This window comes from Sphaeramia orbicularis, chromosome 9, assembly GCF_902148855.1.
Source record: "Sphaeramia orbicularis chromosome 9, fSphaOr1.1, whole genome shotgun sequence".
Taxonomy (NCBI): Eukaryota; Metazoa; Chordata; class Actinopteri; order Kurtiformes; family Apogonidae; genus Sphaeramia; species Sphaeramia orbicularis.
This window is the reverse complement of record NC_043965.1, coordinates 16,738,048-16,940,494: the sequence shown is the minus strand read 5'-3', so window position 1 is coordinate 16,940,494 and position 202,447 is coordinate 16,738,048. Positions and strand designations below refer to the sequence as shown.

The 202,447-nt window shown below is 36.5% G+C and overlaps 3 protein-coding genes and 1 long non-coding RNA gene across 4 annotated transcripts; all 4 read left to right on the top strand.

Moving 5' to 3' along the window:
• The first annotated feature begins 40,363 nt into the window (after nucleotides 1-40,363).
• On the top strand, nucleotides 40,364-135,178 carry nos1 (nitric oxide synthase 1 (neuronal)). Its single transcript, XM_030143960.1, has 29 exons — nucleotides 40,364-40,512; nucleotides 43,641-44,423; nucleotides 51,973-52,072; nucleotides 63,818-63,955; nucleotides 79,006-79,151; nucleotides 80,909-81,071; nucleotides 82,861-82,952; nucleotides 86,273-86,414; nucleotides 86,528-86,667; nucleotides 92,460-92,634; nucleotides 94,275-94,376; nucleotides 95,695-95,889; nucleotides 96,292-96,377; nucleotides 99,937-100,081; nucleotides 100,938-101,042; nucleotides 101,128-101,186; nucleotides 103,117-103,233; nucleotides 107,650-107,824; nucleotides 110,282-110,420; nucleotides 112,614-112,692; nucleotides 112,902-113,095; nucleotides 116,506-116,675; nucleotides 120,462-120,672; nucleotides 121,597-121,684; nucleotides 123,774-123,895; nucleotides 124,199-124,347; nucleotides 124,795-124,989; nucleotides 127,002-127,120; nucleotides 134,079-135,178. Exons 2-29 carry the CDS (start codon nucleotides 43,687-43,689, stop codon nucleotides 134,092-134,094), a joined length of 4,299 nt encoding a protein of 1,432 aa, XP_029999820.1. The 5' UTR covers nucleotides 40,364-40,512; nucleotides 43,641-43,686; the 3' UTR covers nucleotides 134,095-135,178.
• A 1,293-nt stretch (nucleotides 135,179-136,471) lies between these two features.
• On the top strand, nucleotides 136,472-140,689 carry LOC115426038 (uncharacterized). The gene is made up of 2 exons (XR_003936301.1): nucleotides 136,472-136,984; nucleotides 138,346-140,689. It is a non-coding gene; the product is annotated as an uncharacterized LOC115426038 (long non-coding RNA).
• An 18,073-nt stretch (nucleotides 140,690-158,762) lies between these two features.
• lrrc74b (leucine rich repeat containing 74B) lies at nucleotides 158,763-186,222 on the top strand. Its single transcript, XM_030143826.1, has 9 exons — nucleotides 158,763-159,056; nucleotides 162,004-162,146; nucleotides 170,170-170,302; nucleotides 173,440-173,646; nucleotides 180,601-180,710; nucleotides 181,343-181,458; nucleotides 182,506-182,584; nucleotides 185,215-185,310; nucleotides 185,407-186,222. Exons 1-9 carry the CDS (start codon nucleotides 158,897-158,899, stop codon nucleotides 185,521-185,523), a joined length of 1,161 nt encoding a protein of 386 aa, XP_029999686.1. The 5' UTR covers nucleotides 158,763-158,896; the 3' UTR covers nucleotides 185,524-186,222.
• Nucleotides 186,223-188,347: 2,125 nt separating this feature from the next.
• On the top strand, nucleotides 188,348-201,086 carry nipsnap1 (nipsnap homolog 1 (C. elegans)). Its single transcript, XM_030143714.1, has 10 exons — nucleotides 188,348-188,457; nucleotides 192,228-192,355; nucleotides 193,011-193,056; nucleotides 193,414-193,508; nucleotides 193,876-193,946; nucleotides 194,530-194,670; nucleotides 195,866-195,897; nucleotides 196,033-196,127; nucleotides 196,866-196,949; nucleotides 200,110-201,086. Exons 1-10 carry the CDS (start codon nucleotides 188,381-188,383, stop codon nucleotides 200,172-200,174), a joined length of 834 nt encoding a protein of 277 aa, XP_029999574.1. The 5' UTR covers nucleotides 188,348-188,380; the 3' UTR covers nucleotides 200,175-201,086.
• The last annotated feature ends 1,361 nt before the right edge of the window (nucleotides 201,087-202,447 follow it).

The window sequence follows — 202,447 nt, the reverse complement described above, 5'->3', positions numbered from 1 at the left end:
AAAGAATACAAGTTAGAACAAAGGGATAATAGTCATAGTAGTGGTAGTGATATATAAGTAATTTAAGTATGTAAGTAATAATAATAATAATAATAATAATAATAATAAGCAACACGAAAAATAAATTGACGACTACAAACAAACAGGATACAATAAACCACATTGTATAACTTAAACCCCACAGTCCCACTGGTGGAGCAGTGGACATTTGCTCAGCCTCACCTCGTCCTCCTGATCTTCTTTCCTCCTGCTAAAGTGTGAATGTAATACACTCAGTGAGATATTTTTTCTACTGCTCACATTCTGTTCAACTTCACCTTGTGTCAAACTCAGTCTTTTTTTAATACTCAGATTAAGAATGTGAATGGTGAAGTGCCTCTTTGAAGGGCTGTTACGACTCATAGGTGGGTCTGTAGTGTCATTCCGTAGGTGTGTCCACTTTTTTCTTGCTTGAGTGGATTATTATGTTGCAGGTGCTGAGCCACATTCTCCCCCATGATTGGAGCAGAGGCTGGAGGCGGACCTTTAAAGACCACGGAGCTGGGCCGGACAGTCGTCGCACTTCTTCTACTCCCAACCCCGCCTTCATTCCGCCAGCGTTCCTGTTCAGAAGTAGGGGTGGGCGGCCCTGTTTGTTTTATCTCGTTTTCTCCTGTTTTTGGTAAGGAAGGTTAGACCTTGTATTTTGGTTTCTTTATTTTGCAGGTCAGCTTAATTTCTCATTATTGCAGTTTTGTTTGTTGTTTTGGCCAGAGCCCACCCCGAAGTTTCAGTTGCCTTTATGTCTAGTTTTCAATGTCTTTATGTTGCACCTTGTAAATAAATCACTTTTTTATTAAACTTGCAAACCCGTGTCCAGGGTTTCTCTCCGTGGCTTGGGAGTGAGGAAAGGTGACCACACTATTCATGTTGCACCCTAGGGTCCCCTAGCCGGGGCGTAACAGGGCTTTAGGATCAAATGAATAGTAACATATTTTCCCATAAAGGTCACATGGTCCTATTCTGACCAGAAGAACCTGACACCATAAATGTCTAATCAAGGTGCAAATATTTGCTGTGTCAACAAACAAAGAGAACAAAACGTAAAGAACAAGATCAATTCAGTCAACAGATTAAAATGTTGACACTGGTATGTTGTTGTAAAACAGTATGTACACTTTCATTGTTTCCAAAACTGTGTTCTGTATAAACATTCCTACATATGTTTCACACAATGCTCCTTGAAAACTTTACTTACAATGAAACCTGATCTTAAACAGGATACAAGTGTGTATGTAAACACACCTACTGTCACTCATTTTCAGGTGTAGGAAATTCTACATGAGGTGGTAAGAGGTCTTCACATGGTGGCAATGAATTATATGTGCATGTGTGATTATATGTGCATGTGTGATTATATGTGCATTAAATGCTTATGGATCCGATCAAGCGGTGTTCAACAGTCTCTGTCATGTAAGCAGAGTAACTTATATGCATGTGTTATACATATTTGAGTAGGTATTTATAAGCACTTTAACATTATGCAAAACAAAATGTGGGGAGATAAAATTTTTGGCTGAAAAATGTCAAATATCTGCTCGGTAACATGTGGACTTGAAATGGACATAATTTTTTTTTTTAAGCTTTAGCAAACATTCAAAACATGCAGTTCTCGACAGAAACTGATATCAAGTAGGACAACACCTAAAACATCAAAACCCATGAATATACAAGAGAACAGCTGGAGAAGAACTGTCCACTGGAGTGACCTATGCATGAAAGGGTTAATTTATGCTAACAGAAAACTATTGTTGTGTAAGAGTGACATTTAAGTAAAACCTTGTCTAATTTTCTATTTGTATTTAGTTTTCACGGTGTACCATCGCATTATCTACTGTGAAGAATAAACTTGGACATATTCAGTAACCAGCAGTTATAGGATGGATATTCAAAAAATGCATATACTCACTGCATCAGTTAAAGGGTTAAGGACTGTCTTGCAAATGAAACACATTAATCACTCCATTTATTATCCAATTGTAGGATCGGAACTATTTGCTGAGTTAAATTTGTAAATGGACGCTAGACAGAATTTTCACATTTCCATCATTTCCACTTTTTATGCAGAAACTGATAATGAAAAAAGAAGTTAAAATGAATGAAGGGATGAATAATATTAACTCAATGCATGCACAGGCATTTTAAAACAGATCTGCTCATAGAAACGTCTCATGTGTGATTTGTGTTTTGACACTGTACATCTTATGAGCTTTAGGTGAAGTCCTATAGCAATTATTTTCAAGAGGGCTTCTCATTTATGTGAGACAGCGGTGAAGAGTCTCAGCTAATGACAGGTTTGACCTTTCACTGCACGGAAATGAAGGAAATGAGAAGATTTTTTTTTCTTTTTTTTTTTTTTTTCTGGCAACATTTTTATGCAAGGCAGGAACAGATGGTAAAACACTAAAGTACACATTCACACAAAAAGACAGTCTTTAACCCATAAAGACCCACTGCTCCTTTTGTGGCAGTTACCTAATGGATTTGTTTCTCTATTTAATCTTTCTTAAGTGATTTAATTATAATACTATCCTCTTTATTTGCATTTTTTCAATGAAAATCAGGTGTTTTCCCATATTTAATTTACTGATCTTGTAGATGTTCACAGAAGCTCAGATTACAGTCGATTATCATAATATCAGAAACAGAGAACAATGAAGAAAACGTGACTTTTTCTACAAAATCTGTCATTAACTGAACATAAACCAAGTGTCTCCATCCACTGTTACTGATCCAGCTCCATGGATTTTACTGGTGAATCAATGCTGTAGAAGATGACGGTGTTTCCATGTTCACTACAGAGCCTCTGAACGTCTAAATGGGTCGTATCTGATGACCATGAAAAGATGACAAACTACATTTTACACCAGTTTTTATTGGATTTTATTGGATCAGTGGGTATTAAACATTATAGATCAGATCACCTTTCTGATGTGATATATCATCATTTATTATGATATTATCGTCTTTTTTTTTTTTTTTTTTTTTGTACTTTTTTTTTTCAGTGGAAATTATGTATTTTCCTATATTTTATTTAATTCACTGATCATACAGATGTTCCTAAATGCTCAGAATAAATTCAGATGTTATTGAATCAGAAACAGAGAAAACAGAAGAAAAAGTGCCTTTTTCCAGTAAAATGTATCTTTTTTTAATAGATTTTTTAATTTTATTTTGCCATTTTCAGTTATGTAAAACACAAAAACACAGACTCAGATATGTGTAACAACTAAAGAATGAATTAATTAACCAGTCCTTATTCAAAGAAAGAAAGAGGGGCAGAGGCAAAGGTTTTACTGGTGAATAAGTGTTGTAGAAGATGACGCTCTTTATTTAACTGTTTTTAAGTGGTTTATCACCATTTATTATTACATTATCCTCTATATTTTTTGCGTTTTTCAGTCAAAATCTGGCATTTTCTTATATTTATTTCATTGATCAAGTAGATGTTCATAAAAGCTCAGATTAAAGTTGATGGTTATTATATCAGAAACAGAGAAAACTGAAGAAAAAATGATGTTTTCAGTGAAATATATCAATAACTAAACATAAACCAAGTGTCTCCATCCACTGTCATTGATCCAGCTCCATGGGTTTTACTGGTGAATCAATGTTGTAGAAGATGACGGTGTTTCCACGTTCACTACGGAGCCTCTGAACATCCAAATGGGTCATATCTGATGACCATGAAAAGGAGACAAACTGCATTTTATACCAATTATTTACATGTATTGATCGGATTAGTGGATCAGCAGGTATTAAACAGTTTAGATCAGCAGATGTTTTGGTCGCCAGTGAATGTTTGGGTCTTTATGGGTTAAATGTAATCATCTACATAAGAATAAAACCAATATCGCTGCTGAGATGAGCTTTATTTTTGGACTGTCTGGAGCTGGGACATCATTAGTGGGGTGAAAATGGGCATAGCGCTGCGGAAGCCATCAATGTGTCTTCAAAAATATGGTGATAATGTGAAGCACTCGCACGATAATGTCTAAATAATTTGCCTTGTTGTTGTTTTCCCACAGAGATTCCAACATATTCATAGATGTTTGCTGGAGCCATTACTGTTTGCTACAACCATATGAATTGTTTAAGACCACTGCAACACACACAAAAAAGAATTCATGCCCCCCTGCTCATTTGGAGAAAGTTTTTGTGGAACTAATTTAAAGTTCCTGAGATCAATAGCACCAGTGGGCTCATCCTCTGATATATGGATTATTAATCTGAAATTGTTCGTCACTCCCATGGAAACCATTATTGTGCTTCATTGGAATTTGGGAAAGTAATTTCAACCTCTAATATGGTGAAGTTTTGAAGCTCTAACAGGTCAAAGCAGTCTCACTGGGACTGTAATATGTCTGGTCATATAGTGTAGAGTGGTGTCAGGGGGATATTTTTGAAGACAGACCTGTGAGCTCCTCAGCCATCATCAGGGACCGCAGTTGAAAAACAGTTTAAGCTAACATTTTCCAGTGTTAGCTCAGTGTATTGACAGTTTGAAGGGATTCAGAATCATGTGAGATGTACAAAGATCCATGTTTTAATACATGTCTCTGAAAAGTAAATAATGTTAGATTCTTTGGTAAAAATTAGAAATGAAAGTCAATATACATTCTTCTCCACAACGTGTCACTACAAGAACAAAAAGTTGCCAACCTTATCTTTTTTCATTTATTTATTTATTTATTATTATTTTTTTATTTATTTAATTTATTTATTTAGCCAATCTTATCTTTCTGCAAACCATAGATACATGCATCTCACTGGAGAGTTTTGACTGATAATTATGGTGTTTGGAGAGAATAAACTGAGGACACAATGAGATTGCTACACGATTGGGTTCAGGAGTTGGTCGTCTCCAAGTTCAGATAGAATGACAGAGCTTGGCGGAACACAAGTTTACTCATATGATAAAACTGCAAATGAAAAGCATTTGTGTATTAACATCATTAACATTAACATGTGTCCTGTTGTTTTATGCATATTTATGGTACTTGACTAACCTGTTTCTATCTTCTAATTTAATCATGCTTTTAGATGTAAAGCACTTTGGTCTTCTTCATGTTGTTGTAGAGTGCTATATAAATAAACTTTGAATGATTAACAAGAAATAATTGAATGATTAACAAGAAAAAAATAAAGAAGAAAAAAAAATAAAGCTGCTTTATTAAACGTATAATTATTGCAGTGGAGCTGATTTGAAGCCACTAGTTTGTGATTTGGTCGCTCCCATGTTGACAGCACAGAGCCCTTCACTCACTGTAACATCTACTGAGGAGGAGGACTAACCCCCGAAAAGCAGCTGGCCCTGACAACATCCCTCTGAGGGTCTGCTCTTCAGAGCCGGCTGAAGTTCTCACAGATGTTTTCATCCTGTCCCTCTCCCAGTCATCTGTGCCTTCATGCTTCAAGTCCACCACCGTTGTGCCCCTCCCCAGGAAAAACAAAACAAGTGGTGCCAGGCACAAAAAACCCCACCCCTTGCACGTATTGTAGCTTATTTAAGCATGGATCCAGCTGATGTCATCATGTCTACGCATGTTCTGATGTCAGGATATCAATTGCCTCTATATGTACCAAGTTTGAAGTAAATTGAAACAAAATTAATGTTGTTATAGACATTAGGCAAAGCAAGGCAAGGCAAGGCAGCTTTATTTCTATAGCACATTTCATGTACAAGACAATTCAAAGCGCTTTACATAAAACATTAAAAGCATTACAGAAGATTAGAAATTTTGCCCATTATAAGTAAATGGGAGGAAAAAAAAGATTTTTAAAAATGCGTAAAAAATTTTAACTTTGCCATACTTTTCCCAAAATGTAATCAGTTCTATTCTAGGTCACTGGAAATCTATAAAGTGATCGGGGGGGGGACGATACACTGATCTGCCTTGGTGAAGGTCTGCGCTCTTCGAGTGCTTTTCTAGTTTATTTATGTGAATGCACCTTGATACACTTACTCTTTGCACAGAGTACTTGCTTCGTTTTGTTTTACCAATTTATTTTTCCTTGCTTAGTGTGCGGTTTATTTCCTTCATTGTGTTTTAGTTTAGTTAAAATAGTTTTAACTGTACAGTTGTACTTCCTTTATTTCATTTTAGCTTAGTTTAACTGTTAACATTAGTCGTGTGAAGGGGACTCGCAAAGTAAGAATTTCATTGCTCAGTACTTCTGTGTATATGACAATAAACTTCTTGAATCTTGAATGTTGGTGTTTTGGAGCTGTATGTCCATGTCCATATTTGGAGAAAAGAGGCGGAGCTACTGGTTCATGCTTTCATGCTGTAAAGTGCATTGAGTGTTGTGTGGCAAAGTTAACAAGAGCTGTGTGTCTGGAAAAAGTGCATTTTTGTGACGCATGGCCCTCAGCGGTGCTAGTATTTATGTTAGTAGTTTTCGTTGATTTCCTGTTTTATTTTGGTGAGGGTCTTTGCTCGTCTGTGTGCACTATGTCTGTCTGGTCTGCATCCTCCCTGATTCCCTGATGGTCTGCACCTGGGGCTCATTACCTCTCCACCCTTTACATACCCTCCTCTCCTTGTGTCTGTTGCCAGTGCGTCTTTCGTGCTTGTCAAGAACTGAACTCCCTCCACCTTCTTCTGTGCTGCTTGAAATATTTTGTAAGTGTTTGATTCCACAAGTTGTGAAGAATTTTTGTTGTACTTTGATTCCTCGAATGAGAAGATTTTTGTGTCATATATTTGATACCATGTTTGTGAAGACTTTTTTGTTAATATTTTTTAATATGTCATTTGAGAAGATCTTTTTGATTCCACACTTGTGAAGAACCTTTTGTTAGTTTTTTGATTCCTCAACCGAAGAGACTTTTGTGTTAACTGTTTTTGTGAAGATTCTGTCTTTCATTTGAGTAATAAATACTCAAACTAAGTGCTCTGTGTTAGTCTCGTGCATTTCGGTCTGTGCCTTGTGGTTTCGTAATACATTTTATTATAACTTCTAATAAAAAGAAACTCTGAAAGTCCAACTGTGGAGGTGAACAAACTGTCACACAGACCTGTCAATCAAACCCTGACATGATAGTCTTCAAAGCCTCTACTCCACTGAAAATCTGATTAATGTAGAAATCATTTGAAGCTGGGCGGTATGGTGTCACCTAATGGCGAGAAGATCCTGAGTTTGATCCTCTGGCTGGGGTGGGCCTTTCTGGGTGCCTTTCCACTGTCTGTGTGGGTTCTCTCCAGGTACTCTGGCTTCCTACCACCATCCAAAGACATGCACCATCATAGGTTAACTGGTCAATCTAAAGCACCTGTAGGTGTCCTAATGTGAGAGTGAATGGTTGTTCATCTGTATGTCAGCCCTGTGATGAAATGGCCCCACCTTCACTCGTTGGTACCAGGGATCGGCTTCAGCACCCCCATGACCCTCTCAAGGATTAAGTGGTTCAGAAAATGAATGTATTTATAGTTGCTCAATAAGCACTGTGTAAATGTCCCTGAGTACAACTGCTAAATTCACTTCTGTAATTGTGTCTTGGCATATTATTTGGACTATGTAAAGGGTCACTTCTGGTTTAGACATGGTGGACTTTTATTTTGAAGAGTAACTTCCTATTGTGACATCAAAAAAGGAAAAAATGGTTAAAGGCAAAGAAAGTTTGACACAGTCAATTCATTATTTTGTATTAGCTGACCCTCTAAAGAGGCACAAGGTACGTTTGTTAAATTTAGAAATGTAACTGAATATTTTGTGTCTCACTGGTTTATTAATTTGTCATTTAAGCTAGCGATCTAAGATAACATTTATTGTTTGGTTTCATTAGCTTGAGGACAAGTCAAGCTAATCCTCATAGTTATTTTGCTAATGTGAAATGTAAGTAATTACGTGTTTTTCGTGTGTCCTTTAGCTCTTACGGTTGATTTGAGGATTTAATGCCATTAAATCTGAAAATCACCAGTGAAGTGTCATCCTTCATTCGGGGTATGCTACACACTGTACTGTTACAGTATTTTTTTGCCACAGCCAATCATGGATACTGTTACATGAAGTCATTAGCCTCTTGTTGCCACAGTACTGTGGTGATATATGGCGTATATGCCCCATACACACAACAACAAAATTATGTTAATCCACAAAAGTTTAATATTGTTTTGGCCTTTGGTCCACATGGCGCTGTCGGTGCCCTGAAATGATATTTTTGGAGAATAGCGCAAGCTCAGTAGTCATACATCAGCAGCATCAAAGAAATCCAAGAATGGTTGCCATGTTTGACAAAATGCTTCCAATATCCCCCTCAATAAAAATCTTTTTTCCAGCTGTAAATGTTTCTTTATGTCTGTAATAAAGTTGAATAAGCTTGGGGGGGGGGGGTTCTATTTTAGCAGAATTAGTCTACGTGCTAGTAACGTCACGAAGCATATTATATTAAAATGTGTGTCTGAAAGTTCAGCAGTTGAATATCCCAATGATTGGATCTGGTTTAAACCTTTTTTTTTTTTTTTATCATTTTGGACACTTTGAAATTGAGTATTCTAATAAGTTTTTATCCCAGGACAATTCCAAACCATGTGGGTGTACTGGGTATAATAACTGATTTAAAAACATACAGAATGATACAGGATTATGTGATTTGGTTTGGGTAAAAGACTTCCCACATTGCCAGCTCTATTCATCACACCCACAAGCATTTTGGGGCTGACACTTTGCAGGCCAGCGTTATTATCTTTAACAGTCTGCTGTGAAGCTGAGAAACTGGAAACAAAGTGGAGCTCATCTCTGTCGATAATAATTTTGCCCGATGACCTTAACAAAGTGCAAACAGCACATCTCCATGAGTGGTGTTGCCCATGGCTCTTTTCAGCCCTCTGTCTCTGTCTCTGCAGCGTTGACCCTTTTAGCTGTGCTCAATTTGTTGGTTACAAGACAATCTCAATGCCAAAAAAGAGTGGGTGTTTTCTTTTCAACTGAGAGATTTTGCATGAAAAGCCCGGTGGTGTTTGTGCCTCGCGCTGGCCCATTGGTCTGTACAGATTTGTTCAGTTTTACCGATGAGTTATAGCAAATCAACACTGACGTTATGTTTGGGATCACATCAAAAGCAGCGTGCTCTCCACATCAGCTGAGGGGAAATCTGCACATTTTTATCACTGTTTTGCCTGCACTGCCTACTTTGCTCTCAGTTCACCAGGGATTCCACACAAGCAGAACTTCCTCACCTTCTTAATTATTAGATTTAACCCGTAAAGACCCAAACACCCACCACCAACCAAAACAATCTACTGATGTAAATTGTTTAATACCTGTTAGTCCACTAATCCTATCAATACATGTAAATACTTGGTGTAAAATACAGTTTGTCATCTATTCACAATCATCAGATATGACATTTGGATGTTCAGAGGCTCCGTAGTGAATGTGGAAACACCGTCATCTTATGCAACATTGATTACCGTTGTTTCACTGCTGTATGTACTGTTGTGTGTGTTATACTTTTGAGTAGTGGGGTTGACCACTGAAAGGAGTGCATTTATTACTTTGAAAACTTAAATTTCTGAGGGAAAAGTTCGTGTTAGCTTGGGTCGGCTACTTATGTGAGTGGTGCTAACTTTACAAGTTAATTCATTCTGCAATTGTACTGTACTTGTAAGGAGATAGACAATTTACCATTTTCAGTTTTACTCTTATAGGACTGTGGTCCAAGCAGAAAACAGTGTTTAGCTGTGAACACTGTGTGTCTGCCAAGCTCTGCTCTCCTGATAACACACACAACTAGAAGCACTCGGAGAGCGCAGACCTCCGCCAAGGCTGATCAGTGCCCCCCCCCCGTGGGGCCCCCCCACCCCCGATCACCACCAAAATTTAATCATTTCTTCCTTATCCCATTTCCAACAAACCCTGAAAATTTCATCCAAATCTGCCCATAACTTTTTTAGTTATGTTGCACACTAACGGACAGACAAACAAACAAACAGACAAACAAACAAACAAACAAACCCTGGCAAAAACATAACCTCCTTGGCGGAGGTAATAAGCCATTGACCAGCAGAGCGGTTAACTTAGCATGTTAGAATTAGCACGGATGCTAAAGTCATTAAAAAGTCAACATTAGCAAGCGCAGAACTCAACAGAATTCTTATAGGATGAGTCGGATATTACAAATGCCAAGGTACAGAAGTTTCTCCTTCTTTAACTCTTGAATAATAACTTTATTCATTCATTCATTATCTGAACCCACTTTATCCTCACTAGGGTCACACTTGAAGCCTATCCCAGCCACTTATGGGCAAAGGTGGGGTACACCCTGGACATTTCACCAGTTCATCAGAGGGCTTAAATATAGAAATAAACAATCACTGTCACACCTATGGGCAATTTAGATTAACCAATTAACCTATCAGTGCATGTCTTTGGATGGTGGAAGGAAGCCGGAGTACCCAGAGAACCCACGCAGACACGGGGAGAACATGCAAACTCCACACAGAAGGGTCCCACCCCCCGTCGACTGGTGTTGGAATTGAACCCAGGACCTTCTTGCTGTGAGGCACAAGTGCTATCCACTGCACCACCATGTTGCCCCATAATATCTTTAATGAACTTTTATTGGCAGAGCTCAGCTCTACGCCCACTCTCCTCCTAATTGGAACGCTCTACCAAGTGCTACAAGAACAGAGTCATCCCTGCCTATCTTCAAGAAGCTCCTGAAGACCCAGCTCTTCCGAGAGCACCTCCTGTCCTAGCACTTTCAAACATTCCATTTTAAATATTCTAATAAGGTTTTTCCCAGGATAACCACAGATTCTTCCAGGATTATCTCTGGACCTGCTGCGGTGGTCCGGCCTCTTCCCTGCCCTCATCATCACCACTCACTCATCCTCAACCGCCTCCATGTGTCTCCCCCTACTCCCCCCTTCTCCCCCTCTCCCCCAGTCTCTATCTCTATCGCTCTCCCTTTTTCCCCTTCTCTACCCTCTCTCTTTAACCCCAACTGGTCAAGGCAGACGGCCATCCTCCAGGAGTCTGGGTCTGCTCCAGGTTTCTGCTGTTAAAGGGAAGTTTTTCCTCGCCACTGTCACCAGTCACAAGTGTTTGCTCCTGGAGGATTCTGTTGGGTTTCTGTAAATTGACTTAGAGTCTGGTTTTGACCAACTCTATATATAAAATGTCAAGAGATAACTTTTTTTGTGATCTGGCGCTATATAAATAAAATTTGATTGATTGAGTGATTTAATTGGTTTTCCCCTGTAAGTTGCTTTGGAAAAAAGCGTCTGCCAAATGCGTAAACATAAACCTAAACATAATTAGCACATTACCTCAGCTGACAAACTGAACCAAACACCACCAGGTTCAGCAAAACAACTAAAATAAAACCCACTGATAACAACATTTGTACTAATGTAACACAGTTTATGTATATAGTCTAGGATTCCACTTGCTGTAGCACACTGTTTTGTTGTGTTAATTACAATTTTATTTTAGGGACATTGAACACCACACCCCTGCAAACTAGGGTCGTACACCCCAGGGAGATAGATTTATTTATTTATTTTTTTATACTTTATTTACAAAATACCGTATACACATAGACCAGAACATGGCATGGAGAAAAAAAAACAAAAAACACATAATGCTCGAGGTGAGGCAGGAAGAAATTAAATACAACTAGAAGCACTCGGAGAGTGCAGACCTCCGCCAAGGCTGATCAGTGCCCCCCCCGTGGGCCCCCCCACCCCCGATCACCACCAAAATTTAATCATTTCTTCCTTATCCCATTTCCAACAAACCCTGAAAATTTCATCCAAATCTGTCCATAACTTTTTGAGTTATGTTGCACACTAACGGACAGACAAACAAACAAACAAACAAACTAGAAGCACTCGGAGAGCGCAGACCTCCGCCAAGGCTGATCAGTGGCCCCCCCGTGGGCCCCCCCATGCCAAGGAGGTTATGTTTTTGCCAGGGTTTGTTTGTTTGTTTGTTTGTTTGTCTGTCTGTCTGTTTGTCTGTCCGTTAGTGTGCAACATAACTCAAAAAGTTATGGACAGATTTTGATGAAATTTTCAGGGTTTGTTGGAAATGGGCTTCCCCGTGGGCCCCCCCGCCCCTGATCACCACCAAAATTTAATCATTTCTTCCTTATCCCATTTCCAAAAAACCCTGAAAATTTAATCAAAATCTGTCCATAACTTTTTGAGTTATGTTGCACACTAACGGACAGACAAACAGACAGACAAACAAACAAACAAACAAACAAACCCTGGCAAAAACATAACCTCCTTGGCGGAGGTAATAACATAAATAGGTAAGTAAATTAAATAAATTAAAAGTAAAGGAATAAACAAGAAGAGAAAAAAACAACAAACAAGCAAAAAAATAAAAATAAAATAAAAAAATAAAATACAAATAAAAATAAATAAATTACAACTTAAATTCGTCACATAAGGCTTTAGTCTTTTATCTTGATAGTGTGAGATGGATATTGTGTTTTCTGCCAGGTGTGTATTTTATTTACTTTGTATTTGCTTTGTTGCCTGAGAAAAAGGGCAGTTTTGCTATGCTTTCTTCCTGCATGAGACAGATATTGTGTTTTCTGCCAGAATAAACAGCAAGGAAAGAGAGGATCATGTTTTGGCAAGTTATTCACAACGCACACGTACAGTCGCTACACTAACGTTACCTTATGTTAAAAACTCCATAATTTGTGGTTATAGTGGTTAAATCTCAACAGCTGGACAAGTCAAGATAGCAAACTATAGGGCTACAGCGGAAAATACACCATAACAGTTGTTTAAGATCTAAATTCATACACACATACCAAAGGAAACAGAATTTACAACATAAATGTCCACTAATACAGGAAATACACTTGATAATTTGAAACATGGCGATATCTTATTAGCTTAGCGCTGGAGTTGCTAGATCAGCTGCAATAGAAATGAATGCATTCTGATGCAGCTACACTCAATGTTTGGAACTATCGGCCCTTCCGTAACCTGGAAGTAGGTCCATATTTCGTCTCCCATTTTTTACAGTGGGAGTCTATGGAAGTGACTCTGTTATAACGCAGGCTCTGACCTGGTCCAGTTGAGTTCAAGCCTTATAAGGAAATCAAAAAAACACTAAACACTACACTTCCAGTGAACTAAAGCCCATTATAAGCTGACTGAAACATGAATTAGAAGTGATAAACATCTGTTGCTCCTAATCATTTCCACATATGAATGTAAACTATTTGCAACATCTACAATTAACACATTGTCTGTATTTGTGACCGTCTCGTCAAGTAATTGCCACACTGCGTAAGTAAAGCTTTTATTGTACTTTTCAAGCTGAGCTCTTTTGTTTGTTGTTCATGAACAGGGTTAGTTAATAACAAGGCAGGGCAATCCTGAGAAGAATAAGGTTGTGTTTTAGATAGTTTGTTTTTTAGTTCTTTTATCAGTTAAAGGCAAATAGATCTGTTTTACAGCAGGCATTTTGACTGTAAAGGCAGAAAACACACTGGTGTAATTGGTATCATTAAATTAATGGGATGCCTGTGTCCTATTTAGGTGCAGTTTCAGACCTTGGTTCGCATAAACCACCTCCTGGGGCATCTAAATGGAACAGAGCCATTGTTAAAGTTATCAGTAACTCCTGTGCTTTGCCTCCTTTTAAACGTGTCTGTGATAGAGGTCTGTTAGTCTCCTTTGAAGTATGAACACATAAAATTTGGAGTAGACTATGGCCACAAATCTGACACTTCATATTAAGGTTCTTGTAATAAGTGTTAGTCAATTCAATAATAAGTGTGAGTTGTTAAAGTGGATAATGTGTTAACCCTTTAACCTCTGAGGCATTATTCCAGGTAAACGTGCTGTTGTGAATTTGCCTCTGTAGAAGTGTCATAAAAGCTGCTGTGAGTATGTACTTGTGTTGGTTTTTTTTCAGTGGTTTTGCTTTTTTTTGTGTGTGTTTTAGAGTCAAAACAGGTGGAATTCTTATAAACTGTGAATGGAATATTTGAGATGGAGATTCTGACCCATAAATTGAGGACTCAAGAAGAACAGTGTCATGATAAATGGAAGAAATGGACAATTTTCATTTCAGCGTCACATTACTAAAAACAATTGTTAGTCACAAAGGTTTATTACGGTCAATGTAACCCAAATGTCCCTTATGTTTGTTTTGTTTTGTAATGTTCAGAAATCAAGCAATAAAAAAAAAAAAAAAACCAAAAAAAAAAAAACACGTGGAATACCAGGAACAGACAAAGAGAGGAATTGAAGTGTTTGACAGGTTTTTACTAAATAAGGCACTACAACACGGAACAACAAGAAGTATTTGAATTTTAGCCCAGTAGTTTTTGTTTTGGGGCTCTTTTTTTCTAGATCAGTCCAGCTGCTGTTTAACACCTGGTTGAACTCCAAAAAGCAGTTACGAGTCAAAACTAGGTAAAAACACCTACTATAAATGATTGACATAGTATATATATGTATATGCTATGGAGAGAATCACATTTAAACTGAGATGTAAAATTTATATTTTTACAGAAAATTGGTCAAAATGGCTCACTTATGTTTAAACTGTAAGGCCGGATTTTGTATCATTTCAATGGGCTCTCAAACTTAACCGCAAAGGAAAAAATGAATATGAGTGTATGAACATATTGATGCATGTGTGGACAAGGTGCTGCTCGAATGTTTGGACTCTCCCCCTGCTGTCTGTTTTTTCTGTAATTGTATGTATTTGTGTTATGTTTTTCTCAAAAATAAAAAGTAAATTAAAAAAAAAAAAAAAAAACTTGGTAAAAACACAGTAAAAAAAAAAAAAAAAGAAAGAAAGAAAAACAGAAAAGAAAAAGGAAAATCGCCACAACAATGGAATCAACAGCAGAAACAAAAACCAACAAGAAAAACAGTGTAAAAAAAAAAAAAAAAAAAGCCCAAACCATCTATTTTTATAGTGAGTTAGTGTCACTCACTGCTCTGTGTTTTACCCCCATTACACAGGTGGCAGGCGGTGTACTGAGCATGCTCAGATGTCTATGGAAAGCACAAGGCCTATTCTATCTGCATGTTTGGAAATATTTCCTATTGAGCAAATGGTTGAATTTTCGTGAATATTTAAAATAAGTCATACATTCAGAATGCTCACCAGAGACACGTCAGGAGTTAAAGGGTTAAAACAGTGTTTTTCAACCTTGGGGTCGGGACCCCACGTGGGGTCGCCTGGAATTCAAATGGTGTCGCCTGAAATTTCTAGTAACTGATAAAAATAAAAAACCTACAACAACAACAACAAAAAAAAAAAACATATTGAGTTGAGAGAGACAATCACAATACATAAATTGTGATAATAAAATAATCGTTGTCATCAGTTTAAGATGCAGCTCTTTCATAATTCATAGTTGGAGTTCTTGTTTGTTCAGTATTAATTGTCAATCTTGTAAATCCAAGCTGGACTGACTGTACATATCCTGACCAAAGAAAATAAAATTTTCACTTTGTGCAGTAATCTACACCTGGCTTTTCTGCCTCCGTCCATAATAATATACATTATATAGACTAAATGTCGTCTAAAATTATCATTTATTTGCAACATAGTATAGCAAACTATTACACGATCAAAAACAAATTAATTTTCGCAAAAAAAATGTCTCCGTTTTGAATGTCTGGGGTCGCCAGAAATTTGTGATGTTAAAATGGGGTCACGAGCCAAAAAAGGTTGGGAACCACTGGGTTAAAAGGTGTGAGTGGCTGTGAGGGGAGAGGCGGTAAAGCGGGGAGTCCACACACTGCTGGGTTGGTGGTGTGATCTGTTGGTTTTCATGTCACTACATGTCTGGTCTCAGGTTTCTCTTCCTTTCCTCTCCCAGCCCCTCTTTGCTCTGTGTCTCTGCTCACTGTCTCACCTGTTTCCCATCATCACTGACCACAGATATAAACCCCAGTGTTCCCTGTCACCCTTGCTAGAAACTCATCTAATCTCCCATGGAAAAGTGCTCCTGGTTTGGCTCCCTCGTCCTCCTGTGTGAAACTGATGTTTTTTAATGTACCTTGGGAACCTCCAACCTTTCTTATCTGCTCTTCAGTCGAGGATCCTCCTGTGCCGCTGCTGTTTCCTCTGGATTCCTCTTCCTCGCCATGTAACATGTAAAAATTAGATGTTTTAACCTCAACATGTCATTTTTCAGTAAGAAAAAAAACTGTATTGTACCAGTAAAAAAAAAAACTGTATTATTCTGGCAGCAGGGGTGCCGAAAAAATATTGTAAAATAACAGAAAATAACCATCTCATAAAAATACGGTAATTTTCCACAATTAAAATATAGTTTTTTGCCCTAACTTTACATGAGATTTTGCTTTTTTTTTGTGTGACTTTTTAATGTTTAATAAAGAATGTTTTCATGTATTAAAACAATCAAATTACCTATAAATAAACATACAAATAATTTTCAATGAGACTAAGTTATACAATCCACTGATAAAAACTGTATTTGGACAGTTTATCAGTGCTTATACATGATATACATTCACAAAAATACATTTATTCAACATTTTTGTGGTGAAACCTCCCGTAATTACACAAGATATTTGTCAATTAACAAACAAGTCTTGTTAAACTTACAGAACAAATGCTTCTTTCACAGTTAATTGTCAGTAATTTTATCTCGTTTTATCATTTTTATTACAGTATTAAACTTTAAATTAACAGTTTAATCTCATGAATAGAAAAGAAATATTTGTGAAATTATGATACATTTGCAAATGTATTTTAACGGCCTTTTTCTGTGAAAAAAGAAAAAATTTCTTTAAAAAATTTTGAATTTTATGATTATTCACAGTTTGAGTTTTTTTTTGTGTTATTTCACATTTGATATGTAAAATCACAGTCTATTTTTGTCATTTCATTGATATTTTCCTGTATCTTAAAAATACAGGAAAAATCTATAAAATAAACAATGAATATTCTGTTAAATTACAGATTTTTTTTTCTATCTATCTATCTATCTATCTATCTATCTATCTATCTATCTATCTATCTATCTGTCTATCTGTCTATCTATCTATCTATCTATCTATCTATCTATCTATCTATCTATCTATCTATCTATCTATCTATCTATCTATCTATCTATCTGCCTCCACCATCTCCAACTAAACAATAAAAACTATTTCAGCTGCTCTTATTGCAGCTGCCTTCATTTCTGAATATGCATTATGGTCCACATTTCCTCAACCATGACTCTACAAGTGTTTTTTTTTTCCTTATAAAATAGAAACCAAGGAACAACAACATATGGCTGTAAGTGACGCCAACCACTTTGAGTCTAATACCACCGATGGTCGACTGGTTCTAGATACCCCAAACCCTTGTCCTTATGTCCTCTTGACTCAAACTTGATCTTAACAAACATCTTGTTTTTCTTATATTGCTTCCTTTTTGTTATGAATTAATTTAGTGATGACAAGCAGCATGTTCTAAGATGTCTAACCTGCAGACCCTTTCATGGTGACAGCTGGTATGAACAATTTTGTTGTCACACTTCTTAGTCTCTAATTTCCTTAATAATCTGCAAATGTTGTTTTTAATTTCATTGCACCAAATTCTTTACAAAAACTGCAAAAATATTTACAAAAAAAAATTATCCTAAGCAAAAGACAGTATTTACAAGAAATCACTATCAACAAGCATTGAAAAAGTTTCAGAACAACTTACAACAGTCTCTGGCAGTTACCTTCAGTATGAATCAACAAATCACTTCCCTTATCTGAGTAGAAAGTCCACTGTAGAAAAAATATATTCACTATACATATTAGGTTTATGTCTCAAAAGGCCCTTTTCCACCAAAAGCCCAGGAACTTTATTACCGGGAATTTATTTACCAGGAACTTTTTGGGGTTAAAAAGTTCTTGGTAACTGCACTTCCACCGCACCCGAAAGTTCAGGGTAATTTATTCAAATCAGGTTGATGATGTATGAGGGAGCAGTAACAGAAACTGTCGTCCTGTTCATGTCCATTCACAAACTAACCTCTAGTTCAATAAAATGACGCACTACTTTAAGGGGACGGGTTGGGTTTAACATTTTACTGGTTGTTGAATCACTTAATCCATCTGGAATACATTTTAAATGAAGTTAACCATCATTACATGTCCTTAATTTGTATTTAAAAATGGTAGAACATCTATTTTCAGCTTCTCATTCCTTAAACTAAATCACATCTAACTTTAAGTGTGATGGATGGTTCTGTTTCATTTCTGTTGTTTTACAGATATAGTCCAGGTTCAACCCTAAAGTCAGACAGATTTACTCAAATACCTGCATTTAATTTAACTGCATATTATTGATAAAAGTACTTATACTCATATTTTTGATGCCTTGTAAATGAGCAGACAGTATTAGGTTAGATTTTTTTTAATTAAAAATTGAAACAAAACAAAGGTGCCTTGAGATTAAAAGGGAAATAAACACGTGTGAAAGGTAATCAGTAGTTTTGGATATGAATCACTGGGGAACTGGGAGTGGGCGGAGCTTCTGTGCGCACATAGCTCGAAGCCCCTCCCCTGGGCGGAGCACACTCAATAAATTATCACTTGTGTTTTTAGAATACAACCTTTCAGAATGTCGCTTTCTTTACATTGATAATCCACAAAATACTTCTGTGTGGGACGTGCTGCCCCAGTCACCACAGAACCCCTTAACCATAGGGCTAATAATTAAACAGAAAAACTGGATAATTTGTCAAAAAAAAACAAAACAAACAAACAAACAAACAAACAAAAAAACAGGATAAATTGTCACTACCGGTCACATGATGATGAAAAAGCGACTGTGATTTAGTCTGGCCTGTCAGTCCGCCGCAGCAGTTGGCAACGAACTGAGGTAAGTGTTTTATGTCTGTGTGATTTGAGTGCAGCACGCCATGCACGCAACCGTGCGCGTGCTGTGGACACAGTGTGGAATGTGTTGCACGTGTGCATGTGGACCCGCTGGTCAGGTGAACAGAGAGAGAGAGAGAGAGAGACAAGAGAGTGTATGATGAGTGTCAGATCCACGAGGAGTGGAAAAGGTTAAAGTCAGTATTTAGTGTGACCCCTGTCCCCATGAGAAGAGACATTTAGAAACATCTGACATGTGTTTAAAAGTACCTGGTGTAAAACAGTAGAAAAGTAACACAATAAATGTCATTGTTTGAACAAAAGGGTTACAGCAGTAGTTCCCAACCTTTTTTGGCTCATGACCCCATTTTAACAAAACAAATTTCTGGCACCTCAGACACACAAAATGGAGATTTTTTTTTTTTTTTTTAACTTATATTTTATTGTTACATTTTAGAAATTTTACAACACAAACATTTAGAAACATCTGACATGTGTTTAAAAGTACCTGGTGTAAAACAGTAGAAAAGTGACCCAATAAATGTCATTGTTTGAACAAAAGGGTTACAGCAGTAGTTCCCAACCTTTTTTGGCTCATGACCCCATTTTAACATCACAAATTTCTGGCACCTCAGATACACAAAATGGAGATTGTTTTTTTGTTTTTTTTTACTTATATTTTATTGTTACATTTTAGAAATTTTACAACACAAACATTTAGAACATAGTGTCAGTTGTCGTCCTGTATATTGTCCATTTTTGCCATTGATCTTTCCCATTTATCTCTAATATACAGAGTTGAAGTTTTCCTGTTCGACACCAATCCCTGATACAGTTTGGATATCACTTTTCCTCCTTCGTTCTTATACGCTTTACCTCCAATTTCAGTGATCTGGTTTATTTCACCTGGGAGGTCTGGTTTTATCTCTTTATGATAATGGTCTCTGATCTGAAGGTACATAAAGAAGTCACAATGTTCTAAGTCAAAGTCCTGTTGTAAATTTTAAAGGTTAATAATTTCCCCTTTTTTGATAAAAGCATTAAATATATTTAGACTCTTATTTGCCCACTCTTAAGTATTCATAGTCCCTTGTTTGAAATTTGTATCATAAGCCGGCCAGCTAAATATTCTTATGTCCTTCTCCATTTTACATTTTTTAACTACTTTAAACCAGACCTCCAAGGTAAATTTAGTGATGGAGTCCAGTTTGTTTTCATTTTCTAGAAACATCTTCTTATTGGCAATCATAGCTTGTACATGGCATTCATTATTATTCAACTCTATAAATTAATTTGTTGTTGATCATGTAATAGTTTGCTATACTACATTGCAAATAAACGTTAATTTTAGATGACATTTAGGCAATATAATGTGTATTATTATGGACGGAGGCAGAAAAGCCAGGTGTAGATTACTCCACAAAGTTAGAATTTTATTTTCCTTGGTCAGGATCAGCTTGGATTTACAAGGCTGACAATTAACACTGAACAAACAATAACTCAAACTATGAATTATGAAAGAGCTGCAGCATCTGAAACTGACCACAATGAACATTTGACAGATAAACAGAACCACAGTGCTTCAGCTTCAGCTTGTCATGTCTTTGATGGATTGGGATTGTCTCTCTCAACTCACCATATATTTTTTATTAGTAAGTTTTTTTTGTTTGTTTTTTTTTTTTAATCAATTAGTAGAAATTCCAGGTAACCCCATTTGAATTCCAGGTGACCCCTCGTGGGGTCCTGACCCTGAGCTTGAAAAGCACTGGGTTAAAGACATGTTAAGTGCAAAGAGAGGTCACATTAAATACTATCACTTTGGTTTATAGAAATGGTTTTTTCCCTGAAATATTTGTTTTTACTGCTGTACATACTAATCCAGATTGTATCTTAATACAGAGATTGACAAATGCATGTGTGTGGCTATTAGAGCTTTAATAAACCAACAAACATAATGTTAGCCGAAGACGTTTGCAAAGTACTGTATCTTCTATTCTATTCTATTTACATGATTTTATATATGGTATCTAAGTAAATTCCAATTAGTGAAATACATGTGGGTGCAGGTGATCTAAATACTGAGAGGGACTTCATGGATGTAACTGAGGCAGCGTGCTTAAATCAGATTTTGTGGTTTTGATAGAAAACATTTAGAGGGTAAGTCACAGGATCACTTTAAAAACAGATCAACATTAAAGAGGCCATCTGTCCTCTCAGTCTTTCCAGTTATAATGCAGTTTAACATTGATAAGCCTACAGAACTAATGCACAGAGGGAGTAAGGTACATCTGCCTCAGGCAATAAACCTGGCAAATTTGGAAATAATTTAATAAAATCAATTACTCATGCATTTGAAAGCTGAAGGATAGTCATAAATCTTAAAATGACAGTAACACAAGTACATCAGTTTCCAGCGGTTGTCAGTTTCTGTTTAAATCTCCTGCTTCATGGCAAAACAGGAATGTTGACGTGTGTCGTCTGTGTAACATGGAACAGATACCGAGTTTGTGACTGAAGTCTCGCATAATAAAGTTAACTCAACTGAAGGAGGGAACACTAGAGGTTGTCTGATATGGGTTTTTCTAAGGCTGAAGCCAGTATTTTAAAATTTGGTCAGCCTGTGGTTGATATCTACAGCCGATTTTTGAGACTGATATTTAAGGCCGATTTATTTATTTATTTATTTATTTATTAATAAACCACATTGATCATAAAATACAATCGAAACAGTCAGATAATTAAGATTTTTATGCCGCAATCTAAATTAAATTATTAATATACATACACGGGACTCTTTTAAGATTTATTGAACTTCAAGTGCTGCCCACACATGTGCCTGATCAAATATCTAATAACATTTTTACTACTGATCCAATTTTTTTTTTTTTTTTTTTTTAATTAAAGCTGATGGCCGATATTGAAGAAGAAAAAAATATATCTGCCCGATGTCTTGGCCAGCTGATATATCCATCTACCTCTAGTAAACACCAGACCTAGACCCATGTAACAGTTATGTACATAACAAAATAACACAGAAAACAACTTAACTTTTTTCACCAAGTGTAAATTATAATATTGTCAGCTTTAAAATGAATTGCAAAAAATACAGAAAATAGCACAACATTTTTCATAACTGAATTATATGGAATACTTTATTACTTCATTATCAAATGTTGGAAATTATTTCGTAGAAACCCTGCAAATATTGACAGTGAAGTTATTATTAATCTGTTTAAAGATAATTTGAAGCCACAAAGAAGCAACATTTATATAAAACCATAGAATATTTGATGGGAATTATTTAACCCTCAGACCTTAACAGCTTCTGAGAACAAAAAGCATCAACTGATCTAAAATGAACTACTGATCAATACAAGTATGGACAGTAGTGTAAATGACCAGTATATGACAATAGTGCAGAAGTTTGTAATGATGTGCAAAGGATAACAAAACTGGAAATGTACAATGATCTGTAGGAACTAGTCAGGTCTGGATCAAACAGTTCAACAGAGTTGCATGTATAAATAAATAAATGTATAAGAATAAAATGCCACATCACTGCTGAATTAATTTACAACACTAAAAGCACCACATATAATAGTAAAACAGTTTGTCTTACTGCAAAATAACAGTGACTTTTCATACATTAAACCCTCAACTAGGGCTGCACAATACTGGAAAAAACTGACATTGCAATTAAAAAAAAAAAATTGATATATATTGCAATTAGCGATGTAACGATTACGGTATAACGATAAACCGCGGTAAAATTGCAGACGCTTGGTATTGCCATTTAAATTCGAATTATCATGATAACCGTGTTTGATTACCGCACTTTTAGGGGATAAAAACGCCTATGTAAAGATCTGCTTTTATGTCAAATATTTGAGTTTAGTTTTAATTTATTACAATTTTAATTTTCTATACCTAATATTTGGAACCAATATTCACTTTTAAAGTCTTTGAAAAGGTTCGTTAAGCATCTGTGTGTTATTTATGCAATAAATTATATACATTTTTCAAATCGGATTTTATATATTTTTTGTGGTTTTTGTCCTTTTGTGTTTTTATAGTAGGTTAAAGTGAAAAAAATTATAGGCAGATGATATAAATGAAGTTGTGCTGAAAAAAAAAAAAAGATCCCAAACATGGGTATAGTAAACATTTTTTTATGTAGTGTGTGTATATAAAGGCAAAATCAAAAGTACTGAAAAACGGACAAAATAGGCTCAGACCACTAAGGGTTAATACTTAAATGTTTCTGCCACAGAAAGTACATTGTACCAATTATTATTTTTTTTGTTTTGTTTTTTTTAAATACAACTTGGTTAAATTATTTCAGTCTGTGTATTAGTACTTTTTGAACGTTTTGAGCACAATTTCAACAATACCGTGATAATAATGATAACCGTGATGATTTTGGTCACAATAACCGTGATATGAAATTTTCATATGGTTACATCCCTAATTGCAATATGAAATAGCTGTATGGTGCTGACATAAATGGTCAAACAAATTAGTTGTTACCTCTCATTGTGGCAACAATTGTGAGGCACTGCAGACACAGAACACATGTTTCAGTTTCATCCTTCTTGTAGCTGAAATAATTCCAGATAACTGATGTTACTTTTCTTTTTGGCACTGAGTCTCCATTTTCAGTGATTTTCTCTTGTTCGTTGCTCATTTTTCAATGTTGTTACCAGGGGCTCACTCCATGTGCAGGGGTGTGGTCTGCTTCGGCAAACTGATGAGGAACGATTGTGATTGGTGGATCACTGTGTGCGGTGTGGGTCAGGTACCCAGGTTGAAATTAGATGAGAACATGTTGAGTTCATTTGCCTCCTACATTGCAGGACCTGTGATGTGACTATTGTGCACACGTACATCGTGATGATGAGGCTCAAACAATATATTGTGCAGCTCTACCCTCAACCACCTAAAACAGCAGTCAGTGACTATCTACTGATCTACAATTTTTTAATAAGTTTTCAACCATTAATCCTATCAATACATGTAAATAATTCAGGTAAAATTCATTTTTTCATCTTTTCATTGTCATCAGATATGATTTTTTTGGACATTCAGAGGCTCCATAGTGAACATGGAAACAGTGTCATCTTGTATACATCAAGGTTATAATAGTTTTGGATTTTTAATTATAGTTTAGTTTTAATTAGTTTTGACTTTTTTTTTTCTCTTATTCAGTTAGTTTTAATTAGTTTTTAGAGCAGGTTTGTTAGTTTTTATTAGTTATCGTTTTTTTCTGAATGCTTAGTTTTAGTTTAGTTTAGTTTAGTTTTAGTATTAGTTTTAGTTATTTCATATATTTTATCTTCCTCATCATCCTATTCAAAGAAGTTAGTGAGGCGCGGATATGGGTTACCCTGGACACTGTATTTGGGGGTCGGGTTAGGGCGGCTCATGGACTGAGCAGAGACACAATGTACCGTACAATGTATAAATTCCCTATAGCAGGTTGAGGTGGGGTGCAATCCATACACAACGTCACTTACGTGAAACAATGCGAAGATGTGCAAAGCATGAGAGGAGATGCACAAAGCAGCCAGCAGTTAAACCAGATAGAAACATATATAAATCAGCTAACCAGCAGTTAAACCAGATAGAAACATATATAAACCAGCAAACCAGCAGTTAAAGCAGATAGAAACATATATAACCAGCTAACCAGCAGTTAAAGCAGATAGAAACATATATAACCAGCTAACCAGCAGTTAAAGCAGATAGAAACATATATAAACCAGTTAACCAGCAGTTAAAGCAGATAGAAACATATATTAACCAGCTAACCAGCAGTTAAAGCAGATAGAAACATATATAACCAGCTAACCAGCAGTTAAAGCAGATAGAAACATATATAAACCAGTTAACCAGCAGTTAAAGCAGATAGAAACATATATTAACCAGTTAACCAGCAGTTAAAGCAGATAGAAACATATATTAACCAGCTAACCAGCAGTTAAAGCAGATAGAAACATATATAACCAGCTAACCAGCAGTTAAAGCAGATAGAAACATATATAAACCAGCTAACCAGCAGTTAAAGCAGATAGAAACATATATTAACCAGCTAACCAGCAGTTAAAGCAGATAGAAACATATATTAACCAGCTAACCAGCAGTTAAAGCAGATAGAAACATATATTAACCAGCTAACCAGCAGTTAAAGCAGATAGAAACATATATAAACCAGTTAACCAGCAGTTAAAGCAGATAGAAACATATATTAACCAGCTAACCAGCAGTTAAAGCAGATAGAAACATATATAACCAGCTAACCAGCAGTTAAAGCAGATAGAAACATATATAAACCAGCTAACCAGCAGTTAAAGCAGATAGAAACATATATTAACCAGCTAACCAGCAGTTAAAGCAGATAGAAACATATATTAACCAGCTAACCAGCAGTTAAAGCAGATAGAAACATATATAAACCAGCTAACCAGCAGTTAAAGCAGATAGAAACATATATAAACCAGCTAACCAGCAGTTAAAGCAGATAGAAACATATATTAACCAGCTAACCAGCAGTTAAAGCAGATAGAAACATATATAACCAGCTAACCAGCAGTTAAAGCAGATAGAAACATATATAAACCAGTTAACCAGCAGTTAAAGCAGATAGAAACATATATTAACCAGTTAACCAGCAGTTAAAGCAGATAGAAACATATATTAACCAGCTAACCAGCAGTTAAAGCAGATAGAAACATATATAACCAGCTAACCAGCAGTTAAAGCAGATAGAAACATATATAAACCAGCTAACCAGCAGTTAAAGCAGATAGAAACATATATTAACCAGCTAACCAGCAGTTAAAGCAGATAGAAACATATATTAACCAGCTAACCAGCAGTTAAAGCAGATAGAAACATATATTAACCAGCTAACCAGCAGTTAAAGCAGATAGAAACATATATAAACCAGTTAACCAGCAGTTAAAGCAGATAGAAACATATATTAACCAGCTAACCAGCAGTTAAAGCAGATAGAAACATATATTAACCAGCTAACCAGCAGTTAAAGCAGATAGAAACATATATTAACCAGCTAACCAGCAGTTAAAGCAGATAGAAACATATATTAACCAGCTAACCAGCAGTTAAAGCAGATAGAAACATATATTAACCAGCTAACCAGCAGTTAAAGCAGATAGAAACATATATTAACCAGCTAACCAGCAGTTAAAGCAGATAGAAACATATATTAACCAGCTAACCAGCAGTTAAAGCAGATAGAAACATATATTAACCAGCTAACCAGCAGTTAAAGCAGATAGAAACATATATTAACCAGCTAACCAGCAGTTAAAGCAGATAGAAACATATATTAACCAGCTAACCAGCAGTTAAAGCAGATAGAAACATATATAAACCAGTTAACCAGCAGTTAAAGCAGATAGAAACATATATTAACCAGCTAACCAGCAGTTAAAGCAGATAGAAACATATATAACCAGCTAACCAGCAGTTAAAGCAGATAGAAACATATATAAACCAGCTAACCAGCAGTTAAAGCAGATAGAAACATATATAAACCAGCTAACATCTTTAGTGAGTTTTTTCCCACAAAGATCCCTCTTATGTATGCAGAAAAATACATATTAAAAATGTATACATGCGCAGAGGGAAAGAGAAAAGGAAAATAAAAGAACAAAAAAAAAGCTGTTTCCCAACAACTGGCATCAGGGACATCTGTACCGTAACAGATTTGTGCTTTATAATAATATATCTGACCTGTTGAAAAGGATTTTACATCCATGGTGTGAGTTAAATACTGATTTAGATGATCTTGAATCAGACACTTATTTTCAGTTCTAAACAATGGGCTTAAACTGATCACAACAATAACAGAAGGGTTCAAACCAAAGATACAGACAGTGATGGTGATGAAAGCTTGTGTATTAGTTCCAGGATGTTGTTGCCATTTTTATTTTCTGTATATTGTATATTTTCATGTCTTAGACCAGGGGCGTCAAACTGGTTTTGGTTTGGGAGCCATACACAGAACTATGTGATCTCAACTGAGCCAGACCAGTAAAATAAAAACACAATAACCTATAAATAAGAATCCAAAAAATTTATCTTGTTTTAGTGTGGAAAAAAGTAAAATATTCATTAAAATTTCAATGATAATATGTCTTGGCTTATTATAGTTCACAGTGGATCTGCAAATGCAAAAAATAGTTAATAATAGGTATGTATATTGTCAAAACTTCATTTATTTTACTTAAGACATTTCAGGTTAATCATATTGGCTCAAGTTATTCATATTTTATTGTGAAATATAAATGTTTTCATAATGTAATTTTATTTTTTCACATAACACATGGAAGAATATTTGGAGTTTTCATTATTTGTAGGTTATTTTACTTGAGATCACATTGGCCTGTATGTGGCTCCTGAACTTAAACAAGTTTAACCCATAAAGACCCAAACAGTGACCAAAACCATCAACTGATGTAAACTGTTTAATACCTGTTGAGCCAGTTATTCAATCAATACATGAAGTAACTGGTGTAAAATGCAGTTTTTCATCTCTTCATGGTCATCAGATATGACTCAATTTGGATGTTCAGAGGCTCTATAGTTACCATGGAAACAGTGTCATCTTCTACAACATTGATTCACCAGTCAAACTCATGGAATGTGATCAATGACAGTGAACAGAGACACTTGGTTTATGTTAAATTAATGATATATTTTGCTCATAGTCACTTTTTTTTCAATTTTTGACATTAAAACCCTCATCTTTATTCTGAGCTTGTATGAGCATGCTCATGATCAGTCAATTAAATATAGGAAAGTACCTGATTTTCTCATAAAAATGGAAAAGGCAGAGGACAATATTATAATAATGATGATAAAACACTTAAGGTTAAATTAAAGTGAAAAAAACAAAACATTTTTTTCTAATTGCTAATTGTTAGATCTAATTGATTTGACAGCATCATGTTACATTTTCCCTGCCCTCTTTACTCCGATTCACTCAATTTATTTTAAATGTCATGTTTTCGCATTTGCTGTACATATCTCTTTTATTGTGTTGTTTCTGTTTTAGTGTCTTTGCTTGCATCTTGTATCCTGCTGTTGTGCCCTTCTGCTTTGTCTGTCAAAGCACTTTGTAAACTTCATTTTTAAAGGTGCTACATAAACAATTTATTATTATTATTATTATTATTATTATTATTATTATTATTATTATTATTATTATTATAATTTGCCGCCAAAGTAGCACTGGGTCTTTATGGGTTAACATCTTTGGTGGGCCACTTTTGGCCTGCGGGCCATAGGTTTGACACCCCTGTCTTAAACTAAATCAGGCATGGTGTTGTGTGACAATAGATGATTTCTTGTTCTGAGGGGGTTCTTCATGCTATGAAGGTGTGAAAAATGAACAGTATATAAGGGTTAATTAAAAGTGGCTGCGGAAACCAGACCATGTCCTTGTAATGAACCTAAGCATGAATAATTACACTCTTTTAAATAGCAACACGACAAAAAAGTACACATATACAGTATTAAAAGAAATGTTCCCGTACCCACATTAAGAAGTAACGCTCATGCATCTGCACAGCGGCGACATCATACTGTGCATTCAGTGTATCTTGGGACATATGCCTGCTGTCTTGCTGTGATAATGTACCAAATGTATGATAAATGCAGTCAAATCCAACGCTGGAGATGAATGTGCTTCTGTATAATTTCTCGATCAGGCTGTTGGTTGGTTGATGTGGATGATGAAGAGTTATGGCGTTGAAACGACTTTGAACGATGGCCGCTGTGGATTAAAGTGACGTGTGATGAACAAAACGCTCGCACATGTATTCATGCGGGCATAAAAAATATAGTCATGCAAACAAAAACGCCTCCTATAGCTACATGTTGTATATCCTGCGCATGCACACAGAGGCGTAATAATTCACCGCTTTCATGTGAAAAATAAAGGCTGAGCGTCTAAGGGCATACGGGAAAGATGCAAAGAAGAAGGAACTGATGTAATTTTAACCAGGGAGTCTTAACTCTGGGCGATGTGCTGTGTAACGGGGCTAAGCAGGGGCTTTGCACAGTGATCCACATGGTGTGTGGCTTTATGAGAGGGCAGATGGTACCACTCAAGCAGGAAGTGATTGACATAATGACATGGCCGGCCGAGGAATGTTGGTGCATGTGCGTGGTGGCTGAGTGCATGTGAGCATGTGTGTGTGTCTAAAGATACATCCTTACTGTCAAATAAATCTTCTAATAAAACCCCTTGTATTCTCGTGCATATGCGTGTGCACCTATGAGTAAGACTTCCTCTATGTACGTACAAATAGGCCAACAAGTCCTGTTGCATTTATGTACAAAGAGCACGTATAGATTCAGTTTTAATATACAAACATCTGCATCTACTTCTGTCTATACTCAAATGTATGTGCGTCATCTGAAAGATAACGCAGAGAGTGAAAAAGCACAAGGAGGAGGGCATTGTTGCTGTCGCTTTCAACCTGTTATGACAAATACAGGCAATTATTTTCTGCTATTCTTAGGAGAACCTTAAGAACCTCTTTGCAGGAAAAAGTCTTCATATGCAGAGACACAGATTTCTAATGTCTGGAGGGAGTGACATCATTTCAGAGTTAACACTAGTTGCTTTTCCATCCATCCATCCATTATCTGCTGTGTATGTGGGGCTGGGTTGTGGGGGCAACAGTCTAAGCAGGGATGCCCAGACTTCCCTCTCCCCAGACACTTCCTCCAGCTCTTCCGGGGGGACCCCGAGGCGTTCCCAGAACAGCCGAGAGACATAGTCTCTCCAATGTGTCCTAGGTCTTCCCTGAGGCCTCCTCCCAGAGGGAGGCAGGCACTTTTCCATTGACCCTCAAATTGCGCAAATATAACTTGCTAATAAAAATTTATTTTTAAAATTTTAAAGTTTTTGCGCTGGCAAGAGGTGGTTTTTTGGGTGTAGCACAAATGGTATATCACGCAAAACTGCAATGGAAAGACCTTTTTTTGCAACTAGAGTCAGGTGAATTTAAAAAACAGATGTTGACAGACATTACAACAAGCGAAGAAAAAGAAGAAACATGTCGTGGTATGTGTGGACGCACCAGGAAACCCAATAATTTTTTTTTTTTATTTAGTATGAAATAGAGGGGTAATAATAATAATAATAATAATAATAATAATAATAATAATAATAATAATAATAATAATATCTGTAAATCAACACCATATTTACCTTTGTCGCCATGTTTATGGAATGACTTCTTGTGTCATCTCGCGATAAACAAATCATCACATTTGTGATTTAATGGAAAAAACGACTTTACACACTTCTGTTTTTTTGAGATTTAGTAAATATCGGTCAAGTTTTGTGCAGATGTCCAATGGGAAAGCGACTACTGAGAAAATACGACACTGCAAATCAAACTTGTGTGTCTGCAGCTTCAGTTGCAACAGGTCGACCTTTGGGTTTGACCTGTTGGGCTCAGGCAGACGCTGCAGGTCCCTCAGAACAAGGACAAACGCATTCAAAGACAGTTTCTTCCCACAAGCTGTCACCACATTTAACTCCAGTAACTCTGTAGTAAGGTTGAAGGTGACTTTATTGATACCTGTAGGTAGATTTTGTTCTGCAGTCTGGAGAGGGCATCTCAAATGTTTTACACAAAAAACATTAAAACCACAGGACACATACAGTGGACGGAAAAAACAGCACAGACAAAAGACATGGACAGGTACTACCAGCAGCTCAATGATCATAGTTATAATAGATAAAAAATTAATTGATTAAAAACGGACTAAAATAAATAAGTCATCATATTAAAAAAAAAAAAAAATCCTAATAACTCTTGGGTAAAGTTATAACTGTGGTTTTCTTCCTGTTTTAGGAGATTATTGCACGATTAGACTTATTGCACATAATTCACATTTGAAGGATTATTGCACATTATGAGAGGTGATTCTGTCCTGCAATGTCAATGCAATATTTATTCAACATTTATTTTAAAAAATGCACTATTTTGATATAGACAGGGATCATAGGTATAAATACTGTTATACATAGATATACCTACTGCGTTTATTGGAAATACATACCGTTAATACTGTTTCATAGATATTCATATGAAATAATATTGTTCATAGATACACATACTGTTAATACTGTAAATTGTGCCTATTCATATGTTGTCCAGTTTTATTTTTTATTCTACTACGCTCTATTCTTATGTTACTTTGTTTAAACTGTAAATTCTTCATTATATTTCTTTATCATATTTTTTTAGCTTTTGTAATTTTATATTTGCTCTATTCTTATTTCTGTAGCACTGGTGTTTTTATTATTAATATCACTGCACTGACTGAAGTAGCACTCCTAATTTCATTGTACACACAATGACATTCTATTCTGTTCTATTCTACTCTACTATGACAACTCATGTAGTGTTTTTAGAGTCATGTCACTTAAATTGTGCATATTTAAGATGTTTTTAAAAAAAAAAAAAAAACAAAAAAACTTTTCATGAGATCAGACCAGCCTGTTTCCAACATTGTGTCGACGCATTTTCCAATAAATACAACAGAGTTTAACACTTAAAGATCTAGAAGTATTTTTGTGGTAGTTTTTTCACATTTAACCTTTCTTTAAAGGGGTCATGTTTATCTAAACCCACTTTTATTCGTCTTTGGTTCATTTATTTGTGTATTCGGACCCTAATAGTTCAAAAAGTTTGAATTTGAACCCTCCAGGTGCTGCAAAGCTATCTTTATATTCATTTTTGGCAAAAATCGAGTAGATTTCTACAACCTGTTTCAGTTCCTTCTTAATTTGTTACGTTTTGTAACTAGTTTTGTCATGCCTTTTGCACATATAAGGTCAAGACTTCAGACAAATATTTCTCAGAGTACGACATAATTGTTTGTCAGCAGCAGCGGTTGTAGTAAAAACTGAAAATATGTCCAAACTTCGAGCTGATTACCTAAAATGATCAGTTGTTGGTTGAACGGGACAGAGCAGCACAGCCAACAACCTGGAGGGGGCGGGGCATGAAGTGGCTTATTTGCATTTAAAGGGCCAGCACTCAAAATGACCTTTCTGGTGTCATTACTCAGAAATAGGGTTGAAGATGGACCTGTGGAGTTGAATTAGTGAAGAATTCAGACCCAAGCATAGCATTTACAGTTTATGTAGACCACAGGGAAATGTTTTAAAATGCATAATTCCATTTTAAAAACCAAAATATCATATCCTTTAAGACATTTATCAACATTTACTATAATATTACCCTCTGCATTTTTCAGTAAAAATCAAGTGTTTTCTTATATTTAACTTACTGATCATGTATCTGTTCATAAAAGCTCAGAGTAAATTCAAAGCTTATTATATCAAAACAGAGGAAACTGTAGAAAATGTGGCTTTTGCAGCAACATATCTCATTAACTGTACTTAGAAATGAGCATCTCCAGTCACACTCATTCATCAAACTCCACGGGTTTGATTGGTGAATCCCTGTTGCAGAGGATGCCGGTGTTTCAATGTTCACTATGGGGAAATGGGTCATATCTGATGATGATGATGATGATGATGAGAAGCTGAGAAAATGCATTTTACCTGAATTATTTACATGTACTGATAAGATTAATGGTTGAAAACATATGAAACATTTTAGATCAGCATATGCATATGGTGGCCGACTGCTGTTTAATGATGGTTTAATGTACGAAAAATCATTATTGTGCGGTAAACAGACTGTGCTTTTTACTATTATATGTAGTGCTTTTAGTGTCAGCAATGAATTCAGCAGTGATGTTGCATTTTATTTTTTTAATCATGTTTAGCTCATTTGAACTGCTTGATATAGAACCGACGAGTCCCTACCTCATTTTCACTCAGATCATTGTATGTTATCAGTTCTCCTTTTTTTTTTTTTGCACTTTTTCTTACAAACATCTGCACTATTGTTATATCATTTGGGTCATTTACACAACTGTCCATACGCCACATAAACCGGTCTATTATGCACCTCCTCACCTTCCGTTTATATGAATGGAACTACAGTCCAATCAAACTACTTACAATAGTGGCAGGAGTGTAGTTCCATTCATAGGTGCATAATAGACCGGTTTATATGGCGTATGGACAGTTGTGTAAATGACCCAAATGATGTAACAATAGTGCAGATGTTTGTAAGAAAGTGCAAAAAACAGTATAGTAAAGGATAACAAAGCTACTAACATACAATGATTTGACTGAATATGAGGTAGGAAGTAGTCAGTTCTACATCTTATTACAGTGTCTATTCTTATTTAATTCATATTCTATTTTCATCTGTCTTTTTTTTTTTTTTCTTGTGTGACATTTATTACCAAGGTGAGGGAGGAAAAAGCATTTCAATTATCTGTGTGTCGTGCGCATTTAGCGAATTGACAATAAAAAATCCTTTAATCCTTTGAATCCTGTGACAATTAGGTACCGCTCAAAAAAAACTTTTCATGACATAGCCTAGGTTATTGAATAATGAGGAGAGTCAGACAAATACAGGAACAAGTAATCCTTCAAAGTATGTGGTTTTCATAGGACAGAAAGAGGATGGAGTTAAATTAACCTATAAAGACCAAAACCATCTACTGATCTAAGTTGTTTAATACCTGTTGATCCATTAATCCTATCAGTACATGCAAATAGTTGGTGTAAAATGTAGTGGGACAATATCAAATGGACGAGACTATTTCCTGGTGTTGCATATTACAACAAGAAACAGTCAAATTTAGAGAAAATGTGAGAAAATATCAGCTTTGTTGGTGACATTGAAAACTGATTTTCTACATTTGAGTCAAGTTAATGTTCATTATGTTCAGTTTGTTGAGTTTGAAGTTGGAAAGGTTTAATAGTCCCCATATTAAATTAACTTATAAAGACCCAAATACAAACCAGTGACCAAAAACGTCTACTGATCTAAAATGTTTAAAAACTGTAAAACCACTCATCCGATCAATACATGTAAATAATTCAGGTAAAATACAGTTTGTCATTTTTTCATGGTCATCAGATATGACCCATTTGGACGTTCAGAGGCTCCATAGTTACCATGGAAACACAGTCATCTTCTACAACATTGATTCACCAGTAAAACCCATGGAGTTGGATCAATGACAGTGGATGAAGACACTTGGTTTATGTTCAATTAATGATAGATTTTGCACTTTTTCTTCAGTTTTCTCTAATTTTGATATAATAATCCTTTACTCTGAGCTTTTATGAACATCTAGTAAATTAACCCATAAAGACCCAGTGCTACTTTTGCCGCAATTCCCAATTTTTTTTTTTCTCACTATTAATCTATCACCATTTATTATAATATGATCCTCTGTATTTTGCATTTCTTCATTAAAAATCAGGTATTTTCCCATATTTAATTTACTGATCATGTAGATCACAGGTGTCAAACATGCAGCCCGGGGGCCAAATCCCACCCCCCAAAGGTTCCAGTCTGGCCCCTGGGATGAATTTGTGAAATGCAAAAATTACACTGAAGATATTAATCATTTTAGTTCAGGTTCCACATACAGACCAATTTAATCTCAAGTGAGTCAGATCAGTCAAATACTATCATGATAACATATAAATACTCACAACTCCAAATTTTTGTCTTTGTAAATGTAAAAATTTTCATGTCATTTTACTGTATTTGCACTAAAACAAACGAACATTTCACAAAAACACGAATAACCTCAAAAAATACGAACATTTTGAAATGTCTGAAATGTAATTGTACCAGTATTCTGCCTGTTATTAAATGTTTTGTGCATTTGTCGATCCACTGTGATTTGTAAGTTGTAATGTACATGTGATAAACTGAGATATAATATTGTTAAAATTGCACTTAGTTTTCTTAAGAAATTTCAGTTTGTTCATGTTATTTACATTGTTTTAAAGGATAGTTGGTAGATGTAAACATTTTCATCACATAATTTTACTGTTTTTGCTCTAAAACATAGAAGAAAGTTTGGAGTTGACATTTTTTATATACTGTATTATGTTATTATTTCACTGGTCCGGCCCACTTCAGATCAAAACCAGCTTAATGTGGCCCCTGAATGAAAATAAGTTTGACACCCCTGATGTAGATGTTCAAAAAAGCTCAGATTAAAGTTCAGTCATAATATCAGAAACAGAAAAATGGAGAAAAAGTGACTTTTTCAGCAAATATACCATTAAATGAACATAAACCAAGTGTATCCATCCACTGTCATTGATCCGACTCCATGGGTTTTACTGGTGAATCAATGTTGTAGAAGATGACTGTTTCCGCGGTACCTACGGAGCCTCTGAACGTCCAAATGGGTCATAACTGATGACCATGAAAAGATGAAAAACTGAATTTTACACTAGTTATTTACATGGATTGATATGATTAATGGATCAGAAGTTATTAAACATTGTCTATTTGTAGATGATTTGGGTCTTTATGGGTTAAATGTAGGAAAATACCTGATTTCACTGGGAAAAAAAACACAATACAGAAGATAATATTACAATAAATGATGATAAATCACTTCAGGAAGGTCAAATATAGAGAAAAATTCATTTGGTAAATGCCACAAATGTCACACTGGGTCCATATGGGTTAAAGAGTAAAATTTAACTAGAGTAAAATGTATGAACTTTAGTATAGTTGTAAATTTGTAAAGTAAGTTGCATTCAACCACTCTGTCATTTATTATCACTCAGGGGAAAAAGGTGGTTTGATACAGTCATGTTACGCCCACCCACTGTGTCCACCCACTTTGGCGTTGAGACAGTTTTTGTACTTGTTATTTACGTCAACAGGCACAGGTTACATGAGTCACAGGTGTTTATCAACCGTAAAGACATAAGTCTTTCCGTCAGCATTAGTGTGCCACCTCTTGACTGAATGTTTATTCCTTAAAATGTGTAGGTTCCCACGGTCAGTGTGTGAACGTTACCTGCAGGAAAAAAAGTCATACAAGTTTATATATCGGGCAAATGTTTTGCAGGCCTGTAACGGTACACAAAATTTTTGGTTCTGTACGTTTTCAGTTTTCAAAGCCACGGTTTGTTTTTTTTCGGTTCGGTACGGGAAGAAAGAAAACCCCTCAAAATGTCTATTAATGCATTTATGAATTTTTTCACATTTTCCCCCCAATTTTTGGAGACAATAGAATATAGAAAAACAGGAGTAATATAATTCTGCTGCTACAAATCAAATAGGAAATCAAATAAATTATTAATATTACTAAATGTATTTTAAACATTAGTATTGCACTTTTCTCTGAAAGGTAGTTTTGAACAAACAACAAAAATCTAATCACAGTTCTGTCAGTTCACATTCTGCATAAAAATAACAAAAAAATTCCACATGAAGTGCAACATTAAGAAGAGGGTAAACTGGTATTCTGCTTAAACAAACTGAAGAGAAACTTTGACAACACAATGAACCAAATTATTTATTTTAGGACAGAGAACAAACTGTTTAGGACACTGTGTGTATTTGTGTGTGCCTGTGTGCACGGGGGATTTTTTTTTTTTTTTTTTTTTTTTTTTTTTAGTGTCGGAGCCGGGGGTAGGGGGGGCGTACAGTTATATACCTGGGGGTGCGGTCCAGAACTAACATAACGGACGCTGTCGTGAAACGAAAGTGAAACTTTACGTAGTTTCAACGTTCTATTTATTCATCTATTATACACCGTGCGAGACAGACAGACAGACAGACAGACAGACAGACAGACAGACCTAGTGTAAGTGTTTTAGAACTGCCGTAGTTCCTAGGGGCCAAACAACGTCCGTCTTATTAACGTCTCTTTCCTTGTTGTTGTCTTTCACCTGAACCTGAGCTGATCCAAACTGGACTGTAATGATGGTGGAGGGTCTTCAGTCTCTTCCTTCCAGGTTCACATCATATTTTTTTTTTTTTTTTTAAACCTTATATCAGCTGCTATTTCATATTTTGGGTCAATGTGTGCGCCCTTCCATATGTCCGTGTAAAACTTGCGCAGATTTAAAGTTCCGGATCAAACAACGTCTTTCGTTTCTTTTTCTCATCATACTGTGCCGTTTCGGTACAGCTGTGTGCTGAACTGAACAGGTGTGTACCGAAGCGGTTCAGTACATGTACTGTTACAGGCTTAATGTTTTGTGTATGATTTTTTTTTTTTTTTTTTTTTTTTTTTTTGTATTTATGTATTTATTTCGAACATGCAAAGAAACAAAATAAAACAAAAAGAAGCAAATTAAGACAAAAACAAAATAACATTTAAATGAACAGAATCTATCTTCAGGTATGTGCAAGTCTGAATTTTGCGTGGTCGAAAAGGAGTAGGAAGAAGTATAAACTTTTTTTGTCGTGTAAAATTTACGACCACAAGTGGGAGACATCTCTGGTCTCTTTGACAGTCTTCCCCAGTTGTATTTGTCTCTACACTCCCATCTATGTAGTGGAGCTTCGTCGAGTAACAGTCACGCAGAGCCAAAGACAAACTCAGAAATCGAGCAGAATTCGAGTCGCATAAAGTGTTTATTCATACACAAAATAAACGAGTTGACATCTGCAGAAACAACTGACTTTTCGCTCTGGGAGACCACTTTTATATCGTCAAAAGTAGGTTGGGTTTAGCTACAAACCATACCCATTTTTTATCATATATTGAACATTAATCTAGTCACGTCGGAAAACCCCCTTTTTAGCTTGTCTCCGATAGGGTAAGGTCTTTTTGGTGTCTGTCAGGATTGGTCCCAGTATTTGATTACCATATATACATATGTAACTTTTTCCTGGAAAATGTATGGTACTTCCCAGAATGTTCAAAAATTTCCACTCACGTCTACTTCTTTTGTACACCACGTTTTCCGAAACTTTCCATGAGCTCACATGTTCTTTCTGCCCGCCCCATTTTGTAACTTTGCAATAAATTCACGTGTTCTTTCGATGGCTACACGCATTTGTTCTTTTGTGGGTCTCCCAGGAAAAAAAGTCAACTACTCTGTTACAACTGTCACATTATACTGAAATTTAACTTTTGGCATGCAAAGGAATACTTTTGATTATAAAATGAATACTTTTGATTATAAAATGAATACTTTTGAATATAAAATGAATACTTTGATTATAATACTGTTTTTTTTGACACCACAGTTTAATCCTACCCCTCAAGTGCTTTTACACCTTTATCACTAACTTAATACAACAATCAAACAATAAATTTTTCCTAATTTTTGCATTCAACCACAACAAATACATAATGCAGTAATGGAATTATAGACAACAATATGATCATGGGAATTCAGTCATACATAGACTCAACAATTCAACAATTTTCTTCAATAATTACAACATATTTATCAAAACATTATCCATATTATTATATTACATATTGATGAGTAAAAAGAGAAAAAATTATGAGTGATATGTATTATTAGATGGAACAATTTATAACAAACACTCAAAAGAATAGTTACGTCCATTACAGTTGCCATTATGTATAATTTGCAGGCAGTATATTGGCTGTAAATGAGCAACAACAAAAACAAAACTTGTATTTTTCAACTTTTCCTGTCATGGGGATGGGGGAAAAACAACGGCAGCTCAGTAATAATGAAGACTTTTCCAAAGGCTGCATACCTGCACATACCATTTAATCTAATAGTCGACCCTTTGCACCTCCTCCAACAAGCAACAACTGACAAGAAAAAGGCAGGAAATTTGCAGAATAGCTGAAGCAGAACAAAACTCTGCTGCTTTCATTTGTAAATCTATTGCATTTTTTTTTCCTCCAACCTGCTGTTTGTTTTCCTCAAAAGCAACAACAAAAATGTAATATCGGTGATATTTCTGGATGGATGAAGGCTAAATATAAAAAGAGGGTCTGTGTGCTGCAGGGTACTTCATTTGTTAGGATGTAAAAAGAGCATCGGTGTTGATTTAAAGCAGGGGTGTCAAACTTATTTTAGTTCAAGAGCCACATTCAGCACAATTTGATCTCAAGTGGGCCGGACTAGTAAAATAATATAAATAATAGGATAAAAACTGATAAATAATGTCATCTCCAGAGTTTTTTGTTATATTTTTGAGTGAAAAAAGTCAAATTCCGTAATGAAAATGTTTAAATCTACGAACTGTACTCGAACATAACGCGAAAAAATATGAACAACCTGAAAATTCTTAAGAAAAATAAGTGCAATTTTAAGAATACTACGCGGTAGTTTATCATTTACACATGTACATCAGAGCTTACAGATCACAGTGGATCTACAAATACACAACATTTAGTAAAAGGCAGAATGTTGGTAAAATTTCACATACTTCTCTTAAGGCATTTCAGGTTGTTCACATTTTTTTTTTTTTTGTAAAAGGCTAGTCTGTAAATGTAAACATTTGTGTAATTTTACCATTTTTACACTAAAACTAAGAGAAATTTGTGGTTTTCATAATTTATAGGTTATTATGATAGTACTTTACTGGTCTGACCCACTTTAGATTGAACTGACCTAAAATGATTTTAACATCATTGATCGTTAATAACTTCAGTGTGATTTTTGCATTTCACAAATTCATCCCACAGGCCACATTGGACCCTTCGGCGGGCCAGTTTTGGCCCCCAGGCCGGATGTTTGACACCTGTGATTTAAAGCATCATTCTATCACAACATCAGAGGGATGCTCAAAGGAATGAAGGTTTATTTCTAATGAGAACTTTGGATTTTTAGATTTTTTTTTTCATTGCAGGTTAATGCCCACAGGTTAATGGCACAGTGATCTGCCTTGGTGGAGGTCTGCACTCTCTGAGTGCTTTTCTTGTTTTAATTCTTTTTATCAACTACTAGAAATTTCAGGCGACCCCATGTGAATTCCAGACGACCCTACATGGGGTCCTGACCCGAAGGTTGAAAAACACTGTTAGTGTTTTCAGTGCCATTTTTTGCACACATTCATCCCACAGGGCCAGATTGGAACCTTTTTGGGGCCAGTTTTGGCCCACAGACCATATATTTGACACCCATGATTTTGAGCATCCCTCTGATGTTGTGATGGATTGATGCTTTAAGAAATGAAGTTTTATTTCTAATGAGAACTTTGGATTTTTAGATTTTTTTTTTCCATTGCAGATTAATGCCCCAGTCATCAGACACCCCCATGGGAATTAACACAAAAAAAAAATCAGCAAATTCAGGAAGATTCCAATCTGATGGTCTAAAGGGCCTACGTGGCAAATGTGTCCAATGTTTTCATCCTGTTTCGTTTTCCCTCCCTCTGAAGGCCTACAGTTGGCTTATGTGGGAAAACAGGGATGTGAGGAGAGTCGGCTGTTGCATGCTGAGTGATGACGATAGCCGACAGAACTAAAACCCACCTCCAGTTGATTTCAATGCACGCGCACGGCCGTCTCCCAGCTCGTCACAGTGTCTCCCGTTGCTCTGTATTTATAAGGCGCCCCGGTGCGCGGAAAGGCACAAGCATGCCTCGTCTCTAGAGAGGCAGAGCGCGTCGCTGCGACTCGGAGACGCGTTTGGATGAAAGATCCGAGCAGTCGTTGCTGAGGACACGGACGCAGAGGAACGCAGGAGTTTTAGCACAAGTTCCCTCCGCAGCAGGTTGTTGCGACTGCGACTTGGTTCTCAGGGGTGAGTTGTTGCGCGTTTTATCCTATTTTAACGCACCTTTTTTTTTTTTTTTTGTCTTTTATTTATCTTCGTGGAAAATTAGGCTGCACAGTCTGCTGGTATGTGAGGATGTAGAGCAGCTATTAATAATGCCAGTGCGTGGACTCATATGCAAACCTCGTCAGGATATAAAACAAACAAAAAAAAAACAGTCTTTTGGCGCAAAACATATGGAAGTTTGCAGTCTTATTTGTGTTGCTTTCTTGAGTTTTTTTTTTTTTTTTTTCGCAAAGAAAACTTGTTGCGTAAGGAAATGCACATTAAATTTAGACTTGGTGGGAACATTTTGTGCGTGTTTACCGACTGCACAGAACAAAACGACACATTCCAATGACTTGACCCATGCTCATATTATTTGTCATGAAGCTTCATTTGGTTTTCTTTGCGCTTTTTTTTTTATATAAATACATTTTAACAGAACATCTGACGTGATTTTTAACATGCTTCTATTCTGTAGGTTTGCCATGTGTTGACTTTTCTTGCCACTGATATTACAGATTATGGAAATTATTTTCAGAGGCAGGGAGTTGTTGCAGAAATGTGCCACCATCTGCTTGATTTATCTTTTTTTTTTTTTTTTGATACCATAGTGATGGGGGAGACTTGAAACAATCTTCCAAATGTGATTACATGTCGAGTGATGAAAATAACCACCTGTTTGTGTGATGTTTGTTGTGTAGCTGGATTCATCTCCCCAGGGGCCATTTAGCCTTCTAAATGTTTATATTATAAACTGATTTTAATGCAACTTGAGGATGGAATATGCAATAGACTAAATATGTCAAATTCATTCTGGAAGCACTTGAACTAAATCCTGGATACAGGGCACTGTCTGCAAACATGACGACAACTGGACTCTGATACTTGGTGCATGTCAATCTGAAGTCTAATGACTAGTAGATGCATGTGAATCTGCGCACTCTAGCTTTTTTTTTTTTTTTTTTTTTTCCATGAACGTCAACACTCTTTAAAAAAATATTCACATCCAGAGCAAATTTGCATCAATATTAAAATCAGTTATTGGAAATTTCCCTACCTTAGTGGGGTGCATCTACAAAGACTGAGATTAAAGGGCTGCGTATTTAATATATTCTCGTGCCCCAGGTCACTGTGGTCAATATGTATGAAGGCGCGCACCTCCTTCTTTAATGCAAAAACTGCGGAACAAAGTCATGCAAAAACGCGTTTGGCACCGGATGTGTAGTTGAATGGGTTGGGGAAGTTCTGTATAGTTCCCAATGAAGTTATGGAGAGACGTTTATTATCCTGGTGACATCATATATTTAAGGGCATTCCCGTGTTGTGGAGTGTTTTCAGAGTTTACAGATGCGCCGTGTGTGTGTGTGTGTGTGTGTGTGTGTGTGTGTGCGCGCGTGCGCGTGCGCGTGTCACGGTCCTCGCCACACGCGCGGAGCTGACCTCGGTGCTGAATTCTTCCAGCTGTTCGACGCGTGCCTGGCCCCGTATACTTAACTGCGTAACACGAGAGCTTCAGATATGTGTGTGTGTTTTTCTTTTTTTTTCTTTCTTTCTTTTTTTTTTTTTTTTGTGGACACTTGCATTACGCGCAAGGCGACGCCACCCACGCGTCCAGATGCAACCATTTCAAAGATCACAGTGTGCGCTGGTTGTGTCAACGCACCAACGAAAGTACAAAAAACATTACGCAATGACTGTATATTTGTGAGTCAAAGTGTGCTTTTTTTCTTTTTTTAAAATTAAGAACATGCGTTTAAAGTGCAGAGATGTATGTCGTGCAGTCTTGTTGTTCCATGCGTTATTTCACTCTCCGCTCAAGTCAACGCTGCGCTTCTTGTTTCAGCTCTTAGGTTGAGTTGTGATTATGCAAAGACACGTGTAAACATATTATGTGTGTGGGGCTGCATTGATTAAAGCAGACACTTGAAGATGTTGGTTTTTCTCTATATCAAGACTATCTGAAACGGACAAAACAAACTCCCTTTACAGTGGCTGCGCTTTTAAACCCTTTCATGCATAGTGGTCACTCCAGTGGACAGCTATTGTCCAGCTGTTCTCTTATATATTCATGGGTTTTGTTGTTTTAGTTCCATATCAGCCAACACAGTAGACACTTATGCATCATCCCAAACACTGCAATTCATACCATTACTGTAACTTTGCTGTTTTTTGATAAACCAGTGCAAATCAATTGCTAATTATTAGACTGTAATTTACAGTTTTCTTTAACAAAAGTTTTTTTTTTGTTTGTTTTTGCATATTATCTCTATGAAGTGAGTAATAACTAGTATTAGAGTATATTAAAATGTGAGAAAACATCAGATTAGCAGCATTAAAAATGTTTTTATGTCATAGTTTTCTCACAGTATATCGCTTTCTGATGATGGGTTTTAACTACATGTTTCTTTGTGTCAAAAATTAAACGCATGGTGTCCAGCTAAGTGGACATTTTTGTAACTTCATGAAAAATAGGTTCATAAAAAAAAAAAAAAAAAGTTCAATTGCTTTGTTTTTTCATGCCTAAAGAGGAATAAAATCACTAAAGAAAAAAATATTGACTAAGGTTCTCATAATTCATGCATCAAAGGGTTAAACCCCCATTCAGATTTAAGATTATGAGCAACAGACTCTTTATAAGGATGGATAAAGTAAGTGTGGTAACTTAATTAGAAGAAAATGGTGAAAAGAAAACCGAAAACAGCAGAATCCCAGTGAAAAGGACTCCACCTGGCTGGCTTCATGCTACCTGTTATTACTAGTTTCATGTTGTGGAGCCAATATTTGCCTTTGCAAATGTTGCAGTTTGAGTGTGTGTTTAGCCACTGAAATCCAAATATTGAGGATCACAGAGCAGCTATGAGGAGGTCTAATCATTTGGATAATAGATTTTTCCCGTCCATTACAGTATTTTGCATCAGTAGCTCAACAGGACTTAATGATCTGTGTAGCTAATAAAATTACTTTGAGAGAACCCTCTGCTTTAATAACTTCGACTCCCCCCTTTGACTGATGTCAAATGAACACACTGTAAACACATCGTGAATTCAAGGTAATTTCCAAAGTTAATAGTGCTTCTTTTCCCCTCTCCTCCTTATCCTTTTGCTTTTTAGAAACATCCCTGGGGACACAAACGCTCTCACGCACGCATACGCACACATGCACGAAGGCATCATGCAGGAATCTGAGCCTACAGTGTGCCAGCTGCAGCCCAACATCATCTCGGTGCGTCTTTTCAAGAGGAAGGTCGGCGGTCTGGGCTTTCTGGTGAAGCAGAGGGTGTCCAAGCCTCCCGTCATCGTGTCCGACCTGATTCGCGGCGGAGCGGCTGAGGAGTGCGGCCTGGTGCAGGTGGGCGACATCGTCCTTGCGGTCAACAACAAGCCTCTGGTGGACCTGTCCTACGAGCGCGCCCTGGAGACGCTCAAGAATGTGTCACCGGAGAGCCACGCTGTCCTGATCCTACGTGGGCCCGAGGGCTTCACCACCCACCTGGAGACCACCCTGTCCGGAGACGGTCGCCAACGCACGGTACGAGTCACACGCCCTGCCTTCCCACCTTCAAAGTCCTATGAGCACTGCTCGCCGCTCAGCCCCTTCAGCCCAGGACAGCAGCAGCAGGTCAACAAGGAGCCCCAGCTTAGGGCCATCGAAAACCTGTCCTCTCCATCCATCACCCACTCCCTCCTGCAGAGGGGAGGAGTGCAAGGCCAGGACCCCCTGCTGATGAGAGATGGCGGCCGTGGAAGCCTCTTGTGCAACGGGCTGGAGGAGAACAATGAGCTGCTGAAGGAGATCGAACCAGTGCTGCGTCTCATCAAAAACAGCAAAAGGGAGATCAATGGGGAAGGCCAGAGGAATGCAGGAAGAAAGGACGTGGAGATTCAAGTAGCCTGGTAATTTATAATTTATCGATCCTGTAGTTCAAGTGTCTTTTTTTGCTTGTTTGCCTCCGCAGGACGAGATGCAGGTAGAGCACAGGTAGAATAAGAACGAGGATTTAGGTCAAGGGCTCCTGAACAGGGTAGTTATCAGCTGTCAGAAGAGCCTGCACCTGGTCCTCAGACTGGAAAACTGTCTCCATACTTTGCCACCTCGCTGTCCCTAAACTACCTGACCCAGCTGTGTTGCATGACAGGTTCTCATTTACCTATTATGACTCAGTGTATCGTGCCAAGTAATTACTGCTTGTAAGCGTGTCTCAACCAAATCCAAGTTCTAATGACACGGCTCAAAACTTTCAACACGACTTTAGCAAGATGAGCGTATTATTATACCTGTCTCATTTTGTGTTGTTAGACAGTTTTTTTTTTTTTCTTTTTTTTTTGAGTCTTCACCATCCATCCAATTGATCTGGGACAAATTGTACATATTAGATGTTGGCTCAGATCCTTCTATTATCTATGAAAACACAACTGGTTTTAAGATGGCATTGTATAGAATAGACCCTATTCGTTTTTATGATGTAGCTTTTTTTTTTATTAGTGATACAGTTAACAAGACAGTGGACAGAAAAACAGCAAACTAAAGAAAAATCAAGCAAATAAACAAACCAACAACAACAACAACAAAATGACAAACAACAATGACAACATCATATTACAATGAAAAAGATAATAAACATAAAGAGCAACTAAACAATAAGATTAAGGGTGAAAAGGGGAAGGGGGGAGAGTTAATGAAAGGGAGAAAGGGAGGGGGAGTGAGAGGGAAAATAATAATTATAGTAATGATAACAACACAACAGTATATAGTAATAATACCAAAAGTCTAATTTACTTGTAATATTGTGGAGGCGGAGGTCGCCACAATGCAAAAATGGGTTAAATAATAAAATATTTATAATAATTTCTATCAGTTACTATCGGTTTGAGTTTATATTCATGAATTTACATTAATATGGCTCTGGGGAAGTGTCTTTTTGAAGCTCGTGTCTTTATTTGATGTAATGAGTGGAGAATGACAGGAAACATGGGATACAATAAACTGTCCAGGTAACTACAACTTGAGCCAGAAACTGACTGTTTAAGTGCATTTAGATTAAAATCTCCACCTATGAACATGATACTGACATCATTCTGGGTTATTTTTCCATTGTTTTTGAAAAGATGATTTGTTTGTTGAATTTGACATTAAAAAAATACATTTAGATTTTGGTTATAGGTGTAAAGATTTGGGTAAAAACCACAATCTTTCATATTTTCATGTCCCTACTACACCAGTTTTAACCACAAACTGCAGTCCACCTGTGTCCCTCTAGTGGCTGTAAGGTGAGTAGACCCCATTGATTTGAAGTTAAAGGCCTGAAAATACCAAACATTTAAAATATACAAATATATGAGGCTTTATTTTGGTGCTTTTCTTGAAGATTTGTTTTTATGAGTGTAGAATTATTCAGAACTGGTGCTAGCTAAACTTGTGCTGAGGTGAATTTCTGAAAATTTTGCAAGCCCATTCCAACAAACATTGGGACATGGTGTAAAATATTAATAAAAATGAAACGATTTGGAGATCCATGATTTAATGTTTTATTCATACAAGAACATAGAAAGCAAAAAATGTTCAAAACTGAGAAAATATATCATTTTCAGAAAAAATTAAAACTGTATCACCTCTTCTATTAATAACAGTCCATAAATCTGTTGGATCTGAAGAGACCAGTTGATGGAGTCTTGATAGAAGAATGTTCTTGTCTGATAGAGGGTTTTAGCTGATTAACAGTCCACAGTATTCTTTACTACACTTTTTTTGATTCATGATGCAGCTAATTTTTTCAGTCAGTGAAAGGTCTGGACTGCAGACAGGCCAGTTCAGCACCTGGACTTTAAAGTTATACTGTTATAGTAGATGAAGACTGTTGCATTCTGTTTTTATTTTACACAACATCACAACTTTTTCCCAACTTGGACTGTAAAAAAACAAAACAAAACAAATGCTTATCATGAAGCTGTAAGAGAGGGCTGCATGGTTCAGTACTAACATGAGATGCTAAATGATGTCTTTGGGTTTCCATTGATAACAGAAGGATCTTTATAATATATAATATTTTTTGCAGCTTATCTGCTTTGTCTTTTGGTTTTGGACATCAGTTTGCACCTGTGTGGCAGAATGGTGCATATCTGAAAGTAAATGCATTCTGCCTTATTTAACATTTTTCTGCAGCTCATGTATTAATACAGGGTTATTCAACAGGTGGCCTGCGGGTCAGAACTGGCCCATCAATCAAATTGGACCGGTCCCCAGCCCCTCAACCCACAAATAGTAAATAAATAGTTTAACCCTTTAAACCCTAAGCCTAAAATGGACTTTTAAACATTTTTTTTCTTATTTTGACTATGAAAAGGTTAGAATTTTTTTAAATTAATTAATTTATTTTTAATTTATTTATTTGACAGGGACAATATACATTAATCAACATTACTGTAAATGTACCAGAGTTGGCCTAATGGCTATTTTTCATCTGTTGTCCCTGGACAGATGTTAGAAAGTCACCCTAAAAACAGGATACATCAGCATTAATACAATATAGATCACATTCATCAAACTGTATAAATCATGTTGATAAAACTGTGTAAATCACATACATATGCTGTGACTCCTTTTGCCAATTTTTCCGGAGCACTTAGAAATGTCAAAATTAATTAGTCATTTACTATTCACTGCATGTTACAATACTGCTAAAACTTCTTCTCCAGCTTCTAGTACAGGTGTGAGTGAAATTACCATGAGCCAATAAAGCACAACGTCTCAGATTACAGAAGCCGTTGGACTTTTTCCAGTTGCACAAACAGTGAAAGAGTTATAGCCATCCAAACTGCATATGAGCAGGGTGTGTCAGTGATGACACGTCAGATTTTAAAGAGTTAACAGCTGCATACATACGCCTCTTTGCAACACTTTACGCAATTTTGTGAGATTTTGCATCATTTTGCAGCCCTGCCACTATTTACTGAAGGCCAGAGAGACTGGCTTCAAAATGAAAGCTAGGGCTGTGTATTGGCAAGAACCTGGCAATATGATACAAATCCCAATACTAGGACCATGATACAATATATCACGATACTATTAAAAAGGCAATTTTTTTATTGGTTTTGTTTGTTTTTTAAAGATTATTTCCTGGAAGAATGGAATTACACCGGAAATATGCACAAATACTAAACAAATTTTTATTTGATCAGAACAGGATCTAATGTTATATCACAAAATGTTCCTGTGTTAAAACTTAAATTATGTTTTACAGACATTACAGTTTAAGATCCTGCTCAAATGTTCATATTCTATTAGTTCACAACTAACGTCATAACATTATTTTTGTTCAATCCCAACTAAGGAACTACCATTATTTAATAAAAGTGTTAAATAATAAAAAATACAATATAAACACAAAAAGAAAAACAAAAATGAACCTCCACAATATCTGCATTTGAATAAATACCTAAAAAAAAATATTGACAGTACTTTTTAATATTGTTACAGTATTGTGAAGTGAAATGAAATATCGCGATATATTGCTTAACAGATATTTTCTTACACCCCTAATGAAAACGTAGTGCCTTTAACAAAGAAGCTGGTGTTCCTTAATCCCTTCAGCATGGTCACACTTTTAGTCAACTTTTAGTTTTTCAGCTTGAATATAAAATTGGCCATTGTTTGTTTTTGACTTGTTGTGGTCAGAGAACAAAGCAATATTGGTCGTTATAAATGTTTGGATTACATTTTACATTACTTGCACTAAAAGCCAGCTGATACTGTGACGGTACGTGTTATGTAGAAATTTAACACAACAGGTTAACAGATAAATAAAAATGTTGAATATGTGATAGTACATTCAATATTAGAGAAATACTACACATGTCACAGTCCATAGCATTCTGACAATTTGACCCATTGGAAAATATAGTTGAATAGCCCTTTACGGCCATTAATTGCCTCTTAGATCATTCACTACAGTGTTGCTTCGTCGAATAAAGTTTGTACATTATAACTCAAAATAAACCCAAATTTGTCCTCGGAGCCAGTTTTATTGATGAAAGTCAAGTACCGCTATGTTTTTACACAAGCAAAGTAGTGATCCTGGAAGCACTTATTTATTTTTTTAACATTTAATGAGGATGAGTTACAGGATGTTGGGCTTGGATTGCCTGTAGTTTGTTTTAAGTGTTTGCTCTGCTCTAACTCTCCCTAAGGTTACACAACACAGTCTGAACCAATATTCCACGTCCTGCTTTGGCTAAATGGCCTGCACAGTGTACTGTTGATATTGGCGTCGCAGTTATCTTCCGTTGTGCTCCTCCATGACCGATTGAAATCAGACTGAGCCCACAGTCTCGTTGAATCAATATCTCATTCTTGACCTATCCATGCATGACCTCTTCCCTTTCAGAAATACCCTTTTACATGATGCACCGCTTTTCAAGGCTAAGGAAGGAACGCATCCGAGTAGTAAAAAATAAAATAAAATCCCGTTTAGATGGTTTTAATCAGACCGCCTATATGTCAGGGACTTTGGATACGTTCAGTCTACAGGCTATTTGACATTTGATCAACAAAGGAAACTTAATTTATTCTTATTTTCACTTTAGAAAGGGCCTTTGGGAAGAGTTCTAAGGAGATGCTAATGAGAGAGATTATTGTAAAGAGAATGGCCAATAATAAAGAAACATTTGTGCAGCAGCATCCCTCAAATTACGTTTTGATGACTGGAACAGAATGGTGCATTAGAAGTGATTGTTTTCCGAGCAGAAGCAGTTCCACTTTTACATTCAGCACGAGGCTAATGCCGCACATCAGCGTAAGAACATGATGACAAATAACACATGCAACTTCCTGTCATTGTTTCTGCATGTCTGAACTCCAAATCTGAATTGTGGCGATGAAATATGCTCGTGCAAATCCACACAATAAAGAGATGCAGTGTGATGTGCATGGGGGGGGGGGGGGGGGGGGGGGTTTACAATTAGCATGGACACGTTTGCATGATAAAGATTGGTGGAGGAGAGCGTGGAAGGCGATGTGTGGGTGTTTTTCGATTGTGGGAAAGCAAATTTGAGATCACATGACACGGAGTTTGCTGTATTTATTCATATGTTATGTGGTTTTTCGACAGCGGCAGCCCAGGGATCCCCCCCCCCCCCTCCCCTTTCTCATTAAGTCTCTGGAGCACATAGTGACAGCTCAGACTGAGATCTATCACAAATCAGATCCTGTTCTTCTAATCTTTGGGGGATGCGTGGCAAGTGACTGTAAACTGAAGTGTTAATTATGTCATCATCATAGATTAATCTGATGATTCTTTTGCAGATTAAACCTGATTAAACAGTCTTGGACGTAGAAAAGTGAGGAAAAAAAATCATCCGAGGTGTTATTATGAGTTTGGAAAAGCTCTACCTGTTTAATTCTGGTTCATTTTACAAGAGGGTATAGGTGATAATATAAGTGTATGTTCTTGAGGTTTATTTTTAGTCTCAGTTTAAGTATAATAATCTTAGTTTAGAGTTATTATATTCAGGGAGTCTTGTTTAAGGTGCATTTTTATTTTATTTATTGTTTTTTTGTGCCTTTATAAATTTCACTTGGTGCTTTGTTTAAACAGTGTCCCATAAAAAGAGATAATTATTTGATTTTTCAGTCTATTTTTTCAGTTCAGTCTTAGTTTTATGTGCGTTTCTTTTGAGGAATTGGAGTTTTTCTTTACTTGTCATTTAGTTTTTTAATATATTATGAGGAACATTTTGATTTATGGAGACAGTAGGACAAGAATATGTGTGACATCAAATGACAAATCACTAATTCTTGTCTTTTTGTCTCATACTTCATGAGCCATTAATACTGGGGTAAAATGAAAAAGCTAATTTTACCTTCAGTTTTATTTATGTGTTGCTTTGTTGATTGTAATCTTGATCGTGTCTCATAAAACTGTCATATCTGTTTTTATTTCAGTCGACACAATTTTCTTTCTTTCATTAATTTTTTTTTTAAAATTACATTTTAATTGTTTTCTTCTCAGTAATCAAAGAAACCAACAAACAAGAGCCAAAATTTAACAGCGCAGACTAAAGCTAGAAAAGATTATCTTCACAGCTGTTCTATGGTGGACAGAAAACAAGAAAAAAAATCCTTATAGTTCAGTCGAAGGCAGGTAGTTAATAATTTGTGTATGAAGACACTTTTATTCATGCAAAGTGTGTTTATATATTAACCCTTTCATGCATGAATTATGAGAACCTTAATCAAGATTTTTTTTCCTGAGTGTTTTTATTCCTCTTTGGGCATTTTTTATGAAGCTGTTTTCCATAGAGTTGCAAAAACGTCCACTAAACTGGCCACCAAAGAAGCAAAGAAACAAGTATTTACTGATATACTGTGTGAAAATGATGAAATAAAAATATTTTATTGCTGTTAATCTGATGTTTTCTCACGTTTTAACAAACTCTTAATACGAGTCTATACTCACTTCATGGAGATTTTTGTTAATTACAGTCTAATAACGGTGACAAGCAATTGATTTACACTCAAACATGTTAGGTCAGGTTTATCAAGAACAGCAAAGTTACAGTAATGTTATCAATTGCAGGGTATGAGATGGTGCGTAAGCATCCAATGTGTTTGCAGATATGAAACTAAAACAAAATCCATGTATATACAAGAGAACAGCTGGAGAATAACTGTCCACTGTAGTGACCACTATGCATGAAAGGGTTAAATTGTAAAGTCATTATGAAAACGGACGGGTGTAAAATAGTCTTATAACGTGTAAATTTTGAATCATGTAAAATATCCCTTGAAAACCATCCTACACTGGATATCCCAGTAATCCAAACCTTCCCTTTCAACGTTAAAGTCTTCATCTTTTTGCCAGATAAATCATCCTAGTGACTGTAAATTGCATTAGCAGTATTCTGATAGAAGATAGAAGCTGATTCTTTGTTTTTAGGTAATTTAAAATAAAGCTGTACCAAATCATCCTCCCAACAAACTAATTTTCTGCCCTGCTAGTTTGAGACTTGGTGCTTGTTTTTGTCAGAATAACCTGTAGCGGACCTAATATGAGCACAGAGTGGGGTTTTTTTCCTACATGGAGTATGCAGTCGGGGAGCTTTGGTGAGAATTTGCTGAGGCTGACCACATGCTGGGAAAGTTGGCGCTCTGTAAGACAACAACAACACAGGAGAAACTAAAAGATTTCAATCAACCTTTGTTTTTGCATACCCATGTCTGTACTGAACACAGAACTCATGTACTGTGGGTAGGTGTGCAATCTGTTCAGAAATTGTCCAAGCAATCCCCAAACCCGGTTTGATTTATTTCCAGAAAAGGAAGAAAGTAAGTTTATTGACTATGTTTTAATGTGTGTGCATGTTTTTGTGCAACTGAGAATTAAAAGACTTGTTTTTAACTAATTGAAAGCTCCCACACTTAAAGCAAATACCTGTTTGTGACTTTCAGGGACCATGGAACCGTGGGAAATGGTACGTCTCCTCAGCTGGCAGATAATGACAGAGCGCTGGAGAACATGCCGCTGGTGCTCAAGGCTGAAACTGACAAGGTAAAAGAAAACAAATGTTCCATCCTTAAATAATTTAGAGTTAGAGAAATCATGAGCGTGCATTCATTTGTGCAGGTGTTTTGGTGAAATCCGATTTTTTTTTTTTTTTTTAGTCTGTGTGTTCGTTCATATCACACATTTAATGCGACTTTTATCAGTTTTGTGTATGAACTTAATGCGACCCTGAAGTGACCCGCATGCTCAAGAGGTCCTGACGTAATACGTGACCACGCAGACACGCACTGTGTCTACGGAAGTAACGAAAGAGGAATCTCGTCTCAGTGAAGAATTGTGACGTTTGTCGCATTTCAATGATGTCAAGGTCAGATAAATGCGACCTAGCCATTCAGACTGAAGTCGCATTGCAAACTAGAAAAGCACTCAGAGCACAGACCTCCACCAAGGCAGATCAGTCCACCCCCCGATCACCACCAAAATTTTATCATTTGTTCCTTGTGCCAGTATCAACATTTCCTGAGAATTTCCTCAAAATCCATCCATAACTTCTTGAGTTATCTTGCTAACAAACAAACAACACCCCCCCCCCCCCCCCCATCACCACCAAAATTTAATCATTTGTTCCTTATGCCAGTATCAACATTTCCTGAAAATTTCATCAAAATCCAACCATAACTTTTTGAGTTATCTTGCTAACAGACAGACAGACAAACCCTGATGAAAACATAACCTCCGCCGTTACACTTGGTGGTGGTAAAAATATCAGACGCGTATCAGATTTAGGACCACAAATGAAAGTGGCCTGGGTTGGATTTGAAAAAATCCAATTTGTGCTGTTCAAACTGTCTTTAACAGATAGGATACAGGTCACATATGGGCCAAAAAAAATCGGATATGGGCCACGTTTGCCTGCAGTCTGAACGTAGCCTTAGCCTTTGTTTGTGCGTGTCTTTGGAAGTGGTCAGAAGCCGAGGTGCTCAATGAATCTCTGTCGCTGTGTAATGCATGTGTGTTGATGGTTTCCTCTTTCCGAGTCTCTTGCACCATAATCCACACTATTGGCCCATTCCCTGCTCTCAGAAACTGAGCACGCACATCCGTGTTGCTTCTTTACGCATAGTAATAAAGCTCAAGATCCCATCACCTAGGCATTAGAGCCTTCCGGCAGAGAGCTGGTGCAGCATTAAATCCAGCTTAAACCTTCCACACTGAACAGGGTCTGGTCCCAGGTCTGAGTGTCTGTGATAAACAAGCACAAGTGTAATCTGCACATGGTCCGTGTTATCCACTCGCTCACGACGTCACTCGAGCCCCCATCAATGGGACCGGATGAAGCAAAATTGTTCCAGGAGGCCTAATGAATGCGTGCAGCTGTTGATTCGTCTCTTCATCAAATGTGGCCCTTCTTGAGATGATCCAGCCCCTCAGACCTCTGGGGAGCAGAGTGTTAATATGCACACCGCTGAGAATAAGTGTGTCGATAAGAGAAAAGAAGTAGGACGACGCATGCATGATGTAGGATAAGACGCCATATGTCCTTTCTGGTCGTCTGCTCCTGGTAGAGATGGAGATCAATGCAAATGCAGTATCTGCAAAAGCTCACATAGTGGGTTTTCCAAATGTAGACTAAGATATTTAAATACCAGAAAAGCACAGACCTCAGTCAAGGCAGATCAGTCGTGTGTGTCCCCCCCGATCACCACCAAAATTTAACCATTTGTTCCTTGTGCCAGTATCAACATTTCCTGAAAATTTAATCAAAATCCTTCCTTAACTTTCTGAGTTATCTTGCTAATAGACAAACAAACAGATAAAACAAACCCCAATGAAAATATAACCTCTGCCGTTCCTTGGTGGTGGTAATAAATAGTGTAGTTGTGTAGTATGGAACAGAAAAAAAAACATCACATGGTTGTTTGCTAATAGAACAGAAAGCTAATGGGAGTTCTGAATGAGCAGTTTCATATCTCAAGTGGTTTTCTGGATCCCAAGTCACTACACAGTGCCAGTTGGTTTGGAGACCTTGGAGTCCACATCCCTCTGGTGTTAATTCTCAAAACACATAACCCAATAGAAGTAAGTCTTGGTCCTTACCCAGATAGCAAATATTTTGGCAGTATTAAGGCATACATTTGGCATTTTCGGCTTTCTTTTGGCTTTATGAAAACCTTTAGGCTTAACTATGGTATGATTAAGGTTATCCATAATAGATATAGAGGCACCACCAATATATGGCTGAGTTCTGGCATATGTCTGGTTAACCAAAAGACTGGGCAAAGAGCAGGATCAAGTATAGGGATGGTATGGCATGTTTATGGTAAGCCAGAAGATTGACTTAAGAGTGGCAATATCTTATTCCATATATGGATGTGTTTTGGTTGCGTTTTGGCATATTTCTGTAAAGCCAAAACACTGCGCAAAGAGTGGGAATTTCTACATAGAAGAAACCCCACTTCATTTTAAAAGCATGACCAACACAAATTTTGGGTGAATTTTGGCCTCCTTTTGGCCTCTCTTTGGGTCAGTTTTTGCTACTTTTTGGTTGGATTTTAGGGATTTGGGGCTTTTCTTGGACAATTATGGCTATATTTTGGAAGTCCGTAATTAGTTTGGGGGGAATTTTGGCTTCCTTCTGGTTTGATTTTGGCTTGTCTATTTTGGGCCATTTAGGGCCCATACATCTGCCCAGAACTTTGCCGAAATGGCATGCCAGTTTTGGGCCAGATTTAAGACATAATGATTTTGCTATCTGGGTAGATGTTAGAAATTGCCAACATCAGCCAAATTAAATAGTTAAGTAGCTAAAACCTCAGTATGAAGTGGTGGAGGAGGAACACGTAGGCTTGTTGACTTACAGACAGGAGACCAGGGTTTGTGTTCTGTTTCTTGCTGTTTATTTTTTGCCCTAACCCCTACGCTTTACCCCTTACCAAGTTTTATTTTTTATTTTGTTGTCTAAACTTAACAAACCTGCAATCACTGCAATGTATTCATGACTACTACTACAGAAAAATGACGCTCTAGGGGTTGTCGAAATGTGAGAGGGTGTTGTCGTTGAGGTTTCATATGACATCGTGTGCCTTTTGTTTACCTGTTGGACCTGCTGCATGTGAAGTAAAATACCCATGGATTAGCCAACATTAACTGTCAGTGGACTAGATAGTTTCAGATAGAATGACATGCTGCTGGAGGTACCTGTAGGTCTAGACCATCCGGTGTCATTTTAGAAGCTCTGATTGTCTGCCATGTCAGGGTTTGACTGACAGGTCTGTATGACAGCTCTCTTGCTTCCCAAGCTGGAGTTTTTTATTTAATATTTAAAAAAAAACCACATTTTACTGCTTCACTGTAGTTGTGGATAGGAGCTTCCACTAACAAGACTGTAAAATGACTCTTACACAGTGCATGAGAAAGTTTACTCTTTTATTGAATCAATATAAGCTAGTGCACCTCTGACCTCTTAGGGTCTTGCAGCTCTGCCCCTTTTGTCCAAATATGGTCATTTGTGGCTCCAAAAAGCTAAAACAAGCTACTGGTTTCAAAGCAAACAGTAGTGGGTGATGTGACGGTTCCTCTGTCCATTAATTATATACAGTTTAAGGTATGAACCAATGTAACTGTTTAAAGAAGAACACCTTTATTAACTCTTTAATATCCTAAAATGAAAAGCGTAGTAACACCAATAACACCCAGGCCTATTTCTCTATATTATATGGATGCTTCTGTAAAACTAGGTTTATTTTGGTACCTGGCACTTTGTCAACTGTTTTAGACCCACTAATAAAGGAGAAATTTAGACATATTTCCCCCCAGGATGTACCTAATGATGACCTCAGATAAATGCAAAAAATATACTCTTGCTCTGAGCCTTCCCAAAATTAATGAATTTTTAATCAAATATTGGGGCCAAAAATAGGACCCAAATTTAGGACATGAAAAGCTACATAGGTGTCAGTGTATTTGATCTGGAAAACATGGCTGTAAATGGTCTTATATGCTGCTATAAATAAAGACACTGTTAAATTTGAGGATCCTAGTGTTTTTTCTAATCTAGACATGTTTGTTTTTTTTTTTATGAATCTCAGTCTCATTCCAGGTTTCGTGTGTAACCCATTGTGTCCACTGGTGTTACATGGGAACCGTACCTACTTAAACACAAATAAATTGCAAGTGATTTTGCAACAGCAGTCATTTTTGTGGAACACTCTGCCTTGTATAATTAGATTCCAAAAATGTACCTGTGAGAGTAAAGATAGTTGAAAAAATAGCACGTCATTTTTACATCCCTTTTACTGTGTTGCATGCTGATTTTTATATAAAAGTAATATAAAAATGTGTTTTATCTGAAAAATAGTTCTTTTATCTCAGTAAATATTTATTTTTAAAATAGACCCAAAGTGCTTCCAAACTTGTTTCATAACATTAGTCTACATCTGGTTTGAATTTTTAGCCCCTCTGTCCTGTTTTTAGGGACCAGTTTCATAGAAGCACCCATATTCAAATGAATCTGGTTGACTGTGCTGTCTCATCTAATAGAGATAAAACTACTAATACTGGGTTCTCTGTATTCAGAATGAAAGCTGAATATACATGTGACAGGATTTGTTTTAAAGTGTGTGCGTGTCCGTCCATCCGTCGGTCCAGTGCTGGTGCATGACTCATGTAGCAGGAAATTTCCTTGCTAGACACAAGGGTTAACACTTAGATGGCTCATCACCAAGTGATTAGTTCAGTTAGCTGAAGTCACACATTAAGTTCTTTTAAATAAAAGTGTGAGTGAAATAGTTTCAGAAAATAGAGTCAAATTTTAGCCTTATTAAATTGCCAGGATTTCAAGTGACACGTCGATGGCCTGCAAATTAGTTTTCTCACTTTTGCTGAAGGACTGTCCATGTGCCTCCAGCTTGAGCTCCTGCTCCTGCATAATTTAATGTTTAATAAGCCTGTTGCAAATGAAAGGTGGCAGAATGTTCTGTCAGATTCCTCCAGTGAGGGGAGACCCAGACTCCACCTTTGATGATCCATTGAAAGCTGGGAATGTGGCTCTGCACCAGTGACATTTTTGATCCTTTATCCACGCTGTAGCTTATTCAGCAACGAATGAGAAGCCAGTAGTTGATCTATAAATGTACTCATCATAAAAAAAAAAAAAAAAAAAGTCTAAATAATCTAAATGTTTCATGAATCACATCTCTCATGCAGTCAGTCTCAGTTTGGTCTGTTCAGATTTTCCCATTTACCCCCTGTCCTGCAGTCATCATCTACATTTCCCATCTTAAGTTTTAATTGATAGATGAATGAGGAACTTTTAACACATAACTGCATTTACCAGAAAGACTTCGGTGATTACGCCCCATTATGAAATTATCTTCATCAGATTAGCTTCAATTATCTTCATTTAGAGCTCCATGTGGACTCCCTTCTGTGACATCCACACCTTATTTTTGACATCAGGCCCGGATGCCTGATGTGTGACAATGAATTATACAAGATGTAATTATATATGCGGTCCAGCGGCTTCAGACATTCCCTGTCAAACAGACCAGACTCAAATAGGGGATCAAAAAACACAGTAACAAGACCTTTTAGACACGAAGGTTCAGAATATTTAAGTATTTAAAGGTTCAATGAGCACATAAGGCCTTTGGTTGAGTGCCTATGTGAGGTCTGGTTGTTCTGTTATAACCCATAAAGACTCAGTGCTACTTTTGTGGCAGTTCCCAAATTAATTTTTCTCTCTTTATACTTAAAGTTACAGGTGTCAAAAATGCCGCCCGGGGGCCAAATCCAGCCCACCAAAGAGTCCAGTCCAGCCCTTGGGATGAATTTGTGAAATGCAAAAATTACACTAAGATATTAACAATCCTTTTAGTTCAGGTTCCACATTCCAATTCAGACCAATTCAATCTCAAGTGGGCAGGACCAGTCAAATGCTATCATAATAACATATAAATAATGACAACTCCAAATTTTTCTCTTTGTGAATGTAAATATTTTCATATATTTACACTAAAACAAAGTATAATTTCGCAAAAAATGTGAATAACCTGAACAAATATGAACAAAACCTGAAATGTTTTAAGAGAAGTACAATTTTAACAAGATTCTGCCTGTTATTAAATGTTTTGTGTATTTGTAGATCCACTGTGATCTGTAAGTTATAATGTACATGTGTAAATGATGAACTGAGGCATAATATTGTTATAATTACTTATTTTTTTTCAGTTTGTTTATATTATTCACATCTTTTGAAAAGATAGTTTGCAGATGTTAACCTTTTCATAATGTTAATTTACTTTTTTCGCTCTAAAACATAGAGAAAACTTTGGAGTTGACCTTACTTATATATTATTATGTTATTATTTTACTGGTTCGGCCCACTTCAGATCAAATTTAGCTGAATGTGGCCCCTGAACTAAAATGAGTTTGACACCCCTGCTTTAAGTGATTTGCCATAATATTACATTTTGTATTTTTTCAGTGAAATCAGTTATTTTCCTATATTTATTTTACTGATCATGTACTTAAATCATCATGCTGAGATTACATTTGAGGGTTATTGTATCAAAAACAGAGAAAACTTGAGAAAAAGTCACTTTTCCAGTAAAATATGTCATTAACTGAACATAAACCTAGTGTCTCCATCCACTGTCATTAATCAAACTCCATAGGTTTTACTGGTGAATCAATGTTGTGGAAGAATGATGGCGTTTCCACGTCCAAATGGGTCATATCTGATGACCATGAAAAGATGACAAACTGCATATTGCCTTAATTATTTACATGTATTGATAGGATTAGTGGTTTTACAGTTATTAAACATTTTAGATTAGTAGATTCTTTTGGTCACTAGTGTGTATCTGGGTCTTTATGGGTTAAGTTAAGTCCAGGTTGAAGCTAGTTATTCATCAGCTAATAAAAATTAAAAAATAAAATAACATATAATACAGCTCTAGTGTGTATGTAACATCCAGTTTTGTAAAGTAAAGGTGCAAAAATACGTTAGAGCAGAGGTTTGTCTTTTAGCTAATGACTGTTTCAGTATTACAGCTTGTACATTTATTTCCATCCACTTATAAAGCCATGACATAATTTCCCGTTTCCAGATCCAATTGTGTTCATTACTGTGCTTTCAATATCCTGCTGCACCATAAGTCCATAAAACACATCCAGTTGTTGATGTAAAACATGTAAAATGTGATAATAAAGATCAGATTAAAGTTGCAATTTTTGGATTCAAAGGAGTTTTATTTGTCATTCCATCACAAAGAAGAGAACAAAACTGGTTTCTGAGGACCCGTATTTGCCATATGAATAAAATAAATAACTAATAAATAAATGAATACATTAAAAACGACTAAAACTAAGGCTAATTTAAAATCAGTAAAATATACGTCTAAAATTAAACTTTAAAATACCTACATAAAATAATAGCACATATTTACAACCTAACCTAGCCTATACACAGTAGACGCTGAAGTACAGTGCAAACAGCAGAGTGAAGTGCAAAGAGACAGTGCAATAAAGTGCAGTTAGGTATTTGCTAAATAACAGTTGCTACTACATCTGCAAAACTGGATCTTCATGGATTCCACTCATCTAGACTAAGACTTTTATGAGTAAAACCTTTTCCTGTTTCATTTGTCAGTCCTTTATATAAGCTGTCCAGTACAGGGAATATAAAAAAAGTGATTATTTACACAACTGAGTATTAAGTGAAGGGATGCACTGGTGTAAACAGACAGAGAAGAAAGAGACACTTAAAATCTACAGGGTGGGGAAGCAAAATTTACAATGAACATTTAGTTGTTTTTTCTCAGCAGGCACTACGTCAATTGTTTTGAAACCAAACATATATTGATGTCATAATCATACCTAACACTATTATCCATACCTTTTCAGAAACTTTTGCCCATATGAATAATCAGGAAAGCAAACGTCAAAGAGTGTGTGATTTGCTGAATGCACTTGTCACACAAAAGGAGATTTAAAAAATAGTTGGAGTGTCCATAAAGACTGTTTATAATGGAAAGAAGAGAATGACTATGAGCAAAACTATTACGAGAAAGTCTGGAAGATACTATTAAAGAAGAATGGGAGAAGTTGTCACCTGAATATTTGAGGAACACTTGCACAAGTTTGAGGAAGCGTGTGAAGGCAGTTATTGAGGAAGGAAGAGGACACATAGAATAAAAACATTTTCTATTATGTCAATTTTCTTGTGGCAAATAAATGCTCTTGACTTTCAATAAACTAATTGGTCATACACTGTCTTTCAATCCCTGCCTCAAAATATTGTAAATTTTGCTTCCCCACCCTGTACTGTGGGTAAAAGTAACAGTAAACAAGCATACAGGTCTGCCAGTGTGGACTTAAGACATTAGACTTAACCCTTTAACCCCTGACGTGTCTGCGGCGAACGTTCTGAATGTATGATTTATTTTAAATAGACCTAAAAATGTAAGTTAGCTCAATAAGATACATCTCAAAACGTGCTGATAGACTAGACTAGGGGTAGGCAGACTGGATCTGGGGCCACATATGGCTCATGGGCCCTTTTCCAGTGGCTTAATTTAGTTTTAGTCCAATTAGGTTCATACTGTCTGTTAGAACTTATACAAATTTCTTTTTCTTATTTGTCAGACAGATGGAAAAACGGTGAATTCACTTCTTTTTTCATCTGTCTGACAAATAAGAAAAGGAAATTTGTTAATGTAGGTTTGCCAAAAACCAAATGGAAATGAATAACTTTTTTTTTTATATACACATTTTGCCATAGCAATAAAGTGATGCTGATGTTATGCAGTTGTAAAAATGTAGACTCTACTCCAAATGAATAAAAAATAAAATAATAGTAGTAGCAAAAGTTGACTACTTTTTAATTTTATAACACTTAATTTCAGGTAGTCATCTGTATTCTCCATAGCAAAGAAAGTCTTCACTTACCAGTTGATTTTTGCATCAAACAAAAAATAATGACAAATATCACTGTTTTCTATAGTTTCTAGTCATTTCTTTGTAGTTCTGTAAATGCACTGAAACTTTGATTTATTCTCCACATATTCTGTACAAACTAATCCTAAAGAGCTTCTCAAACAGTCACCAGTTTAAGGAAAGGTATAAGGGTATATTTTGGCTCCAGACAGTTTTGTTTTTCTTTTTCTGTCTTAAAATGGCTCTTTAGATTGCAAAGGTTGCTTTCCCATGGAACAGACCTGGTTCTTTCCATAGACATCTGAGCATGCTCAGTGCACCGCCTGCCACCTGTGGAATGGGGGGGGGTAAAACACAGAGCAGTGAATGAGACCGACTCACTATAAAAATAGTCTGTTTGGGCTTAGTTTAACAGTGTTTTCCTTGTTTTTTTTTTTTTGTTTTTTTTTTTAATTGTTTCCAGTGTTGTGGTGATTTTTCTATTTTTCTACTTTTTTTTTTTTTTTTTTTACTGTGTTTTTACCGAGTTTTGACCATGTAACTGCTTTTTGGAGTTCAGCCAGGTGCCAAAAAGCAGCTGAACTGATTTAGGAAAAAACAAAAACTATTGGGCCAAAATTCAAATACTTGTTGTTTACAGTTCATGTTCAACATCCTAAATATCTTACTGATGTACACTGAGTGCCTTATTTAGTAAAAACCTGTCAAATTTCAATTTCTCTCTTTGTCTTTTTCTGTTATTCCACCTGTTTTGACCCTAAAACACACAGTAAAGCAAAACCACTGAAGAAAAGGAACACAAGCACATACTCACAGCAGCTTTTATGACAGTTTTAGTTGGTTCTGGAATAAATTAACCCTTTCATGCATCGTGGTCACTCCAGTGGACAGCTATGCAAAGCTGTTCTCTTGTATATTCATGGATTTTGTTGTTTTAGTTCCATATCAGCTCATGTAGTGGACAGTTATGCATCATCCCATACACTGACATTTATACCATTACTGTAACTGGGCTGTTCTTGATAAACCTGATCTGCAGTGACACGTTTGAGTGTAAATCAATTGCTGATTGTCATTAGACTGTAATTAACAGTTTTGTTTTGTTTTTTTTACAAAATGTTTTTTTTTTTGCATGTTATCTCCATGAAGTGAATAATAATAATAATAATAATGATGATAATAATAATAATAATAATAATAATAATAATAATAATAATAATTATCTATCTATCTATCTATCTATCTATCTGTCAAATTTCAGTTCCTGTCTTTGTCTTTTTCTGTTATTCCACCTGTTTTGACCCTAAAACACAGAGTAAAGCAAAACCACTGAAGAAAAGGAACACAAAAGCACATACTCACAGCAGCTTTTATGACACTGAAACAGATGCAAATTCACAGCAGCATGTTTACCTGGAATAATCTCTGTGGTTAAAGGGTTAATAAGTGGATTTCGGACAGTTTTGTGCCAAAGTCCTTGCACTGACTCGTACTGTTTGCTTAGAAATTGCGTTAACTAACACCTTCAAGTGAATTATAGCACAAATCGACTTCAGCTCTTAACTTTGCATCAACATATGAAAATGTTGCTTTTTAAGGCCTAGTCACATGACTGTTTCCTTGTATTTTTGCTCAGTTTAGTGGTCATTCAGTAGTTCATCCTCCTACAGTTACTCCAGCTTTTAAACTCAGTGCACATGAATAAATAAAATAAACAAAGCAACATGTGCAGACGATTTGAATTTTTTATTTATGTTTTTTTCCTGAAATGTGCATGTCACATTTATAAAGCTTTTTAAAGTGTAAATGCCAAAGATTTTTCTTCTGGTCAGTGAACGAGACTTATTGAAATCCTGCACTGGTTTGCTTTTGATGTCTTCAAGCCTTAATTTTCCACATCTGATTTTCAAAGCTTGTTGGACTGAGAGTGTCTTTACGGTACAATGATCTTTCTTGCTGTCCACAATCAAAGTCGTAACAATGTGTCAAATCTGAGCGGCACAGTGGGGGCTACTGCTGTTGGAGCATGAACACACACTACGACTAAGCTCCTGTCTCATCTTTGCAAAATCAAAATCACTTCAAACATCCTCGTTTTCTTTTTCTGCTGTTTGAGAGGACATCAAATGACAAACGGTCTCAAACAGCATGACACCGTTGGTATTCATCTCTCTAGCACGCGCTGGTGATTGTAACACTGTTTCTCTGAAGCTGCTCCACTGTATGATTAACAATGCCAAGGGAGATGAAGAAAGAGCTTCCAAGGTGTGGGATTGATTACTCTGATCTTTGGCAATCGCTCTGCACTTTTCTTTGTGAAGGCTTACATTTGGATGTGGGGTTAAATTGCAGGCATTCATCAGTCAATAGGTACAGTGGTGGAAAACCCAGTGAGCCAAGAGTTAGCTTGCCTTCAGCCTGCTGTTAAATGCTGATTGCCTTCATCCTGGAGGGGGAAATAAAACAGCAATGGAGGAAGGATAGAATGGAAGTGGTGTTTGCACCGAAGTCTGAGGAGAATTATACACAATGACAAACTGATTTTCCTTGAGAAGAAAGAGCCGCGAGTCTACAGAGAGCACCCTTCTTACAAATGCTTACATATTACATCTAATATACTCCCATCTTAAGCTTGTCAATATCCAGTCATAGCACTAAAATCCATTGCTCCTCAGCGGGAGCGTCGTGTCTGTTATCGAGCTAACCTCAGTGTGACTCCCAGTCATCAACAACTACATGGAGAACTGGCACCAAAGGTGGCTCAGAGGTCACAAATCATTAGCCGTATAATGTTCAAAGGCATGAAGTAATGAATCATGTGTAAATGTGTGTGTCTGTGTGTGTTCTTCACAGCCTCCGGCCCAGGGCAGGACCTCACCCACCAAGTCACTGCAGAATGGCAGTCCCTCCAAATGCCCCCGCTTCATTAAGATCAAAAACTGGGAGACTGGCACCATCTACAGCGACACGCTCCACCACAGCTCCAGCAAGGTAAGAAATATGGAGATTCATTAATGGTAGAGCATGTGGCAGTATTTGCTTTTTTCACTTGCGTATATCAGGTAACTATCATGGCATCTAATGAGAAAGAATGTGGTGTCAAAAATGTATAAATGACTGCACAGCTAAATAAAAAATAAATTAAATAAATCCGTCAAGTTATATCATTTTTATGACTTGTAACATTTAAATAAATTGAAACGCATTAAAACAAGTGACAGCAAGTGACCTGAAAAACAAAAACACCTGTTATGATGCAACTTTAATGCAATCCAGGAAATTACGATAGATAGATAGATAGATAGATAGATAGATAGATAGATAGATAGATAGATAGATAGATAGATAGATAGATAGATAGATAGATAGATAGATAGATAGATAGATAGATAGATAGATAGATAGATAGATAGATAGATAGATAGATAGATAGATAGATAGATAGATTGATTGATTTTACTTATCCCAAACTGGGAAATTTCAGTGTAGCAGCAGCATGGTACACATTCAGTAACAATAATATCACAGCAAACATGAGTAAATAGAAATATAACAAAACAACAAATTCTGTACACTATTTACATTTTTCTTTTATTTCGAACATTTACAGAATACATGCAAATTCAAAATTCCAAAGGAAAAAAAATCATTCATCTATACTCAAAAAGGAGTGGGAAGAAGAAAAATGTATTTAATCCCATTCCCATTCTCATCATCAAATAACTTAACATAATAACATTTTAAATACTCACTCCTTTCCTTTGACTTCAAGCCAGAACAATGAACAAAATAGGCCTAAACCAAATTAGACTGAACTCATTTGACATTGTATAACCAAAATGTGTGTAAAAAATAGAACCAAAGTACATGCCTGGTGGTGTTACCACAGCTAACAGTTACATGGTAATAATTACATACCAACAATGGTAAAAAAAAACAAAAAAAAAAAACAACTAGAAGAATCTGGATAATAACTGTAATGTTCTGAAAAATAACTGTAATGTGCTGAAATAGAACAGTTGAAATCTTTCAACTGGGAATGTGCAAAAAACATTTAAGTGCAAATGGATTTATGAGTTTATTGTACAGTGTTATGGAATGTTGCAAGAAAGATATATACAACTTTACTTACTCATTTGAAACTTTAATTCTGGGTTTGTTGGTTTAGCCCATATTGTTTTGGACGGTATCCCTAAAACGCAGACACTGAGTGATAAAATGCAAATAAGTACAATAGCATAACTGGGGTGTAACTGAATACATGTGCTAGTGTTGTATATTCAGACTGTAGTGATTGAATTCATTCACAGTTACAGTTTACATAGATGGTAATCACAATGCAGTGACATTCTAAAACTGTTAGATCACTTAAATGGATTACACACATGACATATGGGATTGAGTTGACAACGGGCAATCGTTCCTATTTCATGCAGAGGGAAACAAACAAGGTTGAATTTGTCATTTCTGCTGCCATTTGTATTTTAAGAGGATTAGCTACAAGGCAACAAATGTACTGCACAAACCAAGTGAGGACAATTTTTTTTTTTTTTTTTTATGGTTTTCACTCTAACTTGATATTGCAGAAAATAAAATGTCAACCTGCTTTTGTGTTTCCATACTTATAACATGGAAACATATGATAGCGCTCATATACAATGAAAGCAACACCTGGGTTCAGACTAATGTCAGTATTGTGTGAAAGTCATGTTCAGTCACACTGAGCCTGTTTATATGACCATAAATATCTGATGACTGGGAATAATCGAGATAATTGTAATAATCAGATCTGATGTGTTTACATGCAATTTAGAACTACGATAATCGAAAAACCCTGGTTTACTTTTAAATTCAGTCCATTATTGGATTTTTTTCAAAGTACTAATGTAGTAGTGATGGTAGATTCACAATGCGTCTTGCACTCACATTATGACTACATTACTTCTGTTTTCTATTATTTATTTTTCCTTTTTTTAGACAGATGTAAACAAAACAAAAAAAATTTAATCAGATAAACAGACATACATGCATGACTACGTGAGAGTATAGAGGAGAAATCTAGGTGTTAATCCCATTTCTCATAATCATAAAACTGCCATTATCTGATAAAGTGCATCATATTACACTGTTTACACAATCACTTGAATAATCTGATAACCTGGAGTTTTTGTGTGCATGTAAACATATTCACTGTTACAAAATAAGAATCCAGAGTCTCACTTTGAGTAATCTGAAACAAAGCGTAACAAATTACATTTATAGACATGTAAACCTCCCAGTGCTGATGAAACTATATCACCCAAAATGAGCAGGTTGTCGGGTCTGATCAAGCAAAATTGAACATCAACATGAAAAAGTAAATTTGGACACATCATTTAACAAGTGGGCTCATTTTTTTTAGCTAAAGATCTGTATTTTATGTAACTATTATCCTTTTTAAAATACCACTTATACAGAACAGGAGAAGTTCCGAATCTTCTGCTCGGCTACATTAAATTATTATTATTTTTTTAATCTTTTTTTTGAGCAGTGGAATTACAGTGCATACATTATACATGGCCTTTTATATCATCATATCAGCAGGAAAAAGAACATAACAAAGTCTCTGTGCAGTAGAAAGTCAATTAAGTACAAGCGGTAACAAATCTGTGATATACAAAAATAACTGAGCCAACAGAAAATAGAAAAGAGAGAATGAAATAAATAAATAACAAAAACCAAAAAAAAGTAGACATAGCTTGTGGATACATGTACTTAGTTTAAAATATTATGCATTACATAGATGTATCAAACGTGAAAATAATTGGTAGACAATGAATTAAGACAAAAAAACACCGAAACTAACACAAAATAGAGAATAGGGTGGAGGTGTGAGAGATCAATCACAAGGCAGTGTTCGTAAAGATTGAAAGTAATCCAAAAAAGATTGCCATTTATGAAGAAATTTAGCTGAGGAACCTTGGAGTGACAGTCAAATCTTTTGTAATTTAAGAAATAACATAACATCCCTAAGTCACAGTGAAATAGATGGAGGTTTAGGAGATTTCCATGAAAATAAGATATGACGTCTTGCAAGGAGAGATGTAAAAGCTATTATATCAGACTCTATTTGGTTTAAACAGGAGTCTAGGCTGCATTAAATGAACAAAAAGACATGAAAAGACTGTCTATTAGTTTGAGAAATTAAAATTCTGAATGATGAAGTTTGTGATTTCATACACTGGTTACATTTAAAAAGACTATCTGTGAACTGTTACAGAGAAATTACTCTTTATTTGTCATTTACCTATATCAGTATGGACCACCACAAGTTGTAAATAACACTGTTAGTGTTAAATACATTAAATATAGCATTGTGATTATATCTGGCTTTTGACATTTTGGGTGACGCATACAATAGTAAAGAGTCATCCACATGTTACTATGGCAACCTGTCCATGTGTTACCACATTCTCATGTCAATAAAACAGAGACTTTTCAATATTTTCCTCCAAAATTTTTTTTCAGCATATTTGAACATAATATCTTAAAGGTTTTGTCCAACTTGATATCAATTTCGGTCGAGAACTGTATGTTTTGAATGTTTGGGTAAAGCTTTAAAAACACTGGTCTACAAGGAAAATGCTTCCAGAATAAAAGTAATGAAATTTTACCACATGAGACTCACTGATAAAGAAAAATCAAGTCAAAAATGCTGGTTGGCTGAACTTTCCAAGATACAGCCTTGGGTCAAAATGTGAAATTTAAGAATTAACGAGAGAATGGGTTTGACTCAAAAGGAATATTTGTCTCGGAGCTACAAGATCTACTTCAAAACACTGTCTGCACATTAGAATACATTCACTTTACAGGTTCTATTTAGTGGAAGATTTATAAAACTATTATATAAATGTACATAAACCAATATATATGAGTAATAACACTTAATCATATACCTTGAAAACATCAGCAAACCGGCACTTTTGTCATTTATTTTCCAATTAATCTTATTAAAATACGTAACATTTAGCACATTTAATGTCTGAAGCAAATCATTTCTAAAAAATTATAGACCAGTGAAATTTGTCAGTCCATGCAGTAATTTGACATTTTTCACCTAAAAATTTTATGCATAATGTTAAAGTGCTTATAAATACCTACTCAAATATGTATAATACATGCATATACAGTTGCGGAAAAAATAATTAAACCACCCTTGTTTTCAGTTTCTTGTTGTTTTAATGCCTGGTACAACTAAAGGTATGTTTGTTTGGACAAATATAATGATAACAACAAAAATAGCTCATAAGAGTTTAATTTCAGAGCTGATATCTAGACCTTTTCCATGGTTTTCTTGATAATAACCAAAATCACTTCAGTTCTTACATCAATAGTTGTGGCATTGTACTGACAAAAACAGTGCTTTTAGGCATTCCATGTTTTCTTTTCTGTTTGTTTTGTCACGCGATACAAACAGGAGTTAGTACTTGATTGCATAACCATTGTGTTTGATGACTTTTGCTGGTCTAATAATTTTTTCTGCGACTCTAAGTTATTCTGCTTACATGACAGAGATGTGTTACTGTTTGATTGGACCCAGCATGTATTCTGAGATGGTCTAACTCAGTGTTTTTCAACCTTGGGGTCGGGACCCTACGTGGGGTTGCCTGGAATTCAAATGGGGTCGACTGAAATTTCTAGTAATTGATAAAAAATCAAACAAAACAAAAAACTTACTAATAAATAAATATATGGTGAGTTGAGAGAGACAATCATAATACATAAAAGACATAACAAACTCTGAAGCTGAAACTGAAGCACTGTGGTACTGTTTATCTGTCAAATGTTCATTGTGGTCAGTTTCAGATGCTGCAGCTCTTTCATAATTCATAGTTTGAGTTCTTGTTTGTTCAGTATTAATTGTCAGCCTTGTAAATCCAAGCTGGACTGACTGTACATATCCTGACCAAGGAAAATCAAATTCTCACTTTGTGCAGTAATCTACACCTGGCTTTTCTGCCTCTGTCCATAATAATATACATTACACTGGTCAACAACAAATTTATTGTTTAAGTTTTTTGAGCTGATTTAGGATAATTCTGGTGTGCTGAATCCAAAAATCACATTAATTTCGCTCAATCAGGTCAACTTTCTGAACTATGCTACATATTGGCTTTTTAACATTTTTGCTTATATTTATGGGCATTTTCACATCATATGATACAAAATTCTTTCATATTTCTTGCAATAAACGAGTTCTGAAGATTTTACTTTTGCCAATTTATGATTAATGGGTTTTTTTAATATTACAGGTGAATGAAATGGCTTTGACTAAAAGATCTTGCAAAAAGGAGCCTGACGTATTCTGCTTCATCTGCAGTGAATACACCATTGTACCTAACAGGAATCAAGTCACAAGTTTCATAAAGTGTGCTTACCACTCTTATTTATGTATTAAACTTGGTGACCAAGATAAAGTTTACAAAAATGTAATCAATTTTGTGAGAAGATCAAATTTTTCAAAAATCAAATTAGCAAAAAAACCTGACCTGACTGAGAAAAACAGATGTCATTTTTGGATTTAGCGGTGCAAAATGGTCCTAATTCAGTTGAAGAAACCTAGACAACTTGCAAAAAATATTTTTTTTTGTAACCCAGTGTTATATAATAATAATAATAATAATAATAATAATAATAATAATAATAATAATAATAATAATATAATAATCTTTATTTATATAGCACTTTTCATACATTAAAAACTGTAGCACAAAGTGCTTTACATATCAGTTTAAAAATCAGTACCGCCCCCCACCCACACCGACCCACTCACCCGCACACACACACACACACACACACACACACACACACACACATATATATATGCAAACCCACAAGCTCACACATGCTTAAGAAGACTGGCTGAGCACGGGTAGACCAGAACAAAAATGTAAAAGTAAAAGAGGAGGCGCTGTCTCAGGGAGCCATCCGCACCAGGAGGCAGCCGCCGACCCCGGCAAGCAGGCACCAGCAACACAGCCCCGCATCCCAACCAGTGGGAGAGGGCCAACTGGGACCCCCACCCACCAGAAAGGAGCGGACCCCAGTGGGAGAAAGCGCCACAGCCCCCGGAGTCCACAGCCGCCCCCCGGCATGGAGGGCTCCCTCTGATGAAACACCAGAGAATAAGAAACATTAAAAAGATATAAAAGAACTGATTAAAAGAAGCTAAATTTAAGACATATGAAAATAATAAAAATATTGAACATTAAAATGATAAAGCAGAAGCACTGGTTAAAAGAATCTTAAGATATATATATTAAATATAACTATAAAACCTTTGAGTAGATAAAACAGAAGCATCAGTTAAAAGCCAAATTAAAAAGGTGGGTCTTGAGCCTGGTTTTAAAAATTTCTACATTCTCTGCGGCCCTGAGGTTCCCTTCAGGCTGTTCCAGAGGCGAGGAGCATAATGCTGAAAAGCTGCCTCGCCATGGGTTTTTGTGTTGGCTTTTGGAACTGTTAAAAGGCCAGTGCCAGAGGACCTCAGGGTCCGCGAGGGTTCATAGGGTAAAAGCAAGTTTAAAAGATAAGAAGGCGCAAGACCATTAAGACATTTCAAGACTATTAAAAGGACCTTAAAATCAATCCTGAAACACACGGGGAGCCAATGCAGTGATTTTAAAACCGGTGTAATGTGAGCCCGCCTTCTGGTCTTCGTCAGCACTCGAGCAGCTGAATTTTGAAGAAGTTGCAGTTGTGAGATTCTATCTTTGGGAAGATATAGAAGAAGGAAGATATAGACTAAATGTTGTCTAAAATTAACATTTATTTGCAACATAGTATAGCAATCTATTACATGATCAAAAACAATGTCATTGTAGCAAAAAAATCTCTGGGGTTGCATGAAATTTGTGATGTTAAAATGGGGTCACGTGCCAAAAAAGGTTAGGAACCACTGGACTAATTGCACACATTAGCAAAAAAGATGCATAAATAGAAACCCTGTGTGTTGGTGTATCACTTAGAAATTAGTATGCATTGGTATATAATCACATAAATGCATAAAAAGCTCATACAAAGGTGCACACTGTACCTGACATATACAGTATGTGTGAAATTCTAGTATCTTCAAACCACTGATCAACACCATATGCAGTATATTGGTTGAGTGAACAAACATTTCGCCTGCAGACTTACCAACACATAATTTGCAAGTCAAGTAGATTGAAGAATAATAGCACAGTGTGGTGAACCTTTTCTCTGCTTCTCACTAACTGTTCACACATAAGGGCTCTTGGGCGCTTGCTTGAACTGTTGGTGATTTAACACATTACTACTTTGCCAGTGAAAGTGAGGGGGTTGGGAGGCGATGTGGGTTAAGCTTATGAAACAATGAAACACACGCAACTCGAAAACCCCATTAGCGTCGAGCCACATCAGGCTAGCTCACATGGACGTCCAATGAATCACTATGACTCAGCACTTTCAGAAAACATTATCAGACGTGTGATATTTAGTGGATATTTTTATCCCGAATGTCTGATAATCATCCTTACAGCTACATTAACCCATAAATACCCAGCGATACTTGGGTGGCAGCTCTCACATGAATTGATTTGTTTATTTTGGATATAACATTAAAACCAAACTGCAAAATGATTATTATTACTTTTTTTTTTTTTTCATTCTTTGTTTATTTGGAAATGCAAATTATACAAAACTTCCCTTACGGGTATAATTCAATATCCACACGTACTATGGAAAGAAGATGCTAATCCAAGATTTTTAGTCAAATATAGAACAAATAAAATAAATAAAGAAAAGTGGGCTAGGGGAGAGGGCTTACTCCACTACTTCATCTACAAAAAAAAACACATTAAGGTGTGTGTGTTTACAATAACCTAAACACAAATGTATATCATATAAATCTTTTCACATCACTGATATAATCAATTCACATCCATTACAAATTTAACATAGTTGTTCCATTTTGACCAAATAGTGAAAAAAGATTCCTTTTGACCCTTAAAACAAAATATCAACTTCTCCAGAATGTAAATATCCTGTACGATGTCGATCAGTTCTTCAGTTCTGGGTGCTTCAGGCTTTAACCATTTTCTAGTGATAGTGTTTTTACTTGTTGCCAAAAGCATTAACAACATTTTTTTTTTTTTAATCTTTTAACCACAAAAAGATTTATTTAAAAAGAAAAGAAAAGTTTAACTTATAATCTCCCTCCCCCTTATCCCATCCTTTTACCTACCCTAAATTCCTTTATCAGATCCCATAACCAACTCATAAATCCTACACATATCGGACTAAATTCTGCCTACGCACAATACACAAAAATGCGATACATATCAAGGATAGACTCTGTCCATTTTGTAACAGCGTTTCACGTCAAAATAAACTGTCCCTTTCATAGCAGTAATAATACCCTTATCAATTTGTGATATTATCTGCACTTTTTTGCATTTTTTCAGTTAAAATCAGGTGTTTTCCTATTAGAACTGCACAACGTATCGTTTGATCAATGTACATGTGCGCAATAGTCACATCGCAGATTTGCAAATGAACTCGACGTGTTCTCATCTAATTTCAACCTGGCTACCTGACACACACTGCGCACAGAGATCCACCAATCATAATTGTTCTCAATCATTTTGCCGAAGCAGACCACGCCCCTGCACATGGAGTGAATCATTGGTAACAAGATTGAAAAATGAGCAACAAACAAGAGAAAATCACCGAAAACAGAGACTTGGTGCCAAAAAGAAAAGCAGCGTTTGTTATCTGGAATTATTTCAGCTACGAGAAGGATGACATTGAAACACGTGTTCTGAAGGAGAGGAAACACAACTAATTTGTTTGACCCTTTACGTCGGCACCACACAGCTGTTATATCCTCCTGAGTAGTTTTTCATATTGCAATATCAGTTTTTTCCAATATCATGCAGCCCTATTTCCTATATTTAATTCACAGATCATGTTGATCACATGTGCCAAACATGCGGCCCGTGGGCAAAAACTGGCCTTCCAAAGGTTTCAATCTGGCCTGTTGGCTGAAAGGGCAAAAAAATTACACTGAAGATGTCAACAGTCAAGTGTGTTGACCTAATTTTAGTTCAGGTTCCACATACAGACACACTGTGATCTGAGGTAAAATAATTGCATAATAGCCTATAATTAATGACAACTCCAAATTTTCTTCTTGGTTTAATGTGGAAAAAATGTTACATTATGAAAATATTTACATTTACCAACTATCCTTGTGAATAACCTGAACAAATATGAACCTAAAATGTCTAAATAAAATTAAGTGCAATTTTAACAATATTCTGCCTTTTACCAAATGTTTTGTGCCTTTGTAGATTCGATCCGTAATGTACATGTATAAAAAGTTGAGACATAATGTTAAAATTGCATTTATTTTTCCTTAAGAAATTTCAGGTTTTTCAGGTTATTTAACTCATAAAGACCAAGTGTGACTTTAGTGAAAGTTCCCAAATGACTTTTTGTCCATATTTAACATTTCTTAAGTGATTTATCACCATATATCATAATATTATCCTCTTTATTTTGCACTTTTTCAGTGAAAATCTGGTGTTTTCCTATATTTAATTTTCTGATCATGTACTTTAACCATCATGATCAAAAAAATGAGATTACATTTGAGGGTTATCAAAAATGGAGAAAACCTAAGAAAAAAATACTTTTTCAGCAAATCTATCATTAATTGAACATAAAACAAGTGTGTGCATCCACTGTTATTGATCCAACTCCATAGGTTTTACTGGTGAATCAATGTTGTAGAAGATGACGGTGTTTCCACAGTAACAATAGAGCCTCTAAATGTCCAATTGGGTCATATCTGATGACCATGAAAAGATGACAAATTGCATTTTACACTAATTATTTACATGCATTGATAGAATTAGTGGATCAACAGGTATTAAACAGTTTAGATCAGTAGATGATTTTGGTCACCGGTGGCTGTTTGGGTCTTTATGGGTTAATTACATCTTTTTGTTTTGACAGTTTGGAAATCCAGATATTTTCATGATTTAATGTTATTTTTCTGCACTAAAAACAAAGAGAAAAATTTATAGTCATCATTATTTATTGAAAATTAAGTGTAATTTTAGCAGTATTCTACCTGGTACTAAATGTTTTGTGCCTTTGTAGATCCAATCTGGAATACACATGTATAAATAATTTGAGGCATAATACTTTTTAAAACTGCACTTATTTTTCTGTAGAAATTAAATTTTTTTCAAGTTATTTACATAGTTTGTAAATGTAAATAGTTTAATAATTTAATGTTCTAAATTTGCCCTAAAACAAAGAGAGAAATTAGGAGTTGTCATTATTTATAGGGTTTTATACTATTATTTCACTCGTCTGGCCCACTTGAGATCAAATTGGGCTGAATGTGGCTCCTGAAAGAAAAGGAGTTTGACGCCCCTGATGTAGATGTTCATAATAACTTAAAAGTTATTATATTAGAACAGAAAAAAACTGAAGAAAATGTGACCTTTTTCAGCAAAGATATCACTAGCTGAAACGATCACTTACGCCTATCGTCACTGATCAAACTCCATGGGTTTTACTTGTGATTCAATGACAGTGTTTCCACATTGACTTCGGAGCCTCTGAATGTCACTTGGGTGATATCTGATGATAATTAAAAGCTGAGAAACTGCATTTTACACCAATTATTTACATAAATTGATAGGATTAGAGGTTCTGAACTATTAAACATTTTAGATCAGTGGATGCTTTTGGTTACCAGCAGCTTTTTCAGTCTTTAAGTGTTAACTTTTATACGTGTGAAAAACGATTCAGACTTTGTTTTAAGTTGAGACACAACAACTACGTGCACCGCAATAAGAAAAGCTCCGTTCAGTGTGGTTTAAGTTATCATCCCTGTTCATCTAACATCTGGTCTAACCATCCATTTTGTTCCATTTTAACATGCAGACACAGTCTCTAGCTCTAGTTAGTAAGTCAGTCTACCAAGGTGAGCCCTACTATTTAAGCATTCACCCCTGAAAATACTGCAGCCATTTGCAAACAACAAACAGCAAACAGCAGTCTAATTATTTAGGTGACTTATCGGACAAGCTGTTGTACGCATCCCAATGAATCGCTCGTAATAGCATCTTCAGATTTATTATATATCACAGACGCTGCTGTATTCATGGATGATCCGTCTTTTTCGAAAAGGACAGCTGGCTGGCATGAATGCCCAGAGCGGTATGAGGAGCGGACGTGCTGGAGCACAAGTGATTCCTTTGTTTTATTTTTAACACTCCATGCTTTACTCATCCATTTCCCCCCTTTTACTCTGCCACCTCTTACTCTCCTTGTTTTTCAGTGTCCTCTTTGTTGTTCCTGTCTTGTCTTATTTTACTTCCTTTTTTAACCCATAAAGACCCAGTGCTAATTTTGTGGCAGTTCCCAAATGATTTCTTTTCACTATTTTTAATTTTTCTTAAACAATTTATCGTGATTTATTCTAATATTATGCTCAGCATTTTTGCATTCTTATGTAAGAATCAGGTATTTTACTATTTTTAATTCACTGATCATATAGATGTGCATAAAAGCTCAAATTTAAGATGAGGGTTTTTATTTCAAAAACGGAGAAAACTGAAGAAAAAGTGACTTTTTCAGCAAAGATATCAATAGCTGAATGTAAAAATAAGTGTGTCCATCCACTGTTGTTGATCTAACTCCATGGGTGTTACTGGTGAATCAGTAGTCGCTTTTCCATTGACCCTCAAATTGCGCGAATATAACTTGTGCATAAAAATTTACCTAATGGAAAATTTTTGCCAAAACTCTTGTTTTTCGATGAAAAGATTTTGCGCTGGCAAGAGGTGGTTTATCGGGCGTAGCGTAATTACTATATCATGCAAAATTGCAATGGAAAGACCTTTTTCTGCAACTAGAGTCACATGAATTAAACTAGAAGCACTCGGAGAGCGCAGACCTCCGCCAAGGCTGATCAGTGGCCCCCCCCGTGGGCCCCCCCATGCCAAGGAGGTTATGTTTTTGCCAGGGTTTGTTTGTTTGTCTGTCTGTCTGTTTGTCTGTCCGTTAGTGTGCAACATAACTCAAAAAGTTATGGACAGATTTTGATGAAATTTTCTGGTCTGCGCCCCCCCTGTGGGCCCCCCCACCCCCGATCACCACCAAAATTTAATCATTTCTTCCTTATCCCATTTCCAACAAACCCTGAAAATTTCATCCAAATCTGTCCATAACTTTTTGAGTTATGTTGCACACTAACGGACAGACAGACAGAGACAGACAGACAGAGACAGACAGACAGACAGACCCACCCTGGCAAAAACATAACCTCCTTGGCGGAGGTAAAAAGAATGTTGACGTACGTTACAACAAGCGAAGAAGAAAAGTTTTAAAAGAAACATGGTGCGGTATGTGTGGACACACCAGAAAACTAATCATTTTTTAATTTAGTACGAGATAGAGGGGTAATATATAATAATAATAATGAATATATCTGTAAATCAACATGATATTTACGTTCTTCACCATGTTTATGGCATGACTTCTTGTGCCATCTCGCGATAAATAAACAAATCATCGCATTTGTGATTTAATGGAAAAATCGACATTACGCATTTCTGTTTTTTCGACATTTAGTAAATATTAGTAAAGTTTTGCGCATGTGTCCAATGGAAAGGCGACTGCTGTTGCAGAAGATGACAGTTTTTCCACAGTAACTACTGAGCCTCTGAACGTCCAAATGAGTCATATCTGATGACCATGAAAAGACGACAAACTGTATTTTACACCATTTTTTACATGGATTCGTAGGATTAATGGATCAACTGTTATTTATCTTTTCATACCAGTAAATGATTTTGTTTGGGAATTATGGGTTAAAATTTGTAACTCTTTAGCCATTTTGACTCAATTTCCTCTATCGGTTTTCCTTTGTTTTGACTGCCTCTGATGGTGTGTTTGCCTGCACTTTTCTTTTTTTATCGTCAAAGCGAGGGTTGAATGGTTGGGTGGCCATGGAGGAAAAGTTTATTTTGGACCCACTGCCAGTGTTTGGACAGTGCAAGTGGGTGGTTTAGTCAGTGTAACAAGCCAATTTTAGCAACGCCGGGGTCATTGTCAAATTTCCGCTTTGACTGCATGGCTGCGCTACACTTTCTGTCGTCTGCTCTTGCTCACTCTTTCAATCCCTCTGAGTTGGTGAAGGCATTTATGGCAAGCCAAAGTGACAGCTGACTTCAGCTCTAATCATCTTAATCTGACCACACACGGTTGCTTTCAGCTATGAACTCTTTGCATCTATCTATCTGTTTTTCCATCTTTTCTTCTCGCTCTTTCCTTCTTCCTGTCTGCACTTAATGGAACGATACCAATACATGACTCACTGACTTACTCATTCATTAACATGCACGCCAGCCATGTGTGAGTGATATAATGAAAGAAATTGTAAAACAGTTATGATTCCTTGTAGCCTATATACTCGGGGTCTGAAGCTTCTGATGCAAGTGATCCTTTATTTCTCATGGAAATGGCATGTTAGCCTTTCTGAATCCATTATATTTAAGGCTCTTTGTAAGAAGGAATACATAATAAGAAGGGAGGGGGTAGCCAGTTTTGGCAAAGAGAAAAAAATGGACAAAAAAGGGTAGAAGCATTTTCTTTCCTATGAAAAAAAATCATTTGCATTAAAGGAGTGATATTTTGCTGTTTTTAAATGGAATTATGCATTTTCAAACATTTCCCGGTGGTCTACATAAACTGTAAATGCTATGCTTTGGTCTGAATTCTTCATTAATTCAACTCCACAGGTCCATCTTCAACCCTATTTCTGAGTAATGACACCAGAAAGGTCGTTTTGAGTGCTGGCTCTTTAAATGCAAATGAGCCACTTCATGCCCCACCTCCTCCAGGTTTTTGTTCATGCTGCTCTGTCCCGTTCAGCCACTTGTGTTCGTTAATACAACCAACAATTGAACATTTTAGGTAATCTGCTCAAAGTTTGGACATATTTTCAGTATGGACTACAACCGCTGCTGATGACAATTATTATTATTAAGTACTCGAAGAAATGTTCGTCTGAGGTCTGCAAATGTCGTGACATAACTAGATATAGATGTAACAAATTAAGCAGGAATTAAAACAGGTGGTAGAAATCCACTTGATTTTTGCCAAAATGAATATAAAGATAGCTTTGCAGCACCTGGAGAGTTCAAATTCAAACTTTTTGAACTATTAAGGTCCCCTAATACACAAATAAATGTACCAAAAACTAATAAAAGTGGGTTTAGTAAAATATGACCCCGCTAAGTGCCATTTAAGCATTTCCTATTAATTCCATTTAGAAGAACATGCTGTGTTTCCCACATTTTGCAACTTAACTGAAAATTTAATAAAGCCACTGTGGCTTTATCAGGTAAAATTTCTGTTGTGTGCACCATTACAGAGGTTGGACAAAATAATGGAAACACCTTCACCTCAAGATGAAAATGCCCCAATCCATACAGCTAGAATTGTTAAAGAATGGCATGAGGAACATTCTAATGAAGTTGAGCATCTCGTATGGCCGGCACAGTCCCCAGACCTCAACATTATTGAGCATTTATGGTCAGTTTTAGAGATTCAAGTAAGATGTCGATTTCCACCGCCATCATCTCTAAAAGAGTTGGAGGGTATTCTAACTGAAGAATGGCTTAAAATTCCTTTGGAAATAATTCACAAGTTGTATGAATCAATACCTCGGAGAATTGAGGCTGTAATTGCCGCAAAAGGCGGACCTACACCATATTAAATTATATTTTGTTGATTTTTTAAGGTGTTTCCATTATTTTGTCCAACCCCTGTACGTCTTATGTTAGTGTTACTTACTGCTGGAAAGTGGGCTTAGTGCATATTTGCAGAGATCTTTCCCACAGTAATGCACCTTATGTATGATCATCTGGTGTTTCAATTGCATTTTGGCTGAGAGGGAAAACCAAGACGCAGAATTCACTCCTCCTTTCATCTGTCACATTGTTTTGTGTTTTCAGATGCCAATCTGTACTGAAAATGTGTGCATCGGCTCTGTGATGATACCGAACCAGCACGTCCGCAAACCAGATGAAGTCAGATCCAAAGAGGAGCTTCTTCCACTGGCCACTGACTTCATAGACCAGTACTACACCTCCATCAGAAGGCAAGCAAGTCCTCCTTCTGCAGAGTAAACACAAAGGAGCAAAGCAAAGAAGCACAGATTGAAAGGAAATTGACAAAGTGCAAGTCTTGGTGCGTTTTTGTAATGAGTAAAAACCAGACAAGGTCAGAACCAAACAGTGTCCACCGACTTTATAGACCAGCCTTACACCTCTATCAAAAGGCAATCACCCTGAGACTGCAGAGTAAACACAGAGGAGCAAAGCAAAGAAACAACATATTTGACAGTGAAATTGCAAGGAAATTGAACAAATATATTTCTGGTGTATTATTATGAGCCAATGTGACTTTATTGAGTTGTATTTATATGGCTGTAGGTCTTAATAGCCTACTTTATAGTTGTTAGCTAGTCTGAAAGGCCTGGAAACTAAAGGACAAAACATTTATTGAACTCAGGCAACAGTTTCATCCTTTACTGTTCAGAAAAAAAACAGGTTGCTGATTTTGTATAGAGAAAATGTCTTGTATTAACCTTCAAAGTGCTTTAGTTAGGCATTTAACAGCTATTTTAATAAATAGCTAGCTTATTTAGCTAAGAGTACAGCTACATTAGCTTTAGGAGTTTATCTATTTTCCCTCCATTTTTATTTGTTGTTTTTTTATATTACTAATTTAATAGGAATTCATTATCGGAACATGACATGTTCTCACAAATATATATGCATTTTGACAAAAAAAAAAAAAAAAAAATAGTGTAAGCTATTTACGTAGCCTACTGTGCATTAACCCTTTCATGCATGGTGGTCACTACAGTGGAAAGCTTTTCTCCAGCTGTTCTCTTATATATTCATGTATTTTGTTGTTTTACTTCCATATCAGCCAAAACAGTGGACACTTACGCATCATCCTAAACACTGAAATTCATACCATTACTGTAAATTGGCTGTTCTAGATAAACTTGATCTGCGGTAACATGTTTGAGTGTAAATTAATAGCTTGTTATTGTTATTAAACTGCAATTAAAGGCTTTTTTTTAATATTGTTTTGCATAATATCTCCATGAAGTGAGTAATGACTAGTATTAGAGTATGTTAAAATGTGAGAAAACAACAGATTAGCAGCATTAAAAATGTTTTTATTTCATAGTTTTCACACAATATATCAGTAAATACATGTTTCTTTGCTTCCAAAATTAAACGTATGGTGTCCAGCTGAGTGGACATTTTTGGAACTGCATGAAAAATAGGTTCATAAAAAAAAAAAAAAAATTCAATTGCATTCTTTTTTTCATGTCTACAGAAGAATAAAAACACTCAGGAAAAAAAAATCTTGATTAAGGTTCTCATAATTCATGCATCAAAGGGTTAAAGGGGACCTGAAAGTGAATTCTCATTGTAGTTTATTTTATTTATACCTTTGCAGGTAGGATATAGGACTAGAGTATAGTATGTTATTCACTTAGATGTAGCGTAAATGTGATTGTATGTCATTACATCACATTATCAGAGGCTTTAGCCATCTTGAAAACAAACTAGGTAACGATATTAGTTGGTTCGTCTGTGCTGTTAGCTTGTTTAGCAGGAGGAGTTACTGAAGTAAATACAGGATTATTGACATAGATGTAGATCACAATTTACAGAATATATTTTTTTCTTACATGCTCATAATGTTATCATAGCTATTACATTATGTATGATCCCAGTTAATATGACAGGTCAAGGCAGACTGAGACGATAAGGGACCGGATAGTGTTTGATCATATCCTAATCTCCTGCTTGTGCATACATGTTGTGTTTCCAGGTTTGGCTCTAAGGCTCATGTGGACAGACTGGAGGAAGTGACCAAGGAAATTGAAGCTTCAGGAACTTACCAGCTGAAGGACACGGAACTGATTTATGGAGCCAAACATGCCTGGAGAAACGCTGCCCGATGTGTAGGAAGGATCCAGTGGTCTAAACTGCAGGTAAACATCACCAAAAAATCACCTTAACCTGTATATTTGCAGAATATTTTAATTATTTACTGAGTGGCAGCGTGGAATTGATGATCAAGGTATCGGTATATTTAATGTAGAGCTGCAGCTATCGATTATTTTCCTCAATTTGGATTTAATTATTATTTGAATAGGTGAAAACAAAATAAATAAATAAATATGTGAGACATGTCTAAAAATGACGGCTTGTTCTTTATTCTAGAACCAGTTGAAACAACAACCATGAAAAGTCTAAAAGTAAAAAGATTTACAAAAAAAATTCTATATATAAATAACGACAAAGAAGTCAAATGACATCTACAAATAATGTGTATCCAACTTATTAACAACTTAAGGTGGAACTAACATACAACTTTAAAAAAAAAAAGACAAATATTGTTAATGTTAATGTGAAAGCTTAAAAGTTAAGAGTAAGTGATGGTTCCAATGAAGAAAAGTGAGCATATACACTGCAAAAATCTGACTTTGATAAACTGACTTGAATTTGGAATATTTTTCTTGAAAGATTAATTTTTTTTAGATTTATTTACTTATTGAAACTTAATGTTGCTAAGATTATTTGACTTCTTCCAAAAATTTTCATCTTGAGCTCCCCCACTTAGATATTACAGCTAATTTTAAACAATATTTAGAACAAAAACAAGCTACATTGTTGGGGGATGAGTATGAAGGACACAGTAACTGTTTGACCACAAGAAATTTGTACTTGTTTTATGCAGTTTTGTCTATAAATGCATATAGTGTATATTAAATATTACATCTTCGTAAGACCATACAGGGCGGGGAAGCAAGATTTACAATATTTTGAGGCAGGGATTGAAAGACAGTGTATGACCAATTAGTTTATTGAAAGTCATGAGAATTTATTTGCCACAAGAAAATTTACATAATAGAAAATGTTTTTATTCTGTGTCCTCCTTCTTTCTCAATAACTGCCTTCACACGCTTCCTGAAACTTGCGCAAGTGTTCCTCAAATATTTGGGTGACAACTTCTCCCATTCTTCTTTAATAGTATCTTCTAGACTTTCTCGTAATAGTTTTGCTCATAGTCATTCTCTTCTTTCCATTATAAACAGTCTTTATGGACACTCCAACTATTTTTTAAATCTCCTTTGGTGTGACGAGTGCATTCAGCAAATCACACACTCTTTGACGTTGGCTTTCCTGATTACTCATATGGGCAAAAGTTTCTGAAAAGGTATGGATAATAGTGTTAGGTATGATTATGACATCAATATATGTTTGGTTTCAAAACAATTGATGTAGTGCCTGCTGAGAAAAAACAACTAAATGTTCATTGTAAATTTTGCTTCCCCACCCTGTATATATAAAAAAAAAAAAAATCTTACCAGGAAGACCAGAAACAATTATATTCTGCTTTGAATAAGAATTTTAGCATTCTATAATCCTGAGATAATATTTTATTTTATTAAGCAAACTTCATGCGTGCAATTTTCTGACTGCACTGATATTTTAACCCAATAATGAGTTTAATTTTCTTATTTTTGTGCAGGCCTTTTTTGCAGTGTAATCATTTTCTGCCTGTTCGTTCCATGTTGTTTGTGTTGATCTTGGCATCATGTGCTTCATAATATGTGTCCGTGTGGGGAAAAAAAACAAAACCAGCAGAACCAATGTTTAGTGGCGGTGAAATTAAGGAAACAGAGTTTCAATTCAGGAAAATTATAATCAAATATTTTTTAAAATTGATATATCATTTCAGTTCTCTTTTTAATGCATTTCACTGACTTTTTTCAGGTTTTTGATGCAAGAGACTGCACAACAGCTCATGGAATGTACAACTACATCTGCAACCACATCAAGTACGCCACCAACAAAGGCAACCTGAGGTAAAATTCACACACACGTTGCTCTGCTCTTTACCCATATCTCGGTGCCTTTGGTGGCCTGACGTTTCCTTTTGCTCAGCCTCTACTACACTCGTCTCCACCTCCATCTGTCACTTCATGTATCTCATCACCCCTTTCCATCTCCCCGTACCCTGACTTGACCCGCTGTCCCATCTGTCAGCGTGTGTGTGTGTGTGTGTGCTCTGCCTCTTAACACACTTTCTGACACTATCTGCTGCCTGTCTATCTGTCACTGTCTCGGCACCAATCCCTGCCCTGGTGGCGAGGCGACAGACCTCGCTAACAAGCAGTCATTTGTCAGACCTGCACAGCGCTCGCTCGCTTTCTGCCAAGTCATAATCACATGTGACACCTTCTATTTACTTCTTGGATGATGGATAGCTCCTAACTCATTACTGCATTTAGCCCGGCTTTCGGAAGGGACAGTTCAGATACACATGTTGATAAGAGACAGTGCAACATCCTGGCTGCAGCTCTCCTCGTCTGGCTTGCTTTGCTATAAACACATAATGCAATTAAAACATGTTCAATACCTATTTTGGAAGGATTTTTCCTGAAGATCACTTACTTATATTACAAAACAAAGACGATTCAGATTTCTCCCAAGCCATAAACTATCTTAAATGAATGATCTGACGTTGATACACTTACAAAATTACAGTTAAAACACAATGTAATGGGTGGCTTCCTGTAAATATTTGTAGAAGCTGTGAAATTAATGAAAAAAAAAGCTTGTAAATAAATGCCACACTGCTAAAACTGGCATTTTATGAGGCAAACTTTGTTTGATGGAATATTAATTCACTTTTTCATCTTTACTTTTCATGACATCATCATAAACATGATACAGATACATGAACATATATACACTAATAGGGGTGTAAGAAAGTATTGGTTCTGCAATATATCATGATATTTCATTTCACAATACTGTATCGATATTAAAAAGTACTGTATAAATATTTTTAGGTATTTATTGAAATGCAGATATTGTGGAGGTAATTTTTTTTTTCTTTTTTGTTTTTCTTTTATTATTATTTAACATTCTTTTATTAAATAATGTTAGTTCCTTTGTTGGGATTGCACAAAAATAATATGATGTTTGAACATTTGAACAGGATCTTAAACTGTAATGTCTGTAAAACATAACTTAAGTTTTAACACAGGAAAATTTTGTGATATAGCATTAAATCCTGTTGTGATCAAATAAAAATGTGTTTAGTATTTGTGCATATTTCTTGTGTAATTCCATTCTTCAAGGAAATAATCATTTAAAAAATAGAAACAGTATCACAGTATTTTTAACAGTATCATAATATATCGTGATATATCGTATCATGATCTTAGTATTGTGATTTGTATTGCATCACCAGATTCTTGCCAATATACACCCCAATACACTATATGTAACAGATTTATGAATGAACTTACAGCAGTAACTGTAACTGTAATCAGTTATTGGGGAAAAAATATGTAAGTAAATTACAGTTCTCAGTCATAATGTCGGTGATTACAAAAGGCTTTTTTCCAAATATGTTATTTCTTGGTAAAAAAAAAATTGTATATGTGAAATCTGTCGGGTTATAATGTAAACAGACTAATGCCTTTATTGGTTGAAATTTGGCAGTATTTTTCGGAAAAAGCCACATTACTGCACCAGTGTGGTTTAAATGGATGTTTCAAGACTTTTCAGTTTTATTGCACAGTTTAAAGCATTTGATTTGGTCATGATATAAACTGCATGACATTAATATGATGAAGAAATTTAAATAATTAAATAACATTATGTGCCCCACAAGCACGATTTAAATTCAGCCTTTTTCCAGTTAAATCAGTGTTTTACAGGCTAATGTGTGATGTGTAATATCTGGTCTCTACACTTACATCATCATAAACTTTACATCAACTAAAGCTCTCTGAAAGCTGATATTTTTGTGTTTCCTGCAGATGTAGACTGTTAGCACCATTGGCCCGGATTTACACCAGCTGCTCTCTCACTTTCCACAGCGATTTACAACCAGCTTAGCAGTATTAACACTTTACCCGATCGTGGCATTAAAACACCACTGGCATGTAAAGCAGGCCAAAGGTAGCTGCATGAGCCTGACCCTGCTGGGAGTTGTTGGACACAACTTAATTGAATATGCCCTTTTGTAAATGACATCCAATATCTAGCATCTGTAAACGTCGTTGTTCATCCCTGAATGACTGTGAATGAATGAATTCATGCAGTATCTTTAGCCTTATAGTAAAACATGTTACTATGAATACTGTGTGTGCAGTTTGGGATTCTATTATATGAATAGATGTCTTTGTGCATTACACAACATGCCAAGTTATTGTTCGGTGTTTACCCCGCCCCCCAAAGGGGAGGCGAGGGGTATTGTTTTTGGTTCGGTTTGTTTGTTTGTTAACACGCTAGCAGCAAAACTTTTGATTGAATTCATACCAAATTGGGTTTATAGATTGCCAGTGTCCCAGAATAGATGTCATTACATTTTGGGAACAGTGGGTCAAAGTTCAAATTTTTTTTTCTTAATTTAACTTTTTTTTTCCCATTTACTTATAATGGATGAACTTTCAGATGTCTATAACGGCAAAACTATTGGTTGAATTCATACCAAATTTGGTTTATAGATTTCCAGTGACCCAGAATAGATCAAATTACATTTTGGGAACAGTAGGTCAAAGTTAAAAATTTTTATAAATTTTTAAAATCTTTTTTTTTTTCCCCATTTACTTATAATGGGCAAAAATTCAAATGTCTGTAACAACAAAACTGTTGGTTGAATTCATACCAAATAGGGTTTATAGATTGCCAGTGACCCAGAATAGATGTCATTACATTTTGGAAAATGTATATCAAAGTTTAAATTTTTTATTAATTTTTAAAATCTTTTTTTCCCCATTTACTTATAATGGCCGAAATTTCACATGTCTATTGCAGCAAAACTTGAATTCATGCCAAATTTGGTTTTATAGATTGCCAGTGATGCAGAATAGATGTGGTTACACTTTAGGAAAGGTAGTTCAAAGGTCAAATTTTTTATGAATTTTTAAAATCTTTTCTTCTCCCATTTACTTATAATGGGCGAAATTTCAAATGTCTGTAAAAACCTCAATTTTGTTTCAGTTTACTTCAGACCTTGCACATGTATAGAGGCAATTGTATATGCTAGCATCACCGCACGCATTGACATGATGACATCAGCTGGATCGGTGCCAAAATAAGCTACAAGATGTGTAAGAGGCAGAGTTTGTTGTACCTGGCACCACTTGTATTTGTTTTCTTTTTGCAGGTCGGCCATTACCATTTTTCCTCCAAGAACAGACGGCAAACACGACTTTCGGGTGTGGAACAGTCAGTTGATTCGCTATGCAGGTTATAAACAGCCTGACGGACATATCCTTGGAGATCCTGCTAATGTTGAGTTCACCGAGGTACACATTAGGAGATGCATTTTTAAGTCATTGTACTGTGTTGCAAATATTCATGCTGGGGGAAAAAAAAAAAAAACCTTCATTTTGCACTGAGCTCATTTGGTGGGTTCCAGATCTGCATGCAGCTTGGATGGAAAGCTCCGAAGGGGCGTTTTGATGTCCTGCCCCTGCTGCTGCAAGCCAACGGAAATGATCCTGAACTGTTTGAGATCCCCGAAGACCTCATCCTGGAGGTGCCCATCACACATCCAAAGTGAGTTTCGCCTTCCCTCTAAAGCTTGAATAAAATATACAGAATCTAGCACAAACAAGAACACGGGGGCCGCGCACAAAAGACATCCGCCTACTCGCACATACTTTAACAACACTTCTGAAACAATGGGGTACTTTTAAGCCAAGAAGTCTGATAGGTTAGCATTGCAATCCAACTGTGCTGATTATTCCCAGAAAACAGAGCCTTCTATTCTATATCTGTTGCGATGCCAGCATTTGTTGTAACCATGGGGCTTGTTAGTGAGGTTTGAAGTTTTGTGCTGTTTTTTTTTTTTATTTATTGCATTCACTTTACTTTTTAAGAAAACACCTCAGACAATTATTATGTGACATACAAAAAGCACGATGCCCTTAACCCATAAAAACCCAAATATCTACTGATATAAATATTTAATAACTTCTGATCCATTAATCCTATCAATATATGTAAAAAATTGGTGTAAAATGCAGATTTTCATGGTTTTCAGATATGACCCTTTTGGACATTCATTAGGAGTGTTAGAAAATATCGGTTCTGCAATATATCGCAATATTTAATTTCACAATACTGTATTGGTATTGAAAATTATTGTATCAATATTTTTAGGTATTTATTCAAATGCAGATATGGCAGAGGTTCATTTTTGTTTTTCTTTATTGTTTATATCTTATTTAACACTGTTTCATTAAATAATGGTTATTTGAAGCCCTTTTTACTGAGAGGCAGATGTTAGTTCCTTTGTTGGGATTGCACAAAAATAATCTTATGATGTTTGAACATTTGAACAGGATCTTAAACTGTAATGTCTGTAAAACATAATTTAAGTTTTAACACAGGACAATTTTGTGATATAGCATTAGATCCTGTTGTGATCAAATAAAAATGTGTTTAGTATTTGTGCATATTTATGATGTAATTCAATTCTTCCAGGAAATAATCATTTAAAAAACAAAATGCTTTTTTAACAATATCGTGATATATCGTATCGTGATCCTAGTTTTGTGATTTATATCGTATCACCAGATTTTTGCCAATACACACCCCTAACATTCATAGGCTCCAGTAGTGAACGTGGAAACACCGTCATCTTCTACAACATTGGTTCACCAGTAAAACCCATGGAGCTGGATCAATGACAGTGGATGCACACTTGTTTTTTTTGTTTTTTTTTTCACTTAAGTTTTTTTTTTTTTTTTATAAACATAGTCACCAAAAACAACAAAAACCAACAAACCTTGCTTGGGTTGTAACACTACATTCACATTATTTAGTCCTTCCACCATTCTGAGGTCTGTAATCAGTCCATTTATTCCATTTTTTTGTCCATTTGTGGTTCTTTAAGTCGCAGTTTGTGAGTTATTTTTTCCATTGCATATATTCCTTCAATAATTGTGATCCATTGGGCCTTTGTTGGTGGTTCTGTCTTTCCCCAGTTCCTTGTAATAGCTTTTTTGCAAGCCACTAAAAGCATCTTAACCAAGTATATGTCATTTCCCGCTACATTTCCATCAGAGAAGTTACACAAATACATTACAACACAGCACATTGGAATCTCATACCCCATTATTTGTTGTAACACTCCACACACCATCTCCCAAAACAGTTATTTTATCATATTTCCAAAAGACATGTGTGATCTACATCAAATTCTCCATATTCCCTCCAACATTTCTGTCTAACTGCTTACTTTTCTTCTTAGGGACTTGTTTTTTCATTCAGTTTTTGATCTATTTGCTGTAAAACTCACTTTTTCTTCTTTAGAATAATAACTTTAATCTGTGTTGGTTTTTTTTATAAAAAATCTACATGATCAGTAGATTCAATATGGGAAAATACATGATATTCACTGAAAAAATGCAAAATACAGAGGATATTAAATGATGATAAATCACATAAGGTTCAATATAGAGAAAAAAAATATTTTGGAAGCGCCACAAAAGTAGCACAGGGTCTTTATGGGTTAAGATCTGCTGCATCGCAATAATACCTGTAATCATTATAAAGAATCCGGAACACTGGATTTCACTCATACAGCCAGACGATGATGCACAGGGAGACATCACTCCATCTCGACACGCTGCACAGAGCGTTTCAGTCCCTTGGCACACTGATCTCCCCGCCAGACTCCATGAATATTGGCATCTCTTGCTCCACACCCTGCATCTACTGGCCTTCAGCTCCAGCAGCAGCTTGGCACCAACAGCGCCTCATCATTACATGAGATTAGGGCGAGCTCTGCACTGAAAGCAATGTTATCAATCCCCCTAGAGGGTGCACAGAGTGAGTAATAGAAGGTAGATTGAGGTCCTGCCTGCTTTGTCCAGCACAGAAAAAGGTGTCACAAGTGGTTTCTCTGTGTTAATGTTTGTTTTGGCTACACTCACAGTTTCTATCACAGAGGGACATTGTGTGTCTTTTTCTAAATATGGTGCAAATAATGAGTAGTTATGTGAAATTTATATTTCTAACAACTTTTGGCTTTTACTCCCTGCATTAACCCTTAGGAGTCTGAGAGTATTTTGGCTGTTTTTGAATACTTTTGATTAGCTTTTTTTTTTTTTTTTTTTTTTTTTTTTAATATCTTTTTATTTCACAAAAGAAAATCATCCAGACAAAAAACAAACATAATGATACTGGGTCTTACATTTTGCAATTCTCCTTTGTGCACTCTTCCCACCCACTACCCCTAATGGAATAAACCAACTAAACGCATACAAAAGTAACAGGCCAAAAACATAAAAGTCTAAATATAATAATAATAATAAGGGTAGCAGCATAAGCATAGTGATGCATGCTGTAGCATAAATAGCAATAGTAGGGCAGTATTCATGGCGTACAAACTCAAACTTTCTCTATACCGGACAGTAAAGGTAACCAAAATTCATTAAAGAGATGACCATGATTATATTTATCCAAAATCAGTTTTTCTAAAGGTAAAAAAGAAGACAACCGATCATGGAAAATCTTAAAAGATGGAGGGGAATCATTCTTCCAAACTAAAAGTATGCATTTCTTTGTAGTATCCTGCATTTTTTATGATGTAACTGTAAATTATATGTGTCATTTAGTAAATATGAACTGCTACTTAAATCAAATTGTAAGTCCAAGACTGATTGAGTGAGAGAATGATAACTAATTAATTAATTAACTAGTCAGTCCTTATTCAATGAAAGAAAGAGGGGCAGAGGACAGTCACTGGTGTACAGATATAATTCTTAGTCCAATTTAACTTCCTCAAAGTATGCAAGAAATGGAGTCCATGCACTTGAAAATGTGTTCACAGAACAGGTCCTCAAAGACCTGAGCTTTTCCATCTGTATTAATGACAACATATGATTGACCCACACTTGAAAAGGAGGAGGATTTGGGGACTTCTATTCTTTTAATATCAGCCTCTTAGCGATTATCATTTCAAGTTCCAATGAACACTGTAGTTTGATTTTGCTTTTACATTTCACATCCAAAAAAAATTTACCTTGCCTTGTTTGGCGTAAGTTTTTTTTGTTTTGTTTTTTTTTGTTTCAGGACAATACCACCTGTATGAAAAAAAAAATCACACAAAAAATATGAAATCCAAGTAGAAAAAAGTTAGATTCTACAGTTTTTCACCAAAAACATGTTGAATGAGCCATTTTTATAACTTGGAATGAAAATATAAATTGAAAACTTAAAAAAAAATACAAATTGAGCAAATAACAAAGTTATATACAATTATGTACATGAAAATGCAGGCAATGCCTCAGCTATTTTTTAGGAAAACTATATACAGCTGTTTACAAAACAGTTGTCACAAGATGCCACACATCTGATTGGTTGATGTAGTTCACTTTTCCATCAAATGTGGTGACATGTTTTTTTGTTTTTCATGCAGGTACTTCCCTCAGAGACCTGATTTTACTTTCTCTTCCTGCACTGAACACTCACCAAATATGACAATATTGGAAAAGAAATTTGTTTTTCTGTGTATCATAAGTCTGGTTTTACCTGGCCTTTCAACACAGTTTACTTCACTGCATTACTTTGACACTTTCACATAATTTGAAAGGAAGACTCACTGAGGCTCCATCTCGCTGCTAGATCTTCAATGCGTTATGTGATTTGGATACGAGGAAGTGTCCAGAGACTCCGAAGGGTTAAGACAAATAAGAGAACTTAATGCACATTTTCAAAGCAGGCCTTTTCTTTAGTTGAAATGTATTGGAGTGGGAATATAGATCATTTCTATTGTACATCATTATGGATGTGGTGAATTAGGTCATGGAGGTAATTTGTGTGTATGTGAGGAAGATACAGGAGACGGGGTTAGGCGGAAGCAGATGATTTGCTGTGGCAACCCCTAAAGGGAGCAGATGAAATTAGTAGTAGACTGTAAAAACATCAAACTAGTACAACAGGACAATATCAAATGGACAAGACTATTTCCTGGTGTCGCATATCCCAACAAGAAACAGTCAAAGTTGGAGAAAATGTGTGAAAATATCAACTGTTGGTGACATTGAAAACTGATTTTTTTCTACATTTGAGTCAAGTTAATGTTCATTGTGTTCAATTTGTTGAGTTTGAAGTTGGAAAGGATCAATAGTCCTCACATTAAATTAACCCATAAAGACCTAAATACACACCAGTGACTAAAAGCATCCACTGATCTAAAATGTTTAATAACTATAAAACCACTCATCTGGTCAATCTGTGTAAATAATTCAGGTAAAATCCAGTTTGTCATCTTTTCATGATCGTCAGATTTGACCCATTTGGACGTTCAGAGGCTCGGTAGTGAATGTGGAAACACAATCATCATCTATAACATTGATTCACCAGTAAAAGCCATGGAGTTTGATGAATGACAGTAGATGAAGACACTTGGTTTATGTTCAGTTAATGATAGATTTTACTGAAAGTCACTTTTTCTCAAGTTTTCTCTGTTTTTGATGTAATAACCTTCAAATGTAATATCAGCACAATGATTAACCCTTTTAATGCATGAATTATGAGAACCTTAATCAAGATTTTTTTCCCTGAGGGTTTTTATTCCTCTTTAAGCATGAAAAAAAATCAATGTGATTGAATTTTTTTTTAAATCAACCTGTTTTTCATGGATTAGTTACAAAAATGTCCACTCAGCTACACCATGAATTGTATTCTTGAAGCAAAGAAACATGTACTTAAAACCCAATATCATAAAGTGATATGAAAACAGTTAAATGAAACCATGTTTAATGCAGCTAATCTGATGTTCTGTCACATTTTAACATTTTCTAATACTAGTTATTACTCACTTCATGGAGATAATATGCAAAAAATAAATATTAACAATAGATTTCCACTCAAGAACCAATCAAGAACAGCAAAGTTACAATAATGGTATGAATTGCAGTTTATGAGATGATGCATAAGTGTCCACTGTGTTGGTTGATATGGAACTAAAACAACAAAACCCATGAATATACAAGAGTAAACCTGTAGAGTAACTGTCCACTGGAGTGACCACTGTGCATGAAAGGGTTAAGGTACATGATTAGTAAATAAATATAGGAAAATACATGATTTTCACTGAAACAAATGCAAAATGGAAAGAATAGTATTATGATAAATGCTGATAAATCACTTAAGAAAGGTTAAATAGAGAAAACAATTAATTTAAGAACTGCTCACGTCGCTTTACACAGAAACAGAGACTTTTATCAGTATCAGTCCTTTTTCGGAGCCTTTTTTATACAAGTATCTTACTGAAGTAAAGCTGATGCATTTACATGACCACATTAGGACTCACATCCGTCCTGTGTTTTACCCAGGTACGAGTGGTTCCAGGATCTGGACCTGAAGTGGTACGGCCTGCCGGCGGTCTCCAACATGCTGCTGGAGATCGGCGGGCTGGAGTTCACCGGCTGCCCCTTCAGCGGCTGGTACATGGGCACAGAGATTGGTGTGAGGGACTTCTGCGACAGCTCACGCTACAACATTCTGGAGGTAGTTTATTTTGCCAAAATACAGAGTAATGCTCCATTGAGAAGGAAAGTGGAGATCAGAGGCACAGATTGGCTGAAGCCTTGTGGAGCATGTGTTGTGTCGTCAAAGTTCCCAATCAAAATGCTATTCTTCTGATTGTGCACGCTGAGGAGAGAAGAGCGCAACAGCAATAGGCAAAATTAAGGCTCCTTTGTGCCTTTTCAGAGCGCTCTATATAAATTAAAAAGAGCCAGTAATTAATGCAGTAAGTATGTACATAAATATAATGGGCAGAATGTTATTTGGTAGCAATTTATAATTCTACATTTCCTCTTTACCCTTTTATAGCATATAAAATCCTTCTCGATATGGTGTGTAATTATGCCAGTCATAAAGTCTGTCTGTGATCTTGCATCATGTTTATTGGAGAGAGGGTTTCCCGTCCCAAAATCTCAGTGAAGAGCAGAGCGGTCCAAATATGAAGAGCACTCCAGGGCACACGGGTGCCAACTTGGGTGGATTTGACTTACAACTGAAGTACGGAAATGGTGCTTCCAGTTTGTGATGAAGAGGGCGATTTGCTTGTTCAGTGCTGTTTGAACTTTAGTGTGTGAATGTGATCTGGCTGATTTTTCTCAGAATAAAAAGAACTGAGGTGTTGCATTTACCTTTAAGAACAGTTTGGGTTGCACTGTGACTGATGAATTCCCCCTACTACTGTACATTTTCAGGGTGGGGAAGCAAAATTTACAATGAACATTTAGTTGTTTTTTCTCAGCAGGCACTACGTCAATTGTTTTGAAACCAAACATATATTGATGTCATAATCATACCTAACACTATTATCCATACCTTTTCAGAAACTTTTGCCCATATGAGTAATCAGGAAAACAAACGTCAGAGTGTGTGATTTGCTGAATGCACTCGTCACACCAAAGGAAATTTCAAAAATAGTTGGAGTGTCCGTAAAGACTGTTTATAATGGAAAGAAGAGAATGACTATGAGCAAAACTATTACGAGAAAGTCTGGAAGATACTATTAAAGAAGAATGGGAGAAGTTGTCACCCGAATATTTGAGGAACACTTGTGCAAGTTTCAGGAAGCGTGTGAAGGCAGTTATTGAGAAAGAAGGAGGACACATAGAATAAAAACATTTTCAATTATGTAAATTTTCTTGTGGCAAATAAATTCTCATGACTTTCAATAAACTAATTGGTCATACACTGTTTTTCAATCCCTGCCTCAAAATATTGTAAATTTTGCTTCCCCACCCTGTATTTATAAGTTCCTTTCCTGCTTAGTCATAAAGACATTTTAACTGTGTATTTGAGGATTAAAAGTTCATCAAAGTACCGTACTTTTTGGACTATTTGCCACACCTGACTATAAGCCACACCCACCCCGTCTCCAGCGTCTCACCATCGACTCATTGATGCCAAGCTTGCGTACAGCAGCTCTATTTCCCCTTTCGTTAGCCTGGAAAAGATAAATTAGCTGCATCATTTTTGAGTCGCGGATTCACAGCGCGTGGGAAAAAAAGTAGTGGCTTATAGACCAGAAATTACTGTACTGAAGTTATTAACCAGCATTAACGTTTATAATATCGATGTTAGCAGTGTCATGTTAAAATGTTGTTGTTTTTTGGGGGTTTTTTGTGCAGGAGGTCGCTACCAAGATGGCCTTAGACACCAGAAAGACCTCTTCCCTATGGAAAGATCAGGCACTGGTGGAGATTAACATCGCAGTTCTCTACAGTTTCCAGGTAGCTATATCTTATTGAGCGTTCATTTAAATCAGGGGTGTCAAACTCATTTTAGTTCAGGGGTCACATTCAGCCTAATGTGAAATAAAGTGGGCCGGACCAGTAAAGTAATGTAAACAATCGGATAAGACCTTAGAAATAATATCAACTCCAAAATTTTCTCTGTTTTTGAGTGAAAAAAGTAAAATTCCGTAATTAAAATGTTTACATCTACAAATTGTACTTGAACGTAACATGAACAAATATGAACAACGTGAAAATTCTTAAGAAAAATAAGTGTAATTTTAACAGTATTACACCTCAGTTTATCATTTATACATGTGCATCACAACTTACAGATCACAGTGGATCTACAAATACACAAAACATTTAATAATAGGCAGAATATTGTTAAAATACTACATCTCTTAAGACATTTCAGGTTGTTCATATTTTGTGAAAAGCCAGTCTGTAAATGTAAACATTTTTGTGTAATTTTACTTTTCTGACACTAAAACAAAAACAAAAAAATAGCCTTTTTTCATTATTTATAGGTTATTATGATAGTATTTTACTGGTCTGACCCACTTTAGATTGAACATCCTTGACTGATTTTATCTTCAGTGTAATTTTTACATTTCACAAATTCATCCCAGGGGCCGGATTGGACCCTTTGGTAGGCTGGTTTTGGCCCCCGGGCCGCATGTTTCACACCTGTGATTTAAATGGTAAAAAAATGGACTGTACTTGTATAGCGCATTTTATTTACCATTTACAAGGCCTCACATGCACACACTCATACACCAGTAGGTGGCTGCTGCCATGCGAGGTGCTGCCAGGCCCTACTGGGAGCAGTTTAGGGTTCAGTGTCTTGCCTAAGGACACTTTGACATGTGGACAGTTGGAGCCAGGATTCGAACCGTTGACCTTTTGGTCATTGGACGATTTAAGGACTTAAAACAGAATATTTGCACACACTCATGTGTTTAGTTACAGGATGTTTATGTTGACGTTATTTTAGCTGACTGCATTTCTCACACTACTGTAGCCATGAAAAAGTAGAAGAGAAACACTAATCATGGAAAATCTGACCTCAGACATAGACAGGAAAAAGAATACTGCACCAAAATACATGTTTTTAATATCAATAAAAACATTCAAAATCTCCAACATGCTTTTAAAACGTCCATTTTTATGCTCATGTCAGTCCTAATAGTAGCCAAACCTTCTCTAAAAACCTGATTAATACCACATTAGGGCTCCTTTTACTGTAGCATTAACAGAAATACATAAATATTCAGTTTATAGTCATTGTGTTGTGTTTTTTTTTTTTGTGCAGTCATGTAAAGTGACCATTGTAGACCATCACTCAGCCACAGAGTCCTTCATGAAACACATGGAGAATGAATACCGTGTGCGAGGAGGTTGTCCCGGCGACTGGGTGTGGATCGTGCCTCCCATGTCAGGAAGTATCACGCCAGTTTTTCACCAAGAAATGCTCAACTACCGCCTCACCCCTTCATTTGAGTACCAGGTAAGATCAGAGTGTGTTGTGTTTGAGATAATGCACGTTTCATCTGGTATACTTTAAACTTTTTATCCGGTAATATCTGCAATGACTTCAAACTGAAATGGACCTAATTGGATGCTGATGTTTTTAACAGAGGACCTCATAACAATTATAGAGATACCCTCATGTTTACTAGCTACTAGGATCTGGAGCTATATTAGGAAACTCATTAAGGGAAATTAAAGTGAAAATCATTATCTGAAGTTTAAGTAGATGCCGCACCTTAAGGGGATTTGCATCCATCAGTAAGTTTCAGTTCCTCTGTACTAACAGGGTCCTGGAATAAACTGCAAATCACAGATAATATCTCAGAACAAGTGTATCTAAGTACCTCCAAATCGTGCTTTCTTTGTTTTTGTGCCAAAGCCTGATCCGTGGAATACCCATGTGTGGAAAGGTGTCAATGGAACACCCACAAAGAAGCGAGCTATTGGATTCAAGAAGCTTGCCAAGTGAGTGTGCACTTCATACAAAAGGTTAAACTATGGACTCAAATGTCAAAGATAATATAGGGTGTGTGTATCGAAAAATCTCTACCCAAACAAGTACTTTCCTAACAAAATACACATGGAAAGGAAGCTGGTGTACTCAGGGATGAAATTTATCCAATCAACCCCTCAGGGAGTAATCAGAGCTTTGTCAGTGTTTTGCCTGTGTATCCATGCACTCATGTGCGTATGCTCTGCTATTAATGTAATTGCCTCGAGGATATGACAAGCTGGGTAATCACAATTGTCATCCATCCGCTACTTTGACATAATTTTGGCTGCCTGCTGAAGTGAAGCGCACTACGCTCTGTCACTACTTTCAGCTGCCCATTAATAAATGCTGTTATGAAAAGTGTAGATATGAGGAATCTTATGGTCGCACTGCACGTTGTAGCATCAAATCACTGGTTTTTGCTTAATCCACCACAGTCACAAGAAATAAAGGTTGCCATTCTTAATTTCTGTACATAAAAGGTGAGTGTAATCTCTACATTTCTGAGCCAAGATGACATATTATGTCAAGTTTTCTTAGAGCGTGGTTTAAATATATGTTGCGGTGTCAGCAAAGCTGTTTTGTATTTCCTGAACAGGCAGGAATGATGCCTAGATGGAAATGTAAACACCAGAGACAATCTCCATATATAAGGGAGCTTTGACTACAGTTAGGAAAAGATAATTGTTTGGTTTAACCCATAAAAACCCAAACAGGTACTACATGGTGACCAAAACCATCTACTAATGGAAACTGTTTAATACCTGTTGATCCACTAATCCTATTAATACATGTAAATAATTGGTGGAAAATGCAGTTTATCATTTTTTCATGGTCATTAGATATGACCCATTTGGACGTTCAGAGGCTCCGTAGTGAACGTAGAAACACCATCATCTTCTACAACATTGATTCACCAATAAAACCCATGGAGTTGGATCAGTGACAGTGGATGGACACACTTGGTTTATGATCAATCAATCAATCAATCAATCAATTTATTACAAACAGTTAAAGTCGACAATTCATTTGCAAGATACATTTTGTAACAGGACACACCAGAAGCAGTCCTCAGCTTATAAATAGAGGCCCTTAAACATGTGATAAGAGACACAATTCTAATCTTTAATAAACTAAAATGTTCTAAATAACTACAAACATATTTTAAAATATTTGCCTATCTATCTAACGATGATTCATTTCATGTTCAGCTAATGATATAATTTGCTAAGAAAGTCACTTTTTCTTCAGTTTTCTCCATTTTGATATAATAACCTTTGAATTTTTTCTGAGCTTCTATTAACATCTACATGACCGGTGCATTAAATATAGGAAAATACATTATTTACACTGAAAAAACTCAAACTCAAGAGGATAATATTACAATAAATGGAGATAAATCACTTCAGAAAGAGAAAAAAAAGAGAGAAAAATTATTTTGGGAACTGACACAAAAGTCGCACTGGGTCTGTATGGGTTAAATACTACCTTTATTTTCAACCAAGCTGTGTTGTCTTTTCCTAACCCTAACCAAATGCTGTTAATGTGCAAATAAATAAATAGTTTAAGATAAACACTGCATGCAACCACCATAAATACATAAACATGCGGTATGTAAATTCTGCTCCCACTGGGACTCAATCAAACAGACAACAACAGATGTAGTAGCTGATGTTGTGTAGTGGGACATCATGGGAGTTGTTTTTATAACTAGTGCTAGGAGGTTATATATAAGGCAGTGGTCTCAAACTCATTTTAGTTCAGGGGCCACAAACAGCCCAATATGATCACAAGTGAGCTGGATCAGTAAAATAATAACATAATAACCTATTAATACTGACAACTTAAAACTTTTCTCTGTGTTTTAGTGTGAAAAAAGTAAAATTACATCTGGAAATGTTTACATTTACACACTGTCCTTTAAAAAAAACGTGAATACATTTTTTTTTCTTCCCACTCCTTTTCGAGCAATACATACTGAATTTATTTTATTACAAGTGTACATGGCAATTGCTATATTGTTTTGATCACCTCAATTTATGTATTTGCTCTGCTATTAGTTTCTTGTACACACGAAAGTTTTGTTTTTTCTTCTGCTCGAAAACAAACAAATAAATGAAATGAAATCACATGAACTACCTGAAAATTTTTAAAGAAAAATAAGTGTGATTTTAATGTTATGCCTCCGCTGCATTACAGATTGCAGAGGATCTACAAAGGCACAGAATATTTAGAAACAAAGATGATATTAAAATTCCAGTTATTTTTCTTTCTGGCTGATCATATTTGTTCAGGTTCTTCACACTGTTGTAACATATTATTATTATTATTATTATTATATATATTATATATTATTATATAACATATTATTATTATTATTAGATGGAATTGGGCTGCATGTGGCCCCTGAACTAAAATGATTGATAATATCTTTGACGTAATTTTTGCATTTCACAAATTCAATCCAGGGGCCAGATTGGAGCCTTTGGCAGGCCAGTTGTGGCCCAGGGGCTGTATATTTGACACCCATGTATTAAGGTTTTCTGGACGTTACATTTGGTGATGTATATTCAGCTTATGGAATAGATACTTGTTGGAAACATTTGATAGAATCATGAAACACGGGACATGATGTTAAACTGTCCATTGTGCCAATACATGGTATGCACTTGAGGTTTGCCTTGATGTTGAGAGGGGGTTGGGAGCTGTGTCTCAGACATGGGATGGATGTAAATTTCAGGACACATCATCAGTAGTGTTGGCAATATACAGGGTGTCCCATAAGTCTCCATACATAGGAAAAATAAACGTTTCTTGACATAAACCATTTTTATTTATATAATATGCTCTATATGACTGCCATTTTGCCGGGAACACATTTCAATGCATGTTCTCCACTGCTGAAGAACTATAAAGAAGAAATGTAAAGAAATACATGTTAGAACCATATGTATTATATCTCCTATGTATGGAGACTTATGGGACACCCTGTAGATGTTGGAATCGGCAGTCTACAATACTTAGACTAATTTGCTGGACCTCAGGTTTGTTCTAGTTAGCCCACCCTGAGGTCCAGTCTTACACTTGACTACAGCTGTGGATGAAAATTCCAGGGAGATGTTGAGAGCTGGATGGGAGCTGTGTCTTAGACATGTGAAGGATGTACACTACAAACAAAAAGTTAAGGGTATTTCTCTTTTTTTTGGTCTTTTTTTTTGGTCATTTTTGCCATTTGTAAATAAAACTATGTCTGGTCATTAAAAAAAAAGTTTCAATTCACACATAAAAAAATAAAAAGTACTGTGCAAGAATCCCAACTGAAAAAAAAATAGCCCAAAAATTAAAAATATCCTTAACTTTTTGTTTGTAGTTTAAATTTCAGGACAAATCATCAATAGTGTACCTTTGAGTATATTATAAGTCCAGAAGTCAACCCAACACACAACATAGACCTAGTTGTTTTTAGACATGCATGTATGTTCTATTTTACTTAAAGTTTCACACCTTCTCACGATCTCTTTCTCTCTACAGGGCTGTGAAGTTTTCAGCCAAACTCATGGGCCAGGCCATGGCCAAGAGAGTCAAAGCAACAATACTGTTCGCCACAGAAACAGGCAAATCTCAAGATTACGCCAAAACCCTCTGTGAAATCTTCAAGCATGCTTTTGATGCAAAGGTAAAGCTTGCTCCTGTGTTGCATCATCTTTTCCAAAAGTTGAATGCACGCGTACGTATGCGCCATCTAATGAAAAAGTATTAATTCAAAGCCGTCGTAGCTGCTCCTTTTCTCTCACTCTGTGGCTGTTGAAGCTGAGCAGATGTCAGCCGAGTAAAGGCAGCGGGACAGAAGGAGAGGAAAGTGTGTCTTTTGTCACATTTATCTCGCCTCTCATGCAGTAAAGGGCTGCAGGTTAGAGGGAAGATTTAACCAATGAAGCAGTAGTTTAAAACAAGATCTTAAAAACACCCCGGGAAAAAAACGCAACAAAAAAAAAAATGCCTCTCTTGCTTCTCTCAGTCATGTACTATGTGCTTTTCCTTCAGGTCATATCTTATTTTCCCCTCCTGTTTTCCCAGTATGACCAATCCTACAAGAGGAGATTCATGCATGCGAATGTGCAGATGTGTGTCACTGCGAGTGGGTGTGTAGATGGATCACAGGGCAGATGCGAGCGCCCGGGGCAAATCTGTGTTGTCGTGGGGCTAAAGCCTGTTTTCTCTTCACGCCTTCAGTTGCGTGTCTCTGTGTGTATATGTGGAATGCAACCGCGACCCGTGGCAGACAAACACTATCATGTTAGTGGTATGCATCATGGAGAGTCGTCGTGTGGCAACAGCATATTATCATCTTGTTAGAGGCGAGGACAGAGTGGTCATTACAAGTTCCTTCTCTGCCAACGGCTGCGTGTTCGGCCTTAATTTACATGCTTGAGTTATCTGTCGTTTGGAGCGTGTGTCTAAAACAACAGTGCAAGATAAAGATTACCATGTAAGTGGAGGCTACCAACGCCCCTCCCCTCTGACGTCAACAGGTCATGTCCATGGACGAGTATGATGTGGTGGACCTGGAGCACGAGACGCTGGTGTTAGTGGTGACCAGCACATTTGGGAATGGAGATCCTCCTGAAAACGGAGAGGTAAATGTCATCCATACCAATGAGTCCAGTTGATTGAGCACCGGCAGATGTCTTAATACGAACAGCCTTTCTTTGTTTACTACAGAAATTTGGAGCTGCCTTAATGGAAATGCGCCATCCCACATCAAACACAGAAGACAGAAAGTGAGTTTATTCCCCCAACAGACTATTTGTTTTAATTATTGAATATTAGTTTCCATGTTATTCTTCCTCAGCTCATTTGTTGTGCAAGTGACTTCCAAACTAGCACATTACAGATTACTTGTTACTGTTATTAAAAGTAATTCCTTAGCTTACAATAGTACCGTCTCAAAATTGTAATGGGTTACATGACTCCTATATTACTTTTAAGTTACGTACAGATTCTTGTCATAAATAGCGCATGGGCAGTAGAACCCCATCCAAAGTCAAATGATAACCCACCCCCTCCCAATACAAGAGATAGTAGAGCCTTGGGACGCATAAACTTGTGTCCCGAAGCACATGTGGACGGATAGCTCAGTAAGTAACGCTACAGTCTACAATGTTTGAATCAAGGTTATTATCGTTAACGAAAACTAACAAAATGACAAAACACTAGAATTGAAAAACTTTTTTGTTAACTGAAATAAATAAAAACTATAATTAAAAGAAAAAAACGATGACTAACTGAAAGTGATTTGTGTGCTTACAAAACTAAAACGTATAAAAATTATGGATAAAATTTCCTTCGTTTTCGTCTTTGTCAATGTCAGATTGATACGAAAGCGAAAGCAATTTTAGCTAGTGGTGCCATACGGTACTTCACGGTCTGTCACTGATCGTCACTTGTGGTTTAGAGTCGTCTTCTCATCCACACTCTACCTGGAAACATAGAGACTAAAGTTGGGAGAAAGTAGCAGAGTCCTGTCTGGGATTTATTTGAATACGACGGAGAAGAAGAGAAAAGGTACAACAAAACTAAAATTAATACTAAAACTAAACTAAAACTAAGCATTTAGAAAAAAATGAAAACTAATAAAAACTAGCAAACCTGCTCTAAAAACAAATTAAAACTAACTGAATTAGAGCAAAAAAAGTCAAAACTAAATAAAACTAAACTATAATGGAAAATTCAAAACTATTATAACCTTGGTTTGAATCCCAGCAGGAATGCATTTCTTTCAACATTTTCCATATTCAAACAGGGGGCGCGTTATCAAGGACGCTGGTAGATAAATCCGCAATCGATAAAGAATTCTAACTAATCATAGAAACGTTAGCTTTCCTTGTCATTGCCGATCACAAGGATCATGTTAACTAACTTCTATAAAGCAGGGTTAAGGTTAGTAATGAGCATACGTCCATTTGACCAATGTACCGTCTTCTGCCATGCTCACCCATTGGCTGAATACCAACAGGAAGTAGAACTTTATAGATGCATTTCGTCGGCTTCCTAATAAAACTTGCAAAGTGATGTTTTTGGTTGGGAATAAAAACCTGCTATCTCCCCTATTATAGCTTCAAATTTCAGTCTCCTGTGAAAGTTGTTTACATTCCATCATAAGTACCAACATTAAAGGAACAGATATTTTTTTTGTCATATTTCACAGTTTCCTGTTATATAAACAGTTTCTTGTTTCTCCTGTAAAATTTGCCAAAAGTCACATAGCAGGTTTCATCAGGAAGCCGACGATTTTTAATTCCATGAGGTCTCGCAGTCTTGCTGTTCCTACCCTGCCCCCCAAACAGGAGGCAAGGGATAATGTTTTTGATTCGATTTGTTTGTTTCTTTAACTGTCTCGCAGCAAAACTATTGGTTGAATTCATACCAAATTTGGTTTATAGATTGCCTGTGACCCAGAATGGATCTCATTACATTCTGGGAACAGTAGGTCAAAGTTTAAATTTTTTTATGAATTTTTACAATATTCCCATTTACTTGCAATGGGTGAAATATGTGCAAGGGGCAGGGTTTGTTGTGCTTTAAGTAATGCCTTACACTTTTGCGTTACAGCAAAAAGTAATCTGTTACTGTAATGCATTACTTTTGTAACACATTACTCCCAGCACTGCATGTCAGTGCGTCTTCCTCAAGTATATATATTTTTTCCAGGAGCTACAAGGTCCGTTTCAACAGTGTGTCGTCCTACTCTGACACCCGCAAGTCCTCCAGCGACGACCCAGAAGCCAGGATCAACTTTGAGAGCACTGGACCACTTGCTAATGTCAGGTAATATTACTTCATCATGTTTCCATTTATTTTAACAACACTTAAAAGTGAGATCATAGAAGTCAACAACACTTCTGGACACTGTTAATTTAATACTTCCTTTTGGCACAGTGAAGTTTGAAAAGGCGTTTGTGGCTGTAAGTCTGTACTTTAGTGTAATCCTGACCCTTGTGGTTCTGTCAGATATAGATGTTTGACGCCTCCTGAGGGATCAGAGATGGTGGTTGGCTTAGTCCTGAACCACAACTACAGGGTGGGGAAGCAAAATTTACAATGAACATTTAGTTGTTTTTTCTCAGCAGGCACTACGTCAATTGTTTTGAAACCAAACATATATTGATGTCATAATCATACCTAACACTATTATCCATACCTTTTCAGAAACTTTTGCCCATATGAGTAATCAGGAAAGCAAACGTCAAAGAGTGTGTGATTTGCTGAATGCACTCATCACACCAAAGGAGATTTCAAAAATAGTTGGAGTGTCCATAAAGACTGTTTATAATGTAAAGAAGAGAATGACTATGAGCAAAACTATTACGAGAAAGTCTGGAAGATACTATTAAAGAAGAATGGGAGAAGTTGTCACCCCAATATTTGAGGAACACTTGCGCAAGTTTCAGGAAGCGTGTGAAGGCAGTTATTGAGAAAGAAGGAGGACACATAGAATAAAAACACTTTCTATTATGTAAATTTTCTTGTGGCAAATAAATTCTCATGACTTTCAATAAACTAATTGGTCATACACTGTCTTTCAATCCCTGCCTCAAAATATTGTAAATTTTGCTTCCCCACCCTGTATACACTGAAATACATCCAGATATTTTACCTCTATTTAACCCTGAAGTCCCACTGAAATTAGAAATGTCTTTTGCAAGGGAGACCTGGCCAAGGTAGCATCCATACAAAGTCCAAACTATACAAAACACATACATGATATACAATAAATGATAAAACACAATAACCAACGTTAGGGTTAGTGGTTAGCGATTAGCGGCTAGCGCATTGACACACCATCAAACGGCGTTAAATAACATGTGAAAGGATGAAAATGTGTATGTATAGCAGGCCAAATGCAATAAACTGGTGTCACATACAACGTGATTTCATGAGATCAGTCTGCAATAACTGTTATTCAACCATAATGGCATCAAGAAAAATGGTGACATTCCTCCTTCGCTGCATTCTCCATGATACTTCTAAAATCATTAACAGAAATGAATGTATGTAGTTTTATAGTTTTCTGAAGATTATTCCACGACCACAGTGCGTGGTAGGAAAATGCTGTTTTTCCAAAGTCTGTCTTGAATCTTTTAATTCTGTTCTGCAACATAGAGGATGAACCATCTAAACCCCTTCCTATGTTTCTTTGAGGAATATCGTTTTTAAACATTTCATTAATTTTCTTAAACATTTGCCAACAAACTGGCGATCCTCAACCTATCTTGGCTCATACAGGATTAGACTTTCCCCAGATGTTGCTCACCTGTTTGTCACACATCTCAAATCACATTATTAGTTCTGTATTTTAACTCATTAGTCCCAAATCTCTTCTGTTCTGATCTTTTTCTTGAATGAGTTGTATCTTGAATGTTGAGGATGTATATTTACAAATGACAGTTGTGTTCATGCTGTTTACAAGTTAAATTTATCACTGCATTTTCTATATAACTACAGTTTTGTTTTGTTTTTTCCCTGTGAGACCGGACTTCGGCCCTGGACCCTTACCTGAGCTCTTCTGAAAAAAAAGAAGTAATAAATAGATAGTTTCACATTATGTTTACACACATAACATTCAAGGCCCTGGAAACTTGGACCAGACAGAATAATAATAATAATGAATAATAATATAACTTCTCATTTTAAAGCATAAATATGTACTGGTTGAAGAATATTAACATAAAGATTCAACATAAAGACCAGGAGTAATGAAGCCGACATGGGACTAGAAACCTGAGTGTTTGGATGCACAATCAAAATCCAACTCACTGATATAAACTATGTAGGAAAACATACAAATAAACATCTGGACAACTTGATAAATAATTAGGTAATAATCATTTGAAAACTTCGGTTAAATATGTACTTTCTGCAAAATATTATGCAGATTTAGGGACCGCATATGAAAACTTTCAGAAATTTCAGATTAGATAGAATTTTATTCATCTTTTGGGCAGATCCCTCAGGAAATTGAGGTTCCAATAGCAGTGCAACACTCAATATACACACAAGAAATACTACAAGAAAACTGCAAAACAATAACTATGAAAAACAGTAGTGAAACATTGCAATTGCACATTGGAAAGCACTAGTAGAAACAAGTGGCAAAGCGGTAAATAATAGTACTACTATTACTACTACTTTGGGGCACCAATAGGCGGGGGTGAACATAAGAAATTAATGGGGCCCAGTGTTTGTGGGGGGCCCATAGAGCAGTGGAGGGGGCCCAGTGGATATAGAAGTTGTGAGAATTTCGTGTAAGATCCGCAGCAGAAGAGAGGTGTAGAAGTCGATTTTGTTTTCACAGTATCATAACTGACAGTGTTTATGGAGCGCACCCCCACATACATTTAACCCCCCCCACCACCACCTCATCTGACAGATTGAGAAGATAGTCCATTTCTGGAGGGTTCACAGCGATTACACTGGGTTACAAAAAAATGTTTTTTGCAAGTTGTCTAGGTTTTTTCAACTGAATTAGGACCATTTTGCACCGCTAAATCCAAAAATGACATCTGTTTTTCTCAATCAGGTCAGGTTTTTTTTTGCTGATTTGATTTTGAAAAATTTGATCTTCTCACAAAATTGATGACATTTTTGTGACTTTATCAGTTGATTTTTTTATATAGTTCTCGCCCAAAATAGGTTTTAAGAGGAAAAAAATCATTTTCTAACAGGATTCCTGTTAGGTACAATGGTGTATTCACCGCAGATGTAGCAGAATACGTCAGGCTTATTTTTGCAAGATCTTCTAGTCGAAGCCATTTCATTCACCTGTAATATTAAAAAAAAACATTAATTATAAATTGGCAAAAGTAAAATCTTCAGAACTCATTTATTGCAAGAAATATGAAAGAATTTTGTATCATATGATGTGAAAATGCCCATAAATGTAAGCAAAAATGTTAAAAAGCCAATATGTAGCATAGTTCAGAAAGTTGACCTGATTGAGCAAAATGAATGTGATTTTTTTTTTTTTTGATTCAGCACACCAAAATGATCCTAAATCAGCTCAAAAAACTTAAACAATAAATTTGTTGTTGACCAGTGTTATGCTTTCATGGGGCCCATAATTGGTAGCGCACCCATGCTACTACTACTACAAACACTACTACTAATAATAATAATAATAAAAATAATAAGCTTATCATGTTATAGTGTTAAATACATGCACACATTGCTATAATGTTTTAAGAAGGAGTCAACTGAAAAAATCCAAACCTGGGCCCTTTGTATTCCCAGAGAAGGTGACTTGTTGGATGCACCACAGGAAAGACACAAACCTTCTATGAACTTGAGGTAAAGATGTCACATGTTGCAGACTGGGGTATTTTTTGGCGGTTTTAACTGACTAACACTTACCTATTCTCTCTGCTTGTCTATTTATGTTTATCAGTCCTTTCACTGTTCTTGCAAATTGCTGGATTTGTGTCATAAACAGAAAAAACCTGTCAGTGATAGAGTTCACCTCATATAAAAGACATTGTTTAGAAACTGTTATTGACAACACTGGGCTGGGAAAATAACCGAAACATAAACAGACAAGTAAATAGGTTTTGAAAAAAGATGTATTTATGGAGTGAAGTAATAACAATATAATGAAGGATCAATGACTGCATGCATGATTACTTGATTGATTACTTGTTTGATTCTGTTTTCTTTACTTCTCTTGAACTGGTTGACATTGAATTTCCTCTTTCTGATTAATAAAGTTATTCTCCATCTGTGTCATTATTCCTGAACTGTGATCGCTCTCCAAAAATATATTTGATTAACACTTCACTCAGTAGATACATGGTTACATAAGAGGATACCTCTGCCTGTAAAGCCTGTTAGGGATTTCAGATTTTACTATTTAGGACAGTTTGCTGAGCTGTTAAAGAAGATGGAACCTTCAGAACTGTGGCCAAACTTCAACCTGATGTGGGCTGACGGTTTCACATCGACGCAATGGAAGCACAACTTGCCTGAACTGATAAAAGTGATCTATTTTGTGCTTACATCATTCTAAAACCAGACAGGCTAAGTATTTGTAAATATGTCAGCTGTTTTGAACTTTTTGTCAGAGCTTTTGGAGAAGGGAAAAATGCCAAGTTTTGCAAGGATGTACAGTATGTTTGTGTTTCTCTTTTCCAAGTCTAACTGCGTTTCTGTCTCCTTTCGTCTTCTTCGCTGTGTGCGTTTGTGTGTGTTTAGGTTTTCGGTGTTTGGCCTTGGCTCCAGGGCCTACCCACACTTCTGCGCCTTTGCCCACGCTGTGGACACGCTGTTTGAAGAGCTGGGGGGAGAGCGCATCCTACGCATGGGAGAAGGAGATGAGCTGTGTGGCCAGGAGGAGTCGTTCAGAACCTGGGCCAAGAAAGTTTTTAAGGTTGGTTTCACGGGCTAAGACCCCTTTAGGCTTTGTTCATGTTGTCAATCAGAACTGGGACGCTGTATGAGCCAGGATCGGACTTTACGTCACCACAACAGACAAATATAGCAGACTATTTCTACCTGCATTATGAAGATTAGATTCACATGACCTTGAGCTGGTCCAAACAGGCCTAGTTAACCCTTTAAAGGAGTGATATTTAGCTTTTTTAAATAGAATTATGCATTTTAAAACATTTCCCTGTGGTCTATATAAACTGTAAATGCTTTGCTTGGGTCTGAATTCTTCATTAATTCAACTCCACAGGTCCATCTTCAGCCCTATTTCTGAGTAATGACATGAGAAAGGTCGTTTTGAGTGCTGGTCCTAGGGTGTATTTACACCTACCACGTTGGTCCATTTAAAACGGACCAGAGTTCGTTTCCCCAGAAAGTCCGGACTTTTTTTAGGTGTGAATACAAACATGTGAACTCTGATTCGAACCAAACAAGCGGACCGAGACCACCTAGAAGAGGTGGTCTCAGTCTGCTTCCAAACGGACTCTGGGCCGGTTCACTTCTGGTGTGACTATAACCGACCTCAAACTGAACCAAACCAAGGAATCTTGCACCTTTTTGTGCTTGATGAGCCACCGTAGCCGCTGGAAGTAGCCGAGGTTTACGGGTGGTCAGAGCTAATAGTAGCAGCTATGAGCTGTGGACAGACGTGGAGCAATGAGGAGATTGAATGTGCCATTGACATTTGGTCAGATGCCTGTATTATGAAACTGGCTTCGACTGAGCTTTTCTTGAGTGTTAACATTATTTTTGTAAATTTGTGTCTGTAAAAATACAATTTATGTTCCGAAAATGATAACTGTATGTAGGAGTACCATGTCTATTTTCATCAACACCGGCCGTCTCTGATTCACCCCGCCCCTGACTTTTCTGTCCAATGCTAACGCAGTTCGTCACACGTGTGCTTCTGTTCACGCATTTTGGTCCACTAGCAAAAAGTGCAATGTGAATGCGATCCGACCCAAATGAAAAAAAATAAAGTCCGCATTTGATCTGACTCAAATAAGCGAACCGAAGGACTTTTCAGCTGTGAATACACTCTTAAATGCAACTGAGCCACTTCAAGCCCCACCCCCTCCAGGTTGTTGACCGTGCTTTCTGTCCCGTTCAGCCAGTTATGTTCGTTAATACAACGAACAACTGAACATTTTAGGTAATCAGCTCAAAGTTTGGACATATTTTCAGTATGGACTATAGCTGCTGCTGGTGATAAACAATTATGGCATACTCTGAGAAATGTTTGCTGGAAGTTTTGACCTTTATATGTGCAAATGTCATGACGTAACTAATTATAATACATAACAAAGTAAGCAGGAATTGAAAAGAGTTGTGGAAATCCACTCGATTTTTGCCAGAATAAATAGAAAGATAGCTTTACAGCACCTGGAGGGTTCAAATTCAAACTTTTTGAAATATCACGTTCCCCAAATACAGAAATAATTGTTCCTTTTCTTCAGTGGCTTTGTTTTACTGTATGTTTTAGGGTCAAAACAGGTGGAATAACAGAAAAAGACAAAGAGAGGAATTGAAGTTTGACAGGTTTTTACTAAATAAGGCACTCAGAATGTACATCAGTAAGAGATTTAGGATGTTGAAGATGAACTATGAACTGGAACACACAGAACAACAACTACATGAGTTTTGGCGCAGTAGTTTTTGTTTTGGGGCTCTTTTTTTTCCTAAAATAGTCAAGCTCCTTTTTGGCATGTGGTTAAACTCCAAAAAGCAGTTACATGGACAAAAAATCTGTAAAAATGCAGTTAGAAAAAATAAAGGAAAATCACAACAACATTGCAAACAGTAAAAACAAAAACAAACAAATAAAAAAAGGCCAAACTGTCTTTTTATAGTGAGTCGGTCTCACTCACTGCTCTGTGTTTTACTTCTGATTCCACATGCGGCGGGGGCTACGCTGAGCATTCTCAGATGTCTATAAAAAGAACAAGGTCTATTCTATCAGCATGTTTTGAAATTCTTCCTATTGAGCAAACGGTTGAATTTTAATGAATATTTAAGATTAAGAAGCTTTATTGTCATCATATTAGCACAAGGCATCACCTGATGAAATTCAAGGTGCTCTTCAGGTCAGTGCAAATCAAGTTTAACTTAAAAGAAAACATGCTATATCCAAAATAAGGGTAGCTAAAACAGTTAAAAGCAGCTAAGACAAAATGAAAGTGGCTAGACAATAAAAACACACACTTATCAACACTGAGGCAGACTTGTAAACCCAGCATAAATAAGAGCTTGTTGTCGGTATGTAGTGAGTACATTCAGAATGCTCACCACAGACACGTCAGGGGTTAAAGGGTTAAAATGCAAGAAATCATTTGGAAATCTTTTGTTATTCTGGTGCATTTCCCAACTGCTCTTTACCTCCCGCTGGTTTTGTGTCAAGGCTGCCTGTGACGTGTTCTGTGTCGGTGATGATGTGAACATCGAGAAGGCCAATGACTCGCTGATCAGCAACGACCGGAGCTGGAAGAAGAGCAAATTCCGCCTGACATACACCGCTGAGGCTCCGGCGCTCACAGAAGGTAAAGTCATCCTGTGAGAAATGAGTCATGACCTGTTGATGCTCTCTTGATATTAAGGGGTAGTAGGTGCTAACAAGAACTCGTAGCATGAAATGACTGTAATATATCTGCAGAGGGATGGTGGGGTAATTGATCAAAAGCAGTGACTCAGCCATTACTTCACCAGGTGCTGAGATGTGTGGCTGTGTTGTACAATGACAAACTCTCTGCCAGTAGGAATTCAAGACTTTAGCGCATTATATTTAATGTATGACATATAACATATCTTTTATATCTATCGAGCCTTTAAATATTGGATCAATCTTAATTATTAATCAACTGTTAATATAGTAATTCATGTAAGATGCGTTGATGTATACTATATGTCTAGCCTGTGGTATTTAACGTTTTTTTTATTGTAACCCTTTAGGCACCTTTTTTTCCAAAAAGTATTCAGTTTTAATTTCAAGATTTCAAAGAGCTGTCTGTTTCATTCAGTTATGTTTAGTGATGTCCCGATCTGGACTTTTTTGCTTCCGTTTTGCTGATACCGATCCAATACTGACGCGATATTGACTTTTTACAGTGAAATTTTGATTTTAAATTTGGAGTCATTATTTATAAGTTGTTATGCTACAATTTTACTTGAGATCACAACTGGGCTGAATATGGAACCGGAACTAAAACAAGTATGACACCTTTGACTCTTAAGTTTAATATAATTTTTGCACTTCGCAAGGTTTTGGCCCATGTATGTTTGCCACTGCTGTAGCGTGTCTATGAACAGGTCCGTCCAGGTATTATATGGGGGTGCTATGTTAGTGATGCGCACATCAGCAGGTTACTCACGGGTTGGGTTGGGTCAGGTCAAATAATTCCACAAAAGCCCCGTGGATTGAAAAAAACTTGACTTGTGCATCACTACCGAATCTGAAAGTGAAATTTATAGACTCTTTACCAATTCCTCTAAGCCTCCCACTGTTGTGCTGCTAATTTTACTTTTCCCTTCCTTTGGAAACTTCAATTTGAGGGGGCAGGAAGTTTGTCCCCTCCCCCAGAACCGGGCCCATTTCAGCCCCAATCTTGTGACTAAATCCAGTCTGATCTTCTAAAAAATGCCAGATTGGCAGCTGATACAGATCTGTAAATCAGATCGGGACATCCCTAGTTATGTTGCTTAAAGGGTTAATATATATATATATATACATATACATATATATGTACATATATGCAAAATTTTACTTTTTTTTTTTAATGTGTATGTTCATGTATAATAAGGATAATACACCAACTCAGTAACATACATTGTGGCATAGACTTTATATAAAGATTGACTCCATAAGAGCAATTTGAAGACAAAATACTTGAATCTCATGCAGCATAGGTCATAAATCCTTCTCCTTTTTGTAATTTTGTGGGTATTTTGGGTAGCTTTCATGAGACTGATTGTTATTCAAACTGTCAATTTTCAGATCGGTTTATTTTTAGTAAGTAATTTCATGGGTGATTGACAGCTGTAATTGACCAATCATAGTTCATAATCTATCACATGTATGACTGGGAACCAATTAGATATGCCGACGGCTGCACATGCAGACTTGGGTTCCAAATAGTCACACAGGCAAAATGCAGCATGTGTGCCCACTTGATATTTGCATGATTTTTACACAGTGGGAGGAAACGGTACATTTTTCTATACAGTTTATGTGCGGCACGGCAGGATCACTCTTGGGCATATATATCATTTCTCACATGTTTGGACTGGTTGAATCCATTTCGGTCTAAAATATAAACATGAAAATGTGTGGTATGTGGTAAAGGAATGTAATCCTATTAGCATTCAGCAAGTACATCAGTCTTATCAACAAAGGCTTTAGATGCGGTTATTTGTTTAATACTGAGATGATGGTGGATTCAAAAGGCTGCACATCAGCTTCAGCCATCTTGGTTATTTACAGAAGTGCCTTGAAAGGTGCTCCACTGTCCGTTTTCCAATATCAGAAGACTAGTTGTGATTGGCCTCAAATCAGTCCTCATCAGGTAGAAATCTGTTTGAAATGGAGAACGTCCAGACACAATTTGCCAGGAGAAATGGAACATTAGCTCTCAGATTTGCCCAGTTCTCAGGCCAATGTTTGAGTGTTATAAAGCAGAAATATAGGAAAAGAAAATATCCTGCAAGTGATGTAACATAGTGTTTGTGTTTATAAACAGCATTGTACAGTATCCACAAGAAGAGGGTTTATGGAGCAAAGATGCTGGAATCTCAAAACTTACAAAGCTCCAAATCCAAGTAGGTATACTCACGCATGAAACACTGTCACGGCAACAAAAAAAGAATCACACATTTGTCTATTTTGGTTTATTTGTGAAATAATGTGACACTGATCTAATGCACTCTTATCATGTCCAAATCTGTCTTTTCATTTTCCGTCTTGTATGAACTGGAACAGGCTAAAAGCGGTGCAGCCTAGATCCCTAAATCTCTGATCTCTTTTACAGTCGTTCCACCATATTTGTGCGACTCCACACAAACAACCACGACAGCCTGAGCTACCAGCCCGGCGACCATCTGGGCATCTTCCCTGGCAACCACGAGGACCTCGTGACAGCTCTCATAGATAAACTGGAGGACGCTCCGCCTGTCAATCAAATAGTCAAAGTGGAGTTCCTGGAGGAGAGGAACACTGCCCTGGGTGGGTGATTCTTTCAGCAACGTCATGTTACTTTACGGATCCAGTAGGTGTTCATTAGGAGGTTGGCTGTTTTCAAGTCTGGGCAAGTTGTCAAAATGAAAACATGAATAAGAAACACTCTCGTCTCAACAGGCACCATGGAGTCACGCTTTTGCAAGGCATGTATGCCCAGAAATTGCTCAGTGAAGCTGCTTATTGGCAAACAGTTGGGGTAACACTGAGGGACTTAAGTGTGATTTTCACTGGGACTGTGAGGGAAGGTGTTTCTAAACACTGTAGGTATGCTCAGTCAAAATTTACCTTCACAAAAGACAGCATTTTATTAACAGTTTATTCGACTACAGTTTAATGTCCTTTAGTCTAGAGGCTTTTCAAGTCGAGAGACATATTCCGTATTTGATAAAAAGCTGCAAAAAGAATGTAACTGTTATTAACCCATAAAGACCCAAACTGTTTAATACCTGTTGATCCACTAATCCTATCAATACATGTCAATAATTGGTGTCAAATGCAGTTATTCAGCTTTTCATGGTCATCAGATATGACCCATTTGGATGTTCAGAGGCTCTGTAGTTACCATGGAAACACTGTCATCTTCTACAACATTGATTCACCAGTAAAACATATGGAGTTAGATCAGTGACAGTAGAAGGAGACACTTGTTTTATGTTCAGTTGATGATAGATTTTGCCAAAAAAAGTCACTTTCTTTAGTTTTCTCTGTTTGTAATATAATAACCCTCAACTTTAATCTGAGCTTTAATGAACATCTACATGATCACAAAATTAAAAAATATAGGAAAATACATGATTATCACTGAAAAAATGCAAAAACAAAAAAAAAAAACACAGGATAATATTGTAATAAATGGTGATAAATCACTTCAGAAAGGTTAAATACAGAGAAAAAAATCATTTGGGAACTGCCGCAAAAGTAATAGTGGGTTTTTATGGGTTAAATATACATGACGACTTGGCTTTATCTGATCTGACACTCACTGAGGTAAGCTTTACAGTGATAATACACAGCAATACACAACCCAAACAGAGAGTCCCCTCCTGGATTTAACCAAGCATATAGGTAATATCCTTCCATTGGATATTTACTGCACTGATTAACATATATATTTCAGCTACAACAAGTTCTTTAACTCTTTCGGTGCCAGACAGTTAAGGGGCTAATAAGCCTTAAAAGTGCCACAGAATTTGGCCGTTTTTCAGTGTTCCGCGTCGTTTTTATAATATTTGAAGAATCCTGCAGGAAACCGCTCGGTAACATCCGACTGATTGCTGATTAGATTCAAAATGCACCGGACGCAGCCGATTCATTATTGATCGTAATTTGCATAATTTATAATAATAATAATAATAATAATAATAATAATAATAATGATAATAATAATAATGATAATAATGATAATAATAATAATAATAATCTTTATTTATATAGCACTTTTCATACATTAAAAACTGTAGCACAAAGTGCTTTACATATCAGTTTAAAAATCAGTACCGCCCCCCACCCACACCCACCCACTCACCTGCACACACACACACACACACACACACACACACACACATATACATGCAAACCCACAAGCTCACACATACTTAAGAAGACTGACTGAGCACGGGTAGACCAGAACAAAAATGTACAAGTAAAAGTAAAACACCAATTTAGGAGGCGCTGTCTCAGGGAGCCATCCGCACCAGGAGGCAGCCGCCGACCCCGGCGACCAGGCACCAGCAACACAGCCCCGCATCCCAACCAGTGGGAGAGGGCCAACTGGGACCCCCACCCACCAGAAAGGAGCAGACCCCAGTGAGAGAAGGCGCCACAGCCCCCGGAGTCCACAGCCGCCCCTCGGCATGGAGGGCTCCCTCTGATGAAACACCGGGGAATAAGAAACATTAAAAAGATATAAAAATATTATTCGTTCGCATGACCTCAAATTCCCGTCTGATTGGTCTCAAAAGGGGGACACAGAAAGAACGTCATCGAAATGTGAGAAAGAAATGGGGGTGGATGGTTTGTTTGTACACAAATGTGGCGTGTTCTCCAAAGCCGATCTGATCGGCCCGTGGCACTTTAAAGGTTGTATTCGTAAAGCCGATTTAATCGGCCCATGGCACTGAAAGTGTTAACCCTTTAAATGATGTAGTGAGGAGCTTCTCATTTCTTAAACAACCATCCATTTGATAGAGAGCATAAAGTCTGGACTGTTTTAATGGAAAAAGGTCATGTGATCTGATGAGTCTTGCTTAAGAGTGAGAAGAGAGATGGATGATGTGATTACCCATCATGCCTAATTCCAACAGTACAAGCTTGTGGGGGCAGGGTAATGATCTGGAGTTGTTTCAGTTGGTCAGGTCTAGGTTCAGCAACGTTAGGTGTCCAAAAAAATAATGGAGATAAATGTTGTGCAATTTGCGCAAGTTTATCAAAATGATGAGTGAAAGGATGCCATCAGGATAAATAAGGCTAAGATTAAACATAAGCATAGTGAACTTTTTTACAGTCAGGTTGTGCATCTAAAAATGACATGGTCTATTGTGGTTCAGATTATAATTTAATTCAACATAACATAACTATAATTTAATTTGGTTGCCTGTAAATGGTGTCATACCTTCTTTATATTTATGCAAGGAATTGATGAGGCGGGCACAAGAATAGCATAAAGCATTAAATCAGTTTTCAAACTAAAACACCACATATTCTTATTGTAGAAAACCACTTCATCAGTGTCAGTAATTAGCAGAATGCCTAAATACATATCATTAGCCTCATAGCATAATTGCCTAAGTTGTATTTTTAGCCAAATTGTGATATCTGCATAAAATGAAGCAGCAGTGTTAGGAGAGTAAAGTTACATAGATATCACACTTTGGCCAAAAATATGACTCGGGCAATTATCCTATGAGGCTAATGATATGTGAAATAATAATGAGGATTAATGTATTTTTAACAACTAAAACAACAATATTTAATCCATTTCGTGTCTAACTGCGCTTAACTGTATTAATTTTGTCTATAGGCTACACCATGATAATACATGTCCTTAATACATCCAAAAAAAGCCTGCTTATCCACAGCAGAAACACAAAAATCATGAAAAATGACCAAGCAGGGAAGTTACCAAGATGTTTCTGAAACTCTCCATGAAGTGAAGGACAGAACAAAACCAGATTAGGGCCATAATGCTATGCAGATATGTTGTCACTAAACTTAATATGGGTAAATTGTATGCCATCGCCTTGAATGTAAGTATGATTTCTGCTTGAGGAATATCAGGTAGATTAGTATAACAACACCTCCCATGTGCTACAACATATTTTATTATCCTTTTGATTGAGAAACCCATAGTGGCATCCATTACACAATGTGTGTTTTACCTTTTTTCTAAACTGCAGGTGTCATCAGTAACTGGACAGATGAGACTCGAATCCCCCCCTGCACCATCTACCAGGCCTTCCAGTACTTCCTGGACATCACCACACCACCGAGCCCCGTGCTGCTGCAGCAGTTTGCAGCTCTAGCAACCAGTGACAAACAAAAAAAGAAACTGGAGGTCCTCAGTAAGGTACATTCAGCAGCCACTGCAGTAGATGTTTGAGTAGAGATAGATTAGAATAGAACAGATCTTTATTGTCACTAGTCGCTTTTCCATTGATCCTCAAATTGTGCAAATATAACTTGCGCGTAAAAATTTGCCTAATTGAAAAATGACAGTTTCGCCAAAACTCTGGTTATAATAATAATAATCCTACTATATAATGCACATTCTGTGTCCGTCCGATCGATGTTGCAGCACAGGAGGGCGTTTGTACGGATTTTCCTCAGCCTTCACAGGCCTGATCGCCGCCAAACTCGCAAAATGAATAGAAACATTACCTGACTATCTACTAGGCACAATTTTATGTCCATATTCAAATGTTGTGAGGTATGCTGGGGGATTTTAGCCTCTCATACTATCATACAATGGCACCACGGGTACAATGCCGCTAGTAGTAGTAGTAATAATAATAATAATAATAATAATAATAATAATAATGGATTTGATTTCTGTAGTACTTTTCAAGACACCCAAAGTACTTTCCATTATTGATCCATTATTCATTCATTCTCGCATTCTCACTCTGGTGGTGGTAAACTACGTTTGTAACCACAGCTACCCTGAGGCAGACTGACGGAAGCGCGGCTGCTAATTCACGCCAAACTGCCCCTTTGACCGTCAAACATTCATCCACATTCACACACCAGTGTAAGTGACGCTGTAGGCAAGGTGGGTGAAGTGGCTTGCCCAAGGACATAATGGCACTAGAGTTGGATTCAAACCGCCAACCCTTCAGTTATTGGACTCTACCTCCTGAGCCATGGCCACCGAAGTCTGGCATCCCACACACTTTTTTGATTAAAGGTTTATGCGCTGGCAAGAGGTGATGTTTTTGGGCGTAGCAAAATTGGTATATCATTCAACACTGCAATGGAAAGATCTTTTTCCACAACTAGAGTCATGTGAATTAAAAAAAAATGGATGTTGACAGATGTTACAACAAGCAAAAAAGAATGGTTTGAAATGAAACATGGTGCAGTATGTGTGGACACACCAGGAAACCGAATCATGTTTCATTTTAGTGCAGGATAGAGGGGTAATATATAATGTAATCAGGGTGCGATTTATCAAAGAACATAGAGAGGGGGATCCATCCATCCATCCATTATCTTCCGCTTCTTCCGGGGCCGGGTCGTGAGGGTAATAGTCTAAGCAGGGATGCCCAGACTTCCCTCTCCCCAGACACCTCTTCCAGCTCTTCCGGGGGGACCCCAAGGTGTTCCCAGGCCAGCCGAGAGACATAGTCTCTCTAACGTGTCCTGGGTCTTCCCCGAGGTCTCCTCCCGGTGGGACATGCCCGGAACACCTCCCCAGGGAGGCGTCCAGGACGCATCCGAAACAGGTGCCCGAGCCACCTCAGCTGGCTCCTCTCGACACGGAGGAGCAGCGGCTCTACTCCGAGCTCCTCCCTGGGGACTGAGCTCATCACCCTATCCCTAAGGGTGCGCCCAGCCAAACTGCAGAGGAAACTCATTTCGACCGCTTGTATCCGGGATCTTGTCCCCCTAGAGGGGGGGGGGGGTGTTTTTTGTTTTTTTTTTGCCTGACTGGGGGGGGGGCAGTGATATACATAGGGGTGTGGTCCATAACTAATGTAACTAACGCTGGCATGAAACAAAAGTGAAGCTTTACATACCATAATTTCAACATCCAACTCCCAGGTTCTATTCCTCTATTATACATTGGATTGTACACAAAATTTTCACAACTTCTAACCTGTATCCGCTGAACACACAAATGCTGGGCCCCATGAATTTGTCACGTTTACCCCCCCCTTTACGGCGCCCCAGTGCATGGGGACGTTCGCGAATTCTGAGACTGCCGACAGTTCGGTTCAGGTGAACGTTAGTGCCAGTAATGTAGGGACATAGATGTAAGAAAACTGTCACAACCTGCCTGTTATTTACATTGGTCATTGCCATCTCATTATAATAAATAAACAAATTATCGCATTTGTGATTTAATGGAAGAACCAACGTTACGCACTTATGTTTTTCTGCCATTTTGTAAATATCGGTAAAGTTTTGCGCAGATGTCCAATGGAAAAGCCACTACTGTCACAGGAACAGTGAAAATCAGTTTAGCAGCTCTGTTCCATTTAGCTGCAAAAAGACTGTATAAAACATCACACAAAATACTGAAAATGTAGGCATGTGCAAAAAGCTACAGGATAAAATATTAAAAATACATATGATACTAAGTTCTACAAAAACTACTGAAATTACAAAAGCTAACTACTGCAGATGACAAATATGTACAACAAATAAGGATGCAGGTGAGACTAGGAAACAAGGTGCATGTGTTCCATACACATACATACATGACATAGAAATGACGTTATCATGTATAGTAAATGCATAGACTAAAACCAAAAATGGGCTCTTTTTCCTATTGTGAACTAAATATATACAGACATTTTTCTCAGTTTTTATGCTACACAAGTCATTGTATATTTCTATAAAAAGTCAGTGTTAATCTAAAGCATTAACAAAGAAATTAATCGTGTTTGCAATCAAAGAATGAGATTTTCATCTGTTTCTAAAAGGAACAGCAAGAGCCGATTTGATGCACTTTGCACCAATAGAAGTACGCACAGTACGAAGGAGCTGGAGCCAAATTAAAGCCGTTGATCACTCTAACCCAGAGCTATTCCCCCTTGCAGAGCCTCCCACAATTCACTCTCCATTTTTGTCAATGTGTGGAAGAGGCTGACTGAGGCAAAGCAGTGACTCATATGTTCATACATCGAAATATTGTCACCAAAGCAAGAGGCAAAGAAGGAAGGCTTGTGAAAAGAATCAGTGGAGTAGAATCAAAACGGCAGCGCTGGAGCATTTTTAGATTTGTACAAAATAGAAAAGTTTCGGGGCTAAAGCTCAGACTTCGTTAGCCTCAAAGATCCTTCTGACAAGCATTAGAAAAAAGATGTTATGTTGTTTTCTCTTATTGCTTTGTTTTCTAAAACCACAAAATGAGAAAGTAATTATGCTTTAGAAATATGGTAATGCAAAAAAAACAAACAGAAAAAGTCCTGTTCCTTTTTACTCTCAGAACAAAAATAATTATAATAGTCGTCAAGCATGTTTTTTTTTTTTTTTTTTTAACAAAATATATCTTCTAATTTTAAACTAAAAGCAGCTAATAGCATGTAAATGTGATACCATTTTGCATTTATGTTCATTTCTTGGAGTTACATTTTTCATCTTCTATAATTATAATCTACTTTTAAGAAATCCAGTCAAGGAAAAGGTACTTTCTCCACTGATAATGTGGTTGAATGGAAGTTAAATCTGGCTTCTTTGCAGTAGAGCTGTGTTTCCAAAATACAGACCCAAGTTGTTTTGCAGTTAAGCTATTCAGAATTGCACATAAGGTACTTCAAACAGTGCTTCAGGCTCCGAATGAAGACAGCGGGAGGTTTATTAAGAGACACTTTGTCACTCATTAGCAGCTTGAGAACAAAGCAGAGTTGGTAACAGACCAAACTTTTTGATTTTTTTTTTTTGTTTTTTGTTTTTTTTTTTTTTTAACCCTGGTGGCAGTGCTCTAAATTCATCACATCCAAATGTCACTGATGACACAGAAAAACAGTTGGCCACTGAATGGTAAACGGCTCTGCTAGTGGCTGCCTCCTGCTCTCGAGTCAAATGCGACTGCGGAGCTAAAAGCGGAAGCTGAATTCTCTGTTCTTTTTTTTTTTTTCCTTCTCTTAATTTGTCATATTTTTAGCCGTCTTTTCCTCTGTCCTTCCAGGGCTTGCAGGAGTACGAGGAATGGAAGTGGTACAATAACCCCACGCTGGTTGAGGTGCTGGAAGAGTTTCCTTCCATTCAGATGCCCTCCACCCTGCTGCTCACCCAGCTGCCTTTGCTGCAGCCTCGCTATTACTCCATCAGCTCGTCCCCAGACCTTCACCCGGGGGAGATCCATCTCACTGTGGCTGTGGTCTCCTACCGTGCCAAAGGTAAAAGCTCGCTCCTTTTTGCGGCTCAGAACTGCTCAGACTAAGCCGAGTATGAGCTCAGTTCTCTGCAGTGAATTAAAAGCTGCGTAGGTGTAGCTGTAGCTGCTGTGATCTTTCCTGCTGCATGAACCGAAGGGTGAACTTTAGTGGTCCCATCAGGCTGTTGAGTGCCTGGATATTGTTTTTCTTCTAGCATTTATGCATCTCAACATGTGAATAACTGAGCTCAATGGCACTCTATAAAAATGTAGTCTAGTACGATGTATGTGGGCTATAACAACTGTAGTTTTATACTTTTTTTTATGGTTTAGTGGAACACTGTTTTGTTGTGCTGTGGCCTCTTCAAGGTTGCTGCAAAAAGTCAAAAAAGTCAAATGATTCAGCCTCTCTGAAAAGCCTCCATTGGCTCACAGGACATTGATTGGAAGTTATCTTGGAAAGCCAGCGAGCTTCATAGGGCAGACGGACCACGACTGTAATTATAAGAAACGTAGGTCGAGAAACACCTCTGCGAGCCTCTGTATCTCAAAACAGATTCTATTTAGAGATACGGACACAAGCACAAACAAAAGAAAAACAGTGCAGGTATTAACACTGCAGGCTGTATCTCTCACTGTTACTCACTCGCTTTACGTATATGGTTAATCCGCACTTGAAACCTGTCAAGTAGACAGAAATCACCACTATTTTCTCTCTTGTGTATAATATGTACTTATGCAAACATGTTACTATGATTGTATAAGCAACGTTCGAATTATAGTCATTTCACCACTAGAGAGAGAAGGGTAGAGAGTGAGAGAAAGAGATGGCCTTAGCCTTGGTAAACCTGTTAGGGCCACTCTTCTCCACTTAAGTTGTGCACTTTAAGAGAGTGGGAGGAAAGGAGAAAAGCTAAAGTGTTTGCTTGGTAATCATTCCTTTCAGATGGAACGGGACCTCTCCACCACGGAGTGTGTTCTTCGTGGCTCAACAGGATAGAGAAGGGGGAGATGGTGCCGTGTTTTGTCCGAGGGTAATTTTAACTTCATTTCTATCCAAGACATTTTGTGGAATGACAGATTAATTTGTGTTACAATTATAGTTGTATAGGGCTGGGTGATATAGTTAAAAGATGTTAACATATTTAGATAGATAAATACTTTATTAATCCTGAGGGAAATTCAAGTATTCAGCAGCTTTACATACAGCACAAGAAGACAAAAACAGACAGACCAAAACACAACACAGCAGTGGGTTAGTAGCCAGATTGACATTAAGGTTAGTATATATACTCTAAAAGACACTTGCTAAAGAACTAAAGAACTACCTCTAAAAGAGCTTTCTGTACAATACTCTAAATAAAGACTTCTGGTTGTATTTACACATTTCAGGGCAGTGATATAAAGTTTGTATTTATTTACATTTTTTTAACCTTTATTTAAGTAGGAAAAAGCTCATTGAAATTAAAAATCTCTTTTTCAAGATTGTCCTGGCCAAGACAGCAGCAGCAGAAGTTACACAAAATAAAAATCACAGCCATTACATTAAGAACTAGAAAAGCACTCTGAGAGCGCAGACCTCCGCCAAGGCAGATCAGTCCCCCCCACACCCCCACCCTCCATCACCACCAACATTTTATCATTTGTTCCTTGTGTCAGTATCAACATTTCCTGAAAATTTCATGAAAATCCATCCCTAACTTTTTGAGCTATCTTACAAACAGACAGACAAACCCCGATGAAAGTATAACCTCCACTGTTCCACTTGGCAGAGGTAGTAAATGAATTTATTTTTTGGTTTGTACATCAATCATTGCACTTAATGCAATAATTAAATAAACATAAAAACCAAAAAAGGAATAGGCTACAAGCAAAACTTATTTTTTTGCCTATCCTTTTCACCCAATACACTGCTTACATTAAATTAAATGTGTACAGCATCGAGCATTCACACCATAAACAAAAAAAAATCAACAATAAAAACATATCTACCATAATTAATTCTTAATTCCTAAAATTGTTTAGGAAATCTTAAAAGAAATCACATTAAAATAGTTTGTCCCTCTATACATCATATATCCACACTGAAAATATACATAAAACACAATAAAGTCAGTTCTAAAACCATATATAAATCCCTAAAATAAGAACATGCATATAAAACACCACCACCAAGTCATTCCAACAGATGTTGAACAGACCTAAAATACATTTATAGATAAAAGAATGCCAGCGTTTTAGTCTGCCTGTTAAAAGATCTGTCCCTCCAAGTCAAGTGTATAAAGTGCACATATTACGGTTTGACACTCAAAATGACAAAACAAAAAAAATCACATTAAAAGGGTTTGTCCCTCCAACTGATCCATTCTAATTTATATATTGGTGTGTGTTTATCAGGTTTGTTTTATTTATGTCATAAGTGGAAGCACTTCAGCCAAAACTATGGGGTTTATTTGCACTTTAAGTACAAAAAGTATTGAAATATGTTGTTTTCATAACATAAGTAAAACCCAGTTACTTTCCTATAATTATAGCCCACCAGGAGAAATCAAAAGTAGTTACCCCTTGGCATGGCAAACAGAGTCTTTTAAATATTTAGGTATCAACCTACCAAAAGATCTTACAAAATTATCACAACACAACTATCTACCCATAAATTAAAAAAAAAAAAAAGGATGACATAGCAAGATGGAACTTAATTCCTTTCTTCAGCCTTAGTACAAGAATTGAACTATGGCTAAAATGAGTAATTGAATTAATTAATTTATTTATTTATTATTATTATTATTTTTTTTTTTCTCTTTTTTTTTTTTTTTTTTCTTTGGTTATTTGACAAAACAAAAATATTATTCTGGCATTTAGAGCAGACAACAAATGTAAGCTATATGTACATGTGATGTACTGAATGTGAATGTCTGATACTGAATGTCAATAAAAAATTAACTAAAATATAAACAAAAGTGGGAAAAAATGTCATGTGACATGTGTCTTGATATAAAACTATATTGCATCTTCTTCGTTTTTGAATCATTATATCACCCAGGCCTATTAGGGTTTGTTAATCTTAAATGTATCATGATTTCACTGAATTCTATTTACTCATTGCATCATTGCATTGTTTAGAGCACCATCATTCCAACTTCCCAAAGACCACCAAGCACCTTGTATCCTGGTGGGTCCAGGAACTGGCATCGCCCCATTCAGAAGCTTTTGGCAGCAGAGATTATTTGACCGTGAACACAAAGGTTAGTTTGAGTTTCTCACTTTTTACCCAGTACTGCCGTCTTTCTCATGGATTTTTCCTGCAGCACATCAACCTGCAGAAGAAGCTTCAATTTGCTGGCAGATTAAAGGAATATAGAGGACAAGCTGACGCATTTATTCCTTCATTTGAAAGTGCTGTCATATGCACCTCCTGAGTAATAATGGATTTGTACCAAATCCCTATCACAGATCTCAGATCTCTACATTTATTGCATGACGGCAGCTTATCATTTTCACATCCCCCCCATTTACACCAATAAAGTAATGCTGCCTGTCATCTGTAGGGATTGAATCCTGCCCCATGATCCTGGTGTTTGGTTGTCGGCAGTCAGAAATGGACCACATCTACAAAGAGGAGACCATCCAGGCCAAGAACAAAGAAGTCTTCAAGGAACTCTACACTGCTTATTCTCGAGAACCCGGCAAACCAAAGGTACAAAAAACTGCCCATAACTACAGATGACTCAGCTTGTGACAACTCTCTTCGGACTGCTGTGTGGGTTTAAAGTACAATTGCAGAGAAGAGAAAGTGCTGCTGTCTCCTATCTCCTACATAGTACATTGCATGAAGTGGTGTTTAATGTCTATAAGGGTAATTTAGGCCTTTTTTTTATTTTTACGTGGCTATGTTTGCTTCTCTGAATTATTCACATTAATTTTTTCTTTTTACATGTAATAATATTCAATAACAGCACAGAATATACTGCTAAATCCTTCTCTAAAGGCTTTTTATATGATAACAAGTGCTGGCTGTTACTTATGTTTACTGTGTTTACAAACTCTCCCTGGTCTCCAGACTCTCACATCGTTTCCCACTTTTTTTTTTCCAACACTGAAGTTCTTCATGCACATTCATCATTTCCCTCGTCCTCTCTGTCAGAAATATGTACAGAATGTACTGCGTGAGCAGCTGTCAGAGACGGTGTACCAGTGCCTGAAGGAGGAAGGAGGACACATCTACGTGTGCGGGGATGTAACCATGGCCGGAGATGTTCTCAAAACCGTCCAGCAAATCATCAAGCAGCAGGGCAACATGAGCCTGGAGGACGCCGGGTTCTTCATCAGCAAGCTTCGGGTGAGATGACAGAGCAAGCGGAGGAGTTCAGCAACCTCACCTTAATGTTTACTCATAATCAGTGTTGTGCAAGTTACTTCCAAACTGTAATACATTACAGATTACTTGTTACTGTTATTTAAAGGTGCAGGAGACTTTCATGATGAATTTTTCATCAGATCTGTCAAATCTCAGTCATATCCTCAGTATCATGAATCTGTAAGTCTTCCTGTGATTACTCACCTGAATCTCTTGCATTACGGTGAACAATTTCTTAGTGCCATCCACCATAAACAAACCATGTGTTTACGTTCAGAGCCGGGAGGTAACTCGGGCATCTTCGGAATTTTGTCGCGACATGCATTGTGGGAAACGGAGGCTCGTGCAGCCACCTGACAGCAGCAGCTGCTAAAGACACGAGGCGGAAACGCTGCCGCTGCAGGCGGCTACGCAAGCCTCCCTTTCCCACAATGCACGTTGCGACAAAATTCGAAAGATGCCTGAGTTTTCTACTGTCTCTGTTTGTAAACACACATTTTGTTTATGGTGGATGGCACTTCGATGGATGGCAATTTGCATACATGTGGACAGATAGCTCAGTAAGTAACACTACGGTCCACAATGTTCGAATCCCAGCAGGAACGCTTGCATTTTTTCCAACATTTAACATATTCAAACAGGGGGGTGGTGCTGAGGACGCTGGTAGATAAACCCGCAATCAATAAAGAATTCTAACTAGTCATAGAGATGTTAGCTTACTTTGTCATTGCTGATCACAGGGATCATGCTAATGCTAACTAGCTTCTGTAAAGCAGGGTTAGGGTTAGTAATGAGCATACGTCCATGTGGACAATGGACTGTCTTCTGCTGTCTTTACCCATTGGTTGAACACAAACAGGAAATAAAACTTTACTGACGGGTTTTTGATTCCTTGAGGTCTCGTGGTCTTGCAGTTACTACCCTGCCCCCTGAAGGGGAGGCAAGGGATAATGTTTTTGATTCGATTTGTTTCCTTAAGCCTTAAGGAGTAGCAAGACCATGAGACCTTGAGGCTTAAGGTCTCATGGTCTTGCTGTTGTTGTTTTTTTTTTTCATTTGAGCAATTAAATTGTGGGCGAAAAGTGTGTTGTAACGCAAGTGCCATTGAACATGTACTGAGTAAAATATTACTGAAAATTGATTAGTAATGCCTCACACTACTGTGTTACAGCCAAAAGTAATGTCACTGTAATGCATTACTTTGGTAACGCGTTACTGCCAACACTGCTCATAAACATCCTCAACAGCTTGGAGGGGCTTAAATCTGTGTTCAGGAAGAACAAGGTCAAAAGTTTGAGCTGGAAAAAAGCAGAGATGCCCTTGAGCGTCGTCAACCCTCAGCTGAAGTTGTTCAGGAGACAGCAACACAAAACTCTGTTTCCACTTGGCATTTCCTCCACATCTGTGTAATGTACTGTGTGCAACTCTGTGTAAAACATGAAGCTCAGACCACGGCATGTTGAGTCAGTATTTCATGTAAAGTGAAATGGTCCTTAAAACTACCCACTGCCTTATGCCCTGGTGTGAAGTCAAGGGTAAAAAGGTCTCATAAGGAATGATTCACATCATCATGGCCACTTTCAGTGTTTTTGAACTTCACTTCCATCTACTTAGAAATGTTTATATGGAGCTACAGTTCAGTGTGACCCACATTTGAATGTTTTTAGTGAAAACACGCAATAAATATATTTTAAAATGAAAGACTAGGCCCATGTTATATATTTTGATGTCATGTGTGCTTATGTTATCAAATGTCTCCAATGGCGTTCTAATTCAGCGACGTGTGGATATATTCAAAGGCCCATTTCATTTGGTTATGTGACATATTCCATTTCCTGTCTTTATTAATGTTAACATCACTTCTGGCTGTTTCCAGAATGAAACAAGACAAACGTGAAAATATGTCAATAAAATGAATACATTGTAATGTACCGCCACATCTGTAACTATTATGTCTCCATTTACTCTAGTTGTTTCTACTCTAACTTATCCAGGATGAAAACCGCTATCATGAGGACATCTTTGGCGTGACCCTGCGTACCTATGAGGTTACCAACCGGCTTCGCTCAGAGTCCATCGCCTACATTGAGGAGAGCAAAAAGGACTCAGATGAGTGAGTGCTCTGTATCTCTAATCCTGGCAGAAGAAAAACTCACTAGTTGATTTTAAATCCTGTGGGTAGAACTAAACAACAGCAGTTCTTGTAAAAGTTTATTTGACAAAAGACTTTAGAGCAACAGAAGAATTCTGCCCATTATAAATGATATTCACGAAGTGTTCAGTCATTTTAAGAGCAATGTTTATATTAGATTATTTGATGGGCTCTGTGGAAGTTTTTCAATAGATCTTGGACATTTAAATTCACAGTTTGGTCTAAAAATAAATGTTTTCATTGGACCACTTTTAGTATTGATTTTTGTCTACACAATGCATATGTGATGTCACAATAAATGTTACTACATTTATTTGTGTCCATAGTAATTTTTAATGTTTCACCAAGATCTTGTATTGATGACAGGAGACTCATAAAGTCTGGGTAAAGTCTTCTCCGTCACATCCCAAAGATTCTCAGTGTGGTTCAGGTCTGGACTCAGTGGTTGACAAAATGACATCTTGTGTTCCAGATCCAGTCTTTCATAATTTGATCCTGATTTTATCGTCTTGGAATATCTGTGTCATCTGGGAAGAAAAAAATCCACTGACGTTCAGACCTGGTTGTTCAGTGTGTTCAGGTTCAGCTCATCTCATTGTATGGACACATAATGTTGCTGAACTAGATCTGACCAACTGAATGAACCCCAGATCATAACACTGCCCCCACCGGCTTACACTGTAGGCATAAGGCATGATGGGTACTCTTCATCTGCCTCCCTTCTCATCCTGTTGCAACCATCACTCTGGAACAGGGTCAGTCTGGACTCATCAGACCACATGAGCTTTTTTCATTGAAACACAGTCCAGTCTTTATGGTCTGGATCAAACTGAAGGTAATGACCTCAGATTTTAGAAAATGTAATTTCTTGTTATTTGACTAAAATGCAACCTGAAGTACACTAGTACTATCCAGATGAGGATAGGACTCAGGAATACTGTCAAATAAATTTAGCAACTCAATTATAGAAAATCTTGGCATGCTAAACCTTAGAAAGCTTATATTGTAGAAACTTTAATGTATTTAATACAAAATGACAACAATCCAGTGGGAATGGTGAGCTTAAGACACATTTACTATCTGATGTTTCTTGTTTAATTTAAAGCAGTGTATGACTTTGATCACACATTTTTTTGTCAAATTTGTAAAACCCGACTGATAGCCAAATTATCACTAATCCATTAGTCTTTCTGTGCTTACACACCTGAATCACTTCCCTCACGGTGGCCAACTTCGAATATTACTCCATCATAACCACAGTCTGCTTATTTACATAACAAACCAAAACGCTGCTTGGGCCTTTTCAGAAATTTTGTCGCAAACTGCATAAAAGGAATGGGAATTCCACGCAGCAGCAACTGATGTCTAAGTGTTGTTTTTCACGATCACACACCCCGTATTATAAGATGATTGACTTACAGTGATTCCTTCCAGTTCTTCTGACCTGTTAGCGGACATGGTTCCATTGCTTGTTGTTGACATGTTTGTTTTGGTCTTCCCCAAAATCTCGCCGTCATTTTCAAAAATGATGCCACATTTCTATTTTTTATGTTCAGACCCCACACATGAAGATAAAAAATCAGGCACTGAAAAGTTTTGATCGTACTGTGTGTGGTGTGCTCCGATAATCTCAACACAGCACACCACACATAACGATTCTGTCCCACCACCGATCTAGAATCTAATCGTCCAAGCCGGAAATCTCGCATGATCTAACAAACATGGCAACAACCGGAAACACAACATGCAACATGGAAGAGAACATACGAAAAGAGAGAATGATTGTGTTCTTGGGGCTATTTTTGATGGAAAAATCCCGAATTTCTGCGGTCCACTAAACTTTGTTTCAGGTCGGCCATGTTTGTTTTTATTTACGCCTGCTTCCTTCTTCCTCAGTCAGCTCGCTTCTTGATCAGCTACATTCCGTTCCACGTCACAATTCACCGAATCATGACTCAGGAGTAATCAGCTTTCCTCACACACATGAACATTTTGGGTCGTAAATATTGAACAACTTTAATATTTACGATTGTCAGCCCCGACCTGTTTCGGAGCCGATTATTGGGACAAATTCACTCTGAACACACCTCGGACCACAGGATAATCTTATAGGATAATCTTTTAAGACTAGTGTTTGTCGTCCTTGGTCGGGAAAGGGGAAAATCGGGACAAAAACAGCCTGATTGTCTTTGTGTGTACCCCACTTTACGGCATTTCTCAGATAAATAAGTACTTGTACTGAGGTGTTATGTGAGTTTTTACATAATTTTTTTTGACCAGATATGTGATTAAAAGTCATACGCTGCTTTAAGAAATGACAATCTACCGCATCAGTCAGAGTTAAAGCACTTGTTGCAGCTTAAACAGATGAATCACTGCAGTAAATATCCAGTGGAAGGATCTGAACTATTTGCTGGTGGTGACTTTCTTTTTTGACCAGGCAGTGTATGTTACAGTACATTTATTTCACTGTAATATATTCTACAAGATAAAGTAAGAAAATAACCATACTGCACTTTATGTAGAAGCTTTGAGTTCCTGTATGAGAAAAACAACACTGTAAAAATAACTAAATTATGTCAAATCATGTCACATTGTAAGGAGCGGTAGACTGGAGGTAGTTTAATTTTTGAGAATCATCACAAAAATCCACAAATATATCGCTCAGGGGCTAGTTTCACGTGAACACCCTATTAACTGTTATGTATTTTCATGCTGTCTGTGTTGAATATTTTGGCCTCAAGTGTTTGTTAGAGTCTCTAGAAACAGTGAGAGTAAACTTCCTTTTAGTGCTATTAATAATCTCAAATACCACATTAACCTGATTAACCTCATATGTAGTCCAGTGGTTAAATCGGGGTGGATCCACTGACTGCCTGACTCATCAGCTGACTAGACTCCTCCAAATAGCCATAATAGCCTTGTGCTACTTTGGTAAGGCAGCTGGGCATCTTGTTGACACAAACATGAATCATCTTTGTTTTTTTTTGATCCAGAAAATAATTCAGTCATTGGTTTCTTTCTTCATTCATGTGCATGTTTTTCTTCCTTTTATTGGTCCATTCATTCACTGGGTCCGTTTGTCCTTTCTTGGCATTTAGGAGGCTCAAGTGTCTAATGTGAGCACACAATGCACAAAACCATGATTCATTTGTCTTGTCTGCAACATCGCTGAACTGTGTGGGTGCATAACGGCTAGGATGTATTTTCTTATTTATTCACCCTTTTTTTTTTTTTTTTTTAACTAAAAAAAAAGGTTGAATCACCGTTAAAAAATTCAGCTTGTTTAGCACATATTCTGTTAACCCTTTATAGGGCGCTCATTGAAATACTCTGAAATTCAAAATTTCAACCTTAGTGTGTTATTGGACATCATCATCAACCTCCCCATTGGTCTTGCCATAAAACATCTAAACAGCACTTACCTAAAAGTAAACACATGCAATCAGACAACTCTTATAAGGTCATAAACTATTTACAGCTTGAAAATGTCTCTAAAATCTCTCTGAATCACTGTATAGTAGAGATGCACCGATACCATTTTTTTCCAGACAGAGTACAAGTACTTACATTTGAGTACTTGCCAATACCGAGTACCGATATGAGTACTTAATAATACCATTACAGGTCTTAGTTACTTTTGAAAATATGCTTTATTGTCATTGTCATTAGTCTGACTGGAACACAGTGCTGCTACTGACATTTAATGTGTTGGAATGAGCGTTTCTCATTCAATCCACCAGGGGGCGGTGCTCTGAATTAACCATACTGGACAAATACCACAAAGAAAAGTAGAGTTTTTGAGAAGAAGAAAGTCAGTAATAATAAACATGGAGACAACAGAGGGGATACTAATGTTGATGTTGATATTGATGAGGGTAGTTGGCACAAATCTGTCAGTAGTTTTTCTCTAACTCACACAGTCGCTCTTTGAACAGATCCTCTACCTCTACGGTTCCTGGTGGTATTCTCCATCTGGGTACGCATCCGCAAACACCTGGAAAACAGATGGAATGTACACAGAGGACGGATAGAACGCTCCGTCCGTATCCGCCTGTGTCTTTAACGTTACTTTTGTCACCGTCATTTATTTTGAAAAACCTCCACATTGCTGACATTACTCTTCTGCTGCGTACCTGCTGCATTTAACTGCGAATGTCACGCTGCCATAACTGGTATCGGTACGGTTGTATCAGAGTACTTTTATGAATATGAGTACAAGTACATACACTGAGTATCAGACCCGATACCAGATACTGGTATCGGTGCATCCCTACTGTATAGTTTTGTAAAAACCAACATGCTCCTTGACCTCACTGAGTCACATGATTAGCCCCATATTTAATGTTTGCGGAAATGACCAAAAATAGTCACTTGCCTGTTAAAGGGCTAAAAAAAAACTACTCGTCTTAGAGCCCGCTGAGAATTATCTCAGTCAGTGAGAGTCAAGTACACACGCTGAGTATCGGACCAATACCTGATACTGCTGGTGTTGGTGCATCCTTACTGTATAGTGTTATAAAACCAACATGCTCCTTGACCTCACTGAGACATGGGATTAGCCCCATATTTAATGTTTGCAGAAATTACCAAAAATAGTCACTTGCCCGTTAAACGGTTACAAAAACAACTTGGCCTCAGGCCCACTGGGAATCTTCTCAGTCAGCGAGAGTCCAAGTACACATGCTGAGTATTGGACCAACACCTGATACTGCTGGTATTGGTATCGGTATCAGTGCATCCCTACTGTATCGTGTTATAAAAACCAACATGCTTCTTGACCTCACTGAGACACAGGATTAGCCCCATATTTAATGTTTGCGGAAATTACCAAAAATAGTCACTTGCCCATTAAAAGGTTAAAAAAAACACTACTCCGCTTCAAACCTGCTGAGAATCATCTCAGTTAGCGAGAGTCCAAGTACATACGCTGAGTATCGGACCAATACCTGATACTAGTATTGGTATCTGTATCGGTGCATCCCTACTGTATAGTGCAGTGTTTTTCAACCTTGGGGTCATGACCCCACGTGGGGTTGCCTGGAATTCAAATGGGGTCACTTGAAATTTCTAGTAATTGATAAAAATAAAAATAAAAACTTACTAATAAAAAATATATGGTGAGTTGACAGAGACAGTCCCAATCAATAAAAGACACGACAAACTGTGAAGCTGAAACTGAAGCACTGTGGTTCTGTTTATCTGTCAAATGTTCATTGTGGTCGGTTTCAGATGCTGCAGCTCTTTCATAATTCATAGTTTGAGTTATTGTTTTTTTCTGCCTCTGTCCATAATAATATACATTATATAGCCTAAATGTCATCTAAAATTAACATTTATTTGCAACATAGTATAGCAAACTATTACATGATCAAAAACAAATTAATTTTAGCAACAAAAAAAAAGTCTCCATTTTGAATGTCTGGGGTCGCCAAAAATTTGTGATGTTAAAATGGGGTCACGAGCCAAAAAAGGTTGAGAACAACTGGTATAGTGTTATTAAAACTATCCTGTTTCATGACCTCACTGAGTCACGGGATTAGCCCCATTTTTAATATTTGCAGAAATTACCAAAAATAGTCACTTGCCCGTTAAAGGGTTAAACAAAATGACTCTCCTTCAAGCCCGCTGAGAATCATCTCAGTCAGCGAGAGTCCAAGTGCACACGCCGAGTGTCGGACCAATACCTGATACTGGTATTGGTTTCAGTATCGGTGCATCCCTACTGTATAGTGCAGTGTTTTTCAACCCTGGGGTCACGACCCCACGTGGGGTCGCCTGGAATTCAAATGGGGTCGCTTGAAATTTCTTGTAATTGATGATAAAAATAAAAAGTTACTAATAAAAAAATATATGGTGAGTTGACAGAGACAATCCCAATCCATAAAAGACACGACAAACTGTGAAGCTGAAACTGAAGCACTGTGGTTCTGTTTATCTGTCAAACGTTCATTGTGGTCGGTTTCAGATGCTGCAGCTCTTTCATAATTCATACTTTGAGTTATTGTTTGTTCAGTATTAATTGTCAGCCTTGTAAATACAAGCTGATCCTGACCAAAGAAAATAAAATTCTAACTTTGTGCAGTAATCTACATCTGGCTTTTCTGCCTCCATCCATAATAATACACATTATATTGCCTAAATGTCGTCTAAAATTAACATTTATTTGCAACGTAGTATAGCAAACTATTACATGTTCAAAAACAAATTAATTTTAGCAGAAAAAAAAGTCTCCATTTTGAATGTCTGGGGTCGCCAAAAATTTGTGATGTTAAAATGGGGTCACAAGCCAAAAAAACACTTGTATAGTGTTATAAAAACCATCCTGCTTCATGACCTCACTGAGTCACGTGATTAGCCCCATTTTTAATATTTGCAGAAATTACCAAAAATAGTCACTTGCCCGTTAAAGGGTTAAAGAAAACGACTCGGCTTCAAGCCCGCTGAGAATCATCTCAGTTAGGGAGAGTCATCTTCTGTGCAAGTCCAACACCAATCTGCAACCTGTAGTTGTTGGCGACGACGATGTGTTATCACCCTTCGTTTCCAGTGAAAACAGAGTGGGTAACCATGGAAACCCAGGGAGAAGGGCATTTAAACTAACAGGATTAGAGTGAAGGCGAGTGGCTCTGTTCCATTTGTGTTATTGTTTTTGTCGTTATTTGTGTACGTTCAAGATTAGACAGTACATATACCCTCGCTCCGAGAACAAAACAAGGACCCTACATGGCCACTATGGCTCATTAAGCACCGACATAATGCATCACAGACCATAGTTCCCGTGTGGATTGTCACTTGAATTTCACATTTGGCCGTCAAAGCCCCTGCTCACTGAATGACTAATGACTGTAACATCTCTATCTCTTTGTCTCTGTTGCTCTGTCTGTCCTTCTGTCTGTCCTTCTGTCTCCTCTCACAGGGTTTTCTGCTCGTAGGTCTGCGGTTTCCATTTCAACAACCGGTCCGGACGGAAACATCACCACTGGTTAAAGAATACTGTGCCAATTTTTGTACTGTAAAAAAAAAAAAAAAAAGGGTTTCCTTCTCTCTCTCTTTTTTTTTTTTATACCACTTAAATGTTTCTGTTGGGCTCTGCGATTTGTCTGTAGCAAGTTGGAAATGTTCTGTTCTCTGAGAATCTGTTCTGCTTGTTGATGATACTTCCAAAAATTATAATTGATCATTTTGATTCAAAACGTGTGCACCTAGTGTAATGACCTGCCTCATTGTGAATGCATGACCAAGACAAGAATATACTCAAGAATATATTATACTCTGTGTTATTGTTAACAGTTAAAAGGCTTTTATTGAAGTTTTATATTTGCAAGAAATATGTGGCATTGATAACTAATTCCTTTATGAACTCTGAGATGAGGTGACTGTTTCAGGAGAGAATCAAGGCTGGTCGGATATATTTGGGCTGTGTTTTTTTTTTGTTTGTTTGTTTGTTTTTTGTTTGTTTTTTTTAAGCAGGCTGTAGTTTCAGAAAAAAAAAAAGAAAAAAGAAGTTGGAACTGGATAGATAAATGAAAAATGTACAGGCAAGCAGACAGAAAGACCGAAACACAGATTTGTTGACGTCAGCTCTGAATTCTGTTACAGCCTCAACAAACATCTTATTTAGCTGTTCAGTGGCAATCCATCCAAACACATCGGCCTCTGTGCCAGCTCTTTTTTTTTTTTTTTTTTTTAAGTGGCCTGTCCGTTCTCTCATAACATCGTAACAGTATGTGTCCCGGCTGGTGCTCGCCTGACCCACAGCAGCTGCATAGGAATGTGGTGGACAGAAGTGTGAAACTATGCCACCACATACTGACACATAGAAACGACTATCAAATACAAATGATCTTCAGAGCTCTATTACGTGTATCTCAGATTTAATTATTAAGGTGTTGATGTGTGTACTATGATCAAACTGATTTGTGTGCGATATGGAATTCATAATCTTGGTGGAGGGATATTGTTGATTTTTTTTTTTTTTTTTAAATTATATATTAAGATTAAAGCTCCAGTAGGCAGAAAATAAAATGTAACAGATCTTAAAAATATGCAGCTCTCTCCTCTCTGTCCTTGATGGACTATATATAAAGGTTCAATGTGCATATTAATAATATACAGTCATGAAAACAATTATTAGACCACCCTTGTTTTCTACAATTTCTTGTTCATTTTAATGCCCAGTACAACTAAAGCTACATTTGTTTGGACAAATATATTGATAACAACAAAAATAGCTCATAAGAGTTTAAATTCAGAGCTGATATCTAGTCATTTTCCATGTTTTCTTGATAATAACCAAAATTACTTCAGTTTTTACACTGAACAAAAATATAAACGCACCACTTTTGTTTTTGCTCCCATTTTTCATGAGCTGAACTCAAAGATCTAAAACTTTTTCTGTGTACACACAAGGTTTATTTCTCTCAAATATTGTTCACAAATCTGTCTAAATTTGTGTTAGTGAACACTTCTTCTTTGCTGAGATAATCCATCCACCTCACAGGTGTGGCTTTATCAAGATGCTGATTAGACAGCATGATTTTTGCAAAGGTGTGCCTTAGGCTGGCCACAATAAAAGGCCACTCCAAAATGTGCAGTTTTATCACACAGCACAATACCACAGATGTCACAAGTTTTGAGGGAATATGCAATTGGCATGCTGACTTCAGGAATCTCCACCAGAGCTTTTGCCTGTGAATTGAATGTTCATTTCTCTACCATAAGCCATCTCCAAAGCTGTTTCAGAGAATTCATGAAGACGACTGTGTGAGGAAAATGGTGGTCACACCAAATACTGACTGGTTTTCTGACCCCCCTGGACCACCCAATACAGTAAAAGTGCACATTTTAGAGTGGCCTTTTATTGTGGCCAGCCTAAGTCACACCTGTGCAATAATCCTGCTGTCTAATCAGCATCTTGATCTACCACACCTGTGAGGTGGATGGATTATCTCAGCAAAGGACAAAGGAGAAGTGCTCACTAACACAGATTTAGACAAATTTATGAACAATATTTGAGAGAAATAGGCCTTTTGTGTACATAGAAAAAGTAGCTCATGAAAAATGGGAGCAAAAACAAAAAGGGCGCGTTTATATTTTTGTTCAGTGTACATCAATAGCTATGGCATTGTACTGACAAAACCAGTGCTTTTAGGAATTCCATGTTTTCTTTTCTGTTTTAGTCACATGATACACACAGGAGTTAGTACTGGATTGCATAACCATTGTTTTAGATGGTCTAATAGATATAGATGGATTCATCCTAGAGGGAAATTTACAATAATATAATAATTAATAATAGTAATCATTCTTTCCGCGACTGTATGTACTGAGATCTATGCATCAAACACACTAATGCGGATATTTTTCTCTACTCTTGGGCTGCTTGTTCAGATGGAAACAGTGTTTTAGGTCACAAAAACAGATTTTCCCAAAAGTGCACAGCTTTAAAACTCCAGTTTGTGTGCAAGGTGGAAAACAACGGCGTCACACCCCATTTTGCTCATGTGTGTTATTGCTTTGTGTAATGAAGCTGCACATAAACATCAAATCCAGGCGAATAAATTAGTGTATGACCCATGGAGGTAGGATACCACTGGGAGACAGACCTGGACCAGTATTATAGACGAATCCATACAATATAAAGAATACACTCTTACAACACTTAAGGTGACAGAAGTTTTTTTCTACTGGTTTGTAGTTATATTTGCAGAGGGTGGACGGAGACATGTTGTAAACTGAAAGTTGTGTCGCTTTTTTGCTTTGTTTTTTTTTTTGTCTTTGTTTTTTGGCAGTCATCTTCTGATCCACAGTCCCATCCAGTAGGTGCTGGGGCGCCGCTAGCAACTGTGGGTCTCCATGAAATCTAAACGTTGTGGGCCCTTTATAAAGTTCAGTATCTTGTGGATTTGTCAGAGTCGGGGTGGGGGGTATGTACGTTGAGTAGGGGTAGCAGTTGCATATCGATGGCCAAAAAACAAAACCTATCTGCAAATTTTTAGATTTTGAGTTTTCACATTAACCCTTTCATGCATGAATTAAGAGAATCTTAGCCTAGTTCTTTTTTTTTTCCTGAGTGTTTTTATTCCTCTTTAGGCATAAAAAAAACAATGCGATTGAATTTGTTTATTGAACCTATTTTTTATGAAGGTTGATTTGTTTCTTTATTGCTAAAAAAAAAAAAAATGCAAAAAAATATTTACGATCCCAAAAATTTAATTTGAACACTTTTTTTTTTCTTTGATTGAAAAGTTTTTTTTTTTTTTTTTATTGAAGTCTTTTTTTTTTTTTTTTTTGATTGAAATTTTCTTTTTTTTTATTGAAAAAATATATATATTTTTTGTCAAAGCAATAAAGAAACAAATCTACCTTCATAATTTTTCGTGACGTTCCAAAAATGTCTATTCCACTGGACACCATGTGTTTAATTTTTGAAGCAAAGAATGCAATATCAGAAAGTGATCTACTGTGTGAAAACTATAAAATCAAAACATTTTTAATGGAGCTAATCTGATGTTTTCTCACGTTTTATCATATTCCCAATTTTTAATAGCAATTGATTTACACTCAGTCATGTTAGTGCAGATCAGGTTTATTAAGAACAGCAAAGTTACAGTGATGGTGTAAATGTCAGTGTATGGGATGATGTATAAGTGTCCACTGTGTTGGCTGATATGGAACTAAAACAACAAAACCCATGAATATACAAGAGAACAGACATAGAATAACTGTCCACTGGAGTGACCACTGTGCATGAAAGGGTTAAATGGTGAGAACAAGGATGACTCCACATTTTCAGTCTATCTGCAAGATAATCCCACCCTTTCTTATGACATGAAGGTCACACAACAAAAACCTCCTAGACCATATTATAATAAAACTAAACATTTTTTTGTTTCCTGAAAAAAGTGATTTTTTTCAGATAGGAGGTTTTGTATTCTGGCCATCAATATGTGGGGATGCAGTCCGTAACTAACATAACTAACGCTGAAAGTGAAACTAAACATACTTTTAACGTCCAACTCCTGGCTTCTATGTCTCTATTATACTGCAGACCTTGCACAAAATTTTCATAACTTCTAACCTGTATCCACTACACCCCCTCTGCTGCTCTATGGGCCCCCCCAGAAATGCTGGGCCCCATGAATTTGCCATGTTTACCCCCGCTTTATGGCACCCCAGAGTAGGTGATAGTAATGCACCGTAAAGCTGGTTACCAACTGCCAACAAAAACCAAAGAAAAGAAGAGGTTATGTGGACAGAATATTTTTTAAAATAGAGGAAGAAAATACTTTGAAAAATATCTGTGTTATGTTAGTAAGGGCAAAATAACTCTAGTCTACACCTAGCAAATGATGGTGATGGTGATGCACCCTAAAAACTTGACGCCACCTGCGATAAAATCTACAAAAGATAAGGATGTCCATTTGGAGTTACTGTGCACATACAACTAACAACCTATAAATCACTTATTTTAAACTACCAAAACATTTATTTTCATGACTATACACTAATAAAAACATTCCATTTTTAGCATTTAGATCGTCCTAAATCCCCCTAAAATCATACATGCTTCCCCTTTAGGATGGCTGATGTGACACTGTTTATAAAGTGGAGATGTGAACCCAAAATGTCACAGAGAGTGAGGAGTAAGATGGAGTCCTGACAGTTATTGGTCCTTACACAACCTGTTTTTATGTCCTCGCTGAACAGGCTTGTCATTGGTGGAAAGCTTCCGACAGAGGATGCATTTCCTGACACCTGAAAACTGTCCAGGAGGAGGTGCAGAACTCTTAATATCCTTTCAGACCGCTCGAATCCCAACCGACTGAAAGGTTATTGGGGGTTATTATAAACAGAAGAATATTGCCTACTGTAGCTTTAACTGAAACTAGTGGTTTAACTTATTGTACTGCTGTAACTATACATGAAAAACACACAGATCTGATGGCTGTCGACCAAAATTCTCCCGATCGTCTCTGACTGAGCTTTTAGAATCTGACTCAATTAGCATCATAACACCTCTGCCTCTTGCCTTACATTAACTTTCTGCCTCTGCCTACGCACGTTCATCCTCTCTTTTGTCTCTCTGCATGATTTTGCGCGACCTCGTGGCTCACACACACACACACACACTAATCTTTCACTGTGACCTGTTCTGTAGCATCAGCGTGCATAAGTGTGCGCACGTGTGCCATAAAACCATCCAGTGTGCGTGTCCCTACGGTATATACGAGTGGGTGTTAACATGCATGTGCTCAGGTGTGCCCTGCAACAAAGGCTAAATATTGGTTTTTACTGTACGTGGTTATTCTGCCTGTCGTCTGTTATCAGTTCAAATTGGTCATATTGATGAAAATAGGCATGCATTTGTTGCGCTGTGAGTCACACGAGCCTGCAAATTTAATATTACAGGTGGTGTTTTGGTAACAGGGATCTGCCCACATGGCTTTAACTTTCAGGCTTTTTTTTTCTTTTTTCTCATTTAGTTTGTGTTGGGTTCCATTGTTAAGTTCCAGTGAAGTTTTGTCATTCAGAGACAACAGGAAACCCGGCTGCCGCTGTGGTCATTTGCTGCTTTCCAATGAGTCAGGGTTGTAATTTGAATATTCATGCAGGGGCCACATTGTTTATTGACCACCCACTCTGCAGTAACCTGTGGCTTTTCTTGTTTGTTAGTTCCCTTTTCTTTGTTTTTGGACTCAAATTAAAAATAGCTGTCGGCATGATTAAAAGACTTCAATGTGATTTTCAAGCATCCTGAACAGCTGCTGAGAATATATTTGTATTTGTTTAATTTTTCCTGTCTGATTCAAGTATTTTACTGCTGGGAGAAAAATGGGTAATTCCCATAGTCTCTGCTGTTGTTCATTCTGGATGAATGTCTCCTCTGTATAATTTGTTTGAACACATTTTTTTGTTTAATTGTAACAAGAGCCGTCAAGAAAATGTCTGTGATGTAAAATGTGCAAAAGGAAAACAATTGATACGAGATATAGCTTCTATATATAGCTTCTATACATATATATATAATATATATATTCAAAGACAAAGTATAAAATATAAAGACTACCATTTCGATCTTTTCTAAGAATGTATTTTGATTATGTAAATGAACACTATGATTCTGCTTGATTTAAAAAAGAAAATAACTAAAAAAAAAGGCCTATTCTATGGCGTCTCTCATATCGTTTAGGTATGGGGTTAAAACAGCAGCATTAAATAAAATGCATGGTGATCTTCTGTCTCCTGTTCATGGTTAAAAAGCTGTTTATTTACCAGCACTGTGTCAGTCAGTGAGACTGTATCGTGAGGCTGTCTAGCCTTTTCCACAGGGCTATGGACGTTCTTGAGGGTTTCTTTTTCGGTGTTTTGCATATCTGCTGCTGCTATGAACAACTCTGATCCAGTCAGCCTCTGCTATAATGACCTTTGTTGTGTGATCGATTGAGAATATTCCACTTTAATGCATCAACTGCAAGGACTTTGCATTTACTTACAAATAAAGAGAAACATTTACAGAATATGTCACCCAAGTATTTTTGCCTGTTTTTCTTGCTTATATAAGAAAGATGTATATCTGGGAGAGGTTTATTCCTACAGTAGGACTTGTTTAAGGTTAAAGTTTTCGAGCTGAAGGACAGTTTAGGATGTTGATTTAAAAGACAAAAAAGTCTTCCCTTGAAAAACAGGGTTACAGCAAACAAGCCATTAGTTTCCCCTCTTCATGTTGCCTCTGTAAGTACTGGTTGTCATGGCTCATAGAGTGGGCACTCACAGCGCTCAGATATCTCTCAGTGTCATGGCAACATGTCAACAAAACAAGCCATTCAAACTTTACAAGAAAAAAAAAACAACAGAAGTGATTGGTGACTGGCTGTAAGGTAGTGGAGCCATGGCCTTGTGTCACACTGTACAGGTTTGACCCTCCTGTTTGTTGAGCGAGATAGGTTGAATGTGTATGCGCACGTTTCACATCCAGCGCAGTGATTTCACTCACAGCTCAAACAACAAAAAGCTGAACTAAGTTTTTGCATGAAGGAGTGGGATGGTTTTAGTGTGTAAATCAGTGTTAGTCGGTTCAGTGTGTTGAAGTCATGTTGGCCAAGGAGACGCTTCTACCGTCTGTGCAGGAAGACGATGACGCAGAAGCAGAGAGAGAGAAAGAAGAAATGGTCAACCGCCATCAGCAGGTACTGTTTATTGAATATAAGATTAAATACGACACAGGGAGGAGAGGTTTTAGTGCAGTGTTTTTCAACCTTGGGGTCGGGAGCCCATGTGGGGAATTCAAATGGGGTCGCCTGAAGTTTCTAGTAACTGATAAAAAAACAAAACAAAAAAACTAATAAAAAAAAATTAATGGTGAGTTGAGAGAGACGATTACAATCCATAAAAGACATGACAAACTGTGAAGCTGAAACTGAAGCACTGTGGAACTGTTTATCTGTCAAATGTTCATTGTGGTCGGTTTCAGATGCTGCAGCTCTTTCATAATTTCATAGTTTTGAGTGTGAGTCCACTGTCACCATTACTGCATTGCATTATGGGATATTTATGCTGACGGAGTGTCCTGAGCTTGCACGCTGTACTATTTACCTGGAAATAGAATGCAGTTCACATACAACTGGGTTCATGCTATGGTTTGGACATCTTACATCAGTGGTGTTCAACCTTGGGGTCGGGACTCCATGTGGGGTCACCTGAAATTTCTAGTAATTAAGAATAAAAAAAAACTTACCAATAAAAAATATATGGTGAGTTGAGAGAGACAATTACAGTCCATAAAAGACATGACAAACTGTGAAGCTGAAACTGAAGCACTGTGGTTCTGTTTATCTTTCAAATGTTTATTGTGGTCGGTTTCAGATGCTGCAGCTCTTCCATAATTCATAGTTCAAGGTGTTGTTTGTTCAGTATTAATTGTCAGCCTTGTAAATCACAACTGGACTGACTGTACATATCCTGACCAAGGAAAATAAAATTCTCACTTTGTGCAGTAATCTACACCTGGCTTTTCTGCCTCCGTCCATAATAATATACATTATATAGACTAAATATCGTCTAAAATTAAGGTTTATTTGCAACATAGTATAGCAAACTATTACATGATCAAAAACAAATTAACTTTAATAATAAAAAAAAAAGTCTCTGTTTTGAATGTGTGGGGTCGCCAGAAATTTGTGATGTTAAAATGGGGTCACGAGCCAAAAAAGGTTGGGAACCACTGTCTTAGTAAGAATATGGAGCAGGTGAAGAGATTTTGTTGCCAGTCCAGACTTTATTTGACTCACACTGCAGGTAAAAGTGGCTTAAATCTGGCTTTTTTTCTCCCATATGTCAAATACCCATTTTCCCATATCAGATTTTTTTTATATACTCTGAGCAGCACAAATAGGATTGATGCCACTTTCATATGTGGTTCTAAATCAGATGTGTATCTAATGTTCTGCAATGAGACTTCAGTCTGCAGAGTCGTATCGCATTTCATCTGATTTTCAATTCCGTACTTTATTTTCATTGTATAAAAAACAAGATTAAAGTTCAAGCATTTGATTTGATTGTTTATTTCAAGCATTCATGGAATACATGCAAATTCGAAATAAAAAAAAAAGAAAAAGAAAAACATTCATTTATACTCGAAAAGGAGTGGGAAGAAGAAAAACTTATTTAATCCCACCCCCATTCTCAAGTAACTTAACATAATAACTTATAAATACTCACTCCTGTCCTTTAACTTCGAGTCAGAATAATGAACAAAATAGAGCAAAACAGGCCTATACTAAGTTAAAATAAACTCATTTGACAGTATTTACGTTGGAAAACCAAAATGTGTGTGGAAAATAGAACCAAAGTATATTTCTGGTGGTGTTACCACAGCTGACAGTTAACTTACATTATAATAATTACATACCAACAATGGTAAAAGCAAAAAACTACAATACCACAAGTGGTAAAGAACAGCAATAATTACATACCAACAATGGTAAGAAAAAAAACCCAAAAAACTACAGTACCACTAATGGTAAAGGGCAATACGTACCTTCAATGGTAAGAACAATACCAGATGGTAATGGACAACACAGACCAACTAGATGAGGAACAACAAGCACACATTAACATTTAAGACAAAACTGATGTTCCATACATACTCTAAGACCCTCCATCTTCATACTGGGACCAGACCATATTTTTGTATAGCAGTTTAAATCGGTAGATATTTTGGCATTGCTTGTGTTGGATGTCCAGACTGTTCCAAAGTTTCACTCCACATACAGACACACAAAAGCGTTTCCGAGTGGTTCAAAATTTGAGTAATGCAAAATCTCCAAAACCTCTCAAATTATGAGTACTCTCCCGAATTGTGAAGTTTTTTTGTATATTACTTGGTAGTAATTTAGTAGTAGTAATTTTGAGACAGATGTAGCAATACAGTACAAAAGCTAAATTAAAGTACAACTCCATAGTGCAACAAACACTAGCGTCAAACATAGGACAATGAATGGAATAGTCCAAAAGTTTAGATGAAAGTTGAACCCATAAAGACCCAAACAGCCACTGGGAAACAAAGCATCTACTGATCTAATATGTTTAATATCTGCTGATCCATTAATCCTATCCATCCATGTAAATAATTGGTGTAAAATACAGTTCTTCATCTTTTCACGGTCATCAGATATGAACCATTTGGACATGGTGAACGTGGAAACACCGTCATCTTCTACAGCATTGATTCACCAGTAAAACCCAAGGAGCTGGATCAATGACAGTGGATGGAGACACTTGGTTTTATGTTCAGTTAATGGCATCTTTGCTGAAAAAAATCAAATTTTCTTCAGTTTTTGCTGTTTTTGATATAATAACTTATGAATTTACTTTAGCTTTAATGAACATCTACATGAATTAATATATACAGGGGTTGGACAAAATAATGGAAACACCTTCACCTCGAGATGATAATGCCCCAATCCATACAGCTAGAATTGTTAAAGAATGGCATGAGGAACATTCTAATGAAGTTGAGCATCTCGTATGGCCGGCACAGTCCTCAGACCTCAACATTATTGAGCATTTATGGTCAGTTTTAGAGATTCAAGTAAGACGTCGATTTCCACCGCCATCGTCTCTAAAAGAGTTGGAGGGTATTCTAACTGAAGAATGGCTTAAAATTCCTTTGGAAACAATTCACAAGTTGTATGAATCAATACCTCGGAGAATTGAGGCTGTAATTGCCGCAAAAGGCAACCTACACCATATTAAATTATATTTTGTTGATTTTTTTTTTAAGGTGTTTCCATTATTTTGTCCAACCCCTGTAGGAACATACATGATTTATGCTGAAAAAAATGCTGACGATAATATCGCAACAAATGCTGATAATTCACTTAAGAAATGTTAAATATAGAGAAAATGGAATGAGGCCAGCATTGATTTAAGAATGTGTAGCCCATTTTTGATATTTAAAAAAATGGTACGTAAGGCAATTTTTGAAGGATACAATTGTTAAGCTCTAATAAGTAATAAGTGAATAATTTATTTTTGATTCTACATTAAGTTACCATTAATTTGGTGGTTAAGTTTTCTATTTTTCTGGTTTATTTTCACCTTTTATGTTTCGCTTGTTTGTTTGCTTGGATACATTGTTTTTTGTTTTGTTTTTGTTTTTTTTCTTTTTCCTCTATTGGATGCTAGGTAGCTGAATTTGTTATGTGGGACAGGCATTAATATAAACATTTTGCTTCTGCCTGTGCCTTTTCAGTCATTAACCTATTGGTAATGTTTGTAATGTTTGAAGTGTTGTTGTTGTTGTTGACACTGGTTGTATTATTACAGTATGTGATGACTGAATAAAGAATTTCATCATAATCATTTCATCATCAAAAATTCATTTGGGAACTGACACAAAAGTAGCACCGGGTCTTTATGGGTTAAATTAAAGTCCAGGTGGGGGGGTTAAGGGTGATTTATGTCATTAAAATGCAATGGATGTCACAGTTGCACTCTGGGGGAGGAGATCCATAAGTACTTCTATAAACACAGTGTGCTCCATGTGACACCAGGTCTTTTTCTGCACATGTGGATCTCTACAGGGCTTTAGACTGTTCACACATTAGTCTGATGGCAGGAGCATTTATTTGTTATTATAGTGCGGGCAACCATGCAAAAAAAAAAAAAAAAAAAAATTTCAGCAAAAAATCAGAATTGAAGATTAAGACCTACATCTCTTACATCTATGGCCACAAGGAGTGATATGACCTGAAGTGTGAACATGATAAAAATCTTAATATCAGTCAATGTGGATAATTATGACAATGTCAGCTGATTATTTCTTTCTTTATGCTATCTGTTAGTCTTTATTTATTTATTTATTTTTTTGACTGTGGTGCTGAGCAGTTTTGTTTTGTTTCATTCTGTCGTGAAAAATGAAAATGTCATAAATATATCATATAAAATAATATATAAATATTTATAAATATATTTAAAAAAAACTGGCAGGAGTGACACTGCTTAAAATAAGAGAATGAAACGTTAAGGTGTTTTAACTGACAGTGTCAACAAAATAAACCATAAATCATATTGATCATGATATAAAATTATTAGTGATTCAGTGTCCAGCCCTAGTTTTACATTATTGCATATAACACAAAAAATAAATGATAGGATCTATAATGCATAATTCATTCTATTCAATCATTCTATATTCTCACTAATGATGATGATAAATACCAAAATAATTCATCACCTAATGGTTAATAAATGTATTATATTAAAAAGCTGTAATAAAGAAATAGTTATAACTAGTAATAATAAATAAATAAATAAATAGTAGTTATAATATTTGGGGGGTTGGGGGCGCAAAATGTATGATTCGACCATATTTTATTGGCATTGAATGACAAGTGCAGGGGATGTATAGCAAAACAACATGACAAAGACTTACTCTGCTCCGTTCGGTAAGGTTGATTTTTATAACACCAAACATAACACCTGAGTATTTCAAGGTACTTGGTGAATGCTATGCAAGGTCAAAAAAACAATTTTCACATAAGAAACCTTAACAAAACCTCTAAGTGCAAGCTCAAGGTGACAACGGGGAGGAAAAATATCCCTTATGGACGAAGAAAACCTTCAACAGAGCAGGAATCTTATTACATCCAGTCCAGTCCACATTTATTTATAAAGCTCATTTAAAAATGACAGAGTTGACCAAACTGTCTGTGTGATAAGTAGTAAAATACATAAAAATGATGAAATGCAATAATGCATAAAACAATAAAATATCTGAAAAGAATTAAATGTGTAAAATACAGAGCATGACCACAACTATGTTCATCACAGCTTCCAAATTATTATTTTTTCCTTTTTTTTTTTTTTTTTTTTGCCTTCCCAAGTGATTTATCACCATTCATTATAATATCATACTCTTCATTTTGCATTTTTCAGTGCAAATCATGTATTTTCCTATATTTAATTCACTGATTATGGAGATGTTCATAAAAGTTCAGACTAAATTCAAATTGATATTAGATCAAATCAGAAAATAGTGGAAAAAGACCTAAAATATTATTAACAACATAAAACAGTGTCTCCATCCACTGTCATTTGTCAAACTCCATGGATTTTACTGGTGAATCAGTGTTGTGAAGGATGACGGTGTTTCCATGTTCACTACGGAGCCTCTGAACGTCCAAATGGGTCATATCTGATGACCATGAAAAGATGACAAACTGTATTTGACACCAATTATTTACATGTATTGATAGGATTAGTGGATCAACAGATATTAAACATTTTACATAAGATAAGATAAGTTAAGATATGCCTTTATCAAGGCTATTATTATTAACGAAAACTAACGAAATAATGAAAACTAGAATTGAAAACTGAAATAGATAAAAACTATAATTAAAAGAAAAAAATGATAACTAACTGAAACTGTATTGTGTGTTTACAAAACTAACTAAAATGGATAAAAATTATAGATAAAATTCCCTTCGTTTTTGTCTTTGTCAATGTCAGAATGATATGAAAGCGATTTATTTCGCTTGAGCAATTTTAGCCAGCGGCACCATATGACACTTCACGGTCCGTCACTTATGGTTTAGAGTTGTCTTCTGGTCCCCACTCTACCTGGAAACATGGAGACTAAAGTTGGGAGAAAGCAGCAGAGTCCTGTCTGGGATTTATTTGAATATGAAGAAGAGAAAAGATATGAAAAAAAAAAACAACTAAGCATTTAGAAAATAACGAAAACTAAAAAAAACTATCAAACCTGCCCTAAAAACTAATTAAAACTAACTGAATTAGAGAAAAAAAAAAGTCAAAACTAAATAAAACGAAACTATAATGAAAAATCCAAAACTATTAGAACCTTGGCCTTTATTCCCACAAGGTGAAATTCCAGGTTTACAGCAGGAAAGTACAAAAGCACAAAAGAGCGAAAGAAATGCAAAATCAAGACTAGAAGCACTCGGAGAGCGCAGACCTCCGCCAAGGCTGATCAGTGGCCCCCCCCGTGGGCCCCCCCACCCCCGATCACCACCAAAATTTAATCATTTCTTCCTTATCCCATTTCCAACAAACCCTGAAAATTTCATCAAAATCTGTCCATAACTTTTTGAGTTATGTTGCACACTAACGGACAGACAAACAAACAGACAGACAGACAAACAAACCCTGGCAAAAACATAACCTCCTTGGCGGAGGTAATAAACACAAATCACTAAAGCTATATACACTATTTACAGCTGTGCACATGCTGATCATGTCACAGGTCTGTTGCCGGGTTTACTCTACTGTTTATTGCACGGTTATTGCACAGAATTTTTGGAGCAGTTTTTGTTGTGGAGCCTGACAGCTGCAGGAAGGAAAGACCTGCAATACCACTCCATCACACACTGTGGGTGTATCATTCTGTCACTGATGGAGCTCCTTAGTGCAGTGAGTGTGTGTTGGAGGGGGTGGGTGTCTTTGTCCATCATGGAGGACAGCTTGGCTGTCAACCTCCTCTTCCCCACCTCCTCCACCTGTTCCAGAGGACATCCCAGGACAGAGTTGGCCTTCTTTATCAGTTTGTCCAGCCTCTTCCTGTCAGCTGCTGTGATGCAAGGTTATTATCATTAACGAAAACTAAAGAAATGATGAAAACTAAAATTGAAAAAACATTTTCATCAACTGAAATAAATAAAAACTATAATTAAAAGAAAAAACGATAACTAACTGAAACTGTATTGTGTGCTTACAAAGCTAACTAAAATGTATAAAAAATTATGGATCAAAGTCCTTTCGTTTTTGTCTTTGTCAGATTGATATGAAATTGATTCATTTCACTAAAGTAATTTTAGGTGGCGGCACCATACGACACTACACGGTCTGTCATTGCTGTGATGCTGCTCTCCCAGCAGACCACACCATAGACGATGATGGAGGCCATAACAGAGTCGTAGAAGGTCTTCAGGATTCAGCAGTGCCCCCCCGCACCCCAAAGGACCTCAGCCTCCTGAGCAGATAGAGCACAGGTGTCAAACATGCGGCCTGGGGGCAAAATCCGGCCCACCAAAGGGTCCGGTCTGGCCCTTGGGATGAATTTGTGAAATGCAAAAATTACACCAAGATATGAACAATCCTTTTAGTTCAGGTTCCACATTCAGACTAATTTAATCTCAGGTGGGTCAAAATAACCTGCAAATACTCACAACTCCACATTTTTCTCTGTGTAAATATAAATGTTTTCATGTATTTAGACTAAAACAAAGTATAATATTGCAAAAATATCTGAATAACCTGAACAAATATGAACAACCTGAAATGTCTTAAGAGAAGTACATGCAATTTTAATAATATTACACCTCTTACGAAATATTTTCTGTATTTGTAGATCCACTGTGATCTGTAAGTTATAATGTACATGTGGAAACGATAAACTAAAGTAAAATATTGTTAAAATTACTTTTTTTTTTTCAGTTTGTTCATGTTATTTACATTGTTTGAAAGGATAGTTTGTAAATGTAAACATTGTCATAATGTAATTTTACTTTTTTTGCTCTAAAACATAGAAAAAAGTTTACAGTTGACATTATTTGTATGTGTTATTATTTTACTGGTTCAGCCCACTGCAGATGTAATTTAGCTGGATGTGGACCTTGAACTAAAATGAGTTTGACACCCCTGAGACAGAGTCTGCTCTGACCTTTTCTGTAAATAATAATAATAATAGATTGGATTTTATATAGCGCTTTTCTAGACACCCAAAGCGCTTTACATTATTGATCCATTATTCATTCGTTCTCACATTCTCCCTCTGGTGGTGGTAAACTACATTTGTAACCACAGCTGCCCTGGGGCAGACTGACAGAAGCGTGGCTGCCAATTCGCGCTTACGGCCCCTCTGACCACTACCAAACATTCATATGCATTCATACACCAGTGTGAGTGTCACTGGAGGCAAGGAGGGTGAAGTGTCTTGCCCAAGGACACAACGGACTGACTAGGATAGAGTGGGATTCGAACCACCAACCCTTCGGTTATTGGACGACCCGCTCTACCACCAGTGGTGTTGTCAGTCCAGTCCAGTTTATGGTTCAGATGAACACCCAGGTACTTAAAAGATGTCACCATCTCAATGTCCCTTCCTTAGATGTTCACTGGTGATGTGGGGGTGTGGGGGCGCCTACAAAAGTCCATAACCAGTTCCTTTGGTCTTGCTGGCGTTAGGGATGTAACGATGTGAAAATTTCATATCACGGTTATCATTATTATCATGGTATTGTTGACATGTGCTCGAAATGTTCAAAAAGTTCTTGTCTTATACACAACCTGAAATAATTTAACAAAGTTGTATTTTGGAAAAAAAAAACAAAAAACAACAACAACAAAAAATCCCGAATAAAATAATAGGCACAATGTCCTTTCTGTTGGCAGAAACATTCAAATTTTAACATGTAAACATCAAACATACAAATGTGCATTAAAGATGGCACATTGAGTTTGTGTTGAAAGTGCGGTAATCAAACACGGTTATCATGATAATTAGAATTTAAACAGTAATACTAACTGTCAGGAATTTTACCACGGTTTATCATTATACCAGTAATCGCTACATCCCTAGCTGGTGTTAATTAGATCAGTGGATACTTTTGGTTGGTGATGTTTGGGTTTTTATGGGTTAAAGTCAGTTATGTATTGCACCAGTAGCCAGTGAAGAGAAGCTGAAACAGGAGAAATACGCTCTCACTGGTGTGTGTTGATAAACTAGCAGCAGAATTGTGGACAAACTGAAGACGATGAAGCCTGACCAGCCCCAACAGAAAGAGCGTCACAATTCAAGATGCAACATTCATGAATGTTTGTTATTATGTGCACAGAATGAAATTTTTCTTAAAGGTAGTTCTGGGCTAGATTAACCCTTTCATGCATGAATTATGAGAACCTTAATCAAGATTTTTTTTTTTTTTCCAGAGTGTTTTTATTCCTCTTTAGGCATGAAAAAAACAATGCAATTGAATTTTTTTTAATGAATCTATTTTTCTCAGTTACAAAAATGTCCACTCAGCTGGACACCATGCGTTAAATTTTTGAAACAAAGACACATATTTTTAAAACCCATTATCATAAAGTGATATACTGTGTGAAAACTATGAAATAAAAACATTTTTAATGCAGCTAATCTGATGTTTTCTCACATTTTATCATACTCTAATACTAGTTTTTACTCATTTCATGGAGATAATACATTAAAAAAAAAAAAAAAAACTTTTTTGTTTGAGAAAATTAGCAGTTGATTTAAACTCAAAAATGTTAATGCAGATCAGGTTTATCAAGAACAGCAAAGTTACAGTAATGGTCTGAATGTCAGTGTTGATGATGCATGAGTGTCCACTGTGTTGGTTGATATCCTCCTGAGACCCAGGAAAGTGAACATTTTTTGCTTTTTTTTTCATTAAACAGTCATCTTGATTGGAAACTGCATCATGCAACAGTTTTTTAAGATACATTTTTAAAATTATTTTCATTTATTTATTTTTTAATGGAATGTCCTTCGCAATGAACAGCATTTTTTTTTAGTGAAACTGTCAAACTTTAGTCCCTTACACAGGACAAAAATGCATTGCTGGATCGCAGGAGGACATGGAATTAAAACCACTAAACCCATGAACATACAAGAGAACAGCTGGAAAATAGGTGTCCACTGTAGTGACCACTATGCATGAAAGGGTTAAAAATAAATAAATAAATACATGCATACATGCATAGATTCTTTATATGTATATAAAGAATTAATTTCATGTATTTATTTATTCACATATCTATGAAAAGAACCAAGTATAAAAATGTTCCATTTTGCATTTACATTATGTGAACTGGGACACCCTGGGAAGCTGAAGGGCTTTTTGAGAGGGGCCCAGACACAAAGAATAAATAACACATGTAACAATAATGCAATACATTTTACAGTGAGACAAACCCAAAAATACCCCCCCTTTTCAAGTACCCACACTCTCACACGGTGCAGGTTTACATGATAAGCACATTGTACACTATGTACACTATATACAGAAAAGAAATGTAAGACACAGTATACAGTTAGAATTCAAATATGTGCGATATTGTATGCAAAAGTATCTAGATAACAAATGAATCACAGTCCCAGAGAAGTTGGAAATGACAAACCGGGAACCCTAAGCCGCTGCATGCCTGTGCGCCGCTGTCTTGGAAAGCAATAGCCCAATTGTCCTGTCTTGACAAAATGGACTTTATCAGGATGGACATCTGCCTCGACTGGTTGGTCTGAACGTAAAGAAAAGCAGTCAGATTATATCTCAGCAGAAACAGCAACAAACCCCACAGACACCGGATAAGACTGGACGGGACTGGATGACAGTCAAACACAGGGCAGGATGGAATCCAGAGCTAGACATCACAAACTTACAGCTCTATAGTGATCCCTCTAGTGGGGCACATACCCACCAGGACCCTTGGACTACATAAAACTAAAGGATTAGGGTCATCTGAATCAGTCGCACACCGTTCGTCAAAAGTGGAAGTTTTTAATTTTAACTTAAAGGTTGAGAGGATGTCTCCCTCAGGGACCCACTGGAAGTTCATTCCATGGAAAAGGAGCTTGATAACTGAGGGATCTGCCACCTGGGTTAGTTTTAGAAATGTTTAGAATGCAGGTAAACCTGTACTCTGAGAGAAAGGGAAGTGTTCTGTTTATGGTCATACGATACAGTTAGGTCTTTTGGGCATGTGCAGTGGGTACGAAGGGTCACAACAAAGACTGCCTCTGCTAAAAACTGACAATATGTTGGTCCAGGAACAACGGGCAAACTGGGTGTAAACACAGATTTAATCAGCCCAGGACTTGCAGTGCTTTGAGGTGGGATCAACAGTGTTGTGCAAGTTACTTCCAAACTGTAATTCATTACAGATTACTTGTTACTGTTATTTAAAAGTAATTCCTTACCTTACAATATTACTGTCTCAGAATTGTAATGCGTTATATGACTCCTGCATAACTTTTGAGTTACATAAAAACTCTCCTCATAAATACTGTGTGTGCAGTAGAACCCAACAACCCCAAAAGTCAAATAATAACACCCACAATACAAGACACAGGAGAGTCTTAGGATGCATACATTTGTGCCTCGAAGTACATGTGGAAGGATAGCTCAGTAAGTAATGCTACAGTGTACGACACAGGTGTCAAACATGTGGTCCGGGGACCAAATCCGGCATCCACCAAAGGGTTCAATCCAGCCCCTGGAATGAATTTGTGAAATGTAAAAATTACACTGAGGATATTAACAATCAACAATGTTAAAATCATTTTAGGTTATTTCAGTCTAAAGTGGATCAGACTAGTCAAATACTATCATAATAACCTATAAATAATGAGAACTGTAAATTTGTCTCTTTGTTTTAGTGTAAAAAAAGTTAAATTACACAAAAATGTTTACATTTACAGACTAGCCTTTTACAAAAAAACGTGAATATCTGAAAAGTCTCAAGAGAAGTATGTGGAATTTTAATAATATTCTCCCTTTTATTTAGTGTTTTGTGTATTTGTAGATCCACTGTGATCTCTAAGTTGTGATTCACATGTATAAATGATAAACTAAGGCGTAATATTGTTAACATTGCACTTATTTTACTAAAAAATTTTCAGGTTGTCTATATTTGTTCATGTTATGTTCAAGTACAATTCTTAGATGTAAACATTTTCATTACAGAATTTACTTTTTTCACTCAAAAGTTCTTATCCTATTATTTATATTATTTTACTGGTCCAGCCCACTTTGGATCATATCAGGCTGTATGTGGCCCCTGAACTAAAATGAGTTTGACACTGCTGGTCTACGATGTTCGAATCCCAGCAGGAACACTTGCATTTTTTTTTCACCATTTTACATGTTCAAACAGGGGTAGATAAATCTGCAATCGATAAAGAATCCTAACTAGTCATAGAAACGTTAGCTTACCTTATCATTGCTGATCACAGGGATCATGCTAATGCTAACTAGCGTCTGTAAAGCAGGGTTAGGGATGGTAATGAGCATAACTCCATGTGGACAATGGACTGTCTTCTGCAATCTTCACCCATTGGCTGAACACCAACAGGAAATAGAACTTTCATTTTTGATTCCTTAAGGTCTCATGGTCTTGTTTTTTTTGTTGTTGTTGTTGTTGTTCATTTGAGCAATTAAATTGTGGGCAAAAAGTGTGTTGTAACACAAGCGCTATTAAACATGTGCCGAGTAAAATATTACTGAAACTTGATCAGTAATGCCTTACACTTCTGCGTTACAGCAAAAAGTAATCTATTACTGTAATGCAGGGGTCAGCAGCCCTGGTCCTCAAGAGCCACTATCCTGTATGTTTTAGATGTTTCCCTCTTCAACACACCTGACGGTCATTATCAGGCTTCTGCACAGCTTGATGATAGGCTTATCATTTAAATCAGGTGTGTTGGAAGAGGGACACATCTAAAACATGCAGGATAGTGGCTCTCGACAACCAGGGTTACTGACCTCTGCTGTAATGGATTACTTTTGTAACGCATGGGTATCCTGGATGCAACAAAAGACATGTAGTCTGGCCAACACTGGTAATACCCTGGCCTAGCAATAACAGCAAAACAAACATTTACTCCCCTTTTGATTGACAGTATGTTGGCAACTGGTGCCATGAGTGCAAACAAAGGTTTACTCTGCCCATGACATACAATACTTTGGGAGGGACCACGAGGTAAAGATTCTGAATGGTCGGGTAGGGATGGGAATCAAGAACCGGTTCTTTTTGAGAACCGGATCCCAGTAGCTCGATTCCTTGGAATCGTTTGCCTGCCTGCTTAACGATTCTGCTTATCAATTCCAGCTTCATTGTGCATGTGCGATGATGTCACACATACGCTGCATTGTTTTGGTCAGAACGTAGCCAGCATGGCGTTGAGGCAGAAACGGTCCAAACAGACGACACCAGGTCCACTGGAACACTGTCAAAGCTTCCATTTCATCAAAAGGGTGGAATCCCTTCAATCTGCTCAAACATTTGTCCACAGCATATGATTCATTTGATTCATTACTTAGCGGCACTTGTGAATCTAGTGGCAGGCCGTCATCTGGGCCCAGTTCCGGTTCTGGTGCGGGAAACAAACGTTGCACCCCCTCAAATACAAGTTTCCAAAGGTAGGGGAGAGGAAATGAGGTGCACAACAACGGGAGACGGGCAGAGTCGAACCGGTTCCACGTAGTAGAAATGCGGCGATACTGGAATTAGTAAAGCGTATTTAGTTTCACTTTCACTGTAGGCCCCTCCCACCCCCCAACTGGGCCCAGCATCATCTGGTATTATTATTTGTGCATACTGTATATGTTATATTTTCTGTGCAGATGGAAATATAAAAGACCATTAACGCAGACACACCTGTTTGTACTCTTTTATTCCCTCACCCAGTGAGAATCGATAAGAGAATCGGATCGATAAGCAAAATCGATAATGGAATCATTCATTCATTCATTCATTTTCTGAACCTGCTTTATCCTCACTAGGGTCACAGGGGTCGCTTGGAGCCTATCCCAGCTACATAGGGGCGAAGGCGGGGTACACCCTGGACAAGTCGCCAGTTCATCGCAGATAATGGAATCAGAATTGTTAAATTCTTAGTAATTTCCATCCCTATGGTCGGGGCAGACAGTGCTTTGGTCCAGAACACTGTGCATTCTTCGGACAAAAAAAGACTTGCACTGCTTTCACTTACACTGCTTGGGACTTAGACTGCTTTGGGCTGGGAACGATGGGCATCCTGGGAGCAACCAAAGACATACTCTGCTCAAGACTGGGAGTACTTAGAGCCAAAACACCGGCCGTTTTGTGGGCAAGCAAAGACTTGCACTGTTCATGACTAACAGTGCGCCAGGAACGAGTGCCCTGGAGTGCAAAACAAAGATTTACTCCAGAATAAGAGTGCATTTGCCTGGGAATAAACAGGCCCTGTGGACCATGGAGCAATGACTTACTCTGTTCTAAAGAGACGGTGCTCTGGGCCAGGAACATGCAAGGCCCAACCAAGACAAAGGTTAAACATGAATCAGGGGATGTCGCAATGGCAGATCATTTTTGCTTATGGCATACTCACAGAAGATGCCGGATCTGCAGCTGAGCTAAACCTCGACTTAATGAACAGTCACAAGTAGTGCAATAGTCTCAACACATGCACCTTGTTTTTCTTACTCTTACCTATATGTATCCTATATTGGCTGTATACATGTCTCATCATAGAGTTAGCTTTTGTATATTACAGTAGTTCTAGCAGTACGTAAGTAGCATGTGTGTACTTACTATTTTATTCCAGAGCTTTTTGCACACGCCTGCATTTGTCTTTGGTATTTCGTGTGATATTTTTATACAGTCCCTTTTGCACTACGTGTTTTTGCTGCTAAATAGAAAAGAGCTGCTAAACTGATTTTCACTGTTCCTGTGACAGTGACAATAAAGATCTATTCTATTCTATTCTATTCTATTCTATTCTATTCTATTCTATTCTATTCTATTCTATTCTTCTGGAATAGAATAGAATAGAATAGAATAGAATAGAATAGAATAGAATAGAATAGAATAGAATAGAATAGAATAATGGGGTTGGTTGTTGTTGTTGTTTGCATAGCACCACTTGTTACCTTTTGTTTCTGTGTCTGATGTTTATAAATTCACTTTTTTATTCACTGGTGAAAGACACTGGTTAATAACAAAGTCTAGAGCAGGTGTCTCAAACATGCAGCCCAGGGGCCAAATGCAGCCCACCAAAGGTTTCAATCCGGCCTTTGGGATGAATTTGCGAGGAGCAAAAATTCCACAGTCAAGGCTGTGGAACTCATTTTAGTTCAGGTTCAATGTGATCTCAAGTAAAATAATAATAACCTGCAAGAAATAATGACTCCATATTTTCTTCTCGGTTTGACGTGGGGAAAAAAAAAAAAAAATTGCATATTGCCTATAAATAATGACAACTTCAGATTTTTTGTCTTTGTTTTAGTGCAAAAAAATAACATTAAATTATGAAAATATTTACATTAACAAACTATCCTGTAACAGTAAAATGTGAATAACCTGAACAAATATGAACAACCTGAAATGTCTAAAGAAAATTAAGCACAATTTTAACTATTTTCTGCCTGTTCCTCAGTGTTTAGTGTCTTTGTAGATCTCGTCCATAATACACATGTTTAAATGATAAGTTGAGGCATAATATTGTTAAAATTGCACTTATTTTTCTTAAGAAATTTCAGTTTTTTCAGGTTATTCACATCTTTTTTGTTTGGATAGTTTATGAGTATTTTCATAATTTAATGTTTTTTTTGTTGTTGTTGTTTTTGCACTAAAACACAGATTAAATCGGGACTTGTCATTATTTATAGGTTATTTTGCTATTATTTTACTGGTCCGGCCCACTGGAGATCAAATTGGACTGGATGTGGCCCCTGAAAAAAAATGAGTTTGAGACTCCTGGTCTAGAGCAAGATTTTTGCACATGTTAGGAATATTAAATCTGACTGAACACTAATAATTGATCAAGACCTTGTTAAAACCTGCAAGAATATGGTCTGATATCACTCCAGGTTTTCAGCATAGCGAATAATATGTGTTTATTGGACGGAACATAATGATATAATAAGGAAAATTACAACATCATTTGGCTCATGTGGTCATTTTCCAACATGTGAGGATTTACATCGACTTCTCCATTGGTGTTGATGTCAAGCGGTCACGACCAAGCTGCAGTATGTGACGACTTGGATGTGAGAACGAGCTTTCTAAATACATGTAATCTGTTAATCTCCCCGACTCCGCCACGGGCAAAGAAATACAGGCTCCGAAATCTAAGCTAAAGACCTGCTGTGTTCTTTTTATAGATCCCTCTTCTGACCGGTGCACACAGATGAATTCATTTAGCAGAGGTGACTCCTCAGGCAGCCTCTTTAGTTCCACATTTATGCAGTCTAATCACAAGGCGGGCACACTACGACGAGATAAAGAAAAACAGCTTTAAATTCAGCACTTTGTCAAACACTCAGACCTGCTTTATGGCTCATTTTTAAAAAGTTTGAGTATATAATGTAGAACACTTAATATTATGGCATTTTCAGTACACTGTAAAAAAACAAAAAAAAACAAAACAAAACAGTAATATTCCGGCAGCAGGGGTGCTAAAAAAATACTGTAAAATAACGGAAAATAACTATCTCATACAAATACGGTAATTTTCCATAATTAAGATATAGTTTTTTGCCCTAACTTTACATGAGATTTTGCATATTTTTGATCACTTTTTAATGTTTAATAAAGAATATTTTCATGTATTAAAACAATCAAATTACCTATAAATAAATATATAAATAATTTTTAGTGAGACTAAGTTGTACAATCCACTGATAAAACTGTATTTGGACAGTTTATCAGTGCTTATGGATGTTATACATTCACAAAAATACATTTATTCAACATTTTTGTTGTGAAACCTCCCGTAATTACACAAGATATTTGTCAAATAACAAAAAAGTCTTGTTAAACTTACAGAACAAACACTTCTGTCACGGTTAATTGTCAGTAAATTTATCTCGTTTTGTTTATTTATTTATTTATTTTACAGTATTAAACTTTAAATTAACAGTTTAATCTCATAAATAGAAAACAAATATTTGTGAACTTATGACACATTTACAAATGTATTTTAACTGTATTTTTCTGTGAAAAACGAAAAATTTCTTTTAAAAAATGTAAATTTTATGGTTATTTACAGTTACAGTTTTTTCGTGTTATTTTCCATTTGACGTGTAAAATCACAGTCTGTTTTTGTCATTTCATTGATATTTTCCTGTATCTTAAAAATACAGGAAAAATCTGTAAAACAAACAGTGAAAATTCTGTTAAATTACAGATTATTTTTTACAGTGTAGGATAACCACTCGTCAAAGTAACAGTATGACATGCCTGTGACACTGGGTGACTGTATTGCATAAGCTTGGAAATAGAAGGGTTAAAGGAAAGAAGCTTAAGGAGACAAATGACACTGGTTTATTCATAGTGATAGACTCAGTTGGTATCAGTTTTATTCCCCCTGGAACTAAATCCATCAAATGTCCTCACTCTGGGCTGCCAACAAGAGCCAGGTTTGAGTAGTCACGATGCCTTATTTTCTCATTTTCCATCCAGCAAAGTGAGAGTCGGACAGAGGTTGACATGCGTGGGCCAAAAGAACAGCGACGCTCGAGCCCTGACGGGGACACGCTAGATGGTGGTGGAAGAGAAAGTGAGAGGAAAGAGGAGGAGGAGGAGGCGCCAGGAGGGGAGCAGTGTGTGATCCCTGATGAGGATTTTGATACAGATCTGGAGCTTGAAGGTATTTTGGCATTAAAAAAACAAGATAAATTGAGTCATTTTGTAGAATAAAGGTGGAGATCTTCCCATTTAAAACCAGAGGAAATGTGATTATGAAATTAACCCGTAACGACCCAAACACTATCTACTGATTTAAACTGTTTAATACCTGTTGATCCATTAATCCTATCAATACTTGTAAATAATTGAGGTAAAAGCGTTTTTTTTTTTCATCAGTTCAGTTCAGATCTGCTCTGTTTCTTTTAAGCTTAAAGTTTTTATCTGTTTATCTGTTTTATCAATTTATCTGTTTTTGTTTGTTTTTTCTCATGCCTATACTTTTCATTTCTTCCCTGCTGTAATGCTTTTAACCCTTTCATGCATTAATTATGAGGACCTTAATCAAGATATTTTTCCTGAGTGATTTTATTCCTCTTTAGGCATGAACAAAAAAAGGAACATTTTTATGAGCCTATTTTTCATGGAGTTGCAAAAATGTCCACTCAGCTGAAGAAGCAAAGAAACATGTATTTACTGATATACTGCATGAAATCTATGAAATAAAAAACATTTTTAATGCTGCTAATCTGATGTTTTTTTCACATTTTAACATACCTGCATGGAGATAATTTGCAAAAAAAATCAAAAAACAAAACCCTTTTTGTTTAAAAAACAAAATAGTTAATCACAGTCTAATAACAATTAGCTTTTTTTTTTTTTTACACTCAAACATGTTTCTGCAGATCAGGTTTATCTAGATCAGCAATTTACAGTAATGGTGTGAAGTACAGTGTATGGGATGATGCATAAGCATATCCACTGTGCTGGCTGATATGGAACTTAAACAACAACATCCATGAATGTATAAGAGAACAACTCTGAACAGCTATACACTGTAGTGACCACTATGCATGAAAGGGTTAATGTTTTACGTAAAGCCCTTTGAATTGTCTTGTACATGAAATGTGCCATATAAATAAACCTGCCTTTCCTTCGCCTAAAATGCAGTTTCTCAGCTTTAAATCTTAATCAGATATGAGCCATTTGGACATTTAGAGGTTCCATAGTGAACAAGGAAACACCGGGGGTGGGGGGGCACTGATCTGCCTTGGTGCCTTCAAGGGTTTTTCAAGTTATTGTTATTATTTACCACCACCAGAGTGAGAATGTGAGAGTGAATTAATAATGGCTCAATAATTTAAAGTGCTTTGGGTGCCTTGAAAAGCGCTATCGAAATCTAATGCATCATTATTATTATTACCTCCACCAAGTAAGTAAGCAAGTAAAGCTTTATTTATATAGCACTTTTTAAAACAACATGTTACAAAGTGCTTCACATAAAGGGGAGATAGATCAAATCAAATCAAATTTTTAGCCAATTTACAGAAACCCAACAGAATCCTCCAGGAGCAAACACTTCTGACTGGTGACAGTGGTGAGGAAAAACTTCCCTTTAACAGCAGAAACCTCGAGCAGACCCAGACTCCTGAAGGATGGCCATCTGCCTTGGCCAGTTGGGGTTAGAGCGAGAAAGTAAAGGAGGAGAAAAGAGAGAGTGATAGAGATAGAGAGAGACTGGGGGAGAGGGGGGAGGTAGGGGGAGACACATGCACAGATAACTAAACTAGAACATGTATAGAACAGTATAATAAACACTATCGTAACTATATGGATATGTGAGTGATGACGATAAAGATGGAGAGAGGCAGGACCACAGCAGCAGGTTCAGAGATAAAGGTGGAGAGAGGCAGGACCACAGCAGTAGGTCCAGAGATGATCTTAGGAAAACCTGTGAAGATCCAGGGAAAAACCGGTGATGATCCTGGGAAAACCTGTGAGGTGATAAAGCACAGAGACTCCAGGGAAGAAGTCAAGTCAGTAACATGAATTCACTGGGGCGTAAACAGAAGAGATTTAATGAAATGCTTGTTTATAAAAGTGAGTTTTTAAGAGTTGCTTGAAGGTGTCTATAGAATCTGATGATCTGATGTGATGGGGAAGACTATTCCAGAGGGTTGGGGCCAGAATTGCAAAAGCACTGTCGCCTTTTGTTGACAAGTTGGAGCGGGGGATGGATAGGAGGTTAGTGTTTGATGAACGGAGTGGTCGTGACGGTGAGTAGGGAACTAGGAGGTCAGAAATTAACTGGGGGCGAGGTTGTGCAGGGTTTAAAAGTAATTAGGAGTATTTTGAAGTGGATGAGGAATTTTACTGGTAGCCAACGTAACGGCGGAGGTTATTTTTTCATCAAGGTTTATCTGTCTGTCTGTCTGTCTGTTAGCGAGATAACTCAAAAAGTTATGGACAGATTTGGATGAAATTTTAAGGAAATGTTGATACTGGTACAAGGAACAAGTGATTACATTTTGGTGGTGATGGTGGGGTGGGGGGGTGGGGGGGGGGCACTGATCTGCCTTGGCAGAGGTCTGTGCTCTCCAAGTGCTTTTCTAGTTATTTTATTATTATTTAGGAACTGCCACAAAAGTAGCACTGGGTTTTTATGAGTGAACAACTGCATCTCATTTCATGGCCAAAGGTCGAAAGCATTTTGATCGTTGCTCTTAATTTGTGATCACTACATGCACTGATCTTTTTCCTTTCAAACTCTCCCATCTTGTTGGTTTCCTTCATCATTTCAGAGAGAGAGAGAGAGAGAGGAGAGAAAAAAAAAAAAATGAAAACAGAAACTCCTCCACACACTCACCCACACATGTAGAGAGCCCTGTTCTGCATCTTAATGATTTCATCTCAGTCTTTGTGTCAGGCTTCCTTTTCACCACAAGTGAAAACCATCTGGTATGAATGAGCTCCCTTCACAGGGCGAACTCAGACACCAGGGACTTTTCAATATCATACTTAAAAAGGATCCTCCTCCAGGGGAAAGGGCCACATCTCTCCTTTTCTCTGAGGTGTATAGACAAGAACAATTCTCACAGACGTCCTACCTAGTGTCTTTGTGTATATTGCAGATATGGAGGAGACGTATGACCCCACAGGACAGACGTGCTACATGGAGGCATGCGACAAGTTACAGGTGGTACCTGCCTCTTATTTCCTGCGACACATGCATAGTAATGAGCTGTCCATGGCACATCGAAATCTGGGGCCGAAGGTACTGTAATCAGAAATCAGAAGTAATCATTGTTTATAGAGTTGCCTTGTTGTAAAAGTGATTACTTTAACCTTTTATAGGGCACTCATCGAAGTACTCTGAAATTCAAAATGTCAACTTTAGTGTGTTATTGGAGGACATAACAAGACTAAATTACTTTTGTGGAATTTTTCAACATTTTGTATTGTTATATAGAAAATGAAGGTTAATGAAGTTCCCATATTTGGTTCCTTACCCATAAGTGACCAAAAAAAATCCAAGAGGTATATATAACCCCAACTGGTCAAGGCAGACGGCCATCCTTCAGGAGTCTGGGTCTGCTCGAGGTTTCTGCCTGTTACAGGGAAGTTTTTCCTCGCCACTGTCACCAATCACAAGTGTTTTCTCCTGGAGGATTCTGTTGGGTTTCTGTAAATTTGATTTGATTTTGATTTGATTTGATAAAGCACTTTGTGACTCTGTCTGTGAAAAGTGCTCTATAAATAAAATGCACTTACTTACTTACGTATAAAAGATACACGAAAAACACATGTGAGATGAAAGGAACATGTATTTTAAAACATTAGAACAGCACTTTTAGAACATCAAAACCCCATAAGTGCTGATCCAGATCCCTGTCCACATCCACATGATCCCTTTGAACATCATTCCTTACATTAGTACCATTACTTCATGGTACCAAACAAAGCAGGTCCACTCACTGTTCATGCAGAGGTGGACCTTACAGGGCAGCAAGTATAAGTAACGCAACAAGTATATACAACAATAAATCAATATGCATATTAACGCTATGTGTCAAGTAATAAAAGCAGTGTATAAGGTAATAGGATAATTCTGATTCTATTATACCTTAACCCTTTATAGGGCACTCATAGAAATACTCTGAAATTCAATATTTCAACCCTAGTGCGTTATTGGAGGACATAACAAGACTTTATTACTTTTGTGAAATTTTTCACAATTTTTTATTGTTATGTAGAAAATCAAGGTCAATAAAGTTCCCATATTTGGTTCTGTACCTGTAAATGATAATTTTTTTGTTTTTTTATAAAATTCCAAGAAGTAAATATAAACAATACAAAAAACACACATATAAGGTGAAAGGAACATGTATTTTAGAACATTAGAACATGACTTTTAGAACATTAGACCAACATCAGTGCTGATCAGACACCTGTCCACATCCACATGATCCCTTTGAACATCATTCCTTACATTAGTACCATTACTTCATGGTACCAAACAAAGCAGGTCCACTCACTGTTCATGCAGAGGTGGACCTTACAGGACAGCAAGTATAAGTAAAGCAACAAGTATATACAACAATAAATCAATATGCATATTAACGCTATGTGTCAAGTAATAAAAGCAGTGTATAAGGTAATAGGATAATTCTGATTCTATTATACCTTAACCCTTTATAGGGCACTCATAGAAATACTCTGAAATTCAATATTTCAACTTTAATGTGTTATTGGAGGACATAACAAGGCTTTATTACTTTTGTGAAATTTTTCACAATTTTTTATTGTTATGTAGAAAATTAAGGTCAGTGAAGTTCCCATTTTGTTTCCGTACCTGTAAATGATAAAAAATAAATAAAATTAAAATTTTTTTTTAAAAATTATAAAATCCAAGAAGTAAATATAAACAATACAAAAGACACACATTTAAGGTGAAAGGAACATGTATTTTAGAACATTAGAACATGACTTTTAGAACATTAGACCAACATCAGTGCTGATCCAGACACCTGTCCACATCCACATGATCCCTTTGAACATCATTCCTTACATTAGTACCATTACTTCATGGTACCTAACAAAGCAGGTACACTCACTGTTCATGCAGAGGTGGACCTTACAGGGCAGCAAGTATAACTAAAGCAACAAGTATATACAAAAATAAATAAATATGCAAATTAACGCTATGTGTCAAGTAATAAAAGCAGTGCATCAGGTAATAGGATAATTCTGATTCTATTATACCTTAACCCTTTATAGGGCACTCATAGAAATACTCTGAAATTCAATATTTCAACCTTAGTATGTTATTGGAGGACATAACAAGACTTTATTACTTTTGTGAAATTTAAAAAAATATATATATATGTATCGTCATGAAAATCAAGGTCAATGAAGTTACCATATTTGGTTCCTTCTCCACAAGTGGCAAAAATATCGAAGAGGTATATATAAAAAATACTAGAATAACACATGTAATATGAAAGTAACAAGTATTTTATAACATTAGCCCAACATCAGTGCTGTTACAGACCCCTGTCCACATCCACATGATCCCTTTGATCATTCCTTACATTAGTACCATTACTTCATGGTACCGAACAAAGCAGGTACACTCACTGTTCATGCAGAGGTGGACCTTACAGACCCTGTAGACCACATTGGACCTGAGATTGTTGACTCACTGTCCTCACTGGAACTGTTGCTGGCACTGTCTTGTAATGTGTGTGGAAATGACCAAAAATAATCACTTGCCTGATAAAGGGTTAAATCAGGGGTGTCAATTTGCAAAGTGCAAAAATTACAATGAAGATATTAATGTTCAAGGGTGTTGAACTTGTTTTGGTTTAGGTTCCACCGACAGAATGATGTGTTGTAGAATAAAATAATAGCTTAACAGCCAATGAATAATGATAACTCCACATTTTCTTAATGTGAAATTGTGGGAGTGGGAATTGCATGCAGCAACAGTTTGGCTGTCTCTTTGTGGGTGCTGAACCCAGATGTTGCCTTTACCTCCATCTGCTGACTATACTCATTCTGTAAAACAACCCTGGTGGACTGTATAATTTTACATTGTAGCGATCTGGGTCGTTTTTTTGCCGAATCTGTTCATTCCATAAAAATGTTAAAAATGCATCTGAAAAAACTGTTGCATTGTGCTGTTTCCAATAAAGGCCATTATTTAATGTAAAAAAGCCCAAACTTGTACTTTCCTGGGGTCTCAGGAGGTTATGTGATAAATAACAATCAAATCAGATGAGTTTTGATGGAGATAATGCATTGAAATTTGACCGCATGGTAACATTTTTTTTTTTTTTACATTTTTTTCTGACTTTAACTTTGAAGAGTCAGAGTTCAACTGTTGGTGTCCAAAACTACATGCTAATCAGAAGGCAAGGACAGTATATAAGACAGTGGTTCCCAACCTTTTTTGGCTCATGACCCCATTTTAACATCACAAATTTCTGCCGACCCCAGACATTCAGAACGGAGACATTTTTTTTTGCTAAAATTAATTTGTTTTTGATTGTGTAATAGTTTGCTGTACTATGTTGCAAATAAATGTCAATTTTAGATGACATTTAGTCTATATAATGTATATTATTATGGACGGAGGCAGAAAAGCCAGGTGTAGATTACTGCACAAAGTGAGAATTTGATTTTCCTTGGTCAGGATATGTACAGTCAGTCCAGTTTGGATTTACAAGGCTGACAATTAATACTGAACAAACAAGAACTCAAACTATGAATTATGAAAGAGCTGCAGCATCTGAAACTGACCACAATGAACATTTGACAGATAAACAGTACCACAGTGCTTCAGTTTCAGCTTCAGAGTTTGTCATGTCTTTTATGGATTGGGATTGATATCAACTCACCATATATTTCTTATTAGTAAGTTTTTATTTTTATTCTTAACAATTACTAGAAATTTCAGGCGACCCCATTTGAATTCCAGGCAACCCCACATAGAGTCCTGACCCCAAGGTTGAACACCACTGATGTAAGATGTCCAAAGTATAGCATGAACCCAGTTGTATGTGAACTGGATTCTATTTCCAGGTAAATAGTACAGTATGCAAGCTCAGGACACTCCGTCAGCATAAATATCCCATAATGCAATGCAGTAATGGTGACAATGGACAATGACAGTAAAGGAACAGTGTGTTGGCTGGTAGTCGGCAATATGACACAGATGCTGGTTCGCTTCATAGTGTTACAAAGCTGTCAGTAGAGTGAACAGTACTACAGATGCAGGTACAGTGTGTAGTATTACACAGATGTCAGTAGAGGTGAGATTGGCTGGTTACCAAGGTTACATACCTCCACCTGGAAAAGAGGCTTTAAGATAGTAACATGTACTCACACACTGAGGAGTACATTCAGAGAGAAACAGTATGCTGAAGAAAAACAGACAAAAAAAAAAAAAGAACAGAAAAATCATGGCAATTTGTCCAAAATGATGGAGACAATTGGAGAAAAACTGTTAAATTTAGTTGTGTTCTTGGCACAGGAAATTAGAACACATACATCTCAATTCTAGACTTTGGAGTGTAACGATGAATTTTATGTAGTTTTTTTTTTTTTCTCAGAAGCTCTAAAACAAACAAACATGCTTCACCATTTTTGATTGAATTAGGAGAAATTTGTTCCTAACTAATTTTTTAATTATGTGTGCAAACTCAATGAAGAATGCCCACTGTCATTGATAAGAAACATAAATAAATTGGTCATTAGCTAATAAATGCACCTGTCATCAACAAAAATAATTACTTAATTACTCAAAGTCATCTTGAACTAGAAAAGCACTCGGAGATCACAGACCTCCGCCAAAGGCTGATCAGCCCCCCCATCACCACCAAAATGTAATCATTTGTTCCTTGTACCAGTATCAACATTTCCTGATAATTTCATCCAAATCTGTCCATGGCTTTTTGAGTTATGTTGCTAACAGACAAACAAACAAACAAACAAACAGACAAAGCTCGCTGTTCCTTGGCAAAGGTAATTATATATAATAGCAATGTTCTTAAAATGTAGCCAAAGCTTAAACAAGATGATTGACAATAAAACTAGGAGTGTCAATTGTACTTTGTGAATGTATTTATTGTGTTTTATATTTCAGCATTAATTCTCATTATTTATTTTGTATTCAGAACATGATGACTTAAAGGTGCTGGAGACTTTTGTGACCAATTTTTCATCAAATCTGTAAAAGCTCAGTCATATCCTCAGTATCATGAATCTGTAAGTCTTTCTGTGATTACTCACCTGAATCTCTTGCATTACGGGGAGCAACTTTGAAGTGCCATCCACCATAAACAAACTGCATGTTTACATTCAGAGCCAGGAGGTAACTCGGGCATCTTTGGAATTTTTTTGCGACGTGCACTGTGGGAAATGGAGGCTCACGCAGCCACCTGCAGTGGCAACAGCAGGAGCAGCACGACCATATGATATTATATGGATGAAATAAACACGCGGAAACGTCTGAAATGCGGAAACGGCTGGAGGAATATGCATAGAGGGAAGGGAGTTCCTGCCGTTTCCACATCGTGTTTTTAGTAGCTGCCACTGTCAGGTGGCTGTGTGAGCCTCCATTTCCCACAATGCACGTTGCGACAAAATTCTGAAGATGCCCGAGTTACCTCCCGGCTCTGAATGTAAACACATGGTTTGTTTATGGTGGATGGCACTAAGAAACTGTTCACCGTAATGCAAGAGATTCAGATGAGTGATCACAGAAAGACTTACAGATTCATGATACTGAGGATATGACTGAGGTTTGACTTTGGTCTTTGACTTTTGAAATTGGTCACGAAAGTCTCCCTTACCTGTAATTAATGTATTTAAAGGAAAAAAAGAAAAAAAAAAAAAAAGGTCAAGTACCCTCTGGGCTTCCTCCAAGTACCCCCATTTGAGAAAGACTGCTCTGTAAGACTGAGAAAAATATATGTATGTTCAAAATGAGTAGTTCAGAGATCAGCCCAGTGATTTGTTCAGTGAATTAATGATTAATTCAAGTCATATTCCACTGGAGATTTGCTTTGATCATTCAAAGTCAGGGGAACGCCAGACCAATAACGTCTAATAACGCTGGGATTCCAGGAGGATTCGGTCCTTTCCCAGGAAATATAAGATATAATTATGAGCGACACACTTTGCATTTACATTCACATATGAAATGAGTCCAGCCATTGGAATCGTTTTGCTTCTACCATCCATATGTGGAACGAGTCGCTTCTTCAAACAGACAGCAGGTTGTTGGTATTGACTTCCACTCTTAAGAGAGCTCATTATGTAGATCTACAGTTTGATTTACCTCAGGGAAGATGTTCCTCTTTTATCTTAAATGACAGCAAATCCTTTTTAAAGTAGCTTACCACTTTGAGCACAATGTCAAACCTGCATGTTTTAGTTCTCATTAAACCCCAACCATAAAAAACTATGCATATATTTGAACAGAAATAACTCAAGAGGATTTGAGCAGATTCAGACCAAATTAACCATACAGTGTTATACCATGTTTTTGTTTCAGCCTTTAAAACACACACAAAACACAGTCTGCCTTTTATAGTCAGCTAGCCATTATAAACTGAGATGCCTTTTTACTGGCCGATCAATGGAAAAAAGCTCCGCTGATGTGACAGTTTTAGGGATCGGACCTCATCTGCTAAGGCAGTGTTTTTCAACCTTGGAGTCACCTGCAACTCAAATGGGGTTGCCTGAAATTTCTAGTAATTGATAAAAATAAAAATGAAAACTTACTAATAAAAAATATATGGTGAGTTGAGAGACAATCACAACACATAAAAGACATGACAAACTGAAGTTGAAACTGAAGCACTGTGGTACTGTTTATCTTTCAAATGTTCATTGTGGTTGGTTTCAGATGCTGCAGCTCTTTCATGATTCATAGTTTGAGTTTTTGTGTGTTCAGTATTAATTGTCAACCTTGTAAATCCAATAAAGTTTAATACTGTAAAAAAAATAAAATAAAACGAGACAAAATTACTGACAATTAACCATTAAAGAAGTATTTGTTCTGTAAGTTTAACAAGACTTGTTTGTTAATTGACAAATATATTGTGTAATTACGGGAGGTTTCACAACAAAAATGTTGAATAAATGTATTTTTGTGAATGTATAACATGTATAAGCACTGATAAACTGTCCAAATACAGTTTTTATCAGTGGATTGTACGACTTAGTCTCATTGAAAATTATTTATATATATATATATATATATATATATATATATATACATATATATATATATATATATATATATATATATATATTCATAGGTAATTTGATTGTTTTAATACATGTAAATATTCTTTATTAAACATTTAAAAGTAAAAAAAAAAAAAAAAAAGCAAAATTTCATGTAAAGTTAAGACAAAAAATGTATTTTAATTATGGAAAACTACCATATTTTTATGAGATGGTTATTTTCCATTATTTTCCAGTATTTTTTGGCACCCCTACTGCCGGAATATTACTGGGTTTTTTTTGTTTTTTTTTTTGTTTTTTTTTACAGTGCAGACAAACTAAAACTGTTTCTAGTAGTGTGCACCTTCAGAATTTTAAAATTAAATCTACCCCTTAAATTATAGCGCCCTTTCCTTTCAGTGAATAATTTCTGAATATTTCCTGGTAGTAGATTATTTTGGGCTTTCAATATGCTTTGTGTTGTTTGTAGTTCTATGATATTGTTGTTCATTCCTTAACAATACTTCCAGTTTTGTCATTTATACTCATTAAATTGGATTTTATAGACGCCGTCGCCTGCCAGTCACAGTGAAGTAACTAAGTGCAGCTGCCAGTGGTTATTTATTTAATGTCTGGCAGACACAGATAGGTTTTTTAAATCTTACAGGAAGATATTCTGGGTACATCTGAGCACATCAGCCTCAGATTGGGTTTTCGTTGCTCTGCTTTTTATAAGATCAAGTTAACATAAGGCTGCGTGCACTCCACTTTCTCATTAGTCGTGCTAGAAACTGTAATTTTCATGTTCCGTGAGCTTCATTTCTGACCCACGCCTCCACACAGCTCCCTTCTGCTTCATTTGTCTCACACCAGTTTAATATTCCTCTCTTTCTCTTTCTCTGCCTACCTGAATCAGTACATTTTTACTTGTTTTAAGTGGAACACAGGCAAGAAAATACAGTACACTGCAGTGAACAAGCAGAAGAATTTCACTTTCAGGGGGTGGTGTTGGTGGTGGTGATGGTGGTGATGGTGGGGGGTTTGTGGTTGTGTGTTTGCAGGGCACCAAAGCGCTGGCGGTTCCCCTGGTAACCAACACTTCAATACTGAAGCTGAACCTGCGGGATAATTGGATGGAAGGAATGGGCGGAGCTGCTATAGCCGAGATGCTAAAGGAAAATTGTTACATTACAGGTGGTTTTAGTGGGCACTCAAGCATGCACACGTTTTCTCCTTCCTCCTTGTGTCACCTTCGTCTTACAAAAGTGCCACCTCACTCCCACTCGTATGCCACTCTCACCCCAATTATATGCCACAGCGCATGATTTAACATCTGGGGTTCCAGCTACATATTTGTTAAATGTCACTCATAAATGCGGTTCGGCAACCTGGGATCTATGGAGAATGATTCCTGTGAGTCATGCAGGCTCTTTGGGCTCATATTATTTTTAACAACCTCTGTCATGCACCACTATTTAACTTCAGATAGTAATCCAATTTCATGAACACATATACACACTTAGTTGCCAGTTTGTGTTTTTCCTAAAAATGCAGCTCACATTAAGCCGTAAATGTAAATGTTAAAATAAGACTTCTGTTTTGTACTCTGATGAGCGAGAAAACACTGAACACAGCGATTAGAGAGAGAAAAAAAAAAAACCAACACTAATGATATAACATAGCCAGAGTGAGAAAACATTTCAATCGTCAAATAGTTTCAGGAACCGTGTTTCTTTTACACCACTTAAATGTAAAATGAAGTTGGATATATTGTCTCCCACAGGGTGAGAATGTGAGTGGGTATTATATGTAACAGTTCTTATAGGTGTTTTGATAAAGTTGGACTATATGTATATATATTTTATTTAGTGCTGGGCAGCGATTAAAATTTTTAATCTCAATTAATCGCATAGTTTTTCTTGTACTGCTGCGGTAGTAACAAAACAATTTCCTGCAAAGGATCAATAAAGTATCTATCTATCTATCTATCTATCTATCTATCTATCTATCTATCTATCTATCTATCTTTGGTGGGGGGTTGCCGGCATCAACAGCATGTATTGCCTTTAAGTGATATTTCAGAGTTGAAGTACTCCGGTGATAAAAATAATTCCACATGTCAGTGCTTCCAAACAACTTTGTCCTTCTCAACCCCACTATCTGAAGACATTTAAAATGAAACTGTCCATGTAAAAGACTGGTACTTTTACACATGTTTATGTCCCCACCAGTTTATTTCCGCTTGTGAGTGACTGACAGGAGTCTAAAACCCACTAATAAGTACTAATACTAATAAGCCCAATAATATGTGATGTTCAGTTGTTAAAAGCAAGCCAAGGGGGCCCTCTAGTGGTGGGAATAAGTTGCACTAACGTATGTTTTGTCCTTTCGGTGTTACCGTAGTCAGTTCGGACATAAGAAGGAACTAACTAATACGATAAAGACAAAATAATTCAATTAGTTATGTCTATTAATGATATGCATTTTCATGGAGAATGCATGGATGTAATTATTATAAACTTAAATTGACTGCTAATACAACAATTACATCGTAAATAAGTAAAGGTTAGTTCAAAGGCTGGCATATTATACTTAAACACAGCCAATGAATTTACATAAACTTGGCATGAGCCTGCATAAAGAATTAGCAACCCATCTTTGACTGCTAGCATAAACGAATTAGCTTAAACATGTTAATAACACACTGTAATAAACACATCCAAAATAACGAACGGCACGTTTGCATGTGAAATTATTTAGCAAACAACAGAATGATTGATACATACAGGCATTGAACTGAAGGAGTTAAAGTTTGATTCAGCATTACTCAGAAAGTTTGCTCTTTTCTCCTCTCAGCCGGCACGTGCACACAGCACCGGCGTGTGGAGCGCCAAAATAAAAGCATGAGTTTCAAAATAAGAGTCCGTATGTATAAATGAACTAAGACTTGCTTGAAAGGCAGAACAATAATAAAACGGCATTAACGGGAGATTTAAAAAAATTGTTGCCGTTATTTAATGAATGCGTTAACGCAGTAATTAATGCGTTAACTTGCCCAGCCCTAATTTTATTATTATTTTTAAAAGGGGGAAAAAAAGTCAAATTGAATGGATTAGTTGTTATTTATCCCACTATCACACATCAGAACTGTCTCTTGAGAAACTAAACCAGTGTTTTTCAACCTTGGGGTCAGGACCCCTGGAATTCAAATGAGGTTGCCTGAAATTTCTAGTAATTGATAAAAATAAAAAACAAAAACGCACTAATAAAAAGCACATGGTGAGTTGACAGAGACACTCCCAATCCATAAAAGACATGACAAACTCTGAAGCTGAAACTGAAGCACTGTGGTACTGTTTATCTGTCAAATGTTCATTGTGGTCAGTTTCAGATGCTGCAGCTCTTTCATAATTCATAGTTTGAGTTTTTGTTTGTTCAGTATTAATTGTCAGCCTTGTAAATCACAGCTGGACTGACTGTACATATCCTGACCAAGGAAAATCAAATTCTCACTTTGTGCAGTAATCTACACCTGGCTTTTCTGCCTCCGTCCATAATAATATACATTATATAGACTAAATGTTGTCTATGTTGTTTTCAAAATGTATTTATATTTTTTGATACACCCTGTATAAATAAAATTTCATTTGATTGATTTGAATGATCATGGTCAGGACCCAAATTACAAAAATACATCATATCACCGCCATAAAGTCACATTGTTGACTCTTTAACAATATGTTTGAGCATTACAACTTTTGCATATTTTCACATATGTTATATTTTTTACAATGTTTTCAGGAAAAATTCATAATAAGTCATTATCATCAATTTACTCTGAGAATTGGCAGACCAATAAAAACAACTCTGAAACTGATTCTGGGTCCTGCGTTTGGAACAAGCATGTGTAGCTTATTAACCACAATTACAGTCAAGCTGCCTATCAGGAACAAATATGTATTATTCATGAAGAATCAGCTCCAAAAGTCTGATTCGGCAGGTAAACAAGATGTCATACCCACCTCAAAATCTAAAGCATGACATGGGAGATATCAAAGTCTTCTGCTAGCCCAAAAAATCATATTAAATAGTCCAAAGAAAATGAATCAGACTAGAATGGCTCCAGGAAAAAAACGACAGACTGAATTCTATGCAAGCAAGAATCAGCCGCATATCCATGATAATAGCCACAATATTCTGATTTCCGTCCTTGTGCTTCCTCTTGAGTCCTCTGCAACACTAGATACTAGATGCTTATAAATATGTAGATATTAACAGCCCACATCATGGCTTTTCCATTAACCTTTGACCTTTGTGTGTTTTCATCCCAGAGGTGGACTTATCTGACAACAGACTTGGGGATCATGGGGCCCAAGCCATAGCTGGTATGTTAAAGGAGAACAACACCCTCATCAGCCTCAACCTGTCAGGAAACTACTTTACAGACCGGTCCGCTGAAGACCTGGGTCCGGCTCTGGTCACCAATGCCAAGCTACAGCACCTGGACCTCAGCCACAACGCTCTGGGAGACTGTGCAGGTATCAAAACGTCATGGTTCCCATTCATCCGGGAAAACCTGGAAAATGATTGATCAATTTTCCAGTCATGGAAAATGAGGAAAGAAAAAAAAAGTCAAATGTCCTGGAAACAGTTGTCCTGGAAAATGATTGATCCTCCACCTGCTTTGTGACTTTGTGTGTCTAAACTGAGATGAGACAAAGGAAATTGTTTTTCAGTGATTTATTGAAAATATGCAAATATTTTTAGAGGAAGTACAGGAGAGAAAAACAGAGAGAAGAGAAAGTTGAGCTGAGTTATGGACGGATTTGGATGAAATTTTCAGGAAATGTTGATACTGGCACAAGGAACAAATAATTACATTTTGGTGGTGATTGGGGTGGGGGGCTGATCTGCCTTGGCGGAGGTCTGCGATCTCCAAGTGCTTTTCTAGCAAGGTTCTAATAGTTTTAGATTTTTCATTATAGTTTAGTTCTATTTAGTTTTGACTTTTTTTTCTCTAATTCAGTTAGTTTTCGTTCGTTTTTAGAGCAGGTTTGCTAGTTTTTTATTAGTTTTTGTTTTTTCTAAATGCTTGGTTTTAGTTTTGTAGTATCTTTCGTCTTCCTCGCCGTTGTATTCACATAAATCCCATACAGGACTCTGCTGCTTTCTCCCAACTTTAGTCTCTGTGTTCCAGGTAAAGTGGGGATGAGAAGACGACTAAACAACAACTGACGGACCGTGAAGTGCCGTATGGTGCCTCCAGCTAAAACTGCTGGAGCAAAATAAATCGATTTCATATCATATCCGATATTGACAAAAATGAAAACGTAGGGAATTTTATCCAGAATTTTTGTACGTTTTAGTTAGTTTTGTAAACACACAATACAGTTTCAGTTAGTTATTGTTTTTTTAATTTTAATTCTATTTTTTATTTATTTCTAGTTTTCCTCATTTAGTTAGTTTTTGTTAACAATAATACCCTTGTTTTCTAGTTTTATTTTTTATTTATTTATTTGACAGGGACAATGCAGTCAAACATAATTACAAGTTTGCAGCTGATGTGATGCATATAGAGTTTACAGCTACTGCTAATTCTCCACTCCAGTTCCTGGTTGGGCTCTTCCAGAACAGTGCAGTACAAGTATAAAATATACATTATTAAAAATGATCATACCATGCATAAAAATATAATATATATAAAATATACAGTACATCATTTAAACAGTCATACCATACAATACGATAATCCAGTGTTGCATTTATATGTGAGGCATTCATTCACTCACCCACTCTCCCACCCAATACAGATGAGAACAGTTGTGTTTTGTCTTTAACCAGGTTTTGGTTCTGGTGGTGAACATCTTTAACTCTGAGATGGATTTTATTTCTGATGGCAGTGAGTCATAATTGTCATAATTATTTTTCCTAGATAAATTATAGCCATAGACTACACTTTAAATCGAAACAATCTGGGTAAATGCAAGTTACAACTGTCGAAAAGAACACTTCCAAAGAATGAGGGGGAATGTATTAGTGTATGATGTGATAGCGTGTCTCTGTAGTGGCTGAAAATGTCCTGGAAAAGTCCTGGAGAATAATTTTAGGGAAAGAGTGGGAACCCTGAACATTAAGGAGCCATTTTATTCTGTAAGAGAAAGAAAGAGCAGACAGTGTAGAATGGTACATTACTCTCTACTTTACTTTCCTGTTGTTACAAAGTTTTACTCTTGACTATACTTTTGACATTGTGAGTGGTATCAATAAATGCTAAGTGACAGGAAAGAATGGTGTAACATTTAAAATTAGCAGAATGCCTTTTTTTACTGGACAAATTCGTACTTAATGCCTTTAACATATAGCTGCCTTTTGCACTTCGGTGTCACTGTGAACCCTGAGAACAAAGTCCCTGAGCTTTTAAAGCTTTCAGAGAAATTAGAAGTTGTTATAACAAGTGCACTTTCACAACTTCTTTTTCAAAAAAATTACACGTGGCAGTCTGTTCTACAGCTTTAAATTGTACTTCGAGCTCAATCTCAACATGAGAAAAATCAAAGCAAACGTCTTCTAATGTAGACCTGACAGTACAGCTCTAAGCCGCGGAAACAGAAAATGAAACACTCCTAAAGTTGTGTTGACTTCAATATTTTGAAAGAATTCTGGGACTGATTTTTAAAGGTTTAATATGTTGGCGAATTTAGGAGATGAAGAGATAACAAATACTACACGACTATATTTTCAATAATGTATAAATCACAAAAAGAGTGTTTTTCTTACCGTATAATAAGGTGTCAGTATCTAGAGCAGGGGTGTCGAACTCATTTTAGTTCAGGGGTCACATTCAGCCCAATTTGATCTCAAGCGGGACAAACCACTATAATAACAGCATAATAACCCATAAATAATAACAAGTGGACCAGATCAGTAAAATAACAAGAAAAAAAGTAGAATTACAATATGACTCTGACAAACATGAACAACCTGAAATATCTGAAGAAAAATGAGTGCAACTTTAACAATTCATACAACATTTAAATTACACTTACTTCTCTTAAGATGTTTTAGGTTGTTCATATTTGTTCAGGTTAGTCACATTTTTTTGTGAAATTGTAGTTTGTAAATGTAAAGTATTTTATGGATCATATTGATCTGTATGTGGAACCTGAACTAAAATTATTTGTTAATATCTTAAATATAATTTTTGCATTTCACACATTCATCCCAGGGGCCTTTGGTGGGCCGGTTTTGTGTTGTTTATGTTTGACACCTGTGCTTTAGAACATTAATTAGTAACAAAAAAATGGATGAATGAAAAAATCAAAACAAAAATGAAGCCAGAAATTAAAAATGAATTGAATTAAGAACATGCCGGTTGTTTATAAATTAATTAAATTTCAAGTCCAAGAGATGTAGCGCATGTAGACGTAGATGACGACAGTAGGACGTATTAATCATCCCCCAAAACTGCAGCATGAAAACAAAATTAAAAACATTATCTTAGTTGGGAATTTCAGGTGCAACAAGACTCAACAGTAAAATGTTACTGTTCTCTTATATCTTTTTTTTTTGCACATGAACTCCTGCCATTTTGAAAACCAGCTCTGTCCTGATTTGTTAATAATGACTGAAAATAAACCCTTATAAAATGTATGTAAAAGCAGAGCTCCTGCTGAACATTATTACTTGTAATTGAAGGTGTAAATGCTATCATTATTAGATTTGACCATAAACCATGAAAACAATTTAAGCCGTTCTTATGCAATCACAACATTACTGTTAATATAAGGTAGTCATATTTTTAAGCAGTCATCTAGCAGCAGGCAGCAATAGATTATGGCATTCAAAGGTCAAGAATATTCACCACTAAAACCTTCTTCAATTATCCTGTGGATGAGCTCTGTGACAGGAACCTTGTGAAAGAACGGCAAACCATAATGCACCAAAGATCTGATAGGTAATTGAAAATAAATCTGTCAGTGGAATAGGGGACACCCACAAGTCTGATTACTATGTGTGCCGCTGGGATTCATCTCCACATATTCAGTTCTGTTCCTGTGGCTGCTGAAATACCAAAGGACATCCGTGTGCTTAAGAGCATGGCGTCGTACAGCAGGTCTCTGAAAGAAACCACACTGATTTTTTTTTTTTTTTTAACACTGTCATCTTCTACAACACAGGTGTCAAACATGTGGCCCGGGGGCCAAATCTGGCCCGAAGGATGAATTTGTACAATGCAAAAATTACTCTGAATTCAAGTTCTACATACAGAGCATTTAGATCTCAACTGGGCCAGACCAGTAAAAGAGTATCATAATAACCTATAAATAATGACAACTGCAGATTTTATCTTTGTTTTAGTGTAAAAAAAAAAGTAAAATTACATGAAAATGTGTATATTAACAAACTATCCTTGTACAAAAAACATTAATAACCTTAACAAATATGAACAACCCGAAATGTCTTAAGAGAAGTAAATGTAATTTTACCAATATTCTGCCTGTTACTAAATGTTTTGTGTATTTGTAATTGTAATATAAGTTGTAATGCACATGTGTAAATGATAAACTGATAAACTGTGGCAGAATATTGTTTTTGTTAAAATTGCTCTTGTTTTTCTTAAGACATTTCCAGTTCAAGTTTCAAGTCCATGTTATTCATTTTTAGGTAAACATTATAGATGTAAATATTATCATAATGTAATTTTACTTTTTCCATTGTTATTATTTTACTGGTCTGGCCCACTTGAGGTCACATTAGGGTGAATGTGGCCCCTGAACTAAAATGAATTTGACACCCTTGTTCTACAACATTGACTCACAAGTAAAACCAGTGGAGTTTGATAAATAACAGTGGATGGACACACTTGGTTTATGTTCAGTCATTGATATATTTTACTAAAAAAGATACTTTTTCTTCAGTTTTCTCTGTTTCTTATATAATTGGCAATGGCTACTTTCACAATCCTCTAGCATGAAATATCAGTTTGTCTATTGCCACAGAGCCAATCAAATGTCAGTATTTGTACTAGAGCCAATCATGGATACTGTTCCATGAACTCATTAGCCTCTTGTTGCCACAGTACTGTGGTGACATATGGCGTACACTTTAATGTATTGTTTTGTGCATTTTGCTACCACAGTACTGTGGCAATTGATGGAAGAAATGACAAATTAGTGATAGTGTATAGTATAGAATAGGAGTTATTGTTGTAAATGCTCTATATGTTGTTTTATGGTGTTCTTTGGTCTGTGCAGTCAGTGAGATTGAGGCTTTTCGGGATGTCACAAGTTACCAGTCTATACACGATATAATGAGGGTGCTGATTGGCTCTGTGGTAACAGACAAACAAATATTTCGTGCCACAGTACTGTGTCAATAGCATATAATTACCCTCAACTTTAATCTTAGCTTGAATGAACACTCGCAGCATTGTACCTGTGGTGCCATTGTGTGTGAAAAGTGCCTATACATTATTGTAAATGCAGCCTTCACATTGTAGCATCGTCTGCTAGCAGTAGAAATTTCCTGAACGGCAGCATAACCACTTCCGAAAATGGAGTATGGCGGCAGGGATGAATAATTCAAAGTAGAGAGAGGCTAAAATCGCCCAGCATACCTCTCAACATTTGAATACGGACATAAAATTGTGCCTAGTAAATAGTCAGGTAGTGTTTCTATTCATTTGGTGAGTTTGGCAGCGATTGGGCCTGTGAAGGCTGAGGAAAATCCGTACAAATGCTCTCCTGTGCTGCAACATCGACGGGACACAGAACGTGTATTATATAATAGGATATACATGGTCCGTAAATTAAATATAGGAAAATACATATTTATATACCTAAAAATGCCAAATTCAGAGCATAATATTAGAATAAATGGTGATAAATCGCTAAAGAAACGTTAAAGATATAGCGAAAAAATCATTTGGGAACTGCCACAAAAATAGCACTGGGTCTTTTTGGGTTAAAACAGAACCTGTAAAACAACTAAACAACAGATGTGAAGTGATAATAGAGAGTAACAACCAATACGGGCCATGAATAAATAAAACCCAGTGTTGATTATGTCTTGCAGACAGGGGGCTGCTTATCTTGAGCGTACAGCTAAGTTTAGTGCAGACAGACAAACAGCATCAGGAGGTTTATCAGTCAGAGTTGAGCTATGACTGTATTAAATGTTGTGATGTATAACTGATAGAAAAGTTGCCCTAATAAGCTTCTGTTTTTTTCTTTTTTCAGTACTAATTTTCTTGTCAGTTCAGTTGCATGTTATTCCAAGATGCTTTGTAGAATTCTCTCTTTCAATATTTGCACCACTTTTAGTTGAGTTAGTACATCTCATAAACTTAATAACTTTTCTTTTAATAAATAATTTCCCAAAGTTAGATATTCTCTTAGCTTAAAGGCCCAGTGTAAGGAGGATCTATCTGCAGAAAAATAAGATCACCATAATTATGTTTTCATCAGTGTATAATCATGCAAGAGTGAAAAAAGTTCTTTTGTTACCTTAGAATAATGAGTATCCTTTTACTGTCCAGTGTTGTAGGATACTTGTTTTAGGCTTCCACCCACACTCCACCCACTAAAAGTGACATGCTTCTGCAGACTTTCTCCTCCTTCTTTCTCATCTTAATCCATGTTAAGGTACATTACTGCCACCTACTCTGAGTGTGGACCAGAGTCATTAACCATTAACTACAACCCCAGTTCCAAAAAAGTTGGGATGATGTGTCAAATGTAAACAAAAACAAAGTGCAAAGATTTGCAAATCCCATGAACCCACATTTTATTCACAATACATTTTTACCACACACAGTACAGGGTGGGGAAGCAAAATTTACAATATTTTGAGGCAGGGATTGAAAGACAGTGTATGACCAATTAGTTTATTGAAAGTCATGAGAATTTATTTGCCACAAGAAAATTTACATAATAGAAAATGTTTTTATTCTATGTGTCCTCCTTCTTTCTCAGTAACTGCCTTCACACGCTTCCTGAAACTTGCGCAAGTGTTCCTCAAATATTCGGGTGACAACTTCTCCCATTCTTCTTTAATAGTATCTTCCAGACTTTCTCGTAATAGTTTTGCTCATAGTCATTCTTTTCTTTACATTATAAACAGTCTTTATGGACACTCCAACTATTTTTGAAATCTCCTTTGGTGTGACGAGTGCATTCAGCAAATCACACACTCTTTGACGTTTGCTTTCCTGATTACTCATATGGGCAAAAGTTTCTGAAAAGGTATGGATAATAGTGTTAGGTGTGATTATGACATCAATATATGTTTGGTTTCAAAACAATTGACGTAGTGCCTGCTGAGAAAAAACAACTAAATGTTCATTGTAAATTTTGCTTCCCCACCCTGTATGTGGTTAAAAAAAAAACTGTATAAAGGATCTTAATCTAATAATAATCTAATCTAAAACCATGCAGCAACTAATTGTATCTGAACTTCATATATGCTTCTTTTCTTTTCTGTTCATCTTTTAGGGCAAATCCTTGGAGAGTCTGTGTCCGAGAATACCGGGCTGATATCTCTAAGTCTGGCTTGGAACTGCATTCGAGGGAGAGGAGCAGTAATGTTAGCCAACGGTCTGGGGGTAATACACCTCGAAATCAATGTCTGACCCCCGTATAAGTTTGTGAACTACTAGTCTACCAGACAAAGAGACACATCAGAATCAGTTTCTTATTACACCACCGAGCCAGCGGCAATAACATCATATGGTGAAATAGACAAAGTCAGGGTTTTTCTCAAAGCAGAAATGTGTCTATTTTATAAAAGAGAGTGCATTATATTCTGCTGATGCTGAGCAAACAGACTTGTATGTTACACTGAAGAATTAGATTTGTCCATATAATGACTGACAATATAACGAGATGATATTTATAACCTGGCAAACTTGCTTATCCTGCTTTGTCCTCCTGGTCTGGTATTAATCATGCATGTTACAGCAGAAAAGACAGCTTGGACACCATTTTTCTTTTCATATCTTAATGATCAAGAGCATCAAGAAAGCTCGGATCAGTAAGACAGGCCTGATGGATTTGTGCTCCAAGAGATTTAGCGTTCACTGCCTTCTTACTTAAAATTTGGGCGTTCCTGACTTTTAGTCTTGAGTTAATCTCATTAGAGAACTTCCTGACATTATTTGTTATTGCTTTGTGGAGGTGGTTGAGGATCTTTTTTCTAAATCTTATTTAATTAAAGATACATTCCCCTCTTTTTCAGGGAAACATCTTCCTGAGGAAAGTGGATCTGTCATTTAATGGCTTTGGGAAAGAAGGAGCCATTGCTTTAGGACAGGCACTTAAAGACAACAATGTCTTGGAGGAGCTAAATGTCAGGTACTGTACGAATCTTGGTTATCTGATAATCAGCTTATCTTTGAGGAAGTGGACTCGAAGGGGCTGACATCAGTGTAGGCAGTTCCGTCATAAATCAAAAGGCGGTTTTACCTTGTTTGGTGCTAACTGTGGGGCAAAACATACCTTATGAGATTTCCTTACCAGATTTTTTTACCAATTACTCTCAAAAGGTGATCATTTTGCTTTAACTCTTTAAAGGACAGTCATAGAAATACTCTGTAATTCAACATTTCAACCTTAGAGTTATTGGAGGACATAACAAGACTATTACTTTTGTGAAAATTTTCAAATGTTTCTTTATCGTCATGTAGAAAATCAAGGTTAATGAAGTTGCCTTTTTATTTATAAACATGTATTTATTGAGATTTTTTCTTTTAATCAATGCAAGTTACACACAACAAGGCACATAGAGAATATACCATATTTACCATAACAAGGCACATAGAGAAGTTACCATATTTGGTTCCTTTCCCATATGTGGCCAAAAAAAAAAAATCCAAGAAGTATATATAAAATATATAAGAAAAACAAATGTAATGTGAAAGAACCATGTATTTTAGAACATTCGAACATCACTTTTAGAACCTTACAACATCATAAGTGCTGATACAGACCCCTGAACCAGAAATGAGAATATATCACACAGTAGGAAGAAGTGTTCTAGGTGGACTGTTCTTGCAGACGTGGACCTTACAGACCCTGTAGACCACATTTGACCTGAGTTTGTTGACTCGCTGTAACTGTTGCTGTCACTGTCTTATAATGTGAATGTGTGCGTAAATGACAAAAAAAAAAAAAAAAAAATAGCCACTTACCCAATAAAGGGTTAAGAGGCTCTTGTCAAAAACTACATTTAAGTTTTACCTCTCAAGCCAAACCAAACATGCACCCATACATTTCCAAGTGTTTATACTACATGGATGAATATGCCTTGTAAAATCTAACACTTTATGATTGCTTCCCTCACACTTCTTCACTTCACCATCCCATTTTTTCCCCCTTCTCTGCATTTGTTTCTTGCCACAGTAATAACCGAATACCCCCTGAAGGAGCCGTCCGCCTCGCCATGGGCCTCAAAGCAAACAAGACAATCAAAGCCCTGAGTGTAAGCTGCTGAAAAGAGATTGGTTCTAGCTTCAAAAGCAATGGGGGGCATCAGTAGGTAAAATGGGATAAATAAATGGATCACTGTACTTTATTTTAATGCTGACACCCAAGCGGCGTTCATAGAGATTCATCTCAGCTGAAGGAGTTACGGCAGTACTTTTCAACCTTGGGGTTGGGACCCCACGTGGGGTCGCCTGGAATTCAAATGGGGTCGCCTGAAATTTCTAGTAATTGATAAAAATAATAATAATTTAAAAAAAACCTTACTAATAAAAAATCTATAGTGAGTTGACAGAAACAATCCCAATCTATAAAAGACATGACAAACTGTGAGTCTGAAACTGCAGCACTGTGGTACTGTTTATCTGTCAAATGTTCATTGTGGTCAGTTTCAGATGCTGCAGCTCTTTCATAATTCATAGTTTGAGTTCTTGTTTGTTCAGTATTAACCTCCTCAGACCCAGCTATGGGTTTTCTGTCCACATTTGTGGACAAGAGTTTCACAGCTTTATACAAATAAAAAAAAAAAAAGAAAAGAAAAAACTGTCCACCACAAAGGACATTCCATAAAAATTTTAAAAACTGCATCTCAAAAAAATTGTTGCATCATGATGTTTCCAATATAGGCCCTTATTTAATAAAAAACAAAAGCTGGGACTTTGCTGACATTTCCTGGGTCTTAGGAGGTTAATTGTCAGCCTTGTAAATCTAAGCTGGACTGACTGTACATATCCTGACCAAGGAAAATCAAATTCTCCCTTTGTGCAGTAATCTACACCTGGCTTTTCTGCCTCCGTCCATAATAATATATATTATATACACTAAGTGTCCCCTAAAATTAATATTTATTTGCAACATAGTATAGCAAACTATTACATGATCAAAAACAAATTAATTTTAGCAAAAAGATGTCTCCATTTTGAATGTCTGGGGTCGCCAGAAATTTGTGATGTTAAAATGGGGTCACGAGCCAGAAAAGATTGAAAAACACTGAGTTACGGTACAGAGACATTAAATTACACCTTTAGATTTCAGTTTGGACTCTTAAATTGATTGAGTATATAAATTAAGAAATATTAAAAATATGTGTGAGTGTGTGTGTTTGTGTAGGTATACATATATATTTATTTATTTTACTATGAGCAGTTAAATCTATGTAATTTAAGTGATCTCAAACTGTGATCAAACAGCCAGTTTTGATTGTAAAAAAAAGTCCAACACAGTTATGTCTTTATTCCTGAACTCTCTCTTTTATAACACTTTAACTTGCACTTGTATTGAGCAGCAAAAAAAAAAAAGTAGCATTACTAAATTGAATGGTAACCTTTTGTGGTTTAACAGAAGTCACACATTGGCTAACCACAGGTGTTTTCAGACAGGTGATGATGATGTTGGGGGGGGGGGGGGGATATGTGATTGACAGGTGTAATTACTGATTGCTGATCAGATTTCCATAGATGCAATTCTAATGGTCTACACCACACGTGTCAAACATGCGGCCCGGGGGCCAAACCAGCCCACCAAAGGTTCCAATCTGGCCCGCGAGATGAATTTACAAAGTGCATAATGCAAAAATTATCCTGAAGATATTAACAGTCAAGGGCATCAAACTCAAAAATAATAGCATAATAACCTAGAAATAATGACTCCAAATTTTGTTCTTGGTTTAATGTGAGAAAAATATGACATTATGCCTCTAAATAATGGCAACACCAATTTTTTCTCTTTGATTTATTGCAAAGAACATTAAATTCTGATATCCTTTAACAATAAAATGTCAATAACCTGAACAAATATGAACATCCTAGAATGTCTAAAGAAAAATAAGTGCAATTTTAATAATATTCTGCCTGTTTTGTGCCTTGGTAGATCTGATCTGTAATGTACATGTATAAATCATATGTTGAGGCATAATATTGCTAAAATTGCACTTACTTTTCTTCAGAAATTTCATTTTTTTCCAGTTATTCACATCTTTTTTTGTTTTGGATAGAAATAGTTTCATCATTTAACGTTATTTTTTGCACTAAAAAATTTGGAGTTGTCATTATTTATAGGTTATTATGCTATTATTTTACTGGTTCCGGCCCACTGGAGATCAAATTGGGCTGAATGTGGCCCCTGAAAGAAAATGAGTTTGACACCTGTGGTCTTAACATGGAAGGATCATCAGATTATGTGTGATTTCTAATGCATAATAAGGATTTGGACTAAGAGGCGGAAGCTGCAGATAGATGGTGTACATTTTTTGTGTTTAAATCATCATAGCTTTTTGTTAGCACGCCTCAGCTAAACTAAGAAATAATATTGTGTAACAGTAGATGTTTCTTCTCTATAGACAAATATAACCTAAAAAATAACCTACCAATTAACCTTCTCTCTGAAACATGAATGAATAGGTAGTATTAGATATGCCATTCGTATATTCTAAATATATTTGTGGTTCAGAATTAGGTATTGTAGGGATTCTGAGCCTGGATAAAAACTGACCTGGACCATATAGCGAAGATGTAAAATATGAATACTATATGAGGGTTATGGGCCTATATTGTGTGTTATGTGATAAAACCACAGGTACCCTCTCTTATTTCCATAGTAATAATTTATTTACTGTTTATAATTGGCCAGATAGGGAAGAACCCCATCCAAACTGCAGGGTGCTATGGGATCCTCAAGTCTATACAGGAGAACCCAGATTCAGCCATGGAGACATTAGATTTTTCGGTAACACGTTCCACCTTTACATTTCTTCTTGTCTTTTCTTTGTTGTGGGTGGTGAAACTTACACGCTTGCTTCTTTGTGTTTCATTCTCTTTCCAGGACATCACAGTAAACCAGGATTTTGAAGAACTGCATGCATCCATGAAAGAAATACTCCCTGCGCTTGTAGTAAAACACGGGGGCAGAATTGGCACGTTGAAGAAAGCAAAAGCTTGAAAAGTGTCGGTGTAATTGCTGTATTTGTACTATGCCAAAACAGATGGAAGAAGCAAAGCAAAGTTTCCACTGACAGATGAATTAAAAGATGGTTGCCTGCAAGGATAAAGTGCCGTTTTGTTTTTGTTTTTTTTTCTTTAAATAATGAAAATGTATTTAATGAATGACATGTATATGAAATAAACACAGACTGTTAAACACCCAATTAACTGGAATTAAGAGACAGATGACATTTTCACAAGAAAACAGGTGCTCGGTGTACATATGCAGCATGTGTGAAGTGCTTTAAGTATAACATTACTGAAGTCATTGAACACCAGCATATGATGCAGGTATTGAGTATGATTCTTTTTAGGTAGCTATGATCTGATTTGTTGTTATATAATGTCAGTGGGTAGAGTGATGGAGAGGATCAGAGAGCACCACATTGTGTATGAAAAGAAGTGAAAGTGGGTGCACAAAAAGGATTTAAGTACTACATGACCAGTCTAATAGAGAAACAAGCATGAAAAGACCTGTTCACTCTTAGATAAGAGATGTGTTTACAGTGGGAGTACAATCACATTTAACGATATTTTTTATTTCATCATTTTTTTCCCCTCTTTCATCTCCTTTTTAATCTTTTATACACAGAGTTGGAAGTAAACCAGACCAGCTACATCAAGTAAATAAAAGTTAAACTAAATAAACCCCTCCTACCATGTGATTGGAGCGCGGCTTTACCCTTCAACTACTCTAGTTTTTTTTTTTTTTTTTTTTTTTTTTTTTTTTTTGGGTCAGATGATAACATTTACACCAACAAGACTGTCTGTTTTTTTTTCTCCAACTTTATTGAAACATGTGAGTGTACAATACAAAAATTTGAACAGCAAGATGTCAAAAAAGGGAAAAGCATTTGAACATGTAAGTTTAAGAAAATACTGCATAGATTTAAAGACACAAAACATAATATACAAATAATAGTATAAAAATTTAAGTAAATAAATAAAAATAACAAATCTAACAAAAATAAATAAATAAATAAATAAATGCAACAGAGAGTTCAGTCAGTATTGAAAACTTGTTTATAAATAGCCAATGTATCAGTGCTTTTTTTATTATTATTATTATTATTATTATTATTATTATTATTATTATTATTATTATTATATATTAATTCTAAAGATTTAATATAATTTTCAAATTCTAATGGGAAGATTTTAAAATTTGGGTGTGTTTTAGTATATTTGTTTTTATGTATATGACATTTTCCAAATAATATGAATAAATTTACAATAAATTCTAGATTGTTAGTATCATGTTTAAAATAAGTAATTACATTTTGGGATGTTATATTTATTTTATTGTTACTTTTAGATATGATATAATTTTCAATTTTGGACCAAAAATTAGAAGAATGTTCACATAAAAAGAATAAGTGTAAAATAGATTCAGATTCAGATTGACAAAAGTTACATATTTCTTCCACATCATAAAATCGACACAAAATAACGTTGGATGTATGGATATATGTTATGTAAAATTTTGAGATGTAAAATTCTAAATATGTTTGTAACACAGTATTTATACGGTAATGACCATGCTTTTAACCACTCAATTTTAGCAAAAGTTGAATTCCATACTGCTTTACCTCTGGGGGAGATTTTCTTCTTTTCATTCAATGCATTACGTATATGTCTGTTATTACAGCTCAAACTAAAAATATTAATGCCGGGTCAGAGGTGTGTGGGAGAAGGAGCTGTATGTGAACATAGATGAAGGAACATGGGATACCGTTTGGTCTTTGGCAAAAAGGATTTCGATTTGCACTCAGACAAGAGCAATACAACTTAAAATTTTACATAGATTACATATATCCCCTCACCGCAGACATCTCTTCAACTGCTCTCTTTCCCCTTTGTGTCTCAAGTGTAAAACTGATGTGGGAACCTTAACTCATTGTTACTGGTCTTGTCACAAATTGCAAAAATATTTGGCTGAAATTGTATGTGAAATGGAAATAATTTTTCATACTGATACAGAAATGGACCCCATGTCCTTGATCCTGGGTCTTCCAAGTAAAAATGTGAAAACAACAGTTGGTAAAAGACTGTATAATGTTCTAACATTTGCAGCAAGGAAAAATGTTCTCTTGCAGTGGGTCAGGGACAAGATTCCTTCTGTCTGTGGTTGGCGTAAAAAATTTTTTGAACTGATACCCCTAGAATATTTGACCAACATCATACATAACAACGCAGATCAGTTCTACAGAGTATGGCGCCCATTTTTGGACTATATTGGACCAGACTGTTCATCTACCCTCTTAAAAGGACTGTTGTGAACTTCAGTTATACTTACAAATATGACTCCCGTACATTGTAAGTCTGACCTACCACCTACTGTATCAAGCTATGTTTTTGTGTTTTATTTTTTATGTAAGAGCTGTAGTGTATGTTATGTTTTGTTTTGTGTCTAGTATTTCAAAGACACTGTTTAGTTGAATGGACAACAAAAAAACTGCAATAAAAACAATGAAAAAAAAAAAATATATATATATATATATTAATGCCATTAATCAATAAACAAGGTTTATTTGTCTGTGATGTTAGATAACTAAGATGATTTTTCATAAGTAAGACAATACCATTAGGGATATAGTAGAAGATACTTCAACTACTCTAGTCTGATCGATTGTGCGTAACGTCTTGCGTCACTGAGTCACGTGTGTTTTTAAATCTCCGGCGGCCTCCGTGTAATGAGGATTAGCTGTCAAAACACACCCATAGGAAGCTAGTTACATATTAACCCACCGCTGTGTAAAAAAAAAAAAAAAAAAAAAAAAAAAGCTTGGTACTTCTTACCTCCTTCACAGAAGAGCATGGCGACGACGTGTACTGCATGGTCCAGGGGGCAGATGTTGTTCAGGTATTCTGTCAACCTGCACCAAGTGACAAGGTAAAGAAATATTTTAATGCTACGTTAGCATAACGCTAGCTATAGGCTAACGCTGTGTATGAAAACCCGGATGTACTGTTTTGCTAAAGTTAGCATAAAGTTCAGGATCTCAAACTTCTCTTTTTTTTTTTTTTTTTTTTTTTTTTTTTTTTAATCTGAATCAAACTTGAAAATCACATGTTACATTAGCTCCCCTCAAAGTAGACTTAATGACGTTTTAATTGATATTTTATACTTTGCTCATTAAATCAGATTATTTCATGTTTAAACTCTTTTTTACTCATATGGTGTACATTTCGTCAGTTATATCATTTAAGGGTTAACGTTATGTGCATTAGTATGGGAGCGTTTTTGTCACACCTTGATGAAAAACTTCACACTTCTAGTTTCACAAAGTCAGTTTTCCAGACCAGTTTTAATCATTTGCTGAACCCCTGAACTTTGTCCCCTTAAGCTACTCTAAAGTACAGTTCCTACTAGTGAACAACTTATCTGTGCTTCCACACTGTATGCATTTACTCTCTTGCTGTAAACAAAATGAGGTTTTTGTCTTTGTTTTTTTTTTTTTTTTTTTTTTAATAATCTTTTTTTTTTTTTTTTTTTTAGAAGATACCAGGGGAAAAGTAATTCTAATTAGTTTTCAATTAAAGCTATTGGCCCATGAGGTTGTTATTAGAAGAAAGGACCCACTGACCTTGAAAGTTTTTAGACTATTAAAATCCACAGAAAGTGATTGTGAGTCATCAATGGGCCTTTAGCGCGATTAATTTAAGAAAATATGGGCTCCTTCATCCAAAAGTAGGCATATACCTGCTGGTCTCTTTGGACTGATCCAAGTTCAGCCCTTTACATCTGATGAAAAGTCTTTTAATTAAGGTTATTGAGGTTGACTTATAAGCACTCCTGCCAGGATTTATTCATTTATTTACTGACTAACTTAGTTACTTGGTACTGAAAGTCTTTTACATGTCCTTGGATTTGATGTCCAGTCGCATGTGGTGGAGTCCGTGCAAATGAGTAGACATGCAGTCCTGTGAGTGGTCAGTTTTATCATTCTGCTCTCAGATTTAGTTTAATGATGTGGAATTATGCCCTTCCTGCCTTTAAAATGGTAGCTCATTACCATGTTTTCATGTATGAGCACTTCAGCATGATGCATAAATAGCATGGCAAACAGTGTTGGTTTACTCTTAAGAAATTAATCTTGATAATTGTACATATAATTAGAAGTTCTGTAGTCCAAGAGCAATGTAGAGAAAAAGGACAAAAATTCAAGATGATTAATTATTAACTAATTAATGATAACTTAGCATCAAGCCAAACACAGAATACAGAAGAAAACCTAAAGTGCTTCATTTTGTAAAATGGGAAACCAGAGTAAAATTATTTGATGATAATTCAAGTGTAACAACAGTTGTAACTCTGAATATACCTCAAAAATGAACTTAACTGTAGATGGCCTGATAAAGGCTCTCTGGAGTAGAAAAATGTTGGCTTTATCCATGAGGTAAATAAATTATTACTCTTTATATAATGAGAATATGACAGAATTTCTTATGACTGTTGTTCTCAGTATTGTATAATTTGTTGGGATACCTGTTATTGGTCACTTGCAACATTTTTACCTCCACCAAGGAGGTTATGTTTTTGTCGGCATTGGTTTGTCTGCCTGTCTGTCTGTGTGCAAGATAACTCAAAAAGTTATGGACGGATTTGGATGAAAATTTCAGGAAATGTTGATACTGGCATAAGGAACAAATGATTAAATTTTGGTGGTGATCGGGGGTGGGGAGGCACTGATCTGCCTTGGCGGAGGTCTGCGCTCTACGAGTGCTTTTCTAGAGAAGACAGTGTCCTTGATGAGCGTGTATTTACATTATTGCTGTTTTTTGCCTTTGACCCAGTACACCGCTCAGTGTTAACATGATTTTTTTTTCCTGAAATGAACATATTTCCATTAAACTGTTAGAGTTATTTTTTCTGCCAAACTGTAATGGCATTCAAATTATGTATCACATTAACATTAAAATGATTTTGAGCTTCCAGTGATGCAAACAATGACTTTGCATGTATTGCATTCTGCTGTTTTCTTTTTTGGGTCAGTGCATCTGAGAAGCCTCCATGCCGCTCACAGGCTGAGAGCAGCTCTCACTAACTCACAGGACATTAACAATCACATGACTGCTGCTGCTTCACTTTAAGGCAGCCCCTGCCAAACTTAGGGTCACAACCTAAAATGGGTCACAGAGCTGTTTTTATTGGATCACCAATTGTCAGATTAAAATGTATAATGTTGACAGGATATGTGCAGTAATCTTTCAGTAGTACAAGAGTACAATAAATATATAAGCTAGTACAAGAATGGTAGAAAAGGGCAATAATGACATCAAGATTAAAAAAAGGAAAAGATTCAACAAGCTGAAATTAAGACTTAAAGATGAAACAAAAGGAAATTATCAAAAAATAGATAACACATACAATCATCCTGAAAGTGGCACTGTTCACCACTGGAAGAGTCAGTTTAACAAATACTCTATGGCAGTTCAAGACATACTTTTGTAAATCCAAGTCCTAGGCCAACATTAGTTTGTTATAAGTTTCAAAGTCCCTGTATTAAGTTACAATCTGGATATATGGGAAGTATGTACAGCATTAAAAACAGTTTCAGAGAAAAATAAACTGAAGTGTAAGTATTTAGTGTGACCTCCCTTTGCACTTGACATGTCTTTAACCCTTTTGTTGAAACAATATGAGATTTAATGCATTAATTTTCTGATGTTTTATACCAGGTTTCATTCAACATGTCGGAGGTCCCATTAAATTCTGACTTTAACCTTTACAGCCCATTTGTATGTATCATTTGTGTGTATCTTTCAAGACTGTGCATATATATGCTAATTTTAATCCTGCAAAGCCTAGAAAGATGAAGGAAGCTTAAGGCTTTTGGACAGTACTGTAGGTCCTGCTGAGATATAAGTAGACTGACTTATCCATAGATTGATCGGAAGAAGTTTGGGAACAACTTATTTAGGGCTAAATTGGTAGATTACCATGTGTATTGTATTGGGTTATAAATTCTTTTTTTTTTTTTTTTTTTTTCCAAATTCTCATTCTGTGCTTTTGGTCAATATTGGATCAATTGTGACACTAAATATTGTAATTTTAGAATGATTTTTAAAACATGAAGCCACAAATGATTTACTTTTAGTAGTATGACCTCTTTGCTTTTATTATCCTCAGTCGTTGCCACAGGATGTTGTCATCAGTTCATCGTCCATGTGTGCAAAAACTTTAGCGTGGACTGAAGGCTGAGGGTTTTCAAGTGCGGGCCGTTATGATTGTATGGCTCTTACAGTTGTTCTATTTTATTGGACGAACTCCAAAGCATACAGCGTCACAGATTTATCTAGTTTCTGTCCTATCTTACTGTAAGAGACAGTCATTCATCTTGAGCTGCTGATTGCAACCTCTTAGATCATAACAGTTGTTCCTAGACTGAGCGATAGTCCCCTCTTATCCACCCCGGGGTGATTCAAACTGAAGTTTTATGCTGAAGTCACAAGCCACGACTTTCAGCCCCCTCGCTCATACAGTATGCATGTCTTTTCATATCAAAGCATATTGGCATGACTATCTCGTAGACCATATGTCATGCATATCTCCATGTTCCTTTTAAGTTTTTCTTTTTTTTCTCCCTCAAATATATATCGACAGTTTCTGTTGTGGCTTTGAGCCTTTGTGAAACTTTCTTTCATCTTGTTGCTGTGTAGGTGGTTTTCTGAGAACGGCGACAAAGGCTGGTTCCGTTCCATATTTGTGCACAAAGTCGATGCCAGGAAAGATGCCCACTCCAACCTGCTGTCAAAGAAAGAGACCAGCAACCTGTACAAAATTCAATGTAAGTATCGGGATGATTACTTAAGTCAAACTTTACTTCCTTAAGCATCAATTTGCTCAGAGGTTAAATCCAAATGAATATGATGCAGTTACATCACTTTATTATGAAACAGATTCAGTTCAGAGTCTTAACTGTGCATCCTGCATTTATCTGTAAAGAAAACTGGCTAAAGAAATCATGTTTGCGTAATTGAATCAACGTGGCCTCTGTAACCTCAGACAAATGACAGTAATATCAGGGGAGTGTTGAGATACATGGCACGAATATAGACCACATAGAAACACTTGATTAAAAACACACATATATAATGTTTCTAGTCTGTAAACTTTTGTAGCTGACTCCAGAACATTTTGTCTGGTTTTCTTTGAGAGTCTGATGATTACTTACTTTGTCTGTCTTGGCTCGAGAAATCTATCACTCTCCCCAGCTTTGATCTTTTCCGTGGCGTACATCACACCATGTACGGATTTCAATTTGAGCACTCTATCAGCCACATAGCCTATAAGCCACTGAAAGCAAATCAGTTTTGTATATAGAAGTCTTTGTTGAACCGGAGTGTGAAATTACTTTGTTGAAGAATTTGACTGTTGCTTGTGTTTAAAAAAAAAAAAAAAAAATCCACATCTATTCTGATGAATCTGTCTCTCTTTTTTAGTTCATAACGTCAAACCTGAATGCCTTGACGCATACAACGACCTGCAGTGAGTATGCTCTTGCACTTTTTTCTATTTCCACCACTTTAAAGCATTTCCTGCTTTATGTCTACCAAATAACTTGCTTTGCTTGTTTAATTGGAACATATTTCCATAAAATCCACTGTTAGTTTTATCCATTAACAAGGCGGACTTCCATCCCAGATTGTAATGGTATTCCTACAGAATCATAAGATCAATTTAGCGTTAAATTGAAGTGATGGGAATAATGGCTTCCAGTGTGGCAGCAGGTTGGGTAATTGTGGACTTTATGTGCCCTGGGTTCCGCTTTAGTTGATGTAGTAAAAAACACACTCATATAGCCAATATATGTAATTTTTTTTTTTTTTTTCACACTAATATTAGGGCTGAGGTGCAAAGCCAGCTCCACCAGGACCAGGACTATCCATGTGAGCTGATTGGAAGCTGGAATACCTGGTATGGAGAACAAGACCAAGCTGGTAAGAAGCACTTGGACAGTAAAAAGCCAAAGCACAATGAAAAGAGTAGGCTGTTCATGATCAGAGTCTCCATGTACAGCAGACTGGATTCATTTTTACGTCTCAAGGCCTCATGAGAAGAACCACTTCATTTGAGATGCTGCAGTGTGACTGTAAAAGTGTTTGATAGAAAAATGTACTGAACGCACACAGATGACTCCACGTCAACACCTCTCATTTAACATATGATAACGAGCAGTGTACAGTATATGTTAAGAATACTGAGCAAGAAGTGTTCGAATGCTAATGGGGGCGTGTGTATGGGCTGTGTGGGTGGCATCATACTTCACACAGTACAACAGTGACATCTGCTGTTGTGTTTTTGCAGTGCATCTGTGGCGGTACAGAGGAGGATACCCAGCTTTGACTGAATGCCTGAGCAAGTTGAGGAAGAACAAGGTGTTTAAAGTTTATTTTTGTTGCATAGAATCATGGAAACAACAAAGCAGAAAGAAAATTTTATGTTTTAGGACCCTTAAAACATGTTTTCAACTACAGAAATAGTAGACCTTAGAGATCTACTATTAGAGGTTGGACTTTGTAAGGTTTCTACTGTCAAGAATATTTTATCTAATTTCATTTGTTAGCATTTTAATTTCTTCTTGTAAATAGGAGTCATCTTTTTCTGTGTGTAATTGTACTTTTCTGATGTTACAATAGCTTTAAATTTGTTCACACAATATCTTTTTACTCGATACTTACACTTACCTGTTGGCAGAACTGAAATGAACCTAAATTCCTCCAATAATAATAACAATAATAATAATAATACTAAGAAGAAGAATATTCCTGTATACAGTATATGACACTTGCCTTTATTTTTAACTTGAATGCTTAAAGAAGAAAAAAGGATAATTTGACCAAACTCATTCTCTTGAGTGCGCATTTTTAACATTCTTAGCGTATTCTACAACAATATGCTGTTTTTGGTGATTTCTTTGTTTTTTTGTTTTTTTTACATCCAAAAACTTTCTGTCTTCAGGAGTATATCGAGTTTCGAAAAGAGAGGTCAAAAATGCTGATTTCAAGGCGGAACCAGCTTCTGCTGGAGTTCAGTTTCTGGAATGAACCCTTTCCCAGACCAGGACCTAATATCTACGAAATGCGCACCTACCATCTCAAGGTAACTATGTTCTGTATATTATACACTCAAAAAATGTGTTATCTGATTATTATTTGAAATTTTTTTTATGCAATTGGATCCTTTAAAGTGTTTTTCACATCTGGAAAACTGATCCAAGGTTTAGGTTTTTGTTGCGTTCTATTCATTTATTCTGGTTAGTTTTGCTGTCACCCTGTAATTCTGTGACCGTTCTAAACAAACTGTTCAGGATATAAGTGACACTTCCTGCTGCTTTCATCTACCCTTCATTTCCCTGTTCAATTGTGTGTAAAAAGTCACCTTGTTTTTAACTTTACTTGTATCTTCTGTTTTTCTTCTTTTTGTGTTTTAGTGAGAACAGACTTTCGTAACTCTCCGTGCATGATCCTAAATCTAAATCATCATGTTTTCACTGTAAATAAACCGGTCCATGGTGCAGTGTGTCTAAAAATTCCAGACTAAATGCAGTGAATGGAAAAGCACTTAGAAACATTAAATTGCACAATTGTTTTTGTTGCACATTCATATATCATATACAGAAGTGTTTTACGTCTCATAGAACATGTCATTGGAATGTCGAAACTGTCATTTGTGCTGTAAATTAAACGACGTTGATAAGGAGGCTGAACCCAGGTTTCATAGTTTTATAGTGGCACTGTTCTGTTCAGTTTTTGTGTCACAGTGCGGATATAATCACACCACACATTTTTCTGAGTATGCAGCTGATATTTTTGCACTTTTAAGCTGCTTGTTGACTTCATGCTTGTTGAGTCATGCACTTTTACTCCTTATCTAAACAACTAGGTGTATTTGCTGTGAGATCACTCGCTGACAGGAGATTAGACTGTTATTTCTGGTAAACTGTGATAGCAGGAGTTCAAGTGGTTTGTGTACAGTATAATAAAGCTATTTCCTAAGACAATTACTTTCTTTCTTACTTGTGGGAAGTAAAAAAATATTGTTGGATTGTTATTGTAAATTAACAGTGACAGTAAATCAGTGTGTAACCAGCCCTTTTCAGCGTTTCATACATGTTGGTTCATGTCCTGTGGTGCTGTTTAATTGTTTGGAGGGTACTGATTCATACGGGAGCATTTGTTGCTCAGGCTGTATGAGTACTTGAAAAATGTAAATGTTTTTCGGATGTGGGTGATTTTTAAACGCCCCATTTTCATTTTACCCGGTGTTAATGTTTATCTTGTCACTTCTGTTTCAGCCAGGAACCATGCTTGAATGGGGAAACCACTGGTAAGGCAGTGCTGATTTACTTACATAAATAGGACAGCTATGAAGTTGGTCTTCAGCAGTGTATGCATTCATTGGTTTTTGACAAATGCTTTAGTAAATATGTCACCATTGAAGGTAAAACATGTTTTACAACAGGGCAAGGGCAATCAAATACAGACAGGAAAACAGTGAAGCAGTGGGTGGGTTCTTCTCGCAGATTGGAGACCTGTACGTTGTTCATCATTTATGGGGTGAGTATGTTGTTTGAGTGAGAAAACTTTGCATCAGATGTACCTAAATTGCTCATTTATTTTAAAAAACACCACAGTGTTCAAGTCATTTACATTTACATTACCGCACCTCCAGATTTAGCAGCACATTTTACCCAAGTGCAATATGGGTACTGAACTCACTGCCATGACAAGACCTCAAATAAGGATATATATTTAACATATCCTTAGTGTCCAGCCAGGGTCAAAGTGCAATATACAGGGGTTGGACAAAATAATGGAAACACCTAACATTGTGGCATCTTAGAAGGTGTTTCCATTATTTTGTCCAACCCCTGTATATTTATCTCTACTGTTTCTTGGTTGGTGACTTGCTTGTTTTTATTCTGTATATACAGTATATTTACACTTTCTTTCTTTTAAACTGTTTTGCACTACGCACCACTAGAGAGTTGTCTCTTTTAATTTTGTTGTACATATGTATAATGACAATAAAGGCATTCTATTCTATTCTATTCTATTCTATCTCCAACTGATTCACTGACAGAAGCAAAGAATGGTGGAAGTAGTTTATTTGTGGCTGTTTTACATTCAGTGCAGCTCATGTAAAAGAGGAAATGTTTGAAATAGGAGCAGTTAAAATAACTGACCTGTTTCAGCATGCTTCCAAGAAAGGTATCTCCACCGAAAAGTTGGCTGTTTTATGGCTTTGTTTACGCATAATCTGATTGTGCATGTTTTGGTTACTGTTGATTCCAGCTTATGAAAGCCTACAGTCTCGGGAGGACACAAGGAACTCTGCCTGGCTGAAGGAGGGATGGGACACGAATGTGTATTATACAGGTAGGAGAGCTGCACACTATTCACACCCACGCACACAAGTACAAACCTGACACTTGGCCAAAGCTTCTGTGTGCCTTATCAGAGCACCTATCTACACTAATATACTATACAGCACTCTGTCTCAATACATTTAACATGCAGTAATGCAGTGGTCATTGTAAAGTCATTTTAATTGGCAAAATTACATTTAATGTCAAGTTTTCCCCAGTAAATTGCTGGGTAATGCATTGTATTTTATTTTTTAAAACTCAAACTTTTATGTACATTTTACGTGATTGAGCTTGATAATGTAAGCACATTTTCAATTTGCATGTTGAAAAATGTGTCAAGTGGAAATGCTGAAATTTTAGGTTAATAAAAAAATTTAAAATGTTGCAAAAAAGTTTGTGTGTGTAGAGAGGTGCAAAAATCCTTGTATCAATAAAAGGTAAATGTGAATAAGTGCAATGGGGGCACATTTGGCTAATAATAATGTGTGTGCATGTGCGGACCAATGAAGAGTGAAGTGCCAAGACATGCACATACCCATAGGGAATAATCCTACTATTCCATTATTGTATTATCCTGGGGCAGGAGAGTAAATGTATCAAGAGTAATACAAGAAACAAAATTCCCACACCAGTGTAGCTCCCATGTTCAGGTTTATTTCAGCTGTGACATTTCAAGCTGCACTATAGTCTGTTTGAAACGTCATGGCTGAAATAAACCCTGACACCGGACCAGTACAGAGTCCGCAACTTTCAGTGAATTAATACAAGAACCAAACAAAAAGGCCATATTATATATTAAATGTACAAGAAAACAACATTATAAGAGCTGCAGAGACAAATGTAAGACAAAGGCTTTTGACAAACTGTGGAGTCTGAGACAAAGTGATAATGTCCAGACCAGTGGGACAGGGATCAAAAACAAAAACAACCTCAGATTTTTGTCAAAATACTTTTTAGATCCACCAGTTCCATTCATTTAGTATTAGTCTATCATATCTATCAATTGTTCTATCTTTACTTTTAAAATGGGAAAGAACTGGTTTTGACCCCTCAGACAGCCCATGAGATGAGCATAAACTGTGCTTGGTGAGCAAGTCAGGGAGAGAATTTCAGACAAATGACTTATACATTAATGTTTAGGTTCTTTGTGGCGCCACACAGTCAGTTAAAGATATTGAGCAATAGAGGAGAGCACAGTAAAGCATTAAAACTAATCCTTCATATGTGGTGTAGATCAGTGTTAAGTGGTGAAAGAACACTTGAGTAAGCCTCAGTCTAAAATGCAAAGGCTGAACAGTGAACTTAAAGTACTACCTTTAACCTTACAGGTATGTTGGAAATGGAACTGTACACTATATCCCTATTTGCACAGGACTAGTACTACCTGTTTGTAATAAACACAGAGGTTATTGGTGATCTCAGTCCTGTGCAACTCTGCCATGTCTGTAATTTGTAAAGTAAAAAAATCCATTGCAAATAATATCTATGCTATTGCAGCATATTAGTCCTGTGTGATTCGCCAATTCTGTGATTCAACTGGATATGCAATATTTCATTTTATTTTATATTTTCTTCCCTCTATGCATTTATTTAGCCTATTTTCTGGTTGAGGAGTACGGAGGCTGCACCGCTGATGATTAATGAAAACTTTAAAAGTCCTTTAAGTCCAAATCCCGAAGACTCAAATCATAATTATCATGGATACTTACTGAAAAAGCAAACTTAAAGGGTACCTGTAGGGAATTTTCATTGCTAGCTATTGCAGAAGATCCTATATAATACTAGTGGTTCCATCAGGTAACTTGCGTTATAGCCCGTTGTCAAGTACTAAGTCACTGCTTTGTCAGTCAGGCGTGGTTAGCAACATGTTGCCTTCACGGGTTGTTCCAGCACCGGTAGTGATGCAGACTCACTGGTTTATTTGATTACGTGGGCTGAGATGAACTGGTCACTGACCCCGTCCAGCACACACCAGTCTAAGATGACACACTATTGGCCAGTGCTGGGTGCAAAGCTTACGGCTGCACGAACAAGTGCAAACTTGTGCTTTCCACTCAGTCTCACTCACTGACTGCTGCTTATTTACTCGCACTCCATCACCTGGAAACAGCGGTGGGTATGTCACTTCTGGACGGCAATGGCTGCTCCCCACAGGTTCTGCACCAGCCTGTAATTCACATAAAAAAAGGTCCAGTGTGGTGCATATACGGTGATTTTTTTTTTACTGAATTTGTGCCTGTCTTTACTTATAAGTAATACATAAAGCACAATTAATGTCGTAAACATAATCAGTACAGGTACACTTTAAGTCTTTCAGAAGGACGACATCTAAGAAGATGAGATGGATGACATCTATAGTTAGGATTATTTCCCCGCCCCCCTAAGGGGAGGCAAGGGTTTTGGTTCGGTTTGTTTGTTTCTTTGTTTGTTAACACTCTAGCAGATATTGGTTGAATTCATATCAAATTGGGTTTATCGATTGCCAGTGACCCAGAACAGATCTGATTACATTTTGGGAACGGTAGGTTAAGGTTCACATTTTTTATGAATTTTTAAACTCCTTTTTTTTCCCCATTCATTTATAATGGGGAAAATTTCAAATGTCTGTAACAGCAAAACTATTGGTTGAATTCATACCAAATTGTGTTTATAGATTGCCAGTGACCCAGAATAGATGTAGTTACCTTTTGGGAAAAGTTGGTCTAAGTTCTAATTTTTTCTGAATTTTTTAAATTTTTTTTCTTCTCCCATTTCCTTATAATGGGCAAAAATTTCAAATGTCTATAAAAACATCAATTTTGTTTCAATTTACTGCAGACTTGTGACATATATAGAGGCAACTGATGTGCTGACATCACCACATACATAGACATGATGGCATCAGCTGGGTCGATGCCAAAATAAGCTACAATATGTGCAAAGGGTGGGGTTTGTTGTGCCTGGCACCACTTGTTCTGTCTTTTGGTGGTTTTCTGTAGGTGGTGAACTTGAAGTTGACATCAGAACTGAAGAATAATGTTGGTAAATTCAAGTACAAAACAGACTTTGCTTATCCAGTGCAAATGCGTGACGTGATGGGGGGGGGGGTGTTTAGTCCCAGAGTTCCTAAGGGCTTCAGTTATTTACTTATACTCACTCATTAAACTGGTTTTCTCCTTGTCCTTTTCCAGTACCTTTGATCAGAAGCATGGACTCCAGAATAATGATCCCCACCAAGAGCTCACCGTTACAGTGAGAAGACGACTTCACCTCCAACATCCTCCGTGACTGAAATAAGACCCACCTGCTGTTGGTTCTCACTGATAGTCGTATTTTATATGTGCAGGATGTTCTGTAATACTAACCAGTACGTAAACAAGCTTTCAGATTTTACTGTGTGTGTGCAAAGCAGCCAGTCATTTGTGAAAAGCAGCAATGTTGTGAAGATATTCTGAGATTATTAAAGTGTCCGAAGTTTAGCTCAAACTGTATTTGGGGGAAAAACAGGAAATGAATAAATGTAGGACTAATTAGACACGCTACACTGTAAATCACATAATAGGCTCAGTATGTTCCTGTTTGTTGTTTTTATAATGAATTGTGCTTTGCTTTTCACACAACAGCTTTCTATGATTGCACTTTTGCAACGAATCACACTGAGTTTCACCGCTGTGTTTGACCTGATGAAATCTGCCGGACTACCTCGTACTTTGAACCTCACAAGCATTAAAACAGCCCACAGTCATTTCAATATCTTTTGGCATCACCGATGAAAAGTTAAGTAATTTATAAACAAGAGCAGGTACATGATTTCTGGTGTGATGCACTCTGTATTTTCAGAATAAAATGTGCCAAATGTGCAGCAGAGCATTCACTGTAAAACACAGCACTGATGCTACAAAGACAAGAATGTTTGTGTAAGGAAACAGGAGGAGCTTCCTGTTGTTATCGTCAGCATTTAGAAATACAACAAAAGCATAAGGTGTTCAGTTTGTTTCAGTGCTTTCTCTGTGACACAAACCTGGAATGTCCAAGGTTTTAACAGTGTTTGTGGAATAATGGGTAACTTTTTCAATCATTCTTTTCTAATTATTAATTAATTATGGTGAAAGTATAAACTCATAAGTGAAACTGTCAGAGCTTTAACCTATAAAGACTCAAACAGCCACTGGTGACCAAAACCATCTACTGTTCTAAACTGTTTAATACCTGTTGTTCCACTAATTCTATCAATACATGTCAATAATTGGTGTAAAATGCAGTTTGTCATCTTTTCATGGTCATCAGATATGACCCATTTGGACGTTCAGAGGCTCTGTAGTGAACGTGGAAACACCATCATCTTCTACAACATTGATGGACCTGTTGACATTTTTTGGCTGAACACATACAAATCACAAATGCAGTAAATTTACACAGTAGATCCCCTCATTCCCCTCTTGCCTCACCCCCACCCCATGATCCAAGATCCTCTAAAGCAGGGGTGTCAAACTCATTTCAGTTCAGGGGGCACATACAGCCTAATGTTAAATAAAGTGGGAAGGACCAGTAAAATAATATAAATAATAGGACAAGAACTTAAAAATAATATCAGCTCCAAAGTGTTCTCTATGTTTTTGAGTGAAAAAAGTAAAATTCCTTAATTAAAATGTTTACATCTACGAACCGTACTTGAACGTAACATGAACAAAAATGAACCTGAAAATTCTGAAGAAAAATAAGTGTAATTTTAACAATATTACACCTGAGTTTATCATTTATACATGTGCATCACAACTTACAGATCACAGTGGATCTAGAAATACACACATTTGATAATAGGCAGAAAATTGTTAAAATACTACATACTTCTCTTAAGACATTTCAAGTTGTTCATATTTTTTGTGAAAAGCCAGTCTGTAAATGTAAACATTTTTGGGTAATTTTACTTTTTTGACACTAAAACAAAAAGAAAAAAATTGCTTTTTTTCATTATTTGTAGGTTATTATGGTAGTATTTTACTGGTCTGGCCTACTTTAGATTGAAAATCCTTGAGTGATAATATCTTTAGTGTAATTTTTACATTTCACAAATTCATCCCAGGGGCCAGATTGGACCCTTTGGCGGGCTGGATTTGGTCCCCAGACCATGTGTTTGACACCTGTGCTCTAAAGGAAAAGAGAACACAAAATACAAATAGTAAATTGTAAAGAGGTAAGTAAATAAATACAAATAAATTTTAAAAATAAGTAAATTTAAAAAGAAAAAAAAAGGGAAATAAATAAACACAGCATTGGTTTAAGTTACCAGTCTTCATCTAAATATGTAGAAATATACAAATATACAGGGTGTCCCATAAGTCTCCATACATAGGAAAAATAAATGTTTCTTGACATAAACCATTTTTATTTATATAATATGCCCTATATGACTGCCATTTTGTCAGGAACACATTTCAATGCGTGTCTGCTGAAGAACTATAAAGAAGAAATATAAAGAAATACATGTTAGAACCATATATGTATGGAATGTATTATGTCTCCTATGTG

Coding starts and splice junctions, on each gene's coding strand:
- lrrc74b (XM_030143826.1), top strand. CDS start 158,897: ATGCGTGGGCCAAAAGAACAGCGACGCTCGAGCCCTGACGGGGACACG. Junction 170,303..173,439: donor GGAAAATTGTTACATTACAG/GTGGTTTTAGTG, acceptor TTTTCATCCCAG/AGGTGGACTTATCTGACAAC. Junction 181,459..182,505: donor TTGGAGGAGCTAAATGTCAG/GTACTGTACGAA, acceptor TTCTTGCCACAG/TAATAACCGAATACCCCCTG.
- nipsnap1 (XM_030143714.1), top strand. CDS start 188,381: ATGGCGACGACGTGTACTGCATGGTCCAGGGGGCAGATGTTGTTCAGG. Junction 192,356..193,010: donor CAACCTGTACAAAATTCAAT/GTAAGTATCGGG, acceptor TCTCTTTTTTAG/TTCATAACGTCAAACCTGAA. Junction 193,509..193,875: donor TGGAGAACAAGACCAAGCTG/GTAAGAAGCACT, acceptor GTGTTTTTGCAG/TGCATCTGTGGCGGTACAGA.
- nos1 (XM_030143960.1), top strand. CDS start 43,687: ATGCACGAAGGCATCATGCAGGAATCTGAGCCTACAGTGTGCCAGCTG. Junction 82,953..86,272: donor ACCAACAAAGGCAACCTGAG/GTAAAATTCACA, acceptor TTCTTTTTGCAG/GTCGGCCATTACCATTTTTC. Junction 116,676..120,461: donor AACTGGAGGTCCTCAGTAAG/GTACATTCAGCA, acceptor CTGTCCTTCCAG/GGCTTGCAGGAGTACGAGGA.